General features: G+C 49.8%; 1 protein-coding gene, 1 long non-coding RNA gene and 1 pseudogene across 9 annotated transcripts; 1 reads left to right on the top strand and 2 right to left on the bottom strand.

The window, feature by feature from the left end:
* Positions 1–29658: 29658 nt before the first annotated feature.
* Positions 29659–31386, bottom strand: LOC143682213 (TATA box-binding protein-associated factor RNA polymerase I subunit D pseudogene; annotated as a pseudogene). Its single transcript, XR_013175034.1, has 2 exons — positions 30521–31386; positions 29659–30438 (listed from the first exon to the last, which is right to left on the bottom strand). The product of XR_013175034.1 is annotated as a TATA box-binding protein-associated factor RNA polymerase I subunit D pseudogene (transcript).
* A 45637-nt stretch (positions 31387–77023) lies between these two features.
* SFSWAP (splicing factor SWAP) lies at positions 77024–285994 on the top strand. Of its 7 annotated transcripts, none has more exons than XM_077159535.1 (20): positions 77024–77086; positions 176803–176893; positions 195204–195855; positions 196485–196616; positions 200903–200988; positions 213278–213503; positions 214507–214622; positions 215646–215781; positions 243893–244133; positions 245087–245218; positions 245808–245901; positions 246822–246993; positions 253833–254063; positions 255231–255421; positions 266637–266902; positions 271495–271650; positions 272954–273079; positions 284116–284280; positions 284851–284923; positions 285364–285994. In XM_077159535.1, exons 3-20 carry the CDS (start codon positions 195834–195836, stop codon positions 285427–285429), a joined length of 2631 nt encoding a protein of 876 aa, XP_077015650.1. In that variant the 5' UTR covers positions 77024–77086; positions 176803–176893; positions 195204–195833; the 3' UTR covers positions 285430–285994. The 7 variants fall into 7 exon arrangements, with proteins under 7 accessions (XP_077015650.1, XP_077015651.1, XP_077015645.1 ...); XM_077159536.1 differs by lacking the exon at positions 77024–77086 and adding an exon at positions 176359–176435; XM_077159530.1 differs by lacking the exons at positions 77024–77086; positions 176803–176893 and adding an exon at positions 192534–193155 and having other exon boundaries at positions 195733–195902; positions 271495–271637.
* On the bottom strand, positions 144134–146566 carry LOC143682212 (uncharacterized). Its single transcript, XR_013175033.1, has 3 exons — positions 146454–146566; positions 145866–146035; positions 144134–144540 (listed from the first exon to the last, which is right to left on the bottom strand). It is a non-coding gene; the product is annotated as an uncharacterized LOC143682212 (long non-coding RNA).
* Positions 285995–286202: the final 208 nt, after the last annotated feature.

Below are 286202 nucleotides of genomic sequence, written 5' to 3'. Positions count from 1 at the left end.
AGCAGGGCCCAAGCCTCGGACGCTGCGTCCTCAGCCCGCCGCAGGCAGGGCCGGCCCGGATGGAGCACTGCGGCGCCCAGCAGAAGGGCCCCGCATCCGCCTGGCGCTGCTGCCGTGGCTGTGGGGCTCGGACTGAAGCGGCCGCCCCGCCCCGGGAGGCGGTGACAGACGGCGGCCTGGAAACGAGGGGAAGAAGCCGGAGCCGCTCTCCTTACACTGGACTTGCTCCGGGTCTCCAGGCCCGCATGGAGGGAAGCGTCTCTCCCGGGCCTCGCCTCGGCCTCGTGGACCTGCCACGCTCCCACCCGCGTCTCCTGCCTGGCAGGGCCACCGCGCCTGCCCGTGAGCCGCTTCCTGCCTGGGTTCGAGTGCCCCCGCGGTAAGTGCCCCCGGGACTCCCGGGGCCTGTCCAGCGGCAGGGGCAGAAGGCGGGGCTGGGGCCCGAGAATCTGCATTTCCAGCCAGGCCCGGGGCTGCGCCGCCTGTCGCAGGGGTCCTCCCCGCCCCACCCAGCAGCTACTGTTGAGCCCCCTCCCGGCCAGAGCAGCTTCCGAGGGAGAGCCGGGAGGGCCTCAAGGTGGAGGGGCCTCCCTAACCAGGGTGTCGCGGGATCGTGTCCCGGGGCCCCTCACCACAAATGGGTGGAGGACTACCTCTTCTCGCCCGGGCGCCCCGCCCAGAGGCACGGTGGGTCCTGTCCTGCACGCAGACGGGGACCTGCAGCGTGGGTGGGAGGGGCCGGCAGAGGTGGGGACCGGGGGGCGCGGTCACGGGCTGTTCCTGCTTCTCCCAGCCTGGAGGGCCGGCAGCGTTTGCTGTGCTTTGGGTGGGCGTCCTTCTCTCCCTGCTGTGCCTAGAAATCGGGCTGCGGGGAGACCCCACTCTTACTTCCCTCACACTGAGATGCTTCGAGCCCTCGAGACAGCAGGTGTGACTGGTTGAGATCAGGGGATCAGGCTGCCTCCACCTCCCCATCTGAAATTTCCCCCGGAAAACAAAACAAAAAGGGAGATGTGTTGGCTCAGTCCTGAATGTATGGCGTGTACTCGCCTAATTTCAGGGACCGCTGGATCCAGACTCAAGTGATGTCACCAGAACTCTTTTATCCCCCTACCTAAAAAGTCTGTCTTGGGCTGGTCTGGCTTCATTAACAGGCTCCAGTCAGCAGCGAATGGCAGGGTCAGGCTTCCTCATGGTGACGAGAAGGCCCTCTTCCCCAGGGCCTTGCAGCTGTCCAGCACCCAGTCCTCTCCGAACCCATTTATGATGATGCTCCTTAAAGGAATGCTTTCAGAACGTGAGTGTTTTGGGTCCTCAGTGTGCTCAGCAGGCAGATTTGGCGCTCCTGTGCTGACCCGAGATAAACTGTGCTGAGCTCTGGAAGATCTTGCAGCTCTGAGCGGAATTTGAATTTTTAACCTCAATACCTGATTCATGAAGTAGATCCTGACAAATCACCCAGAGACTTTCCAAAGGTATCAGAGAACTGCAGATTGTATGCGTGTGAGTTGGAGCAAATCCAGCCCCGGGATTTTCCACTCCATCTGGCAAGTAGACGTGCAGCCTGCTGAAATTCAGAGCCCTTGAGCGACCCAAGGAAGACGCAGCTCCTCTGTGGTGGGAAAGCGTCCTGGGACAAGGGCCTGGTCTGGTGCCCCTGAGCCCCAAGCCCTGCGTCATTCCATGTGGGCACCCTCCTTGGTGACGGGCTGTCCTCGAGCTTCTCCTCCACCGTCAAGGCCCAACCTCCGAGCCCCCTGGGAAGCCCCGCACCCCCCCAGTCTGCCCCTGCTCTGTGTCCCCCACAGTGTGGCCCATTAGAGACCTTGTGTCCCCCCATATCTGGGGGCCTCCAGGCTTGGTAGCGTGGCTCGCCTCTCCAGGGTACTCCATCTCACAGTAATAACCCCCAGGGAGCCCCTATCCCCGCATGGCAACAGGCAGCAGAGCAGCCATGTCCCAGAGCTGTCAGGGTAGAGCACCTGTCTGTCAGTCGTGGGCATGGAACCTGGGTAAGAAATGGGCAGAACCTATCGTGAGCCAATGACCTTTGAGGGCCGTTTGCCACAAACTCTGCTTGGCGTGCATTGGCCACAAGCAGCTCTTGGAAAAGAGCAAGCATCTCGGACAGCAGGTGAAGAGAAACCTTTCCTGACCACCTTTCGCTGATGTGGCCCACAGGGCAGCTCCTGCTGGAGACCTAGTGCCCAGGCTCCAGCTGGGCCTGCGTTTGGGGCAGCGTCCACTTGCATGCTGTGGCTTACTCACCGTCTCCCCCTGCACACATCTGACTGCTTCAAGGGCGCCTTCTCTCACCGCTCCCCGTCTTTTTAAGCTGTATCCACATGTTTGTGCCTCAATACCCTTTCTTCACAGGAGGGGTATGGAATTTCAGTTTAGCTTTTTTATCCATTTAACCCTTCCCCTGGTCTCCCAGAAGCATTGCTTGTGTGGTTTCTGGAAGCTAATGGAAGTGGTCCCGAGTGGGCCCCAATGGGCTGAGCATGCTGAGGGAGGTGTCCACACGCCTTCTTGCTCGCTCAGGCTGGGGCCTTCCTAATGAACGGGCCCCACGGCCTGCGGACACCCACCTATGTGTAGAACTTCCTGAGGACAGGTGCTGCCAGGGGCATCCCTCTGGGAGAGCGCCCTGGAGGATGGGGCTGGGCTGTCAGGTGGGGTGGGGACAGGGGATCGGTGGGCTTGGGGAGGCCGTGACGACACGCTGGCATCATCTCCCAGGGACATTGTGGGGTTGGGCCCCACGCTGTGGCTGGGCGTGGGCTCTGTGCACCAAGCTGCCGAGCCTGAGTCTACCCCCAAGGGGCCCTGGACCTTCCAGTGTCCCCTGGCTGCCCGACCACTGACCTCTCCCAGAGGCTCGTTGAGTTGCACAACCTCTGAAGTCTGAAGCGTGTGGTGATGTGGCCTTGTCTGTGTTGTCAGTGAGAGCCCTGAGGTTGCCGAAGCTGGTGCTGCTACCGGGAGCAAGGTGGCTCGACCTCTCCTGCCCTGGGCTCCCAGGACGGGGCGGGATGTGGGCAGAAAATCTCGTCCTTGTGTCCATAAGGCATGGCACGCACGGGGCTCTGGGCAGAACCAGACACAGCCCTGCAGAACTAAATAGACACACGTGCATGAAAACACGTTCATGCATGTTCATGCGCACACTAACACACACATGCTCACACTCATGTGTGTGCAGCCCAATTACATGCACACTCACACACACACACCCCGTCACTCACAAATATGCATATAACTCATGAATGTGCATGCACACGCACATAAAGTCGTACATGTACACATAGTACATGTACACACGTGTATACCTTCACACGTGTGCACACACTCGGAAGCTCACAGGTGCAAACCCAAAACCATTCCCATGTGCACAGAGGACACAGATCCATAAAACCACAGGCACGGGTAGGTGGCTCCACCCCAAACGTCTCCTTTCCCCAGTCCTTGAGCTGCAGGGAGGCACCCAGCTGCCCACCGTGGCCCCAGCCCCCTGCATGGAAGGATGGGCATGCCTTGCGGCCGGCCTCAGGTGGCAGTGGTTGGTGTGGGCCACTCAGGTGCCAGCAGAGGGGCTTGGCACAGGACCGTCGGATGTCAGCTTCTGCCCGTGCTCCAGCATGGACACTGGTTTACTCCTGGGCACACCACCCCACTGAGCCACACCACGGAGAAAACCATGTTTGAGGGAAGCAGTTGTGCAGTATGTTGTATTTGAAATTATAATCCTATGAAATCACATTATTTATGTCTGGATGACAAGAAATTGAATTTGATTTACTAACTACATTTCCTTTTGCTCATCTGCTGTGGCTATTAAGGGTGGTATTTTCTGAGCAGCTCAGGGGGGGGCGGTTCCAGAAGTCCCTGGAGTCTCCAGATTCCTCCTGGAGGGCTGGTCTGTTAGGACATCGGCCTGTCCTGGTCCCGCCTGCCCCAGATCCTCCTCACCCTTTCCCTGTACCCCTCCCAGGGGGCTGCAACTTTCTGGGCCTGGGTAGACTCCTGCCTGGAGCAGCTAGTGGGAGGCAGTGATGTGGGGGCCCCCATTGCCCCAGATGCAAGCAGCTCCCCCTAGTGCTGTGTGAGAGGCAGAGGGACTGGTATCTGCTTGACGGGGCCCCCAAGAGACACCCCATTCTGCTGCCCATCTTCCTGCCTGCAAGAGACTGGCCAGGGCCTCGGCCCAGCAGGAGCCTGCGGGTCAGTTCTCAAGATGATTTCCTTCAGCAATGTCCATGTAGCGGTCCTCGGTGGTGAGTGACTCTGCCCATCTAGGGGCAACGGTGCCCCAGGCCTGGAGTCCACTAGTAGGAAGAGGCTGGGCAAGGGTCTGCCCTCCCAGTGCCTCAGTTTCCTCATCAGCAAGAACAGAATGGGAGTGGGGTGGGGGTGGGGTGGCAGTGTGGCCACACACAGGTGCGTCTCTGGCATTAGTGCACGTCAGGGCCGGCAGCACCTGTGCCCTTCAGTTCCACCTACTCTCAGCTCTTGCACGTGGTTGGGTCTGGCTAAAACTAAGGCTGATTTGACTTTTACTCATGATTTGACCTCTGCCTTGGTCTGGCCACTTGTCCCGCTGCACGCTGTGAAGCTCCTGTGGTGTGCACACCCCCCCAGGATGCCTCTGCCAGTGCCAGCCAGGTGAATGCGCCCACGCCAGCCAGCACTCTCCGTGATGCACGTAACTGGGGCAGTGCATCCCCACCTTCCCCACCCCTGAGATTGGTGCAGAGAAGGACACGAGACTGTGGCCAGACCACTCGGGACCCGAGAGGCTCGATTCTGGAATTTGAGGTCTGTGGACCAGAGTCCTGTGAGCCAAGAGGCATGTAGGGGTGGGCTGTATGTAGGTGCCCTTGGGGGGCTCAGAATAAACCCATGACAGCACCAGGCAGAGCGGGGCTTAACCCACGATGTCAGAGCCAGACTCATCCTTGAAACTTAGGTCTCACAATGCCAGGGCCAGTTATGTTTCACGCTGCCAGGGCCAAGCTTATACGCCTGGAAATTATGTTTCATTTGGGGTGAAAGTTCAGAGTTTAGCTTAGAGAGAGACCACATTTGAGCAAAAGCAGAGATTTTTCTGGAGATGACGCTTAGGCAGTAAGCATAAGTAGGTTCCGTTTACTATTACAGAATTAAGTTTCATAAGGGCAAGCCTCAAATTGAGGCCTTGGCTTATTAAATTGGGAGCCCCTCTTGCCTAAGAAAATGTCAGAAATTCTCCAGGCGAGGAAGCTTAATAGTTGTATTTTTCCTAGTTCCTCAAGGGACTTTGCAAACACTTTTTCATTTTCTGCCCCAAATACTGTGAAATGCATCATGGTATAACATGAACTTGTATAGAATATTAAGATTTTATTCCTTATTCTAGATTCTATATCGTATAAAGCTGAATTAGAGTGTTTAACTGACCAGAGACTTTAGCTGTGCTCCAGAAAATTTAAATTTTAAACAAAACAAACATTTTCTTTTTGTTTCCCACAAAAGTTAAAGCTTTAAAGTACAGACAGTATTTTCTTTACCTTGTATGTTGATTTAGCTTCAGCCAGATCAGTTTCATCACATCTTTCATTGGAGTTTGATCTTTCAGTTTTGTTGGTTTTTTTTAACAGTTGCTGTATGGACTTAGGCTGACTCTCGGATGGAGAACTAAATCTGAGGCTCAGGTGTGACACAGATATTTAAAGTTCCAGGGAACTACTAGGTTATACAAAGAGCTAAGCATTTCAGAATTTAAAAATAGCAGTTAAAGCTTGTAATCTAGTTCTATTTTTTTTTTTTTTTTTTTCCGCATAGGCAGGAACCGGGAATCAAACCCAGGTCTCCGGCATTTGTGGAGAGCCGCCTCCCGGGTCAGGCCTAGTGGACACGCTGCGGCCTGCTCTAGAGTTCCCCCCGCCCATCGAGTGAGTCAAGATGGCGCCCGCATCCTGTTTCCGCGTATGACGCACGCGCACACCAACCCTATCTTCCAATCACCTCTGTATACGTGGCACTAACCTATTGGGTTTGGGCACAGTATATAAGAGGTTACCCGGACAGGGTGGGTGGAGACGACCCACAGGGAGCCGTACCTGACGGCCGCATAGAGGTTGTTCCCCCGCGGGGTATCTTGTCCCGCGTGGAACCTGTAACAGAGAATGCAAGCTTAACTCCAGTAAAGGTCTGTGCTCACAACCGTTGCGTGCCTCGAACCCGTTTCTACCGCCCGAGTCGTTTTGTTTGTGCCCATCTCTCTCCCCCTGTCTCCCTCGCCGGCCGGGGACCTGACACCGAGCGAGACGGCTGCGGACAGGCATTAAGTTCTAATTTTTATATGCATTTATAAATGAAGCTACTTTCAGAAATAAAAACATCAAGCAGTTGTTTTATATTAAGAAACCATAGCAAAGGTTTTGTTCTGTTTCACTTTTACGCATTTACCAGTTATGCTAATTTACAGATCAAATATTATATATGTATATATTTTTCCTGCCTTTCTTTTAAAGTTTTTCCTTGTTACTGATGGAGCTCTGACCTATAGTTGACCATATAATTTTAGAAAAGTATTAGAACAAAACAGTGCTACTGACCATTTGGCTTTCTATGACCTGTAGCTTTTAAAGAATAACTAGAACTGTGACTAACAACGCCGCTCCGTTCCCGAATATCATAGTATCAGCATATAACATGGAGGATGAGAATAATGTCAGATTTTTAGGAATTTTATACAGTCTCTAAATATATGAATAATATCATTTTACCCATACAAATTTAACCAGCAACAGGATAGAAAATCTCTTTTACCCACTGTAATAGTTCCCAAACACCTCCTGTGCAATAGGTTAAACTATTTTAGCACCTTACTTTTACAAGGTGAAAGAACAAATTATGTGTAACAGATTTTTCTTAATAGTGAGAAGACTTGTCTTCTGAAATAAGGGGTGATAAGGCCAACATAAACCTTAACAAGGATACCACTGTTACGTAAAATCTTTGTTTTCTAGATGGAGTACTTGTATAATTAAGAAAAACTTTATATTAAGAGCAGACTAACAATCCACATTGCTTTAACAGGGATTAAAACAACTTTAATTTTGCATGAATAGCCAGCTTGACACAAAAACTTTCTTTTTCAAAATATATGATAAATAGACTTATTAAATTTTGTTCAGTACTAATTATGACAGAATTCACTTCCACAAATTCCTTTTTATGACTCTCTACCTTCATTCAGAGCTTATGGTCAGCAGTGACCCTAACAAACAAAATTCACCTCCTCCAACTCTGTACTGCTTTCTATATCCATTCAGGACTTCATAGTCCACAGTGACTGTAAAGGAAAATCCATTTCCTTGAACTCTCTGTCATCTTCCATATCCATTCCACAAATAGTTTTTAATTTTCCAGACTGCACATAATGAGAAATAAATTTGATAATAAATCCACAAAGCTTTTGAACCTGCATACTTCCTTCCAGTAACAGTATTCATGAGGGGGAGAAGAGACAGAGATACTACAAAATAATGGAAGAAGGAAGGAATCTATGCTTGGGTTTGGAAACAGCCAGACATCTATATACTTCATACTCAGACCACGCAAATGAGTACAGTATGCCTAAAATCTCTCAGTTCAATTCAGCACTACCCTCAAAGGTCAGAAAAGCTCCAAGTTTGAAATATAATGAGCTCTTTGATATTTAAGGAATTTATATCCAGAAAAAAAAAACTCAGTTTTTTTTCTCGACATTATTTCCAGCTGTTAAATAATACCTGGAATATGTTGGTTCACAAAATCAAGTTGTGGCTTCTAAAAAACTAGCTCAGAGCTCAGTTTATTGAAATGCTGCTTTCTCATTTAGAGGTCTTACAAGGGTCCTCTCTCCTGTGCGGTCTTCTTAGGTCACTCTTTATCTCTCTGCTTTTTAAATTCTTCCAGCACTTTTATTCCTTCGTTACTATTGCCTTACACTATACCCTTGTACAAGTGTGTTCTAACTAGAATTAAGCTCTTTGAAGTTAGGAATTAGTTTTTCCCTATTTCTGACAGCATTTACCAACAGAAATATACAGATTGACATTAACAAAGCCACTACAAATTAAAATTCTTCCACATACTGAGCTAACAAATGGCCAAGTAATCAAAAGCCAGATTATTTGAAATCAAGGTTATAAAAATCCATATATATTTCTTACTAAATTTAACTGATTTCTTAAATAGAATGTGTGTGAAGTATTAGTATATTTTAATTTTATCATACTATATATAAGTTTTTATTCTACCAGGTATATTGCTCAGTTTATGAAACTTAACTTTTTTAGTTAGGCCAGCTTATTTTATCAGTAAGCATGTATAATTTAGGGAGAACGTATCTAAGCAGAATAAAATCACATTTATTCAATTCAGAATTTACCATAAAATTCCTTTTATCAGAGGTTGAAAAAATCTCTTTGTTTTCATAATATCTTAAAATTAGAAACAATTTTAAAAGTACATGGACTATCAAGTTCTGAAAAATGTACTGCAATTGTTTAATTTGTTCCAAGCCTAAATCCAGGAAAATTTTTCCATATCTCTCGAAGATCTTTCATTTTACTTCCTGAAAGTTGGTGATTAGATTTTATTCAGTCACTCTTATCCCAAGGTTATTTATATTTTAATAGGGATCTGATTACTAAAGTTACCACTGCAAAGGTATTATTGGAAAAAAATATTAACAAGCATAGCCTGTTCTGTAGTGTTTTTTATGCTTACCATTTCTGTTTCCAGGCCCGGTAAAAAAAGAATTGTAAGCCCCAGTTTGCCGCATCTCTCTGTGCCTCGCCCTCCCCCTAACTGCGGCAGGGGTCAGGCCTTGGGGCCGGGGGGCTGCACGCACGGGTGCAGCGGGCTCGTGGCAGTCTGAGGGCCCCTAAGTCCTTCTTTAATGTTTCCCGTTGATCGATTTATTTTACTCAAAGCTGTGACCAGGCCCATTGGAAGAGGGGTTTTCCCAGAGGCTGCCCTTTGGCAGTTCTCTGCTGCCTGAAGGAAATTCCCAGGGCCGTTTCTTTCTAATGTCTAGGTTTGTTGACAGTAACTAAAAACTAAGGTTTTGAATCTTTCTGTTCAGAGAACTTTTTTCTCTTTTACTTCGGAAGTGCCAATTTATATATTTTTATATTTATATCAGGCATTTAATTATTACTAAGCAATTCAAATAAAGCTCTTTAAGAATTTTCTTACTAATTCCCTATTACCATCCAGTGGTATGAGAATATACATTAAACAGACAGACAGACACAAATAGAAAATTAGCTACAAAAGAAACAAGCATAGAAATATTTCTGAGGGACAACTAAAGGGTTGACTATATTACCCTATTTCTATTTTTTTTTGCAGAACAATTTTAATGGTAATGTCTTTAATTTTAACTGTAATGGTAGTATTTTCATTTCAAATCATTTTGAGGCCAGATTATGTTATAAAAATAAAACCGTTTTTTTATAGACGCAACTAAAATCCTTTCAATTTTCATTATAGCCCAAAGGTTCCCTTTTTAAAATAATTTCCATAATCAGTAACCAGTTAGGAACATTTGACTCATACAAATGCAGGGACATACCAATCAACACGTTTAAACAGACACTTAACACTTATTATATTTAAGTAACACCAATTAAAAACTAAGCAGGGCGCCAACTAATAAACAGGCATTCAACAGTAACACTGATTTTGGGAAACACACCGGCTAGCCCTTATACAGACCTGCTTAATTTCATTAAACACCACTTAGTTGTTGGATTAGGTCAGGGCTTCAGACCCGCACAGTACGGTACCCAGAAACAAGGCGTGGAGGTCAGAGCAGAGGGGATCATCCTGGAAGCGTGACCCAGGCCTAGGTTAGGGGACCTGAACTGCCTGTTTGCGCCCCGACCCACTTTTACCTCAATGACCCATTCACCCAGTCCGATGTTTAGACCTGGCACTGCAAACAGTTTCTCTCTTTGAAGCTTTTTAAGATGCCGAGAGTCTCTGGAGTGCCGGCAGGACAGAGAACCCCGGTTGCCGAGCCTCTAGACTAAACTCAGCGCAGCAGCCGCGAGAGGCTCACTCACCTGGCTTCCCTGCTCTGCTGGGGCCTCACAGGTTAGGGCATTTGTCCCATCTGGTCGCCAAATGGTACTGGACGAGGGCCGTGGATGCTTTTGCCCAACACGCTCAATAACCAATTCCTGAGACACTGGGGCTTCAGAGAGAGAGTTTATTACTGGGCACGTAGTAGGAGAGCAGGTGGCCTAGTGGTCCGAATCTGACTCCCCGGGCTGCAGTAATTCTGATAGATTTGTTAGACAAAAGACAGGGTTTGGTGGCCCCAGAAGGTGGAATTAGAGGTGATCTAATTATTGAGCATGTGCAGATTGATTACCAGCTTAGTCACAGTTAAGGGAAGGGCAGAAAATTATAATCAGGTATAGGTGACTTGCTGGTCGAAGTCCAAGTGACCGCACATGTCCAGCATCCCCCCACCCCCTGCTAGGTCCAGCCTTGATTGTCAAGACAACCCCGGACTTGGGTGGGTTCGTTTTGGGTGGACCGAAGACCCTTCATTGACGAACATTAGGACTGTCTTCAGTGGTTCCTAGTCTCTAACGTTGAAAACCTGGATAACCGGGTACAAATGATGGTTAGTCACGAGGGTCTTACAGTCACAGGGCAGAAGATAAGGACAGTACAATCATTATTGGAGATCAAGGCAGCTAGATTCCAACTTAGAGATTTCAGAAACTTCCCCGTCTACTCCAATGTACCAGGAAGCAAAAAGGAATATGTATATAATGATGCAGTGATCAAAATCATCCCTTAAATCCTGATTTCTCAGTTACGACACCTGGGCCTCAGGGGAGTGTGGCCATGGGGTGGACAGGACGCCTCAGAAGGCAGAGCTGGTGGGCCTGAGAAGCCCTAGGGTGGTTTCTAATCATCAAAGCAGCGCTGAGCTGAGCAGAGGGATCTGGGGCCGGGATGGGGGGTTTTGTCAGAGCTGCTGCCTGTTGCAAGGGGCTGAGAAGGCACTTTTATTGCATGTTTCAGTCATCACAGGAGGGCAGGTGCAAGGGTGACTGGCTCAGGGGAGGACATGGGTGGGCCCAGGGGCGAGGCTGCAAGGAACCCACCTGCCACCCCAGCCCCTGTGGCCTCTGCTCTGGAGCAGGAGGGGCCTGCTAAGAACCCACCCCCGTGTCCCCCTTCCCCTGTGCAGCCCCTACTCCCACCCCTTGGCTCTGGCCACAGGCTGTTAGGGGGGTGGCATGCCACCAGCTCAACAGTGCTCACACGATGGGAATGGGGTCGGGGGACAGGGACCCACGGACCCAGCTGCCCACAGACCTGAGGCTGAGGCTGCACCCGCAGGTGCACACAGGCCGGCCACGGCGAGCATGGCTGCTCACACCTGGACCGTGGGGCCCTGTGTCCCCGGCACTGAGCCCGCGGTTGGGTGGCCCACGGTGGCACTGACCTCTAGTGTCCCCTGCTTGTTTTGCTTCCTGGCCTCCAGCAGCTTCTCCTCCACTGGGGCTCCTGCCCCCAGGGGCCGACACGTGACAGTTTCTCCTGATGCGTTCAGAGAGTAAGAGCCTTTCTGTGCAGTCGACAAAGCCGTTCTCAAAACCAGACCTTTTGTATTTATTTAGGCTAATGTTCAGAGAATCTAAGCTTTCCTTGAGGGGTTGAATCCTCCATTTTCAGGGAGATTATACCAGATCCTTTTGTGAATACTTTCTCTCACTGGATGCTTCACAGATTAAATCAAAGTCATGAACAAAATATCTCCACGAGAAGGCTGTGCAAACAGCCATTTCCCTGGACTTTGCGTCAGGTGGGGTTTTTCCCTTTTCCGTGAAAGGAGGACTGCAGGGCTGGGGCACTGTGGGCGCGGCCGTCGGGCTGAGCTGCGGGGCGGGGCGAGGTCCCGGTGTGCCTCGACACCCCCGCTCCATGGCACCCCTCCTCGCCCACAGGCAGCCGAGCCGGCCTGGCCGAGGCCGGGGCAGACAGGACGTGGCCACGCCTAGCAGAGGTGAGGGAGACCCATGGGGGACCCCCTGCCAGATGTCCTGGCTGCCACAACCAAGGAGGCCTCCCACTCCCGAGGGCACTGGGAGGGCTGGAGCAAGCCTCCCACCTGCTCTAGCGCTGGAGCGGGAGCCACGGGAACCCGAGCGGGCGACGTGGACGAGGCATAGTGGGCAATGCTCCCCTCCAGCTCCGCGCCCCGCGAACCCCACCTCACTCGCAGTGACACCTGCGTTAGCGCGTTGCTTATGGTGAGGGGCTCGTGAGTGCGAGGCCGGGAGACGCAGGTGACAGGCGCATCCCCATGCGTGCAGTGAGGCCTTCCTTCCTCACCGTCCTGCCTGTCCGCAGGGTCTCCCTACAGCACGGACTCTGCAGGACTTGTGTCTGCTGCCAAAAGCAGTTTTCTGTGATTTTTCTTTTTGAGAAATGCTGGACCAAATACAGTGACTGCCTTTTGCTTTGGTGCAGGACTTCTCAGTGCCTTCATTATGTCACTAGGCTGGTTGGCAGGGAGCTGACCCTCGTTTCTGCAGAGCTGGCAGGAGGTGGGGGTAACTGGGGAGGCCCTGTCGTAATTTCTGCCTGGCACCCACCGTAGAGCCCCCTACTCCATCAGCATCACCTGTGACCCGAGCCAGTGCAACGCTCCCCCTAGCAGGGGAAACGGGACAACCACTTCTGACAGAGGGCCATGACACAACAACTTGCTTTTTGAACTTGAAAACCCTCAGACTGTCCAGCAATTAAGGGCCCCACTGAAACTTGAGGGGTGTGTCCCAGCCCAGGCCCCTCCACTTGGGTAGACAAGCTGTCCGTGCTGAGCCAAAACTACCTTCTCCAGCCTTGACAGCAGCCCCCTGCCATGCAGGAAGCCCCTGTGACAGTACCCCAGAAGGACCCTTACTTAATCCAAGAAGTTTCCCCCACCCCAAATGTTTCCCTGAGCATGGCCACTTAAAAGAACAAACACAGTTTTAAAACTTTGGTTTGTGAGTGCTCGTTTCTGCAGGACGCATGTCATGAGGGCTGCAGGTGCTACTGTCTTCCCGTCCAGAAATGCCCACAGCTGCAGATGCTGTTTTCCCCGCTCGAATCCAGATGCAGAAACCCCTGGACAGTGAAGTGCCACCCCTCAGGCTACGGGTGGGCTGGAGACCCAAACACGGAGATCCAGGAGGAGTTCCTACCATGCCCGGCTCGCACCTGAGATGGCAGCACTCGGGAATGTTAGTCCAGAAGGTTCTGTGTCCCATTAGGCTGTGGTCAGAGTAGAAAGGCCTGGGGCTCCTAGCCCTTGGGTTTTCTGAGCAATCCTTGAGCTTTCCTGGTATCTGAAGGCACAGTACCTAGAGCCCTTGCATGGAGACCATCCCCCCACATTGCCGCTTCACAGGTAGGGGAGTGGGCGGGGCTCAACCCATGTGCCAGCCGGTGCAGCAAATGTGATTCTATCAGCTGCAGGGAGTTGGGGGTCAAATTTGATGGGAGAGGGCTTGCAGGGAGGAGGAGGAGGACACCCCTGCCCTGCTAGGTACACAGCAAGGGTTGCAGAGGAAGGGCTCGGGGTAGGGGCAGCAGGCCCAGGCAGAGGCAGGGCCTGGCAGCACTTAGCTAGCCTCTCACCTGGGAATGTGCTGCGGGAGCAGGGCTGCCTGACCCCAAAGGGCCAGGGCTGCAGGTGTAGCATGTCAGGGCACCCCTCCCTCCCCACCTTTGCAGGTGCTTCCTAGGCCTCAAGCCTGGGGAGGTGGGGGGCTTCAGGAGCTGGCATTGAAGACCTGACCTGATGCACAGGATCGGGCCCTCCCCACAGCCAGGTGGGTGTTTTGTAGAGTGTTGCCAAGGGGGCTGCCCTGCCTGTCCCAGCCCCACTTTCTGTGTATGAGCTGAGTGGGCAGGGGTGGCACGGCCAGGAGCCCAAGTGGGCTCGGTGCCCCTGGTGGGCAGGAGGTGCTGTCCCCACACACCCTTGCAGCTGCCAGGAGGGGACAGTGCCAGGCCCTGCACCAGCTCACCTGGTGCCCAGAGGCTGGGGGCCAGGGAGCGTCAGCCTGGAGCCCTGGGCCAGACGGGACGAGGACAGCAGCGTGCTGCCTCCATGGGTGTCCGGACAAAACCACCACTGCCGGGGAGCACGGGTCCAGGACTCTCAGAGAGGCGTCCTTTGGCGTGTCAGGAATGGGTCAAAGCTGGTGGCGTGACTCTTAGGGCACTGCTCAGCAGGCCCCGCAGCAGAGCTTGACAGAGTCGTGCAGGTATGCATTTGTGTGTGTGCAGTGGGTGTGTAACGTGTCAGTGACACTGCCTGGTGATAAAATGCCATTACAGTCTGGTCCCACGGCGGGGAAGAAGTCACACGTATTACAAACATCTCATGCATGCCAGTTTTTAGAGGAACTTAAAAAAAAATTAAGATACAATCCTAACTGTTCTCTGTGATGGAATTGGGGTGATTTTACGTTTCTTTTTTGCCTCTTGGCATTTTCTTGTCCCCTCCCCCCATCAGTGTGCATTATTCATGAGAGGGGGCGTGCCAAGCCCCCCTTGCTTCCAGATCCCCATATAGGGAGGACACAGGTGAAGTCTCTGGAGAGTCCTGGGCAAAGACAGACCATACAGACGCACGCCTCCGGGCAGGGACGTATCATAAGGGACATAGGGCGGGGGCCACGACCACCTTGGGCTGGGCAGGTCTGCAGCGGGGAGGGGCTGCAGGAGCAGCAGGCCCCCCCATGGCTATGCCGTAAATGAATGGAACAAAATGTCATATTCTAATGATATAATCACCTACCTTAATTATGTAATTAGTGAAAGCACCATAATTAGGCAATTAGAACCTCAAATCATATTGCAAATGGGAGGCCCTGTTTGTAATTTAGACGATAATTTTATAACGGCAAACCTCACACAGTTGCAAGCGATGGAAACTGTGAAGCTACCATGTTTGCTGGGAGTGAAAAGGAAGTTTGGAGTCGATTGTGGACATCCAGTCAAACAAGCCCACAGCTAGGTGAATGGGGCGTGGTCTTGGAACACGTTTGACAAATGAGCGATCTGTCTTGTGGTATTTCAAAATCGCTACCAGCGTGTTTCAGTTTGCTTGGCTGCTCGAGCAGGTACCACGAGCTGAGCTGGCTTCCCCAGGGGGTTTACCAGCTGACGGACCGAGGCCGGGAAGATTGCCAAACCCAGGCCTCATGGGGCGCCGCCTTCGTCCTGCCGCAGGGACCCGGGCTCTTCTGGCTCAGGCGAGGCCCAGGGGCGTACCTGGCCAAGAGGCCTCCTGACCCCGGGTGCTCACACACAGGGACGAGCAGGTTGGGGGTGAGAACATGTTTCCTGACGTGTGCGCAGGTTCAAACCACCGCATCATGAGGTTATGAAATGCTCCTGTATGCTCCAAAGACGAGGGTTGGGTTCTTTCCCAAACATCTAGAAAGCATTGTGAGTGTGCAGGTGTGCCATGTAGGTTTGCATGGATGTGCGTGTGTGCCCGTGTGTGTGTGCGCGTGTGTGCGCGTCTGCATGGCTGTGTGCATGTGTAACTGTCTGCATGGCTATTGCGTGTGTGTTCATGTCTGCATGGTTGTGTGTGGTGCACACGTCTGCATGGCTGTGTGCGTGTGTAACTGTCTGCATGGCTATTGCGTGTGTGTTCATGTCTGCATGGTTGTGTGTGGTGCACACGTCTGCATGGCTGTGTGCGTGTCTGCATGTCTGTGAGGACGCCTTCTGTTATGCTGCCTCCAGTAAGTCCCTACGTGGCTCTGCACCCCTTCCAGGCTGCCCTGTGAGCCCCAACAAGGACTGGGGCAGGTCCCTAGAGAAGGAGCTTGTTTCAGAAGCAAGTTGGGGATCCTGAGAGGGCAGCCCCACAAGTTTTGGCTGCTGGAGAGTCAGGGGGAACAGACGAGCAATGCAAAAGGACAGCTCTCTCTTGTCGCTGAGGAAGGTCTGGAGAAAGGAGGGGACCAGCAGGCAGGGATGGGGTTGGATCCTGCCTGGGAACCCCAACCTGGGAACCTTCTGGAATCCTGCCTGTGAAAACTGCTGCTTGGAGATCAGGGCCAGTCCCTAAATGCTCGTTAAGCTCCGTGTTGTCCTGGGAGGGACATGTCCACTCCACGTCCTGCTGCCCCCTCCTTGGTTAGCACCCCCAAGCTCGCGATCTCAGGGGTAGATGGACACCCCACTTGCTCTTGGCCCTGCAGCACAGCCGCTCTCTCTGCCCCAGAGTGGCTGTGTCCATCTGGCCAGTGCAGTGCCATCCTAGTCCCCACAGCGGCTCTCAGGGCAGTCCTGTCACATGCGGGCTGTGCTGGGCCCTCTCAGTGCAGCATCAGGGCTGTGCTGAAGGAGCAGGTGAATTCCTCCAGCCTCAAGTGGACAGAAGAATGGATGGGTCGGGGTCTACCTAGGAAATTACCGTGGAGGGGAGGGAGTGCATGGAGGGGACCTGGGGCTGGGAGACCACCAGAGAGCTGCGATGGGGCAGGGCAGGGGGAAGGGGCTGGGGCAGGGCAGGGCAGGGGGAAGGGGCTGGGGTCAGGGCAGGGCTTGGAGAAGGGGCTGGGGTCAGGGCAGGGCAGGGGGAAGGGGCTGGGGTCAGGGCAGGGCAGGGGGAAGAGGCTGGGGTCAGGGCAGGGCAGGGGGAAGGGGCTGGTGTCAGGGCAGGGCAGGGCCTGCAGGAAGCAGTGGGTGCAGCAGCCTGACGTTGGCAGTTCTTGTGTCTCTGGGGTGACTCCTGGGAACCCATCCTCAGCTCGCTCTGGGATCCTGGCTGCGGGAGTGTCTGTGCATCACTGACTGATAAGTGAACTCTGTGTGCTTGGTACCAGCCAGGTGGGGCTTTGTGCACACAGTGTGGCTCGTGGGAGCACCGACTGTCTCCGGGGTTGAGGGATTCCGGTCCCAGGGCTGGCCGCCTTGGCAGCAGGTCCGAGTAGAAGCCCTGGACACAGGGTCTCCAGGGGGCTTCACTGCAAGAAACTGCACGTGTTGCTGCCCCTTCCTCGCCGTGGGGAGAAGTGTGTCTTGAGTGACCGACCCATTTTTGAAGACTTTGGAGGCCTGGGCCTGGGGACCGCCTACTCGGCCGTCTTTCGGCTGGAGTAAACTGCAGCCTGAGTGCACACACCTGAGTCCGGCACATCCTAGTGAGTGGCTGAATGTGTGGGTGGTCGTGGGCCTCCCCTGATGCCGAGCCAAGGAGCCCAGCCAGCAGCCGCCAGACAACTGTGCCTTTGCCACAGGCACTGAGGGGGAGCCCGAGAGAGTAGAGCCCACCGCCACCCGGCCAGTCCCAGCTCCCTGCAGACCCGCACTGCAGGGCACCTCCCGCCCCCACTCTGCGACTGGAAGTGCTGGGGCCCTCACAGCCCTGAGGGGCCCTGATGGGACATGAAGCATCTCAGGGGACCCACTCACTGGCCAGTGCCTCCCCGCACGTCTGCTGTGCACAGCTTGTCCCCTGCCCTTGACTCTCCAGAGACATCCCCCACCCCCCGCAACCCAGGAGGGCCTGGAAGCCCAAGGGGGCTGCGGCCCCCTCCCTCTCTCAGTCCCAGAGCCGCCCTCATGCGGGCCCCAGGCCCCCTCCCCGGCCCGCATGTCCACTGTGGGACACTTTGCGCAGACAGGTGTACGTGCCTCCAGCTGCCCTGCTCGGCCTGCACAGGCAGGTGGGGATGTAGCTGTGCACATGGCAGGGCAGGAAGTCACACCTGCTGGCCGTTCTCCCACCAGCTTTCTCCAGTGATGGTGTTTTGTAGTGCCCTCTCAGTCCACTGCCCCCTGCACACCAGCTGCACCAGCTGTCCATGGCGTGGGTCCCGTGCTGATGCTCGCCGGCCCTTTTTTTTTTTTTTTTTTTTTTGACATTTTTTTTTTTATTAATTAAAAAAAGAATTAACAAAACAATTAGAAATCATTCCAATCTACATGTACAATCAGTAATTCTTAATAACATCACATAGTTGCATATTCATCATTTCTTAGTACATTTGCATCGATTTAGAAAAAGAAATAAAAAGACAACAGAATAAGAATTAAAACAATAATAGAAAGAAAAAAACCCAAAAAAAACAAAAACAAAAAACCTATACCTCACATGCAGGTTCATTCAGTGTTTTAACATAATTGCATTACAATTGGGTAGTATTGTGCTGTCCATTTCTGAGTTTTTATATCCAGTCCCGTTGTACAGTCTGTATCCCTTCATCTCCAATTATCCCTTCTCTTTTTTTTTTTTTTTAATTAACGGAAAAAAAGAAATTAACCCAACATTTAGAGATCATACCATTCTACACATGCAATCATTAATTCTTAACATCATCACATAGATGCATGATCATCATTTCTTAGTACATTTGCATTGGTTTAGAAGAACTAGCAACATAACCGAAAAAGATATAGAATGTTAATATAGAGAAAAAAATAAAAGTAATAATAGTAAAATCAAAACAAAACAAAACAAAACAAAACAAAAACCTATAGCTCAGATGCAGCTTCATTCAGTGTTTTAACATGATTACTTTACAATTAGGTATTATTGTGCTGTCCATTTTTGAGTTTTTGTATCTCGTCCTGTTGCACAGTCTGTATCCCTTCAGCTTCAATTACCCATTGTCTTACCCTGTTTCCAACTCCTGCTGAACTCTGTTACCAATGACATATTTCAAGTTTATTCTCGAATGTCCGTTCACATCAGTGGGACCATACAGTATTTGTCCTTTAGTTTTTGGCTGGATTCACTCAGCATAATATTCTCTAGGTCCATCCATGTTATTACATGGTTCATAAGTTTATCTTGTCTTACAGCTGCATAATATTCCATCGTATGTATATACCACAGTTTGTTTAGCCACTCTTCTGTTGATGGAGATTTTGGCTGTTTCCATCTCTTTGCAATTGTAAATAATGCTGCTATAAACATTGGTGTGCAAATGTCCGTTTGTGTCTTTGCCCTTAAGTCCTTTGAGTAGATACCTAGCAATGGTATTGCTGGGTCGTATGGCAATTCTATATTCAGCTTTTTGAGGAACCGCCAAACTGCCTTCCACAGTGGTTGCACCCTTTGACATTCCCACCAACAGTGGATAAGTGTGCCTCCTTCTCCGCATCCTCTCCAGCACTTGTCATTTTCTGTTTTGTTGATAATGGCCATTCTGGTGGGTGTGAGATGATATCTCATTGTGGTTTTGATTTGCATTTCTCTAATGGCCAGGGACATTGAGCATCTCTTCATGTGCCTCTTGGCCATCCGTATTTCCTCTTCTGAGAGGTGTCTGTTCAAGTCTTTTTCCCATTTTGTAATTGGGTTGGCTGTCTTTTTGTTGTTGAGATGAACAATCTCTTTATAAATTCTGCATACTAGACCTTTATCTGATATATCATTTCCAAATATTGTCTCCCATTGTGAAGGCTGTCTTTCTACTTTCTTGATGAAGTTCTTTGATGCACAAAAGTGTTTAATTTTGAGGAGTTCCCATTTATTTATTTCCTTCTTCAGTGCTCTTGCTTTAGGTTTAAGGTCCATAAAACCGCCTCCAGTTGTAAGATCCATAAGATATCTCCCAACATTTTCCTCTAACTGTTTTATGGTCTTAGACCTAATGTTTAGATCTTTGATCCATTTTGAGTTAACTTTTGTATAGGGTGTGAGAGATGGGTCTTCTTTCATTCTTTTGCATATGGATATCCAGTTCTCTAGGCACCATTTATTGAAGAGACTGCTCTGTCCCAGGTGAGTTGGCTTGACTGCCTTATCAAAGATCAAATGTCCATAGATGAGAGGGTCTATATCTGAGCACTCTATTCGATTCCATTGGTCGATATATCTATCTTTATGCCAATACCATGCTGTTTTGACCACTGTGGCTTCATAATATGCCTTAAAGTCAGGCAGCGCGAGACCTCCAGCTTCGTTTTTTTCCTCAAGATGTTTTTAGCAATTCGGGGCACCCTGCCCTTCCAGATAAATTTGCTTATTGGTTTTTCTATTTCTGAAAAATAAGTTGTTGGGATTTTGATTGGTATTGCATTGAATCTGTAAATCAATTTAGGTAGGATTGACATCTTAACTATATTTAGTCTTCCAATCCATGAACACGGTATGCCCTTCCATCTATTTAGGTCTTCTGTGATTTCTTTTAGCAGTTTTTTGTAGTTTTCTTTATATAGGTTTTTTGTCTCTTTAGTTAAATTTATTCCTAGGTATTTTATTCTTTTAGTTGCAATTGTAAATGGGATTCGTTTCTTGATTTCCCCCTCAGCTTGTTCATTACTAGTGTATAGAAATGCTACAGATTTTTGAATGTTGATCTTGTAACCTGCTACTTTGCTGTACTCATTTATTAGCTCTAGTAGTTTTGTTGTGGATTTTTCCGGGTTTTCGACGTATAGTATCATATCGTCTGCAAACAGTGATAGTTTTACTTCTTCCTTTCCAATTTTGATGCCTTGTATTTCTTTTTCTTGTCTAATTGCTCTGGCTAGAACCTCCAACACAATGTTGAATAATAGTGGTGATAGTGGACATCCTTGTCTTGTTCCTGATCTTAGGGGGAAAGTTTTCAATTTTTCCCCATTGAGGATGATATTAGCTGTGGGTTTTTCATATATTCCCTCTATCATTTTAAGGAAGTTCCCTTGTATTCCTATCTTTTGAAGTGTTTTCAACAGGAAAGGATGTTGAATCTTGTCGAATGCCTTCTCTGCATCAATTGAGATGATCATGTGATTTTTCTGCTTTGATTTGTTGATATGGTGTATTACATTAATTGATTTTCTTATGTTGAACCATCCTTGCATACCTGGGATGAATCCTACTTGGTCATGATGTATAATTCTTTTAATGTGTTGTTGGATACGATTTGCTAGAATTTTATTGAGGATTTTTGCATCTGTATTCATTAGAGAGATTGGTCTGTAGTTTTCTTTTTTTGTAATATCTTTGCCTGGTTTTGGTATGAGGGTGATGTTGGCTTCATAGAATGAATTAGGTAGTTTTCCCTCCACTTCGATTTTTTTGAAGAGTTTGAGGAGAATTGGTACTAATTCTTTCTGGAACGTTTGGTAGAATTCACATGTGAAGCCATCTGGTCCTGGACTTTTCTTTTTAGGAAGCTTTTGAATGACTAATTCAATTTCTTTACTTGTGATTGGTTTGTTGAGGTCATCTATGTCTTCTTGAGTCAAAGTTGGTTGTTCATGTCTTTCCAGGAACCTGTCCATTTCCTCTAAATTGTTGTATTTATTAGCGTAAAGTTGTTCATAGTATCCTGTTATTACCTCCTTTATTTCTGTGAGGTCAGTAGTTATGTCTCCTCTTCCATTTCTGATCTTATTTATTTGCATCCTCTCTCTTCTTCTTTTTGTCAATCTTGCTAAGGGCCCATCAATCTTATTGATTTTCTCATAGAACCAACTTCTGGCCTTATTGATTTTCTCTATTGTTTTCATGTTTTCAATTTCATTTATTTGTGCTCTAATCTTTGTTATTTCTTTCCTTTTGCTTGCTTTGGGGTTAGCTTGCTGTTCTTTCTCCAGTTCTTCCAAATGGATAGTTAATTCCTGAATTTTTGCCTTTTCTTCTTTTCTGATATAGGCATTTAGAGCAATAAATTTCCCTCTTAGCACTGCCTTTGCTGCGTCCCATAAGTTTTGATATGTTGTGTTTTCATTTTCATTCGCCTCGAGGTATTTGCTAATTTCTCTTGCAATTTCTTCTTTGACCCAGTCGTTGTTTAGGAGTGTGTTGTTGAGCCTCCACGTATTTGTGAATTTTCTGGCACTCTGCCTATTATTGATTTCCAACATCATTCCTTTATGGTCCGAGAAAGTGTTGTGTAAGATTTCAATCTTTTTAAATTTGTTAAGACTTGCTTTGTGACCCAGCATATGGTCTATCTTTGAGAATGATCCATGAGCACTTGAGAAAAAGGTGTATCCTGCTGTTGTGGGATGTAATGTCCTATAAATGTCTATTAAGTCTAGTTCATTTATAGTAATATTCAGATTCTCTATTTCTTTACTGATCCTCTGTCTAGATGTTCTGTCCCTTGATGAGAGTGGTGAGTTGAAGTCTCCAACTATTATGGTATATGAGTCTATTTCCCTTTTCAGTGTTTGCAGTATATTCTTCACGTATTTTGGGGCATTCTGATTCGGTGCGTAAATATTTATGATTGTTATGTCTTCTTGTTTAATTGTTCCTTTTATTAGTATATAGTGTCCTTCTTTGTCTCTTTTAACTGTTTTACATTTGAAGTCTAATTTGTTGGCTATTAGTATAGCCACTCCTGCTCTTTTCTGGTTGTTATTTGCATGAAATATCTTTTCCCAACCTTTCACTTTCAACCTATGTTTATCTTTGGGTCTAAGATGTGTTTCCTATAGACAGCATATAGAAGGATCCTGTTTTTTAATCCATTCTGCCAATCTATGTCTTTTGATTGGGGAATTCAGTCCATTGACATTTAGTGTTATTACTGTTTGGATAATATTTTCCTCTACCATTTTGGCTTTTGTATTATATATATCATATCTGATTTTCCTTCTTTCTACACTCTTCTCCATATCTCTCTCTTCTGTCTTTTTGTATCTGACTCTAGTGCTCCCTTTAGTATTTCTTGCAGAGCTGGTCTCTTGGTCACAAATTCTTTCAGTGACTTTTTGTCTGAGAATGTTTTAATTTCTCCCTCATTTTTGAAGGATAATTTTGCTGGATATAGGAGTCTTGGTTGGCAGTTTTTCTCTTTTAGTATTTTAAATATATCATCCCACTGTCTTCTAGCTTCCATGGTTTCTGCTGAGAAATCTACACAAAGTCTTATTGGGTTTCCCTTGTATGTAATGGATTGTTTTTCTCTTGCTACTTTCAAGATCTTCTCTTTCTCTTTGACCTCTGACATTCTAACTAGTAAGTGTCTTGGAGAACGCCTATTTGGGTCTAATCTCTTTGGGGTGCGCTGCACTTCTTGGATCTGTAATTTTAGGTCTTTCATAAGAGTTGGGAAATTTTCAGTGATAATTTCTTCCATTAGTTTTTCTCCTCCTTTTCCCTTCTCTTCTCCTTCTGGGACACCCACAACACATATATTTGTGCGGTTCATATTGTCCTTGAGTTCCCTGATACCCTGTTCAAATTTTTCCATTCTTTTCCCTATAGTTTCTGTTTCTTTTTGGAATTCAGATGTTCCATCCTCCAAATCACTAATTCTATCTTCTGTCTCTTTAAATCTATCATTGTAGCTATCCATTATTTTTTCTATGTTTGCTACTTTATCCTTCACTTCCATAAGCTCTGCGATTTGTTTTTTCAGTTTTTCTATTTCTTCTTTATGTTCAGCCCATGTCCTCTTCATGTCCTCCCTCAATTTATCGATTTCATTTTTGAAGAGGTTTTCCATTTCTGTTCGTATATTCAGCATTAGTTGTCTCAGCTCTTGTGTCTCATTTGAGCTATTGGTTTGTTCCTTTGACTGAGCCATATTCTCAATCTTTTGAGCGTGGACAGTTATCTTCTGCTGCTGGCGTCTGGGCATTTATTCAGATTTCTCTTGGTGTTGGACCAAGCAAGGTTGTAATATTTTTCTGTGAAATCTCTGGGTTCTGTTTTTCTTATCCTGCCCAGTAGGTGGCGCTCGTGGCACACGTTTGTCTGCGGGTCCCACCAGTAAAAGGTGCTGTGGGACCTTAAACTTTGGAAAACTCTCGCCGTCCTGGGGGTTCGCTAGCCGAAGCGGCTTGAGCCGGCCCAGGGTCCGAACGCAGGGAGGGTTGCTGGTTGCCGCAGCCAGGGAAAGAGCCCGTCTGAATTTCCTAGTCGGCCCTGGGCAACACGCGTGGCGGGAGGGCGCCAGCGGCAGCGGCCCGCCCGAGAGAGTGCACGTTCCCCGGGAGTCACGGGGTCACCGTTCTCCGCGGCCTGGGGGTTTCCGATCCAATTCTCTCAGTTGGTCCGGGGGCTGCGCGTGGTGTGGGCGCCAGTCGCCTTGTTTTCAGGGGACCACCTCTCCAATTCTCCCAGCCGGCCCGGGAAGGGGGAAGGGAGTAACTCCGGCCGCTTGCCACCCCGCCCGGTAAGGCCCGCGCGCCTCGGCGATCTCACCCGAGCTGCTTCTCTCAGCCAGCCAGCCCTTCCAGGATGGGGTACGCTGTCTTTTTTATCTCTGTTGTGGCTTTGGGCGCTTTCTGTATCGTTTCTACTCCCCTAGTAGGTGTCCTGGAGAAGAAACTTAGGGGTCCAGGGATCCACCAAGCATCACATCATTCAGACACTGTGCCCCATGACAGGCAACCAAACTGTAGATGGAGCACACTCAAATCTGGGTTTGTCTGTCCATGCAGTCAAACATACAGACGTGTTTTTTTCTACTTCCTTCACGATTTACATCCTCTGTGACACCTGGGAAAGGACTTCTAAGGTCTAGGGAGATAAATGAGAAGCTTATTCATCTCGCCGGCCCTTTTTAATGGTGACACCCCCTGACGCAACATTGAGAGGACTTAAAAGAAGAAGGCAAAGGTCGGTGGGAAAATTATCCCCTGCCATCAGGCTGCATGGCCGCCGGACAAACAGCTCCGGGTGTTGCTCAGTAGGGGGCATCTGATGCAGGGGGTTGGGGTCCTTTGGGCACCCCATGGCAGCGGTGACTGGACTTCAGAGGGGACCATGGCTTGTGCATTGTAGGGAAATACCCCTGGGAAGATCCCGCCCTCCTTCCCCCGAAAGACACCCACCCCCTTCCTCAGGAACCGTGCTGAGAGCTCCATCTGGGGACGCTCGCACCTGGGTGTAAAGGGGGCTCCATCGCCCACCTTCGGACGCAGCAGTGTCCTCCATCCCCTCTCTGGAGATCGGCACCTAGGAAACATGCTTCATCCAAACTGCCCCAGGCTTGGGCCAGAAAGTCCTTGAAAGGACCACACTCCCTGGAAGTTCTAAGTGGTGGGGAGGCAGGTGAAGATACCGAGGGGTCCCCAGTGGCTGCGGGGCCAGGTGGAGCAGAGCAGAGCTGAGGGGCAGGAGGGACCCCTGCCTGCATCTTCAGAGCCCCTGGGTCCAGCTGCACCTGCAGGCCTCTCAATTCCACAAGCCAACAAACCCCCTTTTTGCTTAAGCTAGTTCAAAATTGGTGCTGTTGGTGACAGATAAGAGCCCTAGTGGACACCCATTTCTGTTCTCCTTTCTCCTGAGCCTGGGGAAACTGGGGGGCTGTGGAGAGCCTGGTTCTGAGACCCCCCCATCTCCTCACTGGGGTCACTTTCTGGAAAAAAGCCTCTAACTGCACTCCACTGCCCCCTGCAACCTGAGTGCAACCCCCAGGCCCTGTCCTACGAGCCCCCTGCCGCTGCCTCCCCAGCCCTACTCTTTCCTGTCCCAGCCCTTCCCCTGCCCCCTGCCCCTGCCTCAGCTCCACCGGGCCATCTACTCAGTGACCCTGTCCCATGCCCCTCCGTGTCCGGCCTCCCTAGCACGTTCAATGTCCTTGGTTTTTGGACTCAGAGCAGAGCCCCCAGGGCCCCTGGAAATGCAGTGACATTGCCTAGCGCCACAAACTCGGCCAACACTGGGTTTAAAGATTTGGAGCATTCAGGAATGATGAGCTGGGCTGCCGTTCTTGTTTCCAGGGTTTAGAACACATCACCGCCGCCATCTAATTAGGCTGATATTTCAAACAGAGGCCACACATCACGCAATAAAGTTAAAAGAAATTCTGCTAAAGGGGGAAATGAATGGCTTTTCATACCAAGTTTCAACTGCGGTGCTATCAAGACAGGAGCTGCAGAGGCTTGTGGAGGCTGGTTATCGGCCCTGCAGAGGGCTGCAGAGACGAGATCATTTAAGAGGAATGAGTTTTTCTTGGTGCAAATGCCCGCCAGGCCCCAGGCCCCCAGCCTGCGGGTTCTGAGCGCAGGGGGAGGCAGGTAGCAGGGCCCGGGTGTGCTGTGCTGCAGCACCGACCTGGCGGAGGCCAGGGGTGGGAAGTGGGGAGCTGGGGGCCAGCTCAGACCCCTTCCCCCACCCCGCACAATAGCACAACAGCCTCGGGGCTCCTCCCTCCTGCCTCCATGGGGCCCCCCACTGAAGCCCCAGCTGCAGACCCCGGAAGGGCCCGGAAGGCTGTGCCCTTGTCTCCCTGGTAGGATCCTGGGTTCCCAGACACCACGGCGCTGGTCCCGGTGCCCTTTGGTTTGAGTTTCCCTCTGACCATGGACCTGTCCACCCTCCTGGGGGAGAAGAGGGGGACCCCTGCGAGGCTGTCACAGGACTGCTAGTAACCCCCACCATCCCCAAGCCCTGGAGCTTTGGGCTAATTTTTACAACCAGCAAAACTACTAATGTCCCTTCTTCCTAAGGGATCTGAGGCGCTCATTAATCGATTCCCTTGCGACCTCCCACAGCCCCGGCGCCCGTGCCTGAGTGCATTTGCCAAGAAGAGTTGGTGCCGCCATGCTGGGCCCCGGGAGGCTCTGGAGCCCTCCACACCCCTCCTGTGCACACCTCCCCCTCAGGGTCCCCGGTACCTGGAGTCCAGCTTGGACCATGCGGGCCTGCGCCGACCACCCTCGGCCGGGACATCTTCCTCCCCCCCATGAGCCCCCCTGCGGGACCCTCCAGCGGCTGCTGTCCTCGCCCCCCCAACTGCGCGGCGACTTTCTCTGTACCCCCGCTCCCCGGGACACCTCTGCCAGCTGCGGGTGGAGAAGGAGCGCTAGGCTCCTCCCAGCTGCAGCCTTCCACAGGGCACTGGCTGTTTGCTAATAGCTTTTCAGAAACTTGAAACTAAGATCTTTTTTCCCCCTTCCTTCCTTTTTTCCTCCCTCCTTTCCCTCTTTCCTCCCTTCCCTTCCTCCCTCCATCCTTTCCCTTCCTTTCCTCCCTCCCTCCGTCTTTTTCTCTCCTCTCCTTCCTTTTCCCTCCCGCCTACAGTCTGTGCAGGCAGTTTTAGCTCTGGGCATCTCAGGGTCAGGCACCGCAGACCCTGCAGGGCCTGTGGGCTGCTGGGCCAGGTGTTCCCTGCTGACCAGCTCCACACCTGCCCCTGCTCTGCTCTGTACAAGGGGCTGGAGTCTGTGACAGAACCTCCCAGGCTCCGTGTGTGTGTGTGTGTGTGTGTGTGTGTGTGTGTGTGTGTGACCAAACGATGGGGGAAGACAAGGGCCAGTCTCTTCCCTCCCTTCCTCCCTCACTCTGCCTCTGGTAGCCTCTTTGGAAGCAGTAAAGACCCCCCAGCTCTCTCCACTCCAAGGTGGTCCTGCCTGGGTAGGCCCAGCCCTGGTTAAATGCCCCCCAGTGGCGTTGCACAGGGTGGGCTCCTGTGCTGTGCTGACACCAGCTCCTCCCCCGCCTCATGCCCCAGACCTGGGGTGAGGCTGTGTGCCACTCCCCACACTTACAGGGCCCTGGTGCCGGCTGTCTCCTGGCTCTGACATCTGCACGTTGCCCCTTCTGCTCTCAGCTCCCTCGGCAGTCCCTGTCTCTCTGGCTGTCTCCTGGCTCTGACATCCTCACGTTGCCCCTTCTGCTCTCGGCTCCCTCGGCAGTCCCTGTCTCTCTGGCTGTCTCCTGGCTCTGACATCCGCACGTTGCCCCTTCTGCTCTCGGCTCCCTCAGCAGTCCCTGTCTCTGGCTGGATCCGCTGCACCAATTGAAGGTTTTGGTGCAGTGGGAAGCCAGTGAAGGGTTCTTAGCCAGCAGTGACATTAGTTGACTCTGGCTACTGTGCAAAGAATGACTGGAGAGGGAGAGGGATGGGGGACAGAGGCAGAAGCGGTTGGGTTATTGGTGTTAACTGACCACACATGATAGTGCCTGGGGAGGGTGTGGTGGTGGAGATGGATAAAATACACATAAGAAAGGCTGAGAAACAAAAGTGAATGCCCTGTGAGGGGAATTCTGTCACTCCCACTTCACAGAAAAAGACACCGAGTTTCAGAGAGGCACCGTCTCTTGCTCAGTGTCTGCCCTGCCCTGGTAACTGCCTCCTGGCTAGCGTCCTAAATCTGCAGCTCCCCAAACCTTCTCTCAAGGCCACAGCCACAGACGATGACCTCATTGTCTTGCCTTTAAAGTGTTTTCCTCTTTAAATGAGACATGTAGGGGAAAAATTGCTGACACGGCTGGCCTGGCTTCAGCCTCCACCCATCATCTTTACTGCTTCCACAGAACTGTCTGTGCCCAGAATGCAAATTGCTTAATGTTCAGAAAAGCTCCCTGCAGGACACCTGGGCAGCAAGTGTGGGGGTGCAGAGGGAACTCCCTGGGGTCTCCTCTCCCTCTGGGCTCCTCCAGGAGGGAGAGCAGGGAAAGCTGGGCAGGGGAGATTGCTGCTCATCCCGGATGGATGGGATGGGCAGGATGCTGGGGGAAAGTGCAGGGCCTGGGCTCCTGGCCCACCCCGGAGAGGGTGGGTGGGATCCATGAGGGGGCTTAGCCCAGGTGGAGCCAGGGAGCTTGGGGAGCCCCGGGCCCACCAGAACTGGTAAAAGGCCCTGGCGTCCGCCGTGGGTGGCGTGTGCTCCCTGCAGGTGTGCGCAGAGCTGGTGCAGGGGAGGCCCGCGGAGCCTGGGGGCGGGGCGGGACCGAGGGAAGGGCGGGGCTACCAGGGGCGCCGCCCCCGAGGCATCCACCCGGTCAGGTGTCCGGTCCTGCTTTTACCTGCCTGTCTTTTCCGCCACCTTTTACATTTTGCGTCTTTTTGTAACTTCACGAGCCAAGGTCCGAACTCATCGCTCTGCATGTAACAGTCTTTGCTGGTCATCTATGAAAGCCCTGGCCCCTGTCTTACTTATTTAGTCGTTTCTTCCCCCAAACCTCCCTGCGGTTCCGCCGCTGGGGGTCTGCCAGGCGCGCTGTCTGTGGGTGCACATCCCAGGCTCAAATGGACCTCACCGGTGCGCGTGCACCCCTGTGCTGCGCCCACCAGCAGCGTCCGCGCCCCACCCTTGGCTGTGTGCACGGCTCTTCACCCGGCGCACCTCCTGGGGTGCACTTCCCGGGGTGCACCTCCCGGGGCACGTTCTCCGCCCCTCCAGAGCACCCTCAGAGAACGTCCTGGAGCCATCCCTGGCGGACCTGTGTGAGCACCAGGTCCCGGGTTGGGCGCCAGGGCAGCATCCTCTCCTTCCGGCGGCTGCCAGCCTCGCCTGTAAAGGGTTGTACAGCACTGCTTGAACTGGCGTCTCTGATCACAAGCGGCGGCAGCACTGGGCACATGGTCCTTAGCAGTCCGGAGCTTCCTTTTCTCCCCATTGCCTGCTCACATTCTTTGGCCCATTCTTTATGGGGTTTCCTGTGTTTCTCTTGTTGATTTATAAAAATATCTTATATTCTAGGCATCAATCATTTGATGGTTTTAAAGATCATAAATATCTTCTCCCATTCTGTCAGTTATCTGTTATTTTTTTGCCCATGGTCTCTTTCACTGAACAAAATACTTAATTCTAATATAATAAAATTAATAACTTTTCTGCATATGTTTTATGCACCGAAATTTAGTTTAAGAAATTATCCTCAGCTTCAAGGTGACATATTGTGTACACTTTTACGCTATTTCCTTTTTTTTACAGTGTAGAATTTTATTATATAGCATTGGACACTGTTAAGTCAATAAACTTTTATTTACGGTATTCCACATGTTGAGTTTTATTCTGCTGTTCCAAGTCACCTTAGTTCCTTTAAAGCTTGAGGCAAGATTTATCTTCAAGATAACCTATTTTAAAAGGAATCCACCACTGTTGATACAAGAAGCAAGACAAGAAGCTTCTGTTGTCACAACTCCTTTACTTTAGTTGGCCTTTTCTTCTCTACTTGTGTGTAGACATACTGATTGTCCCTAGTATTCTTGGAAACTAATTTCTTCAAATTATTCACTTAGAGGCCTTCAGAAACAGAGCTGGCAGATCTGCAATGTTCTCAATTTCAGACAACCTCTTATCATGTGTTTGCATCTTATTCACTCCTAAATAAAACTTGCCACAAAGTAGAAACTTGTGGGATATACCCACACCTAAAAATGTTTTTCCTATGAAATTTATTCCTAAATTGCACAAAATCTAGTTGAACTCATTTCTTGTCTCAGAATCTCAGAACAAAATGAGATTCCTTCTTGGTTTGTCCGCATCTGAAGCATGACATACCAGAAACTCCAAGCATCAGGTTCAAGGTAAGTATGGAGAAATAAAGAAATGTGACCCCGCCATACAGCATACAAAAAAAAAAAATCTTAGCTCACTGGTTCAATGCTGAATTGGTATATCCTAAAATGAATAGCATCAGCAGGACCTTCCTTGTATAAACATATAATTTCATTGTTTTTTTTCTGTTCTTGAATTTCCTTCGATCTTGTTCTGAGGTTCTTCTTCCTTGAAAGTTAGATAATTTATTTCTTCATCAACAGGAATATGTATCCATGCTTATCTTTATTTCGTTCTAGTGCAGTATTACCTTGTTTGACATTTATATTCCTGTCTGCATTGCAAGGTCATTCTGACTTCCGTCAGATGTTTTTGGCCTTTGAATTTGTTTTTCTCGACAAAGTTTTTTCTTCACTATTTTCCCGTTTGCATTCATCTTTGGTAATTCTGAGCTTATTATGAAATAATCCTCCTCCACCAGTTTGATATCACATTCATCACCAAGTTCAAGATGCGTTGTATCCTTATCCTCTACCACCAATTCTTCAATAGGAGAAATGTATCCATCATCATCCAAGTACTTATCTCTACGACTGTCAAGATCTTCTTTTTCTAAATCTTCACCAACATTCATTCGTTTCAAGGATTCCTTGAGGTGGTATTCATACTTTAGTTTTTCAATGTAGTTGAAAAATCCTCTTGCGATAGCTTGCTCAAAGGTTAGAATTTTCTTCCAAGGTAATGGCTTTCTTCCATTCTCTGATTGTAAAAACGAGAACCAGGGTCCTCTGTCTTTCACTTCTGTTTTGCCTGTCTGTGAACTTCTGGTGCTTCTTCTTCCTTTTGGTCTTCCCTTAGGTCTTCCTGTTGGCTTACATTTCCTCCTTTTACGTTTCCTTTTCTTGAATCTTTCAAAAATAGCTTTTAAAGTTCGCGGTATTGGTTCCCAAGAGGAATCGCTTGATGAATCTCTATTTTGAACATTTTCTTGAAAATAAAATTTCCTAACAGGGCTTCCTTGCCTCTGCTTAGGTGATGAAGGAATACACTGAGTTTTAAATAAACTGCTACCAGACGATGAGCTATCACTTTGATCTTCAGTTTCTACAGCAGCTGTTTTGTAGTCGAGAGAATCCATCACTGATACAGCAAATATCTCTCGCAACAGGAACGGAGAAAGGGGTACGCTGTTTCCTTTTATATTTATGTTTTTAATTCATCCAGGGCCCACTTATAATCAGGTAGGAATTCAGTCTTGCTTTCCTGCCCGTGATGCCCAGTTTTCCCAGCGCCCTTCTCTACACGCTTCACCGTTTGTGCACTGGCTCTGGAGGCATCTCATCGGAGTCTTGAAGCCCCGTGTAAACATGCTGCTCAGCTCTGCTGGGATTGATGAGATGCTCTATTTGTCGTTGACTGTGCTGCCTCGAGGGCAAATGAACCCAAGCTGCGTGAAGCCGCAGCAACATCTTCATCACCTGCAGCACAGAACACAAATGCTCCCTGCTTTTACTATTGCAAGTGCAGAGTTTGGGGTCCCACAGACTGGTGCCTGGGCTCTGGCCCCCAAAAGCAGATCCTCAAATGAGGGCTCGTGAACAAGTGATTTCATAAGGAAACACTCTCAGGCAGCACAGGACGGATAGATGAATGGATGACGGACAGATGAATGATGGATGGATGGATGAAGGACAAATGGATGGATGATGGAGTGGTGCATGGATGATGGGTAGATAATGGACAGATGGGTGAATGGATGATGGAATGTTGAATGGATGGACAGTTGGATGAATGGATGTTTGGATAGATGGAGGGAGGGAGGGATGATATGATGGATGGATGATGAACAGATGAACGATGGATGGATGGATGATGGACAAGTGCATTGATGGGTGATGGAGTAATGCATGGATGATGAATGATAGACGGATGGATGGATGCATGGATGGAGGAGAGAAGGAGAGATGATGTAGATGGATGGATAGTGAATGGATGGAAGATGGGTGGATAAATGGATGGATGGATGGATGGATGATGTGGATGGATGGAAAATGGGTAGATGATAGAGTGATACATGGATGATGGATAATGGACAGATGGATGGGTGGATGGATGGATGATGTGTTAACCAGGCAGGGACTCCGGCCATTGGTTCTCTGGATTCAGGTAAGTCTCCACATGTCAATTTGTCCTAGTGTGGGTTATTGAGGGGGCTGAGACTCTCCACATTACCCACCCTCCAGCTTCACCACAGGAATCAGACAGGAGCAGGCTCTGGCTCCAGCACTCATCAGGCTACATCTTCAGGCACCCTGACATTGCTCTGTTCCCTAATGTTCTGTGGGGGGAGTTCAGGCCTCAGCAGCCCTGCCCCTTCTCCCGCTGGTTGGAGAGGAGGGTCCTGGGGCTCAGTGCCTGTGCCCCTGAGGAAGCTCCACTGGGGAGCATGGGAGAGGGGAGGCAGCGTGGGTGCCGGGACAGAGCTGGGGAGCAGCACCCCCAGCCTGGGAACAGGTGGTCCTGATGGTGGAGGCAGTTGGCATCTGGGAGCGTGCTGCCCCTCAGTCCAGCCCCTGCCCATCAGTGCACCTGGCCCAGCGGGCCGCCCCTTGGGCCCCTCCTCTAACAGGGATTTCTCTGCTGTGGGAAACTCTCACGGCCCTGGGCAGCCTGAGACCCAGATATGTGGCCCACGCAGGCAGGGCCATGCCACCCTGGCCTGGCTCCTCTAAACTGTGCACTCTGTGTCACAAAGGACGCTTGCCTTGCAAAGGAGTCAACATGATCCAGCTTGTCATACCTCACAGGTACCTGCCTGGCCCCCATTGCCTTCAGTGCCCTGAGCCACGTGGCCAAGCCTGTCCCCAGCCCAAAGCTGAGCTGGTTCAGCGCTGATGCTAGGAGCTGCTGAGGTCTTGGCATGTCCCAGAGGGGCCATGGGCTGCTAGGTATGGCCCCTGCCCGCCAATCCACATGCCATGCGCCGCATCATGCTCCCTGGACTGGGAGCATCTGCTATCGCCCTCTCTGAAAACTCCCCCTCGCTGGCAAGAGGACCTTGACTGCCTTCTTGTTCAGCTCCCTGGTGGGCCCCAGCCCAGGCCAGCCCCCAGCAGATCCCACCCATGTGGCGCCTGCAGCAGTCCAGGGATGGGCGCAGGATGTATGTGCATGAAGCACCACCCTGCAAGGCTTTCGTGGTGTTGGGACACACTTGAGCTGCCCTTCCAGAACAGAGAGACAGAAAGACAGAAGGAGACCGAGAGAGCAGGAGACAGAAGACAGACAGTGACAGAGAGATGGAGAGTGCGTGTACACGTATGTGTGCATGCATATGTATGTGTGTTTCTGCCTGGGTGACTATGCCTCTGTGTGCGTGGATGTGAATGCATGTGGGCATGTGTGTCTGCGTGTGCATGTCTCTCTGTGTGCGTGTATACATGTGTGAATGCATGTATGTGTGCTTGTGGGTATGTGCGTGTGTCTGTCTCTGTGTGCGTATATGTGTGGTGTGTGCATGTGGGTATGTGAACTGGGGGCAGTTACCAGCAGGCCTGTACGTCCAGCTGCAGCTGCACTTGGCCAGCTCCCCTAAACGCACATCACATCTCCTCAAGGCTCCCCACCCCCTCTTCCAGGCGCCCGACGCCTGCCTGGCCCAGGGGCCCACGACCTGGGACCTGCTCTGGGCACACAACTGCTGGAGCCGTGTCTCCGGTCAGGCCATCCCTGAGGGTGGGCAAGGTGCTGTCTCTGCCCGCTCGGCTCTGGGGTCTGTGTCCAGGCTGGGACCCTCTGCCCTGGCTGGAGGCTGGAGGGTGGTGGGAGGGGCAAAGGCCTGCAGGTGGCCCTCCTCCTGCCTATCCCAGGGCCCACCTGGGCTCAAGCCCTGGGACCAGGCCTGGCGTCCAGGGAGGTCACCCCCTCCCCCAGGGGCCACCACCCCTCAGTGTGGCAAAGGGTGGTGGGCAAGGCTGGCGACAGGTACAGACCTGTAGGAGGCCCTCAAGCAGCCCTGGCTCCGTGCAGATGGGTTCCTAAGAGCTTTAGAGCCCTGGGCCAGGAGAAGGAAGTCCTCTCCTCCAGAGCCAGAAGGGCCCGAGACAGCACATAAAACAAGAAGAGAAGGCTGCTGTAGGTTCCGAGGGATGAAACTGAGTCATCCAAAAAGGCAAGGGTGGGTACACATGTCACTGGCCAGCCCCGCGTCACAGGGCGGCCGGACCCACAGCTGTCCTCCGTCTGGAAAGTGCCATCATGGCAGATGCTCCCAGCCGCAGCCACTTGCCACCATGTGCTATCAGGACCTCGCGTCCTTTGGATCAGCCACTCGCAGGGCACGTGTCTTGCTCTGTCCTCCAAAGTAGGCCCTGATTGCCCCTGAATCTCAGTTCCCAGAGGCTCTGAGCGTGCAGGTCATACATGCAGGTACGTGCACCTGTCTGTGCCCAGCTCTCGGCCCCAATACCTGGGGGCGACCCCAGGTCACACGTGCAGGTACATGCACCTGCCTGTGCACGGCTCTCGGCCCTAATACCTGGGGGCGACCTTGGGGTTTATGGGTCATGGGGATGCCGCATGCCCTCAGTACGATAACTGTCTGTCATGGTCATCCCTGGGCTTGAGGCATCAGCACAGCCCGGCCTGCTGGCTGGACGCAGCAGCTTTCCTCACCACTAAGAATTGCTAGGCCTGCCAACAATTGCAGTTGTTGAATTTTTAATTACAAAATTGCTGGAGAGGAGGCTGCCCTATTTAAGTGGAATTCCTGGAAACTCTCCGTACAAGGACAGGTCACAGTGGAACTCTCTGTGAAGATGAAAGTAAACCTTGAGCAGACATTCAAAGGCTGAAGGAAGTGGAGGGAAGCGGGAAGAGGAGAGAACTTAACCCTCGTGTTGGTGAAGGAAACTGAGGGCAACTCAGAAACGCATGCACACTGGGGCAGATGCCACACATGCTGTCATGATTAGGGACAGGTGTCAACTTGGTCAAGTTGTGGTACCTGTTCATCTGATTGGGCAAGCACTGGCCTGTCTGTTGCAATGAGGACATTTCAAAGGATTAGGTCATGATCACGTCAGCTACATCCACAGCTGATTCCATTTGTAATCAGCCAAAGGGGAGTGTCTTCTGCAATTAGTGATGCTAAATGCAATCATGGGAAGCCTTTTAAGGACGACTCAGAGGAGACAGGTTCCATTCCTGCTTTGGCTGGTGAGCCTCTCCTGTGGAGTTCATCCAGGCCATCCATTGGAGTCATCGGCTTCGCAGCCTGCCCTGTGGATTTTGGACTCTGCGTTCCTACGGTCACGTGAGACACTTTCATAAATTTTATATTTTCAAGTGTTCCCTGTTGATTCTGTTTCTCTAGAGAACCCTAACTAATACATCTTGGTACCAGGAGTGGTTCTTAAGGAACAGAATCTTAAAAATGGGTTTTTATGAATGGTTTTCTACTCTGACTGGGCTCAGAGACACTAAGGACTCTGATTCCTGTAATCAGAATGACACTCCGAATCCATGGACTGAGTTGGCAAAGGAGATAGTCAAAATATCATCATTCGATTCTCCTAATGCTTCGCTTGTACGAAGCCAGGCTCTGGGGAATAATGTTTTTGACACCTTTACAGAGTTTTGTAGAAATAAGAGTTATAGAGATGTTGGTTGGTTGTTGTTAGATACACTGTCTACATTAAAGGGTGAAAGGGATGGGCTTAAGGCTTCAAACAAGAAGCTTAAGTGCCGTCTGAAAGATGTAGAGGTTTCTATGAGTATCCTGAAGGAAAATTTTATTTCCTGTAGCCGTAGACTTGAGATCTCTGAAAATCAGACTCAGAATCTTATTGTTAGGGTAGCAACTTTACAACGTAAACTGAAATCTCAGTCTTGCATGGTGTCTGCCATTAAAGTGAGGGCATTGATTGGAAAGGAGTGGGACCCTGAAAAATGGGATGGTGACATATGGATTGATAATGATGTTGGGGGTGAGGTTGAAACCCTAGACCATGCTGAGCCTTCTTTAGATAACCCTGTAATAGTCTGCCCTGAGGACATAGCCGCCCCACCTCCAGCCTGCCTTGAGGAATTGGCCACCCAACCTCCTCCTGAAGGGATTAGCCCTAGAGTTACTAATCCTGTTTCACCAGATGAAACTGCAAATGAAAGCCCTGAAGCAAATGGCTTGGAAGATATTTCTAATTATTTTCATGACCCACCCCCACCACCCCTCATTTCTTCTAGACCTATAACTAGACTAAAGTCCCAACAGGCCCCTAAAGGTGAGGTACAAAGTATCACACATGAGGAGGTACATTATACTGCAAAAGAACTGTGTGAGTTTTCCAATTCATATAGACAGAAATCAGGGGAATATGTGTGGCAATGGATTTTAAGAGTGTGGGATAATGGTGGGAGGAATATAAGGCTGGATCAGGCTGAATTTATTGATATGGGCCCACTAAGCAGAGATTCTGCATTCAATGTTATAGCTAGAGCAGTTAGAAAAGGTGTTAACAGCTTGTTTGGGTGGTTGGTTGAAACATGGATCAAAAGGTGGCCAACATTACCTGAGGTTGAAATGCCAGAACTGCCCTGGTATAATGTAGATGAGGGGATCCAGAGGCTTAGAGAGATTGGGATGTTAGAGTGGATTTATCATACAAAGCCTGCTCTTACACCCCAGGAATGTCCAGAGGATGCACCTTTTACCAGAACAGTGAGAAATAAGTTTGTGAGACTAGCACCATCATCCCTCAAGAGCTCTGTGGTTGCACTTCTCTGTAGGTCAGATATTACTGTAGGAACTGCTGTCACTGAGCTGGAATCCTTAAACACAATGGGGATGACAGGATCCCAAGTTGGCAGAAGCCAGGTGGCAGCACTTAATCACCAAAGACAGGGTAGACACGGCTATTATAATAGACAACAAACTCAAAGGAGGCATCAAAATTATATGACACGCAGAGATTTGTGGCATTGGCTAGTAAATCATGGGGTGCCTAGAAACACAATAGAAGGGCAGTCTACTAAATTCTTGTTGGAGCTGTATGAACAAAAGAGTTCTAGGTCAAGGGAACAGAAGTCTAACCTGAATTACAAAAACACAGAGTCACGGCCCCTTAATCAATTTCCAGACTTGAAACAGTTTACAGACCCTGAGCCCCTTGAATGAAGGGGAGGCCAGGTCCCTATGGGGAAGAAACCTGTTATACTGCCACAAATTTATACTGTTAACATTCCTCTAAGTCTTCCCCAAGGAGACCGACGGCCTTTTACCAGGGTAACTGTGTATTGGGGAAAAGGAAATGATCAGATATTTCGGGGATTGTTAGACACTGGTTCGGAAGTGACATTAATTCCAGGGGACCCAAAATGTCACTCTGGACCACCAGTCAGAGTGGGGGCTTATGGAGGCCAGGTGATCAATGGAGTTTTAGCTCAGGTCCGTCTCACAGTGGGTCCAGTGGGCCCCCGGACCCATCCTGTAGTTATTTCCCCAGTTCCGGAATGTATAATTGGCATAGACATACTGAGCAGCTGGCAGAATCCCCACGTTGGTTCTCTAACTCGTGCAGTGAGGGCTATTATGGTGGGAAAGGCCAAGTGGAAGCCACTAGAACTGCCCCTACCAAGCAAAATAGTAAATCAAAAGCAATACTGTATTCCTGGAGGGATTGCAGAGATTACTGCCACTCTTAAGGACTTTAAAGATGCAGGGGTGGTGATTCCCACCACATCCCCGTTCAACTCTCCTATTTGGCCTGTGCAGAAAACAGATGGGTCTTGAAGAATGACAGTGGATTATCGTAAACTCAACCAGGTAGTAACTCCAATTGCAGCTGCTGTTCCAGATGTAGTATCATTGCTTGAGCAAATCAATACATCCCCTGGTACCTGGTATGCAGCTATTGATCTGGCAAATGCTTTTTTCTCAATAGCTATTAGTAAGGACCACCAGAAACAGTTTGCTTTCAGCTGGCAAGGTCAGCAATATACTTTCACTGTCCTACCTCAGGGGTACATCAACTCTCCAGCCCTGTGTCATAATCTTGTTCGCAGAGACCTTGATCGTTTCTCCCTCCCACAAGACATCACACTGGTCCATTATATTGATGATATCATGTTGATTGGACCTAGTGAGCAAGAAGTAGCAACTACTCTAGATTTCCTGGTAAGGCATTTGCATGTCAGAGGATGGGAGATAAATCCAACAAAAATACAGGGCCTTCCACCTCAGTAAAATTTCTAGGTGTCCAGTGGTGTGGGGCATGTCGAGATATCCCTTCTAAGGTGAAGGATAAATTGCTGCATCTGGCCCCTCCCACAACCAAAAAAGAGGCACAATGCCTAGTTGGTCTTTTTGGATTTTGGCGACAACATATTCCTCATTTGGGTGTGCTACTCCGGCCCATTTATCGAGTAACCAGAAAAGCTGCTAATTTTGAGTGGGGACCTGAACAAGAGGAGGCTCTGAGACAGGTCCAGGCTGCTGTGCAAGCTGCTCTGCCACTTGGGCCATATGATCCAGCAGATCCAATGGTGCTGGAAGTGTCAGTGGCAAATAGAGATGCTGTCTGGAGCCTTTGGCAGGCCCCTGTAGGAGAATCACAACGCAGACCCTTAGGATTTTGGAGCAAAGCCTTACCATCTGCTGCAGATAACTACTCTCCTTTTGAGAAACAGCTTTTGGCCTGCTACTGGGCCTTAGTAGAGACTGAACGCTTAACCATGGGCCACCAAGTTACCATGAGACCTGAGTTGCCTATCATGAGTTGGGTGTTGTCTGACCCACCAAGCCATAAAGTTGGGCGTGCACAGCAGCACTCTATTGTAAAGTGGAAATGGTATATACGAGATAGAGCCAGAGCAGGTCCTGAAGGCACAAGTAAGTTACATGAAGAAGTGGCACAAATGCCCATGGTTTCCACTCCTGCTGCCACATTACCTTCTCTTTCCCAGACCAGAGCTATGGCCTCTTGGGGAGTTCCTTACAGTGAATTGACTGAGGAAGAGAAAACTCGGGCCTGGTTTACAGATGGTTCAGCACGATATGCAGGTACCACCCGAAAGTGGACAGCTGCAGCATTACAACCCCTTTCTGGGGTGTCCTTGAGGGACAGTGGTGAGGGGAAATCCTCCCAGTGGGCAGAACTTCGAGCAGTGCACCTGGTTGTTCATTTTGCTTGGAAGGAAAACTGGCCAGAGGTGCGTTTGTATACTGACTCATGGGCTGTTGCTAATGGTTTGGCTGGATGGTCAGGGACTTGGAAAGACCATAATTGGAAAATTGGTGACAAAGAGGTCTGGGGAAGAAGTATGTGGATAGACCTTTCTGAGTGGGCTAAAAACATGAACATATTTGTGTCCCATGTGAATGCACACTAGAGGGTGACTTCAGCAGAGGAAGATTTTAATAATCAAGTGGATAAGATGACCCGTTCTATGGATACCAGTCAGCCTCTTTCCCCAGCGACTCCTGTTATTGCCCAATGGGCTCATGAACAAAGTGGTCATGGTGGCAGGGATGGAGGTTATGCATGGGCTCAGCAACATGGACTTCCACTCACCAAGGCTGACCTGGCTACAGCCACTGCTGAGTGCCCAATCTGCCAGCAGCAGAGACCCATACTCAGCCCCCAATATGGCACCATTCCCCGAGGTGACCAGCCAGCTACATGGTGGCAGGTTGATTACATTGGACCACTCCCTTCATGGAAGGGGCAGCGATTTGTTCTAACTGGAATAGACACATACTCTGGATATGGGTTTGCTTTCCCTGCACGCAATGCTTCTGCCAAAACTACTATCCGTGGGCTTACAGAATGCCTTATCCATCGTCATGGTATTCCACATAGCATTGCTTCGGATCAAGGAACACACTTCACAGCAAATGAAGTGCCGGAATGGGCACATGCTCATGGAATTCTCTGGTCTTACCATGTTCCCCATCATCCAGAAGCTGCTGGATTGATAGAACGGTGGAATGGCCTTTTGAAAACTCAATTACGGTGCCAACTAGGTGGCAAAAACTTGAAAGGCTGGGGTAATGTTCTCCAGGAAGCTGTGTATGCTCTGAATCAGCGTCCGCTGTATGGTGCTGTTTCTCCCATAGCCAGGATCCATGGGTCCAGGAACCAAGGGGTGGAAATGGGTGTGGTGCCACTCACTATTACTCCTAGTGATCCACTAGGAAAATTTTTGCTTCCTGTCCCTGCTACCCTGAGTTCTGCTGGTCTACAGGTTTTAGTTCCAAAACGGGGTGTGCTTTCTCCAGGAGAAACAACAGTGATACCACTGAACTGGAAGTTAAGATTGCCACCTGGCCACTTTGGGCTACTTATGCCTCTGGATCAAAACACCAAGAAGGGGATTACATTATTGTCTGGGGTAATTGACCCTGACTATCAGAAGGAAGTAGGACTGCAACTACATAATGGAGGTAAAGAAGAGTTTTCTTGGAATATAGGAGATCCCCTGGGGCGTCTATTAGTACTACCATGCCCTGTGATTAAAATAAATGGAAAACTGCAACAACACAATCCAGGCAGGACCACTAATGGCTCTGAGACTTCAGGAATGAAGGTTTGGGTCACCCCACCAGGCAAAGAACCACGGCCAGCTGAAGTGCTTGCTGAGGGGAAAGGGAACATGGAATGGGTAGTGGAAGAAGGTAGTGATAAATATGAACTTTGACCACGTGATCAGTTACAGAAACGAGGACTGTAATGCTGTTTTGTTTGTGTTATACTATTTAAGTTGTAAGATATCAAGTTTAAGAGTGAATGTTGCCCAAGGATTTGTACCCTATTCTGGAGAGATTAAATGTGTTTCCAGTTATATCCAGGACAGTTGAGTATTGTCAGGTAAAAGAAAAAATGTGTGCTTATTTTGTTTTCATTTGGAAATTAAGTATGGTCTAAGGTATAGGTGCCAAGTTGACAAGGGGTGGACTGTCATGGTTAGGGACAGGTGTCAACTTGGTCAAGTTGTGGTACCTGTTCATCTGATTGGGCAAGCACTGGCCTGTCTGTTGCAATGAGGACATTTCATAGGATTAGGTCATGATCACGTCAGCTACATCCACAGCTGATTCCATTTGTAATCAGCCAAAGGGGAGTGTCTTCTGCAATTAGTGATGCTAAATGCAATCATGGGAAGCCTTTTAAGGAGGACTCAGAGGAGACAGGTTCCATTCCTGCTTTGGCTGGTGAGCCTCTCCTGTGGAGTTCATCCAGGCCATCCATTGGAGTCATCGGCTTCGCAGCCTGCCCTGTGGATTTTGGACTCTGCGTTCCTACGGTCACGTGAGACACTTTCATAAATTTTATATTTTCAAGTGTTCCCTGTTGATTCAGTTTCTCTAGAGAACCCTAACTAATACACATGCACACACACATGCATGCATAATTATGACGTGCACAATTGCATACATGCATGCCTACACGTGCACAGACACGTGTGTGCATACAGTGTGTACTCACACAAGTAAAGTGAGTGCAGACACAAGCACACATGCAGGCTCATGCACACACACAGATGCACATGTGTGTGCCCACACATGCATGGACTCACACTTGTAGGCACATTCATTCCCTCATCTCACAAGCGGGTGTGTCCTAGTAAGAAGCAGCTTCTCCTGGTGAGGTGTGTGGGCAGCTGAGGGGTGGTGGTCGAAGAGAGCAAGGGCAGCTGCTGGCTGGTCCTGAGCCTGGCAGCCTCCTGGAACCCCGCTTCTAGCATGTTCCGACCTCAGCACACCCGAGTTCAGTGCGGTCCAGGCTAACTACCCCCTAGCTTGCATAAGGTTGTGTGGGAGGGAGGCACCCTGATGCAGGGGCGCTGCTGTCAGTTGGCAGAAATGTAAGAAAGGAACTCGCCCTGCAAGCCCTGGCAGCCCTCCCGAGGCCCAGGGAGGGAGGCAGTCCCAGGGCAGGGGGGTACTCCCGAGGCAAAGGATGGGGTACTCCCGAGGCGCGGCCTGCTGCTGGGCCGCAGGCTGTTGTTTTGGAGCCTGGGCTGGGCGCAGAGGGCGGCTCCGAGCGGCCCAGGGCGGAGGGCGCTTTGGTGGGACTGTTTGCAAGCAGCCAGGAGGCAGCAGGGAGGCCTCGGGGCTGGTACAGGAGGGCCGAGGGAGAGAGGAGAGGGACAGAGTGAGAGGTAAGAAAGTGCCTCTCTCCCGTCTCCTGGGGCCTCGCTGGTCCACTAGGAGCCTCTGTCTCTGCCTCTGGTGGTGGCTGTACCTGAAATTAGCCCCTCCTAGGGTGGAGGCTCCCACCCTGTGAAGGACCGAGTATCAGTCCATTGGCCCAATAATGCCCCTTCCTGGTACTTTAGGGGAAGAATCTCCCCTGGGCTCAAGCCTACCTTAGGGCCTTCTACCTTCTCAGGACCCCAGCAGCTGGGGAAAGGGGAGGAGGGGGATTCTGTCCCAGCCATGGGGATTCGTGGCAGAGCTTTGCTGAATCATTCAAGACTTCCTTAGAACTGCTATTTGCCCAACTTCACTGAACCTTCAGAACATTAAATTTGTGTATTTTGCCCACAAATTTAATATTAATAAAAAAGAATCCTAGAATTGTTGAATTTAAGAATATTTCTTAACAAATGAGTAAAGTTCATTTAAATAATGCAGTAGGAAGCATGGAATCCCAGCTAGAAATATTTCTGCCCAAGGATAACACTTTAAAGACTTACAAGTTATTTATTCCTTTAATTTCCCCTGAAATGCAGCCACAAATTCATATAATCTGATTTTAATGTATGTTCACTTATAAAGTGAAACACGCAAATGTCTGTGATCACAAGGCCAAGGGGCCAGCAGCAGGAGCTCTGCTCTGTGCCCTGGGAGCCCGCCTCATCCCCTCCCAGCAGCCACGGGGACCCCTCCCCGCAGTGGGGTGCTGCCGGCCTCTCTGCCCCCAGGGCCGCTGGGGTCTCCTCTGCCTTGGCAAGCGCTGCCCCCTGGACCTGCGGCCTCCATTCCCCCAGCTGGGATATGGGCAGCTCTCCCAAGCTTCTGGAACAGACGGAAAGAGGGTGCATGTGCTGGGCACTGCTCTTCGTAACAGAACACAGATTCCGATTAGTGCCACGTACCAAATACACTAGTGTTGGGGGAACAACGCTTACGGCAAGCACTGAAATCCACCCAAACACTGAGGCATTCCTTAACCTCAACAAACACCGGTTAATCTAGCTCGGGCTTTTGCTTTCAGGAGAATTTTGCCTCTTCCACCACTCCCCTCTAGTGCTTGGTGAGCTAGAGAGCTGCTTCCGGCTTCTGACATTGCATTAACCAAGGCTTTGGTTTCAAGACAACTCTGCTGGGCAAAACAAAAGAAAACAAAAAACAGGCATTAACAGGAATCAGGAAAGTATGCTGGAGCCTTCAAGTGAGCTGAGGGCTGTCGAGATTTCGGCTCAGGAAGTCAACCCCACCAGGACGCTCTTTTCTCTTTCCTAGAGATGAAAGTGCCTTTTAGGGGTGTTCTCTGGACTCTCCACCTGGTGGGGACCGCAGTCACTGGCTCCCAAGTTCAGTGGCCCTGGGGAAAGAAAGTCTCTGTCTTTAACCTGTAAAGGAGAAAAACCCCAGCGTGGGGCTCAACCCGGGCCAGGGATCCACCTCCTGGGAGAGGCCGGGTGGGGGTCAGCTGGCAATTGCGTCTGAACCTCGAGGCACAGACGGGTCGGAGGAGCTCTGCTCGGGAAGGGGGTCTGCTGCCAGAAGGAAAGGCTCTGAGCCAAGACCCGATGCGCCCTCGTTGCTTGGTGCCCAAGTGGCAGGCGCCGTGCTGTCTCGCTGCAAAGATGAAACGACCCCTGCATCCCGCGGCTTTAGCAGCAGAACTGGCTGTGACTCTGCGCCGGCATGCAAGCTCATGGGTGGGCCCTGTATGGACAGTGGGGAGGGGAGGGGAGGGGCGGGGGGAGCGAGAAAAGGAGGGGGAGGGACGCTCCTTGAGCATGTGATCAGAGGTGATACATACAACGTCAGCATATTACCAAAGCACATGCCCCTGAGCTTTGACCACTCCTGAATTCGAAGGTGGGGCTGCACGGCCCTCATTCAAGATGGGAAAGTTAAGAAATTACTTTATAAAACAATATGGTCTGTCATAGCCCTTCCGTAAAAGGACTTGAGCCCCTTTTTGAAAGAGATCTTCCACGATGGTCTCAAGGAGTGACCTATTTTTTATCCTTTTATAAAGGTTTAATTTACATACACCAGAGTAGCAGGCTTACAGCTCAGCCGGTTTTCACAGGGTGGACATAACTCACCTTTACCTGCAGGTAAAGCAGGGAACAGAAGCCGCCCCTGAGCAGACCCCCGGGCCCTTCCCACGCAACACCCTGCCTTGAGCAGACTCCGGATGTCAGGAGTCAGAGCTGGGAAGGAGATCGGAGAGGCTGAGGCCGCCGCAGGAGAAGGTTCTGGAAGGGGGAGCTGCCCGGCCAGGCTGTACTGATTGCAAACGCCTTCAGCTGCTCACCACAGAGCTTGGTTCCATTGTTCTGTGCTTTTCCCTCTTTGTTCACAGGGAATCAATCCACTGGAAAAAGCAATTAAAAATAAAAACAGATTAAGGGTGTTTATTGCTACCATGTGAAAATTTCAAAAAGCGCTGGGAATAAACAGTTTAAAATCCATTCACATTAGAATTAAACAGATACTTCACATTTAGTATTCATTTCCTCCACCAGATTTCTGTGTTTCCGTGGAAACTGAGGGCACTTAGGCTGGGGCAGTGCCCCGCGTGGTTTATTTCCTTTCAGCCCGGCGCTGGGCATTTGCGCCCTCATCCAGATGCTTCTGCAGGAAGGCTTGGTCCGGTCCCTGGGATGTGAGGGCTGTGCAGCGTCGTTTTCAGGCCAGTTTCCTGGGATTTAGGCAGAAGCTTTGTGCACCGGACCTTCAGGGGGGGACAGCGGGCTGTGCCAGGGGTTTCAGCCCCGGAGCGGAGAACACGCCTCCGTGGCCTCCGTGGTGGGCCGGGGCTAGGCCAGGCTCTGTCACCCACAGGAGGGGTCTCTGACCTCACGGGTGGCAGCCAGGCTGGGCAGATTACGGTCCGAGACTCCACAGGAGAATCCAAGTGATAAATTCCACCTTTAGGCACAGTTAGTAGGTGCCCACTGATGCATTTGAAAGCAAATTTACATTCTGTTGCTTCAAAAAGCAGAAAGGGGCCTCAGGAAAGGAGGAGCTGACATGGCCCTGTGAGCCAGTAGGAGCAGCCATGAGCTGCAGGTCTGCGGGGAGTGGGAAGGAGCTGGGAGTGCGAGGGGCCCAGAGGGTGGGCCCACCGAGGGGCGGCCGGGGGCCATGAGGCTAAGGGTGCGCCTGCTGCATTGGCCAGAGTGTAGGCGAGCATGACAGCTGGCTCTAAGAGGGGGCCCTTCCAGGCTGGACAGTGGCCCTGGTGTGACCCAGGAGCTGGACCCCTAGTAGCTGGTGGCGGCAGTGAACGGCCCTTCTTGGGGTTGGCGGTGGCATCCCAGGCCAGCTGCCCACTGCCTGCTCTGCAGCCTCCACCCCAGCCCGGGACATGGGAGGACAGGGGCCAGCCTTGCCCAGAGAACTTGGCCTCAGTGTCTTGGGCTCCTACCTGGACCGGGCTGCCTCGTAAGTGGGTACCCGGGGCCCCCCACTCTGCAGGACATCTGCAACTCTGAGACCTGGGGTCAGCAACACACAGGGCGGAGGAGAGCGGCCTCTCCTCCTCTTTGGACTCCCTCATTTCTTGACTTTCCTGCTATTGACCTTCGGGGTCTCCTCCAGTCTTGCGGACACGTCTTTGGGACCCCCTCACCAGCTCCTTGTCCTTTAAGCAGCGTCCGCGTGCAGAATTGGCGCGGGTCTGGGGTCTGGGCCCCCTTCTCTACTCTCTGCACCTTCCTGTGCAGCGATACGGTCCAGCTCTTGGAAAACTGGGTTATTTTGTTTTGTCTTTTCTGTAAAGGGCTAGAATAGATTGTAACCATTTTCGGCTTCAGGGGTCTTGGTAGGCTGCTGAGCTCTGCCGTGGAGAGTGAGCGCAGCCAGGGGCAGTGGGAGACGGGATGCCCATCAGACCCGCTTGAGCTGGGCGTTGCGGCCGGCAGGCTTCTGACCCGTGCCCAGGGCCCCCTGTGGAGCTAAGAGCCCCCACCTGGGCACCTGGGCTGCTTCTGTGGGTGGTGGGCCCATCACCCATCACATCACGGAGACTCTGAGCAGGGGTGCTGCACGGCGCCCAGGCCAGCCCCTCTCACCTAGCTCCCTCTTCATCCGCTGTGCTTTGCTGTTCTAAGGCGGCTGCTCCCAACTGTTTGTGAGACACTCTCCTGGGGGGGGGGGGGGGCACTTGTTAAACACCAATCCCAGGCTCGGCAAAGAAAGGGGATGCGGTGGCAAGAGTTCCCCTGGCTGGTGGAGTGGGGAGCCACCCTGAGCTCTGACCCCCCCTCCCCCAGGGCCTGCAGAGCCCAGAAGGAGGGGGCCGCTCTGGAGGAGCTGCTGGCGAGGCCGGCACAGACGCCACCCCATCTCCTGCCCTACTCTCTGTCCCCAGAGGGGGGTTGTGTGTCCTGTCGGAGACACTTTGTGCAGAGACAACACGTGTGCGTGCAAATGTGTGTGAATATGTGTGTCTCGCACACGGACAGAGTGCCGCCGAACTGGGCCTTCTCTGTCTGTCTTCATTTCCTCAGTGCTTCCCGTCTTCTTGTCACCTGGCCGCTCTGCCCACAGCTCAGCACACTCTCCTTGGTGTCTTCAAGGCGCGCTCCATGACTCCATCAGCCAGTGCCCGGCCCGAGCCCCTCGGTCTGTGTGCGCCGGTGCGCCAGCTCTAGGACGAATAGACAGCGCTAGAATTCCTGGTTTAATAACTGCATGCACTTAGCATTTCGACAGACACTGTCCAGGTGTCCTTAAAGGAAATTGATTGTTAACAACCTATCACCTGTCACCACAACACATACAGTAGTACACACACCCACACACTCATGCACATACACACACACTATGGTAACATAAAAAATAGCTTGGGAAAAACCTAACAAAAACCTACCAGAGCTCTGTACAAAGACATCATACACTGTTCCGAGAGAAATGCATGAAAACTTACATTGATGGACAGAGACACCCTGCCTGGGCGTGAAAGATTTGCAATTGCGCAGGTGAAGTTATCCTCAAATTGATTTATAGATCGAATGCGACCTGCTCACACCCACAGCGGATTCCTGCGGGCAGCACTAGCACGTTGCCTCTGAAACGTGGAGTGCACAGGACACACGGGGAGGGGCCAGCAGTGGGGAGCAGCGCGGGCGTGCACAGTACCTACCCAGGGCCCTCAGCAGGGACCGCTGCTCCCGGGCTGGGGCCGGAGTCCAGCGTCGGGGTGTCCCCGTGGCGGGTGGCCGGGCGCTCCAGTGGCCGTGGTCCTGTGTTCGTGGTGTGCACACATATGTACACGTGTGTGCATATTGCACACCCATCCTACGCCGGGTGTTCTACCTCAAATATGCCTTAGGGATCATTTCCCATTACCTAGTCGCTGTACCGATTCCCCTAGAAATTAGCGTAATATTCCCATGGGGCCGTGCAGCCCCTGTGGGGTTCCCTTGGCACCCCTTCGCCCACGTGTGCAAAGGTGGGGAGCTTCTGGAGGACAGCTGCGGCCACCCTGCACGTGCCTTCCCTCCACGGCCAGCCCCTACCTGCCGTGGGGCGGCCTCTGAAATTCAGGGGTCCCCCACCCGGACCTCACACCTGCCCAGGGTCCTTTGCTGTGTGCTGGCTTCTCCTCTGTGACATGGGTACTGTTGCAGTCAAACCCCCTGTTAACAAGAAAGGGAGGCCACCGCAGCGAGGAGACCAAGGGGTGTTGGAGGGCACTGCGCCTTCTCAGAACGCAGGGCCAGGGGCACCCAGAGCCGTGGAGGGCAGAAGACGGAGGGCGGAGGGCAGAGGTGGTGGGCGGAGGCAGGGGCAAGGGCAGAGAGCCGGGTAGCCCGTCCTACGTGTCAGCGCTCATTCCTGGTCCCTGCACTGAAATCCCCAGAGCACAGTCCGAGAGCCTGACACGCATGGGTGGTGCACACAGGGCTGCAGGGAAGGACATACATGGGCGGTACACACAGGGCGGTGTGGGTGGGGGAGACACGTGTGGGCGGCACGTGTGGGGGTGCGTGGGTGAGAAGGACATGGCGTGGGCGGTACACGTGGGGCTGCGTGGGCCGGGGACACATGTGGGTGGTGCACATGGGGCGGGGCCTTCCCTGGAACTGGGACGTCATTATACAGACCCCCAGGTGCCTGCCTCAGGGCGGGGCTGCCCTTCCAGGTTGCTTGGGCAGAGGCTGTGCAAGGCCCCACAGCCTGGGGCCCAGGTGTGTGTGCTGTGGGGGGGGGGGGGGAAAGGAGGGAGGAGGAGGGATGGGGAGGAGGGACAGAGGAGGGGGGCCGTCCTGTAGGAGGGCAGCCATAGGATGCGGCTCCTGTCTTCTATGGACAAGTGAATCGTGGGTGTCGGCGCTCTCTGCAGAAAGAAGGTCCAGCGTCCTTGACGTCTGGGGTTTCTGCAAGTCTAGCCTGCGGGGCCAGCACTGCAGAGGCCCCGTAAGTGGGCTCTGCTTCCCGCCACCCCTCGCGCTGTCTGGGCCAGGGCTGAGCTGCCCGCTGGCGGGGGAGGGAGACGTTGGGCCCCTGGACGCCCTGAGTGGCTGTGTCCCTGGGAAAGGCACTGCAGCCAGCTGGCCCTCTGGAGAGAGGGCGCCGTTTCCTCTACTCCTGGCACCAGCCCTGTCCCTTGTCCCTTGTCCCTGGCCACCTCTCCTCAGTCCCTGCTCTCAGCGATTCCCAGCCCCAACGTATGGCATTTGTACTCTGCCCCCACCAAGTGCCCCCCTGGCCACAGGGACCTGGGCCAGATGCTCCCAAAAGGGGCAGGGGAGCTACGGGCTGGCGGGGCTGCCCCAGTCCCTTTGGACGTGGGCGGGCCCCCAAGTGGGGAGCAGGTGGCCCCTGCCCCGCCCACACAGTAAGGCTTCTCACCGCAGTGTCTGCTTACAGCTCCTCGGGGGACCTGATCGGGTCCCTCCTCCCAGGCCGGCGGCTGCGGTACTGTAACAGAAGGCCACGTGCACACGCGCACACCCCACGGGCGTAGGCGACACACCCACGTGCACACTCACTACACATGCACACACTCCTGTGCCTACCCATGGCCTACGTGCACACACACATGCACAGCACAGTCACTTTGTCCCTGCCGTGGGCCCCGACCTGCACGTCTTAGTTTTCCGCTGGCAGAGTCACTTTATTTCCCTCGTTACTGCTGGGTGCTGGAGCCAGAGGTTTGGGCGTCTTCCCTCTCCAGTCCCGCCTGGGGACGCCCTCCTTGACCCCACGGGCCTCCTGCCCGAAACCCCCTGCATGCTGTCCCAGCACCCAGACCCTCTGCACAGCACGGCCACCTCGCTCAGCCCGCTCAGCCCGCTCAGCCCAGGGTGCCGGGGTCCCCGCAATCTTTCCTGTGTTGGGTGGACTCAGCTGCGGCCCCCGTGTCCACTGCTGCCCCAGGAACCCCGCACCGGGGGTGGGAGGGGCTGTGTTGTGATGGCTGAGTTAAATGCCTGCTCGGGACCCCCACCTGCTGGTTTGGGGGTGGCCCACGAATGTGCATTTCAGCAAGGCCTCGAGGCAGGCAAGACCCCCACAAGTCGGCCTTGGGCAGGGAGACGGGGTCTGAGAGCAGGGTGAGAACAGAGCCCACAGGCCCCTACCTCCCCGCGTCCCCTGGAAACTGCTGCCCATTTCCCCTCCCGCGGGCTCCTCTGTCCCACCCTCCGCCCCCCCAAAGGGCACAAACAGGGATGCAGCCACTGCTGCTGCCTTCCCCTGGAAACCCGAGCACGGAAAAAGCAAACTTCTTCAAAGAGCCTTTCCCATGGGTGGCGGGGGTGGGATTCACATCCAGACAGGGGCTGTGCTCCTCTGCCGGGAGGTGGGGGGGCAGGTAGGGCAGGGGGTGCTGGGTCCTAGGGGACGCGGCAGGAGCAGACGGGGGCATTCGCTCCCCGCCCCCCTCTGCCCCAGTGTGACATCACAGCAAGGCCTGGGCTCTGCCGGGCTTGGGGGTCGAGGGAGGGGGAGAGGGAGGGGACAGGAGGGGAGACGGCCTGGGGCACAGAGAAGAGCTGGTGAGGAAGCCACAAAGAACCTGCTTTGGGATGGGGTGGGGGTACCTGGACTTGGAAGCCACCGCAGGGGGGGATCCCGAGTCCCCTCTCCCAACCTTCAGGGACCTGCTAGCAGGAGCAGGGCCCCTGCATATGGGCTGCCATGACCCCTTCCTGGGGCTGCCTGAGCAGGGATGTGGGGGGGCCCGGGGCTCACTGGGCACACACAGGCCTCTACCTGAGGCTGCGCTGACCGCTCTGACCAGTCCTGCCCAAGCGCTTGGACCTGGACACAGGTCCAGGCCCTTGTTGTTGGGAGAGGGACCAGGAACCAGCTGTGCAGCCTCGGGGGGCTCAACCAGGGCCTCCCCAGGTCACCCTTGAGACAGCAGGTCCCCTGGGGCCTCTGCCCACTCCAGCCTGCTCAGGAGGGGGCTTGGGGGCTCGGCTCACTTCTGCTGAAGGGCCCTGAGTTGTAACACAGAGCACCCCATGACCCAAGGATACAGGGCCCCCATCGCCCCCTCCCAGAGAGGGAAACTGAGGCACGGAGAACTGAGTCACATGTCGAGACGCACAGGAGGAGGGTGAGGCTGGCAGGGGCCGCACCGTCAGATCCAGGATCCCTGCTTAAGCCCCTTTGCTGATGGCCTCAGAGCTCCCCACAGCACCATCGGGGCACCCCTCATTTCAGACAGGGAGACCCAGTCCCTGGGTGCCTGAGGGGGCAGGAAGCAGATGACAGGGTCAGGGGTAAACAGAGACCCCAAACACCAGGTGGTCCTGTGGGCGCATGTCTGGGAGTCAGGACCTGGGGGGCGCTAGGTCCAGGGAGGTCGGCACCCCCACCCAGCGCTGAGCCCCTCCTGCCACCTGGGTCCCTGGGACCCCCCTCCCGCCTGCACATGGCCTCTCGGGGTGTCTGGCAGGACGGGCTGTGGACTGGCAGAGGTGGGGTGGCCCTGTGACCCTGGGGGCTGGCCACCTCTCTGGTCCCACAGTCTCCGCTGTCACCCCCTCCCCACCCGCCTGGGGGCAGGGCCGGGTCAAGGGTGAGGGGTGAGGGGTGAGGGGTGGGCTGCAGCTGGGCCCGGGAGGGAGGTGGAGGATGAAAGGCCCTCAGAGTGCCTCACAAGGCGGCCTTGTGTGGACCCAGCCCCCCAGCTCGGGCAGGAAAGACCCCGAGGACCCCGGGCAGATTGTGAGTCCCCCGTTGTGGGGGAAGCCGTTGGCAGCTGGGCCTGCATCAAGGGTGGGAGATAACTTCTGGGGTGGGCGGGGGCGGGGCCTGTGGAGGGCGGGAGCCGCTGAGGCCCCAGCCCTACTGTGAGGCTGCCTGGGATCCCCTCCCTCTCCAACCTTCCTTGGCTCCCACTGTGTGCAGGAGAGTCCAAGCTCCTCCTTTCCAGGGTCCGCAGCCCCTAAGCACCCTCTGCCCCCAGCTACCTTCCAGCAGGCAGAGCAGGGGGACTCAGGGTGCATGGGGTGCAGAGGCAGCTGGGCCACCGCCGTGGGGGTGTCAGGCCGATGTGCAGACCCCACCCTGTCCCCGGGCTGGCATTGGCTGTGCTCCCCACAGGACCCCAGGACTCCTACGCTGGGCACTGCAGGGACCCCCCAGACCTCCCAGGCCTGTGAGAGTCATGGAGCCCAGCGAGGGGGCACCCAGTTGTGCCTCCAGCCCTTTTCCTCCCCTGAGAGGCCACAGGAGCACGCTGCCTTCAGCTGCTCCCAGGGGCACTCACGGGCGCCCCCACCCCAGGGACCTCGGGCTGAGCTGAGGTGTGATGACCCGGTGGGCGTGGGGGGTTGGGGGGTGACTCTAAACCCCTCCCCTGTGGGTTTTAATTGTACAAAAGGAGCCCCAGGTGGGCAGTGGTTCACCTGGGGGGCAGGAATGCAGCGTCAGCCTGCCGAGGAGCTGCCTGGGGGTGCAGGGAGGGGAGCCCCACTCAGCTCCTGTCGCCCCTTGGCCCGCTGACTCTGCCTGGGGGAGGCCCCCGGGAGGGGTGGTGTGGCCTGCAGCAGAGCACAGTCCAGACACATTTCCACATCGTTGGGAAGTAGCTCACAGAAGAGATAGTAGAGGGAACATTCTGGAAGCCCTCATTTAAAGTACAGCATTGGGCCCTTTGGGAAGCACAGGGATTGATTTCCACGCAGAGAGCGCTTCATGCAGATGGTTGAGCATCTGCCGCTGGAGAGCCTGTAAATGAAGGGAAGCTCTGGGCTTTAAAAGAAACGCAGTTCCCTCTCCTTCATTTTCCCCAACCTGTTCCGGGACTTTCTCAGGCACAGTCAACTGTTTGGGTCTGGAACGTACCTGAGGATACAAAGACCTTGACTAGAATCCAACTCCTGGGGGAGGAGCTGCAGAGAGGTGATGGGGCGGGGGTTCCCAGTTATTTATATATCAGTGGGGGACAGTCATTGGGGTCATTTTCAGCAGGACATGGGCAATCAAAACGGGGCATCAACCGATCAAAGTATGGCGAGAACCCATCAGAATAGAGCACACAGACCAACCAGGATGGATGTGGACCAACCAGGATGGAGCATGGACAACCAGGATGGAGCATGGACAACCAGGATGGAGCATGGACCACCCAGGATGGAGCATGGACCAACCAGGATGGGGTGTGGACCAACCAGGATGGAGCATGGACCAATCAGTATGAAGCATGGACCACCCAGGATGGAGCATGGACCAACCAGGATGGGGTGTGGACCAACCAGGATGGGGTGTGGACCAACCAGGATGGAGCATGGACCAATCAGTATGAAGCATGGACCACCCAGGATGGATGCAGACCAACCAGGATGGATGTGGACCAACCAGGACGGAGCATGGACCAATCAGTATGAAGCATGGACTACCCAGGATGGATGCAGACCAACCAGGATGGAACGTAGACCAACCCAGGATGGGGTGTGGGCCAACCAGGATGGACACAGACCAACCAGGATGAAGCATGGACCAGCCTGGAGAGATGGGGACAGCCAGGATGGATGTGGACAGCCAGGACGGAGCTTACACCAATCAGAATGGACTCGTGTCCAAAGCCCAGCCCAGATGTAGCAGCGCACCCAGCTGGGTGTCTGTCCTGGTGTCACTCTCCCCAGGCCATCTTGCTAGTCCCTCCAACCCCAGGTGGTGAGTCGGGAGACACAAGTAACTAGAGGCACCTAGACCAAACCCCACTGTGGTCTGCACAGCCAGGGGCAAATCATGAGAGAACACTGCTGGGCAGTGGGAAGGAGTCTGAGATATGCCCTGTGTGTCTATCTGTCTGTCTATGTGAGGAGACCTCAGGTAGCCCCAGACTTCAAAGCCAGAGTCTGTCCTTCTCAGATCCGAGGTTGACTCCTGGACCAGCTGATACAATCAGAACGGGATTTTGATATGTCCTCAGGAGCTGCCCATGTAACTTGGTGGGAATTAAGTTTTTATAGCCAGTTGACACTTATTATAAATGATGAGTACTTCTCACAAATCTCATCCTTGAGATTGAGGGGGGAGCGTCATTTTAATTGCAATACAGTATAGGTTTCGTGGAGACTTACTGCTCTGTTTTTCAGTTTACTGTCTGGGGGTATATTTATGGCAGTGCCTGTGTCGCGAATTTATTCCGCTCCCGGTCAGGCTCTGGGAGAAGGAGCAGAGTGGACCCTGGGCACTTTCACACCCCACCTCTGTGGTCAAAGCCAGGCTGGGTCAGCTGCTCTGTCACTAACAGGACATGTGTCCGGGGCCATCGTGGGAGGAAACCAGGGAATGCATGTGAAGTATTAAACAACGCGCAGCACCCAGCAGGTGAGGATTGCTAAAGAATGTCGGCTCCCAGCATCGCAGCTTTGTCTTGCTCCCGGGGTGACAGGGAATTGCCTAAACCTCAGCACAGTGCAGGCTCGGGTGGCGTGAGCCACTTCCGAATCCATTTCATTCGACTCACGGTGCGCCTTGGGTTCTGGTGAAGCTCCGTGCTCCCTGCCATGGGACGGACGCCCCCCAGCCCACTGGGCTGCATGTGCCAGGAGCAGGGCTGGGCCCCGGAAGGAACCACGAGGAAACGGACAGACTGACATCCTAGCAGACAGCCACCATGTGCTGTCCTCCGGTAGATAGACGAGGGGGCTCCCAGGACAAAGGTGGGGGCGTCTTCCTTTCTCGCACCTGACCCCGCGCTCAGCCAGTGCCCTCGGCTCTCCCTGGACGTCCAGAATCCGACCCCCTGTCCCCTCCACGGCCACCTTGTCACAGCTCATCCCACCCTGGAGCAGACACCCACAGATGCGGCCACAGCCTACCAGGCCACCCCAAGGCCCAGCCCACCAGCAGGCACTCGGTCAGCTCCCAGACCTGCAGGCCACCCGCAGTGGCCCTGGCCTTCCCTGCTAACCCCCTCGTCGAGGGCTGGCCACTGTGGGCTGCTTAGGCAGCTGGGACACCGGGACAGGTGCCACTCCACCTCTCCTGGGACCAACGGGCTAGCGGGCCATGTCCGTCCCAGGCTGCAGGAGCCACAGTCTCTTCCCTTACATTCTGCTGAATAAAGCAGATCACGGCCAGCTCAGGTCGGGGGCAGCAGGGTTTGCCACTTCTTTGGGTGACAGCCGTGTCTGCCACGTGACCTGGCCCAGCCCCCTCAGTTCCTGCGTCGGGGCAGGTGGGACCCCTCCCCCCGGGAAGGCAGGCGGATCCCTCTAATCACAGCCCGCAGTTGCATGCCTGGTGCCCAGAGCCCAGGTTGGCATGTCCCCCGAAGCTGACAAGGACCTGCTGGCCTGCTCCCCACCCGTGCCCCCAACCCCGCCCACCTCAGCCCCCCATTACCCCCTTGGCTCGCCCTCCTGCAGTCTCAGGTCCTTCCCAGCCTCCGGGGCAGACAGGGCAGGTGCCGGCACCCTGTGTCACCTCAGTCCCCCTGCCTCCATTGCAGGCTGTGAGCCCGTGAGAGGGCTTCAGGCAAGTTAGAACCGGGCACCCTCAGCCCCTCGCATACCACCTGCTGCAGCGCGTCCAGGAAGCGGAGCCACTGGCATTGGGCCTTGCACAGCCCAGGGAGCTGCCCTTGGTGACCCTGCCCTTCCTCCTTTGTCCTCTCCAAATGTCTCCAATGTCCTCGCCTGCGACATGGAGATGTTTTGTTTTATAAATGTCTGTCTCCCTGGCGAGGACGGGAGCTTGGCCCCTTTTATTCAAAGTCGTTTTTCCAGGGCCTACAACAGCGCCTGCTGCCAACCTGGGACTCACTGGGTGTTGGCTGCACGGGCGCAGCAGCGTGTGAATGAACCTAGAGGTGATGGAGCCCTGTGGCCTCTGTCCCCCCTCACTGTCCACTGTCTCCAGCAGAACCTGTGGCCCGTGCCCACCGGGCGCATCCTGCTCACTGCCCCAGGGATCTGGGCCCCTCATGGCCGCCCCCGGTGCCCCCACAAGGAGCTGTGTCCTGCCCGGCACTCAGGGGCGCCCCCGAGAGCAGGCTGGGGGGCTGCAGGTGGGTCTGCACCTCGGTGCGGGGCCAGAGCGCAGCGGGGGAAGCCTGGGCTGGGAGAAGGGCCCCGACGGGGCAGGATGAGATGTTCTGAGCTGAAGACGGGCTCCCCGAGCTGCCCTGCCGGCCCGAGCAGCCACGCCCGAGGCAGGAAGGCCGTGTCTGAGTGAGACCGGTTGCTCCCTCTTCCCACGTCCCCTGCGGGTGAACACTATCCTCCTGCTCTCAGCGAGGCCCAGGGCCCTGTAAACACGTCAGTGGTCCTTCCGCCTCCTGTCCTGAGGGTCGCATTTCAGGCGGTGAGAAGGACTGTGCGGGGCCGCCACCCCGTCCCCTGCGCCTGGCGGAGGCTGTGCGTCAGGCACCTGGCGCTGATCCCCCCGCCCAGAAGCTGTGATGCTGCGTTCTCCTGGGGGCGGTGACCCACCCCTCGCCCAGGGCTGCCCCAGGAACCATGCACAACTCTAGGGGGCGCCCTAGCACAGGCGGCCTAGGTCTGCAGTCTATTAGCACGGGTCCCCGGCCCAGGTCACGGAGGTCCGGGGAGGGCCCCTTCCCCGCCCTAGCGTCCAGCCCTGCCCCCCCCCATGCTGACTGCTGCAGCATGGGGCAGGCGGCCCACCCTGGCCTCTCACGGGGGAAGCGGGCACCTGCACCCCGAGGCCAAGCCATGCTGCCTACTGCCACCCTGAGGCTGCCGGGGCGGGTAGGGGGCTCGGGGCAGCTGTGAGCTCAGCTGCTGGGCAGGGGCACCCAGGCTGGGGCAGGCGGCTCCCCCTGGGCTAGGGCAGGGCAGGCGTAGGGCGGTCACTTCCGTCCTAGGAAGGGGACAGATGGGGAGAGAGTGGAGAGACAGACGATGACGGATGGACAGAGATGGGGGTGGCCGGGGCAGTCAGACAGCCGTGATTTATCATCGGAACAAAATCTCTACAAGACAGTTGCGTCAGATTGGGAGGTATAAAAATTGCCTAAACACACCATTGCTGTTAAAATTTGATGTATTTTCTCCAGGCCTTTTGTACGCATAGAATCCTTTTCAAAACGAAGGGGGCTCAGTGTTTGACGAGGTCATGTATCCACACTGTTAATAGAAACCAGAACACGGCGGAAGCTGTCCCGCCCGAGGCTCCGTCGCGGCCAGTCCGCATTGCGCAGCCTTCCCTTCGTTGCTCGGCTGCCGCGCGTTTGCTCAGCCTGGCGGGGGTGCTGCCATGGGAGTAAATCTGCACGCCCTGTCTGCACCTACTGTTGCCAGAATGCTCTCCTGCAGAAGCGGAAAGGCCTTTGCAGGCTTCCGGGGTGCGGGCCCCCCCCAGGTGGGACTCGCTCACTGTCCGCGGAGGCGCGGGGGCCCTGGCCTGGGTCAGTCAGCCTTTCCCAAGGGACGGCCTCCCCCACTCCTGATCGGCCCTGCGCGTCCTTCTGTCCGTCAGCGCTGGGCGGAACCTCCTGGCGCCCTCTGGCCACGGGGCGGCCACCTGCAGGTCCCCAGCGGTGCTGCTGCCCCCGCAGCCCCGTCCACATCCCAGCACGGCCGCTGCTTTCCAGGTGGCTCTGCGGGAACCTCCCCTCCTGTCCTGTCCTGCCCGGTGACCCCTGTTAAGGGAACTGCAGTCCCCGGCAGGATGGACAGGGCGAAAGGGGTGGCCTCAGGGCAGGGGCTTCTCGGCCCCTGGAGGTTTTGGACTCGGTGGCCCTGGCCCTGCCCACTCAGCCAGGACTAGGCCAGCTCCTGGTAGGGAGGCCCCACCCCACCCCCACCCAACCCCCAACCCACGCTGCTTGAGGAAGGGAGGAGACGCGGCAGCTGAGGGAAGAGGAACCTTTCCACGGCACCATGGCAGCTGCGTTCCATGAGGTGCTCAGAGGTGCAGGCAGGCACCCCGGGGAGGACTAGGGTGGGGGGGGTGGGCAGCAATCCCAGGGAGGAGGGTGGGGGAGGGGTATGAGCAGGCACCCCAGGGGGGAGCGTTGACGGGGGCAGGCAGGTACCCCAGGGAGGAGGGCGGTGTGGTGGGGTGTAGGCAGCGGGGAATGGGGGTTGCGGGCAGGCGTCCTGGGGGTGCTGTGGGCAGCCCTAGAGCTGGGACGTGAGCCAGCCTTGCATGCCTGCCCCCGGGACCCCCGTACAGTCGAGAGGAGGGTCTGTGGGGAGGATGGGGGGATGCCGCAGCCAAGGGTCCCATCCCCAGGCGTCTGTCGGCAGCCCGAGGACCTGATTCTGCTCTTCACCACCTCAGACGGTGAGTGACTGAGTCTCCGGGCTCCAGAGGACAGTTGCCATAGCAACCGCAGGCCCCTTTCTCCCACCAGCGTAGGTGGGGACAGCGCGTTTTGCTTAAATCACAGCCACAGCTCAGGCCCTGGAGAACCTGGGGACATTCCTGCCCAGCCACATCCAAGCCCCCCAGACCCCCAGCAGCCCTCCTACCCACCCCACCTGAGCCCCACCAGCTCCTGGTCCTCCGTACTGGTCCCCTCCGGCTGACGTGGCTCCTCAAGCAGGACTGCTCCCCCCACCAACTGCCTCCTTTACTTATAAACACAATTTGAGTTGAGAAAAGTTTAGGAGTGGATTAAAGCAAAATGGCAAATGAAGTACACCTCTGTGGTCCCATCCCGCCAATTCTGGAACATTCCTGTCCTCTAGACCTCTGTGCAGTGATGAAAACGTGTACCCACCGTCCAACACACACCACCTCCAGCCAGGCGGGACTGCTGAACACTAGAAATGCGGCCTGTGTGGTGGGGGAAATTAACTTTGAATTCAATTGAACTTAACCCAAGTTGAAGTTTAAAGAGTCCAGGTGGCTGGGGGTCTGTTGGGCACTTCCCCTTGGGAGCCCAGGGTCACTGCATCCTCTCCCCTGCCCCCCAAAGTGGCCATGTCCCCAGTCCTTTGGCCTCCTGTCACGACTCTCGGCACCTACCGTCATCACCTGCTGCTCGCCCAGCCAACGCCCTCCGAGGCTGCTGGCCGTGTGCAGCTTCGGCGTGTGACAGTCACCTGAGCTTGAGAGTGCACCTGTGGCTCATTCTTCGCCTTTGTGCTGGGGGAGAATCTCCATATTCCGTGGTGCATTTATCCGCTCTGCCCTTGACGCCTGCAGTTGGTTTCAGCCACGACGAAGCTTCCTGTCACAGGCTCCCCCGCCCTCTCACCTTAGCGTGCTCCTTGCACACTGGCCAGAGACGCTGGCAAACGCCACGCCAGGTGATGCTTCGCAGGTGCCTGGCAGCAGCCCTGCACCAGGATTCAGGAGCAAAGTGAGCATGAGCTCACAGGCTGGGGCAGGTGGGCAAGGAGAAGCCAGTTGTGAGTGCACGAAGGAGTTCTACAACCAGCCTGCACCAGCCACCAGGCACCTGCTCGGCCGCACCAGCCCGCATGCCTCTGCGAGGAAACAAGCTCAGCCTGTGGCTGTGGTTTACCCAAACAAGCACGGGGACCTGGGACAACCGGTCCATGAGCACGGCTGGAGAGCTCAGTGTGTGCAGAAGGAACGTGGAGCAATGACAGAAACCCAATCCGAATCGGCCACAGGGCAGACGGGTTTGTCATCTGGCTCTCAGGGCCCACCCAGCAGCCAGAAGGGGCGGGCATCGGCCACAGGACTCCATGGCAGAGGGCTGTGATGGGTCCTGCACCCCGGAATGGGCTTGTGGGAATGGAGCAGAGCCAGTGGGACACATGGACTGGATCTGGGGCAGGGACGGGGTCCCAGGAAAAGGGGGCGATGGAGGGAGAATGCTGGCAGCACCAGCCTCCCCATGTCGATCGTGGCTGGCCCACGCATTTGCATCCAAGTCACAACCCCACCGACTTCTGGCCAGTCACCAACCCCCAGCAGTTCTAGAAGAGGTAAGTCACTGTTGGATACATGCTTAAAACTGACTTCTGGGACTTCCGGAGAAGATGGCGGCTTAGTAAGACGCACGGGTCTTAGTTCCTCCTCCAGAACAGCTACTAGAGAAGTAGAAACGATTCAGAACAGTTCCCGGAGCCAGGACAGAGACCAAGAAGACAGCGTACCCCATTCTGGAACGGCTGACTGGCTGGGAGATCCCGTAATGGTGAGATTGCCGAGGGGCGTGGGCTTCCCCGGGCCGGGGCGGCAGGCGGCCGGAGGCCCTCCCTCCCTCCTTCCCGGGCCGGCTGGGAGAATTGGACAGGCGGTCCCCTCAAGCCGCGGCGGCTGGCGCCCCCCCCCTGCACGGCCCCCCGGACCAGCTGGGAGAATTGGATCGGAGATCCCCAAGCCGCGGAGAACGGCGACCGGGGTCCCTTCCAAACACGTGGCTTCCCGGTCCGGCTGGGAACGGTGGATAGACACTTCCCCAGCCGCGTTGGCTGGTGCCCCCCAACCACGCTTGGCGCCCCGGGCCGGCTGGGAAATTTGGACAGGCGTTCCCCCAAGCCGCGGAGGCCGGCGACCCTCCCCTCTAGTGAGAGTTTTCCAAAGTTAAAGGGACCACAGCATCTTTTACTGGTGGGACCCACAGACAGATGAGTGCCACGAGCACCACCTACTGGGCAGGATAAGAAAAACAGAGCCCAGAGATTTCACAGAAAAATCTTTCAACCTGTGGGGTCTTACACCCAGGGAAATCTGATTAAATGCCCAGACGCCAGCAGAAGATAACGGATCACGCTCAGAAAATTGAAAATATGGCCCAGTCAAAGGAACAAACCAATAGTTCAAATGAGATACAGGAGCTGAGACAAATAATGCTGAATATACGAACAGAAATGGAAAACCTCTTCAAAAACCAAATTGATAAACTGAGGGAGGACATGAAGAAGACCTGGGCTGAACAAAAAGAAGAAATAGAAAAACTGAAAAAACAAATCACAGAACTTATGGGAGTGAAGGACAAAGTAGAAAAGATGGAAAAAACAATGGATACCTACAATGGTAGATTTAAAGAGACAGAAGCTAGAATTAGTGAATTGGAGGATGGAACATCTGAATTCCAAAAAGAAACAGAAACTATCCGGAAAAGAATGGAAAAATTTGAACAGGGGATCAGGGAACTGAATGACAATATGAACCGCACAAATATACGTGTTGTGGGTATCCCAGAAGGAGAAGAGAAGGGAAAAGGAGGAGAAAAACTAATGGAAGAAATTATCACTGAAAATTTCCCAACTCTTATGAAAGACCTAAAATTACAGATCCAAGAAGTGCAGCGCACCCCAAAGAGAATAGACCCAAATAGGCGTTCTCCAAGACACTTACTAGTTAGAATGTCAGAGGTCAAAGAGAAAGAGAGGATCTTGAAAGCAGCAAGAGAAAAACAATCCATCACATACAAGGGAAACCCAATAAGACTATGTGTATATTTCTCAGCAGAAACCATGGAAGCTAGAAGACAGTGGGATGATATATTTAAATTACTAAAAGAGAAAAACTGCCAACCAAGACTCCTATATCCAGCAAAATTGTCCTTCAAAAATGAGGGAGAAATTAAAACATTCTCAGACAAAAAGTCACTGAGAGAATTTGTGACCAAGAGACCAGCTCTGCAAGAAATACTAAAGGGAGCACTAGAGTCAGATACAAAAAGACAGAAGAGAGAGGTATGGAGAAGAGTGTAGAAAGAAGGAAAATTAGATATGATATATACAATACAAAAGGCAAAATGACAGAGGAAAATATTATCTAAACAGTAATAACACTAAATGTTAATGGATTCAATTCCCCAATCAAAAGACATAGACTGGCAGAATGGATTAAAAAACAGGATCCTTCTATATGCTGTCTACAGGAAACACATCTTAGACCCAAAGATAAACATAGGTTGAAAGTGAAAGGTTGGGAAAAGATATTTCATGCAAATAACAACCAGAAAAGAGCAGGAGTAGCTGTACTAATATCCAACAAATTAGACTTCAAATGTAAAACAGTTAAAAGAGACAAAGAAGGACACTATCTACTAATAAAAGGAACAATTAAACAAGAAGACATAACAATCATAAATATTTATGCACCGAACCAGAATGCCCCAAAATACGTGAGGAATACACTGCAAACACTGAAAAGGGAAATAGACACATATACCATGATAGTTGGAGACTTCAATTCACCACTCTCATCAATGGACAGAACATCTAAACAGAGGATCAATAAAGAAATAGAGAATCTGAATATTACTGTAAATGAGCTAGACTTAACAGACATTTATAGGACATTACATCCCACAACAGCAGGATACACCTTTTTCTCAAGTGCTCATGGATCATTCTCAAAGATAGACCATATGCTGGGTCACAAAGCAAGTCTTAACAAATTTAAAAAGATTGAAATCATACACAACACTTTCTCGGATCATAAAGGAATGAAGTTGGAAATCAATAATAGGCGGAGTGCCAGAAAATTCACAAATACGTGGAGGCTCAACAACACACTCTTAAACAACGAGTGGGTCAAAGAAGAAATTGCAAGAGAAATTAATAAATACCTTGAGGCGAATGAAAACGAAAACAAAACATATCAAAACCTATGGGACGCAGCAAAGGCAGTGCTAAGAGGGAAATTTATTGCCCTAAATGCCTATATCAGAAAAGAAGAAAAGGCAAAAATGCAGGAATTAACTGTCCACTTGGAAGAACTGGAGAAAGAACAGCAAACTAACTCCAAAGCAAGCAAAAGGAAAGAAATAACAAAGATTAGAGCAGAAATAAATGAAATTGAAAACAATAGAGAAAATCAATAAGGCCAGAAGTTGGTTCTATGAGAAAATCAATAAGATTGATGGGCCCTTAGCAAGATTGACAAAAAGAAGAAGAGAGAGGATGCAAATAAATAAGATCAGAAATGGAAGAGGAGACTTAACCACTGACCTCACAGAAATAAAGGAGGTAATAACAGGATACTATGAACAACTTTACGCTAATAAATACAACAATTTAGATGAAATGGACGGGTTCCTGGAAAGACATGAACAACCAACTTTGACTCAAGAAGACATAGATGACCTCAACAAACCAATCACAAGTAAAGAAATTGAATCAGACATTCAAAAGCTTCCTAAAAAGAAAAGTCCAGGACCAGACGGCTTCACATGTGAATTCTATCAAACATTCCAGAAAGAATTAGTACCAACTCTCCTCAAACTCTTAAAAAAAATCGAAGCGGAGGGAAAGCTACTTAATTCATTCTATGAAGCCAACATCACCCTCATACCAAAACCAGGCAAAGATATTACAAAAAAAGAAAACTACAGGCCAATCTCTCTAATGAATATAGATGCAAAAATCCTCAACAAAATTCTAGTAAATCGAATCCAACAACACATTAAAAGAATTATACATCATGACCAAGTAGGATTCATCCCAGGTATGCAAGGATGGTTCAACATAAGAAAATCAATTAATGTAATACACCATATCAACAAATCAAAGCAGAAAAATCACATGATCATCTCAATTGATGCTGAGAAGGCATTTGACAAGATTCAACATCCATTCCTGTTGAAAACACTTCAAAACATAGGAATACAAGGGAACTTCCTTAAAATGATAGAGGGAATATATGAAAAACCCACAGCTAATATCATCCTCAATGGGGAAAAATTGAAAACTTTCCCCCTAAGATCAGGAACAAGACAAGGATGTCCATTATCAGCACTATTATTCAACATCGTGTTGGAGGTTCTAGCCAGAGCAATTAGACAAGAAAAAGAAATACAAGGCATCAAAATTGGAAAGGAAGAAGTAAAACTATCACTGTTTGCAGACGATATGATACTATACGTCGAAAACCCAGAAAAATCCACAACAAAACTACTAGAGCTAATAAATGAGTACAGCAAAGTAGCAGGTTACAAGATCAACATTCAAAAATCTGTATCATTTCTATACACTAGTAATGAACAAGCTGAGGGGGAAATCAAGAAATGAATCCCATTTACAATTGCAACTAAAAGAATAAAATACCTAGGAATAAATTTAACTAATGAGACAAAAACCTATACAAAGAAAACTACAAAAAACTGTTAAAAGAAATCACAGAAGACCTAAATAGATGGAAGGGCATACCGTGTTCATGGATTGGAAGACTAAATATAGTTAAGATGTCAATCCTACCTAAATTGATTTACAGATTCAATGCAATACCAATCAAAATCCCAACAACTTACTTTTCAGAAATAGAAAAACCAATAAGCAAATTTATCTGGAAGGGCAGGGTGCCCCGAATTGCTAAAAACATCTTGAGGGAAAAAAACGAAGCGGGAGGTCTCGAGATGCCGGACTTTAAGGCATATTATGAAGCCACAGTGGTCAAAACAGCATGGTATTGGCATAAAGATAGATATATCGACCAAGTGGAATCGAATAGAGTGCTCAGATATAGACCCTCTCATCTATGGACATTTGATCTTTGATAAGGCAGTCAAGCCAACTCACCTGGGACAGAACAGTCTCTTCAATAAATGGTGCCTAGAAAACTGGATATCCATATGCAAAAGAATGAAAGAAGACCCGTATCTCACACCCTATACAAAAGTTAACTCAAAATGGATCAAAGATCTAAACATTAGGTCTAAGACCATAAAACAGTTAGAGGAAAATGTAGGGAGATATCTTATGAAACTTACAATTGGAAGCAGTTTCATGGACCTTAAACCTAAAGCAAGAGCACTGAAGAAAGAAATAAATAAATGGGAGCTCCTCAAAATTAAACACTTTTGTGCATCAAAGAACTTCATCAAGAAAGTAGAAAGACAGCCTACACAATGGGAGACAATATTTGGAAATGACACATCAGATAAAGGTCTAGTATCCAGAATTTATGAAGAGATTGTCCAACTCAACAACAAAAAGACAGCCAACCCAATTACAAAATGGGAAAAAGACTTGAACAGACACCTCTCAGAAGAGGAAATACAAGTGGCCAAAAGGCACATGAAGAGATGCTCAATGTCCCTGGCCATTAGAGAAATGCAAATCAAAACCACAATGAGATATCATCTCACACCCACCAGAATGGCCATTATCAACAAAACAGAAAATGACAAGTGCTGGAGAGGATGCGGAGAAAGAGGCACACTTATCCACTGTTGGTGGGAATGTCAAATGGTGCAACCACTGTGGAAGGCAGTTTGGCGGTTCCTCAAAAAACTGAATATAGAATTGCCATACGACCCAGCAATACCATTGCTGGGTATCTACTCAAAGGACTTAAGGGCAAAGACACAAACGGACATTTGCACACCAATGTTTATAGCAGCGTTATTTACAATTGCAAAGAGATGGAAACACCCAAAATGTCCATCAACAGATGAGTGGCTAAACAAACTGTGGTATATACATACGATGGAATATTATGCAGCTTTAAGACAGAATAAACTTATGAAGCATGTAATAACATGGATGGACCTAGAGAACATTATGCTGAGTGAGTCTAGCCAAAAACTAAAGGACAAATACTGTATGGTCCCACTGATGTGAACCAACATTCAAGAATAAACTTGGAATATGTCATTGGTAACAGAGTTCAGCAGGAGTTAGAAACAGGGTAAGATAATGGGTAATTGGAGCTGAAGGGATACAGACTGTGCAACAGGACGAGATACAAAAACTCAAAAATGGACAGCACAATAATACCTAATTGTGAAGTAATCATGTTAAAACACTGAATGAAGCTGCATCTGAGGTATAGGTTTTTTTTTTTGTTTGTCTGTTTGTTTGTGTCTTTTTTTTACTATTATTTTTATTTTTATTTTTTTCTCTGTATTAACATTCTATATCTTTTTCTGTTGTTTTGCTAGTTCTTTTCCTAAATCGATGCAAATGTACTAAGAAATGATGATCATGCATCTATGTGATGATGTTAAGAATTACTGATTGCATATGTAGAATGGAATGATTTCTAAATGTTGTGTTAATTTCTTTTTTTCTTTAATTAATAAAAAAACTGAAAAAAAAATAACACAATGAACTCTAAATTAAATTATGGACTACAGCTAGTAGTACAAATTGTAACAAATGTACCACCCCAATGCAAGGTGTTAAAATAGGGTGGGAATCTGATATTTTCTGCATGATTGTTCTGTAAACCAGCAACTTCACTAATTAGAAAAAAATAAAAAGGACTAAACATACTATAGTGGCCCAGCCAACAAAATGGTTTGTAAACTTGTGGCTAAGTGGCAAGTGACTAGTCCCCTCATCAAAAAGGTATGGCTGAAAAACAAAAAAAAAACAAAAAGGTATGGCTCAGTTCTACTGAAATAAAGAAAAAAAACAACAATAGCAAAAAACTGCTCCCTCTCCTATTGCATTGTAAAAATAATAATTAATTAAAAAATAATGAGGTCCTACTTCCGGGCCAAGATGGTGGCTTAGCAATGTGCACGTGTTTTAGTTTGTCCTCCAGAACAACTACTAAATAACCAGAAACAGAACAGCTCTTGGGGCCATGTCAGTGACTGGACACACAGCGTACCCCAGTCTGGACAAGCTGGACCAGCTGCAGCAGCCGTGAGTTCCCCAAGCTGCAGCAGCCGGCGCCCGGCGCCCCTCCCCCACAGGCTGCTTCCCAGAGGGGAAAGGAAAGAGACTTTACCAGCAGCAGGGGCTGAGCCCAACTAAACACCAATTGTGGAATTAATTAACAAATTCTGACTGCTAAAAATAGGCCCCCAGCTGAGGTGAACCTGGTCAAAGCAGAGGTCGCTCATTTTTGCCCTGGCACCAAGGGGGCAGAGCTGATGGAAAAAGGGAAAAAAAAGAAGGCAACAGAGGTTTTTGTGGCTGTGTTTCTACAAAGGCTTGACTGCCTTTGGATACAGCGGCAGGGCTTCTCAGGCTGCAACTGCCCCAGGCATAGGCAGAAACAAACTCGAATTGAGGGCTTGTCTGGAACCTGTGCCTTCCCCAGGGGAGGGGTGAAGCCCAACTCAGGTGGAATCCTTCCCTCAAGGAATTCAGACCCCAGGGCTTGGTAATTTGAAGCCATTAAAACCAGCCCACAACCTCTCCTCTGTCTCCACCACTCCCCAGTCAAAGTTAAAGGTACCACATCATCTTACGCTGGTGGGACCTGCAGGCAGACAATCACCACATGCTGGGCAGGAAAAGAAAAACAGAACCCAGAGACTTCACAGGAAAGTCTTTCAACCTCTGGGTCTCATCCTCAGGGAAAGCTGATGCAGGTGACTCTTTCCTCCTGATAGGAGGCCAGTTTGGTCTGGGAAAATCTGGCTGCGGTCTATAATACTTAGGTAGACCCTCCTCAGGGTGGGGGGAAAAGCACTATACTAGCAGGGCAAGAAACAAGAAAACAAGAACTGAAAAATTCTCCTCTGTTAAACAAAACCTAAGCTAGAGGTCCAGAAAAAGCAGAAATGAAGGTCAAAGAACAGAGAGACAACAAATTCATCCAGCAAGAAAACCCTAGGTAAAAGAAGTGAAAGTAAGCTCCAGAATAAACTAATTAAAGTACTTAAATGCCTGGACGCCAGCAAAAAATAACCAATCACACTAGGAAAATTGAAGGTATGGCCCAGTCAAAGGAACAAACCAACAATTCAAATGAGATGCAGGAGCTGAAACATTTAATTCAGAATATACGAACAGACATGGAAAACCTCATCAAAAAACCAAATCAATGAATTGAGGAAGGATATAAAGAAGGCAAGGAATGAACAAAAAAAAAGAAATAAAAAATCTGAAAAAACAAATCACAGAACTTATGGGAATGAAAGGCACAGTAGAAGAGATGAAAAAAACGATGGAAACCTACAATGGTAGATTTCGAGAGACAGAACATTGGATTAGTGAACTGGAGGATGGAACATCTGAAATCCGACAAGAAAAAGAAAATATAGGGAAAAAAATGGAAAAATATGAGCAGGGACTCAGGGAATTGAAGGACAATATGAAGCGCATGAATATATGTGTGTGGGTGTCCCAGAAGGAGAAGAGAAGGGAAAAGGAGGAGAAAAACTAATGGAGGAAATTATCACTGAAAATTTCCCAATTCTTATGAAGGACTTAAAATCACAGATCCAAGAAGTGCAGCGTACCCCAAAGAGAATAGACCCAAATAGACATACTCTAAGACATTTACTAATCAGAATGTCAGAGGTCAAAGAGAAAGAGAGGATCTTGAAAGCAGCAAGAGAAAAGCAACCCTTCACATACAAGGGAAGCCCAATAAGACTATGAGCAGATCTCTCAGCAGAAACCATGGAGGCAAGAAGACAGTGGGATGATATATTTAAATTATTAAAAGAAAAAAAACTGCCAACCAAGAATTCTATTCCAGCAAAATTGTCCTTCAAAAATGAGGGAGAAATTAAAACATTATCAGACAAAAAAATCATTGAGAGAATTTGTGACCAAGAGACCAGCTCTGCAAGAAATACGAAAGGGAGCACTAGAGACAGATACAAAGACAGAAGAGAGAGGTGTGGAGAAGAGTGTAGAAAGGAAGACCATGAGTAGAGGTAAAAAGAAGGAAAATTAGAAGGACATATAAAAGCCAAAAGGCAAAATGGTAGAGGAGGGTACTGCCCGGGCAGTAATAACACTGATGTTGATGGATTAAGCTGCCCAATTGGGGGCATGGACTGGCAGAACGGATAAGGAAACGGGACCCATCTATATGCTGTCTCTACTCAAAGGACATAAGGGCAAGGACACAAACAGACATTTGCACACCAATGTTTATGGCAGCATTATTTACAATTACCAAGAGATAGAAACAGTCAAAATGTCCATCAACAGACGGGTGGCTAAACAAGCTGTGGTATATACATACGATGGAATATTATGCAGCTGTAAGACAGAATACAGTTATGAAGTATGTAACAACATGGATGGGCCTTAAGGACATTATGCTGAGTGAGATTAGCCAGAAACAAAAGGACAAATACTGTATGGTCTCACTGATATGAACTGACATTAGTGAATAAACTTGGAGAATTTCGTTGGTAACAGAGACCATCAGGAGATAGAAACAGGGTAAGATATTGGGTAATTGGAGTTGAAGGGATACAGACTGTGCAACAGGACTGAATGTAAAAACTCAGAAACGGACAACACAATAGTACCTAACTGTAATACAATTATGTTAAAACACTGAATGAAGCTGAATGTGAGAATGATAGAGGGAGGAGGGCTGGGGGCATAAAGATAGATGATAAAGATTGAGATGGTATAATCTAGGATTGCCTAGAGGTTATAATGACAGTGACTAAATGTACAAATTTAAAAATGTTTTTGCATGAGGAAGAACAAAAGAATGTCATTACTGGAGGGTGCTGAAAATAGATGGTAATTAATACTTTAAAATTTCAACTTATATATGAGACTAAAACAAAAAATGTTTATTTGGTACAAAATTTATATTTTGACTAGTGCATTTCCTAATATAGCTTATGTAGTTAGGTTGGTTCAACAACATAAGTACATGGAAACTTGTGTAGGACATGAGATTTTGTTGGTTTGTCCAGAGTGATGCCCCGATGAATCCCAGAGTGATTTGATCAGTGAGCAGAAAAGTATTTGCAAAGTCCCCTTTGGGGAATGGTGAGAACGGGGGAAAACTCAGCTTCCCCAAGTTTAATATTTGATATTCTCACAAGCAGTGTGAACAACCAAAGCTATAGGCTGAGCCCCCAATCTTGGAGTTTGTTCATATGAAACTTAACCCCACAAAGGATAGGTCAAGCCTACTTAAAATTAGGCCTAAGAGTCACCCCCAAGAGAACCTCTTTTGTTGCTCAGATGTGGCCTCTCTCTCCAGCCAACACAGCAAGCAAACTTACCACCCTCCCCCATCTATGTGGGACATGACTCCCAGGGGTGTGGACCTTCCTGGCAACATGGTACAGAATTCCGAGAATGAGCTGGGATTCAGCTTCAAGGGATTGAGAAAACCTTCTCGACCAAAAGAGGGAAGAGTGAAATGAGACAAAGTGTCAATGGCTGAGAGATTCCAAACAGAGTCGAGAGGTTATCCTGGAGGTTATTCTTACACATTAAGTAGAGATCACCTTGTTATCCAAGAGGAAATGGAGAGGCTGGAGGGAACCGCCTGAAAATGTAGAGCTGTGCTCCAGTAGCCATGTTTCTTGATGATGATTTTATAATGGTGTAGCTTTCGCAGTGTGACTGTGTGATTGTGAAAATCTTGTGTCTGATGCTTCTTTTTTCTACCTTGTCTACAGATGAGTAGAATATATGGAATAAAAATAAATAATAGGGAGAGAAAATGTTAAAAAAAATTTAATTTGAAATGCTAGTGATCAATGAAAGGGAGGAGTAAGGGGTATGGTGTGTATGGTTTTTTTTCCTGTTTTCATTTTATTTTTCTGTTGTCTTTTATTTCTCTTTCTGAATTGACGCAAATGTTCTAAGAAATGATCATGTGATGAATATGCAACTATGTGATGATATTGTGAATTACTGATTATATATGTAGAACGGAATGATCACATATTAAGAAAAAAAAGAAGCTTTAAAGTGAGTGTTTTGTTAAAATATTAAGAATGTTTGTGTTTATGTGTTGTTTTGTCAATAAAATATTTTAAAAAATAAAAAAAAACTGACTTCTTTTAATTCGAAAAGCAGACATACCATAAGAATGAAAACCCCAGCACAGTAAACAAGGGGTTTAATTGTGCACTACAAAGTAAATAATATTAATAAAACGTGACGGCATCAGCCATGTGTGGCTGTGGCAGACGTGCCCCTGGTCTGCTGGGCGCTCGCAGATGCTCTGGGCACGGTGGGCTCAGCCTCGGGGACCTTCCACTGCCCCTGGGACCCCCGTCTGCTGCGGCTGGAAGTGTGCCTCAGGGGCTGGCAGCGCTGCCACAGGTCTGCAGTCCCGCTGTGTGAGTCCCATCAGGTACCTGGTCTCAGATGCTGACGGCGGCCCCGTGGGACGGGGCCCAGGGACGCTGCTCTCCCACTGCAGATCCTGGGACCCGTTTTGGCCCCAAGCAGAAGGGTGACCCGGAGCCAAGCCCAGCGCTCCCCGGGGTGCATGGGGTCCCTGCGGCCCCCTCTCTGCCCACAACCCGGCATAGACGCAGAAGGATGGCCTGTCTCGAGGTGGGTAAACTGAGTCTGGGCAGGGCCATCGAGTCTCCGAGTCATGGGCTGAGAGCTGAGATCTGTCTGATCTGTTGGCCTGCGCGTCTCCCTCCCCTGCATGGCTCCAGGGACGGGGTATCTCTCCGGGCCCCCCCAGAACTCCCCAGAACACGGAGGCTACAGGCAGTGTTTCCTGGCCCCAGGCCCTCCCCTGGCCATGACCGTGACTTGGGCTTTTCTTCCCTCAACCCCAGGGGCAGGTGCAGCAGGTGGAGACGTGGCAGCTAAGCCGCCTCCGGGTCCACCCCCGCCCCTGCACACCCTAAACCAGGGAAGGGACACAGCATCGGCGTTCATCCCGGGGCCATGAGCTGCAGCAAACAGCTCGAGAAAAACAGGGGCCTGGGCCTGCTCAAACCCCAGGGATTTGGGCCCCAGGGTAGGACAGCAGGGAGGCTACCAGGACTGCAGCCCAGCACCCCACCCCATTACTCATGGCCAAGCTTCCCTAAACCCAAAGCCCTCAGGTGTCCTACCTGGTGACAGGAAGGAGTACCTCGGCGACAGGTAAGACTAGGCCTGGCTCTCACTTCTTTACTGTGCATGCTCAGGATGGGTGGCCTCCCAGCACCTGCCAGGCCCCCTCCCGGGGCTTCCCCGAATCCTCCCCACCCTAGAAGACATCAGGGCAGTGAGGAGACAGAGCACCCCTCAGCCTGGGCCCGGGGTGGGGATATGGTGGCTCAGCGCCAGTCACTGGCTGCTTCCTCCTGGATTCTGACTGTCACCAAGCCAAATAAAACACCTGGACTTCTAGGCTGGGTGTGCCTGTGAGCTCACCCCCTTGCCATCGCCCTCCAGGGCCTTAGGGGCCCCACACGGCAGGGAAGAGACCCCCGGCTGCAGCCCAGATGTGCCTGACCCTGGTGTCGGAGCATTTCACCACCACCCAGCAGGCCTCTGTTTCTAGAAGTTGCTGCCCTTCTGGAGTGAAATGAGCCCCCTCACTGAGGGTCCAGCAGCTGAGAGCCCCGGAGACTGTGGTCAGTGCTCTACCCCATCACATGTTCTTACTGCCCCCAACATTGGGGGAACAGGTGCCCTGGGAACCCCGAGCAGGGCCTGGGTTTCCCTGGTCTGGGAGCGGCTGGCAGGTGCGCGGGGGGAGGGGCCAGGAAACGCTCCCCCTCCCTCCCCTCCAGGAAACTGCCATTTCTACCGGAGGGTGTTTGCACAGGAGTCACACTGAAAATCCCCAAACAGGGCTTTGGAGAGCCTCACATCGATAACAAACGAGGCACAGCTGTGCAAGCAGATGTCCAGTGGGAGCCGCCCGTCCAGGTCGAGGGGAGCGGTCAGGCCCAGCTGAAGGGAGGCGAAGGGCAGCAGTGGGGACCAGGAAGGGGCGCAGCGCCGTCACTGCAGGTGCAGGCGACAGGGACGCGGCTTCAGAGCCATGAGTGGGGGGGGGGGCAGCGGCTCCTCTTTCACTTCTAGCAGGCACAAGGCAGTTCATTTCCAGACCAAAGGAGAGGCTGAGCTCCCAGGTGCCGCGTGATACGTCCTGACTGAAAGCTCCCCAGGGCCTGGCAGAGCAGATTTCCATCTGACTTTCCCTCCCTCCCGCCCAACGCACAAACCAGGGGCAGCATATCCCTCCTCAACGCTGTCCCCAGGACACCCGGTGAGAAATCTGTGATTCAAGAACCAGGCTGAGTAACGGAGGTGTCAGGGCTGAGGTGCACAGCCAACGAGGGGAGCAGAGCCCCGGGGAATATTCCAGAATCAGGAAGGGAGCAGGTGCAAAGGCAGACGACCTGGGTGGGCTCTCAGCAGGTGGGGTCGCTGCAGGGCAGCCAGCTGGGCTGGCCAGCAACTTCCATCCCTCCCTCCCCTCCCCCTCCCCTTCTGCCCCCTCCCTGGGCACTTTCCCCTACTGATGACCTCTTTGCAGATAATGCAAGAAAGAGAGTTTTGACTTAGTCCCCTTTGAAGGATTTCCAGGTCACAGTTGGAGAAATTAAGCCTTTACATACTGGACACGTGCCAGGCATCGCCCACGCTGCCGTCCTCAGAGGTGGCTTCACCCCTCGGGGACTGCGGCCGAGGGCTCTGGTGTGGGGAGAGGGCTGGCGCTGCAGGAGATGCACCCACCCCCTTCCCGGTCCTCGGACAGGACAGGTGTGAGGAGCCACTGCAGTAGCCACTGGCGAGCAGGGGTCCACTCTGGACTGTCTCAGCAGCTCTTGCCTGAATGTTCACCCTTCCAGAAAGTTCCCCAACACTTTGGTGCCTCTGCGGGAGGAATGGCCAGTTTCCCCTTCGTGTCCCAGGACACCCGAGAGGCCCCTGCCTCCCAGGCAGCACAAATGGCACTACAGGGGCTCGGGGAGAGCAGGGGGGCAGGGGGGAGAGGGGGGAGAGGGGCGAGGGGCACAGGTCCCTGCTGAAGAAGGAGAAGCGTGCCCAGGAGGGGCAGAGCTTGGGGTTCCGGGTAACTGCCCCCAGCCCCAAGAGCAGATGGAGGCGCCTGCATGCGCAGCCTGCAGAGATGAGGTCCCAGCCCGGCCCTCTCCCCTCCCGAAGCATCTGCTGAAGGACGCCCCGGGAGGGGGAGAAACAAGGCCACTTCCCCACCACGCCTGGTCCTTCCCACCCTTGGGGATACTCAGGGAACCCCCACATTCCAGGGCACACTCTGGGGAACAGGTGAACACTACTTGCTTGACCCGAGAAGGGACCAGTCCCAGCTGGGGTGCAACGGGGCTCAGGAATGGCTCCAGCGGGGCCTGTTTGTCCCAGCCTGAGGTTCCCTCCTGAAAAGCAGCCCTGGGGGGCCACAGTTCGGGGCACATCCCAGGGGGAGCAGCCATGGAAGCCATAGGGAGCCTGGGGGCTGCCAGCAGGACCAGCCACTGCAGCACTGCAGGAAAGGGGGTGCAAGGGGGCTGCCAGCAGGACCAGCTAATGTTGTACTATAGGAAAAGGGGTGCAGGGGGCTGCCTGCACTTATTCCCAAGGTGAGCGAGAGGCGCTTTCTCCCATAGCCACACCTTAGAGCTCTTGGGAAATGAGGAAATTTAACCCAAATTTGTTCCAGATGCAGTAGAAAATTTGCGCGCACTCAATGTCACGGTTAATGAAGTTGACGTAATCAATGTCTCGCAGATGGAGCCTCGCTCCTTCGCTGTGACTCTGCGCATCCCTCTTACACTAGTCCCTGCACGTGAATCCCCGGGCTCTGGCCCTTCCCTCTCGGGAATAAAGCACCAGGCGCCAGGAAGGCTGTGCCTGGGTCAACTCGTTCCACATCCAGAGGCCCCAGCGTCCAGCCTGGCCGGGAGCGGGGAAAACTGCCCAGGTCTCAGAGCAGCGGGGAGGCCGAGGGGGCCAGACCCGTCACCTTCCAGGGCTCTGCCTTCCTCTCCTCTTGGGGAAGGGGTGGCATGAGGGGGCACCGCCGGGGGTGTGTGTGTGGGGGGGGGGCTGGGTCTCCTTTCCCCAGGTGAGGATGCCCATTCAATCAATTCCAAATAGTTTGTGGGGATATTCCCTAGCTTTTCTGTAAATATGAAACTATTCTAAAAAGTTCATTTAAAACACTGAATATGCACGGGGTAGGGCATTGGGGTGGCTGGATCATGAGTGAAGAGCTGTGTACCCCGAAACTGGACTTCCAAGATGATGGTATATATTCATATCAAATGGCTGGCATGCCCCAGGCCAGGCAAGTCTCTTGCTGCATTATGGTATATTTTATGTTAGATTACTTTTTTTTCTTTTATCGCCCCAGAATATGACACGTGCATGGCTAAAAAGCATAGAGAACTAATCATGTCCTGGGGAGAAAAGATTTTCTTCTTTGCTGCTTTGGCCGCAAAGCCCCCAGAAGAGGGCTAAGTGTGTGAACAAGAATTTAGATATTTCCCCCCAAAATGGCAGCATCCTTCCATGCATTGTGACACAATTCCTCCCAATTGGTACATCGGTAGCACCCTCAGTTTTGTTCCCGTCCACACAGGACCCCATCGTACGCGGGCCCATCATTTATTTAAGCCATTCCCTATCAACAGACATTTATCTCAGTCTTTTGTCACAATAAATAGCACAGCAATGACTGTCCTGGTTCAGCCATCCCTGGGCACATCTCGGCATCATTGCTGTGGTGCTTGATGTGCTATCAGAATAACGTACAATAATCCATTCAATGGGTGCCTTATTGTTAATCATTTTGATTGTTTCCAACTTTTCCAGGATTGTAAACAGAGCAGCTAGGATGAGAACTCTTCCCACACTCCTCTGGCTACTTCCGTGGATGGATTCATGGAAGGGCATGCTGGGCTAAGGTATTTAATCTGAAAAGGTGCTTTAAGCCCATTTCATGGGGGCTGCATCAGGGCCACCCCTTGGGGTGGTGCATGTTGTGTGCTATTTGGGGGGCCCAGAGGGGCAGGGAGGGGCTGGGGGTGCCTGCCGGGTCCTCTCAAAGAAACCCTCCTGGCAGGTCTTGACCACCTGGCCGGGGACATGCCCTGCCACCCTGGCCTGGGGTCCAGCCAGGCAGGTGATGGGACGCACTCGGTCCCCAGTGCTGCTTATCTGAGGGGAAACTGAGGCAGTCAGCCTTTCCTGTTCTCAGTGGTTATGGCCCAGCCCAGTGAGCCCAACACAGTTTGGTCCTCTGTGAATTTATTTCATTCATTAATTAGTGTTTTAACTGAGTGGCTGCTGTGTGCCAGGGGAAGTTCTTGGTGCTTGAAATTAAACAATTATTTTCTTTTTTTTTTTTTTTTTTTTTTTTAAAGGAAAGACAGAGAGAAGGAAGGAAGGAAGGAAGAAAGGGAAACATCTTTAAACATTTTCTTGTTTTATTGTATTCTGTTTCTCCGTTTTTGTTACATGGGCTGGGGCCGGGAATCGAACCGAGGTCCTCCGGCATAGCAGGCAAGCACTTTGCCCGCTGAGCCACCGCGGCCCGCCCAATTATTTTCTTTTTAAACATAAAACTCGCTGCACCTCAGAGTTGACCTTCTAACGTGGGAGACTGGCAACAAGTGGACTGACACCCCAAGTCTCGTAGCATGTTAGGAGGAGGAGGGGACTGGACAACAGTGGCTTTGGACAGTGTGGCTGTGCCCAGGCCCCTGCTCTTGTGACCTCAGCTTTGTCCTGACACCAGGCAGGACACAAGCTCCTGCCCTGGGGCTCAGCACGGCTGCCACTGGGTGGCAGAGTGCTGTCCTCGCAGGCTGGACTCACCGTTAGTCCCATACCATGTGGCCGCTGCCTCTTCCCTCGGCCTGTGGTTTCAGGGTCAGACCATCCCATCAGATCAGGTTGATTGGTGTGCAGCAGGACCCACGTTGCCTGAGGGACACTCCAGTCCATTGGCCTGGGGCTTCCTGCAGGACTCAAGGGCGCCCCTTACCCCAGTGTCCTTCACCCAGCGTCCGTCCTGACCCAGCTCCAACTGCCATCTTCCAAGGGGTCCACAGATGAGGGGACACCCTCAGGTCCCCAGGACGCTGGTCAGGCCAGGCCTCAGCCCTGAGTCCCAGGAGAGCCCCCACCGCAGGCTGAGGTGGGTCCCGCAGCACAGGCGTTGGCAGCCGTGGGGTCAGCAGAAAGCTCAGCCACAACCACTGTGTCCCGCCTGGGCCCAGGGCCCACCGTGCCCCCGCCAGGCCAAGCTGCCCCCGAGAAAAGCCCACCTGGGTGGGCCGCCTGCTGGGCAGCACAGGACAGGCCGCCCTGACCCAACCCTCAGGGGGACCCATTCAGCTTGAACAGACGCCCTCTGCCTGACATTCACAATTGATGGCCCCTGCACTTCACGCGGGGACCCCAACTTCAGGCTCAGGGCGATGCAAACACCCTATAGAAGGGAGCTGGGGGGGTGGCAAAGAGGCGGGGCCCTAGGGCGGGCCCACGTGACTGCCTCGCATCCACGTGACTCCCGCTCGCTCCCTGTCGGGAAACAGCATTGCTGGCTCTGATTGGCCTGACTCGCTCACGTGACCCTCCGGGAGCCAATCCCAGTGGTCTGTGGAGGCCTCCTGGGGAGCCCTGCCCTTCTGCCGGGCTGCTTGCCTGAGGGGGCCCTGGGTGGCGTCTTGTGGTGTCATATAAGGGCGGGAGTCGTCCTTCTGGGCCCAGGGTGAGTGGGGGGGGGTCCCAGGACGGGACCCAGGGGTCGGCTCTGTGGGGGGGAGCTCCATGCCGGGTGGGGGTGGGGGCAGCTCCATGGTCCTGGGGACCTCCGCTCCCTGCCCCCTCCCAGCCTCCACCTTATCCCCCTCCTGGGGGACTGTCCTCCCCCTCCCCTCTTTCTCCCTTCCCCTCCCCCCGTGGTCTCCGCCCTTTCACCACTGCAGGGGACCAGCACAGCACCCCGCCCCGGCCTGTCCCAGAGCCCGTGAGCCCCCTGGGCCAGGCGGGTGTCAGTCAGGGCGGCCTGGGACGCGCAGCGGGTGACCTGGGGCTGGGGTCCGGCCGGGCTGTAGGTTTGTCCCTCTCCGTCCTGCCGGGCACGGCCAGTGTGGCCCAGGAGGAGAGGCAGAAGCACAGCCGAGTTGAAGGGGCGGGCAGACGGCTGAGGCCGGATCCCTGTGCCCCTAGCAGGCTGTCCCCAGGTGGGCTCCCTTAGGTGGGCTCTCCAGGCAGCCTCTCCCCAGGCAGGCTCCCCCCAGGTGGGCTCTCCAGGTGGGCTCCTCCCAGGTGGCTCTCTAGGGTGTGGCCCCGGCGGCCCCATTTCTGTGAGGCTCTCCCCGAGTCAGCGCTGCGGGAAGGCGCTGCGGACTGTGTGCCCAGGCGGGTTGGGCCCTTGGGAGGGTCCTGGGGGGCTCAGAGGCCTGATCCTCTCTCTTCTCGGAGCTCACAGCTTCGTCCTGGGAGGACGGCGGGTCGCTCCTTTCCCGCAGGGGTCGCCCTGCCTGATCCTGGGGTCGCACGAGGATCCGTGAGGACAGGAAGGTGAGTGTCTTTCTGTGTCTGCTGCCGCGCTGGCCCCACTGTCACTCCCTCGGGGCTGCGGGGAGCTCCGTGCGTGGGTTTTCCACGTGGCCCAGCCCCCCTCCCTGGAGAGCCTGGGGGCAGCGGCTGCGGTCTCCCCGCGGCTGGACCCCACCTGTGGGTGCCTTGCTGATGCTCTGCACTCAAGGCCCTGGACTTGTCCTTCTTGTTGTGCCCTTGTCAGGTTTGGTGGTCAGGCTGAGTGGCCCGTGATCCTCTCCGGGACAGTTTGTGTAGGACTCGTGGTGGTGTTCTTTTCCTTTAAGTTTGAAATAATTCACCTTGCTGTTTGGAACGGATGAGTTCTTTGGGAGAAGGTTTCTAATTATAGATCCTACTTCTATAGATGAAAGAATAGTCAGATTTCCTATTTCTGCACATATAAGGTTTGGTAGATTTTGTTTCCCTTTGACAAGAAACAGCACAGAGCATCAGACTCACTGCAGAAAGTTTACTTTTGCTCTCTGATTCAGCCCCTCAGGTCCTAGCTGCTTCAGCTGTGCCCTCACACAGATTTTTATTTTGTAGTTCAAGTAGCTTTTCTAATTGTTTATGCCTCGAGGTTTTGTGTACTGTGAGCTGATCTACCATGACCCCTAGAGCAAAACTAATTAAAGTGAGATTTTTATTGATAAGCTCAAACACCAATCACTGTCATCTCCATCCATCACTGCCCAGTGCCTGGCCATGGACCGGGTCAGCAGGGCAGGGAAGAAGATGGAAATGTGAACCCAGTTCCTTTGGGTTATGTGTATATGTGGGTGTGTTCTTTGTGTGTACAAGTGTGCCCAAGTGTGTGCATTTGTATAGTCCTGTGTGTGCGCACATAGATATATGTCACGTGTGTGTGTGTATGCATATGTAGGTGTGATGTGTGTTTGTACATGCATGTGTCTGTGCAGGCGTGCGTGTGTGTGTATGCATATGTATGGGTATGTGTGTACTCATACATATGGGTGGGCATGTATATGCAGGTGTGCCTGTGTGTGTTTGTACATGCATGTGTGTATGCATTGTGTATTCAGATGTGCCCGTGTATGTGCATGCATATGTGCATATGTGGAGATCTTGGGTCTACAGGAACAGAGGCAAATCAAAACAGGCAGAACAACAAATATGGGACTAAAGAGGTTTTGGGTTAGGTGAGGAATAAAGAGAGAAAGGCAAAGAAGAAAGAGCATTTGTGGTCACATATGTGGCGCAAGGCTGACTTTAAAATTCTGGAAATGCTGGAGGACATTAAACAGAGCTTTAGAGAGCTGGCCACCTGGGTTTCGGGGCTTGTGCTGCTGCTTGCTCACTCCTCCAGTTTCCCCCAAGATTCCCTTGCAGTGAGACTGAACTGCCCCCTTCTTTCCTCCCTTCTTCCTTTCCTCGTTGTCACCTTTCTACCTTTTTTTCTTTCATGGAAAGTAAGAAACAGGGCTGAATTCCAACTCTGGGTTTTCACTGGCAGAGGAAACAGTCTGCAGAGGTTGAGAAAATCTGAGTTGTGATGCAGGAGTTTGGTGGCGGCGAAGACCATCCGCCCTAGGACCGTGTGAAATCCTGGAGAGTGTGTTGAACTTGGCAAAACCCATAGAGGAGAAGCTTGAGAGACTATCATCCACCTCGTTTGCCATTGTATAGGATGCGCTAGTGTATTTACAATTTAACAAATGATTGTCTAGATTGTAGGTAGCCGTTTTAAGATGCAAATTTTTATTGCAAGCAGGAATGAGGCATGCATAGTTCTTTTATTTTCTTTGTCTGAAGTGGTAGACTGTTACTGCGTTTCCAGAATTTTAATCACAACCCAGCGTTTTGGGTTTTTTGTACACAGGATATTTGCCTCCTGCCCAGGCACTGTCAAATGGCTACTTCAGAGCTACTCCTCACCTTTTCTTCCTTGCTGCCCCTAGCTGGACAGACAGGAAGGTCAGGTCCGGACCTCAGCTCCCGTTGGTGTTTTGTGTTGTCAGGTAACTGATATCTGTGCCAGGGAAACGTAGTGGGTTCTTCTGAGAAAGAATATGCTTTTCTGGCATACAGGGACTGGAGTGGCTGATGATATCCTCCTATACTTCCTGCTTCCTGCTTTACACACACATGGGATGACTGGAGCTGCAGTAGCCTCCTGATAACCATGGGACAGAAGTCAAGAATTCTAGAAACACTGTCACCAGCATCCATGAGTAGCTGAACCAGTTCTGGAAGGCTTGTTATAGGAGAAGAGTAAACCATTTTTGTTTAAGCCTCCATAGCAGACTATTCTGCTGCTTGTAGCTGAAAATATCCTCACCCAATATTCCTGGCAAAAATAACTTCCTTCCTAAAAGCTTGTGCCATGCTTTATGGCTCCCACGGCCAGCATCCTATCTGCAAGGTGAGCGTATCAAATGCAATGCGTTTTGGTAATATTTTTGTGTAGGTGGAGGGGCAAAATATAATTACATTAAGGGATTGGAGATGAACAGTATAATTACACTGAAGACAGACAATGCGCAACCTACCTCCCCACCCCACTGAGCACCCCGAGTTTAGGGCTGCCCCCCCCCCCCCCAGCACTGGCTCCTCACCTGCCTGCCCAGCAATCTCCAGCTCAGAGCCTATGGAGCCTCCAGCCCTCAGGCTGACTCCCATCAGGTCTCTTCTGACCTCAGCCATTGTAACAGAATCTCTCGCCTCCACCTCCCTTTCCTAATATCACACCCCCCCCCCCCCATCAGATGTCCTTATTCAGAGACATTTCCTGCCCAGGTCTGCTACCAGGGCAGAGGTTGCTGATGCAGAATCCTTCATTCAGTGGGCCCAGACACTTAATCAGTGAGGCAGTGGGAAGCCCTGTGTGACTCAGAGGGTGCCAGGAGTGCAGGGGAGGCTAGGGGGGCACCCACAGTGGGCAGGAGCAATCTCCAGGCTGCACCCATCAGCCAGCTGTGCCATGTAATATTGACATTGCAGCAGAATTTCATTGCAACCTGAGTGTTTGTTCAAATATTCATTTTAACACCCCACTCATTCAATACATAATTTCATACCTACCATGGGCCGGGTACAGTTCCGGACACTGACCACACTAAACAAGCAGTTGAGATGCTTGCTTTCGCTGACCGTATGTTCTGTGAGGGAGTAATGATAGCGATCGTGATGGTGGTGGTGGTGGTGGTGTTGGTGATGATGGTCGTGGTGGTGATGATGATGATGGTGGTGTTGTTGGAGTGGTGATGATGGTGGTGTTGTTGGTGATGATGATGGTGGTGATGGTGGTGGTGATGATGGTGTTGGTGGTGATGATGATGGTGGTGATGGTGGTGGTGGTGATGGTGTTGTTGTTGGGGTGGTGGTGGTGGTGGTGGGGTGGTGGTGGTGTTGGTGTTGGGGTGGTGGTGGTGGTGGTGGTGTTGGTGTTGGTGGTGTTGGTGGCAGCAGCGGTGGTGGCAGTGGTGGTTGTGGTGATGGTGGTGGTGGTGGCGAAGGAGTATCAGCTGGGGCAGGAGTTTTTATAATAATATGAGTAAGTACCTACCACTTATGCACCATAAACTACTCTCAATCCTTGACATTTGTGAAATCACTCAGCAGACACCGTGAGAGCAGAGGTGAGTGCTGTCATTCTGCTCATCTGACAAATGAATACTTGAGGCACAGGGAGGCCGAATCACTTTTTCAATTCACACAGGAAGTGAGGATTCAAAGCAGAGGTTCTGTTTCCAAAATCAGCAGACTCAGAAGCATCACGTTAAACCAACAAAATAATTTCAGATTGTGACAGGAACAATGAAAAAATCGAAGTGGGTGTTGTGAGCATGCCTTGGTGAGCCTGGAGGCCGCACTAGACAGGCAGGTCGGGAGGGACTCTCCGAGGAGACAGCATGGGGTTGAGGCTGGACAGATTTATGGTACAGAGTTGGAACAAAGGCCCTGACCTGGGAGTGAGCTTGGTGTGGGAGGTCAGAGAGGTTGAAGCAGAGTAAACAGAAGGCTGCGGGGCCTCACATTGGAGAGGGAGGCGGGCCAGGCCACGTAGGGCCCCCAGGCCGTGGGATGTGACTTGGAATTTATTGTAACTGGACGGACATCACTGGATCCCTGCAGAGGTGACCTCGGTCACTGCACAGCTCACCGAGTCTGGTGTGCTGAGTGTGGCCATGGGCGTGAGTGAGTCCCTGGGGTGCAGTGGGTGACTGGTGAGCAGAATCTGGTCTCTGGCTGTTGGACAAATGCTGCATGAGTGACTGAGAGCCCTGCCTGCAGGTCTCTGGGGGTCAATAAACACTGTGAAGCACCCGTTTCCCGTGGTTACCTGGCCTTGACCTTTCCCAGCCCACTGTTCCCTGCTCCTGGATATGTGTGTGCTTGAGCAGGTGGCAGCAAGCCTGATGAGCATCGGGGCTGGGCACTTAGGTCCCGTGTGTGATTTAGCCCACCGTTCTGTAGTTGTGTGGTGCTTGGCAACTCCTCAAAGCTTGACTCCCCTCCCAGGGCACGTGGAGACTTTGTGATGAGTCTATAATCAGAGTCAGCTTTGCACCACATGAGGTAACCTGGCACTTGCAGGGGGCTGCCGGTGCAATGGAGCCACCTCCCTCCCTGGCTGTGCACCCAGCGGTGCCCGGCAGGAGGCTGAGATGAAAACTGATGTGGAGGGCTGGCTCCTTGATGCGTTGGCCTCGCTTGTGCGTCCTCTGACCTCAGAAGCCGAGGGGGCCTTTGGGATCACAGCTGGCTCGCCCGGAGACAGCAGGTTTCTGTGCACAGGTGAACTCAGGGCTGCGTCTGCTCCTTCCCTCCGATGCCCCATCCCCATCCATTGGTCTTGGAACGACACAGGGCAGCTCCACCCCTCTGTCTCACCTGTGTACCAGGTACAACCTGGAGCTTGGCGAATGCAGCCCCAGGATGCCCAGAGGCCCCTGTGGCCTCAGCCCCTCACCCATGTGGAAATGAATACTCTCAATATGACTGAGCCCAAGTCTCCAGTGAGACCTGGCCTGACACCTCGATTTCAGCAGAGAAAGCAGGTGTGTCTACCCCAGTTTCCCACCCACAGGACCCCAAAACAATAAATGGGCATTTCAAAAGCACTGAGCGTGTAATACTTGTCACCTAGCAATAGAAACCATCATGCCCACCAGTTATCATCTCTGTTCTCCCTGGCTTCTCAGACCAGTGACACCTGGCACTCCTTAGAGCATGAACACCCCAGGCCAGCCCAGGCCTCGCAGATTGGTGCTGATTTCAATAGGACCCCAGGGTCCACGTGCTCACGGGGGCTTAAGCTGTTTTCAGAAACAGTAATCGCATTAGGCTGAGCATTGGTGTCTCCCAGGAGGTCACAGGCTCTGATGCCCACTCGCCCCCTCCAGGCTTTGTTTAATTGACTTGGGCTGAGGGATAGTTTAAAGTCCCCCAAGTGAGATGAATTTATAGGAGGACCTGCCCTAGTCCGTGGGTGTTCTTTGTCACCCTATACCAGCGGCATCTGTGTCCTCCTTCCAGAGCTCAGGGGCAGGGCTTGGGGAGAGGCCCAGGTGCAGACGGAGCTGGTCCTAGGGACGTGTTATGCTCTAGAGGCCTCTAACAGACCAGCAGAGCCTTTTCCCCGTGAGCGGCAAGCAATCCAGAAAGGCAGGCTGGAAATGGCAGAGGTGCACCTCTGTCCAGGGGGAGGAGGGGTGGATTCTGAGGCCCTGATGGACAGTAGGGGAGAGCCTGCTGGTCTGCCGGCCGGTGGGATAAGGGCAGGGAAGGGTCTTTCCCTGTCTAGCCTGATCCTTCCCAACCTCAGGGGTACTTGCGGAGCCCTCTCATTCCGGGGCATATTCGGGGAACAAGTGAACTCCACTTGCTTGACCCGGGAAGGGACCATTCCCAGCTGGGATGTGATGGGGCTTTGGAGTTCAGGAAAAGCTCCAGCAGGGCATGTCTGTCCCAACCCAGGGTTCCCTCTGAGAAGCAGACCCTGGGGGCCACAGTTCAGGGCATGTCCCAAGGGAGCAGCTGTGGAAGCCACAGGGACCCTGGGGGCTGCCAGCAGGACCAGCTATTGCAGTAAAGGGAGTGCAGGGGGCTGCCAGCAGGACCAGCTACTGCAGTAAAGGGGGTGCAGGGAGGTGCCAGCAGGACCAGCTACTGCAGCACTGCAGTAAAGGGGGTGCAGGGGGTGCTAGCAGGACCAGGTAAGGCAGCAGTGCAGTAAAGGGGGTGCAGGGGGGTGCCTGCAGTACCAGCTACTGCAGCAGTGCAGTAAAGAGGGTACAGGGGGGTACTAGCAGGACCAGGTAATGCAGCAGTGCAGTAAAGGGGGTACAGGGGGGTGCCAGCAGGACCAGGTAATGCAACCCTGCAGGAAAGGAGGTGGCTGGGTGATGCAGGCTGAAGCCCCTCCACTTGGCCTCATTGCCCCCTGGAGACCAAGGGTTCTGCTTACAGAGAACAGCGCGGCATCCTGCCAGCCCCACCTGGGTGCGAGCTGCTCACCGGGCAGCAGGGCCTTTGAAGGGGAGCTGCTGTCCCCTCCCAGTGTCCTCACAGTGCGGGCGAGCCTGAGCAGGGCCAGGCTGGGACGCTACCTGCACAATGCCACTGCCCCTGGCCGCAGAGGTGTCAGGATGTTGAAAATGCTTCCAGACCACCTTTCCAGAGTGAGACAAGAAGGATGAACCTTTCCCCTTAGGAGAGGCACTGAGGATGAGGCTGGAGAGAGGGCTGGCGGTGAAACAAACGTGCACGCCGCTTTTCCACAGCGCTGACCCCCGGCGGGACCTGTGGAGAGGAGCCTGGGAAAGGAAGGCACGAGGTGCACACTCAGTTGACATTGCGAGTGGGTTACAGCAGGAAGCTGATGCAAAAAAAGGGGGAAGAAGGGTTTAGCTTGGGCTCTGTCTGCTTCACCAGAAAAGAACATCCGAGCTAGTCAGAACTTTCTCACTTCCTTTACTAAAACAACTTATTTAGACTATTTTTTACCGAGTTCAAAACACTTCTGCGCCTTAAAAGCATTTTCTGTCGAAAGAGAGGTTGATGTGGGACAGCACCTGGCACACTCCCCAGGTGTGAACTGATGGTGCTACACGTGGGTCATCCCCTTGCGGCCAGGGGGCAGACAGCCTATGGGCACATGGCAGGGATTGTTGGTGACAGGGCGTGGGTGCCCTCCAGCCTGCGGGCAGGGATCTGAAGTCCCAGGAGTGCCCTGGTCACATTCCTGTGGAGAGAATGTTTACAGTGACAGCACCACTTAGGACTGAAGTCGGAGTTGCATCGTGGAGGCTGCTGAGGACAAACAGGCGAGCACAGGAAGTGACTGTGCCCAGCTTTGCCAGCATGTAAGGAGAAGGGGGCGTCCTCCAGGAGAAGGGGCGTGTTCTCCAGGAGAGGGGATGTGTTCTCCAGAAGGGGGCATGTCCTCCAGGAGAACAGGGCCGTGTTCTCCAGGAGAAGGGGCATGTCCTCCAGGAGAAGGGGGCATGTCCTCCAGGAGAAGGGGTGTGTCCTCCAGGAGAGGAGGCGTGTCCTCCAGGAGAAGGGGGCATCCTCAGGAGAAGGGAACATGTTCTCCAGGGGAGGGGACGTGTTCTCCAGGAGAGTGGGCATGTCCTCCAGGAGAGGAGGCGTGTCCTCCATGAGAAGGGGGCATCTTCAGGAGAAGGGCTTCTCTAGCAGGCAGGTCAGAGCAGTCGGAAGAGGAAGCAGGAAGAGTAAAACTGTTCTACATAGAGCGGGATAGAAAGAAGCATGTTGTTGCTGTTTTACTAAATGGCACTAATGTCTGTGTCGTTAGTCCTATTGTATAAATAATGTTCTCCTTTTAAGACGTGTTACATTTATGTATCTTAACACACAGTAATGTAGCCTACAAAATTTAAATATCCAGTAAAGCCTTAAAAGGATTTAAAATAGCTTGCTGTATCAAGGGACAGAAAGTCACATTTTAGAAACATTGTCCAGCTTCATCAGCCGTTCCCATGTAGACGTCCCACTCCTTGCCGCTGCCCAGGGCCTCCGCCGGCTCTGGAGTTCTGAGTCACCGCCCATCCCCCAGGGCGCGGACCCCGAGCATGGTCACCCTCCCATGTCACGGCTGGAGCGTCGTGGCCACGATCCTGGAAATCCACATAGACTGTCTGGCCCTCCCTTTGTGCCCATGGGCAGCTGTTCCTTAGGTTATTAAACAGTAAAACGCACTCCACGGGAGCTGACACAAAGCTGTGCGTGTGTGTAGGCGTTTGTGGGTAACTAAACTCTCAGACCCCTCTCCATGTCCAGCCTTGGTGTGTCATCTGCTGCTTCAGCAAAACTCCCCCCAAATTCCTGTTGAATTTTGTTTGCCAACCCGCTGGGGAGGTGGCCGCGGGGACGGGCCGACCGCCGTTACAGCCGTACACCCTGGTCTGGGCTGCTGCCCGCTGAGCTGGCCGCTGCGAGGGCCGGGCCGTGGGCGCTGGGGGCGCACCGCTGAGTCCTGCTTGTGCCGCGCGCCGCCGGGGCGTAAAACCAGGGGCACCGGGACTGGCGAGCGCAACACGTGCTGGTGGCCAGGGGCTTAGCCCTGCACCCGATGCCGTGTCCTCCTCGCCCCTGTGCCCGCTCAGCCGGACGGGGCAGGGCTTCCACCTGTGCTTATGTCGCGGGGTTGGCGCAGGGCAGGTCACAGCTCCCAGCACATCTGCCAGTCTCACCTCCCTGCCGGAGTTTGACATTTTCAGAATGTCATTGTGCATTTCCAGTCACAAGCAGCACAGCTCCTCAGAACACAGCCCCCATTGCCTAGCTAGGGGCGTTTCCCGCAGAAGGACTCAGGTGGCCGTGGGCCCCAGGCCCCCATGCATGCAAGTGGCCCCGTCCGGCTGCCCACGGGGCCAGAGGCTGTGGAGGGTCCCAGAGCCGTAGGGCCTGGTCCTCCCAGGCTCCACAGCTGGAAGCTGCTGAGCTCAGGGAGCGGAGGAGGGTGTCATCTTGTAGCCGACATGTCTCTGAGGCGCAGAACGCACACTGGCTTTCTCCTGGCAGAACTTCAGAGTTCAGATACCATGTTGCTAAACCGTTTAGTAGGAAGGTCACGTATCTTAAACCAAAACCTCTTAAAATCTGACCTTCAATTTCCAAAAAACACAAATGATAAATCCAGTTAAAGCCGGGGAATTGCTGCATCGTGTGGCGGCGAGAAAACAGGCAATTTTCTTTTCAAATCCTGAGCAGTCTTGGAAAGGATAGCTCTGGCTGCAGAGGAAGTTAACAGAAACCAATTAATTAAGCTTTAGCCTTTCTTAGGAGAAGGAATAGAATCACGCTGGTACAGAAAGAACCCAAGTTAAAGTGTAAAAATTAGCCCAAATCTCCAGGGCTCAGGGATGGTGGGGGCTGCCAGCAGTCCTGTGACAGCCTCACAGGGGTCTCCCTCTTACCCCCTGGGAGGGTGGACAGGTCCGTGGTCAGAGGGAAACCCAAACCAAAGGGCACCGGGACTGGCACTGTGGCGTCTGGGAACCCAGGATCCTGCCAAGGAGACAAGGGCACAGCCTTCAAGGCTCTTCCAGGGTCTGCGGCTTGGGCTGTGGTGGGGGGGGTCCCATGGACGCGGGAGGGAAGAACCCCGAGGCTGTGGTGCAGGGAGGGGTCTGAGCCGGCCCCTAGATCCGCCCCCTTCCTGCCCCTGCCCCCTCACTAGATAAGTGCCGCAGTGCAGCCCACCTGGGCCCTTCCCGAGACCCCAGTGCCCACCTCCCTCCGTGCTCAGAACCCGCAGGCTGGGGGCCTGGGGCCTGGGAGGCGTTTGAGTCCTCTTAGGGCCAACACCAAGGAAAACGGCCTGCATTCTGGGGCTCTCTTCTGGAGCGACCCCTCATTCCCGTAAGGCATTGGAACTCCTTCTCAGAACTTTATAGAAAACGCCATTTAGGGCCCGCTTAGATCACTTCCCAGAGTAATATTTTCTGAAATGTTGCCTCTCCTTGAAATACAATCCTAGCTTGAGGCAGAACCCCTTGGCGTGGTCCCAGCAGCCGAGAGACCCCGCTTCTCGCTGCTGTCCCGGGAACTGTGCTGCCTTCAGACTGGGAAGGGAGCCGGGTGGGTGATGGTGGGTGGCAGCTGCCCAGCACTTGTCAGGGCCTCCAGGGACCTGGCCCAGGCCCAGAGGCCATGCGGTCAGACTGCCTTTGTCCCTCAGCAGAACGCGCTCAGGGAGGGGCCCCAAGGAGCACGGCATGGTGCTGCCCCCACCAGCCACCAGCCTGTCCTACACCGCCGCCCCTGCCACCCACCAGCCTGCCCTGCCCCACCAGCCCTGCCCCATGCGGTCTCTCCTGGCCACCCTGCCTTCTCCTCTGGCTCCAGTGCTTCCCTTTGACTGGGACATGGCCACCAGGCCCCTGTTGCCCACGCAAGTCCCCTGTGGGTTGCACGGAGCTCATGTGGCTGGCACTGCAGGGAACCCTGGCACGAGCCGGGCGCCAGCTCCTCACAGCAGCCTTGGCACCAGCATCCAGCCACTGGCCTCCAGGATCCTCTGAAACCAGCCTCTTACTCCCTGCCCTGATAACAGCCCCTTCCCCCTGCCCTGCCTCATGGAGACTCTCTGGTGGTCTCCCAGCCCCCCAGGGCGCTTACCTACACTCCCTCTTTCTCATGGTAATTACCCTGGTAGACTCCAACTCATCCGTCCTTATGTCAGCTCAAGGCCCCAGAAGTGAGGAACAGAGTGCTGCCTCCAGGTGGCAGATCCCACAGGCTAGGGCTCCTGGGACACAGGCAGGATCCAATCCCATCCCTGCCCACTGGTCCCCTCTTTTCTCCAGACCTTCCTCAGTGACAAGAGAGAGCTGTCCTTTTGCATTGGTCATCTGTCCCCTGACTCCCCAGCACCCCAAACTCGTGGGGCTGTCCTCTCAGGATCCCAACATGCTTCTGGAACAAGCTTTTTCTCTAGGGACCTGCCCCAGTCCTTGTTGGGCTCACAGGGCAGCCGGGAAAGGGTGCAGAGCCACGCAGGGACTTACTGGAGGCAGTATAGCACAGGGCGTCCTCACAGCCATGCAGACATGAACACACACGCAATAGCCATGCAGATGTGTGCACACGCACACAGCCATGCAGGCGTGTGCACATGCATACAATAGCCACGTAGACATGCACACACGCACAGAGCCATGCAGACATGCACACACAGCCATGCACACACGCACAGAGCCATGCAGACACACACACAGCCATGCAGACATGCACACACGCACAGAGCCATGCAGACACACACAGCCATACAGACATGCACACACGCACACAGCCAAACAAACATGCACACGGCCATGCACACATGCCTGCAACCATGCACACATGCACAAAGACATGTAAACATGCACACACACACACAGTAGCCATGCAGATATGCACACACGCCCACAGCCATGCAGACGTGCACACAACCCTGCAGACATGCACACACACACAGCCAGGCAGACACCCACACACATACAGTAGTCATGCAGACATACATACACACACATATGCACAGGCTCCTGTGTGGGCATGCACACATACACATACCCACATCTCACGCACACATGCTGGCAAGCACACACACAGGCACTCACGTGAGCATGCACTCACATACCCACATCACACACATGCACACATACACATGCTGGCTGACAGACATGTGCAGGCACCCATATGGGCACGCACGCACACATATACCCACATCATAAACCTGTGCACACACATATGCACACACAGGCTGGCATGCACATGCGTACAGACTCTCACATGGGCACGTACGTGCACACAGAACCACACAAGTACACCCACATGCACACACACCTATGCTGGCATGCACAAAAGCACAGGCACCCATATGGGCACACATGTGCACGCACACACGCCCATGCTGGTATGCACATATGGACAGGCTCCCACTTGGGCATACACACGCATATACATTCAAACCTACACCGATACCCCTGTGGGCCCCCATGCAGGCATGCACACACTCCCACATGGGCATACACACACATGGCCGCACTGGCATGCACACACATGCACTAGACCACACATGTGCACATGCCCACATGGGAGCGTGTTATGATCTTATTGAGTTAGTGACTTTGAAATACCAGAGGACACGTTCTGTGTGTAGACTGTGACCCTGACCTCATGTTCATTCAACTGTGGGCTTGCTTAGCTGGAGTCCAGGAGCTAGCCAAACTTCCTTTTCACTCCTTCTTTGCCCTGCATTGCTTTAGACATTTCTTCCACCGTGCTGCCCAGCTTGCATGAGGCTTGTGGTTATGAGATCATCGTCTAAATCATGAAACAGGGCCCCGCAGTTGTGATCCAATTTCAGGCTCTAATAGGATAATTATGGCTCTTCTACTAATCCCATAATGAAGATGGGTGATTATATCATTAAAACTTGACATTTTCCCCCACTCTGCGGAAGCTGCTCACTACTTACGGACAATAATGCTCTTCCTGGGCTGGCATTTGGGGGGCCTGCCCGGGGGAGCTACAGACCATCGCTCGCTGGAAAGATGTGATTCACCTTGAGAATGTGTCCTAACGGGGGACGCGGGCACGGTGTGGGGGGACACGTTCTCAGGTGGTGGAGGCACTTAACTTGTGCTACCCTCAGTTCCTCCGGCCAGGGGATCCGCTGCACAGGGTTGTGGGCGCCCAGGGAAGCCCCGCGGGAGCTCTGAGGGCTACAGCTAGCCTCACCGTAGCGTGCGCCGAGCTCTCCACCGTACTTGGGAAATGGGGAGCTGGACTGCTGTGGGGGGTCTTCTCGAGCAGCCCCCACCTGCCCTCTTTGCTCACCCTGCACTGGCGTCACTGAAACCCGCGGAGCATCCCCAACCAGCTGCCCAGGCCAGGTCCCCCCATTCCTCCAGGGGTCCCCAGATTTTCACCACAGCCGAGCTCTCTGCCCCATGGTTAGAAAATGTCTGGATGCTGCTCCAATCTGAAATAATCCTCTCTAGGAGGTGTCACCCTTTTCTGTATCTGTCACATCAGGGTGTCATTAAGTTAAATATCTGAGGTGCCCCGATAGAGGTGGGGGGAGGGGCAGGGGCACCCATCTCTGATCTGTCTCTCGGATGCACAGGGCCCCTTTTGGTGCCAGGTGTGCGGGGACCGCAGATGTCCGGGGACTGCAGGCTGCACATGGCCACCCTGGGCAGGGACATGGGTGGGTGGAGACCAGGGGTGCCGAGCTGGCGAGGCATCACGAACACTGCTCCCGGACAGAGGACAGCCCACCGCCACCGGCGCGCGCAGCCGAGCCACTGCTCCCAGCGGCCTCTGTCCCTCCAAGGTGTGTGCCCGGTTCGCTTCTCTCTAGGGCCCCGGGGGTGCCACTCAGCCTGGGCTCAGCCGTGTGGGGCAGCGTCTGGGCCGCTCGCTGGGCATGGCTGGGGCTGCGGGGGGCGGGGTGGCATCCTGGGAGGTTTGCTCCTGCCAGGGTGCCCAGCCCGCTCCTCCCCGCACCCCATTCCCCCCGCCCCTCCCAGGGGGTGCGAACTGTGGGCGTCCAGCACTTCTAATATTAGCTCACTTCAGGCTTGTTTAAAGCATGGTGCTCCTGGGGAGACACCGTTAATTAAAAAAGAAGTGAACTTATTTGGGAAGCGGTATGAATTGTCTGGGGAACACTCTCTTCCGTCATCTTAGCTGTGGAATCTTCCAGTGGGACGAGGAAATGAGAGGAGCTGAGGTTGGTGTGCCTGAGCCAGGTTAGCGCCCCGCTCTGTGCCTCGGGCGGCACTCTGATTGCCTTTCTGATTGAATTCTCCTCAGTCTCGGCTGTGCGGTGAGAGATAATGCATGTGCATGTCACAGAGGTGGAAAGCATGGGCCCATCCTCGCCCAGATGGGCGCAGGGAAGAAGGGCGCAGAGCCAATGCTTAAAAGCTCCCTGTGTGTTTAATTGCACAAGAAATTCATGGCGGGGAGGGGCAGGGAGCCAGAGAATGCTGAGAGGCAAAAGGGAAAAGGAAAATCATCCAAAATTCTATCATCAGAGACAAATCAGTGTTAGCAGTTAGGTTCATCTTTCCCAGTCGGAGAATAAAGAAAGCACGCGTACAGTGCATGTAGCAGGTGTGAATTTTTTAACCCAAATGGTTAAAAAATACCATGTTATAAAATATATTTTGTTACCTTGGGTCTTAGCTTCCCAGGGCTGCTGTAACAAAATACCAAAAGCTAGTGGCTTAAAACAAGAGAAATGTTTTGTCTCCTGGTTCTGCAGTTTGGAGATCTGTAGGGGCCGCCCGGCTCGGAACCTGTGGTGGCCCCGTCTCCCTCGGCTGCCGCCAGCGACCCCCTGCAGACCCTCGATGAGGCGACAGCAATGTCCTAACACTGGGCTGTGGTGATGTTTGTCCAGATCTTCAAATTTACTAAAAAAACAACTGCAAACTTAAATTTTATGAAATGTGTATTGTATACTAATTGAGTGCATAAAAATTATCCAAGTGGAAAATGTTGTGTTACACATGTTACTGCGATCTCACATGCCCGCGCACACGCACCTACTAGAGCGGTCTCTGTTATAAAGCCTGGGCCCAGAGCCACTGCTGAGACCCTGTGGAGCAGGCGGCCTTTTGGAAGAGGGGGGACACCGGCCAAGCCCACGCCGCATGCTTTGCAGCCAAGGCAGCCTAGGGGAGGAGCCAAGCCAGGTCTGACCAGGTCCCAGCAGGAGCTACGCGCCCACGGCCCAGCAGTCTTATCTGCAATAGGCCCAGACTGGAAGCAGCTTCCAGGACTCAGCATGGGGGCTTCGGGGCCAGCTCCCTGTGGGAGCAGGACTGTGGGGGCACGCAGCAGGGTGCTGGCGGCTGCAGAGGGGTGGGGGCGGGCAGGGGTGTGGTGGGAGGCGGGGGGTGGACAGAGGGTGGAGGGGTGAGCAGGGGGTGGGCAGGGGCGGGTGGTCAACTCTAGGCCACCAGGCCCCTGGCACAGGCCTCAGTGCGTGGACCGTGCCTCCGTAAAGCTGTTAAATGGAAAACAGAGTCAAGCAGAGGATTGAGGGAGTTGCCTGGACAACCCAAGGGTGAACTGCAGGCCTGTGTCCCTGGGGAGGCCGTCTTCCATGTTGGGTTTCTGGCCAGGTGACAGCCCAAGTGGGAAGTGTGGCCCTGGCCCCCCAGTTGGCTGCCCAGGGTCACCGCGAGAGGCACCGTACTCGCACAAGGGCCCAGCTCTGGGTGGTGCAGCCCCATTCTGACATCTCCAAGGTAGCCCGGGGTGCTCTGGAAGCCCTGCCAACAGGGCTCATCGTTCCCAAATGCAGCATTTGCTAAAAGCCCACCCTCGGGAGAAACGATTGTGTTGGAGAGATGTTTTGAAGCACTTTGTTTTGTGGAGAGTCTGATTTTATGGTGCGGTACTGCCCTGCTGAGCTGTCGCTCAGCCTCGACGGGGGCGGTCCCTCCAGGCCAGGGCACGCTGACAGCGGGCCGGGCGGGCTCTGGAAGTGCTCCAGGAAGGAAAGCCAGTTTTTTCTCGAGGTGTTGGCAGAGATAAATGAGGCCAGCTGCTCTGCCATGCTCCTGTGGGCAGAGGGTGAATGCTTTCCCTCTTTCCCTATTTTGTAAAAGTCTCTCAGCGGATTAATTTACAGTAGCTTGAGCAAGATTTTTCACATTTATTTCATCCTTTCCCAGCCACGAGAAATGCTCTGCAAAAGCAAGTGCCAAATCCCTGACCAACCAGCCCCCTCCTGGACTGTTGTACCTCATCGTCATAGTAAAGGCACTGACAAGTTCTGCAGCACAGAATAGTATTCCGTTGGCTTGGTCCTGTGACTCGAAGTAGTTCATCCTAGCACACCTTAAAACTGCAGCTCTTACCCATAGCCTGTTGGCGTACTGTGCACAGGGAACATTGGGAGAGAAGCTTGTCCACAGGCTTGGCATTCAGGGGCCCCACGAGGTTGCGGCCCCTGACAGTGGGCCCCTCACAGCCGACACTCCCAGGCGTTGCTCAGGCCGCACACTGTCTAAGGCACATGGTCCTTACCACAGGCCAGAGGAGGGTGTGGCATCACTGTCACCAGTCACTTCATCCTGGGCGAGTGGGACCCAGAGAGGCCACGCCACGTGTCGGGTGCAGCACCATGGAGACCAGGGCTGCAGTGTGCCGTCCCGCCCTCCCCAGGGCCTCCTGCCAACCCCCAGGCACAGTGGGTACCAGAGGTGAGCACAGGGCAAACAGCAGCCCCTGCCCCAACAAGGGGGACCGGGCTGGACAACAGTCCTCTGGCTCAAGGCTGTCTTTCCCTGTAAAGGGAAACAAGACTCACAGACTCCAGAGCCCATGAGTGTACCTGGCCCAGTCGGCTTCTGAGGGGGATGGTTTCCTCCATGCCTCTGGACAGGCCCCCACTAAAGTTCCTGGGGAACCCCACAGAAGCGGGGGCCCCAGCTGCCTGGGAAGTGTGGAACGTCAACCCAAATGGAAACTACTCACCCGGCCATGCCTACCAGGAGGGACGTGGTCAATGCAGGGCAGGCTCTGGCCTCCTCCGAGCCAATGGCGAAAACACAGCCGTGGCGGCTTCCGGAACAAAGGTCTCCCGCTAAGAAGCAGGATGAGCACCCAGACCCCACTCAGTCACTGTGGCTGCATAACAAGCAACCCCAGGCTCAGGAGCATTTAGCTGTGAGCGTTTATTGTGCATCTGCAGACATGGCTGGGGGCTCAGCTGCCCTTGGGCATGGGGAGGGGTGCTCAGCTGACTTCAGGCCTCAGTGCGGGGAGTGTCTCAGTTGATCTCAGGCATGGGTGGGGCTCAGCTGACCCGGCTGGGGGCTGGCAGCAGCGGCTGACCCTGGAGGATGGCTTGTCACTTGGCCTCAGCCTGCAGGTCTGTGGTCACCTGGGCCCCACGTGTCCCTGTCTCCTTGACCAGCCTGACTGGTGGGCCTGTCTCATGGCAGAGGCATGGGAGCCCATGCATCGTGCCTGCTCTTTGGGGGCTGGGAGCTCCCCTGCGGAATGCTCCCTAGCAGGGCGCACGGCCTGGTCCGTCGTAAGGGGAGGGCTGTCCGTTCCTCCGTGAAGGGGCCAGGAGAGGAAATGCTGTTTCTGGAAACTAAGCATGTCTGCTCTGAGACAGGGTTGTGAGGGGGCCTGGAGCGACAGGGTATCAGGTGGGCCCCCCTCACAGTGTCCAGCTGCCTGGGCCTGCCCATGCCCCCCTGGCTTAGCCATGACCCCACTGCCCAGCTGGGAGCAGACGTGACATTTCCTGAGCTGTCACTTCTGCCCTCCTCCGGTGACCAGGCTAAGCTGGTCACTTCACCCCCTCCCCTCCTGGGCCCCTGGCCCTGTGCCCAGTGCTTCTTTGACAATTAGAAACCTTTACCCTGGGGATGGGGTGCCCCCCCCATGTGCCGCCAGCCTCCCCGGCCTTTCCGCAGGACACTAGTAGATGGGCTGGGCGCTAGGTGATAAAAAAGGACACCATGAGCCGCCACCGTGACTTCCTTTCCAGTGGGCAGGGGGGAAGTTCCCACTACGCCGTCAGGACACCCACACGAGAGCAGTGTGTTCAGGGTGGGAGCTGTCAGCGGCCTGCTCTGTGTCGGGGACGCCGTTGGGCCAGAGCAGAGCCACCCCGGGGCAGCTGCAGGGAAGGGGACACCGAATCAGTCAGCGGTGGCCACACAAATGCCACCTGACAAGTCACCCCAAAATGCAGGGGCTTTGCACAACAGTTATTGGTTCTTGGGGCTGGGTGGGTGTGCGTGGGCCACCCTGGCTGATCCCCTGGGGTCCCGGCTCCTCAGGCTCATGGCGGGGACCCATCCGACTGGGACAGCGTGTGCCGTGCGCAGCACCCCGGAGCTCAGGCAGGCAGAGGTGGAGGAGAGGAAGGGACCCGCGGGGCCTCAAGAGCAGGCCACTCATCTACAGGGGGTTGCAGGGCCGGGACCCCACCGCAGTCGCTGCCTCTGCCCGCAGCCTCAGCCCCACGTGCGTCCGCCCCTGTCACGGGGCTGTGGGTCAGGCCTCAAGAGCACGGCATCGTGTGACTGCTGCCCCGGAGAAGCTCTGCGACCGTTAGACACACGTGATGACAGTTGGATGCGTTAGAGGAGTGAAGGTTTGGTTTGTTCTGGTTGCATCTGTGTCAAAGGAGAACCTTTTCTTATATAAAAGTGTGAGCACATTACAAAAACTAATTCCTCACTCTCACCTAATTAACACCAGATCACATTCAAAGTTTTCCAGTTGCCCTTGAAATGTCCTTCCTGTAGGAATATGACAACTAGGATGCAGTCGGGACTGCCTGTCCCTTTGAACAGGGGTAGCTCGGGGGGCGGGGGGCTAGGCCTTGTCTGAAACGTCCTTCAGGGGTCCTGCCGGCTGCTTGCCTCACCTGCAGCCTTTTGCACTCCGAGATCTCCCGATGCCCCGAGCACTTCCTAACACAGGAGTAGCAGCAGACCCACTGAGCCAATGTTTATAGGGTGCGACTAGTTTGACTTATGGTTTTAAATAAACAGGAAATGGAGTCCGCGTAGCCACCGCCCCGGAACCCAGCTCCCCTCGCCGGCCTCTGCCTTGGTGGCAGGAGCTCCCAGGAGTTGCTTTTGCTGAGCGGCAGGAGCGGGACCAGGAGCCTGCCTGGGGCGCAGAGCTGGGTGCCGCCTCCCTGGACGCCGTAGGGAGGAGCGCGAGCCTGTCCACGGCAATGGTCAGTTCTGGGCGTCCCTGGTCCCCACGCCTGTTAGGAAGTGACATGGAGGGGGGCCCTGTGGTCTGCGCACCTGGGGGACTGCTTGTGCACCCAGGGACTCGGGGGCCTGCCCAGCTCTCATGGGGGAGCGGTAGGAACGGCTCTGCCTTCTGGGCACCAAGTGGTGTGGCCCAAGCTCTCGGCACCTGCAGACGTGCAGGTGCTGCAGACAGATCCCTCAGAGGTCGAGGGTCCCTCAGGGTCGCAACCCAGAACACCTTGCCTGAGCTTGGCTCCCCTAGCGGCCACACTGGCACCATCCCCGCCTGCCACGGAACCCCAGGCCACCCCCCTCTGAGTGGAGGGCCACGCGGGTCCCCATCAGTGGTGCGTCCGTGGCCCCCAGTCCCTGGAAATGAAGCTCCGTGGAGTGGGCGGTGGGGCGGCCCTTCCTGTGCAGCCCGAGGACTGGCACCGCGCTCCCTGGCACTTTCCACACGCACTCGAGGACAGTCGAGTCTCTCCTGGGGGGAGGGAGGGGCACTGTTCCAGTCGGGGCGCAGAGCAATCTGTCCCCCCTTTGAGGGCATGTGGTGTTCTCTACGGGGGGCAGAGGGAGGCAGGGGAAGGTAGGTGGGGTACCTGCGCCCTGTTAGGGTGTCGGGGCACTGTGCGAGGGAGGGTGGGGGTCCGAGAACCTCACCCCTGTGACCCAGCAGAGCCAGGGCTCCAGCGTTGACACGTGGGGAGTACATGCCACTATTAAAGGTCTGCAAGTGCAGGGATGCCTGGCCCTGGGCCGCAACGTTCTGGAAGGTTCCTTCCAGGGACCACTGAGGAGGCAAAATGGGGTCATGCCCTCTCTCTGCCAGGCAGGTGATACGTGGCCCACTGGACAGAGCTATGCTGTCCTCTGGCGAAGGCAGACGGCCCGTTACTTTTGCAGTTCATGGTTATTTCTTGACTGCACAGGTGACCTGTGCACACATCCTCCTTGGGCGGTAACGGCTTGACCGACAAAGGTGGCGCCCTCCTCCCACAGACCCGTCCGCACTTCCTGAAGCCCTGTACCTGGTTTGGGGTGAAGCATTCCTGCACGTCCCCCAAAACCACACAGCACATTCTAGTTGCACACTGGGCGCTGGTCCCTGGACGTACCTATTTGGGGGTAAAGCACGCTGTCCGCTGACAGGCCCTCAGGGCCAGTGCCCCAGGCATGGCAGGCTGAGCTGTGGCGCGTGGGTGAAGGGCACAGGGGTCTCTCCATGTGGCTTCCTAAAAGTGCAGGTGAGTTCCCAACACCGCATATCGACCTTTCAATACGTGTACGTGTTGTGGGCATCTTCCCTGGTTGTGCCCCCAGCCTCATCCTGCTCTCCTATGGATGGACGGACTGCGGTTTCCTTGGCTCCTGCCCTCTTAGGAGCACAGAGGAGCCCTGGACTTGTCACTCTGTTGTAGCTCCTCAGGCACGTGTGGGCACATCTCCAGGGCTAGTCACCCAAGTGGCCAGGCCGCTGGGTCTTGCTGAATTGCCAAGTTGCCCTCCAAGTGCTGGTGAAGCCGCTGGCTCCCAGATAGAAACTGCTCAGCCCTCATCAGGACCAGAATGCAGGATGACTTGGCTCCCTCCCCACCTAACCCACCTCCTCCTTCCCTGCACCTTTCTCTACTGCAGAGATGGGAAAGGTAAAGCGTGTGATCTCTCAGCATTCACGTCTGTGTTTCTTATGCAGACATGGCCCAGGTTTACCTGGAATGTGGCTGTGACTCCAGAATGTCTTGCAGCCGTCTTGTGCACAAGAGGACAAGAGCCACACTGGGAGAACGGTGGAGGAGAGCCTTGAAGAAAGCTGCTACACCAGCCCTGGGGTGTAGATCCCAGAATGCTTTTTCAGGACTTTAGAAAACCTTAGGCACTCCTCTGTTGAATTTGATTGCTTCAGGCCGCTCGTGTTGGGCTCTGCTGCTCATATCCTTGGCCAGCCCTGAAGCTTCCAGAATAAGCTCCATGGTCCTGAGGAGGGTCTGCCGGGGCTTTGTTCCCTGGACAGCCACATGTACCCCAGACATGGAGGTGATCAGGCCCATGTCCTGCCTCCCCAGGCCAATAACCTGACCGGCCCTTCCGGCCTCGGCATGCCAGGGCCCCATCCGGCCCTGCTCACATGCTCCACCTGGCCCTCCCCTGGCCCCTCTGACATACTCCACACCTGCATCTAGGGGCTGGGCGGTCTGGCAGGAACTGTGACGCCTGCTGGCTATGCTCCATACGTGGTGATGGCCCAAGGCATGCGCAACCTGCCTGGGGACCTGTACCTCCCCCTGCTCCCGGCATTTCCTGGGCTTCCCTCCCCAGGGGCTCTTCCCAGCTCTCCTCCGGGCTCTGGCTCCAGCCGGGTTTGGAAGTCTGTCCCGTCCCGCAGCCCTCTGTCCTCTGGCACCCGTGCAGGGCACCCTCCTGGGCCTCTCAGGCCGCTCACAGGTCTGCGTTTCGAGGCCGTGTGTCTCCTGCCCAGAGACCAGCACAGGGGCCAGGCTCAGGGTTTGAAGGAGCAGAGGGGAGGTTGGTCCCCAAGCACAGGCTGCCATGTAGCCACTGCAGAGACAGGGACCTGGGCAGAGAGGGCCACACTTGTTCTTCCCCCACCACTGTCTCCCACCTGCTGCTCCGGCAGGAGTCTACCCAGGCCCGGGAGGTGCAGCCCCCTGGGAGGGGTACAGGGAAAGGGTGAGGAGGGTCTGGGAAAGGCAGGACCAGGACAGGCTGATGTCCTGACAGACCAGCCCTCCAGGACGAATCTGGAGACTCCAGGGACTTCTGGAAACCCCTCCCGAGCTGCTCCGAAAACCGACTTAATGGCCACGGCAGACGAGCAAAAGGAAATGTAGTTAGAAAATCAAATTCAAATTCAATTTCTTGTTGTCTAGACATAAATAATGCGATTTCATAGGATTATAATTTCAAGCACAACATACTGCATGATTGCTTCTCTCCAATGTGGCATGGCTCAGTGGGGTGGTGTGCCTGGGAGTAAAGGGGCACCCACGCGGGAGTGTGGGCGAAAGCTGACATCCCGACTGTCCCGCGCCAACCCCCTCTGCTGACGTCCCAGTGACCCACGCCAACCCGTGCCACCTGGGCCGCCTGTGAGGCCTGCCTGTCATGCCTGTGCAGGGCAGAGGTGCCCGCCCAGTACATAGGCTGCCCAGGGTCCTCCACTGCCAACCTGGCCACAGCTGAAGGTGGCCCCTTGCTCCGGCCAGGGTTGTGGGGAACAGAGCGGAGCAGCCATCCCTGAGGACATATCCCAGGGCTAACAGGAAAGCGTCCCACGCTCTCCACTGTCCTTGCATCTGAAATGATATGAGGACGGGGCTACTTTAGCCTTCTCGTCACCATGAGGAAGCCTGACCCTGTCATTCGCTGCTGACTGGAGCCTGTTAATGAAGCCAGACCAGCCCAAGACAGATTTTTTAGGTAGGGGCAAAAAAAGAGTTCTGGTGACATCACTTGAATCTGTATCCCCCTGTCCCTGAAATTAGGCAACTACCCTTCATACCCAGCTCCCTCTTTGTTCTCTTTTCCGGGGGAAATTTCAGATGGGGAGGTGGAGGCAGCCTGATCCCTGATCTCAGCCAGTCACACCTGCTGTCTCGAGGGCGCAAAGCATCTCAGTGTGAGGGAAGTAAGAGTGGGGTCTCCCCGCAGCCCGATTTCTAGGCACGGCAAGGAGAGAAGGACGCCCACCCAAATCACAGCAAACGCTGCCGGCCCTCCAGGCTGGGAGAAGCAGGAACAGCCCGTGACCGCACCCCCCGGTCCCCGCCTCTGCCGGCCCCTCCCACCCATGCTGCAGGTCCCAGTCTGGGTGCAGGACAGGACCTGCCGTGCCTCTGGGCGGGGCACCCAGGCGAGAAGAGGTAGTCCTCCACCCGTTTGTGGTGAGAGGCCCCGGGACACGATCCCGGGACACCCTGGTTAGGGAGGCCCTTCCACCTTGAGGCCCTCCCGGCTCTCTCCCGGAAGCTGCTCTGGCCGGGAGGGGGCTCGACAGGAGCTGCCGGGTGGGGCGGGGAGGACCCCTGCAACGGGCGCAGCAGCCCCGGGCCTGGCTGGAAATGCAGATTCTCGGGCCCCAGCCCCGCCCTCTGCCCCTACCTCTGGACAGGTCCCGGTGGCACTTACTGCAGGGGCATCTCTGGGAGGGACAGGGCTCTGGGAGCCACCGCCCCAGGGTGGACGAGGGGTCAATGCAGCTGAGAGCGTGAGGCGGGAGCGCGGATCTAGTGGCTCGGGTGACGCCCTCAAGGCTGGGCACTGCCCAGTTCTCTGCCTGTCTGCGGGCCCAGGACCATCCTGATGTGGAAGGGAGGGGGTGGCCCCTGACCCATGACCCCTGATTCCTGGCCCTGAAGCCCTCCTGAGGCTCTACCTCCTGGGCCTGGATCATGCGAGCCTCACCCTGGGAGGAGCTATGGGACAAGCCTGGTCCCCACAGCAGGCCAGGGGGCCCAGCAGTCACCAGGCAGGGGCGGTTCCGTGGGCCCCTCAGCTGTGCTGGTGGAATCCCTGTGTGTGCCTTGGGGGGGGTCCACTTCAGGTAGGGGCCCTGGGAGGGCAGCAGGTGGTCCCCCCAGTGAGAAGCTGTGGACTCTCGGGGCCCCTTCTCTTGAGAACGGGCATCAGGTGTACCCACTGCGGGCCCAGGGCTCTGGGCAGGGACCTCCGAGCAGCCGGGGGTGGGTGATCTCGTGGGCAGTGGGAAGGTGGGGCTCCCTGGGGACCTCCTCAGGTGTCCTCAGGTGGGGGTGCCAGCATGGCTGGCATCCCCTTGAGCTGAGTCCTCTGATGGTTCCTGAAGCACCACCTGCCCTGTGTCCGGGCCCAGGGGCGTCTCAGGGGTCTTCCCTAGGGAGGGGCCCTCGCTCATCCCTCGCGGCTGGAGACAAGCTGTGCCCTGTGGACAGCTGGACGGCTCAGTCCCCTGCCGCCTCGCCTTGGACCTGGCACCCATCTCGCCCCTCACTGGCCCGTCTACCCTGCTTCCTCGGGCCTGAAGTGGGCTCTGCGCAGCGTGATGCCGAAGGGTGTTTTAATGAAAACATGAACTTAAAAGAAGAGCCTGTGAGAAATTCAGAGGCCCAGGCCCCCCCACTGAGCTGTTCTGGGGGGCAGTAGGGGTTCTCCTCAGAGCCTGGTGGCCCCTGGCCTCCCCTCCTGGCCCTCTGCACATCAGGACTTCCAGGTGACCCTGGGGACAGGAGCCTGAGTGGGCCTGGCGGGTAGGGAGGGGGCAGTGGGGCACATCCGCAGAAGTTATGGTGATGCGGGATGCAGGGGGCTGGAGGTGACATCTCAGGTGAGCTCACAGATGAGCTCTCCAGCTCTCACTGGGGCCGGGCTCAGGAGGAGGGAAGGGCACGTTGTGCGGGAGGAAAAGGCTGGACACAGGCAGGCCGCCCTGCAGTGCCTTGGGGGGTGACAGGTCACTCCAGGCCAGGGCTCTGGGCAGCGTGGCCCTCTTCTCCCACGTGACCCTCGACAGGTTTCCAGAGGCAGAGAAAGCCCCAGTGGCCTAGGACCACCGGGCAGTTTAATCCCCAGTGTTTGGAATTCATTACAGAATAATTATCGCATTGATTTTGCTGTGGCATATTTACTGGTTTTCCTTTTGGATCAGAAAAGATAGACTATTACCAAAGTAACGTTCATTTTGCCTGTGCCTTGGAAATTCGAAAGTCGCTGGCACTTTGACAGGTTTTAGCTTAAATTCTATAAATGGAAATGACTGTCCACACCAAAATTCCAGTGCACGTACTGCCTTCCCACCTTCATGACCAGCCCTGTACCCCATGAGGAGCTGCCTCCAGTCCTTTGGCAGGGTGCCCAGTGCACCCCAGGCGGGGAGCACCTGCTCAGCCCTTGGCTAACAGCCTTTGGCCCTGTGCCCTGTGGAGGCCACAGTGGGGGGGGGGGGGGGAGGACAGCACACAGTGTCTCTCCATGGCACCGAGCTGGGAGCTTCCCAGAGCAAGGGAGTGAGAAAGCTGCCCTCACCTCCCCACTGCAGGGACTGAACCTGGGCTCCCGGGATGCAGGACAGCCACTCCCCGCCTGGCCTGCCTGTAAGGGTGTTGCTCTCCCCTACGCTGCAGGGCCGGGAGGGGGGCGCCCCCAGCGCAGCCTGCACATGGCTGTGCCCACAGGGCCTGCGCCCGCCCTCACCGCCTCCTTTTCCTGGAATCGATTCACTTCCATTTCTGTCTGGAACACCATCCGTCCTTTATAGCAGGGACAATTTTAGACCCTTACAAGACCTACTTTGATTAAAAATCTGAAATTACAGCAAAGGGGAAAATGAAACACAGAGTTCTGGCAAGGAGTCAACATTTCTGCAGCTAAAACATCACAGAGCTGTCTGAATAACAAGCCAGCTGTGCACAATGTCAGATGCACATTTTCCCCAGCTCTAACCACAGGATATTAGTGGGGCCGATAAAAAAAGAAAATTATTTCACAGCAGGAGTTGATGACGAGGCCACCACACTAGCATCCCCCTCCAAGTCCATTTTCATGTGGTCTTTGTGACGGTGAATGGCGCAGCCAGAATGCTAGTGCCCTGCAGGCCCGGGGGCAGTGGCATGGTTCCACTGGAACCCAGCCTGTGGGAGCAGGACCCCTGGTTCAAATCCAGGCTCCCCTACCCTTTGGCTGAGTCACATTGGGCAGTGAGTGCATCACTCTGAACCTCGGGTCCCTCATTTGTAACATGGGGCAGTCCCAGGCCATCCTGTCAGTGGTTACCGTGACAACTAACTGAATGTCTGTAACTCATGCTTGGTAAACAGTGAGAAGGCAGTAAAAGCTAGTCAGTAGGATGATGGAGGAGGAGGACACATTTTATTGAGTATATAGTATTTAGAGTAGGAAAGCCAAATCCAATTGGTCCTTATCAGTCAAAGATGAATTAGTAAACTTATCTATCCAAAAAGTCGTTACTGGGAAGATTAATGCATGTAAGGGCCTTAACCCTGTGAACAGAGGCGCCCGACGGAGGTCTGTCGTGGAGGTGGTGGTGATGATGGTGATGGTGATGGTGGTGGTGGTGGTGGTGGTGATGATGATGATGATGGTGGTGGTGATGATGGTGATGAGGGTGAGGATGGTGGTGAGGATGGTGATGTTGAGGATGATGAGAGTGATGGTGGTGATGGTGATGATGAGTGATGATGGTGATGATGATGATGATGGTGGTGATGATGATGAGAGTGATGGTGGTGATGATGATGATGATGGTGGTGATGATGGTGGTGATGATGATGATGATGGTGGTGATGATGGTGGTAAGGAGGAGGATGGCCACGGTGGTGAAGATGTGAATCTGGGACAGCGTGACACATGGGGAGATGAGTGAGGATGGGAAACCAGTTGCACCTGAAAACAGGTTTGTTGGCCTGAAAACCCCACCTGGACATGGACGAGCTCACCCAGCCGGCGGTGTTTACCGAGGCCTCACTCACTCCCACTCACAGCGCTGGGTCCTTGGAGTCCATCTGTCACTGAGGAAGACAGAGCCCCTGCTCTCATGGGGTTTATGGTCGAAAGAAGGAGACAGACAAACTTGATGGTGTCACGGGGGGACGGGTACAGGGAAGGACAGTAAATCAGGGTGGGGTAGGTGGCTTCTAGAAAAAGGATCCAGGGATGCCTCCATGAGGAGGGGACACTGGAGCAGAGACTTACACGGAGGCCTGAGGGGCCTGGAAGAGCCTGCTGGGAGCCCATGTGGGCAGGGGGTGGCAGGGTCTGGAGAGCGTCCCCTGGGCATATGTTGGGTCTGGGAGGGTTGGCGCTGTCGGCAGCCCTCCTTTGACAGCCTCCTATGCGAGGGACAGTGCTGCTTGCTTCCTCCCTGCCCAGCAAGCAGCCCTATGGCTCGGGGTGCCCCAGTGGGGGCCAGGCAAGCACAGGATCCTCGAGGCTGGGTGGGGAAGGGGACACCCATGGGCTCAGGAGCCTGGGAGCTACCTGTGGCCAGCGACCCCTTCAGCTGCTGTGCAGCAAAGGCTGGACGCTCACAGCCTGGGCTGGCCCCCAGCCTCAGCACCACTGGGCACTTGATGGACACAGAGTGTCATCCCCATACCGCCACCTGCACTTTAATAAAATCTCTGGCTCTTCACATGGAAGCTGAGAGGCGTCCAGGAGGGGAGGGGGGGAGGTAGGTGGCTGCCCCGTCCCACGCATGCCTGAGCCCCCTGGGCCGCCCCGTGGGTCCCCAGAGCTCTGCGATGACCTGGTGTCTGGGGTGGACGCCACAGGAATGCGCAAGAGCCAGGTCGAGAGCTGGGCTCCCCAGGGGTGACGTCCCATCGGCACTCAGCCCCTCTGCCCCCCAGGAGACCATGGTGCTTCGGCCCGGCTCCCAGCGGCCAGAGCCCTCCTGAGGGCTGCGGCTGACCAGCCTCTGTTCCCAGCATTCTGAGACACCCTCGAGGAGGGAGGAGGCCCCCACTGGGCTCCCCAAGTACAGGACCCCATTAGCGAGGAGGTGGGGGCAGGGGGTGCCCTGATCTCTTTCCTCCCAGCCTCAATAAACAATTGATGTTGAGCAGATGGAGGGAGAGGTTGATTCAGGGGTCAGCCTCGAGCTGGACAATCATGAGGAATGAATCACTGCCTGCACTGCTCCAGCAGGAGCCCGAGCTCCCTCCTGGGCGCTGAAATGGTGGAAGGGGAGGGCGTGCTATGGAGCCAGCAGCAGGATGAGTGTCCCGTGCCTGGGACGCTGACTGGGTGTGACCTGGGAGTTCCCATTTGCTGCTCCCTCCAAATCTCTCCTCACTGGGTAGGTGCCCACCCTCAGGCCCAGTGCCAGCCACTGGCCCCACTTGGCCAACCAGGGGGCTACCCAGGAAGGCCCAGTCGCTGCCAAGCCCGAGACTTGCCCAGCCATCAGGGAGTGGCCCCTACATGCCACCCAAGGGGTGCTGGAAGGTTGCACGTGCGAGTGCCTGGTGGCTTCCTTGTCTCCGCCTGGGGAAAGCGTGCTGAGAATAGAGCTGGTGAAACACAGGACACCAGGGAGGAGACAGACAGACCAGGGCCTCTGGTCTGTGGCACCTAGATCTAGCCTTACCTGACGCCGCTGCTCATAAATTCACATTTCTGTTTAAGCCAATTTGACTGCTTTTCTGAACAGCTCCAGTACAGAATTATCACTTTGTCTTTTCTGAGCCAGTATCAGAGCAAGGTGAGTTTCAGCTCAGCTTGTGCCAGCGGGTTTTTAATCTGGTTTTCCACAGGGAGGATTAGAAAGACTGTGTGATGTGGTGGTGAGGAGGCTGTGCGACACCAGCCTTCTTCGGGCTGGGGGCCTCTGCCCTTCACTGGCCCTTCCTCTTCCAGGTGAGTTGAACAGGCCTTGGGCAGACACACCTGGACCTGCTTCTGACGGGCAGCCTACCATGGTCAGCCCTGAGCGTTGCCCGTGTCCAGGGGGAACAGTCCTCATCCAGCCACCACCACTCCTCGCAGGGGCCAGGCAGGTGGGCACAGGAAAGCGAGTGATAGGGATGGGTGGGGACTGTGGAAAGCTGGGGAGCCCACCACTTCCACACTGGAGAGCCCCCTCGGCCCCAGGCCTGGCTCAGCAGTCCCATTTCCAAGTGCTCCAGATTTGTTCATTTAGAAGTTAAATGTCAGTCTGGCTTTGTGTGTGAAATCTCCCAACTTAAAAATGTTAGCAGTTAATTAGAAATTTAAAAAGGATTAAAGAAGAAGTGAAGATCCAGGGGTCACATGAGGCTGGGTCACTGGCTTATCTGAGCTTTGCCTTCAGGGTTCGGGCGTCCATGCAGGGGGGCTCATGGTCCTGGCCTGAGAAGGACACTGCCAGAAACCAGAGTATTGCCCCCAAAGGCAGGCTTCGAGGAGAGGGCTAAGGGGCAGAGGGGCAGGACTGAGACCCCTGCTCCACCTGCTCTGTGAGAAGCTGGGAAGCCCTCGTTTCCAGGGTGAGCTGCCCGCCCCCCGCCCCGGGCGGGAGACCCCCCTGCCCAGTCCCTCCCTGTCCACACAGAGGCTCTGGGGTGTGGGAAGCAGGGAGAGGACGACGTGTCAGAGACATCCAGGGGCCGGCATCTGGGAAGCCGTCCGGGAGTGCAGCGCGCAGGAGACTGGAATTATCTCCTGGGGAGGTTTTCTAGGAATTCCCAAGCCCCAACACAGGCAGGAGGAGGAGGGGTGGCCGGTGACAGACAGATTAAAGTGCTGTCTGTCTGTCCCAGCTCCACCAGGAGGGGCCAGGGGAAGGGCTGGGAAGGCGGGGGCCTCTGTCCCCTTTACCAGCCCCTGCTCTTGCTCCCGCAGCTGCTGATCACCCCAAAAGTGGACCGCAAGCCCCAGGGGAGGGGGAGCAGAACCAAGGACTTCCAGAGCAAACCCCTCCGAATCCCCCACCAGCAGCGAGGTTTCAGCTCAGCCCAGCCTGCCCGGACCCCCCATAACCGCACCTAGGCTCCCTCATGGGCTTGGGCAGACACAGGCAGAAGGCAGCCCTGAGGGTCTGGGTTCCCCCAAACCTACGGCCCTGCCCTGCACCCAGCCCTGGGGCCTTGTCAGCCCTTGTGACCGGGGACAGCCCTCGGCCCCAGCTGGTGGCCTGCACAGAAACAGGAACTGCAGGGACCAGCCCAGCCACCTGGCCTGTCCCATCTGGACAGGGGCAGGCCAGGCACACAGGAGGGAGGACAGTGCTGCTATGAATAACCAGCACCTGGTGCTGCAGATGTGACCAGCTGGACAGAGAGACAGCCATCAGCCATGCACTTGGCTGCCATTTCCATGGCAACCAGACAGAGAGCTGGACAGGAGATAGCAAGACAGAGACAGCTGGACAGACAGTAGGACAGAGAGACAGCCATCAGCCATGTACCTGGCTGCCATTTCCATGACAACCAGACGGAGAGACAGCAGGACAGAGAGACAGCCATCAACCATGCACTTGGCTGCCATTTCTGTAACAACCGGACAGTGAGACAGCCGGACAGAGAGATAGCGGGACAGAGACAGCCATCAACCATACATCTGGCTGCCATGTCCATGACAACCAGACAGATAGCCGTACAGAGAGACAGACAGACAGCAGGACAGAGAGACAGCCATCAGCCATGCATCTGGCTGCCATGTCCATGTTAACTGGACAGAGAGACGGCCCCATGCCGAGCCCTCCCTGCCCTGCCCATCACCCATGGTGCACAGCTCGGCGGGCAGCTGGGCCGTCCATCCTACACACTGAGGGTGGGGGTTGAGCAAGTTGCTGGCTGCCAGAGTGAGTGACTGTTCTGTCTTCACCTGTTTTCAAAGCAGAGCAAAGTGTAAATGGGCAAACCCGGGGGCTGGACAGTGGCTGACCCGCCAGGGGTGGGGCGGGCCCAGGGCCTCAAGCTGGATTTGTACCCACCCTCACTGCCCAAGACGCAGCCGTCGCCCCCTGCCCCGGGTCCTTCTCCCAAGGGCTGTTCTGAGATGGGGCGCCTGGCCCCCACCCCTGCCAGGAGCCTCCCGCCGGGACCCTGCCCCAGCCCCCCTTGTCCCCTGCAGAGGGGGGCTAAGCCGCCTCCCCATCCTCATCAGGGCATCAGGGCATCAGGGCATCAGGGTATCAGGGTGATGGAGAAACGAAGAGGTGCCATGGGTGCATGAGAGATGGGTAGGCGAGCCAGGGAAGGTGTTCCTGGGGTAGAGGAGGGGAGGACATTGTGGGAACAGTCCCGTCATGCCTATGGGATCCGTGTCCTGCTGTTTGATTACACAGGACCGCCTCCTCCCCCTTTCCTTGGGGCTGGGGACCTGAAGTGACCCCTGCAGTGAAAATCAGGTTCCGTCCCAGTGAGCCCCGCTGCAAGCTACCTTCCCTGCAGATCCGGGAGCCTCCTGGCGAAATGCTGGCCCACGACATGCAAGCAGAAAGCAGCTGCAGGGAGGACGAGTCCCCCAGGGTGCTGCGCGAGGCTGGGTGCCCCTCTGTCTTCTGCCCTCCAGGATGCAGCTGTGATGTGGGAGGTGGAGCAGCCCTCCTGTCAACAGGCGGCCTAGCCCCACCTGAGGACAGGCCCTGCCAGCATCCCCTCTGCCCTGCCGGCCCCCACCTGGAAGAAAGATAAACCGCATTGGGTTAGGTTCCTGGTTGCTTATCTCTTCTTCACAGCTGAACACAACCCCCAACAAATGCAGGAAATGTACTTTTAACCTCACATCTCCCAGTGGCCCTGTATCTCCAGGAGTTCTAAAGAGGAAGGGGATCAGAAGTAAAATCTCAGGCTGTGACAGCACATAAACAGACGTCCGAGGCAGGTTAAGGCAACTGTCTTTCCCGCATTCAGTATGCCAACCAGCTGCCATGTCCAGATATGCATGCCAAGGGGACGTGCCACCCAGCACTTAACACACACACAGCAACCTACTTGTCAAACGTTGCAGCTGACCTGGTTTATTAGCCACAAGGAGTGCTACGTCGCAGGGGCCTCCCAGCCGGGGCTGTTACTGCTAATTAAAGGGTCAGGCTGCTGGAGCCCAAGTGCACGTCGCTGCCGTTCGCATAGGATGCCACCCTGCCAGGCGATGCCAGCAGCGGCCATGCACACTGCCCAGGGGCTCGTTACTGAAGGAGCGGCCAGCAGGACACCTGGCTGGGCGCTATTCAGTTAGCCATCCATGCCCCTTTCCCCAAGGCCCTCTGAGAAGCCAAGACGTGAATTCTCAGCATCAGGCAGGGTGCCCACAGGCGGGAGAACCTTAGTAAATGCAAGTGTTTGTTGAATAGAGGGATAAACAAAAAGTAGATACTCAGTAAATGTTCGTTTTCTCATGAAGACGTTGTCATTGTGCAAATTACCCCGCTGTGATGCTAGTTCAATTGAATGTGTTCCTCTAGGTCAGCCTTCTTTTTTTATGAAAAGTTCATTTTGAGATGGCTGTGGATCCTGGGAAGCCTGAGGAGAGGATACAGAGATGCCTGGTACCACTGGCTGTGTGTCTCCGGTGTGGCACATGGCTGAACGCAGCCAAGGCCCCCCAGCCACGGCCACGGGGGCTGGTGCCCGTCCCCATGCGCCATCGGGGGTCCTTCTGCAGCCCTCCGCCCCACCCCGTCCCCACGCAGCGTGGCCAACGTCCTCCATCTCTCTAGCTTTGTCATTTCAGGATCATTGTGCAAATGGAACCAGAGAGTAAGTGGCTCTGGGGATTGGCTCTCGTCGCCCCCCGTGACCCCCCAGCCTCCCCGCATCACCCCCCGTGACCCCCCAGCCTCCCCACGTCTCAGCACTCTGCCCCTTTGTATGCTGAGTAGAGTGCCTGGCACATGTGTGCGGCTGCAGGGTGGGTCCCAATGCACTCAGGTGTGAGCACAGGTGGAGCGTGTACAGGTTTGGGTGTGTGCAGGTTTATACCGGCCAGTGCGATATAAATGGAATTTTGAAAGCACCGCCGGCCTTGCCTGGAGTGCCGCCTCGCTGCACAGGTGTCCAGGCTCCCTGGCCCTCGCCAGGCCTGCTGGCAGGGACGTCCCCTGGGACTCCAATCGGCATCTCCCTCCCCTGAGGACACTGGACCTGTGTCCACGCTTCTGTGCCACCTTCAGAGCCTCGTCAGGGCACTGTCTTGTCCCTTTGCCCATTTCCTGACTGGATGGTCCCCCTTTAACTGTCGTGTCTGGAGGGTTTTCTCCACCCTGGGCGCCGGGCCTCCTTTGGAGAAGGGACCTGTGAACATCCTGTCCACACTGCCCCTTGCTGCCCCACCCTCTCTTGGGGTCTTTCGCTGCGGCAAGGTCCAGTGCGCCCATTTCTCCTCCCATGGGTCATGGCTTGGGGACCAGGTCTGAGAACGTTTTACCTTTTCCTAGGTGCTGGAAATGTGCTGCTGTATTTTAGCAAAAGTTGGTTCGTTTTATGTTTACATCTGAGCTGGGATCCATTTTGAGTTCATGTCTTAAAAGTGTGAGGTTTGGGTGAAAGTTGAGTTTTTGCCCACGGACGTCTGGTTGCTGCAGCCCCGCACTCGTGGGGTCTCTCTGTCCTCTACGGAGTTGCATCTGGAGTTTGGTCAGCAACCGTGAGGCTCTCCTTTTGGGTTCTTTATTCCACCGGCTCAGCATCTCTCCATCCAGCACAGCTGCTGTCCCCACTGCCACCTCCGCTGCCAAGCGTTGGTGAGCCGTGCTGGCAGAGCACTTCCTCCCATCCGAGGATGCTCCTGAGTGTCCTAGCCATCCCGGGGCCTGTGCCTTTCCATACAGATTTTTAAATAGGCGTGGCTAAGTCTATAAAACTCCTGCTAGAATTCTGACAGTAATGCATAAGCCTACAGCTCTCCTTGGGGAGAACTGGCCTCTCCACAATGGGGCGTCTACCTGAATTCGGAGTCTCCACTTATCAAGGTCTTCTTTGATTTCTTTCATCAGCATTTTGCAATTTTCATTGAATAGATCCAAATGCATGCTTTTTAAATATATTTTTATTGATAAAACAACAAACATACAGACGTTTTCAACATATGAACATTCCATACATGATGTCCAATCAGTGCTCACAATATCATCACAAAGTTGTGTATTTATCACCATGATCATTTTTTGAACATTTGCATCATTCCAGAAAAAGAAAAAACTCATACATTATACCATAACCCACAGCCCTCCCTCTCATTGCCCACCAGTATTTCCATCTAACCCATGTATTTCAACCTTTGTCCCCACTATTGTATGTTTATTTTTTATTAATTAAAAAAATTAACAAACAAAACAATAAGATATCATTCCATTCTACGTATATAATCAGTAAATCTTAATATCATCACATAGTTGCATATTCATCATTTCTTAGAACATTTGCATTGATTTAGAAAAAGAAATAAAAAGACAACAGAAAAAGAAATAAAATCATAATAGAGAAAAAAAAAGTTATACATACCATACCCCTTACCCCTCGCTTTCATTTACCACTAGCATTTCAAACTAAATTTATTTTAACATTTGTTCCCCCTATAATTTATTTTTATTCCATATGTTCTACTCTTTTGTTGATATGGTAGATAAAGGAGCATCAGACATAAGGTTTTCACATTCACAGAGTCACATTGTAAAAGCTATCTCATTGTTCAATCATCATTAAGAAACATGGCTACTGGAACACAGCTCTACATTTTCAGGCAGTTCCCTCCAGCCTCTCCATTACATCTTGAATAACAAGGTGATATCTACTTAATGCATAAGAATAACCTCCAGGATAACCTCTCGAATCTGTTTGGAATCTCTCAGCCATTGACACTTAGTCTCATTTCACTCTTCCCCCTTTGGTCGAGAAGGTTCTCTCAATCCCTTGATGTTAATTCTCAGCTCATTCTAGGGTTTTTCTCAGTCCCTTGATGCTGAGTCTCAGCTCATTCCAGGATTTCTGTCCCACATTGCCAGGAAGGTCCACACCCCTGGGAGTCATGTCCCACGTAGAGAGGGGTAGGGTGGTAAGACTGCTCATTGTGTTGGCTGGAGAGAGAGGCCACATCTGAGCAACAAAAGAGGCTCTCTTGGGGGTGACTCTTAGGCCTAAATTTTAAGTAGACTTGACCTTTCCTTTGTGGGGTTAAGTTTCATGTGAACAAACCCCAAGACTAGGGGCTCAGCTTGTAGCTTTGGTTGTCCACACTGCTTGTGAGAATATCAAGAATTCAACTTGGGGAAGTTGAATTTCTCCCTGTTCTCACCATTCCCCAAAGGGGACTTTGCAAATACTTTTCCGCTCACTGATCAAATCACTCTGGGATTCATTGGGGCATCACTCTGGGCAAACCAACAAAATCTCGTGTCCTACGTGAGATTCCAAGTACTTATGACGTTCAATCAAACTATCTACATAAGTTATGTTAGGAAATGATCTAGTCAAAATCTAAATTTTGTAACAAATAAACATTTTTGCTTTAGTCTCACACAGAAGGTGAGATTTTGAAATATTAATTACCATCTATTTTCGGCACCCTGCAGTAATGACATTCCTTTGTTCTTCCTCATGCAAAAACATTTTTAAAATTTGTACATTGTACATTTCACTATTGTTATACACTCTAGGCATTCCTAGATTATACCATCTCAGTCTTTAACATGTATCTTTCTTTCTGATTTCATTTTGTATGTTTATTTTTTATGTTTTTACTGCCTCCTGGCCAGGGTCTGCAGCAGCCCACCCACCCGGCCCCTGGCTCCAGCTGTCTGTCAGGTGGTCCTCGTGGGGCTGAGCGGGTCGAGCGCCTCCCAGGGCTGGGCTCAGCGGCAGACGCGGGCGGGCACCGGCTCACCCGCCTCTGTGCCATTTGGTTTGGAAGAGGACCAGGGCCTTAGGTCTAAATGGCGACCTCCATGACGGGCCTCTTTCCAGAAATGGCCCACTCTGGATGCTAATGCCTGGTACAGCTGCGGTGTCTGATGTCCTAGGGGTTTGCCTATTTCCCGTTTGGCAGGGGCCCACTGGAGCAGGGCAGGCATTTCCACGGGGATCGAGACCCACACCTGGGGGTGGTCATGGGTGTTTGGGAAAAGGCACAGCCCCCCTCTCCTCCTCACCAGCCCTGTGTAATTAAACACCTAGCTCTGAGGTCTCCCCACCTTGTGCTGTGAAAACCCCATCTTTTATATACCTGCACGGACAGTTTTGAGCTGAACATTTCCAGGCTCTGCCTGGGCTCTCTGTCTGTGGGAGCTGAGGAAGGATGCACGGACAGGAGGTGGGGCTGGTGGAGCAGGGCTGCATGGGGGCTGCTGCCTGCACTCTGGCTGGAGGAGCTGGCCGTAAGCTCTGCATTCCTGGCATTCCAAGGCCCCTGCACAGCCACTGTCCCGGGGAAGGTGGCTCTTGAGGTGTATGGAGCAGGGAGGAGCCCCCAGGCCCGAGTTCAGCCCCCATGGGTACCTGCCCAGCTCCCGTTTCTCTTTCTGCGCAGTCTGGTGCCACTGGCCCAGCCGCCGGTCACGCCACGCTCCCTTCTGCCTGCTAAGCTGCCCCTTGCTCTGCCCCTGACCCCCTCCCACCAACGCACTCCTCGTCGATCCTCAGGACAACCTCAACCTAAGTGCTGGGGTCCCTGCAGACAGAAGTCAGTCATCGAGGAATTTAAGAACAGCACGAGTGAGGTCCCTGAAGCCACCTCTCAGCTCTGTCCCCTCTGCACGACTCTGTTCTCAGAGGACAAGGTCCTTCCGGCACTTCCAGGCCGCAGTCTTCCTCCTTCCTATCAGGTGGGAAATGCAGGTGTGTCCCTGTGGCCTAGCCCAGGTCTCCAGCCTCTCACCTGCCCTCTCGGCTCACTGCCTGTCCTTGGCCACCCTGAGGCAGGAGGTGGCATCAGAGGGGCCAGGGGACGGCAAGGTGAAGTCAGGGAGAGCAGCGGCCAAGCAGCTGGGACAGGGAGGTCCTCTCCGCGGCCCCCTAGACCTGACAGTCAGGGGCCGGTGTCCACCCGCTGGCCAGGCGCCCTGGGCAGCTCTGAGGGCACTGGCCCTGCCACCTGAGTGTGATGAAGGTGTCTTGCCAACGATTTAATCTGCATGTCTGCGATGACTGGCTTGTTAGTTATCTATTGTCGTGTAGCAGATTGTTCCCAAATGCGGTGGCTTCAAATATGGTTGTCAGGCAGATCCCGTGGGTCAGGGGGCCACGGAACCCCAGCTGGGGGGTGCCGGCTCAGTGCCTCCCCACGAGGCCTGGGGGTATGGCCTGCCCCCAAGCTCAACCCCTGCCCATGCCAGGCCCCAGAACAACATCCACTGCCAGTTCCACGCAGGGGCCTCCCCCCAGCATGGCGGCCACCCCTGAGGGAGGAGAGGGGTTGGGGACCCCAGGTGGCAGGCCTGCCTTTCCATAAGCACCGGAAGTGACTGCTCGTCACCCCTGTCTTTAGTCATCGAAGGGAGGACTGACAGGGCACAGCCATGGAGGACCAGAGGGGGGCATGGGGAGCCATGAGGCGGGGTCAGGGGCTGGCCTGTCAGCCCAGTTCTCCTGGCGTTTGGTCTTGCCATGCAGGACCCACGTCTGGCCAGAGCCTGTCGGGCCAGGGGCTGCTCCAGCTGCCCCTCTGCTGGCTGACGCCCCTTTCGGATTCATGTTTGGATTGGACCATGTCTTGGAAAAGAAACTGCACTTGGTGTGGGTGGAGAAGCTTTTCTGCAGCCAGCGGTGGGTGTGGGGGTGTCTGGGCTTTCCCTGATATGCATGGACAGGCCTGAGGTGTCCAGTGCACTGGAAAGGGCTTATGGGCTGAAGGGCACCTCGGGGGGCTCTGCTAGAAATGGGTCAGTCCTGCGTAGGTGCCACTGTTCCCGGCCAGCGGGCCACGCTAACCGCAGAAGACACGTCCGTTTCCACCCCCAGTGGTGCTGTCTCACCTGGACATCCTAAGCCTGAGGCCACTCTTTAGTGTGCAGGCGTCTGAGTGTGCAAGTGTGTGCTGGTTTGAAAGGATGTGTGGACCCTAGAAAAGCCATGTTTTAATCAAAATCCCATTTCATAAACACAGAATAAATCCCTATTTAATACTGTATGTTTGAATCTGTATTAGATCATCTCCCTGGAGATGTAACCCAATCAAGAGTGGTTGTTAAGCTGGGTTAGGGGAGGCGTGTCTCCATCCATTTGGGTGGGTCTTGATTGGTTTACTGGAATCCTATAAAAGAGAAACATTTTGAAGAATGCGAGATTTCAGAAAGAGCAGAGCAGAATGACATAGCCACGAGAAGCAGAGTCCACCAGCCTTTCATCTACTTTTGGAGATGAAGGAAAATGCTTCCCGGGGCGCTTCGTGAAGAGAAGCCGGGAGAGAAAGCTAGGAGATGAAGCTGTGTTCACCTTTCCAGATGAGAGAGAAGCCCTGACCATGTTCACCATGTGTCTTCTCACTTGAGAGAGAAATCCTGAACTTCATCGGCTTTCTTGAACCAAGGTATCTTTCCCTGGATGCCTTTGATTGGACATTTCTATAGACTTGTTTTAATTGGGACATTTTCTCGGCCTTAGAACTGTAAACTAGCCACTTATTAAATTCCCCTTTGAAAAGCCATTCCGTCCCTAGTATATTGCATTCTGGCAGCTAGCAAACTAGTGTCTGTGTGTGCAAGTGTCTGCATGTGCAAGTGTCTGAGTGTGCAAGCATCTGCTTGTGCACATCTAAAAGGGTGACGAGGCACAGGCCTTCAGGGCCCAACAGGAAACAGAAGTGAATGTAGGGGTGGGTGGGCCCACCAGGTGGGTAGGGGCTTATATTCAAACCCTAAAGGCACCAGATCCCAGGCAAACACACTTATACACATGCACGTGGACAGGCTCACACTGGTGCACAAGGCACACACGCATACACACTGGCACACAAGCCTCCACACGTGTGCACACGGACACTCTCTGAGGTTACCTGAAGGCACGTGGGGTCAGTGTAATACACAGCTCTGGCCTCGTGTCTAATGACCACAGAGAAAGCCGTGAGCCCCTGGCTGTCAGGCTGGACACAGCATACACTAATGAGGTGTGCTACACCTCTTGATTTTTAATAATTCACGATTTAGTGGAAGTGATGGTACAAGTGTGTGTGAGGCTGCCACCATTCAGACATGCTCAGAGTGTTGATTTCCCTAGAAAAGCGTGTGAGAGCCCTGGGCCTAAGGCTCCATGGGGAGCGTCTCTACCTGGAGGGAGCGGGGGTGCTACCCCGCAGGTGGGTCAGGCCCGGGCCCTGTTCCTCTCCCACTCGGCCGCCCTCCCGCGAGGGGCTCTCTCCTCCGCCGTGGACACACCTGATGGGTGCTGGCTCTAAAACCCAAGGCAGCTGGGCACCCTGCAGTCCCAGCCTCACAGTCCTCCCCGCACGTGTGCCCCAGGCCCAAGGAGCTTCTTTCCATGGCCCCGGGAGCTCGGACATCATGGCACTGATGATCCCCCAAGGCAGCAGGGTGCGAAGTCACTGTGAAGGGACAGGACTGGAGGTCCATCACATGCCTGCTTTAGAGCTGGGTGTTTCCCACCTGGGCATGCTTTCAGATCTCTGCAGTAACACACGTGGTCTCCCAGTGAAATCCATCTTGCATGCTTTCCCCGAGACGGGATGGAAATGCAGCCCAGAAGGAACGCTGAGTCGCTCATGTGCCCCCTTTCTCTTCGGGACATTCTAAGGGATTTGAAAACTTGGGTGCAGCGAGGTATCCAAAATGAAGGAAGGGGCAGTCGGCAGGGCCCGATCAGCAGCAAGCAGGGTGGCGCTCCTGGCGGGCACCAGCTTCAGGCACAGGGCAGGCGAGGCCTGCTCACTGATGGGGCTTCAGTGCAATTGCAGCGCGGACACCCGGCCTCTCCTGCTTTGATGAGAAAGAGGAAGGATCAACCATGGCAAAAGAGCTCGTTCCTGCGAGCCAGCACCCACTCCAGGGTAGGTGGTAACCCTGTTTCCTCGTGGGCTGCCTCCAGTCGAGGTGGGAGACTCCCCCTGTTCCCTGTGCCCACTTCACACGGCAGCCTCTGACAGGCGTCCCGCTGATGCCTGAATCCGCTCAGTCAGCCTCTGTCGCTTGCAGACAAAGGCCCTGTTAATAGAGACCCCTGAGTTCAAAGCCATGGGCAAGCCTCAAGGTTTCTAGGGTGCAGTGAAACTCCGATAGGTGATGACTTGTAATGTCATAAAGAACTGCGCCTGCCTCGATGGTTACAAAAAGAAAAACGTTGTGAGATTAACGTGTAAGAACTTGCTGATTACTCCAAAAATGAAGCAAGAGCGAGCCCTTTCTGATGTCATCTTCCACTCCCCATGCGGCTGCGCAGCAACGTAGGCTACCCTCACTGCCTCCTGGGGAGAATCCTGTCCAGCGGCCTCCGCCGTCGCCATCTGTGTTCCGATCTGACCACAGAGATAGCCACATGGTCTCTGTGCAAACTTAATCCAAGAACACATGTGGGAGCAGTCCCCTAGGACCCACCTGCTCATGCCTAGGTGACCGGGGAGAGCCCAGTGAAGTCCGGGGGACAGTCAGCATAGGGTTCCCTCCAGGGAAATACGGTAATGGGGCTCCTTCCAGGGAAGTACGGTAATGGGGCTCCTTCCAGGGAAGTACGGTAATGGGGCTCCTTCCAGGGAAGTATGGTAATGGGGCTCCCTCCAGGGAAGTACGGTAATGGGGCTCCCTCCAGGGAAGTACGGTAATAGGGCTCCCTCCAGGGAAGTACGGTAATGGGGCTACCTCCAGGGAAGTATGGTAATGGGGCTCCCTCCAGGGAAGTACGGTAATGGGGCTCCCTCCAGGGAAGTACGGTAATGGGGCTCCCTCCGGGGAGCCAGGGTCCCAGGCAGGCATCCACAGGCTACACTCACCGCCTCAGCAATCCTTGAAGATAAAAGGGAAATTACTGTGAAATGGCAAAGGAAGGCACTCAGCTACAACCTGGGTTTGGAATTGAATATTAAACTCCCAATAACTGAGTGAGCCATCTTGGATGGAATTTTCAATTCCATTAAGGAACATTGACTCTATTTACGCCTCTACTCCACCTCTCGCAGGTCGACTGGAGGTAAAAGACACTTGGTGACCACAAATAGGAGGCAACGGAGTCGAGGCCCAGGGGCTGCTCCCGCGTGGGACACCTGATGACGGCCCGAGCTCTGCCGCTGCCTGGCGGCTCCCGCCCTCTCCCAGCTTTCCTTACCCTGGGCTGGGCCTCTGCACGGTCCTGCTCAGCCCCTCGGTGCCCCGGGGCGCCCTCCTGCCCCGCCATGGAGGCCCTGCCTGGCTCAGGTGCGAGCCACCTCCAGTCCCTGCCAGCCCCGCACCGCCTTCACGAGGCTCGGCCGCTCCGCCAGGACAAGCCCCAAGCAAGTCAATACAGCGAGAGCCGGAGCTCACGTCCCCAACACCGTGGAGATGCCAGAGGTCAGCCCTGGGGGGGGGGGGCAGCTCTGGGGGGCACAGCCCTGGGGGCGGGTGGTGATGTAGGGAGAGACCCCTGTGCTGAGACAGCAGCGGGCTCCGGATCGAGCTGCTCCTAAAGCAGCAGCCACAGGTCCCTGCACGTGCCAAGGGCTCCCCTTGGCCAGAGGCCCTTTGGGTGGGTTTCCTCTCCCTATGACCCACAGGGAAGATCCGGCACCAAGGAGTCACTCTTGTGGAGGTGTGGGGCTGACCTGTACACAGGTGAGTGCGTGGGCCTGAGACGTGGGCTCGCCGGCCCAGCCCGGGACCCCCTGCCTCCTGCTTGTTTCCTCCCTGACGGGGCCCTGCCCCTGGGCATCGGCTGACCCTGGGCATCCCCTAGGAGCCAAGTGCCCCCATTGCCCTCCTCAGCTGACCTCCCTGCAGGTGGGCTCAAGACAGGTGCCCTTGCACCAGCTCCATACAGGGTCCCCCAGTGTGACCCTGGACAGGGTCAGGCTGCAGGAAGCACGCAGTGTCCTTCTGCAGAGCAAATGGGACAGCAGGGAGAGTAATGCCCACAGAGACCGAATGAGGACATCTCCAGCACAGAGCCCTGCGGCTGTACCCGGCCAGGCCGAGCCGTGAATGCTGCCCTTGCAGGGACCTGGCTGACGTCTTCTGCAGAGGAGAGCACACAGCATTTAAGCCAAAGCGCCACCTCCGGGAACCGGGCGTCCTGCACCCGGTAGGGTCAGCCAGGCGCTGAGAGCCCGGACCCCGTGCACGCCCCTGCTCCAGCCTGCGGGCAGACGGCCTCGGAAGGGCGTGTACCCTGGGCCTGGCTCCCTCCGATGAATGAGAAGGGGGGCACACAGCCTGTGCTCCCAGCCTGCCCCGGGACCCTGGCCCCGCTGGGGAGCCAGCCGACCTGCTCCCTCCTTCCAGTACCGGGGAGGGAAGGCGTCCTGGGGACCCTGGCAGGGGCCCAGGGACAGTCAGTGGGTACCCCCCTTGCTGTGCTCGCACTGGCCCCCAGGTTTCCGCCTGGGGTTGTCCCAGCCTTCAGCGCGTCCTGTGCACTTATACCCCTGAGGCTGCCCAAGACCACACGCACCCCAGGAGACTCCCCATGACCCCGAGTCCTCACTGAAGCAGAGACCTCCAGCAGCAGATGCTAAACTCAAGCAACATTGCCCCAAACCCGGAGGAAGTGCCCCGAGGGCTCCCCGCCACCCCCAGGCTTCAATGCTTGTCTTGCAGGCTGGACCCCGAAATGCAGGGTCCAGTGAGGACCGAGGCAAGAACTCGGGCACCTGTGCCAGGCAGGATCTGCGTGCCTCTCACACAACGCCTGCTGCTTCCACCCCGTGGGGAAACCATGGCACAAGGAGACGCAGTGCCTTGCCCTCGCAGCTGTGCGGGGCAGAGTGGGCTGTGAAGCAGGCGTCCCGGCTCCACGTGCTTCCTGTGGAGAACAGAACAAGTATTCCGTGCCATCAGAGACTTGGCTCGGCTTCCTGGGCACTTGAACCATGCGGCCCCCATGGAGCCCCAACCCGAGAGCCAGTGTCACAGCCTTGGCCTCGGGAGCCCGCGGTCCCCGGCCCTCCATGGGCAGGAGAGGCAGAGCTGACCACTGTGCCCAGCTCTCAGTGACGCGGCCTCAAGGCTTCTGGGTGCTCTCTCTGCAGACCTGGGGGCAGCAAGGATGGTGGCAGAGGCGAAATCTAAAGGCTGTGGGACAGAGAGCACGGGGCGCCCTGGTGCCAAGCTTCAAGCAAAGCTGGGCATTCCCCAAAGCAGGACAGACCCAGCTCTGTCTGGGGCTTGGGTAGTTCTAGAACCTTCCATAAACACCCCACCTGCACACATACCCCGACCCCAGGGCTCCTGCACTTAGACACGGGGTGACTGGGGGACAGATCTCAGCTCCACTCTGAACTCACCAGGATCCTGCACCATCTCCTTCTTCATGCCCTCCTGTGCTTGCTGAGGGGGGCTCAGTGCCCCTCAGGTCCACCAGCAACTCCGCCCCCTCTTCAAGAAGGGTTTCAGCACCCCAAGGCGTCTCTGGCCTCCTCCACCTACCTGGCGCCTCCTTCTCCTGCAAAGATCCTATCCCTACATTCTGTGTCCCCAAGGTAGATGGTCCCAGAGGACGCTGTGTGGAGGGGTTCCCAGAGGATGCTGTCCCCTGGAGGGGGGGTCCTTCCTGGCCACCTGGGCCCTGCTACTGGCTCAGTACTGCCCCCCATGCCACCACCTGCAAGGGGAGGGTCCCCTACCCCCCTCCAAGAGGCAGAGGCCCTCAGGGGGCCTCTCCCCACCCGTCCTTCCCACCTTTGTGAGAGGACATCTGTCTGCTGCTCAGTGCTGCAGCATACTCCCACCCACACCCCCCAAGGGAGTGAATGAACTGGAAATAGAGCACCGAGGCCAATTTTTAAAATCGTCTTTCAGGCCTGTGTGCCCTGGTGTCAATCAGCCACGCGCATTTAAGCTTGGGGAGAGCTGGGTCTCTGGCAGTCAGATCTGCTGGGTGCAGGCGGACTCCTATGTTCTCCTTAATGCACCTCTGAGCTGGCCTAAGACTGAGCAGTTTCGTGGTTATTCATATTTTACGGTGCAGAAATTCAGAATCTGAATTTCAAATGATGCAGAAAACATATCTGCTAGGGTCCTACATGGACTGTCCCATGGTGGGGGGTGGGGGGGCGGGGCAAGCTTCAGCCTTGGACGCAGTGTCCCCAGGGTGCCAAACTGTTTTCTCGTGGACTCTGTCCATACACCTGCACTTCAAGCAAGGCGTTAGTTCCTATTCTCTGTGGAGTTGAATCTTCATTTGTGTTAAAGCAGTGCTAAATGCATTCCTTTTTTGTCCCTTTGCCATCAATGCTCATACCTTTTTCCATTTGAAAATTTGTAAATAAACGATAAAAAGAAAGTTAATTAAATGTACACTCTTGAGCACTCTAACAATGAATTAGCAAATACTTTTAAATATTGGAAGAGTTGGTGTTAGGGTTTGGGAGATGGGCACTTTAATGTCATACCACCATGGTTGGGACCATTGTGGGCCATGGTATTTAAGGGTCCATGCTTCCCGCACCCTCCTTTGTCCCTGCCTAGAGACCTTCAGAAGATGGATGTGGTCAGAGTCCTGAGTCTCCACATGCAGGACACTCCACTGCCCACATGGGACTTTGCCTAAGTGTGAATATCTACTGTGCTTCCACTGGGATAGGGGGCCATCTGTGACTGCAGCAGTGATGGGGGCGGGCATTAGCTGCCTAGATTGGGAAAGAAAGTGTTTCCTATATTGAATGTGCTCCAGTGGAGACATCCTTGGATGGATACTCTGTTCAGAAGCCAGCATGGAGATGCCTTAGCTTCTCTCCACCCCTTGGCGTACAGAGCCCCTTCCCCACCAGAGAGCCTACTTGCCATCTCCAGACCCAACCTCTTGGCTTGGCAGTGAGCAGACACCTCCCAGCCTGTGGTCTGCTTGCCTGCCCAGCCTTGGCCCTGATTCTTGCTTTGCTTACCTCCCCCACTTCATTCCTGCAGCCATGCTGACCATTCCCCCTGGCTGTGCCAGCTTTCCACGGCGTGCTCCCCATTATGCACAGCTTGCAAAATTGATGGTTTTCATTTGTAAAATTACACATTGAACTGCCGCCTCAACAGTGCTAGCTGTGAGACAGAGTCTTCTAATTAGCGATAAATAAATAAGGGAGCAGGCCGAGTACACTCAGGCTTTGTGTTCCAGACCCACCCCTGGGGCAGGACACAGACCTCAGGAAGATACTGAGGAGTGACCTCAAGGCCAGCACCTCTCAGCGCCTTGGAGAAGCACACCCTCCAGGCCATGAGGACAAGGACAGGACAGGCCATTCAGGCATCCACCACACCCAGCCCTGCACCTGGGACGAGAAGATGTTGGACAAGCGGGCTTAGTGAATACGTTAGGGAGCCCACTAAGAGTGCGCAGGCCAAGCACATCAAACCACGTACTTCATCGTCAACCGCAAACATGAGCCGCCCGAGGTGGGTGTTTAGGAAACAGGTCTGGTGCACAGGTCTGGTGTTTAAGCAGGTCTGGTGCAGGGAAGGGCTCCCCCTTCCCTGCACATTGGAAAGACGGTAGGGCCCGCCCGTCTGCCAGCCCCGAAGCCCTGCCTGCCACGGTGGCTATTAAGTGCCGACTGCATACAAGGTACTGCCTGTCCGGGTGATCCCTCAGAGCTCAAGAAACCGTAAGGGGTGAGTGCTGCTATTTATTAGGTACTTACTGCATACCAGGCACCACCCGAATCCCGCCCCAGGCTCACAACATCCAGCACGTGCTGCAAACACTTCCGGTTCCCACCGCTTCCCAGGGGCCCCATGTGCTGAGCCTGGCAGCCTCGGCCGCGCCCAGAGCTCCTTCCCATTGGCCTGAGCCATGGGCCCACCCTGCTCCCTCAGCCTGTGATTGGGCCTGGTGGTCACGTGGCCAGGCTCTGACCAATGAGGTGCTAGGGGCATCTGCGCGGGCCCACGGGAAGGTGTTGCTGGCGAGGAGAAGGGGAGCAGTCCAGGAGAGTGGCTCAGGGGTGGTGCCGGGCTCCTGCGAAGGCGGAGCGGGTCACCGGCCCTGGAGCTGCCGACCTGAGGGAGGGGCTGGGGCGACGTCAGCCTCCCCCTGGCGGGCAGGGGCCCCCAGTCTGCCTTGGTCGTCTTGGCCCTGGGCCTCCTCCCAACACAAGTGGCCCCGGGGCCTCCGGAGGCCCCAGAACCGCGCGCGATGCGCTGAGAGACACCGGGCGGGAAGGCCCGCGGCTGCTCCATCCTGCTCGGCCCCTGGGCCCAGCGCCGCTGGCGACCTCCCGCCTCCTCCGGACGCCGTGGGCCCCTGAGCTGGCATGCGCAGCGCGCTGCCTTGGGTCTGCCTTCAGTGAGGAAACTGCGGATGCCCATCCTTTACGAAGTGCGCGACGTTTGCAGACGCTGTTCTACATACGTGGGAATCCAGTTAATCATCTTACCTAAGGGAGCCTGGGATTCTGACGTGTCTGGTCCGGCTCAGGAAGGGTGCAAAGAGTGCCCTCCCGGAGGCAGGTCAGCTCAACACCAGCAGCTCCTGGATCCCCACAGGACCGACGTCGCTGTCGGGAAAGCACGGCCTGCACGCGCGATCCAGCCGCAGAGCCGTGCGCACGGACCGTCTCCCCACCCCCAGTCCACCCCACCGGGCCCGGGCTGCTTTGCATGAAGGATCTGCTGGGACAGCTGCAGGAACAGGAACAACCGCAGCTTTTTCCAGTGTTACTGAAACAGTCAACCATTAGAAAACAGGGATTTATTTGAGACACTCAGTATCACAGATCACATGACATCAGGGGTCTGAACATGGCCAACCATGGTTCTCCAAATCCTGGGCGATAAAATTCAGTGGGTTGATTTTTTTCTTTCAAGAGACACAATATTTTGTCCTTATGGCACCTCTGTAAACAGGAAAAAATCTGTTTTTCCCAGTGGAGACTGGACGATGGAAATGCTGGAAGGGACTGTGTTGTTTCGGCGTGCACAGCATCTGTTTTGATGAGAGCCATATCCCTAATTGTCCTTCGAGGCATCCCCTCTCCTCCAGGTGTTTTGGGTGAGGCCCACTGCCATTTCAGGGGTGACTACAGCACAGTCTCAAGTCAGTTGGCATATCCTGCACCTGCTTGTCACAGCAGTTGGCTTATGGAAGAGGTGTGCTTCACCTTTTTAAATGAAAGTCAGTCCAGGCTGACTGGTTGCTGCTAGGGAGAGAAGCACCCTCTTTTCTGCTGAGGTTGCTGAGAGGTGAGAGTGTAAGCTGGCACTGGGGCCTCCAGTAAGCCTTGTGTCTCTACAAGGAGCTGATCAGCTGACAGTGCAGCCAAAGAAAAGAAGAGGGTCAAAATAAGTGACAGCTCCCTCGGGATGTCGTCCGAGCCCCTAGTCAAGCCTTCCCTGAAACAGTGTCTCCCACAGAGTCCCAACAGTGTGGACTGAAAGCATTCCTCTCCTGCCCTAAGTCCTTTTGGAAATGGGTTTTCTATCACTTGCAACCAGCAGAATCCTGACTGACGCACAGGTCCAGAGAGGGACTCAGCATCAGGACCCAAGTGAGCCCCAGCTGGGGACTGGAACCCGGCCCTTCCCCTGGTCCTGTCAGCACAGTAGCCACCAGGAAAGGAGTATAAGTGTCAAAATGGAAAGCATCTTGCCTGGTATGTCGGAGACCCGGGCTCGATTCCCAGTGCCTGCCCATGCAAAAAAAAAAAAAAACCTATAGAAAATGAAAAACAAAAAGAACAAAAAAAATAAAAATAAAATAATGGAAAACATTGAATTTTTTCAGATTATTGCCTATGGAAACTAATATGGCAATTAAAAAGAAAAGACTGTGCATACTCACGGGTAAAATGAACATGGAAATGTGGAGCAAACAGAACAAACAGAGCAGTGGACTTTTATTAGCTCTTCCAGGCTCTGCCAAGGGCCTGAGGCTCACAGTAGTTTGGGGACCCTAAAAAGGGGTCTGACAGTCCCCCTTCCTGATGAGGAAACTGAAGCTTGGGGCCGTGAAAACGGACTTCCAGGGCCCATCTTCAGAAGGCGAGGATTTGAACCCAGCTCTGAACCACCTCTGTTTGCTGAGGCTTCGGGTCTCTCCAAGGGCCCATCGAAGAGCCAGACATGTGAGGACACACAGTAAACATTTGCTCATCAAATACACGAAGAAACTGGGAGATTTGCCACCCAGAGCTTCCAACAGACATCTATCCTGGATGCCTCCAAGCCTCAGTGATCAGCAGGAGAGCACTGAGCTCAGTGTGTCCCTGGCAGATTGTGGATTCCCCTGCTCAGAGATCAGGTGTTCCAGGAAAGAGACCCTACTTACGAGGTTGCCCAGGACACAGCTCACACCTGCAGAGCTGACCTCTGTGTTGCTCCAGCTGCAGTGAGGATGGGGGGAAGGGGAGGCACATACGGAGGCCCCCTCGGGAGCACACCCCAGCCTGGCGCCCACCCCCCTCACTGACCCACGTCCACCGTGAAGTACGTCGTGATCTCCTCGGGAGTCAGGGCCCACTCCCAGATGATGAGCTCGTCAGAAGTCCTGTTCTCTCTTTTGTTGCTCGGATGTGGCCTCTCTCTCTCTCTGGGCCAACTTGACAGGTGAACCCACTGCCCTCCGCCCTGTGTGGAACATGCCACCCAGCGTCATGGGGTTGAGAAAGCCCCCTTGACCAAAAGGGAGAAGAGAGAGGTGAGACAAGGTAAGGTTTCGGTGGCTGGGAGACTTCGAGCAGAGGCAAGAGGTTATCCTGGAGGTTGTTCTTATGTCCCTTTTTGGTTTGTGGCATCTTGGAGTGGCTGGAGGGAGGTGTCTGAGGCTGTTGAGCTCTGTTCTCGTGGCCTTGAGTCTCGAGGACGACTGTGTAGCTGTGTAGCTTTTGAAGGGTGACCCTGTGGTTGTGGAGGCTTGTGTCTGGTGCTCCTTTTGTCCAGGGCGTGGACACACGGGTAGAGGAATAGGGATGGGGAAAGCGCATGAATGGTAGGGGGTAGCGTGTGGAAGATTGGGTGAGCTTAAGTCCCAGTGGCCAGCAAGAGGGAGGGTGAGGATGTGCAGTGTGATTTTTTTGTCTTTTTCCTTTTGTTTTCTCTTCCTGGAGTGATGCAGATGTTCTGGGATGGGCGGTGGTGATGAGTGTGTGGCTGTGTGGTGACTTCAGCCACTGTTTGTGGACCATGTATGGACTGCATGTGTGTGAAGATTTCTCAGTGAAAGCATTTTGAAAAAAAAGCCCCATTCCGTGGTGCCTGCCCCGGTCCTGCTCAGACCCGATGACGAGGTTGGCGTTGGGGTCCCCGTAGGTGTGAGACTCTTTCCCACTCGGGTCGGAGGTGCTCAGCGTCCCGTTGACGTAGACCTTCAGCCCGTCCTGGGGTTTCCATGTGAACAGGACGTGAGTCCAGTAGGGGCCTGGAACAGAGCAAAGGGTGAGGTCCCGGCACTGGGCTTCTGGGCTCCGGCACATCCCCTTTCGGGGACGACTGGTCACTCTCCCCCTTGCCGGGCCCCCACAGGGGGCCTCGGGTGGGCTTGACGCTTCCTCAGCTCTCTGGAGTCGGGAAAGAAGTTGTCTTCCACCCGTCCCTCGGCTTCCCCAGCAGGTCAAGGGGAGACCCGGGTCCTTTAACACAGGAGGCTCAGGCGTCTCTGAGCACAGGTGATACTCGAAATACTTGGCCAGCAGGGAAAGGCACCGGCTCCTTAGACTGGAATCAACACGCCTGACCCAACCCCCAGGGCCTGAGAGCCAGGGCCACCAGAGTGGGGCTTCTGGACATGGCTCCCCTGGTGACTGTCATGAGGAGGAGAGGTTGATGGATGGCGGGGGGCAGTCAGGACCCAGCCCAGCTGCCGTAATCGGGGAAGAAGACCCTGCATTGCCAGGTTGTTCTGTTCCCAAGAAAAGCAGAAAAATCCCAGTTCTTATGTGAAATGTCCTAGCTTGTAGTGTTCACAGCCGACTTAGACATGCTAAGAATAAGTAAATAAAAGCTCTGCTCAAGCTGACACCACACAGGCCCGTGCCACCCTCAGGCCCCCTGCATTGGGGTTCTTGCTCAAGGCCATGCAGCCTTCTAGAGATTCTGAGTCTGAGCGCTTACGTCCGAAAAGGCCAGAGTGTGACTAAGTCTGCAAGCAGTCTAGGTCCTTCCATTGTGAAGAGAACGTTCCTGGGCAGACGTTCCCTGTGCTCCCCGTCTCCATCAGCGCACAGCAGACGATGATCCCAAAAATGTATTCCAGGAGCCTTGCACATGAGCGTGGCCTAGCAGCTCCCAGGAGCAGAGGCGAATGGCTCCTTCCTGGGTAGAAGGTGGGGAGAGCCCTCGGCCGCGCATGAGCTGAGCTGCGCGACGTTGTGGAGGCAGGTGCACCCAGTGGGCTGAGTGCGGCTCTCGGGCAAAGGGCAAGCACTCACCTGGGGCCTACCCAGCCCATGGGCCTTTTATCATCCTTATTTTATAAATGAGAGCACTTGTCACAAGCAAGGTTAAGGCGCTCGCTCAAATGTCCCAGAATGGGCATGAGGGCAAGTCCGTTTTCCCACCCATGGCACTTTTCTCCACCTTCCGAGCCAGCTGTGTAGCGTCGTCCAGCCTTCTCCGCTTCCATCACCACATCCCTACCTCCCATGTCAACTCTCGCTCTCCCTTAAGGCCCATCTGTGTGCCAGGGTGACCTACGTCTCAGAACCTTCATCGTGTAATCGTGTAATCCCATCTGCAGAGCATCTCTGCCAGCTCAGGCAGTGATCACGGGCTCCAGGCTTCAGGATGGGCTCCCTGGGATGTCTTCAGCCCACTGCTCCCCACCGTACTCCCTTGTCGCCCTGTCTGGGCTGAAGAAGGAGCTCCCCTTGTGTATTGCCAAGACATCGCCTCCTGAAGTCCCACCTCCCCCGCCTTCATTTCTTGGTGCCAGGCATGACTGGGCCTCCCTTGGAGCCTCCTTAAGCACTCCTGAGTCCCCAAGCTCGCCTCACCCCACCCCCCGCCCGCCAGTTTCACAGCCCCCACTCCCACCTTCACCAGTGCCGTGCCCTACTGTCCAAGAACTTGTCTGTGCTGCTGCCTCGGGGAACTTGCTGCTGGCCCCTGAGCAGGCTGACTCCTGCATGTCCTTTAGCCATCGACGGGTCTCACCTCCTGCAAGGGGCCTTCTCTGGGCCTCCCAGACTGGTAACTGCCTCTCTTGTTAGTCCCACTGAGGCATGCAGCCAGAGCAGTGCAGGGACAGAAGGTCCCAAATAGTGTATCAAATGGGGAGGGAGCGAGAAAGGATGCCCTCCCAGGGTGGCTCTCCTCCCGTCCTTGCCTCCACCTTACACCCTGCCCAGACAGCCGACATGCAGCCCTTGGTCTAAACCCAGTCTAACTGGCCCCAAGAGACTTGCACAGGTATTCTTAGCAGAAAATAAATGGCTTTTTTCCCTGAATAGCTAACAGATGCAATAGCTTCTCCTACTACCCTGCCTGCAGGTTTCATGCTCAAAGACTTGGAGCAATATCCGGAATTACAGAGGAAGCTGAATATAATAAATTACATCATCTCAGACTAGTCATGTGGAGTCCCACTAAACGTACATTAAGAAAGTGGATCGTTATGAAGGATTTCTTAAACAAGGAAAATAGACATATAATATGTCCCTGTATTTTCACTGTTGTTTGCGTCAATCCCTTCACTCATTCCCCTGATACTTTCAAAGCTCCTACTGTGTGCTGGGCAGATGGCAGTGAGCAAAACAGACGTGGTCTCTGACCTTGCGGCATCCACACGGTGGTGGAGGGACAAGCCCGTCCTTGGCTGCCCCTAGCGCCGAGTCTTCCATCTGGCCTGGAGGTGGGCATTGTAGGCCCTGTCACGTGACTCCTGCTGTCACATATACCCCACAGAGAGCCGCGCCATGGGGCCTTTCAGGTATGTCTCCTGCCTCAGTGGAAGGTGTGTCCTCCGCCCTCTCAGGTCTACTCCAGAACTTCTAGCTTCGTTGAAGTTCTGTGCCAGTCAGCACACACAGTAGCATAAACAGCACACATTTGTTACCTCATATGCTCTGCAGGTCTGGAGTCCAGGCCCAGCTGAGCTGGGGTCTCTGCTTGGGGTCTCTCGTGGCGGAAATCAAGGTGCTGGCTGTCCCCCTCCTCTCCTGGAGGCCCGTCTCAGAAGGCTCTGCTTCCCAGCTCCTTGCATAATTTGTTTCCTCCCAGCTATAAAATGCACGCAAGCTTGCTTCTTGAAATCCAAGAATGGCAAGAGAGATTCTGTTTGAGTCTCTGATCCAGGGAATGTATTGATCTTTTTCAGTTTAACCACAGTCTCAAGGTTCTGTGGGTGGACTGGGCAGCTCGTGGGTCCTCTCTCGAGGTCTCTTGGCAGCTGGAGCTGTTGTTGCCTCGCTGGTCCCCTCGGCTCCTGCGTGCGGGTGGGTCCTGCTCGTGAGCCCCTCGGCTGGGGCTGTTGGTGGAAACCCCGCTGGGGACCTTCCTTGTGGCCTGAGTGTGCCCGTGTTGTAGAGGAAGGGTTCCAAGAGCAAGGGGGACCCTCTTTAGGAGGGATTCACCCGAATAGGCGAAGCCTTCCAGGATTACCTCCACTGTGACAAATCAAGGTCGGCTGCTTGCCATCCTGAACTACATCTGAAAAACCCTTTCTTTTTTTACCACCAAGCGGAACCTAATCCAGGAGGGAATCTGTCACCTCATGAGCCCCTCCTGCTCAAGCCCTGGGGTTACACAGGGCATGTGTAGGAGAGACTGGAGATCTGGGGTTCCAGCCGAGGATTCCTCCCAGCACAGGTTCCACCCCCCACAGCATTGCTGGGAACTTGTGGCATCTCAGCCTCTTTAAACATAGTCTACCACTGAGTCCAGTTTTGGGTCACCTGGCAAGTAAAGGAATTTCAGTTGCAGGAAAGAGCAAGTTCCCCCATACTGTACTTTCTGCAAGCCCACCTTCCTGCAGTGGAGGCTGGTAGGAGGATTCAAAGCCTGGGATCTTTCACACACACACACACGTGTGCACACACACGTCTGTCACTGTGCCCCAACTGAGCCATGCCCCTCCACTCTCAGAAGGAGCCGTTCCATGGGGACCCCATGCAGCCCACTGTACGTGTTATCTGAGGAAAAGAATTTCTAGGGGGATTCAGGGAAGAAACTTTTCCCAAATATCTCAGCCGTGTTTCAGAATTCCTCTCAATTCCATTTGAAATGACATTCTGATTTGGCCAAATAGGCTGCTTCCCAGGAGAAGAGGTAATTGTAACCATGAATTGTAGAGCTGGGTGATGAGGGGAGGCAGATAACGGAATCAGCAAACACAGCTGTTCGCTACAGCTGGCTCAGGCTGCGGAATAATTGCTTCTGGGGCATGAGTGCCTGGCTTTCGCCATCTCTTCAGCCTCTGTGCAGAGCCAAGATGTCATGCACCTCTATGATGATACAAATTTTGAGAAACTTGGTTCCCTGGCCTTTAATGAAAAGAAGGAAAATACCTTATGGATGGAGAAATAAGCACAGTTTTCAGAATTGACTTTGATTTTGTATCATATTAGATTTTCAGTCCCAGCCCATCCAAAATAAAAGTGAGGGAAGGTTTCCTTCAGCCTATCAAGAAATCCAGAAGGCACAAAAGGAAGCGCTACCATGGTTGAATACCAAGAACCTTTCTCCTTGAGAGACTCTGAGTTTGATCCAATTACAAAATGGGAAAAAGACTTGAACAGACACTTCTCAGAAGAGGAAATACAAATGGCCAAAAGGCACATGAAGAGATGCTCAACGTCCCTGGCCATTAGAGAAATGCACATCAAAACCACAATGAGATATCATCTCACACCCACCAGAATGGCCATTATCAACAAAACAGAAAATGACAGGTGCTGGAGAGAATGTGGAGAAAGTGGCACACTTATTCAATGTTGGTGGGAATGTCAAATGGTGCAACCACTGTGGAAGGCAGTTTGGTGTTTCCTCAAAAAGCTGAATATAGAATTGCCATATGACCCAGCAATACCATTGCTAGGTATCTACTCAGAGGACATAAGGGCAAAGACACAAACGGACATTTGCACACCAATGTTTATAGCAGCATTATTTACAATTGCAAGGAGATGGAAACAGCCAAAATGTCCATCAACAGACGAGTGGCTAAACAAACTGTGGTATATACATACGATGGAATATTATGCAGCTTTAAGACAGAATAAAGTTATGAAGTGTGTAACAACATGGATGGACCTAGAGAACATTATGCTGAGTGAGACTAGCCAGAAACAAAAGGACAAGTACTGTATGGTCTCACTGATATGAACTGACATTAGTGAATAAACTTGGAATATTTCGTTGGTATCAGAGACCACCAGGAGATAGAAATAGGGTAAGATATTGAGTAATTAGAGCTGAAGGGATACAGACTATGCAACAGGACTGGATACAAAAAACTCAGAAATGGACAGCACAGTACTACCTAACTGTAATACAATTATGTTAAAACACTGAAAAAAAAAAAAAGAGAGAGAGACTTTGAGTTGGGTCCTGTCCCTTACAGCCCCTTTTGCAGTTAGGGAGGAAGCCCTCCTCCCTGGGACCACTGAGCCCACGTCTATACTCAATATTTCTGCCCCCATTGATGGAAGAGTGAAACCTCAAAATGAGGATGCCGATTAGCACCAACAATGATATCTTTTAAAAACCTGAACTCCAGATAAACAGCTCTTCTCTCTTTCCTAGCCCCTCCCAGACAGGATGTTTTCACATTCAAAAACAAGTGCAAACAGATGATGGCAAAACCACTTTTTTTCCCTTGGCTTTTGCATGTCTGATATTCTCCATCCTTCCTAAGAACTCCCCAGGTTTCAGGGCAGAAGTTCTGCTCAGTGGTGAAGGCTTTGCTGCTGGAGAAAGTGCTTTGGGAGCTCTCCTCACATTCTTCCCCGTTTGGGCCAAGGTCGGATCCAAACGGACGCCGGCACTGCCTGCTTACGACAGCACTGTCCACACGCGTGCACTGCTGGGGGTGCCGAGCCACCCAGGAGCGCCACCGTGAAGTCAGGTTCTCCAGCTGCACGAACTCATTGGTGTTTTAGGACTTTTCGTTACCAGTCGTTTTGTCACTCACCCGTTGGTTTAATCCAGTTTAACCTGTGAGGACCATTCACGGGTGACTTGATGGAATTGTTAGGATGCATTTTGGACCTAACGTTACCGGGGCCTGGGAGTAGAGAAGGAACCGGTTTATTTGTGCTCCCTACTGGCAGTTACCTACATCCTGCCTTGTGTCTTTTTTTTCTTTTGAACTTCTGTTTCATCATTTATTTTTAGACATGTCGGTGAATCGGCTGAAATAGGATTCACTGTCCTCAGGAGTCCTTCTGATTCTAAGAATCTGATTTTATTAACATTAAACACGCTTATGGGCAATAAAATGGATGGGGCAGTGGTTTATGGCCAGTGAAAATACGCACGAGCACAGGCGACCATTAATCCGCCGTCACCGTGTCTTGGCCACACAGGGAGGAAGGGCTCGCTCTGGGCATTTGACCCGCGGCCCTGGTCACTGTTCCCCACGTGTTCAGTACAGTGACAGTCAGGTGTGACCTGGCACACACCCGCCGGTCAAATGCAGCGTCAGGGGCCGCACGGAGTTGAAGGTGACCTCCAGCCGGGTGGAAGCGTCTTCTCTTTCATGCGTCTTTCTTTTTGTCCTCATCCCCAGGGTTTTTGGCCTTGTTTTTTCCTCCCCCATCTTTCCTGTGTGTGGCTGGGGGTTCCAGCCATAGTGACTGCTGAGCCCTGTCACTCCATGGCCGTTTATAGCAGGCACCCCGAGGAGTGCAGTGAGCTCCCCGCTGGCAGGCCCCTGTGCTTGTGTCTCTGTCCTGTGGGAGGGTGGGGTAGCTGCCCTTTAGGCCCCCGTGGGCCACCAGGTTTTCTCTGCCTTCTCTCTGCATCAGTACTTTGTTTTGTTGCTGTTTGTATGGGGTTTTTTTTTTTGTATCTTTGTATGGATATATGGTTTTCTACTTTGCGAGGGTCTCTGTGGGGTGATTTGCCATGGCCTGTTCGTGTGTGCTGATGTCCAATATTTTTATTTTATTACACAAGTTAATGGGTGAAAACTGAAGAGGAGAACCTATTTATTAAACATGTTCAGCAGAGATCATTAAATAGATAAATTAAAAAATCAAAGGTCTTGAAAACCATGTGTCTGATGCTTCTTTTATCTACCTTATGGACAGATGAGTAAAACATATGGATTAAAAATAAATAAATAAATAATAGGGGGAACAAATGTTAAAATAAATTTAGTAGATTGCAATGCTAGTGATCAGTGAAAGGGAGGGCTAAGGGGTATGGTATGTATGAATTTTCTTCTGTTTTCTTTTTATTTCTTTTTCTGAATTGATGCAAGTGTTCTAAGAAATGATCATGATGATAACTATACAACTATGTGATGATATTGTGAATTACTGATTACATATGTAGATGGAATGATCATATGGTAAGAATATTTGTGTTTGTATTTGGTATGTTTACTAAGTAAAATAAATTAAAAAAATAGAAATAACAAAAAAAAATCAAAGTTCTTCATTTGTGATTCTAGAGTTGTCTTTTCCAGAATTCATACCTGAGAAGAATTAGTTCTGAGTAAAAATACCACAGGAACTCAAGGTTTTTATTTTCCCTTTAGCTGTATATTACATTGGTTTTCTTTTCATTGTTTTGTTTACTTTCCATTTCAGTACAGTGGACAAATGAGATAGAAATAAAAACAGATCCAAGACATTTATTTTTGCCATGTTTCCATTTTAATCAATCCTGGGTATAGTATAAAATCTGTTTATTTTAGAATTGGACAAATATTTTCTGTTCAGTCTTTATTGCTTTGGTCTCATTTCTGTTTGTGTTAGTTAGATTCAGTTGTCAACTTGGCCAGGTGAGCATACCTAGTCTTGTTGCTGTGGACATAAGCCAACGGTACATGAACCTCATCTGTTGCTAATTACATCTGCAGTCAGCTAGGAGGCGTGTCTGCTGCAATGAGTGACGTTTAACTTAATTGGCTGGTGCTTAAAGCGCAACGTAGCACAGCTAAGCAGCTCGGCATTTCTCATCTCAGCACTTGAAGCTCAGCCCAGGCCTTTGGAGGTGCAGAAAGAAGTCACCCTGGGGGAAGTTGTTGGAACCCAGAGGCCTGGAGAGAAGACCAGCAGAGACCATCCTGTGCCTTCCACGTAAGAAAGAACCTCAGTGGAAAGTTAGCTGCCTTTCCTCTGAAAAACTAGCAAAATAAATCCCCTTTTATTAAAAGCCAATCCATTTCTGGTGTGTTGCATTCCGGCAGCTAGCAAACTAGAACACTGTGGAAACAGATAGTTTAAGCTACGTGTATGATTTCTTTATTTTAAATCTACTTTTAAAAAAGTTTCCGACATTTACAAATACTCTAGCTATTCCATGTAAGTGGATCTCTGGATATTCCGTATAAGTGAAATAATACAGTGTTTGTCCTTCTGTGCCTTGCTTGTCTCACTCAGCAGAATGTTTCCAAGGCTCATCCATGCTGCAGCAGGTCTTGGCACTTCATTCCTTCTCACAGCCGAGTAATATTCCATGGTGTGGCTAGGCCACGCTTCGTTTATCCCTTCATCTGTTGATGGACCCTTGGGTTGTTTCCGCTTGTTGCCTGTTGAGAGGAAGGCTGCTGGGAACGCTGGTGTACAAGTTGGAGTCTGTCTCTGTCTTTGTTTCTTTGGGCATATACCTAAGAGTGGAATTGCTGGGTCACTTGGCAATTCAATATTTGACTTTTTGAGGGACATGATACTATTTTCTAGAGTGGCTGTACCATTTTACATTCCCATCTGCAATGCAGTAGATTTCTCTGCATCCTCTCCAACACTTGTTATTTTCCGTTCTTTTCATAATAGCCATCCTTGGGTGTGAAGTGGTATCTCATTGTGGTTTTGATTTGCATTTCCCTAATGGCTAAAGATGTTGAGCATCTTTTCCCATGCTTATTAGCCATCTTCTTAGGAAAAATGTACATTCAAGGAGTTTGTCCAATTTTAAATCAAGTTGAGTTTTTTGTTGTTGAGTTGTAGCAGTTATTTATATATTCTGGATATTAAGTAATTATTAAGTATATGATTTGCAACAATTTCTCCCATTCTTTGGGTTGGTGTTTCATTTTCTTGATAATATCTTTTGATGCACAGAAGTCTTAATTTTGAAGTGGTTGAATATATCAATTATTTCTTTTGTTTCCCATGGTTTTGGTGTAATTTAAAAAAATCCATTGCCAAATCCCTGTTCATGAAGATTTGCCCCTGTTCTAGTTTGCTAGCTGCCAGAATGCAATATACCAAAAACGGAATGGCTTTTAAAAAGGGAATTTAATAAGTTGCTAGTTTACAGTTCTAAGGCCAAGATAATGTCCCAATTAAAACAAGTCTATAGAAATGTCCAATCTAAGGCATCTGGGAAACAATACCTTGGTTCGAGAAGGCCGATTGAAGTTCAGGGTTTCTCTCTCAATTGAGGAGGCACATGGCAAACATGGTCAGGGTTTCCTCTCTCATCTGGAAAAGCACATGGCAAACACAGCATCATCTGCTGGCTTTCTCTCCTGGCTTCCTGTTTCATGAAGCTCCCTGGGAGGCGTGTTTTCCTTCTTCATCTCCAGAGCGCTGGCCAACGGACTCTCTGCTTCGTGGTACTGCAGCATTCTCTGCTCTCTCTGAATCTCTCTCATTCTCCAAAATGTTTCCTCTTTTATAGGACTCCAGAAATTTATCAAGACCCACCCAGTTGGGTGGAGACACACCTCTTGCTAATCCAGTTTAACAACCACTCTTGATTAAATCACATCTCCAGGGAGATGATCTAATTACAGTTTCAAATAAATAGGGATTAGAAGAATGGGATTAGGGTTAAAACATGGCCTTTCTAAGGTACATACATCCTTTCAAACCAGCACAGCCCCTGTGTTGTCTTTTTAGAGTTTCATGTTTGGGCTCCCGTATTGAAGTCATTGATGCATTTTGAGTTACTTATTGAATATGGTGTGAGGTAGGGCCCAGTTTCATTCTTCCACTGTGTGGACCCAGGTTTCTCAGCAGCATCTGTTGAAGAGACCCTCTTTCTGCATTGACATACTGGGCATCTTGTGAAAAGCCTATTGGTGGTGGGTGTGAGGATCCATCTGGATTTTGAACTCTATTCTATTGGTCTCTTTGTTATCCTTACATCCTTATGCAGTACCACACTGTTTCATTACTGTAGCTTTGTAGTAAGTTTTGAAATTGGAGCGTGTGCGTCATCCAGCTGTTTTTCCTGAAATGCAGTGGTGAATATTGTCTTTTGCCTCCAAATGCTTCTTCAGTGTTATTTTTTTCTATGGATAGAGCATGTGTTGACTAATACAAAAACACGTTAAGGCAAGTTTGTTGTAGGCGATGCAGATGTTTTGCCCCAGGAAATTGTGCTTTTAAAGTGTTTGGAAGAGGGCGGGCCGCGGTGGCTCAGCGGGCAAGAGTGCTTGCCTGCCATGCCGGAGGACCCCGGTTCGATTCCCGGCCCCAGCCCATGTAAAAAAAAACAAACAAACAAACAAACAAACAAAAAAATAATAAAATAAAAAAAAAAATGCTAAAGTGTTTGGAAGAAATGAACAGTATGTACCCAGATTCCATCTGCACATGTCTTTTTTTTTGTGAATAAAAACATACTTTTCAATGATTGGCCTCCAAGGGGCTAGCCGAGGGTCCCTCCCAGTTTTCACTCAACCCACCGACTAAACCCTCAGCCTTGGTGAACAAGGATGGAATTTGTCAGTTTGTGGTCAGAGAGATCCATCAGGAAAGTCAACACAAGCTGTCATGGTCAGGTTCACGTTTCTGAGCAGGGAGACCGCATCTGGTTCATGTGTCCAAAGCCTAATGTGTGCTCTGCAGCCTGAAAGGTAGACGCCGAAGTGAGGAATGGGGCGCTGGTGGGCGTGTGAGAGCGCGTGGAAATCACTGGCATTGTGGCGGGAGGGCGGTCGGAATCCCCACCCAGCTCAGTATGGGCAGTGGAGGTCGCCCCCAGCAAAACAGCCGGTCCTTCTGGAGCTTGTGGTCACAAGGGAGTCGGAAGATGGGGCCGTCGCAGAGACTCGGACGCAGAGTTTTTCATGTTGGCCTGAAGTCTCTGTGGCTTAAATAGAGAGTGATGTAAATGGGTCAGCTCCAGCTCAACCTTGCCTGATGAGCCGGTGGTAAAGGATCAGAGTTAATTTGGGGATGCTGTTGGCGGAGGCCCTTTCTGTCTGTAGCATGAATGTGACATTCTCATGGCCAGTTTTGGAAATTAATCACGTCTCGTGGAATGCGATGGGACAGAACAGTCCCTGGCATCAGGTTTTTAAGGATGAGCATTGCCTCTGTAGGCTGGAAAGTCTAGTCCTACTAGGTTACCGCAGATGCCAAGTGCTTGCACTGTGCCCCATGCTCCTGCCGGGCACAGTTGAGTAGATTTTCAGGCACCTGGCCAAGCTGGCCAACCAGAGCCCATTCCCTGAGAATTTGGCCTTGGAGCCTCTCTCTTAAGTGCAAAGGACCCCAGAGTGTGGGGTGCGTGCGTGGTGGTGCATGCAGACAGATGCAGAGAAGCACAGTGTGCAGAGAAGGATAAGGAAGTGGCCATGGAAAGCAGAGCACAGGCGAACTAACCCCTGTCTTTGCAAAACCCTCCTTCTTGATCTTTTGTCATTGAACTTTCCTGGGTTTCCTGCTATCTCTGGCTGCTTTTTTTTGGTCCCCTTTGCCAACTCCTGCTTGTTCTTTAAACAACATTTAAACGTAGAAGTTCCTCAGTTTCAAGTCCTGGCCCTGCTTCTCTCCTCTTGGCACTTCCTCCTTCAGCAGCACCGCCGTTCTGGATGCTGCATGCTGAGAGCCTCGTCCACCGGCTGTTGTTTCCAGTGGACCAGCTGACATCCCCAGCATCACGACCACCACCTGGGCGTTTCGTGTTTGCTGAGCTCTTCTGTGGGCCTTTTCCCTGAATCCTCACCACTGCTAGAAGCCACCTAGGCTCCATTGGCATTTTGATGCAGCCTCTCACAAACCATGAAGGAAAAGGATCTCTGGGCCTGACAAGATTAGAATTAGAAACATCTGTTCATTGAAAGACACCTTTAAGCAAATGAGAAGGTAAGCCACAGAACAGAAGAGGCTATCCACAGCACAGTGACTGACAAAGGACAAATGGGCTTGCCAGTGAAAATCACGAGGGACTGTTATCCACTTACAGAGTGGCCCAAATTAAAAAGGCACTTGGCGTTCTACCAAGTGCTGGTGAGAAGGTGTGCTGACGCTGGGACTTAACTTCTGAGCAGCCTGTGCCTCCGTGTGCCCTTATAGGAAGAACGAAGGCCTTGTTAAGGAGCACCTGCCTGAGGGTCCCCAGCAGTGCTGGGGTCGGAAACCGAGCCTCAGACTGAGGCATCAGGTGAAGGAAGACTTCTTGGCGGAGGCGATTGGTGTACCGATTGAAGAGTCTTTTATTATCTCTGTGTTTACAGGATGACAATACACAAAATAGCCAGCACCTACAGAGCATGCACCCTGGGTGGCGCTGTTCAAGTTAATACCTCCACCTGCCCGCTTTGCAAATGTGGAAACTGAGGCACAGACGCTCTGAGGAGCTGCCCACTGTCCCACACTGTGAGCAGCAGAGCCGGGCAGAGAACCCAGCATCTGGCTCCGGAGTCCACAGCCTTGACTGGGACACTAACATGCCCATATTCGCAGAAACACACCGGATTATGAATCCACAGCATGAAACCCAGCTCCAGGCACACCGTGGAGGCCTGGCCAGAACAGATAACTCTCCTCTCGAGGACTAAGGGGGCCGGGGAACTGGATTCCATGAGAGTGCTCCCTGAGGCCCCTCCCCCAGCATTTTGCCTCTGGGGCCTGGAGCAGGCTGTGTGGACCTTGGGTCTAGCTGCACGGCCCCTGGGGCTCACTGTGTAGACTCCTGACTGGCTGCGTGGGCGTCAGGGCTGGCTGTGTGTACCCCTGGGGTTGGCTGCACCGTCGTCGGGGCTGGTTGTGTAGACCTTGGGACTGACTGCATGGCCCCCCAGCTGGCTGTGTGGTCCTAGGGGCAGCACTGGAGGCATGAAGACCCTGGCCCCCTCGCAGTCCTCCCACACCTCACGTTCCCCTGGCCGAACTCAGTGATGTCCTGCCTGCTCCCGCCTTGTTGGCACTGATTTGGGGCTGTCTCCATCACATCATCCACTCTGATCAGCTTTCAGGATCAGTGACCAGCCAGCGTCGCTGTGGCAGACACTGGTGGTTTGGGTCGTTTCTTTCCTTGTATTGCCTGTTGTTATTGGGACAGCTTAATGGCTACAGAGGGGCAGGGCCAGGGGAAATAGGCTCCTCACAGTCCTCAGAGGGGCCGTCAACCTGGAGAAGGCAAGCAGGGGGTTAGTAACGCAAGCAAGGGAAGCGGGAGTGCTCTGGGAACCTCCAAGGACACTGTGTCCAGAGGAGCCGATGGGGCTCTAGGAAGACTTCAGAAAACCCTTCTGTCTGTAGGTAGAGCCTGCATCCCTTCCGCCACCGGGCTGGGGGTACTGCGGGCCGTATGGCGCACTTGGGCCCCTGCCTGACCCACTCGGGTTCTGCCAAGGGCGGAGGGAAAGGAAGAGCAGTTGTGCTGAAATTAGGCCCAGAGGAATTGCCTCGAGCCCGGGATAGGAATGAAATTTATTCAGTTGCCGTCCACATTTGTCTCATCTGGTGCATAAAATAACCTTTGTCAGCCCGCTTAAATGTTTGCTTTCTCTGACTTTGAAGTTATTGTCAGTTGGACAGGGGAGCGCCTCTGCCGAGCGCCACATTTTCTGGAAGGGGCGTAGGCCCCATGGGGTGGGGTGGGGTGGGGTGGGGCTGCCAGGGAGATGGTGGGATGGGGGTCTGCCAGCTGCTGTGCCTTTGGCTGCTGAGACTTATGCCAGCTGGCACTTGTCCCCCACATGGACCTGGCACCGGACACTCAGCAGGACCCTTGCCACAGTCTGGGAGGACTGAGGGGCCATCACGGGCTCAGCCAGGAACAGGACTCTGCCCCACTTTCTCAGGGGATGTGGGAGGCCCACAGGGGATTCCAGGTGAGGAGTGAGCCCTGTTTCTCCCTCTCCCTGTGGGTGTCCCCCCAAACCAAGGCAGATGTCCCCAGGAGCACTCTTATGGGGAGTGGGGTGTCTTCTAGCAGAGCTGGAACCCTAGTGAACCTGCTGGGACTGCCTCTGGGGTCCTGGGGGACCCCCACTTCTTCCAGAAGCTGGATTGGGGGGCTGCTGCCTGCCCAGGGGCTTAGGGGCTGGGGGTTAAACCCCTCTCTTTCCAGTTTGATTAATTCACCAACTAATTAGTTAATTGCCCACTCACCCTTACTTTCGTAAATTATTTTTGTACCTAAAAACACTCGTTTTGAGCCCAAAGTTGTGAGGTGCCTGGGCTGAGAAGGCATTGTGAGCTCAGCATCTGCTGTCTCGGGGACCTGGAAAGCCCTTCCTGGGGTCCCCACAATTCCTGCCTCTGGGGAGTGCTGGGCCCAGGAGCTCCTGCCCCAGGGCTCCCTGAAGGCTCCTCCCCACCCCGTCGCTGGGGTGGCTCAGCCCTGGGCTGCTGTCCCTGGGGAGGGTGGGGCTGAGCCTCAGGTGCTGCCATCTCCAGTGGGAATGACGTTCCCCATGTCCTTGAATGGGGAACCCCAACTGGACTGCCCGGGGAGGAGCAGTGCCCCAAATCCTGGGAGTGAATCTTGGGATCCCAGGACCCCTATGGTGGGGGCTGCAGCTTTTCTGCTCTCCACGTCCGACCCCCCCTGAAAGATGAGAACATGCTCCCCACCCCGTCTTGGCCTCGGGACCCCGCAGCTCCCAGACCTCCCAGCAGGTCTGCTGCTCCCCACCCTGCCCTGGCCCCTGCACATGCCACCTGGGCTGGGAGACTGTAGCACCTTCACCACTGTAGGTGATTTTGAGCCCCCGCCCTTGGACCCAGTGTCCAGGCCCCACCCCCAGGTCTGAGGACCCCTCGCCTCCCCTTGCCTGAGCAACCACTGGGTGCCCCGAGCCCCAGCTCCACCTGCCCTTCTCAGGGAATGCGTCACTGTGGCCTCTCCTTCACCCCCACCCTCTCCCACCTGTACCACCTGTGCCCAGGCCTCAGGAAAGGGTACCCTCAGGATGCTTGGCTTAGGGGTGCACGGGCGAGTCCAGCCTGCACTTGACAGCCAGAATCCTGCCTCAGTGTGGGCTGAGGCCCTTGCAGGGAGAGAGATGCCTCCCCCTTCACCAGTCAGGGGCACCTTGTCTTCTGTGCACACTGGCTGGTGGTGGCTCGGACCTGTGGCTCCGTGACAGGCCCTGTCACCTATGTGTGGCCCCCTCACTGTTCAGGCCATCTCCTGCTGTCCATGGCCCTCACAGGACTCCCCAGCCCAAATACCCTCGGCCCAGATGGGATAAGACAGTGAGGCCCTGCCCCTGGCCTGCCCCAGGGGGTCCTCTTGGCAGCAGGGTCCCCTTCCCCTACACTGTCCTCCCTCTGAGTCTCCAGGTTTGATGCCTACCAAACCAGAGCACTCTGCCAGAGGCTTTTCTCTCACCACTGCATGTCTGGGGTCTTGGCCGAAGTAGCTGGCTGTGCTGTTAACAGGAAAAAAGATATATGACATTTCCATACCGCTTTGCCAAAGGCACCAACCCCCTTTCTTATTAGTTTTCCGCTGGCAGATTTATTTTTATGTCTCCTCTTTATTGCTTGGGTTTAGTGGGACCAGAGCTGTTTGAAGGAGAAAACTTCCTATTTTCCACCCCAGTTCCCTGTGGTGCATCAAGGCCATGCTGCCAGCACAGGCCCTGCCAGCAGCGTGGTGGTGGGGGTTGGGGGACAGCCCAGGAAGGCGTCCCCGCTGTCAGCATGAAGTGACTTGGACTCTGCAGTCAGCTCCACGAGGGGAGGGTCCCTGAGAGCAGAGGTGGGGGTGCGGGGCAGGGGCTGTGGCAGGCAGGGCGGCCAGGGCTCCAGGGAGACCCACAGCGTCGCACTCCCCATGCCCCACGAGCCTGCTTGTCCAGAGGCCCTGGCATCTTCTGGGCTGCTCCCCTGCCTTGAGGCCCCCGCCCCGTGTCCTGCAGGACCCACCTGAGAGGGGCTTGGGCGAAAGCAAGATGGAAGAAGCATGTCTCCTCCCCACCCAAGAGCGGGGCAGCCCCCCACCAGAGCAGACAGCACAGCCTGTGCGTGACTCTGCCCTCGGCCGGCGCCAGGCGGCCCTTCCCGAGGGACTGCTGTCACCCGAGGCCGGCGGGGCCCAGGGCAGCAGGGCAGCAGGTGGCGCTTTCTGTTTATAGATTTTCAGCTGTTTAAATCTTTCACATATTAATATCATATATTTTCAAACAAAAATGGGATCATAATGCACAAAACGTTCTTTTTGCCCTTGATTTAATGTTGTGCCACGGGCATTTTTCCAGTGGACACGTGTCTACACCATCTTTTGAGGGAATTTGTGCCCACTTTCTTCCAGCGTCCAGGGCTGTTTGTGGCTGCCCTGGCCTGTGTCCCGAGTACTGTCCTTGTAGGCATGTATTCGCGGGTCAAGGGCTTGCGTGTTTTAGGCTGTGGTGCGCATCACCAGACCGCCCTGCGTGGTTGGTGGTGTCCCCCCACCCTGTGAGGAGCCCCATCGTCCCTGGCCAGTGGGCACACGGCTGCTGGGCCCCTCTCTGCACGGCCCTCGGAGCCTGGGGGGCCCCTCTCTGCACAGCCCTCGGAGCCTGGGGGGCCCCTCTCTGCACAGCCCTCGGAGCCTGGGGGGCCCCTCTCTGCACGGCCCTCGGAGCCTGGGGGGCCCCTCTCTGCACGGCCCTCGGAGCCTGGGGGGCCCCTCTCTGCATGGCCCTCGGAGCCTGGGGGGCCCCTCTCCACATGGCCCTCGGAGCCCCAGAGCAGCCACTCGCGGCTTTATTCAATGTACACGTGTCTCCTTTTGTGAATTTTTATTCATGTCACCCTTTTTATAGGAATATTTTTATTCTTATTGATTTATAAATATACTTAATGTATTAAGGATATAAACTTGTTTGTCATATTTTTTCAAATATTTCCCTGTAATTAATTCATTTGCCTTTATGATTTATATATATTTATATTCAGAAGCTCTAAAATCTAATTAAATTAATCTACTTTTAATTATTATCCACTGGTGTTATGCTTCAAAAACCCTTCCTTTACTCTCAGAATTGTATCATAATTACCCTAAATGGTCCTTAAAAATTTGTATGGATTTTAAAATTAGTTTCAGATGACAAAATTAATACACCCTGGTAAAGATGACAAACAGTTCAAAAACATATTTTTGATGTCCTCCTGGGTGCCAGGCATGGAATATGATGAAAAATGCACCCCCTTGGATTACACGGGTCAGTTCAAGTTAGTAGGAGGAGCTCACCATCGTCGCACTGATAAATGAACATCCGCCTGCGGGGAAGTCACTGCTGGGAGAGGCTGTGAAGAGAAGGTGGAGGGCCCACACCCACCTATTGCCTATAAAACAGGGTCTCACCCAGCTCCTCCCGGATGAGGTGACAATGGAAGAGACTTAGAAGGTGGAGCGCTCGCTGCGTGTGGAAGATGGCGACTGGAGTGGCGGGAAGCAGACAACAGAGAGGGTTCTGAGAAGGGAGGGCATGTGCAAAGGCCCTGAGGTGGGATGGAGAGTGGCCGGGAGGACACACGACTGATGGGAACAGAGTGAGTAATATGTTCTCTCCTCAGTGCCCCCCTCTTCTCCCACCCACCCCCTTCCCACGTCCCAGAGGTAGGCACGGTTGAAACCGGGGTGTGTATCCTTCTAAAACACTCTGCATATTTGAGCATAACATTAACAGTGGGATACAGACTTTGTGTATATTTATATTTGTTCAGACATGCACAGAGATGGTGGGTCCAGAGCACTTGCCCCAACATCGGTGCCATGGACAGCCTGCCACCCTAGAACCAATGAGTCCCCCGCTCCCCACCCCCCAAAAAATGGCATCAACAGGGTGACGGGGAGAGGTCACTGAAGGGGCAGCAGCTCAGGGCGGCAGGGCGAAGGGAACCCGCGACGGTCCAATCCCTTTCATGTAAATCTCCCAAATGCTCTTTCTCCAAATGGTCTCACCATCCATTAACGACATTAGAGAATTGATCTTCATGAAGGTTGAAACTTTCTAATCCATCATCCTTCTGCAATTATTCGCTTGAGTTCCTCTGTCCAGAAGAGCGGTTCCTCATTCACCAGGGCTGCCAGCTCACCGTGAAATACAGTCCGTACCTGACGGGGATGAATGCTTGGTTTTTCTCTTTAATTACCAATTTTCAGAGTAATGAGTTGGCATTGTAGCAACCTCTAGAGGCATAAAATGAGGTTGGTTTTTCTTCTCACTTATTTTTCTCTTCTCCTTGCTCCCACACCTGCTATTTTACTCCCGGCTCTTTACATGCCCACCGTGTTTTAACCGCTGCAGTCAGGCTTCTCTGTGCCTTTTAAAGTAATCTACCTTGGGCCAGTGAGAGGCCCAGCAAGCTGGACTGTGTCCTCTGGGCCCACCTCCACCCACCCTGCCCACTCCCGGGGCCCGCCTCCTCCCACCCTGCCCTCTCCCTGGGCCTACTTCTGCCTGCCCCTCCCTGGGTCCACCTTCACCCCCCTGCCTGCTCCCTGTTCCCACTTCTGCCTGCCCCTCCCTGGGTCCGCCTCCACCCCCCTGCCCGCTCCCTTAGGTTCCTGGCACACCCACATGCTGGCCCACACCTGAGTGGACTCTTCAACTGGTTAGAGATCTGAGCAGCCTCGGCCTTAGGTTTTGCTCCCCTGTGCCTGGAACGCTGTCATCCCCTCTTTGGTTCAGCTCTTGTCTGTTGTCCAGATGCAATGTCAGCTCCCCGGGACACCCTCCCTGCACCCCGACGTAATGGAACCTCTTCTCAGCAGGTTGCCCACATGGCGCTGATCAAAGGGTGACTGTCTGGGGTTGTGTCGAGTAGGAACAGCTAATAGTAAGGGTGGCCTGAAATTTGGGTTCTCGGGGGCCCATGCACAGCCTGACAGACGCACCAATGATGCAGGAGGCAGGGCCGGGCATAGGGGAGCAGGTCACCCACAGGACTCAGCCCCTCCGCCCTCTGGTTGTGCAGCGTGCCAGGAAAACCAGCTAAGAGCCCCAAGGTACCCAGGCGGCTCTGCGGAACTGTCAGCATTTTGTCCCTGCCCCCTGTTACCATGACAACCCCATAGCGTACTGCGCCACTTTCCTGCAGGGGGCCTGGGCTTGTTCTGTTTCCTCTCCTTTGGTGTTTCAAGATGAGCTTCTGCAGCCGTCACAGCCCCAGGGGCTCCCGGGCCCGAAGGATGAGGGGCGCCTCCCTGCAGGGGCAGTGGGAGCATGGGGCCTGCCTGTGGGGACCCCGCGCTGGAGGCGGAGGGCTGGGGGCCTCTGCCTGTCCTCACAGCAGTACACAGGACCGTTCACCCCCACTCTTTCCAGCAGCTCTTTTAGTATTTTGTACTTTTCTTCCAATTTTTAAGGGAAAAAAAAAGTACATTCACCCAGTTTAGTGAGTGTTTTAATATCGCAGCTGCCAAAAAACATACCGTACCGTGGGTCTGTGGAAACGGCAGGAGTGCACTGGCCACAGGCTTCAGGCTGTCTGCGTGGGGTGCCCACACAGTGAGCAAAGGGCGTGGGACAGACGCCCTGGCCCTCAGGCCTCTGCTGCCGAGGACTCGCCGGTGGGCCTCGAGCTGTCCCCTTGGTGGCACTGACCTTCTGAAGAGCAGAGGTGCCTGATGTACACGGGGCACCCACCTCCATGCCCAGGCCTGGGGGCTTCCCCTAGACCCCTACACGCACCACACACCTCCCCCAGCCCCTGCCCTCCCCCACCACACCTTCCTAGCCCCCCACCTCCTTTCCCAGCCCCCATTCCTACCCTAGCCCCCACCCCACCCACACCTCCCCCAACCCCCCCAATCACATCTTCCGATCCCCCCACACCTTCCCTCCCCCACATCTACCCCCAGCCCCATGCACAGCCATCTCTACCAGTTCCCCACCCCCTCTCCCCCCCAGCCCCCCACACCTCCGGTCCCTGCCCCCCAGCACTACACTTTCCCATCCCCATACCTGCCCCCAGCACCCCCACACCTTCACACCCACCCCCATACCTCCCCCCAGGCCCTCCTACCTCCCCAGCCCATGACTTTGATTAGACCAGGTGTCTCCATGACCTTCTCTGTCATTCCCTGAGCCCCATTCTGCTGGCCCTAATGCGGTAACTGTCCTTACCTGACATTTCACTTTCCCTCCTGCCAACCACCATTGTTTCTTCATTCTCTTTATTACTGTTCGTTCAGCCCAGCCGCCTGCCAGGGGAGCCCTTTTCCCACAGTCCCAGGCTTCTGTGCCCATAGCCCCTGTGGGTTCCCTGCCCTGTCCTGCCAGGCCAAGGGCCCTTCTGCCCGCCCTGCCTGCTCTGGGGGTCTCCACTCTCCAGTCCCACCTGGGGACGCCCTCCCTGACCCCGTGGGCCTCCAGCCCCTAAGCCCCCTGCACGCTGTCACAGCACCAGACCCCCTACACAGCATGGCCACCTCGCTCGGCCTGCCTAGCCCAGGGCACTGGGGTCCCCACAACCCTGCCTGTGTCGGGACTCAGCCTGGGGCCCCATGTCCACCGCTGCCCCGGGAATTCCGGTCTGCTTCTCCTGTCCAGGCTGCAGGCTAAGCCCCCTTAGGCCAGGGGCGGGAGGCCGCTGCGTTGTGATAACTGAGTTGCAAGTAACTGCCGAAAATATCCCTTTTGCAATTTGGTTTGAGATGACTTAAGACTTCAAGAAAATTAAATGCAGCACCCGCCAGTTCTTATTCTCAGAGTTGTCTGTAGAGAGAGGGTCAGTTGAAATTCAACATCAGAAACAGAGAGAGAGAGGGAGGGAGAGAGGGAAGGAGAGAGGAGGAGGCAGAGAGACAGAGAGGGAGAGGAGGGGAGGGAGAGAGGAGAAGAGAAAGATAGCAAGTCCCAGAGAGTGTTTTCTACCTCTTGACACAGCTGCCCCTGTGGGCCTGTGAGTGACACTGGATAAATTTCCCCTTTTCCTACTGATTCACCCCCCACCCCAGGACCCACGAGAAGGAGAGCGCTGACTCTCCAGCTCTCTGTGGTGAGGCATCCTTTGTCGAACCCAGGTGGCCCCCCGCCTGCAGGCTTCCCCCTGAGGGCTGGTGATGGCACCGGCTGGGAGCTGCTCCTGTCACCTGCCCATGCCCCTCTGTCCCCACTGAGGGTGGTGGAATGTGTGATTCAAACCTCTAGGACTCCCGCTGTGCCTGCCTTGAAGGGCTCAGTTTACCAGTAGCCGGCAAATATGATGTGTCATGTTTCTTTTTAATGCTGTGACTAACCCCTGGAATTGTAATCGGTTCATTTCCCCCACAGGTCCAGCCCTTACAAGACCCTTGCAGCTGCCAACCCGCCACTGCGACGAATGACTGTTTGCCAGCCCCCTGCCCCTCCCCAGCCTGTTTTCCCTGACCTCCCTGCAGAGGAGGTGACATCAGCACCCACTTGCTGCCCAGGCCAAAACCTATGAGTCACAAACAATCCTTTCTCTCTCCTCACAGCCAGTCCATCTGCACCGCTGGTGGCCCCAGCTCCAAAAGATATCTGGAAAAACTGCCAATTTCTCTCCCTCTCCACTGCCACCACCATGGCCTGAGCTGCTCGTCACCCTCCTGGGCCAGTGCTGTAGCCTGCAGGCTCCTTTCTCCCTCCATTCTCACCTCCGTCCATGGCCGATCCTGCACACAGCAGACCGAAGGTGTCTTGGCAGAGGAGAGCACATTGGGCATGGCCCACTGACACCCCACCCCCAGGGCACTGAGAGAGGGCGAAACCCCTCCACACCTGTGAGGGGGTCCGACAGGGTCTCGCAGCTCCTTCACCCTTGGCTCCAGCAGTACTGCTCCTTCCAGCTTTCCACATTCTGCCACAGGACCTTTGCACTGGCTTTACCCTGCCTGGGAAACCCTTTAGCCAGATACGCATGCTCCTTGCCGGCTCCTTGTTGGCTTAAACATCACCGCCTCCAAGAGACCCTCCCTGCCTGCCCGCACCCCAGCCACGTTCTCTCACATAGGTTGATTCCTCGATGGTCTTTACATAGTCAAAGATTATCTTTCATTGACTCTGTCACTTGTGCACTGCCTGCCCACAGAGAGGACATGAAGTCCAGGATGTCAGAGGCCCTGCGCCTCTCAGCACTGTGTCCCTGGACCTCAAGGAGAGGCTAACCCACGGTAGGTCTGGAAATACTTGCTGAACAGAATAATCCAGCCTCTGCCTTCAGAGTCCTTACATATCCAGAGGAAAGGAAGGGCCTTATAGGAAGCTACAGGACAGCAGTCAGAGAGGAGAAGCACCCCTGTGCTATAAGGTTTGCATGTGCTCAGTCCCTGCAGTTCGTAGTAGCCGGGGGGCAGCTCTGCAGGCCTCTAGGACTGGCCGGGGAGGACGGTAAGGAGGAGGCAGGGTTGCAGGGTCCTCAGCAGACATGGTGGGGGCTGGGGGCATGTGAGTGACACTTGGTCCAGGCCAGAATCCACCTTGCCAGCATCTCTGTACCTCCTCCCCTGCCCCACCAGGTGAGTTCCCAAAATGACACTGGTCAGTTCCACACCCATTCTGCAATGGGACTCAGCCCTCTGGCCAAAGGGGAGCTGGTGTTGGTACCTCCCCTGCCAGGCCACAGCTCAAGGCCAGGCACGAGCAAGGAGGCTGGCTGTGAGGGAGGCTGTACCCAGGCCCAGGGGTCCTTGATGTTCTGGGACCTGCTCCCAGGGGGACTTGAGAGACCAGCAGACGGTGTCTGGGGAAGATGGGGTGGCAGCAGTGTGGTCAGTGAGCCTGTTGATGGGCCCACCGAGGCAGGCTAGGGACCAGGGCTCCTGCTGCACAGAGCTGGGCTCTGAGCTGGCCCTGCCTGGCCCCCGCCGCATCCTTCCCCTCTGGCCACCTCCGTGCTGTGGCAGATGCCTGATGGCTTCAGCCGGCAGGACTTGCCAACGCGCTTCCTAAGTGACACTACAGCGGCGTGTGTGTGGACAGCCCTGGGTGCTGACAGTGGGCCCACCCTGCCAGCCAGGGGCTTTGGGGGCTTTGGGGGACCAGGGACAGGCATCGGGTGGCCTGTGCCTCCAGAATCCAGTCTTTCACAGAGTTTGATGATTTTTGAAACAGCAGCTTACTACCTGTGGCATTATGTACTTAATGTTTTCCTTTCAGTGGACTCACATGTGTATAAATGAATTGATCAGACTCATTATCCTAAACAAAAAAATATCAATACTAGTTGCCAGTAATAGAAGGCAGTTCCAAAAGCCTAAGAGGGAACCTGGGACCTCTCCCTGCCTCTGGGCTCCTCTGTCCAGCTCGGGGTATGGGATGAGTGAGACTGGAGGGGTCCTAGGAAAACACCCATTCCACGGTCTCCTGGGTGGTAGGCAGCCCCTCTCTGCCTCTAGACTGCAATGTCAACAACTGGGATCCCCACAGCCTGTGGCCAGGCAGGAGCCCCAGGCAGGTGTGCAGGCAGGTGTGAGACCAGCCACACAACTGTACACATTTCTGAATACAGCACAGAAGCCCCACAGCTGCCCTGCAAAGGCAGCATCACTGTAAAGAGTCCCATCATGGAAATAAATCCCTTGCTGGCTCTATGGTGACCTCATCGTGGCTATGTGTTGTCTCTGTGGTGGCCCTCTGGTGGTTCCATAATGTGTTGGCTCCTTGGTAGCCCCATGGTAGTCCCCTGGTGGCTCTGTGATGGCTCCATAGCAGCCCTGTGATGGCTCCGTGGTGGCTCTGTGATGGCCCCGTGGTGGCTCCGTGATGGCTCTGTGATGGCTCCGTGGTGGCCCCGTGGTGGCTCCGTGATGGCCCCATGGTGGCCCCATGGTGGCTCCGTGATGGCTCTGTGGTGGGTCTATGATGGCTTCATGGTGGCTCCGTGGTGTCTCTGTGATGGCCCTGTGATGGCTCCATGGTGGATCCGTGGTGGCTCCGTGATGGCTCCGTGATGGCTCTGTGGTGGGTCTATGATGGCTTCATGGTGGCTCCGTGATGGCTCTGTGATGGCCCTGTAATGGCTCCGTGGTGGATCCGTGGTGGCTCCGTGATGGCTCCGTGATGGCTCCGTGGTGGATCCGTGGTGGGTTTGTGATGGCCCCGTGGTGGCCCCGTGGTGGCTCTGTGGTGGCCCCGTGGTGGCTCCGTGGTGGATCTGTGATGGCCCCGTGGTGGCTCCGTGGTGGCTCTATGATGGCTCCGTGGTGGCTCTGTGATGCCTCTGTGGTGGCTCCGTGATGGCTCCATGGTGGCTCTGTGGTGGCTCCGTGGTGGCTCCATGGTGTGTCTGTGGTGGCTCCGTGATGGCCCCGTGGTGTCTCTGTGATGGCTCCGTGGTGGCCCTGTGGTGTGTCTGTGGTGGCTCCGTGGTGGCCCCGTGGTGTGTCTGTGGTGGCTCCGTGGTGGCCCTGTGGTGTGTCTGTGGTGGCTCCGTGGTGGCTCCGTGGTGTGTCTGTGGTGGCTCCATGGTGGATCCATGGTGGCCCCGTGGTGGCCCCGTGGTGGATCCGTGGTGGCCCCGTGGTGGCTCCGTGATGGCTCCGTGGTGGCTCCGTGGTGGCCCCGTGGTGGCTGTGTGGTGGCCCCGTGGTGGCCCCGTGGTGGATCTGTGATGGCCCCGTGGTGGCTCCGTGGTGGCTCTATTATGGCTCCATGGTGGGTCTGTGATGCCTCTGTGGTGGCTCCGTGATGGCTCCATGGTGGCTCCGTGGTGGCTCCGTGGTGGCCCCATGGTGTGTCTGTGGTGTCTCCGTGGTGGCCCCATGGTGTGTCTGTGGTGGCTCCGTGGTGGCTCCGTGGTGTCTCTGTGATGGCTCCGTGGTGGCCCTGTGGTGTGTCTGTGGTGGCTCCGTGGTGGCCCCGTGGTGTGTCTGTGGTGGCTCCGTGGTGGCCCTGTGGTGTGTCTGTGGTGGCTCCGTGGTGGCCCCGTGGTGTGTCTGTGGTGGCTCCGTGGTGGATCCGTGGTGGCCCCATGGTGGCCCCGTGGTGGATCCGTGGTGGCCCCGTGGTGGCTCCGTGATGGCTCCGTGGTGGCTCCGTGATGGCCCCATGGTGGCCCCATGGTGGATCCGTGGTGGCCCCGTGGTGGCTCCGTGGTGGCCCCGTGGTGGCCCCGTGGTGGATCCGTGGTGGCTCCGTGGTGGCCCTGTGGTGGCCCCGTGGTGGCTCCGTGGTGGCTCCGTGGCGGCCCTGTGTTGACCAGGTGGAGACTCCCAGCTCTCTCCTGGGGCACTTTCCTCTTGAGTGGAGCAGGACGCCAGTTTGGGCCACCTGCCTCCAGCTACCTGCTGTTGAGGTTAGCTGCAGGGCGGGTGTGGTCCAGGACAGGGCCTCCCTTCTCCCAGCTCCCACCAGGGGGATGGAGGCCATACCCACCTCTGTGTGTTGCGAAGAGGAAGGCGACAGCTCCCCTGCCACAGCTTGTGAAGCAGATGCCACACCAGGAGAAGCAAGCCGAGAGAAGAGCAGGCTGCCATTGCCACCTCCACCTGGAGCAGGCGTGTTGCTTGGAGAGGAGCTTGCCATTGTCCCCTGCCCCATCTCCAGAGCCCAGACTTGGAGACTTTGCCTGGAGAGAGAAGGAACCATAAAATAGACTGCTCCTAACCTCCTCCCAAAGGAACTGACATCATTTGCAACAGAGCATGAGAAGTTCAAACCTAGGAGCTCTCTTAAAAGTGGTGGACGTTTTGGTGAAAAGCAGCTAGGAGGGGAGCTGTGGGTCTAATGAAGGTACAGCCTAGACTGCAGGCTGAGTGGTTTGCAAATGACAGCTGGAAGTAAGACAGCTGGGAATTCTCCTGGAGCCAGAACAAACATCAGACACAGACCTCAGAAAGGAATCCCTGGAAGGAACCACGATTTGGAGGGCTTAGTTTATAGAGTAATTAGCTTGCAATCAGTGGAGCTCAACAGTTCGGTGTGGACAGAGAAGAGAAAAGAGCCACAAGCCACTGTCCTCCCAGAGTGACCGTGGGCACCTGCAGCCCTCTGTCTCCTTAGGAGCAGCACCCAAGGTCTGACATGGTGGATGAGAAGGACCTCACTAGAATCATCAGCCAGTCACTGAACAGATAGACAGCACATGAAAATAACAAGTCCGAGGCAAGGAGCTGTCAATCCCGGAGCTGCTGCCATATATTATCTAAAATGTCCAGTTTCCAACAAAAGATTATGAGACTTGCAAAGAAACAAGAATGTATGACTCATACAAGAGGAAAGAAAGAAGACAAAAGAAACAGCCTATGAGAATGGCCTTATGTCAGATTTAAAAGAAAAAAATTTCAAAGTGGAATCATAAATATGTCCACAGAACTAAAAGAAAGCATGATTAAAGAAGTACGGGAAGATGTGACAACAATGTTTGGGCAAATGAACATTAATAAGGAAATAGAAACTATAATAAAAAACATAATGGAAATTCTGACGTTGGAAAGACCATAACTGAAATTAGAAATTCACTAGAGAGGCTCAACAGTAAATTTAAATTGGCAGAAGGAAAAATTAGTGAACTCAGGATAGAAAGCTGAAGAACAGATAGAAAATGAGGAAAAATTTAGTTCACCAACATATGCATAATGGTAGTACCAGAAGGAGAGGAGAGGGAGAAAGGAGAAGAGAAAATATTACTGAAAACTTCCCAAGTGTATTGCAAACAAGAAACCTACACATTCAGGAAGCTGAATAAACTACAGGTAGGATAGATGCAAAGAGATCTGTAAACAGACACATCATAATAAAAAAAAATGCTGAAAGATGAGGAAATCCTGAAAGCAGAAAGAGAAAAAAATTGCCCACAAACAGGGAGCCCCAATAAGAATAGCAGCTGACTTCTTAGCAGAAACAGTGGAAGCCAGAAGGCAGTGGGATAACTTGTTCACAGAGCTCGAAGGAAAACAACAACCAAGAATCTTATATTAGCAAAGGTATCATTCAAAATGAAAGCAAAATAAGGATTTTCCCAGATAAACAAAAACAGAGAATTCATTGCTAGCAGAAATGTCTTACATGAAATACTAAAGGGAGTTCAGCAGGTTGAAAGCCAAGTGATCCCAAAGAGTAGTCTGAACCCACAAGAACAAGCCACACTTGTCAAGGTAATTATGTAATTATAAAAGAAAGCTTAAATGCGTATTTTTTCTTCTCTCTTCTCTTAACTGATCTAAGAAGCCAGTGTATAAAATAGAAGTTATATCATGTATTGTTGGGCCCGTAACACATAGAAATGTAATATCTGTGTAATATACTTACCAATGACAGCAAAAGGAGACAGGGTGGGAGCAACTGAATGAGACCCAGAACAGAGAAATCCATAGAGACAGGAAGTAACTAGTGGGTGCCTAACACTGGGGGGAGGGGGGCGGTTCTGGGGTAAGGGGGTGGTAGCTGAGGGTACAGGTTTTCCTTGACGAGTGAGGGCTGCATGTATCTGTGACTGCACTGAAAACCATTGGGGGTACTCTGTAAAAGGGTGAGTCACATGGGATGTCAGTTGTATCCCTGTGAAATTGTTAAAAGGGCTGTGCCCATTTGTCACCCACCATCCATGTTGGAGAGAGCCTGGCCCATCTTTTCCTAACCACCTTTCCCCTTTCCCCTCAAGTGAGCCAGAGAAGGTCTCAGGTGTTTGCAGTGATGATGGAGCCCCATGCCCCCTCCAGCTGAGCCCCCTCTGAGCCTCTGTCCATCCATGCATTGTTGTGGGCAGGGTGGTGTGCACATGGAGGGGTGGGGCAGTGAAGAGATGGAGACAGAGCTTTCCCATGGAGAACCCTTGGATCACTCCCTTCTATGGCTTCCCGTCCTGGGATGACACGTTCTTTCCATGAGACTCACCCATGGCCACATTAACAGCACGGACCTGCTGTTTAATTCCTCAGGCATGGCCTTCCCTTCCTTGCGCATTTATATGCAGGTATAGCATACCTGTGTCTTAAGCAGGTGCTTCTCTAACACTGCACAGCCCGATCACCCAAGGATTTTGCTAGAATGTGGGTTCTGGCTCAGGAGAATATGCATTTCTGAGAAGGCCTGGAATCCACAGGCACTGCCAGCCACTGCCCTGCTGCCAATAGCAGGTGTCAGGGCAGTCAGGTGTGTGAGCGGCAGACATACCTGCACATCTGGGGTCAAAGTATCCATTTTGAAGGTAAACCCCATCCTCTGGGCAGACATAAGATGCACCCTTGGTCATTTTTGTGGTTCCCTCCTGACCATTGGAGGGACTCAGGGTGGGGTCTTACCCGGGGCTGGTGATGGGTGGTGCCTTGTGTCATGAGGCGCCCAGCCCCAGCCTGGCTGCCTGGAATGGGTGCAGGGCAGGGCCTCTGTCAACCTGGGGCGCAGTGGTGCAGGCCTTCCTGGGGCAGGAGTCTGGCCTGCAGGGGTCCCACACCCCAGCTCTGGCACCAAACACAGTGACACTGAACCCCCCACGAGGCCAGGAACTGCTCCTTAACCCCATCTTACAGAGGATAAAGCATAGGCACAGAGAGGAAGCCCGGGTTTCCACAGGCTCCAGCCGCAGTTTCTGCTTCAGCAGGTGGGGTCCATGCAGGTGATGGAGAGCCGTTCTGGCTGGACGTCAGCCCCTGCCGTGTGGGGATGTTAGCCTGGGTGCCGTGGGTGCAAATGGCAGAACCCCAGCTCGACTGGCTCAGTCTGGAAAGGATTGCAATGAACCCCTCCCTGAGACCCGTGCGTGCAGAGCGCCCGTCGAGGCAGATGCTGGACTGAGCAGCACCGTGGGGCAGGGGCAGGACTCTGCAGCCAGATGCTCGGGGCTTGCACTGGCCTCTCCCACCTACAGGCTGTATGACTTCAGGCATGCTGCGTGCCCCTTCTGGGTTTCAGTTTCCCTTCTACTATCAGGGTTGCCCGCGGGTGCGGGGTATAGGTGAGCACACGCACTGGTGCTGTGGCGGCCGGCACCTCCACCAGCACCACTGCACCCAGCCCTGCGCTCTCCCCGCCTTCCTGCCCCCACCCTCCTCCGGTGGCTGCATTCCCAGGTGTCCCCACACCAAGGTCACAAAACAGGGCCAAATTGTGATGGGCACTTTGGGGCACCTTCTTACATAAAGTAATATTTTATATATACATATAATGTATAAATATTATATTTATACATTATATATATATATATTTTCCTCATAAGCAGGCACCAGGAATTGAACCCTGGTCTCTGGCATGGCCGGTGAGAAATCTGCCACTGAGCCACTGTCACACTGCCTCATAAAGTAATATTATATTTTAAGGCTACATTGTTATAAAGATGTCACATTTTTAAAGTATTTTCTTGGACTTAAAAGTTCATATTTTTTTTCCAATTTTAAAGGAAACTGAAACCTTTTCAAGGGCCCCAGAAAGTCTGAGGTCTGGTCTGCCACGCCTGAAGGGGACTCGGCCATGGGAACTGCTCTGAGACCCCTCACACCACTGCTGATAGCCCCTAGGGACAAACAGCGCAGTTCCCAGGAGTTTCAGAAAAAATTCCCGTGATTGATTCTGATTGGGCCCTCTTAGGGCACATGACCATGCCTGACCCAATCACTGAGCCTGGGGGGGGGATATGCTAATGAAGGAGGCCTGGACTCCATCCCTGCAGCTGGGAGCCTGGGCCTGCCCCACCCCCCAATTCTGCAGACTCACAGGTGGTGGCTGAAAGACGTCACCCACCGCTGGCCTCCCTGTCAGGGCTAGGACCCCCTTTACAGGGCCGCCTGAGCAGGGGTGGGGGGGGGGGCCCGGGCTCACTGGGCACACACAGGCCTCTACCTGAGGCTGCGCTGACCACTCTGGCCAGTCCTGCCCAAGCGCTTGGACCTGGACACAGGTCCAGGCCCTTGTTGTTGGGAGAGGGACCAGGAACCAGCTGTGCAGCCTCGGGGGGCTCAGCCAGGGCCTCCCCAGGTCACCCTTGGTACAGCAGGTCCCCTGGGGCCTCTGCCCACCCCAGCCTGCTCAGGAGGGGGCTTGGGGGCTCAGCTCACTTCTGCTGAAGGGCCCTGAGTTGTAACACAGAGCACCCCATGACCCAAGGATACAGGGCCCCCATCGCCCCCTCCCAGAGAGGGAAACTGAGGCACGGAGAACTGAGTCACATGTCGAGACGCACAGGAGGAGGGTGAGGCTGGCAGGGGCCGCACCGTCAGATCCAGGATCCCTGCTTAAGCCCCTTTGCTGATGGCCTCAGAGCTCCCCACAGCACCATCGGGGCACCCCTCATTTCAGACAGGGAGACCCAGTCCCTGGGTGCCTGAGGGGGCGGGAAGCAGATGACAGGGTCAGGGGTAAACAGAGACCCCAAACACGAGGTGGTCCTGTGGGCGCATGTCTGGGAGTCAGGACCTGGGGGGTGCTAGGTCCAGGGAGGTCGGCACCCCCACCCCGCGCTGAGCCCCTCCTGCCACCTGGGTCCCTGGGACCCCCCTCCCGCCTGCACATGGCCTCTCGGGGTGTCTGGCAGGACGGGCTGTGGACTGGCAGAGGTGGGGTGGGCCTGTGACCCTGGGGGCTGGCCACCTCTCTGGTCCTACAGTCTCCGCTGTCACCCCCTCCCCACCCACTTGGGGGCAGGGCCGGGTCAAGGGTGAGGGGTGAGGGGCGAGGGGTGAGGGGTGGGCTGCAGCTGGGCCCGGGAGGGAGGTGGAGGATGAAAGGCCCTCAGAGTGCCTCACAAGGCGGCCTTGTGTGGACCCAGCCCCCCAGCTCGGGCAGGAAAGACCCCGAGGACCCCGGGCAGATTGTGAGTCCCCTGTTGTGGGGGAAGGCGTTGGCAGCTGGGCCTGCATCAAGGGCGGGAGATAACTTCTGGGGTGGGCGGGGGCGGGGCCTGTGGAGGGCGGGAGCTGCTGAGGCCCCAGCCCCACTGTGAGGCTGCCTGGGATCCCCTCCCTCTCCAACTGTGTCTGTTGTAATACCCAATGCTTGAAGGCATTTTATTGATAACTAAATTATATTTCCCTACAACAAACAACAAATATATACATGTGTAGATATAGTCGAAATTTAAATAAAATGCTTCTTAGGTGTAAAATATTCTGTATTAAGATATCATTGCATTATAAATAGCAGAAAATTCATAAAAATGACAGACTAAATATTTATACATACATATATAAAGGTAATACGTGTATTATTTATTACATAGTATACGTTTATATGTAATATTTGACGTGGTTCTTACTGACGTACTTAGTATAGTAAAAGTTTTTAACTACTCAGTTGTGAAGAGGGTAAGCTCCTCCGTGAGGCAGTGGCGTTGGGGCACATGGCTCTGAGTGGGCACCCAGGCCTCTCCCGTGTAAAGTCCCTGTCCCCTCGGGCCCCACCTGTGGGTTCCACACCCGTGGGAGGCTCAGGTCCCCCAGAACTTCAGCTGTGAAGTCAGATGAGCAGAACCACAGCCTGGGGTTCCGCCCCCGCCCCAGCATCTCCCCCCACAACCCCCCCGCCTCCCCCTCTAATTCTGGACGCTGGATCCCCACCCACCCACCCCCATCCCAGGTGGGGAACCTCACACTAACTCAGAGCCCTTATCACAACCGAAATGTGGGCGGGTGGATGGATGGATGGGTGGGTGGGTGGGTGAATGGAATGGGTGAATGGATGGACAGACGGGCAGATAGATGGATGGATGGGTGGGTGGAAGGATGGACATATGGATAGATGGGTGGGTGGATGGATGGACGGGTGAGTGAATGGAATGGGTGAATGGATGGACAGATGGATGGACAGATGGACAGATAGATGGATAGGTGGATAAGTAGGTGGATGGATGGACAGATGGGTGGGTGGATAGATGGATGGTTGGGTGGATGGGTGGGTGGGTGGGTGGGTAGGTGAATGAGTGAGGAGCAGTTGCTGAGCATGTCAGGAGATCATGGACCCGCCGTGGAGACCTAGAAATCTGGTCTTTGGGGTCAACCCTGCCTTGGAGCTGGGGCCAATGGGCCTGGTGGAATTAGCTCTGGTGCTCCCATCCTTTGGCCCCTTTTACTCCCCCTCCCCTGGACAGGGCCTCCCAGCACAGAGAGCCCACCCTGCTGGGCCTCCAACTGCTGCACTGTCCTGAGAGCAGAGAGGCAACAGGCCACTGCTTTCTTACTGACGTGTAGTCCTGGGTTTCCCTTGGATTTAGAAAATCCAGGGCTAAGAAACCATGACCAGGGAAGGTTTGGGCAAAGGGTGGGCATTGTCCCTGTAGATGCTGAGTGCAAATCAGGGTTTCCAAAGTTCCTCAGAGATGGGTGACCCAGACTGCCCGAGGGAAGGGCTCCTTGGTGCCTGGGCTGCAGCTTCTCCCACACAGCCGGCGGCAGGGGCCTGGGCAGTACTTAGTGTTGCAAGGAGCCAACGAGGTTCCAAGGCATTTCTTCCTGAGCAGAAGACACACAAGCTGTGGTGCTGGAGGCAGGGAAGCATCCCTCAGTCTTCCCCTTCCTCTGCAGATACAGCCGGGGTTGGTGGCTTCTCACCTGTCCTGCCAGAGATGCTCTCTGCACTTGCCAGGAAGCGCATGGCTGTGTCGTCAGTTTGCATACAAAGTAGGGGGTCCTGTGCCCTCCTCTGCAGTCTGCTTTTTTGCTTAACACCACATACTGCAAAGTTTCCCATCTGGAAATTGGGATCGGCCTCATTCTCTTCCTGCCGAATGGCCCGTTCCATCCCCCATGTGTCCCCTTTGCGTGCCTCTGTCCTCTCTCTGTGCGAGGCAGGCATCTCTGCGGCTTGGTCTAGGGAAACTGCATTTTAAACTGTATTTCTCTGCTTGGTACTCTGCTTGGACAAACACTGAGCGTCCTGCACCCACCATCCCAGCTGGGTGGCTGCAGGCAGGGGGAGGTCCAGGGTCCCTGTCCTCCTTGCACACTCCCCTCCCGGGGACCTTTGCAAAAGGCTATTAACCAGCTCAGAGTGGGGCGCCCTCCTCAAACCTTCAGGCCTTCTGGAAGTTTCCACCCAAGACTTGGAGATCTGGAGGTGGAGTATAGCAGGGGTGAAAGTGTCTCACGGGGGTCTCCCTTTGGACCCTGATTTCCGTTCTGTAAAAGCAGTGTGATGACCCGGTGGGCGTGGGGGGGGGGGCTGGGGAGTGACTCTAAACCCCTCCCCTGTACAAAATTGTACAAAAGGAGCCCCAGGTGGGCAGTGGTTCACCTGGGGGGCAGGAATGCAGCGTCAGCCTGCAGAGGAGCTGCCTGGGGGTGCAGGGAGGGGAGCCCCACTCAGCTCCTGTCGCCCCGTGGCCTGCTGACCTTGCCTGGGCGGGGGAGCCCCCGGGAGGGGTGGTGTGGCCTGCAGCAGAGCACAGTCCAGACACATTTCCACATCGTTGGGAAGCAGCTCACAGAAGAGATAGTAGAGGGAACATTCTGGAAGCCCTCATTTAAAGTACAGCATTGGGCCCTTTGGGAAACACAGGGATTGATTTCCACACAGAGAGTGCTTCATGCAGATGGTTGAGCATCTGCCGCTGGAGAGCCTGTAAATGAAGGGAAGCTCTGGGCTTTAAAAGAAACGCAGTTCCCTCCCCTTCATTTTCCCCAACCTGTTCCGGGACTTTCTCAGGCACAGTCAACTGTTTGGGTCTGGAAGGTACCTGAGGATACAAAGACCTTGACTAGAATCCAACTCCTGGGGGAGGAGCTGTAGAGAGGTGATGGGGCGGGGGTTCCCAGTTATTTATATATCAGTGGGGGACAGTCATTGGGGTCATTTTCAGCAGGACATGGGCAATCAAAACGGGGCATCAACCAATCAAAGTATGGCGAGAACCCATCAGAATAGAGCACACAGACCAACCAGGATGGATGTGGACCAACCAGGATGGATGTGGACCAACCAGGATGGACACAGACCAACCAGGATGGACACAGACCAACCAGGATGGATGTGGACCAACTAGGATGGAGCATGGACAACCAGGATGGAGCATGGACAACCAGGATGGGGTGTGGACCAACCCAGGATGGGGTGTGGGCCACCCAGGATGGACACAGACCAACCAGGATGGATGTGGGCCAACCAGGATGGAGCATGGACAACCAGGATGGAGCATGGACCACCCAGGATGGAGCATGGACCAACCAGGATGGGGTGTGGACCAACCCAGGATGGGGTGTGGGCCACCCAGGATGGACACAGACCAACCAGGATGGATGTGGACCAACCAGGATGGAGCATGGACAACCAGGATGGAGCATGGACCAACCAGGATGGGGTGTGGACCAACCCAGGATGGGGTGTGGGCCACCTAGGATGGACACAGACCAACCAGGATGGATGTGGACCAACCAGGATGGAGCATGGACAACCAGGATGGAGCATGGACAACCAGGATGGGGTGTGGACCAACCCAGGATGGGGTGTGGGCCACCCAGGATGGGGTGTGGACCAACTAGGATGGAGCATGGACAACCAGGATGGAGCATGGACAACCAGGATGGATGTGGACCAACCAGGATGGAGCATGGACAACCAGGATGGAGCATGGACAACCAGGATGGGGTGTGGACCAACCCAGGATGGGGTGTGGGCCACCCAGGATGGACACAGACCAACCAGGATGGATGTGGACCAACCAGGATGGAGCATGGACAACCAGGATGGAGCATGGACAACCAGGATGGGGTGTGGACCAACCCAGGATGGGGTGTGGGCCACCCAGGATGGACACAGACCAACCAGGATGGAGCATGGACAACCAGGATGGAGCATGGACCACCCAGGATGGAGCATGGACCAACCAGGATGGGGTGTGGACCAACCAGGATGGGGTGTGGACCAACCAGGATGGGGTGTGGACCAACCAGGATGGACACAGACCAACCACGATGGATGTGGACCAACCAGGATGGAGCATGGACAACCAGGATGGAGCATGGACCAACCAGGATGGGGTGTGGACCAACCAGGATGGGGTGTGGACCAACCAGGATGGAGCATGGACCAATCAGTATGAAGCATGAACCACCCAGGATGGACGCAGACCAACCAGGATGGATGTGGACCAACCAGGACGGAGCATGGATAACCAGGATGGAGCATGGACAACCAGGATGGAACACGGGCCAACCAGGATGGATGTGGGCAGGCAGGATGGAATGTGGACAACCAGGATGCATATGGACTCACAGGGCAGAGCCAGGATGAAGGCAGGGTGGCTGGCTGCTGCAGCGCACACATCCCCACCATGGAAAGCTCACAGCTCAGGGGGCCCTGCTTAACCGTGCTTCTGTGTGGGACGGAACGCAGAGCCCAGGGGAGCAGCAGAGGATTCCTCTAAGGGGAGGGAAGGGGCAGGAGGAGGCCCTCCACTGGGACCCAGCCACCCCTGGGCGGGACCTGTTGTCCTCTCTGGCTACACTCGACCTTCCTCGTCTGTGTGAGGATGTGGGGGCAGGGACTGCTCCCCGGGGTCAAATGAGGACACTGAGGCCCAGGTGCACAGGGGTCTTCTTGGGAGTGGGTGGGAGCCAGGGGGAGGAGATGCCGGGTGGGGAGAGGGGCTGGGGCTGGACTGCCCTGTCCTGCTCTGAGCCCTGGCTGCAGTCGTGCAAATGTGAATTCATCAATATCAATGAAAGTCCACGTCTGCTTCTTGGGCAGCAGGGCCACCCTCGGGCGCTCAGCAGTACACACGGCAGTGGCGCAGGCGGGTGGTTGCAAGTAGGTGGGAGTCCCTGGGGGGTTAGAGCAGGGCAGTGACAGGCTGGAGACGCACCACTGAGGCCACCATGGAGGCTCCCTGCAGCGGCTTGGGGTTCCCACCGACAGGCTGGCCTAGGAAGGATGCCAGTCACCTCTGAGCCCCAGGTTATCCATCTGCAAAATGGGCAGAATATTGCAGACCCTCACCCGCAGGTGGAGTGTTTCCAGGGACAAGAGAGGAGGCAGTGCCGGAGGATGGGGAGGCCCAGTCAGGGACGAGAGAGGTGGTGACGCCAGAGGACAGGGAGGCCCGGCCAGGGGTGAGAGAGGAGGCAATGCTAGAGGACGGGGAGGCCCGGCCAGGGGTGAGAGAGGAGGCAATGCTAGAGGACGGGGAGGCCCGGCCAGGGGTGAGAGAGGAGGCAATGCTAGAGGACGGGGAGGCCCGGCCAGGGGCGAGAGAGGAGGCAATGCTAGAGGACGGGGAGGCCCGGCCAGGGGCGAGAGAGGAGGCAATGCTAGAGGACGGGGAGGCCCGGCCAGGGGCGAGAGAGGAGGCAATGCTAGAGGACGGGGAGGCCCGGCCAGGGGCGAGAGAGGAGGCAATGCTAGAGGATGGGGAGGCCCGGCCAGGGCCAGGTTGTTATCTTTGTTGGGTTAACTCAAATTTAATTTCTTATTTTAATCATGTCCCTGAGGAAGAAATACTAATTCAGGGGTGATAGCTGCAGCAGGCCTGCATGGCGGACACAGCTCTAAGTAGCTGTGACTGAAAGAGAGCACAAGGGCCTGACAATAGGGGCTTTCATTTGGCACATTTCCAGGCAGGAAGCCTCAGAATCGTATTGCTTTCTGTCTGTCACATATAAATGCATAAACTCGGTATACACCGATTGCGGTAGTTAGATTCATTTGTCAGCTTGGCCAAGTGAAGGCACCTAGTTCTGTTGCTGTGGACATGAGCCAATGGTACGTCAACCATCTGTTGCTCATTACATCTGCAGTCAGCTAGGAGGCATGCTTGGTGCAGTGAATGATGTTTGACTTAATTGGCTGGTGCTTAAATGAGAGAGCACAAGATAGCACAGCCCAAGCAGCTCAGCATACCTCATCTTAACACTCGCAGCTCAGCCCAGGCCTTTGGAGATGCAGAAAGAAATTACCCCAGGGAAAGCTGTGGGAACCCAGAGACCTGAAGAGAAGTCCAGCAGAGATCACCCTGTGCCTTCCCACGTAAGAAAGAACCTCAGTTGAAAGTTAGCTGCCTTTCCTCTGAAGAACTAACTAACTAAATCCCCTTTTATTAAAAGCCAGTCCGTCGGGGGCAACCACCTTTTAATTCGTCTGTGTGAGCAAAGGAAGTCCAGGACGTGGACGTGTGGTCAGTAACATGTAATAGAGCTGCAACTAGGAAGAGTAAGTGGTGACAGCCATCGATTTAAGAATACATTTTGGTAAAGAACCGCACCTTCTCTGCCCCTCACATGGCAAAGCAGCCGTGGAGGTCCTGTAAGAATTCTATGAGTGCTATAATCCTGAATGTAATGTCTCTTTAAAGTTCATACAAGAATGAAAAAAACAAATAGATAAATAAAATGAACTTATTAAACCAAAGACATAACTAAACTAATAAAGTAAAACGTTAAATGAAAAAAAAAAGCCAGTCCGTCTCTGGTGTGTTGCATTCCTGCAGCTAGCAAACTAGAACAGCGATCAACACCCCTGTCGTTTCTGTAGGGAATTGAGAAGCTGACTGTAAAACTCATCTTGAAGGACAAATGTAAGAAGCACCAAAGCAAGAGAAAGAAGCATGAGTGGGGCTGGCCCACATTCCTGGTTATTGAGATGTAATAAAAAGATAGTACACAGCAGCGTGAAATTCTCAGAACCTATAAACTAAAAGATCTTCAGAGTATAGTGGAAAGTTCAGGAATAGATCCATTTGCATATGCATATATAAAAACTTAACACATGATGGAGAAGGCCTTTCAAATCAGGCCAACCAGGCCTCGGGGATAACAGTCCATCCATGGGAAAATAATATAATAAATCAGTAGGCAAAATGTAACCTCGAGAGCAGTAAAACCTTCTTAAACAAGGCACGTAAGAATGCATGTATGACTATTTCAGCATTTAAAACTCCTATACATCTGAAGACACCAATAAAACATAAGCCACAAACCAGGAAAATATTTAAGCAATACATAAGAGGCAAAAGGTTCATATCCCCTTTACACCCTAATAAGAAGATAAACCAGTCAACAGAAAAAGAGGCAAAGAATATAAACAGGACAATCAGAAGAAGAAACACAAATGGAGAATAAACATATAAAAATGTTCAGCTCACTAGGAACGAGGGGAAATAAGGTAAAATGAGATACAGCTCCCCTGCCTGAGGCAAAAATGCATGGTCTCCCCTTGTGTCTGGCTCCCTTCGTTTAGCATAAAGTTTCTGAATTTCGTCCGTTATACCATGTTGCGGTACTTTGTTCTTTTAGACTGTTGAATAGTTTTCTACTGCGTGGAAAGACCAGCGGTCTGTCGACAGCAGCCCAGATTGGCCCACCACCTGCTTTTGTAAATGAAATTTTATTGGAACACAGGCACAGTCATTTACTTCCTCATTATCCGTGGTTTCCTTGGCACTACCCCTGCGAGCAGCAGTGGCAGAGACAGGATGGCTGCCAAGGAAGTAGATATTTACTCTGTGGCCCTTGAACAGAAAGTGTTCGCTGGCCCCTTGGAGAGATGCAATTTTCTTTATCCTTTGAGCAGGTCCTGGGGCTTTGGATTGTGTCCACTGGGGTGTTTTTTTCGACTAATGCCATATAAATATGCACGTCAGGTGGACACACACTTCGTTTCCTAGTGTGGAATTGCTGGGTTCTGTGGTGAGATCGTGTTCAACTTTGAGGAAGCTACCAGAGTTGTTGGTTTTTTTGAACTGCCCTCCCTCTTTATATTCCACTGGCAGCTGAAAGTGCCGTCTCTCCATGTCGCCATGGCCTTGCCCACGCTTGGCATTGTCTTTTTTTATTTTAGCCACTTTCGTGGGTGTGTGGTGGTATCCCATTCTGGTTTTGATTTATCTTTCCCTAATGACTAGTGGAGATGGACATTTTTAGCAGTTCTTCTGCTATTTATTCAAACATTGGGCCCATGTTTAATTAGATTGTCTTATTGAGTTAAAGGCATTCCAGAAACTAGTCCTTTATCAAATACATAATATGCAAAAATTTTCTCTCCATCTTTGGCTTTGCTTTTCTTTTTCTTATTGGTGTTCTTTAAAGACCAAATGCTTTAAATTTGATGAAATCTAAGTTACCTTTTTTCTCTTTTATGGTTCCTGCTTTCGTTCTATCTTTTTTCTAACCAAAGGTAACGAATATGTTCTCCCATGTTCTCTCATAAAAGTTTTGTAGTTTTAACTCTTTTATCTATGACCCTTTTGGAGTTAAGCTTTGTATAGGTATGAGTGTATAGGTATAAGTCCTGTACGGGTATATGTCTATGAATATGTATGAGACACTTTTGTATAAGTCTTTAGGTCCTGTTTTTTAATGTGGATATCCTATTGTCTCAGCACCATTTCTGAAAAAGACTATCTTTCCTCAAATAAATTCTCTTGGCAATTTTGTTGAAAATGAGCTGACCGTAAATGTAAGCAGTTCTGTCCCGTTGCCCTCCCCATTGCACTGCGTGTTCGTATTTGCACCTATCACACAGTATCTTTTCTGATTTTGTCTTTGCACTAGGCCTTACAATTGGACAGGTGTTTTTCAAAACTGTTGTAACTATTTTAGGTCCTGTGCATATGCATGTAAATTTGGGGATCCGTTTTCCAAATTCTATTTAAAAAAATAACATTGGAATTTGACAGGGATTACTTTGAATTTACTAATTTGGCAACAATTACCTTGTTGACAATACTGAATCTTCCAATCCATGGACATGAAATATCTTTCCATACACTTAATTTTTTTGTTTCCTTCAGCAGTGTTTAGTATACAAGACTTGTGCTGCTTTTGTTAAATTTCCCCTAAGTATCCTATTCTTTTTTATGCTATTGGGAATCGATTTTTAAATTTAATTTTAACATTGTCCTTTAACAGTATATAAAATTACAATTGATTTTATAGCAATCTTGTAATTTGTTTTGGTTGTTGGTGTTGTCGCCTTATTGTACAATCTAAGACTTCCACAACTGTACAGTGTTCAATTGAAGTTGCAAAAATAGATGTTCTTACCTTTTTCCCAACCACAGGGCAAGGCATTCAGTCTTTCACCATTACGTGTGATGTCAGGCGCGCACTTTCATGGGGTCCCTCTATCTGGTTAAACAAGTTTCTTTGCTTACTTTTCTGAACCTGTTTGTTCTTTAATCAGGAAGGGAGTTTGAACTTTGTCAGATGGTTTTTCTGCAAATGCTAAGATGATCAAGTTGTTTTTATCCTTTGTTCTATTGCTGCGCTGTGTTACGTGAATTGATTTTTATGGTAAACCAACTTTTCCCTCAGGTCTTGGAACATAAGCCTTTTGATCCCACTCAGTCATGGTGCAAGATCCCTTTTGTTTGATGCTGCATTTGGTTTGCTAGTGTTTTGCCGATGATTTAGCATCTCTGTTCGTATGTTTTTTACTTATAATGTCTTGGTCTGATTTTTAAATCAGGGCGCTGTTAGCCTTAGAGTTGAGTTTGACAGTTTCCCTCTTCCTTTATTTTCTGAAAGAGTTTGGGAAAAATTGGAATTATTTATTCTTTAAATATTTAATAGAATTCACTAGTGAAGCCATCTGGTCTTCTTTTGGCTGGGGGAAGCTTTTTACTTATTAATCGAATATCTTTAGTTATAGATCAGATTTTCTGTTTCTTCTTGGCTTGGTTTCAGTAATTTTTATCTTTCTGGGGATTTTTCCATTTCAATTAATTTTGGGCATTTTTCCAAATATCCCCTCACATTTTTTAATTTCAGAGGCATTGCAGAGGAACTAAGTGCCCTTATGTTTGCCTTTAAGATTGGCATTTCCTAACATAAAGATGAATAGTGAAAATTCATGCTGATAATTTAAAGTTTTTAATTTCCTCTGTCAGATTGACTTTAAATAGCAAATAAAAACCTCCATGACAAGTTGAGAGGAACAGCTGGAGAAAAAAGACTTCCTAGTTCAGAGCCTTTGGCAGCACTTCTCTGCCTTTTAACAAGAACCCCTGGGTGCACTTGGCACCGGGCACACTGTGCAGCTGCATGCCGGGTCCCCAGGCGGAGCGCCCGGGCTAGCTGCGTGGCCCCAGCTGGCCTCCATCCAGTCCCCCAGGGGGCTTTGCAGGAGAGCAGCCCCCCGACTTGCATTGGACGAGACCCGGTCTCCCTGGACCCCTTTTCTGGAGCCAGCCGGGCTGGCTGTGGGCAGGGCTCCCCCAGGTCACTAGAGCAGAGTTCTCCCGTTTGGGGCTGGGCGTGACCTTCAGGGGGTCAGGAGCCTGGGGGTGGGGCCACTGAGGGGCTCTTGGGGCATTGGGTGAGGGCATCTCCTGCTGAGGCCCTGGAGGGCCAGAGGCCTGCAGCATCTGCTCAGGCGATTTCTGCAGAAGGTCGTGGGGCTGCCACTGTCCTGCCACAGGCACGCTGCGCCCCGAGGGCCCCTGGAGCCAAGGGCATGTCACAGGCCTTTGAGTCCGCTGTGCACACAGGTGAGCTGGGCTGGTGGAGCCTCCCCGCCAGGGGTGCCTCCCTCCTGCCCCCTAACCCCCGGCCCAGGGCTGGGACCCCCCCGCGTCCTGAGCAGGTGGCGCCCTCCCCCATCTCCTGCCTGTCCCACACTAGTTTCAAAATGAATTCATGAGTTAAAACATCTTGACAAACCGGGGAGCCATGTAGATGAGCCCAACGAGTTTTAAAAGTGTCTTGAAAAATGTATGCTTCTGGGTCACAGAATGAATGTGCTGCTCAGGCTCATAAATTTTTTAAAGGAATTTTTCCTCAAAAATTTGCCAGCTTCGGAAAAGGTCTCCACTTTCACAGCTGCAAAACCAAATCCCACTCCCATCCCATCAGGAGAACGTCCACTGCTGTCCCCGGGAGGCCTGTGACCTGCTCAGCCTGACGGGAGCCCGGCCCTGGGACCGACTCGCAGACAAGTGTCTGGCACCCTCATTTGCCCACGGGAGGAGGCGTGCTGGAGGCCAGCTTGGGGGCTGGGGGCTGCATGCAGGAGCCCCTCCCTCCGTGCTGGGCCGGGGAAGGTGCGCCTTGGAGGAGCCTGGCATCTCCTGCCTGCCCTTTACGTTCCCTGGGCCTCGGCTTTGTTGGGGGCGGGCGGCAGGCGGGTACTGGAGCCAGCCGAGGCCCTAAAGTTCTGTGATGAGCCTCCGACCCGGGGTGCACGGCCCGGGCGCCGTGTTCGCTCACTTGGGTCCCTGCCCTCTGCCCAGACCCTGCGGCATACCCCGGCTCTCCCCAGCCTCAGGTGCGTACGCCCGCTGCCCTGAGTCTGCCTGCTGCCCTGCACTCACAGCCCCTTTGCAACAAGCTGAGGGCAGAACGGGCATCCCTCCTGGGGTGAGGAATGTCACGGACATGGCAAGACCCCTGGCTTTTTCCTGCTGGCCATGATGACCCTGGAGCCTGGGTGGAGGCCCCAAAGCCGCAGGGCAATGCCACTGGGCTCCAGGCCCCGTGGGGACAGCGCCCGCTCCCCAGACCCTGGGGGATGCCTGGGGCAGCAACCCTCTCCTGTGCGAAGCTGCTGAGATGTCACGGTGCTTTTGTCACCGCGCCATAGCACAGCACACGCTGATGAACACATGCTCCTTCCCCAGCAGCCCCTGGAGACCGGAATCCCCCAAGGCGGGGCGGGCCCTGGCCTCGGGCCTAGTCTAGGGAACGCCTGGAGTGGCCGCCTCACGGAGACTTTTCTGTAGCTTTACAGCCAAAGCGACCTCAGGCAGGACAGGGACCTACCTTTCATCTCCCGGGGGCCCCACACACATCCACTCGTAGCCCCTCTGTCTCCGCCCTGGGGCCTCGGGGGCCTCCCAGGACCCTCCGTCCTCTATCCATTCAGATTCCAGGTCGGACGTGTCCGAGCCCCCAGTGCAAACTGGTTGCACCCCAAGTTCAATCTGTGGGTCAGATGCCCAGCGCCTGGGGCGCCCCGGAGAGCGAGCTGGGGGGTTGCAGGTGGGTCTGCACCTCGGCTCAGGGCCAGGGCGCGGCAGGCAAAGCCCGGGCTGGGAGAAGGGCCCGACAGGGCAGGATGAGATGTTCTGAGCTGAAGACGGGCTCCCCGAGCTGCCCTGCCAGCCAGAGCAGTCACGCCCGAGGCGGGAAGGCCGTGTCCCAGTGAGAGCGGGTCGCTCCTTCTTCCCACCTCCCCTGCAGGGGAACCCCGTCCTCCTGCTCTCCGCAAGGCCTGGGGCCCTGCAGATGCCTCGGTGGCCCTTCCGCCCCCTGTTCTAAAGGTCGTGGAGTTGAGCTGACCCAGAGCCCTGCAGGCAGGGCCATCGTGCTCCTGCTGACGTTGTTAGAGGCAGGAAGCTCCTGAGGTGGAGGGGGGGCTGCGCTGGGTCGAGTCCTGGGTGGGGTGGGGTGGGGTTGCCCCGCCGTGTCGTGCATCCTGGGTGGAGTGTGGATGCTGCCCTGTGTCGTGGTCCTGGGTGGGGTAGGATGGGAGTGCCTCGCCATGTTATGGGTTCTGGGTGGGGTGGGGTGGGGGTGCTGCCCCGTGTCGCGGGCCCTGAGTGGGGTGGGGTAGGGGTGCCCTGCCATGTCGCGGTTCCTGGGTGGGTTGGGGTGGAGGTGCCGTGCTCTGTCTCAGGTCCTGGGTGGGGTGGGTTATCAGGGCATCAGCCCTACCCTGAGTTAAGGCATCCTTCTCTGCTCAGTGTCCCCTCGGGGCTCCGACACAGGGAAGGTAGGATTCAGGGTCAGGGGCTCCCACCTGCTTCACACCGCATCCTGCCTGGGGTTCCCTCGGGGATGGTTCACGTTGGGAACTTGAACCCCTCCTGGAAGGTGAAAGAAGAGGAAGGCATCCTGAGGGCCCAGACGTCGTGCGCCCTCCCCTGGACTCCTCTTTCGCTATGAGGGGAGACCCCTGCCCATGTCTGCCCTGCCCAGCAAAAGGTTTCTGAAGCTTTAAATCAGCCCTCTCCCCAGGGAAGGCCCTCCACTGCACCCTCCGCAGGCTGGAGTGTGCGTCTGTCTCCTTCCAGGTGGAACCCTTCTCTCTCGTTCCCCTCACCCCCATGCCCATCCCACTCACCCATGTCCCCCCGCAGCTGTCCCACGGGGATTCCAAATGCTTTTCTCCTTCACAGACGCCGCACGTTGGTGAACAAACCCTCCGATCAAACGGAGATGGCCACTGGGTCCCTGGGGGTCGGGAAGAGCTTCTGCTGCTTCCCCACAGCACTTCGGGATTCTGAGTGCCTGAAGAGGAGGGGGTGTGGTCACAGGTGGGAAAAGTGTAAGGAGAAATTCCATGATGACCAAGGTTGGAAGACAGGCTGTGCATGCAGCATGAGTGTGTGGACACACGTGTGTGTCAGTGTGCGTGTGTGCTCATCACTTTTGTGAATGCAACTATATGAGCCATAAGATTATGTGTGTGTGTCAGTGGGAATCATAGCTGTGCACTGGGTGTGTGCATGTGTGTACACCTATGCATGTGAGAAAGAACATGCAAGGACATGTATATGTGCATGAGTGTGAGTGGATGCAGTGTGTGTGTGAGTAGGCAGGCGTGTATGTGTGCACATATGGGTTTGTATGCACATGTGAGAATGCATATGTGTGAGCATGTGTATGAGTGCATGAATGTCTCCATGTCCGTGTGTGCTCACATGAGCATGTGTATGAATGTGCATACATGTGAGTGGGTGCGTGACAGCATGTGTATGTGAGTGTGTGAAGATGTGTATGAGTACACGTGACTGTGTATACATGTGGGTAGGTGAGCATGATCATGTGTACATGTGAGTGTGTGCGTGTGCATAAGCATGTCTGCATACATTTAAACAGCAGAGGGGAAGCCTGTAGAGCACAGGCCAGGCCAGCCCAACAGACCAGGTCAGAGGTTACAGACTCACAGGCCCACAGGCGAGCAGACGTTCTGTGCGGTAGGTAGAAACGCTGGCAACAAAGCCACCTCTCCACCCCTGAACACCGTAAACCAGGGAAGGGACACAGCATCGGCGTTCATCCCGGGGCCATGAGCTGCAGCAAACAGCTCGAGAAAAACAGGGGCCTGGGCCTGCTCAAACCCCAGGGATTTGGGCCCCAGGGTAGGACAGCAGGGAGGCTACCAGGACTGCAGCCCAGCACCCCACCCTATAACTCATGGCCAAGCTTCCCTAAACCCAAAGCCCTCACCTGTCACCCAGGTAGGGCCAAGCTGGGCACGTACCTCTTTACCCCACCCCCATTCTCCATGTGCTCAGGATGGGTGTAACCCCACCCCCCAGTTGGAACCACACCACTAGGTGTAACCCCACCCACCATGGGCAGTGCATCAGGACCCCTGTCAGTGGTCACCAAGCCACCACAGGGTCAAGTACTCTATGATGTCCCTTTATTTTTCACAAAGGAAAGTCGTGACAAACTTGACACTGCTGTTCATGACAAAACTCATATGCAGCTCATCACAAAATCCCAGTGGCGCAGTGGCCGGCTCCGGCACCAGAGTCAGCACAGTGGGGGGTGGTCCCGCAGCGGTCCCCCCCACTTCCTAATGCCCCATCGTGCTGGGGGAGCCTGGCTGTGGGGCATTCTCTCCGTGGGAGCACCCACCGCCTGCCTTCCCCGCCGGCTCGGAGCAGGGGTCATGGCCACTGCGCCAGGGCGGCCGGGTGGGGTGGGCGGTGGCGGAGGCTCAGCAGGAGCGGGTACCTGCCACTGGGGAGCTTCCCCAGCATGCTGCGCCGCTCCTCGGGGTTGGACGCACCACCCCTTAGGGGCTCCCGGGTGGGCAAGCAGGGGTCCCGGGTGACATGCCACGACACTGCCCAGGAACAGCTGTCAGGTCTGCTGGTGTGACCTGATGCCACCTGCCGGCCACCTCCCAGGGACAGCTCAGATTCGGGGTGGGGTCCCCCTCCCAGGGCAGGGGAGCCATCCTGGACCTGCAGCATGTTTTCTGCCTTATGGACGGAAGCCACACTCCCTGCCACTTCATTTCAAACAGCCTGAAACGCGCCAGACTGGGGAATACTTAGACACTGCTGAGGACAGGCCACAGGAAAAGCTATTCAATTGCAACAAGAGCCTCAGTCCTTAGGACTGGAAAGCAGGTGGGGGGGCAGGCCATCGTCGGGAATTTCTGCCCCACACACTGAGCCGAAGTAGTTTCCTGCTGACCCCACAGATCAGGCCGCCAGGAAGGCATGTGGTCTTCCCTGTGGACAGAAGCGTCGGTGGCGAGGGTGCTACCAGACCCCTCTCCTGCCCCCGGAGCCCTGTGGTAAGGACAGAGGTAACGTGGGCAGGTGCTTGCTGGAGGATGCCCATGGGGCAGGGACGGGAACATGGTGGGTAGAGGTGGGGAAGGGTTTGCACCCCAAGCTCAGCCAGGGGAAAGGGAGAGGGAAGAAGAGGGAACTTCTTGGAGAGAAGGGCTGCACTCGGCTTAATCCCAGCGAGCAGGTTTGCCCTAGAAAACCCACCATTTCCTCTGAAGAGTAGGCAGGCTCCATGCTGCAAGCACCCCTTCCGTGGGTGCTGCGACAGATGCCTTGTGGGGGCGCAGCTGGGGTGGTCCACAGCGGCCCTGCTGCAGTCTTCTCACGTGCACCGGAGAGAAGTCCACGTTGGAGGGATTGGGGAGACCGCCATGTCGTGTCAGAACTTAAGTCCTTCTCATCATAGAGCCAGGACAGGCCCGCAGTACCCGCCGCGCGGCGCTCCCCCTCCCCAGGGGTCTGGCCAGAGCAAGGCGCTCAGGCGGGGTGGGCGCTTCGCACTCAGGACTGGGGAGGTGGCACCCACAGATGCCTGGGCGCTCCGTGAAGAGAGGACCCAGCGCTGGCCACCCTGTGAGACCAGGGCATCCTTCAGTCTGGGATGTGACAATGATCACAGCGGGTCCCAGGGCTCGATCCGGGGCCTGAGGTGGTATGGCTTCCCTCAGGCACACGTCCCTTCCCCGTGGAGCTGAGGACACTCAGTGCACTGCAGCTGTCGCGGGGCTGCTGTCAAGGAACATTATTGCCTCCAGAAGCCAGCAGGCCTGCAGCATGTTAAGCCAGCACAGCAGTGGGGAGGGGAGAGAGGAGGGAGAGGGGCGAGGGGCACAGATCTCTGCTGAAGAAGGAGAAGCGTGCCCAGGAGGGGCAGAGCTTGGGGTTCCGGGTAACTGCCCCCAGCCCCAAGAGCAGATGGAGGCGCCTGCATGCGCAGCCTGCAGAGATGAGGCCCCAGCCCAGCCCTCCCCCCTCCCGAAGCATCTGCTGAAGGAGGCCCCAGGAGGGGGAGAAACAAGGCCACTTCCCCGCCACGCCTGGTCCTTCCCACCCTTGGGGATACTCAGGGAACCCCCACATTCCAGGGCACACTCTGGGGAACAGGTGAACACTACTTGCTCGACCCGAGAAGGGACCAGTCCAAGCTGGGGTGTGACGGGGCTCAGCCCTGTCTGTCCCAGCCCGAGGTTCCCTCCTGAAAAGCAGCCCCCGGGGGCCACAGTTCGGGGCACATCCCAGGGGGAGCAGCCATGGAATCCACAGGGAGCCTGGGGGCTGCCAGCAGGACCAGCTACTGCAGCACTGCAGGAAAGGGGGTGCAGGGCGGCTGCCAGCAGGACCAGCCACTGCAGCACTGCAGGAAAGGGGGTGCAGGGTGGCTGCCAGCAGGACCAGCCATTGCAGCACTGCAGGAAAGGGGGTACAGGGGGGCTGCCAGCAGGACCAGCTACTGCAGCACTGCAGGAAAGGGGGTGCAGGGGGGCTGCCAGCAGGACCAGCCACTGCAGCACTGCAGGAAAAGGGGTGCAGGGAGTCTGCCTGCAGGATCAGCTACTGCAGTAAAGAGGGTGCAGGGGAGCTACCAGCAGGACCAGCTAATGTTGTACTATAGGAAAGGGGGTGCAGGGGGGCTGCCAGCAGGACCAGCTACAGCAGCACTGCAGTAAAGGGGGTGCAGGGGGGCTGCCAGCAGGACCAGCCATTGCAGCACTGCAGGAAAGGGGATGCAGGGGGACTGCCAGCAGGACCAGTTACTGCTTCTACTCCAGAGAAAGGCGTGTTAGGGGGGCCGCCAGCATGAGAAAATTGAACCCAATTTGTTCCAGATGCAGTAGAAAATTTGTGCGCACTCAATGTCACAGTTAATGAAGTTGAGTAATCAGTGTCTTGCAGATGGAGCCTCGCTCCTTCACTGTGACTCTGCGCGTCCCTCTTACTCTAGTCCCTGCATGTGAATCCTCGGGCTCTGGCTCTTCCCTCTCGGGAATAAAGCACCAGGCGCCAGGAAGGCTGTGCCTGGGTCAGCTCGTTCCACATCCAGAGGCCCCAGCGTCCAGCCTGGCTGGGAGCGGGGAAAACTGCCCAGGTCTCAGAGCAGCGGAGAGGCCGAGGGGGCCAGACCCGTCACCTTCCAGGGCTCTGCCTTCCTCTCCTCTTGGGGAGGAGTGGCATGAGGGGGCACCGCCGGGTGTGTGTGTGTGGGGGGGGGGGGGGGGCTGGGTCTCCTTTCCCCAGGCGAGGACGCCCATTCAATCAATTCCAAATAGTTTGTGGGGTTGTGGGGATATTCCCTAGCTTTTCTGTAAATATGAAACTATTCTAAAAAGTTCATTTAAAACATTAAATATGCATGAGGTGGGGCATTGGGGTGGATGGATCACGGGTGAAGAGCTGTGTACCCCGAAACTGGACTTCCAAGATGATGACGTATATTCATATCAAATGGCTGGCATCCCCCAGGCCAGGCAAGTCTCTTGCTGCATTATGGTATATTTTATGTTAGATTACTTTTTTTTTCTTTTGTCACCCCAGATTATGACATGTGCATGGCTAAAAAGCATAGAGAACTAATCATGTCCTGGGGAGAAAAGATTTTCTTCTTTGCTGCTTTGGCCACAAAGCCCCCAGATTACCTCACAGAGGCTTTTAAGGGTCTCTGCAGAGGGGTATGTGTGTGAACAAGAATTTAGATATTTCCCCCCAAAATGGCAGCATCCTTCCATGCATTGTGACACAATTCCTCCAAATTGGTACATCGGTAGCACCCTCAGTTTTGTTCCCGTCCACACAGGACCCCATCGTACGCGGGCCCATCATTTGTTTAGGCCGTTCCCCATCAACAGACATTTATCTCAGTCTTTTGTCACAATAAATAGCACAGCAATGACTGTCCTGGTTCAGCCATCCCTGGGTACATCTCGGCATCATTGCTGTGGTGCTTGACGTGCTATCAGAATAACGTACAATAATCCATTCAATGGGTGCCTTATTGTTAATCATTTCGATTGTCTCCAACTTTTCCAGGATTGTAAACAGAGCAGCTAGGATGAGAACTCTTCCCACACTCCTCTGGCTACTGGGTGTTGGGCATTTAATCTGAAAGACTGCTTTAAAATAGTGGACTTGAAATAAGTGGATCGATGCTCGAGTCCTTTGCCCGTCAGTAGAAAGTGGGGGCTGGCCGGCAGCGACTTTAGACAGTGCACCCGCGCCCAGGCCCCTCCACCTGCGACCTCGGCTTCCTCCTGACCCGTGGCAGGGACTGAGATCCAGTCAGCGCTGCTGCGGCGTTTCCTGCACGCCAAGGACTCAGGACGCCCCGCAGCCCCTCGAGGGCTGGTGTCCCCTTAGCCCCACCCCCTGCGGCCTCCCTCTGCGTGACCCCACCCCGTGCCCACGTGCCGCCCCTCTCTCCCCACGACTACGTGGGCCTAGCCCACACTCGCCCCACGTGGCTGCTGCTCGCTCTCCATTGGGCAGAAGGGAAAAGAGCACTGCTGGCTCTGATTGGCCTGGCTGCGCTCACGCGACCCTCTGGGAGCCAATCCCTGACTCCACAGAGGGGCTGTCCTAGACGAGTCCCGCCCCCTCCCCAGTAGGGACCCCTTACCACCCCGTGGCCTCCGCCCTGTCACCATTGCGGGGGACCAGCGCAGCCCCTCTCCGGCCTGTCCCAGAGCCCAGGAGCCTCCCAGGCCGGGCGGGTATCAGTCAGGGCGGCCGAGTGGCCTGGCTGCGCAGTCAGCACGTGGCGGCCTGGGATGCGCAGCTGGTGACCTGGGGCTGGGGTCCGGCAGGGCCTAGGTTTGTCCCTCTCCGTCTTGCCGGGCACGGCCAGGGTGGCCCAGGAGGAGAGGCAGAAGCACAGCCGAGTCAAAGGGGCGGGCAGACGGCTGAGGCCGGATTCCTGTGCCCCTAGCAGGCTGTCCCCAGGTGGGCTTCCCCCGGTGGGCTCCCCAGATGGGCTCTCCTCCGACAGGCTCCCCAAGTGAGCTCCCCAGGGGGGGCTCTCCAGGTGGGCTATCCCAGACAGGCTCCCCCCAGACAGGGTCCCCAGGCGGGTTCTCCAGGTGGGCTTCCCCCAGGCAGGCTCCCCAGGCAGGCTCCTCAGGTGGGCTCTCTAGGTGGAGTCCCCCCAGGTGGCTCTCGGGTGTGGCCCCGGTAGCCCCATTTCTGCGAGGTTCTCCCCGAGTCAGCGCTGCCAGAAGGCACTGTGGACCCTGTGTCCAGGCGGGTTGGGCCCTTGGGAGGGTCCTGGGGGGCTCAGAGGCCTGATCCTCTCTCTTCTCGGAGCTCACAGCTTCGTCCTGGGAGGACGGCGGGTCGCTCCTTTCCCGCAGGGGTCGCCCTGCCTGATCTGGGGTCGCACGAGGATCCGTGAGGACAGGAAGGTGAGTGTCTTTCTGTGTCTGCTGCCGCGCTGGCCCCGCTGTCACTCCCTTGGGGCTGCGGGGAGCTCCGTGCGTGGGTTTTCCACGTGGCCCAGCCCCCCTCCCTGGAGAGCCTGGGGGCAGCAGCTGCCGTCTCCCCGCGGCTGGGCCCCACCTGTGGGTGCCTTGCTGATGCTCTGCATTCAAGGCCCTGGACTTGTCCTTCTTGTCGTGCCCTTGTCAGGTTTGGTGGTCAGGCTGAGTGGCCCGTGATCCTCTCCGGGACAGTTTGTGTAGGACTCGTGGTGGTGTTCTTTTCCTTTAAGTTTGAAATAATTCACCTGGCTGTTTGGAACAGATGAGTTCTTTGGGGGAAGATTTCTAACTATAGATTAGTTTGATAGATTATAGATCAGATTTCCTATTTCATTTTGTCTTGGTTCTTTTGACACGAGGCTCTTCTGGCAGAAGGGGAGGCCTCGTAGCCAGGCAGCAGCTGGAGGAGCTGAGCACTCTCACTGATTCCACAGACCATCAGTGCACACCCCAGCACCCCCGCCCCCCACATGCACACTTAAATGATGCATGGGTAAAATAAGTCCCAACAACTGACAAGACCCAGTGCTTTCTGCATGTGCTGGGACAGAGCCAGGATGAACTTGACGTGTACTGGGGGACTTTACCCCTTGGTCCCACCACCGCTGGACTTGCCTGCACCCCTGACCCTGGTCTCCTGATGGAGAAAGGGAAATATCAGTTATGATGCTGGCCATGCCACTTAGCCACAGCTCATCTGGACGCAGCTCCCATGAGTGGAGCTATCCAAGACAAAACAGCCGAATTTGGCTGGGACTGCTAAGCCTGCCCACCTCTACTGGAGCTGGACATGTGCTCACCCTTAAGCCATTCACGCCACTGCAGCCAGCCTGGGGACGTGTGCACACCAAAGGCTGCATGAGTGAGTTCAGAGCAGCACTATTTGCAATAGTCTCAAACTGAAACTATTCAAATGCCCATCAACAGAAGGACAGATACGTATATTGTGATTTAATCACGAGGGAATGTTATCCAACCATTGAAACGACTAAATTACAAATATGCCACAGTATGGATGAATCTCAGACATCATGAGGGACAGACTCCAGACATAAAGAATGTGTGCCATCTGATTCCAGTGATAAAGTATCAGAGCAGGTGAAACATCCATGACCAATGACAGGATAACAGTTATCCTGAGAAGTAAGCAAATCAGGATAGCAGAATATGGGAAAAGGCCATCATTTTTAAATAGGCAAGACAGTTGAATAGACACCTCACCAAAGAATGTACCTAAGTGGCTAATAAGCACATGAAAAGATTCTTAATCATAGTCATTAAAGAAATGCAAATCAAAACCTCAGTGAGGTACACTCCCGCTAGCATGGTTAAAATCAACACTGACATACCAGGTCTTGGAGGAAATTCAGAATGTTGCAGCCACTTTGGAAAACAGTGTGGCAGTTCCTCAAATACTTAAATGTGGAGTTACCATATATACAAGTTTCCTGGTGTAATTTGTTAAGGTCCTTATCACCGAACACAAATTTAGAGGCTTAGAACAAAACAAGTTTATTCTGTTAAAGTTCTTGAGATCAGAAATCCCAACTGTGTCGTAGGAGCTAAAGTCAAGATTTCTTCTGGAAACTCAGGGGGAATCTGAACCTTACCTTTTCCAAATTCTGGAGGCTGCTCCTTTTCATGGACAGGGATGCGCCACCCCAGGCTCCGCTGCTGTCACACTGCCCTCTCCATCCTGACCTGTCCCTCCCACCCCCCTCTTGTAAAGCCCTTACAATAACGTCAGGTCTGCCTGGATAATCCAGGGGTGTCTCCTCATCTCAAGGTCCTGAACATAATGTGATCCACAATGAATGGAGGTGGCCTAAGGGTACAAGGACTGAGGAATGGAAGGGGGAACTGTGGTGTACACAGGTACGATGGACTCCGGAGAAGCCACAGGAAGGAATGGAGTTGTGAGGCATGCAACTTCATGAATGAACCTTAAGAGCTGCATGTTTATTCCTAAATATTTTATTCTTTTGGTTGGAATTGTAAATGGAATTTGTTTCTTGATTTCCCCCTCAGACTGTTCATTACTAGTGTATAGAAACACTATAGATTTTTCAGTGTTGATCTTTTACCCTGCCACTTTGCTGTATTGGTTTATTAGCTCTAGTAGTTTTGCTGTGGATTTTTTGGGGTTTTCGACATACAGTATCATATCATCTGCAAACAGTGAGAGTTTTATTTCTTCCTTTTGAATTTTGATGCCTTATATTTCTTTTTCTTATCTAATTGCTCTGGCTAGAACTTCCAACACAATGTTGAATAACAGTGGTGATAGTGGACATCCTTGTCTTGTTCCTGATCTTAGGGGGAAAGTTTTCAGTTTTTCCCCATTGAGGATGATATTAACTGTGGGTTTTTTCGTATGTTCCCTTTATAATTTTAAGGAAGTTCCCTTCTATTCCTATCCTTTGAAGTGTTTTCAACAGGAAAGGATGTTGAATTTTGTCAAATGCCTTTTCTGCATCAATAGAGATGATCATGTGGTTTTTCTGCTTTGATTTGTTGATATGGTGTATTACATTAATTGATTTTCTTATGTTGAACCATCCTTGCATACCTGGGATGAATCCTGCTTAGTCATGATGTACAGTTCTTTTAATGTGTTGTTGGATTCGATTTGCTAGAATTTTGTTGAGGATTTTTGCTTCTATATTCATTAGAAAGGTTGGTCTGCAGTTTTCTTTTTTTGTAATATCTTTGTCTGGCTTTGGTATGAGGGTGATATTGGCTTTGTAGGATGAATTAGGTAGCTTTCCCTCCTCTCCAATTTTTTTGAAGAGTTTGAGCCAAATTGATACTAATTCTTTCTGGAATGTTTGGTAGAATTCACATGTGAAGCCATCTGGTCCTGGACTTTTCTTTTTGGGGAGCTTCATTTTTTAAAAGTTTATTTATTAATTTAAAAATATTAAGAACAAAAACATTTGGGGGAGCTTCTTAATGACTGATTCAATTTCTTTACTTGTGATTGGTTTGTTGAGGTCATCTATTTCTTCTCGAGTCAAAGTTGGTTGTTCATGCCTTTCTAGGAAGTTGTCCATTTCATCTACATTGTTGTATTTATTAGCATAAAGCTGTTCATAATATCCTGTCATTACTTCCTTTATTTCTATGGGGTCAGTAGTTATGTCTCCTTTTCCATTTCTGATCTTATTTATTTGCATTCTCTCTCTTCTTCTTTTTGTCAGTCTTGCTAAGGGTCCATCAATCTTATTGATTTTCTCATAGGATCAGTTTCTGGTTTTATTGATTTTCTCAATTGTTTTCATGTTGTCAATTTCATTTATTTCTGCTCTAATCTTTGTTATTTCTTTCCTTTTGCTTGCTTTGGGGTTAGTTTGCCATTCTTTCTCTAGTTCTTCCAAGTGGAAAGTTAATTCCTCAATTTTTGCCCTTTCTTCTTTTTTTGATATAGGCATTTAGGGCAATAAATTTCCCTCTTAGCACTGCTTTTGCTGCGTCCCATAAGTTTTGATATGTTGTGTTTTCATTTGCCTCAATTATTTACTGATTTCTCTTGTAATTTCTCCCTTGACCCAGTGGTTGTTTAAGAGTGTGCTGTTGAGCCTCCACATATTTGTGAATTTTCTGGCACTCTGCCTGTTATTGATTTCCAACTTCATTCCTTTATGATCTGAGAAGGTGTTTTGTAGGATTTCAATCTTTTTAAATTTATTGAGATTGCTTTGTGATCCAGCATATGGTCTATCCTCGAGAATGATCCATGAGCACTCGAGAAAAAGGTGTATCCTGCTGTTGTGGAGTGTAATGTTCTATAAATGTCTGTTAAGTCTAGCTTGTTTATTGTATTATTCAAATTCTCTGTTTCTTTATTGATCTCTGTCTAGATGTTCTGTCCATTGATGAGAGTGGGGAATTGAAGTTTCCAACTATTATGGTAGAGTGTCTATTTCTCTTTTCAGTGTTTTGAGTGTTTGCCACATGTATTTTGGGGCATTCTGCTTCGGTGCATAAATATTTATGATTGTTATGTCTTCGTGCTGAATTGTTCCTTTTATAATACATAGTATCCTTCTTGGTCTCTTTTAACTGTTTTACATTTGAATTCTACTTTGTTGGATATTAGTATAGCTACTCCTGCCCTTTTCTGATTGTTATTTGCATGAAATATCTTTTCCCAACCTTTCACTTTCAACCTATGTTTATCCTTGGGTCTAAGATGTGTTTCCTATAGACAACATATAGATGGGTCCTGTTTTTTAATCCGTTTTACCAGTCTTTGTATTTTGATTGGGGAGTTTAATCCATTAACATTTAATGTTGTTACTGTATGGGTAGTAGTTTTTTCTACCATTTTGCCTTTTGGATTTTATATGTCTTATATAATTTTCCTTCTTTTTACCTTTACTCATAGTCTTCCCTTCTACACTCTTCTCCACACCTCTCTCTTCTGTCTTTTCATATCTGTCTCTAGTGCTCCCTTTAGTATTTCTTGCAGAGCTGGTCTCTTGGTCACAAATTCTCTCAGTGATTTTTTGCCTGAAAATGTTTTAATTTCTCCCTCATTTTAGAAGGACAATTTTGCTTGATATAGAATTCTTGGTTGGCAGTTTTTCTCTTTTAGTAATTTAAATCTATCATCCCACTGTCTTCTCACCTCCATGGTTTCTGCTGAGAAATCTACGCATAGTCTTATTGGGTTTCCCTTATATGTGATGGATTGCTTTTCTCTTGCTGCTTTCAAGATTCTCTCTTTCTCTTTGACCTCTGACATTCTGATTGGTAAGTGTCTTGGTGTACGTCTATTTGGATCTATTCTCTTTGGGGTACGCTGCACTTCTTGGATCTGTAATTTTAAGTCTTTCATAAGGTTGGGAAATTTTCAGTGATAATTTCCTCCATTAGTTTTTCTCCTCCTTTTCCCTTCTCTTCTCCTTCTGGGACACCCACAACACGTATATTTCTGTGCTTCATATTGTCTTTCAATTCCCTGAGTCCCTGCTCATATTTTTCCATTTTTTTCCCTATAGTTTGTTTCTTTTTGGATTTCAGATGTTCCATCCTCCAGTTCACTAATCCTATCTTCTGATCTCAAAATCTACCACTGTAGGTTTCCATTGTTTTTTTCATCTCTTCTACTGTGATTTTCATGCCCATAAGTTCTATGATTTGTCTTTTCAGACTTTCATTTCTTCTTTTTGTTCCTTCCTTGCTTTCTTTTTGTCCTCCCTCAATTCATTGATTTAGTTTTTGATGAGGTTCTCCATGTCTGTTCGTGTATTCTGAATTAATTGTTTCAGCTCCTGTATCTCATTTAAATTGTTGGTTTGTTCCTTTGATTGGGCCATATCTTCAAGTTTCCTGATGTGACTTGTTATTTTTGCTGGTGTCTAAACATTTAATTATCTTAACTAGTTTATTCTGGAGATTGCTTTCACTTATTTTAGCCAGGGTTTTCTTGCTGGATGAATTTGTTGTCTATCTGTTCTTTGACATTCAGTTCAGCTTATTAGGGACCCGTTGATTAGGTTTTTTGTTTAACAGAGGAGAATTTTTCAGTTCTTGTTTTCTTGTTTCTTGCCCTGCTTGTATGGTGCCTTCCCCCCCCACCCTTAGGAGGGTGTGCTTAGATATTATAGACCCCAGTCGGATTTTCCCAGGCCAAACTGGCCTCCTATCAGGAGGATAGAGTCACCTGCTTCAGTTCTCCCTGAGGGTGAGACCCAGCAGTTTGAAAGATTTTTCTTTGAAATTTCTGCACTCTGTTTTTCTTATCCTGCCCAGTATGTGGCGCTTGTCTGCCTGCAGGTCCCACCAGCATAAGATGATGCAGTACCTTTAACTTGGGCACACTCTCCCTGCTGGGGATGTGGTGGAGACAGAGGAGAGGTTGTAGGCTGGCTTTAATGGCTTCAAATTACCAAGCCCTGGTGTCTGAATTCCTTGAGGGAGGGAGTCCACCTGAGTTGGGTTTCACCCCTCTCCTGGGGAAGGCACAAGCTCCAGATAAGCCCCCAAAAGAGCTCACTTCTGCCTATGCCAGGGGCAGTTGCAACCTGAGGAGTCCTGCCACTGTATCCAAAGGCAGTCAAGCCTGTGTAGAAACACAGCCACAGAAACCTCTGCTTCCTTTTTTTTTTTTTTAGTTTCTCCATCAGCCCTGCCCCCTTGGCGGCAGGGCAAAAATGAGTGACCTCCACTTGGACCAGGTTCACCTGAGCTGGGGGCCTATTTTTAGTAGTCAGAATTTGTGAGAATTCCACAATTTGGTGTTTGGTTGGACTCAACCCTGCTTCTGTTAAAGTCTCTTTCCTTTCCCTCTTGCAAGCAGCCTGTGGGGGAGGGGCGCCAGCCGCCACGGCTTGGGGAACTCATGGTTCCAGGGGGGCTCGCAGCCAGTCCAGCTGGTCCAGACTGAGGTACAGTGTGTGTCCAGTCACTGATGTGGCCCCAGGAGGTGTTCTGTATTGTTTCTGGTTATTTAGTAGTTGTTCTGGAGGATAAACTAAAACGTACACATTGCTAAGCCTCCATCTTGGCCCAGAACTGCCAATTCTGTAAACTTTTATTTCAAATATTTTGGGGTCTGTTATCAGGTGCATGTATAATTTTTGTATCTTCTTGTTGGATTAAGTCTTTTATCAATATATAATATCCTTGCTGTTGTAACCATTTCTTAAGTAGTCTGTTTTGTCTGACAATAATATAGTTATTAAGATCTCTTGATTACTGTTTGCATGGAATATCTTTTTCTACCCTTTTACTTGCAACCTCTTTGTATCTTTTTACATGAAGTGAGTCTTACAGAAAGCATATAGAACTGATGATATTTTGAATTACTGATTATATATGTAGAACGGAATGATCACATTAATGTTTTATTTTGTTAATTTTTTTAATAAATAAATTTAAAAACAAAACAAAACAAAACTTAATGTTTAAAAAGTATTGATGTACATCTCACTTATGACAATGGTAAGAAGTCCTTTTGTAGTTCCAAGATTATGAGGATATGTATAATGTAAGACACTTTAAATTATTGCTGAGCGTGTTGCTTGGTGACCCACCTAAGCCTGGGTATGCTTTGCTGAAAAAAAAAAAAAAAGAAAGCGTATAGATGGATTATGCCTTTTCATTCAGTCTGCCAATCTATGTATTTTAATAGGGGAGTTTAATCCAGTAAGGTAATAACTAAGAGGGAAGAATTTACTTCTGCCATTTAAGTATTTGTTTCTCTATTTTACGTTTCTTTGTTCCTCAGTTACCCCATTACAGCCCTTTTTTGGAATTTAGTTGCTTTTGTGAACTGTACCATTTTAATTCCCCTTTCCTTTTCTTAATATTTTATAGTTTTCTTACTAATAAACCTTTGTGATTACAATGGACATCCTAAATTAGTAATCTAGTTTGACATACCAACCGTGTGTCAGTAGCATACAAACTCCCAACTCCTACATATCTCTGTTCCTCCCTTACATTGTTATTGGCTTACATCGTATGCCCACGACGTAGTTTTAAAATTACTGTTTTATACATTTGCCTTTAAGCCATATTAGGGGAGCCATATTGAACCAAAAGTTCAATAAACATGATTTTATATTTATCGCTACCGACGTTATTTCTTCTGTGGTTTCAAGTCACTATGTTTCGTCCTTTTATTTTGCCCTGAAACTCCCTTTAGCATTTCTTATAGGGCAGGTCTTCTGCCAATGAAATTTTTCAACTTTTGTTTATTTGTAAATGTCTTAATTTCACTTTCATTTTTTTAAAGATTGTTTTGCTAGATATAGAATTCTTGGTTGACAGTTTGTTTTTTAATTTGTATTTTTTTCCTTTAAGGACTTTATGCCATCCCACTGTCTTTTGACATCCATGGTTTCTGTGGAAAAATTTGCTGTTAATCTTACTGGGGATCCCTTGTATGAGACAAGTCACTTCTCTCTTGCTGCTTTCAAAATCCTCATTTTGCACTTTGTTAATTCAACTATTATGTGTTGTGCTGCTTTGAAAGTATTATTACCTCAGAAAAGCCATGTTTTAATCCTGATCCAGTCTTCTGAGGGCAGCGTTTCTTTTAATCCTGATTCAAAAGATGGACATTTTTAATTAGATTATCTCCATGGAGATGTGACACACCCAATTGTGGGTATTAACTTTTGATTAGATGGAGATGTGACTCCATCCATTCCAGGTGGGTCTTGATTAGTTTACTGGAGTCTTTTAAAAGAGGAGATTTTTTTTAACTTTTTTTATTAATTAAAAAAAATTAACAGACAAAACATTGATATCATTCCATTCTACATATAAATCAGTAATTCTTAATATCATCACATAGTTGCATATTCATCATTTCTTAGAACATTTGCATTGATTTAGAAAAAGAAATAAAACGACAACAGAAAAAGAAATAAAACGATAACAGAGAGAAAAAAAAGATTATACATACCATACCCCTTACCCCTCGCTTTCATTTACCACTAGCATTTCAAACTAAATTTATTTTAACATTTGTTCCCCCACAATTATTTATTTTTATTCCATATGTTCTACTCTTCTGTTGATATAGTAGCTAAAAGGATCATCAGACACAAGGTTTACACATTCACAGAGTCTCATTGTGAAAGCTATATCATTGTTTAATCATCATCAAGAAACATGGCTACTGGAACACAGCTCTACATTATCAGGCAGTTCCCTCCAGCCTCTCCACTACATCTTGAACAACAAGGTGATATCTACTTAATGCATAAGAATAACCTCCAGGATAACTTCTCAACTCTGTTTGGAATCTCTCAGCCATTGACACTTAGTCTCATTTCACTCTTCCCCCTTTGGTCGAGAAGGTTCTCTCAATCCCTTGATGTTAATTCTCAGCTCATTCTAGGGTTTTTCTCAGTCCCCTGATGCTGAGTCTCAGCTCCTTCCAGGATCTCTGTCCCATGTTGCCAGGCAGGTCCACACCCCTGGGAGTCATGTCCCACGCAGAGAGGGGGAGGTGGTGAGAATGCTCGTCATGTTGGCTGGAGAGAGAGGCCACATCTGAGCAACAAAAGAGGCTCTCTTGGGGGTGACTCTTAGGCCTAAATTTTAAGTAGACTTGACCTATCCTATGTGGGGTTAAGTTTCCTATGAACAAACCCCAAGACTGGGGGCTCAGCCTATAGCTTTGGTTGTCCACACTGCTTGTGAGAATATCAAGAATTCAACTTGGGGAAGTTGAATTTCTCCCTGTTCTCACCATTCCCCGAAGGGGGCTTGCAAATACTTTTCCAGTCACTGATCAAATCACTCTGGGATTCATCGGGCATCACTCTGGACAAACCAACAAAATCTCATGTGCTACCTGAGATTCCAAGTACTTATGACATTCAATCAAACTATCTACATGAGTTATATTAGGAAATGCTCTAGTCAAAATCTAAATTTTGTAATAAATAAACATTTTTTGCTTTAGTCTTACACATAAGGTGACATTTTAAAGTATTAATTATCATCTATTTTCAGCACCCTGCAATAATGATATTCCTTTGTTCTTCCTCATGCAAAAACATTGTTAAAATTTGTACATTGTACATTTCACTATTATTATACACTCTAGGCATTCCTAGATTAAACCATCTCGATCTTTACCATCTATCTTTCTTTCTGATTTCATTTATGTCCCCAGCCCTCCTCCCTCTATCATTCTCACATGCAGCTTCATTCAGTGTTTTAACATATTTACATTAGTTAGGTAGTATTGTGCTGTCCATTTCTGAGTTTTTATATTCAGTCCTGTTGCACAATCTGTATCCCTTCAGCTCCAATTACCCAATATTTCACCCTATTTCTATCTCCTGATGGTCTCTGTTACCAAGGAAATATTCCAAGTTTATTCACTAATGTCAGTTCATATCAGTGAGACCATACAGTATTTGTCCTTTTGTTTCTGGCTAATCACACTCAGCATAATGTCCTTAAGGTCCATTCATGTTGTTACATACTTCATAACTTTATTCTGTCTTACAGCTGCATAATATTCCATCTTATGTAAATGTCACAGTTTGTTTAGTCATCTGTCTATTGATGGACATTTTGGCTGTTTCCATCTCTTGGTAATTGTTAATAATGCTACTATAAACATTGGTGTGTAAATGTCCATTTGTGTCCCTGGCCTCGTGTCCTTTGAGTAGAGACAGCATATAGATGGGTCCTGTTTTTTAATCCATTCCGCCAGACTATGTCTTTTGATTGGTGAGTTTAATCCATTAACATTCAGTGTTATTACTGCATGGGTCGTACTTTCTTCTACTATTTTGCCTTCTGGATTTTATATGTCTTATATAATTTTCCTTCTCTTTACCTTTACTCATAGTCTTCCTTTCTACACTCTTCTCCACACCTCTCTCTTCTGTCTTCGTATCTGTCTCTAGTGTTCCCTTAAATATTTCTTGCAGAGCTGGTCTCTTGGTCACAAATTCTCTCAGTGATTTTTTGCCTGAAAATGTTTTAATTTCTCCCTCATTTTTGAAGGACAATTTTGCTGGATATAGAATTCTTGGTTGGCAGTTTTTCTCTTTTAATAATTTAAATATATTATCCCACTGTCTTCTCACCTCCATGGTTTCTGCTGAGAGATCTGTGCATAGTCTTATTGGGCTTCCCTTGTATGTGATGGATTGCTTTTCTCTTGCTGCTTTCAAGATCCTCTCTTTCTCTTTGATCTCTGACATTCTGATTATTAAATGTCTTGGAGTATGTCTATTTGGATCTATTCTCTTTGGGGTATGCTGCACTTCTTGGATCTGTAATTTTAAGTCTTTCATAAGAGTTGGGAAATTTTCAGTGATAATTTCCTCCATTAGTTTTTCTCCTCCTTTTCCCTTCTCTTCTCCTTCTGGGACACCCACAACACGTATATTTGTGAGCTTCATATTGTCTTTCAATTCCCTGAGTCCCTGCTCATATTTTTCCATTTTTTCCCCTATAGTTTCTGTTTCTTGTCGAATTTCAGATGTTCCGTCCTCCAGTTTTGAAATCCTATGTTCTGTCTCTTGAAATTTACCATTGTAGGTTTCCATTTTTTTTTTCATCTCTTCCACTGTGTCTTTCATTCCCATAAGTTCTGTGATTTGTTTTTTCAGACTTTCAGTTTCTTCTTTTTGTTCTTTCCTTGCCTTCTTTATATCCTCCCCTCAATTCATTGATTTGGTTTTTGATGAGGTTTTCCATGTCTGTTCGTACATTCTGAATTAATTGTTTCAGCTCCTGTATGTCATTTGAATTGTTGGTTTGTTCCTTTGACTGGGCCATAGCTTCAATTTTCCTAGTGTGATTTGTTATTTTTTGCTGGCATCTAGGCATTTAATTACCTTAATTAGCTTATTCTGTAGATTCCTTTCACTTCTTTTATCTAGGGTTTTCTTGTTGGATGAATTTTTTGTTGTCTATCTGTTCTTTGACATTCCGTTCAGCTTTATCTGGACCTTTAGCTTAAGTTTTGTTTAACAGAGGAGAATTTTTCAGTTCTTGTTTTCTTGTTTCTTGCCCTGCTTGTGTGCTACTTTCCCCACCACCACACTTAGGAGGGTCTACTCAGATATTATAGACCCCAGCCAGATTTTCCCAGACCAAACTGGCCTCCTATCAGGAGGAAAGAGTCACCTGCGTCGCTTTTCCCTGAGGGTGAGACTCAGCAGGTTGAAAGACTTTCCTGTGAGTCTCTGGACTCTGTTTTTCTTATCCTGCCCTGTGTGTGGCACTTGTCTGACTGCAGGTCCCACCAGCATAAGATGATGTGGTACCTTTAACTTTGGCAGACTCTCCCTGCTGGGGGGTCGTGGAGACAGAGAAGAGGTTGTAGGCTGGTTTTAATGGCTTCAAATTACCAAGCCCTGGTGTCTGAATTCCTTGATGAAGGGATTCCACCTGAGTTGGGCTTCACCCCTCCCCTGGGGAAGGCACAGGCTCCAGACAAGCCCCCAAAAGTGCTCACTTCTGCCTATGCCTGGGGCAGTTGTAGCCTGAAAAGTCCTGCCGCTGTATCCAGAGGTAGTCAAGCCTTTGTAGATACACAGCCACAAAAACCTCTGTTTCCTTCTTTTTTTTCCCCCCCTTTTTCTGTCAGTCCTGCCACCTTGGCGCCAGGGCAAAAATGAGCAACCTCTACTTTGATCAGGTTCACCTAAGCTGGGGGCCTAGTTTTAGAAGTCAGAATTTATTTAGTTCCACAATTGGTGTTTGATTGTGCCCAGTCCCTGCTGCTGGTAAAGTCCTTTCCTTTCCCCTCTGGGAAGCGGCCTTGGGGGAAGGGCGCTGGCTGCCGCAGATTTGGGAACTCACTGTTCGGGGGGATGCTCGCAAGCCGGTCCAGCTGGTCCAGACTGGGGTACGCTGTGTGTCTGGTCACTGACGTGGCCCCAGGAGCTGTTCTGTACTGTTTCTGGTTATTTAGTAGTTGTTCTGGAGGACGAACTAAAATGCGCATGTTGTTAAGCCGCCATCTTGACCCGGAAGTCTCCCAAGAGGAGATATTTTTGAGAGTCAGAAGTGACAGGGCGGGCCACGGTGGCTCAACAGGCAAGAATGCTTGCCTGCCATACCGAAGGACCCGGGTTCGATTCCCGGTGCCTGCCCATGGAAAAAACAAAAAGTGACAGAAGCCCAGAATCAACAGAGAGAGCAAATGTAGATGCTTGGAGAACAGTGGCTTCAGAGGATGTTTGCAAATGCTTGGAGTCCGGCAGATGCCACCATAAGATGTTAAGCAAGCCAGATCTGGAGAGAGCCAAGGGAAGACGAGATGAAAGCCAACCTCAGAAAAACAAAACAAGGAATCCCCACATTGATAGAGATAGAAAACAAAGGAGCCCAGGAGCAAGGCACCAGCAGATGCCGGCCACATGACTTCCCAGCTGACAGAGGCTTTCCTGACCCTCTGGCCTTCCTTGAGTGAAGGTACCTCTTGTTGGTGCCTTAATACGGGCACTTTCACTTCCTGAGAAATGTAAATTTGTAATTTATTAAATCCCCCATTTTAAAAGCCATTCCAGTTCTGGTATTTTACATTCTGGCAGCTTGCAAACACATGTCTTTGTATAACTCTCTTCGAGCCTAACCTGCTTGGAATTTGCTGAGCTTCCAGGATGTGTATATTCATGCCTTTCATCAGATTTGGGGAGTTTTCAGCCATTATTTCTCCAAATGGTTTTTCAGCCACTTTCTCTCTTCTCCTTCTGGGACTCCATTGATATATATGTTGGTGTGCTTGATGGTGTCCCAGAGATCTCTCAAGCTTTGTCCATTTTTTGTCACATTTTTCTTTCTGCTTCTGACACTGGAAATTTCAACTTCGTCTTGTCTTCAGGTTTGCTGATCCTTCTTTTGCCTGTTCAAATCTGTTGAATCTGAGTTTTTCACTTTAATTACTGTACATTGCAGCTCCCAATATTTCAGTTTGGTTATTTGTTTAATAATTTCTCTCTATTTTGTTCAGACATTCCTTTAGATCTTTATATAAGAATTCCTTTCGCTCATTGAGCATATTTAAGACAGTTGATTTCAAGTATTTTCTCAGGGATGGTTCTGACAAGTTCTTTTTTTTTCCTGCAAATGGAACATGCTTTCCTATTTCTTTTGTGTTTTTAAATTTTTCTGTTGGGAACTGGACATTCTGAGTATTATGTTATTAGAACTCTAGGAATCTAGTTCTCTCACTCCTCTGGTACCGCTAACGCTTTTGTTGTTGTTCAAGGCTGAAAACACTTAGTTTTTTTTCTAAACTGCCTCTTTAAGATTCCACTGAAACTTCTACCTGAAGGTTGGGGCAGGGTTGCCCTAGGAGCTGGGCCCCAGGCAGTGTGATGTAGTCGTTTAATAGCAGTGATCAGCAGTCCTACTACGTGCCTGGACTTTGGAGGCCTGGGTTCTTTTAGTCCACTATGGTACCGCAGGCTGCATTACAGTCCTCGGCTGCAGGTTCCATTGCTTTGTGGCCACTGCACGAAGGATGGAATTCATTGGTATTTACTGCAGTTTACCAGCCTCAAGCTCCAACTCTTTCCTAGATGCAGCACAGTGTCCATCACTCCAGAGTTTCAAAATAGTTGCTTCAGACCATTTCTACCAGTTCAATAGTTGTTTTGGTGGAGGGATTGACTCCTGGTGCTTCCTACTGTGCCATCTTCCCCAAGCCTCTCCTGAACCTGTTTCCAGTGGAAGGTTAACATGTGATGTCCTGAGGTGGTAGTAAGTGCTCCGAGACACGTCAGCAGGGGCACGTGAATGATGAGTGAGGGGAACCCTGCTGACACAATGGTGACTGGGTGAAGAGCCTGTCCATTGGGAAGCCACAGCAAGCGTGCCCCAGGCAGAGGACAGAAGAACAGCAGAGGTGGTCAAGTGGGAAGTGCTAGTTGGAAGGTTGAGTAAGTGGTGCTCAATCCCATACAGCCTAATAAGGTCCACATATGTTCTCCTTTCACCCTTGCTAGCAGGAAAACTTTGTCATTATTGGATGGAGAAGGAATCTATGGTCCAGAAAAGAGAATGGCACAGCTTACTGACATACAAGTTTTCAGCCACAGGTAGAAACCAGGGCTTCTGAGCCCTAAGTCAGTGCTTTTGCATTCCAGCTCCATTATTCTCTGACCTTACAGGTTGAACCTCAGGAGATCTTAAGAGTCTAATGAATGGATGAGCTAATGGGGTATTCCTATGCAATGTAATGTTCTAAAGCCACAAAAAGGAATGAAGTTCTGATACATGCTACAACATGGATGAACCTAGAAGACACATTAAATGAAAGAAGCTAGAACCCAAGTGATAAGTATATGATTCCTTTTAATCATATGATCCCTTTTCTATGAAATGTCCAGAATAGGCAAATCCATAAAGCAAATCCAGGAGGCTGCCTGGAGTGGGGAATGAGGATAAAGGAATGATAAATAAAGTGTATATGGCTTTTTTTTTTTCGTGGTTTCTTTTTGAGGTGATAAAAATGTCCTAAAATTGACTGTGGTGACGGCTGCAGTATCTGTAAATATACTAAAAGCCACTGTACTGTACACGTTAAACGGGTGGGTTGTATAATAGGTGAATTACATTTCAATAAAGTTTAAAAAGGTCCTAATGGAACCACAGATGGGGAAACAGAGACCCAAGACGAAACACATTAAGCAAGGTCATACTGAGTCCAAAACCATACTCGGAGACTGGCTCTCTCCACGGCCCGCCGTTCTCCCACTCCAGTCCCGTCAGCCGCAATCCCGTTTCGAGAGGTGTTTGGCGGCCCGCGAGGCCCCCGGCGCCTGCTGCGGATACCGTCTGAGGTGGGCGGTCCACGGGTCGGTAAGAAAACGGGCGTCAGGAAAGCGAAGCGACTCGCCCAGGCCGGCGCCTGCTCCGGCGTCCCCACCCCAGCACCAAAGCCCCCAGCCCAGACGGCGTCGGAGACTGGCGAGGACGGCGCGGTGGCTCCAGACGGCCCGCGCGACCTTCCAGCGACGGCGCACCGCGCTGCACGTACGGGCTGTCTCTCCCGAGGACGCGAGGCACCGCCACGGCGCGCTCCGCTCAGACCCGGAATTTCTTCCGCCGGGATTCAACCCACGTCTCATCCCGACCTCAAGGGAAGCCGGCCTGGAATTCGACTTCGCACTTTCGTATCCGTTCCTGACAGCCACCTGAGAAAACTAAAATTGTAAATATAATCTCCTCTGCACACAGCAACTGCTATACCATGGAGGATAATCTGAATGGGAAAACGAAGGCCAAAATGTTTTTCTGGCGGTTCACACGCCTCTGAGCGGTAACGAATCTGCCGAACCCTCTTGCCGGAAGTATAGGCTTCCTCTTACCGGAAATGGAGTTTCCTCCATTTTGTTGCCCGCTATGGCGGCGATACTGAGGTTGGTCCTGGGATGCAGCGCATTTGACTGAGGGGGTAGGCCAGGCCAAGGCATCGAGGACATCGACACGGCGCAGAAGAGGATCAGCCTGGAAGCCGGGGACGCTGTCATGTACGGCGCGGGCGGAGGCCGCGCCAAATCCGAGAGGAAAAGCAGCGCGAAGGAGGAGGCCGGGCCTAGTGGTGCCGGTGGTGGGGGGAATCGAGTGGAGCTTCTGGTTTTCGGCTATGCCTGCAAGCTGTTCCGGGATGACGAGCGGGCCCTGGCTCAGGAACAGGGACAACATCTCATCCCCTGGATGGGTGACCACAAGATCCTCATCGACAGGTCGGTTCCTCCCCCTACCCGTCGAACCTCCCCTTCCCTCACCCGCTCGATTTCGTCCGATGTTGACTTGATGGCCAGGACTTACAAGGGGCTTTCTGGAGCCAGCGGGGATCCGGAGAGGATCCCCACTCCTCTCATCCTGATGTTTGGGGGAGGGTGGGGCTCGGTGAAACCTGCGCTAAGGCATTGGCTGGAGTTGCGGGCCGCGTCTGTCGCCGGAGGGATCGTCTCTGCTCCCGCAGCCCCTCTCAACCCCTCACCCCTGTCGCTGGTTTCCAGTTGGCGTTCCCGCGCGGTGGAAGCTGCGGTGCCCGCTCCTGACCGGCGCTCTGGGGCCTGCCGCCCGGCGCCCTGTGCGGTCGTGCGCTGCTTTTCTACACGCCGCACTCCCACAGATCCGTGTGGTGGGAGGGCATTCCGGGAGGCGTGCTTTTATTCTTCCGACACGCCGCACACTGAGGCCAAGTGACCTTGTGAGTTAGCCTCGAGCGTGTAATAGCCCCAGCGTCTTCCTCAGTGAAGCGCTCGCCCTTTGCCGGCATGACACTTGGCACCCACCCATCCCCACCCCCGCTCCCCGCGATTATCCGGCAAGTTTAGCAAATTCTGATAGTGGGTGAAGTTGCCGTTAGATTGGAAGCCATTGACTTCGTGCTGACACTAGTGTTGCTGGTAGAGGTAGTGTTCGTAGGACTGGTTTCACTGTGTCTTAAAACTGAAGGGTGAACGGGTATGCCTTCGTTGCTTTTCAAATCACATCTGCTTTACGTTATCAGTCTTGAGAATCGTTTAGCGATTATGGTCAGAGGGGATCAGAATTGGGGATTTTAAAGATGTTTGATTTGAAAAGGATAATATGACATGATGTAGGTTGTTCGCTCCTCGTTTTCACAACCCCTCTTTTTTTCAATCCCTTTTTCCTTCTTCTCCCCGGGGCGTTTTTTTTAGCCGGTTTGGCAACACTACTTCTGGGGCCCGGACTGAAAACTTAACTGTGACCAACCATTAAACTGTGGAATAGTCTCTCCAAGTGAAGGAAGCCATCGTTTGAGACAATTAAAACTGGATTCTACAAAGCGCTGGAGCATGACTATAGGGATGACTCCTGAGCTGGCCAGAATGGACCACACTAATGACCAAATAGGCCTTTTCCATCCCCAACGTTTCCATTTGGAGTTAGGTCTAGGAAACAAGGATTTGTGAAGGGAGGGTTGCCACATCAGATCAGCTCTGGCGCTGATGGTTTCCCACTCTGTGCAAACGTGCTGTGCCTTTAAACCATGATTTATGTCGACTAATGTTGCCTGAGTTGTCAGGCAGCATGCTTTTCCAAAATGTTACTTGTGATATTTATCAAAATTTAGTAAGCAAAGAAGACTGATCTCTGTACAGTTTTCCATATCATTCTGTACTTGATTTGAATTAGGTCTTCTAAAACTGGTGGGGAACAAGCTCTACACATGTACATGTGTAATATTTTAAAATAATGAACTGCATTTGTAAGTTAAGGAGGTTTACTTCAAAGTAAAATTGATTTTGAAATTAACTAACATGTAATAATAACTTGGCTGCTCTGGAATTTAGGGCCATTTATCGTATGTCTTTTTTTAACATTAATATTTCTGGTCCCCATTACAAGCATCAACATTAAATAATTAGGCAGACTTTTGTCCTACATTTGTTTTTGCGACTTTGAATCTGAGTGTTGTAAGTAAAATTCACGAACTCACTCATCTTATTTATTATCTGACGGTTGTGCATTGACGGTTAACAACTTAATTGACTCTTTTATGTTAAGAGGATAGCAGAACATGCTGTTTTTATTCTGAATTTGATTAAACTACATATTGGTCCATGCAAGAGAAGCACGGATCTGTCTTGATGTATGTTATTTCCTGGGGGTAAAAAAGTTTAGAAGAAAGTATTTATACTTCATCATCTAATAGTTTTGCTCTGTTTCCAGTGAGCCTCCTTAAACTGCATGTATATGTGACTGTTCCTATATATGTGTGTCTCTCTATCACATAACCCAGAACTTCTTTCCTCAGCCAAGTGGCTAGGGGGCGAGCCTAGCCAAGATTTTACCTCCAATGGACGCAAGTTTCTTTGGTGAAGATCTCTCCTGAGAGTTCCAGACTAGCAGAAAGAAGCGAGGAAATTTCGACCGTTTGGTTCTTACGGATAGGTATTTATGTATTCGGGTTTGTGTGAATGTAATATTTGACTTTTCAGAAAAGAACATTTTTTTTGCAAATGGCATTGAATGGTTGGCCATACCATAACCGGTAAGAATTACCAGTGAAATGGATGCCATTTATGCTATTCAAGGATTGTTTGCCTTTAATTATAAGTTTTATTATATTGTAGAAAGGAATTTAGACTTTGTTAAGATAACTTGAGTTTAAAAGTAGGCAAGCTATGACTAGCCAAATTAAATATAATTCAGAGAAAAGTTTTTATGTTTGTTTTAATATTTTTATTTCTTTATTTTAATCGGTAAGTATACATATAAAATGTAACACATACACAAACCTACACTTTGATTTCCTTCCGTTGACCACTTTGTTCATATTACAGATACGATGGACGTGGTCACCTGCATGACCTTTCTGAGTATGACGCTGAATACTCCACCTGGAACAGAGACTACCAGCTGTCTGAAGAGGAGGCTCGAATAGATGCCCTGTGTGATGAAGAGAGGTATTTAGCCTTGCATACGGACTTGCTTGAGGAGGAGGCAAGGCAAGGTACTGCTCAAGAAAAACTTACTTAAGCAACAAACTTTTTAAAAAATTTTAAGTATTTACAAATTTACTCCCATTCATTTTTTTATACTCACTCTTTCTGATATTATCTTGACAGTACCCAGTGGATTGGAAAAGCAGGAGTCTTTGCGTATCTGGGAGGACCTCAGGATAGTTTATATATAGAGCCACAGAGACTTTTCCCAGCTTTTGAGGGCAGACTGGGATTTGAAAAAACAAAAACCAAACTCTTTAACTGTTCTTCTTTAACAGTATCGTATACATTAAAATTGATGTTCTTGTCTTTTCCTTAACAATCTTTAATATAGTTCTTAATCCACAAATTTTCTCAGCAGGAAGAAATTTTCCACAAAAGACGTGTATTCTGCTGTCTGTGGGTAAACATGTACTAGCAAAAGTACATATTGATAGATGTAAAGTGTGAATTTTTAGAAACATTTCTACCTCAAAGAGAGGTTGAAAAAGTGTATTATATGCTTTACTGGGAGCTACAACTTAGAAATGTATAAAATTTTTCTCAATTAACTGCTATTTTTGTTAATAAAATTCTCATTTTTATTCAAGAGGAAGAATACAAACGACTGAGTGAAGCACTAGCAGAGGATGGGAGCTATAATGCAGTGGGATTTACTTATGGCAGTGATTATTATGACCCGTCAGAGCCCACAGAGGAAGAGGAACCTTCTAAACAGAGAGGTGAGAGGGGAAAGCCAGGTTTCCAGAACGTTTCTGGACACTCCATTATTGTACCATCAGTAGTAAACATAGTGAACATTAGTGAGAGTTCTTCTTATGGTAAAACAAGGCTAAAAATTAGAAAGTGAGTTGTCACTACAGATGGAAAGTGAGTTCAGACTTTCTCTTGTTATCTGCATTGGGTCAGGTTACCTTTTATTTCTCTTTGATCTGGGAACAGAAAACTCATTCCAGATTCTCTGTTTCCAGATTGGAGATAGCACGTTGATATCCTCAGGGATTCATACTTGGGGCGTTGGAAGGAGAGACGTTAACTGGGATAGAGTACCTGCTTCTATGGACACCTGCTTCTCTGTATCCCCCCAGGTCCCCCCCCACCACCAGAATCATGACAAGTGTCCAGCTAAAGGAGCACCTGTGGAGTTACAGTACTCACTAAACAGAAAACAGTACAGCACACTCCAGGCTAGTCCTGTAGCACCTAGGGTGTCTTTTTATGACATGTTTAAAGTAAAGTTTTTACAAAACTAGAGATTTAAAGTATATGCTTTTCTACATTAACTCTGGAAATTATATACTTTCAAAGGATGTGTCTACAAAACCTGGGCTCCCGTTGTGCAGGGTCAGAATCCTTAGTCACTCACCAGCCCTAAGAGCACTGCCTGAGGGTTGGTCAGAATGCAACCTGGCATGTAACGGTGGATCACAGGGATATGTGGAGTGTTCTCTTTAAAGACGAGGAAAACTGTATGATGAGTATGAAACTTTAGAAATCTATTCAGAAGGTTTGGAATAATAAAATGGAATCACCGGATACAGGGATTTAATTTGAGAACTAATTGAATCTATTATCTGAGACTTAACTGGTTTATCCTCTTACAAGTATGAAGTAATGCTGAGAGAATGATTTTTGCCCTGCACGCATACAAATAACCTCATCTTCTCTGATACCCATTCATCAAGGGATTTAATCTTAATAATAGAATGGTGGGCCAGACGTAATGGATAGAGACTTTCCATTTTGCCCTTCGTTTAATCCTACTCATTACTTTGTGGGCAAAAGAACCACTGTTGTGCATACAACATCCCATATTCTCTATTTTATGAACCTGTAGGTTCTTCTCAAGTTTAGTTTTAACTATATGTGACACCCACTTTTTGCATCGACTTTTGAGCCTTATTTCTATTGACTTTCTCTCTGAGAAGGTTTTATGCCCTGGAAATGTTCTTGGAATTCTAAGGTCAACATCAATCCTTTATCTAAAATAAGTCATCCTTTTAGAGTTCTACATAGTTTCAGTTTTCTGTCTCATCTCTTAATTGCATACATTATTTCTACTTTAAGTATGCAGTGCTTTTGATCAGAAGAGAGAAATACATTACTATCAACATTTCACACATGAAGAAATGAAGTTTATAAAGGTCAAATGTCTCTTTCAAGATCTAAGCAACAATTTATAGAAAAATCCATAATAATTTCTTAACATTTTAAATTATAGTTCAGCAAACTACAACCCATGGGCCAATTCCAGCCTGTTTTTGTAAATACACTGTTACTGGCACACAGCCACACTCCTTTGTTTATGTATTGATTATTTTACACTACCACACTACCAGCAGAGTGGATTGCTTGTGACAGACACCATCTGGCCCACAAAGCCAAAAATATTTACTGCCTAGTATTTTGCAGTGAAAGTTTGCCATCTCTTGTTCTAGATGTTGGAGCATTGTCACAGTATAAATCATGGACTAAATGATACTAAACTTTGTTGCAATTATTGAATCAAAAAAACTGTAGTATGATTTAGTTTTTCTTCCAAGTTTTAGTATGTTTCTTCTTCAACATAAAATTCTCTATTATTTTCTTTCTTTACCTTCTTATCAGAATTCTGTCATATAATTTCTGGTTGAAAAAAATTGATGAAGATTGGGCCCATGTAAAACTTATAGCTTGACTTACATTAGTGCAAGTTTATGTTAACTTGCACCAATGTAAATAAAATGCCATGTGTATATACATATATACACACACACACACACACACACAATCACATATCCTATAAAATTCAATTTGGTGCCCAGTCTCTTATTTTCTTTCTCTACCTTATTCTCAGAGTTTTGCCATATAATTTCTGGTTTAAAAAAGAAGTTTAGTTTGAACTAATGTAAATAATATATATACCCACACATAGACCCATATCCTGTAAAATTCAGTTTGGTACCTAACACCACTAAAAATCAGATCTTTCTTTTGATGTCATATTAAGATAAAAAATATTTTGTTTTCTTAAGCCATCATGTCTAAATATTTCAAAAGCATTATTTCTATGTAACTTGATTCCTCCTCTCTTCTTTTTTGTAGCATACTGTTTTTTAGCGTAGTTTCTGTCCTTAAAAGATTTTCATGATAATTCATCATTATTGTGCATCCATTTTTCTAAATAAGAAAAGGTTGTTACTTGAAATTATGTGACTCAAAGTTTGTTTTGCAATGGTTGGATTTTATTTTGTGTTAGCAAGTCATTTTTCTGTAAATATAGGTGTGTTTAAGAATACATCAAATCCACTTGACCCATCTATCCCAAACAGCTTTCAGTTAGAGTGCCTTTATTATTTATTTATTGGCACGGGGAAGCACTGGGAATCGAACCTGGGTCTCCGGCATGGCAGGTGAGAACTCTGCCACTGAGCCACTGTTGCACCACCCTGCCTTTATCTTTGTAAGCAATTGAACATTAAAAACAAGTTGTTTGACTAAACAAAGTCTTAACAACTTTGTCATTTTAGGGAGATATAGTAAAAGATGTATTTTTACACACATATTTCTGCCCTCATTCTCAAAACTGTTTTAGAAATTATGTTGTGACTTGGCATTTTGCCATTAGAAAATCTGCAACCCATTTCTGGTGCACCTGTAGTGCGATTGCTAGCAGGCTGCATAATAGGTCGCTAATGACAGGGGGTTGCAGGTGTAGTAAATCTCTGCTTCGTCACCTTGGGTTCTTAGGAAACACCAGTGGATACAGGGACAGAAACCTGAGAAGGTACTAACTGACGCTTAGGGAATTTATGAAACACCTGTGTCTCATCAGGCTAGAATACCCATTTTTTGTTTGTTTGTTTTTTTGTATGATGTATGGTAGAGTCACATTTCATTATTGTTCCATGTGAATATCCCATTATTGCAGCACCATTTATTGAATTTTTGTTTGTTTGTTTGTTTTGGGGGGAAGTGCATGCACCAGGAACCGAACCCGTGTCTCCTGCATAGCAGGCGCGAATTCTACCACTGAACTACCCTTGCAACCCCCAGAATACCTGTGTTTTACATACAGTGAAACCTGCTTAAAATTCTCCCTTGGTTTCACAAAAAAAAAAATCCCCTAAATTTTATAGGAAACCTTTGCATGTCACTGATCTCTTCAGTTTTCACTATATATCATGGAAACATTTATTTTTAACGAAGCTGTAATGTTTATTTAATGTCATCTTTTTTTCCAAAACTTAAGTAGATGCTGAAATCCTTAAAAGTGTTAACCATTAAAAATTTTCTACTCTATCTTTATGCACTGCGTGATATTCTTAAATTGGTAATCCTCTGAGTTTTTGAGATGTATTGCGCTACCTACAGTTTAGAAATTACAATTTGTCTAATACATAGTAGACAAGTACTTGTTAAACGAGCCATAAATTAATAAATAGAAATGGAAAAACACCTGATTATTTGTGAGAGAGAGGAGTTTAGATAATTTCTCCCAGACAACTTACAATTTAATTTAATGGTGAAAATCAGTTTTCTGGTAATTAAGGACCTTGAGTTAGACTTGATACCATCATCAGGGACCCACAGAATTAGTTTGGAGGGAGGCCTTGGCAATGTCAAATACACATAAAGTCTGAAAGGAAAGAGAAATGAACATTTACTGAGTAGCCACTGGTGACAGGTATCATGGTAGAAGCAACACATAGGCCTGGGGGTAAATGCCATTACTGCAGTTCTACAGAGTAGGAAACTGAGGCAGAGCCCCTACCCAGGGTCCCAGAGCTAGTATGGCAAGAGGGATTCATGCTACAACTGCCCTCCCATTTATGAGCTATACCATTCCACTTCTTTCGTGTTTGGTGAAATGATTTTATTTATGTGCAGATGAAATTGAAAATATGTATAGAAGTGTTGATAACTGGAAAAGTAAATGCCAGGCATTTCTCTTCCTTCATTTGCTACTGTTTATAGGTGCCTTCTTGCCTGTCATTATTTTAAAGCTTCATATTTTCTTTTTATATAGAAAAAAATGAGACTGAACATGCAGAGGAAAATGAAGAGCCTTTCATTGCCCCTTTAGGATTGAACGTGCCCCCTGACGTGGAACTGGTATGTGTAGTTCTACTTCATAAATACTGTTAGTTATTACCATTGTTACTGTGTATTAGTAAGTACTAATTTTTGAGAACTCAGTAAGAATCATAATTGCTTTGCAAGTATGTAATACTTTAAAATTATTTATGGATTTGTTAATGGAGAACTCAGATGCCACTTATTTTCCTTTTAAAGAAAGTGGAAGAACTATAGCAAAGAAACAGACTTGGCTATAGAAAGAGACTTTGCTAAAGAAACATAAGCGCTGTGCAGGAACTCAGAACCCTGGCCTGAACTACTGCACCTGCTGCCCCTGTACTTTGAGCGGTTTTAGGGTTGCGTGTGCGTACTTGGAGGAAATAATCATGCTGAGCATGAAATTTGTTCTTTGGCATTTTTCTAACAGCATCTCCGACTCCACAGAAGCAATTGTAGGTTCGTCTTGTTTATGTCCTGCATAATGAATCATTGTGTGTTCATCAGACAGCAGGAAAATGACTTGTTGAAAGAATCCCTCTTACGTTCTCTCCTCTATCACCTCTGTTCACGCTCATGAATTTGACAGTCCTTGCTCTCTGCTTTTGTAGGAAGAGAGATGAAATAGCTCAGCTCTGCCTCCTATATCCGTTCCCTTCCCCTTCACGCGTTCAGTTATGTATCCTCTCCCTCTCATTCTCTTTACCTCTCACAGAGGTAAAAATGTCTTTCGTTTTGTACTGTTTGCTTGCACCTATTTTGCTTTTATGTATTTTTATTTTGTATGCAATTTTGTTGAGATGCATTATTTACGTATCATCTAATCATCCAAACTGTACAGTTGGTGGTTCACAGTGTCATCACATAGCTGTACATTCGTCATCACTGTCAGTATTTGAACATTTTCATTACTCCCCAAAACAGGTTCAGTAGTACCAGGTGGTTCCCTCTAGCTTCTCCAGTACACCAAAAATTTTAAAGGATTATCTGTATATAATGCATAAGAATAACCTCCAGAATGACCTCTCGACTATTTGAAATGTCTCAGCCAGTGAAACTTTATTTTCTTTCATTTCTCATCCTCTTTTTGGTCAAGAAGGCTTTCTCACTCCCACTATGCCAGGACCAGGCTCATCCCTAGGAGTTCTGTTCCACGTTTCCAGGGAGATTTACACCCCGGAGAGTCATGTCCCACGTAGGGGCCAGGGCTGTGGGTTTACCTATCAAGTTGGCTTAGAAAGAGGACACGTGTGAGCAACAAATGAGGGTCTTTGGGGGTGACTCTTAGGCATAAACATAGGTAGGCTTGGCTTCTGTGCAAAAATATGTTTCATAAAGGCAAGCCCCAAAGTTGAGGGCCTGGCCCATCAGATTGGCAATCCCCAGTTCTTGCAAGAATATCTGAGTTTCCCCAGGTGGGATAGTTTAATATTTCCACATTTTTTCCCAGCCCCTCCAGGACTCTTTGCAGTACTTTTTAATTTTCTGCTGAGAATGCTCTAGCATGTACCTAGGTATCACACTGACCTGTGCAAACCAACAAGGTCTCATGCCCTGTTCAAGATTCTGTGTGACTATGGGCCTTCACCTATTTCTAGTTTAAGCTGCAAATACTGTTTGAAAATATGATATCCCAAGACTTGTGTTTAAATATTTTAATGTTTTGCTGTTTATTATGTTTCTGCTTGTTCTGGAGTATGCTACTAATTCTTCATGAGAAACTCATTGAAATTAAGTCTTAAAAATCATAGTTGCTTCCTCATGTATATTTAATGCTAAAAGCTTTAAGGTTGATTATAAGGAATTTTATTTTATTTATTTTTGGTATGAAAGATTATTGGTATATGCAACTATAAATACAGAAGTATATTCATAGAATTTTGTTGCCTTGTTTCGTTCCTATTAAAATATTTAATGGCTGTGTATTCTCGGCACAATTAAGAATCACTAAGCTGTTTAATAATCTGCCAGACTATAAAAATGACTGTGACCCATTGGATAGCAAAATGAGCTTAGTGTATAGTAATTTTGTTTTCTTTATTAGAATCTCTTCCTATCTTATTATAAAACGATCTCAAGTAGAAAATTCTGTTTTGATTCTGCTGAAGCTGCTGAGTGCTGAGTCGCTAGTTTGCATCTTTTTTCCTTTATGATAGAGTCAGTATTTTAATATTCTTCAGTATTATTGTGTTTTTTTTTTTTTTTACAATAGTTCACTGCATATATTACACATTGTGAGATGCATGTCAGTGGAGAAAATGTAGAAGACAAGCATTTGCTTCACAGGTTCTGTTGGGTTTTTTTCCCTCTAAATATTATATAAATTGCTGGATTATATCTAAGTGTGTTATCATTGCCATGGGGCAGAGGCTTTGTTTGATTTGCTGGGCAGGAAAGTTTGGGACAGTTGTTAAAAAAATCAGGAATGTTAAGATAGCCTCCATTTTAAATGGAGCCTCTTAAATTAAGAACTGAATTGTGACAGGATCATTGAGGCTTTTGTGTGAAGAGTGAGATGCTGCTGGAGATCCTGGCGCTCTGGAAATGTAGTTTTGCCTTCTGCAGAAGGTGCTGCAGCTGGTAAGGCTGTCTGCTTCCCGAGTCTCTGGGCGTTGGTGCTGCAGCTGGTAAGGCTGTCTGCTTCCCGAGTCTCTGGGCATTGGTGCTGCCGCTGGTAAGGCTGTCTGCTTCCCAAGTCTCTGGGCGTTGGTGCTGCTACTGGTAAGGCTGTCTGCTTCCCGAGTCTCTGGGCATTGGTGCTGCCGCTGGTAAAGCTGTCTGCTTCCCGAGTCTCTGGGCGTTTGGGCTGGACCCCTCCAGAAGCGCTCTTTGCATCTCTTGCTTGAACCCCCTAGGGTGACCTCAGTTTTATTTTTTACCTTGCTATAGTGAATCCATGTGGTATATTCTTGTGTTTGATGTAAAGTAAGGGCCTTTCCCCAGACGTGTAGCCCAGTGTCTTTGTCCCGTCCTCCCTTTTGTGAGAATCTGTCCTTTCCCAGCAATCTGACTCCCACCTTTGCTCTGCGCTCCTCCCACCTCTGTCTCAGGCTGCTGCGTGGCTCTGGGCCTGGCCTGTCTGCTCATGCACCTCATTGTGTGCACTGAGTCAGCATCTCCTGTACCTGGTGCTCCAGCACAGCGCTTGGAGCCAGGAGCCTCCCAGTGAATCTTTGTGGGCTCCCCTACCTCGCTTCCTCCTCACAGGCCCTTGCACTCCGTAGGTGGCAGCAGGCTGCAGAAACAGCACTGCCCAGGTCCTTCTTGCTGGGCGCGCAAGTCCTGTAGAGCCGGCAGTCCCTCCGGGTCCTTGGAGGAGCACCTGCGGCCCCGGGGTCAGGCACCAGCCCCTGAAGCCAGCTGCTCAGCAGAGCTCTGTGGAGTGGGTTTCCTGGGTGGGTCCTCTTATGGACGAGGAGAAGGGGGGCGAAGGTGTGGTCTGTGGTTGCTGCCATATGCAGCATTTCCAGTCCTTGGTAAGCAACAGCATGTAGTCGGCATTCATCGCGCACTCACCATGTGCCAGGCGCTGGGCCTGTGTCCATAGGGTGTTCCAGTAACCGTGACCTGGATGGTGACGGCTGCAGTAACCTGATGGATGTACAGTGATGGTGAATAGTCATGAAAATCTTTAAAGGTTCGGAACCACGCTAAAAAACAGTATGCTACAGAGAAGAGGAGAGGAGGAGTTAAGTTACATAGAAATAATGCTTTAGAAATATTTAGACATGATGCCTTAAGAAAACAAAATATTTATTTTTTATTTTAAAATAATATCACATCAAAAGTAAGATCTGATTTTTAGTGGCATTGGGTACCAAACTGAATTTTACGGGATGTATGTCTATGTATATATACACACACGTGGCATTTCATTTAAGTTAGAGCAACTTAAACATAATTGTTGCTCCGCTCGGCCTACATTGAGGTCTGAGGTTCTGAGTAGCTTGCCCGAGGTTCAGTGTGTGGGGGTCAGAGTCTAGGGTTCCACCCAACTGCCCCCACTCGAGTGCTCCGCCGCTAACAGTGAAGCTTGACAGGGTGTTGTACACATTAGAGCTTTATTTTCAACCTGCTGCAGCTGATGTAGTGCCCTGGAAGGGGGGAGGGGTGGGACCCGTGCTGCCTTTCTCTGGGGTTGTCACCCTCTCCCCGGTGAAAGGACTCTGGTAAATGTCTTCTCTGGTCCCTGTGCTGTGCAGGGTTTTTGCCGGGCTATTTGTCTTTTGTTTTTAGCATTTTTTAATTGTGAAATATGTGTACAAAAAAGCAATAAATTTCAAAGTACATTGAAACAAGTAGTTATAGAACAGATTTCAGAGTTTGGTATGGGCTACAGTTGCACAATTTTAGGTTTTTCCTTCTAGCTGCTTCACAATACTAGATACTAAAAGAAATATCAATATAATGATTCAGCAATCATACTCATTTGTTAAATCTTTTCTTCTCTGTTATAATTCCTCTTCCTTTGATTCTTCTCCCAATCTTTAGGGATAATTGAGCTCTGCTCATTCTAACTTTTTTATGTTGGAAACGGCTGTCGATAATATGGGATGGGGTGGAACTAGTTGCTATTCTTGGAAAAGCTGGCCCCTCTGGGCTTCAGGACTTACCTGGCATAAGAACCATCTGGAAGTTGTTTCTGGAAAGTAATCATAGTGTATAAAACTTTTGTAGAACCTTGGGTAGAGCCCGAGGTGTTATTTAAGGTTGGCAGGAATGGTTTTGGTTGGGATTTCGCAAACCATGGTAAATACCAGTATCTGACTGAAGCTTGTGTAAGAGTAGCCTCCAGAATAGCCTTTTGACTCTATTTGAACTCTCTCAGCCACTTATACCTTCTTTTGTTATAATTCTTTTCTCCCTTTTTGTCAGGCACCGTGATCCCACGGCCAAGCTCATCCCTGGGAGTCCTCTCCCTTGTTGCCAGGGAGACTTTCACCCTTGGGTGTCATGTCCCATGTAGTGAGGGGGTAATGATTTCACTTGCATAGTTGGGCTTAGAGAGGCAGAGGCCACATCTGAGCAACAAAAGAGGTTTTCAGGAAGTAGCTAGCTGTTAAGCATAACTATAGGTAGTTTTACCTTCATTACTACATAAATAAAACTTTATAAGAGCAAGCCGCAAGATCAAGGGCTTGGCCCATCGAGTTGGGAGTCCCTAATGTTTGAGACAGTATCAGAGTTTTCCCCAGAGGTAAAGCTTAATAATTCCATATTTTTTCTCCCGTCCCTCAAGGGATTTTGCCAGTACTTTTTAATCAACTGTTCAACACACTCTGGAATGTATCCAGGTACAGCATTATGCTATACAAAATTATAAGCCCTCGTTCCCATTTTGGCCTCCATGTGTTTGGGTTGTATAAATTATCTCTCCAGACAGGTTGAGTTAGAATATGTGCTGCAAAAAAATTAGGATTTGGACAAATAAACCTCTCTCCTTTTGGTCTTATTGGGTAGATGAAGTTCTAAAATACAGACAATGCCCTCCTTACCCCTGTGTTCTGATTTACTTCAGTCCCGACCTGATCGATTTCATTCTTATCTCTGATTGAAGCCTGATGTCTTTTCAGTTTCTTTTAACATTTGTATGTGACAATGCTGACTTTCATAGTTGCAAAACTCTTCCTGCTCTCATTCTTGAATGTCACACAGGTACCCAAATTTCCTGGGAAATAACTATTTGTCTTTTAACTCTGCTTATGGGTCTTTTTCTATGCACAATTGAAATCTACTGAGGGATTTGGAGCTGTCACTATTTCCCTTTATGGCTTCTGAATTTTGCTTAGGAATACCATTCTTTCCTACTCCAAGATTTTAAAAGTATTTCACCCTATAACCTGCTGGTGTTTCTGTAGTTTCTTATATTTGAATTGTAGTGAAAAAGTGTTATGTTGATTTGAGGCTATAGGTGAAGGGTGTGTTTCACTTTTTTGCTCCCTTAAGCATAGTCAGTCATCCGATGACCGTTTCTTGAATATCTGTTGTTTCTCCACTGACCTGTGGTGATACCTTTTCCTACACTCAATTCCTGCTTTATGCAAAGTCTGTCTGGGCCCTCTTTGGATTGGTTGGTCCTAGCCCCTCCTCTTCTAACTCTTCTGGCTCAGCAGTGTTCACATTGAAAGGGCACTGGTTTGTAGGGCCCCACCCTCAAGTTCACTATGAAGAAGTCTGGTGCAGCAGGAAAGAAGCATTTCTGTCCAGTTCCCTGACTGGGGTGCTGCTGCTGCTGCAGGGAGCCCACCCTGAGAAACCCAGCTCTAGCTTAAAGCACTCTCTTCTAGATCAAAGAAAACATTTGCTTGATTGAGGAATTTACTATTTTGGATCAATTTGTTAAAATTTGTATTGAGATTTTGTTGGACATTGCCTTGATTTTATACATTAATTTGAGTAAATTTTGGAAATATATACTCTTTACAATCATCTTATTTCTTTTACTGTTGGTGCTTGGGAGAGCAGGTAGTGCAGGTGTATACAAGGGCAGGTAGTGCGGGTGTGTACGAGGGCAGGTAGTGCAGGTGTATTTGAGGGCAGGTAGTGCAGGTGTATACGAGGGCAGGTAGTGCGGGTGTGTATGAGAGCAGGTAGTGCGGTGTGTACGAGGGCAGGTAGTGCGGGTGTGTATGAGGGTAGGTAATTTTTATAGCCATCTCTATCTGACCCCGGGTTTTCAGTTGAGTCACTTGGATTTTTTGGACAGTCTCATTGTCAGAAAACAAGCATAGAGCGAGTGCTGTTGTAGGTGGCAGGCAGTGTTCAGGACACTGTGATGCACTGGGCTCCATTCCGTGGTGGAGCCCGCCCTCCAGCAGAGGCCGAGGAGCAGGAGGCCTGGATGCCGTCCTGCCATGGTGGCCGGGACTGTGCACAGCAGAGGTTCTGTTCCGCTGATGGCTTTGCAGCGTCCCCACAGCCTTGTGCTCTGGGACAGTTTCCTCGCCTATCAGTTGAAAACTATAGTAGCCATAAAAGGGTTAGTGTGAAAATTAAACAACTTGATGTATGTAACGTGTCTATGCATAAAACTACTAGTATTTGCTAGTGTCATCCAGGATTCAGCGTATGTTACTTAGGAATTTTGTTTCAGCAAAAGTGTTCTGTAGCTTTCTTTTGCCATGTTATCTTTGTGTGGTTTGGTATGGTGGTCATGCTATCCTCATAGAGTAAATTTGGAAATCCAGTCCTTCTGCATGTCTTATATAGCTTAGATAACATGTGTTTTACATTTATATTAAACATATGTGTATCTTTTTTCTTGGCAGTGTTTTCAGATAAGTCTTTAAATTTATTCTGATAATCTGTAATGAAATTATACTATCTCAGGAATGATCAACAGTAAGTTTTTCTTTCTATTGCATCAGAGAGAGAGAAAAGGGCACGCAAATCAAATTGGAGAGAAGAAGCCCCCTGTGTAAATGCCCTGTGTGGGGAGGGCCTGGAGGGTCAGCAGTCCCAGCCTTGCCGCCTGGGCATGTGGCTCTCCAGGGAGGACGGGAGCCTGGCTAGCACCACTCCACAAAGCTTTTGTTTTTGTTTTTAAACTTCCTATTTAAAAACCTTTAATGCTTTCATTCTTACTCAAAATTAGTCAAACGACTAAGCCAGTGGCAGCAGGAGTCAGAACGCTGCGTCCTGGCAGTTGCAGTGCTGGGTATTTTGGCTGTGAATCATTTTTTTAAAAAAACGAGAGTACCTTTCCCCTTTAGATGATTAAAATAAAGAAATTTTAATCAGAAAAAGTGAAAGCAAAACTATAACACTAAATCTAAAGTGATTTGCAAAGGAATGTTACTTAACACTTGGCTTGAAGTAGTCTGTTTAAAATTGGGGCAGTTTCTTTCCAGACCCGGCTAAGCAGGAGGCGCCACCCTACCATCGTGGGAGTGGGCGTATGCCACAGCTCAGGGTGGCGGCTCGTTGCCAGGAGCCCAGGGGTGGACCTGGGGCTGCTGGTGTCTCCGTACAGGGCTCTGGCAGACAGCCAGCTCTGCCTTCAGCCCCGCTATCCTGAGGCGCTTGTTTGCAGGTCGTGCCCACCAGCCGCCCGTGCCCCTTTCCTGGATGATCTGGAAGATGAAGTTCGCTGGCTGTGAAAACAAAGCAGCTGTGGTTGTGGGGTGTGGGGACCCTAACTGACGCCGTGCACATCCAGGAGGTGTCCATTGTGGGGGGGGGGTGTGCGCTGCGTGAGCACCGTGCCCGGAGTGGCATCCTCAGGGCCTGAGGCAAGAGCCTCACCTTCCACCAGTTCCCCCAGACTCCCCAAGGGCGCAGCATGTCCTACTCTCTGCCCCCGAGGGCCGGGAGGGTACAGGCAAGGCCCGGGAACGCACACAGCCACCTCTGAGCCCTCCAGCCACTATGGGGTCCGCAGTTCCAGCACGCCTGAGGCCAACGGCGCTATGGGAACGGGCCCCAGATCCTGATGAATTATAATGATTTTGGATGCTGGGAAAAAAAAGTTGAGGGAGATTTTGATTTCATATTAAGACAACAAGGCACTTTGTTGTTTAATTTTACAGTTTTTAATTTTTAAACAGAAAAGCCCCCATTTCAAAATAAAGACAGAATTCCATAGATGTTTACAGTGAATACATTTTACCTAAGCCATATATAGACATGTTCAGTTGTAGTATCTTAACTAAATCTCTGACATTTTTTTTAATACCAAAAATAACATAGAGTTAACGCCAAGCCCTGAGAATGATCTAGTTCTCATTGAGTTTGTCTTATGTCTTCACGTGAGAGGCTTGTGTCCTAGCCCGGGTAGGAAGGCAGAGGCTTGTAGATAAGAAGCCAGCCATTTTAGGAGTTAAGTGAACAACCTGCAAAGCCCAGAAAAAGAAAAACCCTAAGAATGCACAGTTGTGACATTGATGCTACTACAATTGAAGCTGCAGTTCATGCTATTCTTCTGAAATAAGATCTCAAAGCAGGATAGTTAAAAGAAAAAGGTTCTAAACAAAAAATGGCATTTACACAATTTCTCCACCAATCTATGTGTCAACCATTCGGTTAACTTTTCCACTTGAAAAAGTACGATAGAAAACTGTACAACCCATTCCATATCTGAGTTAATATTAACAATTGCAGAGCCTTCAGGTCAGGATACAGCATCACCAGTGCTTCCCAGAGCCGCTTATACGGAGTGAAGTTCTTTCCACCAAATGAGTGGTTGCCCACAGCCACCGGCTGTGTACATACGAACTCAAATGTTTAGATTTGGGGAGAAGCAAATGCTGCTCCATCGTCCCCTCTGCATTTTCTGTTCCTCAGTTCATGCTTAGAAACCTGTTAAAAATCAAAACAAAGGAATGTTAACATTTCAAGTAAAAAGTAAAATTAAAGAACTCTAACCCAAAATAAGGAAATTCGGTTGAATTTGGCCAATAATTCCTTTATAATAATGATGACTCATTAAATTCATGTTTCTTTCAGCAGTGTCAGGAATTAATCATAGTCTGCAACCCCCACCACAAGGAGCTTTAGTGTTCCTTTCCTGCTCTCTCCGGTTTGATTGAAGGTTGTGGAAATCGCCCCCTGTTTTTCACATGTGGCTTTTCCATTTTAGGAGTCCTTTCTGAGTAGTTGCATTCGTTTTCAGCCTTATTTCCTGCTGTTGTTTAGTTGAAGCCGTAACTTTCTATGTTTTCATTTCTTACCACTATTTGTTTTTCCTTTTTATTTTGCTTCTTACTTGAAAAATAGTTTTCCCAGGTATAAAATTCTAGGTCCGAAATTCTTTCCCTGTAGGACCTTGCAGCTGTTGCTGCACAGTCTTTCCCAGCGTTGGGGCTGGACTAAGAGACCTTTTGCCTTTCTGATGTTCATTTCTTCTGTTATGTGACTTCTCTTTCTGGAACCATTTTGAATTTCTCTTAATTTTTGCTATTCAAAAATGCCGTGTAGTTGTGTATAAGAATATGTGTACTTTATTATCCCTTGGCTCTTTTTTTTTTTTTTAAGTGGGCGGGGTTATTTCTGTGCTCCCGGGCTGAGCTCACCGAACCCAAGATCCCCTTGGCTCTTTTGATGAAGGTTCAAGTGCTTTTCAAAGAATTTGCCTTCTGTTTTCTATTATGTAGAATCTTCCATAAATTGAATATCACATCTGATGGTCACTTTTTTTTTTTTAACTCATAATTGCCATTTATTGGTCTTTTTGTTCTCCATTTTGGAGACTCACTCACTTGTATGATTTGGTGTTCTAGATCACCAGTTTATTTTCCATCCATGTCCATCCTGCTTTTTCAGTCCTTATATTTGCTTTTATTTTAACATCCAGTAAATTTCTCGTTCTCTCAGATGACTGTCACTGCAGCTCTCTCTCTCCTCAGTAAATGGCCACAGATGTCTTAGATCTTTGGGGAAGCCAGTTAGATGTGGCTTGTTCTGACTGCCTGTCCCCAGGGGTCACCTGCTCTGGGTTCACTATGGGCATTCTCCTGAAAGGCGGGTCTCCCCCCAGGCATTTGCAGCTTTCCAGTTGCCTGTTTACATTGGACTCCTTCTTCCTAGTGGAGGCAGGTTTCCTGGGGCCTGTGGCAGTCATACCTTACTGTAGTACTGAGGCCAGAAAGTGAGGGGTGACTGACCGAGGGCATGGCTGCCCTCTGGGATCTGGAAGCCGGGAGTCCAGCGGCTAGACATTCTCTCTCTAACCCTGATGGGTGAGCACAGGTTTCAGTCTACCCTGGGACATTTGTGGTCACTGCCAGGACTTTACCAAGCTGCCTCTCCTGGGTCATCTCTAGCCCAACCACACTTCCCTCCCTAGCCCTGTGATCACGCCATCGCTTCTTTACTGTAGTTCTCTCTCGCTGTGTTCTGGGCAGGCATAGGGGCCTAGCTTGGGCACCCCTGGGACTCCTCCGTTATGTGCCCCACCTTCCATCCTGCACTGCTCCTTTTTGTCAGGATATATTTTTCCCCTTTATTAGTCAATCCTTATAACTTGAACATATTTATACATTTACTGTATCTTTATAAATCAATTTATGTTAGAAATGACCATGATATTCTTTAAGGGATTGGGATTTATCTTAGATTTATGTAATAAAGGGAACCCAAAATGACCTTTTCCAAACAAAATATATTTCTCTTATTTCTACTTACTCCATTAGGAGTCCGTGAAATATGTTAAGATGTATTATTTTTCTGTAATCATTATTGCTTTGTAAAATTATTTATAGATTGCTTTTGACCACTATAGGCATTACGTTATATCATAAGTGGTTCTCCGTTGAAGACTTTTTAGATCAACAAGTTGACTTGGGCAGTAGAAAGAACCTGTGCTGTGGAGGCATTGTTTTCCTTTGAGGACCATTGCTCTGAAGTGGTCATTAATAACTGATGTGTGTCTGGAGTGTTCTGTTTCAGTATGTAGTTTAGGTACCCAGTGAGAGTCTGCATTGGGAGCTCTGCTCTTTGTTACTGTATTGTAAAAGCAGTGGGCCTTTCACCTGGTTCTTGTTTTGGGATCAGTAATAACATTCATTATAGGCATTTATCCTTTTTATGTGTGAAGGCGGGGAGAGAGAAGGAATTAAATTTGAGAATTAAACCGTTTTATATTTTATGAAGGATGAGGCCCTGAAAGTATAATAGCACCATGAATTCTTAACCAACCCTTTTCATAAAAATAAAAATAATTTTAGGGGCGGGCCACGGCGGCTCAGCAGGCAAGAATGCTCACCTGCCATGCCAGAGGATCCGGGTTCGATTCCCGGTGCCTGCCCATGTAAAAAATAAATAAATAAATAATTTCAGGTTTTATTTGCACACAATTTGCTAGTGTTAGTCTCCTCATTGGTGACTCAGTCCTTGCTCTCCTGAGTGCCCCAAGGGATAGGGCTGGGCAGAAAACAAAAAGGTAGTAGTTCTTAGATACCTGGAGAAACCTACTAAAACATGTGCTTTTTCCCTAGAAAAAAATGCATGCCTGTAACCCACTGAAGCCCATCATAGAATTCAGGTTACCAGCCTCTGTTGTATATAAAATATGTTGATTTGGCAAAAAAAAGAAAAAAGATTGCTTCCCACCAGTTCTGTACAAGGTAGTATGGGCAGCCTCAGTAGGGACTTTTCTTTCTCACAAAATCCTGGTGAAATCAGAAATCATGTGGCCAGCGCACTGCCATGAGGCACAGGCAGCCAGTGGCTTACTGTTCCTCTCAGCCCTTGAGAATCTGGAAAAATAGAAATGTCTCTTATTTCTTGTAAATGATAGCAAATACATGATGATTTCTATGGTTTGATTAAATCATGGGGTCAGTAAAAGAGGAAGAATTGATAACGTGAATATATGTGTGTTTTCTCATAGCCACCAACAGCAAAAATGCATGCAATCATTGAGCGGACAGCCAATTTCGTGTGCAAACAGGGAGCCCAGTTTGAGATAATGCTGAAGGCCAAGCAGGCCCGAAACTCTCAGTTTGACTTTCTGCGTTTTGATCACTACCTCAACCCCTACTATAAACTCATCCAGAAAGCTATGAAGGAAGGAAGGTATACAGTACTGGCAGAAAACAAAAACGAGGAGAAGAAAAGTATGTCAAACTGTTTCTGTCCTGTGTAGACTCTAGCCTGTGTTGGGCTGTTGTGGAGGGTTAGGGTGGGGTGGGTGTAGCTCTGGAAAAAGTATAAAAATGCCTGGTTGAAAATCTGTGCTTTAGAATCTTCAGGTTTCTGGAATCCTGCCAATAAAACATGTCAATCACCCAGGTGGTGCGCCTATAGGACAGCACAAAGCTCTTTTTAACAGTTCTTAAAGACCTGTTCAGTTCTTAGTTAACACTTTTACAGACAGGTGAAATGTGATTAAACCTCGGTGCTTTCAGAACATAGTCATCCAGGCTGCACGTTTTTCCTCTTGTTTGGCTGCTCAGTGTTCCAGCAGGAGAACTGTGGCCCCCATTCTTCCCAGTGTCCCTGCCAGGGCACGGGTACCCCTGCTCGGCGCCGGGGGAGTAGGTCACACTGTCCCTGAGAAGGAGAGTGGCCACTTTACCTGGGTTATCTGTTATAAACTGTTGTTTTTGTAGTAGTGTCTGTGTTTAGAATTCTTGATACAAAAGCCGTTTAGCTTTATTTTAAATCACATTCAGAGACAATTGTCTGTATATATAGACTTCTGTTGAGTTTGCTTTTGTCAGCTGAAATGCATTCAGAGACCGAGTTGTATAAATCTTACTGCAGACCTTATTTTCCCCGAGTTTGTTGCTGTGTAAAATTTTTTTTGCTTCTGTAAACAGTAAGATATTTCGACTCTCTTATGAAAAATTAAAGCCCCTCTGTTTTTAGACCAGCGTACAACGCCTCCAGCCTAGTTAATGCTGGAGGGGAGTTGCTGGGTGTCAGGTCTCATGCTGGGTTTCCCTCACCAGCTTGGGTGGCCACATCCCACAGGAGAACTCCCACAGGGGTTTCCGGACAGGTAACCGAGAAATGGCTGTGAAAACCTCTGTCTTTGCTTCTGAGTGTTTATGTAACTTATTCTGTGCCTTTCTTCTCACCATACACCAAAATCTTGACATGTAATTTTGATTTCAGAATCAGGGGCCAGCTCTGACAACGAGGAGGAGGAAGAGGAGGAGGAGGATGGTAACTACTTGCATCCATCCCTCTTTGCGTCAAAAAAGTGCAGTCGCCTCGAAGAGCTTATGAAGGTTGTCATCTTAATACTGAAATCTCTTTTTCATGTCAGAGTAGAGCTGACACTAACTTAATTTTGGAAAATAGTCAGCTTGCCATTTCTTCTATGTTATAGCAGTGTCTGTTTTGTCATCAGTAGGTTTACTGTGAATTATTGTTTTGTTTTTAACTTGATGGCAAAAAATTTGCTTCCTTTATTTCTTATATATCCCATATTATAAATTACATGAGCAAATTATTTCATTTTTTTATAATTTAACTATTTTGAGATATTTTGAATAAGTAGGTTGCTGGTTAAGACTTAGAAATTGTTTTGTCATGCAGATTCATAAAAGTAGGATTGGGTTTTATAGATATTCAGAATATCTGCTTCTTGAAGTGCTCTATTACCTTCTTAAGTAGTTTTAAGATAAACATTTTTACTTCTGATCAAACCCCCCCATCCTTACCATAAAGGACTCATTCAGCATTTTTCCCATGGTTAATTTGCACCAGAGTCTGTCATTTGTGATATAAAAAACAGGAGTCTGTCAGTCTTAAGCATTTCACTCCCAGCATTCATGCAGTTTTGCTGATCCCTCAAAGGAATGCTCCTTAATTGATCTAACCTCAGAAACTGTTGGTGACTAAAAATCAGAAATTCCTTTAAGGAAGTACAAAGTTTCAGGTTTTGAGTGGATTTAGAGGCAGACACAAGTGAAATTCTAGTCTTGATGTCCTGCTCCCTCTCCTTAGTGGTGTTGGATTTAAGTCTTTGATGCATTGAGTCGCTTTGGAACTCAAAACCACTAAATTATTAAACCACAATTAGTCAAGGATGTGTGTGTGCGCGTGCGCGTGTGTGCGTGCATGTGTGTGTTTGAGGATCTACCAAAGCATATGGTAAGACATTAGTACTGTGAAAGCACTTGGAGATAAAACCAGAGGAAGAAATGTGCATACTCTATTTTAAAGTTGCAGAGCCTTTTGCAGCAGAAGAGCTTTAAGTGGTTCAAAGTAGAGAAAATGACTTAAATGTGTGCTGTGTCTGTCTCCAGCCTTTGAAGGTGGTGGACCCCGATCACCCTCTGGCAGCGCTTGTCCGTAAGGCCCAGGCTGACAGCTCCACGCCCACCCCACAGGCTGCAGAGGGCACAGCTGCTCCGACGTCCCAGGTGGAATACACTGCAGACTGTGAGTCATGGCCCACGTGGGTGGCTGTGTTGGTTCTGAGTGCATTCGGCTGCGTGTGACTGAGGTGGCCATGGTGGTTTAACCAAACGAGCATTTTCTTTTCTCATGTGAAAAGAAATGTGGAGATAGGCAGTACAGATCCAGTCCACAATGCCAGGAGGAGCTCAGTGCCTTCTGTCTTTCTGTTTGGCCACCCTTAGCATGTAACTTTCGTCCTTTTGCCTATCACCTAATGTTCACAAGATGACTGCCTATCTCCAGCACCAGCGCTGCATCAGGGAGGACAGGGAGGGGCAGAGGCAGAGAGCAGGCACAAGCTAACTCTGCCGCTCTCAGAGATCTTTCCCAGAAGGCACACCCAGTGGCCTTCTTCGGATCTCACTGACCAGAATGCTGCCACATGGTCTCCCCGCCGGACGTGACTTTTCAGTTGGGTGCGTGTGCTGCCGTTACCAGAGTTTGGATTGGAAGGGAGAGGAAGAGAATGAGTATCGGGTAGACTTAGAGTGTTGTCTCCTGTGTGGCTTTCTTTAAAAAGATGTATGGCACGATTGTGATGATAAAAAAATAGTCAAGCCTTCTCTATATTTTGAAGCAGCTAGAATGAAAAAATCTGAGAGGATTGTACGGTAGCCCCTGACAAACTCTGGGGTCTGTCCTGTAACTACTTGTTAAAGAGTGCTTTGAAAATTATTGCTTTTTTATGTCTTTACTTAGTATATATGTTAATCTATACAATAAAAAAGTTAAAAAAAAAGCTATACAGCATAAAACACATACAGGTTGTGTCTTCACTTATCCTTGTGGATTGCTTTTCTTTGATCCTTTTAATTGCTTAAATATTTTAATTGAAGATAAATCTTGAAGTTCTATTCAGGAAATTATTTGAAAGTGTTTTGCCTTGGTCTCATTATCAGCTCTTTTTAATAATTTTATTCAGTGGTTAAATATTTAATGAAGATCATATTTAGCAAAAACCACTAAAATTCATCTATCGGCCTACTTCACATGGAAATCTAATATAATGAATCCATTAATGACTCTTTCATTTAGAAATTGAAAATTCAGCCTGAGATTAATTCTGCTTTAAGGTGTAAGCAGCTCTTTTCTTGAGATCAAGCTTTGGTTAAAATGATAATTGTGTTCTTTGGCACTTCTCTTTTAGAAGGGCCCAGTAAGGCTAATGTATAGTTTTGATGTGCTAACTTATTACTTTAGACTTTAAAAATCTGTCACTTGAGTGAACATTCTATGTGTGTACTCAAAAAAACCTCTTAAACATAAGAATTTTGATGCTTCTTTAAATGATCAGATCACATTTCTCTGAATCTTCAAATCAAAGAGCAGACCTTGTGTTAACGCAGTTGCATTTTGCACAGCAGTCTCTGCTCTCAGGCCATGATGCCAATGTCCTAAACAGGCAGAGTCCTTCACAGAGCTCAGCACGTGGGGCCTGGACACATACACACGTGTACACATGACACACCTTTACAAAACCCCACCTTGCCCTGCACAGTGTGGTGCTCACACCTGAGAGTTAGGCACGAGCTGTGACCAGACAGACCAGGTGTCTTGCACCCGGCTCGTATGTACTCCGGGACACAAGTTCACTGAGTGCCAAGTTGCTTCTGTCCTTCCTGTCTTCCCTTTGCAGAGCCTGTAGTTGCATATGCGTAAGTCAGATGCCATTTCAGGTGATTCCACTGGATTTCTAATACCATTAGGAATAGAAACCTTGCCTGGAGCCGGGTCTGTGCCCCTTGCCTGGGGTGGTTGCTGTGCTTTTCAGTAGTTGCATGCTACTGTAGTAGTTATGTAGAGCAGTCCCACACAGTGAGGGCAGAGGGGTGGATGGGTTCAGAACCAGTCGGGAGGAGGGAGTCACAGGGAGCGGGTCAACTGTGGCTGTCTCCAGGGAGCTCCCCTTGCTGCAATGCTACCTAGGTCTCTGCCTCTCCCCCCACCAGAGGCCGAAGGAGGGTCCAGGTAGCTTCAGCTTTGGAAGAGCCCATGCTGACTTTCTTCCCACACCACAGGGGTCAGCGCCACGGGGCTCTCGCAGCTCGGGAAGCTACGTGCAGCGCTCTCCTTGAAGCAGTGCAGCCCCTATAGGCTGTTAGCCCTGGAAGCACGTATCCCTACAGCACTCTTTGATGGGGCACCCTAGTGACTTCCTCCTCTCCTCAACAAAGTAGTTTTGAAATCTTTTATGTTCCTTTTTCTTTTTTTAAACAGTGAGAAACTGATGGACACTTGTAAGAATGATGCATGTGGGCATCTGGAGTGTTTGAGAGGATGAGCGTGTGAATGTGAGGCTCCCAGCTGAGGGCTAGCCATCGCGTCTCAGCATTCTAACTGAGCTGAGATCAGCGCTGCCAGGTGTGTGTATGTGACTATGTGTGTATCACAGCCATGACGGAGTGCAACGTCCAGGGTTCCGGATTTCCCAGAGAAGCAGGAAGTGCGTTACTTATGGGAAATAATAGTTTGGTTTACAATTGTTGGAACTGAATTCATATTTTTGAAGATTATTTTACAGGCCACCAAACACCTTGGCTGACCAGGCACTGTGTTTATACCCCTGTCCTAGTCTGCTAGCTATTGGAATGCAATATACCAGAAACAGAATGGCTTTTAAAAAGGGGAATTTAATGAGTTGCTAGTATACAGTTCTAAAGCCGAGAAAATGTCCAAATTAAAACAAGTCTATAGAATGTCCAATCAAAGGTATCCGTCCAGGGAAAGATACCTTGGTTCAAGAAGGCCGATGAAATCAGGGTCTCTCTCTTAAGTGAGAAGGCACATGGTGAGCACAGTCACAGTTTCTCTCTCATCTGGAAGGGCACATGGAGAACACGGTGTCATCTGCTAGCTTCTCCTGGCTTCCTGTTTCAAGAAGCTCCCTGGGAGGGATTTTCCCTCTCATCTCCAAAGGTCTTCTCATGGCTATGTCATTCTGCTCTGCTCTCTCTGAATCTCTTTCATTCTCCGCAATGTTACCTCTTTTATAGGACTCCAGAAACTTATCAAGACCCACCCAAATGGGTGGAGACATGTCATCACCTAATCCAGTTTAACAACCACTCATGACTAAATCACATCTCCAGGGAGATGATCTGATTACAGTTTCAAACATATAGTATTGAATAGGGATTATTCTACCTTTATGAAATGGGATTTTGATTAAAACGTGGCTTTTCTAGGGGACATGCATCCTTTCAAACCTGCACAGTTCCCCTCCCCTTACACTGCACCCCACCTCTGCTTGTGGAAGAGCAGTCATAGGGTTGGACGCATTTCAGAGTGTGCGGTGGGGGAGTGAAGCGGGGGCCATTCCTGCCTACAGGCTGCTTCACAGTAAACTGCTCATTCCCTGAAGTGAGAACAGTTTCATTCAAGGGACAAGGGCAGCTTGGGAGTGAAGAAGTTCCTGTAAGAGCACAGCCGCTCCTGCTGGACACCTGTCAGAGGCCTCCTATCTCCACCTACCCACCAGTGGCCTCCACTCCTTCAGTGCTCCCCTCCCTCCCTGCTGCACTCCAGCTGCTCCGCTGCTCCCTGGCCGTGGAGCTCCTGCCCCTTGCACCCTGGCCTCCCCTCGCTCTCTGAGCCTTGTCTGGGTGATTTGCTTGGGGTACTCAGTGCCTCCAGGTGCATCTTATGCCCTCCCCGTGGCTGTGACCTCTGTGAGAGCAGGGGTCAGTGCTGCGCTGTTAACCAGCTGGTGCCTGGCACGTGCTGTGTGCTCAGCATGTATCTGGAGCTATGGATGATTGGGGGGGAGACTTCTGTTTTTCTGAATTATGGAGAGACTTGAGTTTTAAATGCTATCAGGAAAGAAGCAGGAGAAAAGGGAAGTAGGTAGAGTAAGAGGAAATAGTTTCTTCCTTGGGGTGGGGGTGGGGCCAGCAGGAACCTGGGTTTTGGGCCTCTTGTGCCTTAGAGGCCTGAGTGGGTGCACTTGGAGCAACCTGGAACAAGGCCTGCCCCAGGACCTCGAGGTGCCACTTGGCCTTTCCGGGCCCCAGGCCTCACTGTGAAGGTGTCTAGGCAACTTCCTGCTGGGCACTCTGAGGGCAGCCCAACGACAAGTGAAGCCCTCAGCACTAGTCCCACCTGGTCCCTCCATGGCTGCCAGCCCCGGGTCACCACCACAACTGTCCGTCCAAGGGGGTCAGAGGACAACAGGGTAGCCTGCCTGGGTTAGATAGGCCCATCAGTTTCAGGAAACATCCATAGGTGAAAACTTTGGGTGCAAATTGAAACAAAGTGCAAAAGAAAGCAGGTTCAGGAAGTCCGTCGTCCCGCTGTAGGAGGAGGTAGATGGAACATGACAGCAGTTTGTACCTATGTGATGTGAAAATGTGAGTGTCCCTTGAGCGTGGCGGGATCCCTGGTGGAACACAGCTCCACAAGCACAAGTGCCACCCATGTACTGCTTTTCCCAGAGTAACCATCTGTCCTAAGGCCTTCTCTGTCTCGTCTGTGGACTCCTTCAAGGGTGCCTGGCGAAACTCACACCTCACGTCCTGCCATCTTTTCTGGAATTTTTGGAATATCTTGTTCTCCCTATCTTTGTAGTCCTGTGAGAGCTTTTGTCTGCTTTAAAGGTCCTTGCTGACTTTCTCTTCTGTTTTATGCTTTGCAGTAGAATAGCCCAGGACCTTCGAATCCTGGTTTAGGGGGTCCTTGGCTCTTGATGGGGGCACACGAGGCCTTGACCACCTGGACCTCGCACCCTGGGACTGCTATGCACCTCAGCTGTCAGTGTGGTTGTGGCCAGTTGTGACCAGTTGTGACAAGGGCATTTGGTTACCAGGGAAGCTCACATGGAGGAAAAAGCAAAGAGCAGTTTTGTTTTTAGTTCCTTTGTGCTAGTGTTCAAGATAAAAATATGTTTTGAAGTTCACCTATATAATGTTGGGTAGTTTACAAAGTTATTAACACAGTGAGATCTTAAGTATGTTGAAAAAGAGATAAACTGAAGAGAACTGTGAAAAAAATATCACTAATAGGTTCAGAGTTGCCTCTGAGAGATAGCATTATGATTGACATTTTTCTGTTTAGTTTTATTTTCCAGTTTTTTTTAATGAAGGTGCATGGCTATTCTATTCAAGAAACAAAGTAAAACAGTTAAAACAATTCTAATTTTGGATAAAGACAAGATTAGTTGAGGATTAGTAGAGGAATACAGAGCATGTTGCTGCATCGGGGGGGAAAGGGTAGTTCAGTGGTAGAATTCTCGCCTCCCCTGTGGGAGACCGGGTTTGATTTCAGCCCATGCACTTCACCAAAAACAAACAAAAACCAACCAAACAAAAATTCAACAAATGGTGCTGCAATAACGGGATACTCACCTGGAGAAATAATGAGATGTGACCCCTCCATACAGCATACAAAAAAAAGTCTCTTGCTGCATCGGGTAAAGAAAAGGTTATAATCCATTGGCTGTGCTGGGTAAGTCTTTGTGAATTTAGTATATGAAGTAGATGGATTCTTTTAAAATTACCTCTTCAGCCAAGCCACAGGAAAATTTTTGGAACTGCCTTTTCATTTCAGATGCACCCTAAGGCAGCCCCGTAGGAGACGTTGAGTATAAATGTGTTCTGCCAGCTGCGTGCTGCCCGAGGACCTTCTTGGGCACTCAGCTTATTTTTCCTCTTTCGGGTTTACTGAATGTGTTTACAGATATGTTGTTCCCTGTAGGTCTTTGTACAAAATCTATTATTCCTTTATTTTTAGTGCGTTATTTTCAGTACTCTGGGTGCACATGGCCTTCCTGTGTCTTCAACTACTAGCTGTGTGCAGAAAAATGAACAGCATTGTTCCCATCCATTTAAGTATTTCTCGAAGAGGGTTAATAACATTTTAAACTGTGGATTTTCACTTGGGAATATTAAGCTATCAAAAAGAAAGCTTTCTTGAAAATTACTAAAATTATTGATAACTTCATAAATCGAGGTGAAATTTTTAAAGAAATCTACAACCACATGTAAAATGGATAATCAGATAGAAAAATATATGCGTATCACTAGCCCATCATCATCTGCTGTTGCTTTCATAAATCTTTCTCCCTGACAACTTTGAAAGTTAGCTGTGGGTTCTTAACCCCACAGGAAATTGTGGGTGGGCTCTCACGGTTCATATGCGTCCTGAGATTGTGGACATGAGGATTTGGGGCTGGTGATGGTGGACCTTCTGGGGAGAGGTGTCATGTCCACAGTCTTGTACACGAGCACACGGACTGGTATTTTCCTTTTATCCAGGCTCGCAGAAGAGCTTGTGATCCAAAGTGTGAGCCTCTGAGCCACACACGCGCCCATGCTGTGCAGGAGGGTTCTGGATGGTATGTGGAAGGACTTTTTTTTGTTGGTGGTTGTTTATTTTAGTGTGTTTAGGAAAAAATGCAACTAGTGAATCAAACCTGTGACTTGAATATTCCTTAATTTTTTTTGCGCTACTTAGGAAAAATATTGAGCAAATAATCGTCCATGTGGTATCATTTGTGAAGACCTTGACCTCAGTGCCCCTTCACTGGTGGCGCCTGGAAGGACATGGAGTCTGGGAAGATGGGCCGACATGGCCCCGGGGCCAAGGGATAGGTGCCGCTGACAGCTGGGACCTGAGCAGTAAAACTGAGAGGACACCACAGCACTTGATGCTCTGAGGGACAGGGAAACTACACACCAGGGAGAAAAGGCGGTTAAAGCACCAAAGGAGGGCATGCCCTTGGTTAGAGCAGTCTTCAGCACTGAAATGACAGACAGCTGCCAAGAAGCTTTAGGAGTGTGCCACACAGACCCTTAAATGGAAGATGTGACTCTACAAGGAAGAGGCTAGGCTAGTAGTTTTGAGAAGCCTAAGAAGACCTTCCTAGGAATTGAAATGTGACTCACCTCATCCTGTGGTCCTCACCTCTTTAAGAACTTAACTCTGTCCGTTTGTTACGTGTGCAGAAGGTGAAGCAGTGTTTCTCATTCATTCTGCTCGTTATTTCCTGTCCATGGAGTGAAGGGTGGACTTAACAACCTCCGAGGTCCCCTTTACAGTTGGTGGTCTTAAGATCTTAAGGATAGATATGTGTGTGGGTGTTAATTTCTCATTTGTGGAACAGGAACTTCATGATATCATAGTAGAGTTTAATGAGAAATAGTGCTGGATGAAAGAGACACCTGTGACCACCTCCAGGGAAGGGATCTCATCGCACAGAGAGGAGCACAGAGCATAACAGTACCCCCCACCAGGAACAGCTGGGCAGGGCCTCGCCTCCTCCGTTGTCTTCAGGTGTTGGGCTCACCAGCAAAAGCACATCTCCCTCAGCACTGGGTGGAACTATGTTCACTCACGTGGAGGTGAGACAGAGCAACATGGGCTTCTCTCCTGGGCATTGGTCCCCATGGCCAGTGGGGAGATGACCTCCCTGCAGCTCTTGTGAACCAGAGCTAGGGACCCAGCTCCCTCCCCACTGGGAGCAGCTGCAGCAGCAGGCCAGGTTCCTGTTAACACTAAGCAGTCCCTGGGAATGTTCAGGGTCAAAGGGGAACACATGGTGACAGGTCACGATGTACCGGGTAATGTGTTTTGTGTCAGGATGCCCTGAGAAGAGACGTGACCCACTTACCCGTCGCACCCTTCTACAGACAGTAATCCATGTGTTGATGAAACTTTAAATGTCTGTGTAGCAGCTTCTCCTTCTTGTTTAGCATTTTATGTCAAAGTGTAAAGCCCAGAATAGGCAGACAGGTTTGTCTTTGATGCTGAGGCTGGGAAACAGGAAAACTCTTGATTCTCTAGAGGTTATTTTGCTGTGTTAGGAGGTCCCAGTCAGGGTGCTGTGGCCTGAGCTGGGGAAAAGCAGGCATGTGATGTCAGTCTGGGAAGGAGTAGTGGGTGGGGTGGACCCAGAGCCCAGAAGGAAGTGGGCAGTTCATAGCAGCCTTAGCCAGAGTTGCCTCTCACGACAGACCCAGGAATGGTTGCAGGAAATGCCAGGGAACAGTTCCAGAGACCTGCAGAGATTTGTTAGGCTTGGCTTCCCACTCTGAGCAGCGGATGCAACACACCCCCAGGAAGCTGCCCTGACAGGCTGGCTCTCTAGGGCCATAAATCCCTGCCATGAGTGACTTCCAGATAGATGAGAATGCCTAGTCTCCAGATGAGAGGCAAGACCCCCTGGGGACACACAGGAGTCCTGGGAGCAGGGCAGGCACCTGGGGGGGGGGGTCTGTGCACAGACTTGCCATGGTCATTGGGGAGTATGCTACTGCTACCTTGGGAAAATGTTTCTTTCTTACGTGGCGTGGCCTGCCAGAACCTGGCAGTTCTGCTGTCACTTCTGCCTCAGGTGGGGACAGACGATGCCAGTTAGGAGCACCTTGCACTCAGAAGTCATGGGTTTCCTGACCTAGAGGATGGAGGGGAGGCTGATCTGGGTATGGCTCAGTGTCCATGCCCCAAGCCTAGAACAGCAGAGCTGAAGTGCTGGGTTCTCGTTAAGAGAAGAAGGAATGGGTTCCAAGAGGACTGTACCTAGCTGGGGAGTGAGTATTACAAGAGTGACTCGAGAGGACCCCACTACACGTTTTTACCACACTTCTCTTTCACAGCATAATGCACCCTTAGGCTAAATAGCTGCGTGGTTGATTCTCCCCTGCCTGTGGAGAGTGGGGGCCTAAAGATGAAGGGTTGTGTCTGCCTGGCTGAGCAGTGTGCCTCCTCCATCATCCCACAGTGACACAGGAGGTGTCTGGGAATGTTTATTGAGAGAACAACTTGAGAAAAAATGAATAGAAAACAGTTGCACAGGTGCCTGGGATTCCATTGACACCTCTTCATATATGCGCGTGCACCCACGCATGATCCTGTGGAGCAGGCCTGTGAACTGAAGCAGGGTGCTGATGCAGCACTCAGCACCTCCAGAGATCCCCGACCCCTGGCAGAGTGGGCCTGGGCAAGTGAAGGGCAGGGCAGATGCATTGGAAGGAGGGGTACGCTTGTTAGAAAGGCACAATCTCACCATCCAGGGAGGACCATTGGGAGCCTCGGCACCTAGATTACTTCTGGCCTGTGTGCATGTGTGGGTGGGTGCAGGTACCCCCTTTCCTTACAGATGGCCCATCTCCATGGCTCTGCCACCTCATAGCTGTGTGACATGGGGCAAATTGCTTTGCTTTGCTAAGCTTCAGTTTTCCCAGGTATAAAGTCAGGATTTTAATATAAAGAAAAGGAGCACTGTGTTATATTCTGAGAGAAAGGTTGAATGTCAGTTATTTCCAAAATACTTTATTTAAAGAGTTCACATCGGTGATATCCACTGAAAACCTAAAGAGTGTTTGTGGGGTTTGCGCATTTGTTTTTTGTTTGTGTTAACATTTTTTAATATACAAAAAAAGCAATCAATTTGCAAGTACATTTTAACAAGTAGTTATAGAGCAGGTTTTAAAGTTTGGTATGGGTTACGTTCCATGATTTTTCATTTTTTCTTCTGGCTGCTCTTAGACACTGGAGCCCCACGGAGGTATCAGTGTAATGACTCAGCAGTCATGCTCACGTGTTAGATTCTGTCTTCTCCGTACAGTCCTCCTTCTCTTTAAATTACGTATGTATATAAAAGCAATAAATTTCAAAGCACATCGCAACAATTAGTTGTAGAACAGATTTCAGAGTTTGGTGTCGGTTACAATTCCACAATTTTAGGTTTTTCTTTCTAGCTACTCTAAGGTACTGACAGCTAAAAGAAGTATCAGTATAATGATTCAGCAGTCATATTCATTTGTTAAATCCTACCTTCTCTGTATAACTCCACCATCACCTTTGATCTTTCTCCTTCTCTTTAAGGGATATTTGGGCTATACCCATTCTAACTTTTTCAAGTGGCTATTGATAATATGGGATAGGGGGATTGAACTGGTTGATGCTCTGAAAGGGGCTGGCCCCTCTGCATTTCAGGACTTAGCTGGTCCAGGGGCCCATCTGGAGGTTATAGGTTTTGGAAAGTTACCCTAGTGCATGGAACCTTTGTAGAATCTTACATATTGCCCTAGGTATTCTTTAGTGTTGGCAGGAATGGTCTTGGTTGGGGCTTGACAAGTTATGATAGGTAGCAGTGTCTAATTGAAACGTGCATAAGAGTGACCTCCAGTGTGGCCTCTTGACTATTTGAACTCTCAGTCATGGTACCTTATTTGTTACACTTCTTTTCCCCCTTTTGGTCAGGATGGAATTGTTGGTCCCACGGTGCCAGGCTTTCCTGGGGGTCATCTCCTACGCCTCCATGGAGACTTTCATCCCTGTATGCCATGTCCCACATAGGGGGAAGGGCAGTGGTTTCACTTGCAAAGTTGGTCTGAGAGTGAGAAAGGCTACATCTGAGCAAGAAAAGAGGTCCTCCAGAGGTAACTCTTAGGCACACCTATAGGTAGGCTAAGCTTCTCTGCTATCTCCATAAATTTCACAAGAACGAGCCTCAAAATTAAGGGCTTGGCCTATAGATTTGGGTTTCCCCAATGTTTGGCACCGTATCTGGGGTTGTCCTCATGGTAAATTTTTTTTTAATTTTTTTAATTTATTTTAAATTAAAAAAATATGACAACAAAGAAACACATTCTTAATATATAATCATTCCATTCTACATATATAATCAGTAATTCACAATATCATCACATAGTTGCATATTCATCATCATGATCATTTCTTAGAGCATTTGCATCAAATTCAGAAAAAGAAATAAAAGATAACATAAAAAGAAATAAAATGAAAACAGGAAAAAAATTATACATACCATACCCCTTACCCCTCACTTTCATTGATCACTAGCATTTCAAACTAAATTTATTTTAACATTTGTTCCCCCTATTGTTTATTTTTATTCTGTATGTTCTACTTGTCTGTCAACAAGGTACATAATAGGAGCATCAGACACAAAGTTTTCACAATCACACTGTCACATTGTGAAAGCTGTATCATTATACGATCATCATCAAGAAACATGGCTACTGGAACACAGCTCTACATTTTCAAGCAATTCCCTCCAGCCGCTCCATTACATCTTGAATAACAAGGTGATATCTGCTTAATGCATAAGAATAACCTCCAGAATAACCTCTTGACTCTGTTTGGAATCTCTCAGCCATTGACGCTTTGTCTCCTTTCACTCTTTCCCCTTTTGGTCAAGAAGGTTTTCTCAATCCCTTGATGCTGAGTCTCAGCTCATTCTAGGGTTTTTCTCAATCCCTTCATGCTGAGTCTCCGCTCATTCTAGGATTTCTGTCCCATGTTGCCAGGGAGGTCCACACTCCTAGGAGTCATGTCCCACATAGACAGGGAGAAGGTGGTGAGTTTGCTTGTTGTGTTGGCTGGAGAGAGAAGTCACATCTGAGCAACAAAAGAAACTCCCTTGGGGTTACTCTTAGGCCTAATTTTAAGTAGGCTTGACCTATCCTTTGTGGGGTTAACTTTCATATGAACAAACCCCAAGACTGGGGGCTCAGCCTATAGCTTTGGTTGTCCACATTGCTTGTGAGAATATCAAGAATTCAACTGGGGGGGGTTGAATTTTCCCCGGTTCTCACCATTCCCCAAAGGGGACTTTGCAAATACTTTTCCCTTCACTGATCAAATCACTCCGGGATTCATCAGGGCATCACTCTGGACAAACCAACAAAATCTCATGTCCTAGTCAAGATTCCATGTACTTATGTAGTTCAACCAACTATCTACATAAGTTATATTAGGGCATGCACTAGTCAAAATATAAAATTTGTAACAAATAAACATTTTTTGCTTTAGTCTCACGTATAAGTTGACATTTTAAAATATTAATTACCATCAATTTTCAGTACCCTGCAGTAATGATATTCCTTTGTTCTTCCTCATGCAAAAACATTTTTTAAATTTGGACGTTTAGTCACTATCATTATACACTCTAGGCATTCCTAGATTATACCATCTCAATCTTTATCGTCTGGTTTTCCTTGTGATTTCATTTATGCCTCCAGTCCTCCTCCCTCTATCATTCTCACATTCAGCTGCATTCAATGTTTTAAAATAATTGTATTACAGTTAGGTAGTATTGTGCTGTCCATTTCTGAGTTTTCATATTCAGTCCTGTTGTACAATCTGTATCCCTTCAGCTCCAATTACCCAATATCTTACCCTATTTCTATCTCCTATGGTCTCTGTCACCAACAAAATATTCCAAGTTTGTTCACTAATGTCAGTTCATATCAGTGAGACCATACAGTATTTGTCCTTTTGTTTTTGGCAGATCTCACTCAGTATAATGTCCTTAAGATCCATCCATGTTGTTACATACTTCAAAACTTTATTCTGTCTTACAGCTGCATAATATTCCATCGTATGTATATGCCACAGTTTGTTTAGCCACCTATCTGTTGATGGACATTTTGGCTGTTTCCATCTCTTGGTGAATGTAAATAATGCTGCTATAAACATTGGTGTTTGCAAATGTCCATTTGTGTCCTTGCCCTCATGTCCTTTGAGTAGAGACATATAGATGGGGCTTGTTTTTTAATCCATTCTGCCAGTCTATGTCTTTTGATTGGGGAGTTTAATCCATTAACATTTAGTGTTATTACTGCATGGGTAGTACTTTCTTCTACTATTTTGCCTTCTGGATTTTATATGTCATATCTAATTTTACTTCTTTTTACCTTTATTCATAGTCTTCCTTTCTATACTCTTCTCCACACCTCTCTCTTCTGTCTTCGTATCTGTCTCTAATGCTCCCTTTAGTATTTCGTGCAGAGCTGGTCTCTTGGTCATAAATTCTCTCAGTGATTTTTGGTCTGAAAATGTTTTAATTTCTCCCTCATTTTTGAAGGACAGTTTTGCTGGATATAGAATTCTTGGTTGGCAGTTTTTCTCTTTTAATAATTTAAATGTATCATCCCCGTCTTCTCGCCTTCATGGTTTCTGCTGAGAGATCTGTACATAGTCTTATTGGGCTTCCCTTGTATGTGATGGACTGCTTTTCTCTTGCTACTTTCAAGATTCTCTCTTTCTCTTTGACCTCTGACATATTGATTAGTAAATGTCTTGGAGTACTTCTATTTGGATCTGTTCTCTTTGTGGTATGCTGTACCTCTTGGATCTGTAATTTTAAGTCTTTCATAAGAGTTGGGAAATTTTCAGTGATAATTTCCTCCATTAGTTTTTCTCCTCCTTTTCCCTTCTCTTCTCCTTCTGGGATACCTACAACACGTACATTCGTACGCTTCATATTGTCCTTCAATTCCCTGAGTCCCTGCTCATATTTTTCCATTTTTTTCCCTATAGTTTGTTCCTTGTCAGATTTCAGATGTTCCATCCTCCAGTTCAGTAATCCTATCTTCTGCCTCTCGAAATCTACCATTGTAGGTTTCCATTATTTTTTTCATCTCCCCTACCGTGCCTTTCATTCCCATAAGTTCTGTGATTTGTTTTTTTTGACTTTCGATTTCTTCTTTTTGTTCCTTCCTTGCCTTCTTTTTATCCTCCCTCAATTCATTGATTTGGTTTTTGATGAGGTTTTCCATATCTGTTCATATATTCTGGATGAATTGTTTCAGCTCCTGTATGTCATTTGAATTGTTGGTTTGTTCATTTGACTGGGCCATATCTTCAATTTTCCTAGTGTGATTTATTTTTTGCTGGCACCTAGGCATTTTATTACCTTAATTAGTTTATTCTGGAGATTGCTTTCACTTCTTTCACCTAGGGTTTTCTTGCTGGATGAATTTGTTGTCTGTCTGTTCTTTGACTTTCAGTTCAGCTTTATCTGAACCTCTAGCTTAGGTTTTGTTTAACAGAGGATAATTTTTCGGTTCTTGTTTTCTTGTTTCTTGCCCTGCTTGTAGGGTGCCTTTTCCTCCCCCACACTTGGGGGGGTCTACTTAGGTATTATAGACCCCAGCCAGATTTTCCCAGGCCAAACTGGCCTCCTGTCAGGAGGAAAAACCTGAGTCGGTTTTCCCTGAGGGTGAGACCCAACAGGTTGAAAGACTTTGTTGTGAAGTCTCTGGACTCTGTTTTTCGTATCCTGCCCAGCATGTGGTGATTGTCTGCCTGCAGGTCCCACCAGCATAAGATGATGCAGTACCTTTAACCTTGGCAGACTCTCCCTGCTGGGGCGTGGTGGAGACAGAGGAGAGGTTGTAGGCTGGTTTTAATGGCTTCAAATTACCAAGCCCTGGTGTCTGAATTCCTTGATAGAGGGATTTCACCTGGGTGGGGCTTTACCCCTCTCCTGGGGAAGGCACAGCCTCCAGACAAGCTCTCAAACAACCTTGTTTCTGCCTATGCCTGGGGCAGTTGCAGCCTGAGAAGTCCTGCCGCTGAATCCAGAGGTAGTCAAGCCTGTGTAGAAACACAGCCACAAAAATCTCTGCTTCCTTTTTTTTTTTTTTTTTTCTTTTTCCATCAGCCCTGCCCCCTCGGCTCTGGGGCAAAAATCAGCGACCTCAGCTTTGACCAGGTTCACCTGAGCTGGGGCCTATTTTTAGTAGTCAGAACTTGTTAATTAATTCCACAATTTGGTGTTTGGTTGGGCTCAGCCCCTGCTGCTGGTAAAGTCCCTTTCCTTTCCCCTCTAGGAAGCAGCCTGTCAGGGAGGGGCACCGGCCACTGTGGCTTGGGGAACTCACGGTTCTGGGGAGGGCTCACAGCCGGTCCAGCTGGTCCAGACTGGGGTACACTGTGTGTCCGGTCACTGACGTGGCCCAGGAGCTGTTCTGTACTGTTTCTGGTTATTTAATAGTTTTTCTGGAGGACAAACTAAAATGCGCACATTGTTAAGCCACCATCTTGGCCCGGAAGTCCCCCCTCATGGTAAATTTTAATAGTTCCATAATTTTTCTCCCATTCTTCAGGGGACTTTGCCAGTACTTTTTGATTATCTCCTTAATATACTCTGGGACATGTCCAGGTATTACATTAAGTTATCCAAGATTAAGGGCCCTCATTCTTACTCTGGGCTCCCTGTGTGCACATTTGTTTTTATCTTAACAAAGCAATGTTGAGGTTATCTTAAAAAAAAAAAAATGAAGAATATGAAAAATCTGGGAAAGTAGTATAATAAAGGGAGCTGTGCCCTACCAGGTAATAAAATGTATTCATGTGATAGGATTGCCTTTAGGGTCAAAGCAGTTGGTGATTTAGACAAAAAAATATGGTTTAAATACCATATTTTACCATTTTACACAAATGCCTACATGTTTGCCAATCTTTTGATGTGGGGTGAAGGTCCTGCCTTTGGTTGAGGATTCAGTACTTTGTCGCCCTCAAACCATCCAGCCCTGCCTACAGCACCTTAGTTCCACTTGTGATTTCCGCCAAGGGAAGAGAACACAAAGCACTGTGCTAGCAGATGGCATCTCAATTCTATTGTATTGTTTCAAGGCTTTCACAATTACTTCTCCCTCTTCTAGTTCCATGACAGCAAGAGCAAAAAGGACATGCCTCCCAGAGAACAGCCTCTGTCCCTGATATCTGTGGCATGTGTGGCGTCCAGTGCGCTGGTGAGACAGGTCTCCAGCCAGTTTGTTGACTCCTTCGGAGTGTTTCTTCCATTTGTTAAGTACCAAGATTACTAAATTCTTCAGAGGGAAAGAATGAACGAAGACTCAAAGCAAGGTACCTAGGAAAGGAAATGCAGCCAAGTGATGAACCAGGGTCTTGTTAGAAGAGCAGAGGTGGGGAAAGCTGCTTGGGGGGCCCACCACACGAGAACTCATATTCTACCACACAGCAGAGCCACTTCCAGAGGCTCCTCGAAGACGCCTGGAAAATAAAGTGCTTCCACAAGGTGAAGAGCCACTGGCCCTCAGCCAAGGAACAGCATTATTCAACTAGTGGAAAAAACAAAACTGTTGAGAAATCAGGAGAAAATAGAAAGTCTTTACATACCAAGAGCTTTTACAGTCACATAGTAAGAAACATTTCATAGCCCAGTAGAAAATGGACTGCAGTGTGAATAATTGCTTGAGGTGAGCCGGCCATCTGTTTTAGAAGGCTTACCCTCACTGCCCACTGAAATGGCACTGTGTCTGCTGGCTCTAGAATCTCACCTTCGTAGAAGATGCAAGTCTGTGGTTTCATTTTAGCTTGACAGCCACAGATAAACTCAAAGCAGAGAACCTTCCTACTCACAGTAGAACAGGAAGGCGTACACTTTGGAGTTATATGTCTTACAATAAAATCAAGGTTTCCACACTGTTGAAAATACCATTAGATGTGTATAGGTTTTGATAGCTTAATAATTATAGAGATTAAATATAAGGAATGCAAATTAAACCTACAATGGCAGGCCATTTCTCAGTCTCACATAAGCAAAGAAGAAAAACTTGACAGGCACTTGCGTTATTGGTGGAAGCGTAAATTTATACTGCTGGTGTTGGGGGCCGCCTGGCCATCGTCATCAGACTGTGGAATGCAGTACTCGAACCCAGGATGTCAGCTCTAATGTGTGGTTGTATGTGTCAAGATGGAGCTGTTCATATGAGTGCAATGTTAGTAGTAGCAAAGGACTGACGTGCCCTCTCTGTGGTCCGGTGGAGGACTATTGGATGAATATTAGTGCACATTTACAGTGGCTGAGGAATGGCAGGTAGAGCAGCAGGTTCTTGGGGGCACAGTCCAGCACGTGGGGCCGTGCTGAGTAGGGGGTTCATGGGGCACCTCTCTAGGCCCGGCTGGAGCAGTGACAGGGATGCAGCTATCTCAGGGCTCGAGGAGGCACTCACTTTTGCCTGCTTGTTTGTACACCTTGAGGTTTTTATAATGTGGATATATATTACGTTTTTCTTTTGTTTGTTTGTTTGTTTTATTTTTTCTGATGCTTATTTTGAAATAAGACTCTGTCTTGAGATGGTTCCTCCCAGCTCCGGGGTGTTAATGGCCATCCCGAGTGTGCTCTGTCCGGAAGGAAGGGGCCCGTTGCTCCTCCTTCAGCTGGGCTGGGGGCCCCACGAGCACCGTGTGCCTGTGGGTGCTTAGGCTTTACTAATCACCTTAGAACGTTTGCAGTCGTTCCTGGGTATTTACTTTCTTCTGAAGAGGTTTTCCTAAGTTTTGGCAGCCTGGAAAGAACAGCATCTATTTTTATGTTAAAATGGTGTTTTTCTAGAAGCTCTTTATAGACATGGGAAACTGACATGTTTCTTTCATTTATTAGCCTGACAACTGTGTTTTATGCCTTTATTTTTTGTTATACTTAACTGTCTTCTGATGTTCAACTATAAGTCCTTACAGAAAGAATAGTAAATGGAATTAATTATGCAGGAAGCAATAGTGGTGACACACTGCCCACTGTCATAACATACTATTTCTTAAAAAGTAAGATGCCAGCTCTTTTTTTAAAATATACTTCATTCTATAAATAGCTTAAGTGAAATTAAACCATACCATGTGGCTAAACCAAGTGTTTTCTTGCTTCTTTCCCAGTTTTTGAAATGTGAGGTTGCTACTGCTGTGTATGGTACTTTCTTTGTTTTCCTGCACATCACGCCTTTGAAGTGTTTTACTTACTTTCCAAGGCCCTCCAAAAATGGCTTTATTGTTTTACAGAAACTGTGGTTTTTTCTTTTAAGTCAAGAGAAGCAGAGGATGGAAATAAAAAGTATTACCCAGAATACCAGCACCCGGAAATCACCATTATATACGTTAGGTGAAACGTCGTCGACACAGTGGGCAGGACTGGATAGTTGTGTTAAACAAAGAGGGAGAAGGAAAAGGTACCATCCTGGGAACACAAAGGTAGTTATTAAGCATAAATAAAGATTTAAATGATATATGTGTAATTGAAATTCTTATGGTAAAGCAGAATTAAAATTTTTTATCTAAAATTTTAGATAAAAGTTTCTTCTATCTTTCAGGAATTCAGTTCTGAAAGAATTCTGTAAGGTTAAGAAAAAAGATTACGAAAATATTAAATGATTGGGATTGTGTTTTTTTAACTATGTTTTTATTTTGTACATTATTAGCTATGAAATTGGAGGAAATTAGCTTTCATCAAATACCTTCTTTTCACCCCATTTTTCCAACTCCTCATTTTTGTTAGTGATATTATTTTAAAAAAAATTTTTTTAGCGATATTATTTTTATGTAATGAGTTTATAAATAATAATTATGTTTGGTTCTGTAACTAATTCCCTGGTTGCCTAGTCACAGTTCTATAGTTAAATGGATTAATTTTTTTTACCAGTTTCTCTGTTTCAGTTCTTTATTTGATTGATCTCATAGTTGTTTGAATTTCATGCACAAGTAAATTTTTGCAAGAAGAACTCTGTCTTGCAGAGGTGAAAAATGCCTGCCTCCTACCCCTTGTATGAAAAGGACAGCTTGTCTGGGTGTAAAATTCTCAGGTAATCTTTCTCTCTCTCAGAGCCTTGGAAACATTTGCTCTACTAGAATATGGCATGATCCTTTCTACTGCAGAGAAACCTGGGCCAGCTTATTTTGCCATTTGAGTAGTTATTTGAGTTTGTTTCTTGGTTGGTTTTCATTAATTGCTCCTGGGTGCTATTCTCTGAGAAGTTCAAAAATGTCTGTCAATAATGCCTCTTAATATAAATATCAGCTTTACCAGGAATAATATATTGGGACACACTTGCCTAGAATTCAGGGAGCATCGCTCTGTGGTTTTCTGGAATTGCCTGTTTGTTGCTTTGAAAAAGCGTGAGGCCCACTGGTTCTTTCACACCCCCACTCCCTTAGGGAGCTTGCTTTTTCTGACTCAGTACCTAAAGAATTCTTTCTTTGCCCTTAAAATAATTGATACGCACGTCCCATTTACCTGGAATATATCATAGGCCCTTTCAGTCAATGGTTCAGTTCTTCGTTTCAGAGAAATTGTTTTCTGTTATAACTGAATACCTATCTGTTCCATTTGTTGGCTTCTCTACTTAACCAGTTTTCTTATTTTGCATCATCTTTTTTCTCCTGTGTCTCTTATTTCCTCTTGATTGTTTTAATCTCTCGTTTTTTCTCTGCATTCATTGTGATTTTATCAGTCTTTTCTTCTGTGTCAGTGATGGGATTTTTTTTAGCCACGTCTGTTCTATTCCTTTCAGTTTAAAATGTATTGGTTTTATAATAGTATTGTTTTGGTCCTCAATTTGTTTCTAAACTCTGTACCAAAAGTAAGTATTGGAATAAATAGAAAATGATGGGTGTGTGGCTGTATCCCTGAAGGCCAACAAGTGTCAGTATGTCCACAGTACAACTCCCCCCTCCCACAAGCTACCTCTCCCACGTGCTCCCCATGTCCACGAGTGGTCCCACATTTTCCTGGCCTGCCAGGCCCCAGTGTCATATGTGGCCTGCCCGGTGAGTTTTCCCTCTTCTCACACCCATGTGTCATCTGTCTGCTTCTCTTTTCCACTTGCAAAGTCTCTCCCAAGCCTGGCACTTCTTGCCACCCACCTTCACTGCTTCCCCCAGTCCAAGCACTGTGCTCTCTGGCCTCGACCTCCAGATCTGCTGTGGCCCCTCTCTTTTCCTGGCACCACCCTCCTGCAGTTCACTGTTCATGCAGCAGCTTCAGAGATATTTTTGACAAGCAAATTCTGTCTCATCACCTCTCCACTCAACCCTGGTTTCCTGTCCTGGTTAAATCCCAGAGGGCTTCCTGTAGCCATCTCTGCCCTCCATGGTAGATTGGAGCCCATTTCCCACTCTCTGCCTTAGTCCCACTGCTCTGTGCTGGCTCCTTGCTTGACCCCAAGTGCTCTTGCCCAGCGTTGGCCCTACCCTGCCCTTCCCCCTACAATGCGCCTCTTCCCCAACTCATTCTTTCATCCAGGACCCCCTTTCCTTGTCTTCCTAGCCATTATCAATGTCTGGACTCGCCTTAATGCCCGTTGGCTAACGTCCCATTTCTCTTGCTTGGCCTGGCCTCCAGGAGGGCAGCTTCTATCCATCTGGCTTGCCGCTGTAGTGGCAGGACACACGTTTCTCTCTGACTCAGGGAGGTATTTAGCATCTATTGGCTAGATGGGCAGAAAGACTAAAAGGTCATATATTGGGAAAGAAACTTGAATAATCTTTTTCCTCTTAACTTTTTGCCTGGAGCTCAAAATATGATAAACAGAGTTAGATACTCATTATCTCTTTCATTGTAATTAGGATACTTTTTAAAGAATGTTAGAGTAATACATGTGTGTAGTTTTAAAGTTAGGCAGTAAACAAATGCTTTTTATGAAAAATTTGTCTCATGTCCTACCCTCCCTACTTTCAGTCTTGTTTCCAGAGACAATTACTTTTACCTATTTTGTCTTTGAAATTTTTTAAAATATTTTTATTATAAGCAATGAACCAATACAATATTCTTGACATGCAGTCATTCTTGACATACAAACGTTCTTGACATAGTTACAATCAGTGGCTCACAATATCATCTCATAGTTGTACATTCATCACCATGATCATGTTTTTGAACATTTTCTTCTCTCCAGAAAGAAGAAAAACCTCATATATGCCATACCCCTTACCACTCCCTTTCATTGACCACTAGTATTTTAATCTACTCAATTAATTTTAACCTTTGTTCCCCCTTTTATTTATTTTTTATCCGTATATTTTACTTATCTGTCCGTACCATAGACAAAAGGAGTATCAGACACAAGGTTTTCACAATCACACAGTCACATTGTGAAAGTTATATCATTATACAATCATCTTCAAGAAACATGGCTATTTGTTATATAATGATATAGCTTTCGCACAGTGTCTGTGACTGTGAAAACCTTGTTCTGGTGCTCCTTTTATCTAGGTATGGACAGATGAGTAAAACATATGGATAAAAAATAAATAAATAATGGGGGACAAATGTTAAAATAAATTGGGTAGAGGGAAATACTAGTGGTCAGTGGGAGAGAGGGGTATGGGATATGATATGTATGAGTTTTTTCTTGTTTCTTTTTATTTCTTTTTCTGGAGTAATACAGATGTTCTGAGAAATGATCGTGATGATAAATACACAACTATGTGATGATATGAGCCATTGATTGCACACCAATTATGAAATGTTCATACATTAAGAATGTTCGTGTTGTGTGTTGATTGGTTTTATTAATAAAAATTAAAAAAAAAAAAAAAGAAACATGGCTACTGGAACACAGCTCTACAGTTTCAGATACTTCCCTCCCGCCACTCTAATACACCATAAACTAAAAAGGGGATATTTATATAATGCATAAGAATAACCTCCAGGATAACCTCTCAACTCTGTTGGAAATCTCTCAGCCACTGACATTTTATTTTGTCTCATTTTTCTCTTCCTCCCCTTTCATTAGAGAAAGTTTTCTCAGTCCCTTGATGCTGAGTCCCAGCTCATTCTAGGATTTCTGTCCCATGTTGCCAGGTGAGGTTTAAACCCCTGGAAGTTATGTCCCATGTAGAGAGGGGGAGAACAGTGAGTTTGCTTGTCATGTGGGCTGAGAGAGAGAGGCCACATCTGAGCAACAAAAGAGGTTCTCTGGGGGTGACGCTTAGGCCTAATTTTAAGTAGGCTTAGCCTATCCTTTGTGGGGATAAATTTCAAAGGAACAAACCTCAAGACTAAGAACTCGGCCTGTTGATTTGGTTGTCCCCACTGTCTTTGAATTTTTGATGATTTTCTCCATACCTCTAAATAGTGTTTGTACCATTGTTTCTATGTTTATCAACTCTTGGTTTACTCTTTTGTCTTCTTGCTGCGACAGATGATAATTTAACTACTCACACCTCCAGTAAGCATCCCACATACCCCCACACTTACTTATGATCCATGATTAGTTTTTCTTTTGGTTACTTTGTAACTTTAACCAATATATTTAATCCTCTATTTGTAATCAAAACTCAAAGAAAAAAATACAAAAGTAGCTTACTCATCAAAGTGCTGTACTAATTTCTCTGGAAAGTTCTGGACCTGTCTTTTATGACCAGTATTGGAGGAGCCCCTAGCTATCAGGGGTCACAGGCAGTCAGCCAGGTATGACAGTATCTTTATGTGCTGCTTGGCATTTTCAGAGCTGCTAAAGAATGTGGATTCTTTCTAATGGTGCCATCTCCCCAACTGAGTTTTGCGTCTTGCAGCGTCATGTTTACAGCCGCTGGAACCCTATGGCAGCACAAGCTCCCCTGTGTATCAGACGTTGCATTCAGAGTCTGGATGCATATCTTGAGCTCCCTGTGCCCTGTTCTACTCTGGAGGGGCAGTTACCCTGACTTGTAGCCCAGTGTTTTCCTGAGTTCTCTTCTTTGCTCTCTTGTGTTTGCTGTTTTTTTTCACAATGTTTTGCTTTGTTTGTTTGTTCCTATATTTTGCTGGAGCACATCTCCAGTAGCTTGCCAAGAAAAGGTACACCAAAAGACAGATTTTTTAATCCTTGCGTATCTAGAAATGCCTTCATTCTGCTTCATACTTGACAGGTAGTTTGGATGGGCCTAGAATTGCGAGGTCAATGTTATTTTCCCTCAGAATTTGGGAAGTTTTGTGTCATCATCTCCAGAGCAGAGCCTTGGTGTTGTTGAGAAATCTTATGCCGTTCTAGTTCTCACCCTTGTGTATGGAACATGTTTATCCATGCAGGGTGTGTGTGTCATGCCTGTGCTGCGCTGCAGAAAGCAGTCAGCCGAGTCTCTTCCATTGTAGAACTTAGATTCTTTAGGAGCAGGACTGTTAATAAATAAGTCTATGATTAGTTCAGTGGAGAAAAGTGGTCAGGATGAGGGGGACTGGGTCCCAGGCAGTCAGCAAGGCCTTATGTGGAGAGAGTTGGGGAGACCCCTAAGACAGGGTCTCACGCGATCCTCTGATGGATGGGTGGGGTGAGCCACCCAGTTATCTGAAGGAGGGGCACGGTCAGAGAGGGACCTGCAGGCATGGCGCAGAGGCCTCACGTGAAGAAGCAGGGGTGTGGGCACGTGAAGAGGGGACCCACAGTGGCACACAAGGTGGGAGAAGCAGGTGGGCTATGTTCATAGTGCTGGGAGATAAGGAATTTGGTCTGACTGACCGAGTGGGAAGCCCCTGGGAGTTGCACAGAGGAATATTGTGACTTCTGGGGGCAAGAGTAGACACTGGGTGATGAGTTGGGAGGCACCTGCAGCCATCAGGGCAGGAAGCATTGGAGGTCTAAGCCAGGAGTCAGGAGAGGTGGTCGATTTGGTCAACAGGATGCACTGGTGTGTGGTTGTTGGATGGGAGAGAAAACTTATGGGGTCCAGGATAACTGCAGGCTTTTAACCTGAGGGATGGAAGAGGAGTGGGTATGGAGAAAAGTCAAGACTTCTGTCCCGGACACATCAAGTGGGAAGGAGATGTTGAGGAGGCTGAGGTGTGGATTCTGGATTTCAGACAAACCACTTAAAGCCACTGAGCTTAGCAAAGCCCCCAGATGCACATAGAGAAAGATGATATAGAGGTCCATGCAGGTGGAGAGACGCCTTGAGCAGGCTGAGAGGCGTGGTCGCTGCCCGGGGCGTAGCGCCATAAGGTGGGTGCTGGAGAGGCTGGGAGGGGCCCAAGAGAGGGCTGGAGTGCCACACCCAGAGGCCCGAAGATTGGGGTGCCTCACTCATTGCCGCTTCTCACAGGTGTTCAGTTAATAGCACTTCAGTGGCCATAGAGCAGTGCTGCTTTTTTTTTAACCTTTTATTAATTAGTAAAGTAGGTCTCTGCTTTCCAGAATCTATGTGTTTTTCTCCATATAGCTCCATAAAGTTCTTTTCACTCTGGATGCAAACACCTTTCCTGAGTGGGTTCCTATGCAAAAGAAATTGCCCCCCATTCATCCTGATGAGTGGAGTGCTGTTCTGAGAGTTCTGTTTAGGTGAGACTGGGCACTCAAAAGTAGCAGTAAGTTGGCCCTGAGCTTTGCACCAGCCAGTGAGGAGTGAGGCTTTGGGAAGAGGTGAGCTTGCTCTGACCTTGCTTCAAGCAGCCCTGCGCGTGCTGAGCACACGCGGTGTTGACACAGGTGCCCGTGGCCGGGCCTCATTTGCCGTGACTTCTCTTCCTCTACAACTGTATTTTAGAAATGCAGATGCCTGTTGAAATTCTCTCTGCGATTTATTTGGAGCAGGCTTTCATGGGCTCAAGATGTTTATTTATTGAGTCACATCACATCAGTATTTACCTTACTTTAAAACCCGATCCCCTCCTGGAAAATTCAATGTAAAATCCTAAGAACAGCAGCCACCCTAATAACGTGTCTGATGTAGTAGAAGCCTAATGTGAAAGCTGAGCTGCAGGAGCCCTTTGGAATGCGCCACGCGCCCATCTCCTCTGTGTCTCACGACCTCATCACGATTGTCCAGGATTTGTATACCACAGCGGGTGGTCAGCTGAAAGGATTTTCAGTCCAGTTCAGGGATTTCCCACCCTAATTCTGAAACGCTACCACTAGGTCCCCACGGCTCCGTCAGGAGCACTTTTCTCAAAGCACCATTGCATCAGCATGCCCGCATGCTTCAAGTAACAGAAGGTCACCATGCCATATTCTGGCATGAAGAACTTGATTTTAAAAAGAGCACTGGACTTGACATCAGCGGACGTGGGTTCTCCCCTTAAATGTGTATGAAGTTCCTGCTGTATAGCATGAGCCGAAGTCCTGTCATAGTTGTTGGTTGAGATGGTGAACCCTCAGGGCAGTAGCTGTGTGTCAGAGAAGTGCCGTGGTGGTCTGTGCCAGCTCCTGCCACGTACAGAACGGCACTGCCAGCTCCTGCCCACAGCAGGCCAGGCAGGCAGAAGGCATGCGTGTGGATAGGGACAGAAGTGCACATCGCTCCAGGCAGGCCGCCAGACCTGGGGTCAGGAGCCCCAGGGGAGTAGACATGCACCAGTAGCCTAGCCTGCTCAGGAGGGGTGGCTGGGGCCACGGTCAGAGCTCAGGCAGGACTCTTACCTTCCTGGGCCTCCTTTTCTTGGGGGGAAAGAACAGATCTGCCTCCTCCTAAAACTTCTTCCCTGACATTCTATGAAGTGAAAATCTGGAAGGGCAGTCCTAGAGCCGTGTAGAGAGGTTCATAAACCGCTGCAGTGTTGTTTTCTGGGCTGCCCATTGATAATCCAAGGGCATACCCAGTGGGCCAGAAATGCCCATCGGGGTGAGCGACTTAGGATCTGCCTCTCTGCGGTTAGCTGTGTCTGGTACCCTCCTGCCCACATTGCTGCTTTCTGCTTCCTCTTCATGTTGTCCGTGTGTGAGTGAAGTGTTATTTATTGGCAGGCGCCCTGAAGGTGCCCAGGTAAGAGATGATGGAAGTTAAACAGTGACGGCGGACCATGTCCCCATGCAGCCTGCACGTGTCCTCTGTCCTTTCTGTGAGGCTCGCCTGAAGCTGGGTTGTGGCTGTGCCCCAGAGAGCCATGAGCCTGTGTATTTCCACATCCTGGGCAAGATGTGGGCTGAGCCTTCACATCTATCCCAGGAGACAGTCTCTGTTTGGGGGGGAGGGGTATTTTTACACCTGGAGCCAGTTTTCCCTTTTCTTGAGCTCAGCTGTGCCTTTTAAATGTTTCATTATATTTTACCAACACTTAGATGTTTGTGATGGGTAAGTTCTTGAGTTAAATTAGTCAGCCATTTTGCCAGCGCTGCTATTTTTTACCATTCTGTTTTAATTTAACAGCATGGATGGTTCAAGAAGTCATAGAGACTGATCGTTAGTCTGAATGTTAGTACTTTCAAATGAGTGATACTCAGTTTTGAGGACTGTTTATCTGCTTCTGTCACATAAAGAATACATTAGATTGGAACTGTGTTATACATACTGTTGGTTGAAACCTAATTATATAACTCATTTTTATTTGAGTGAATTCCTGTGTCTTTCTGTCGTGGCTACCATTGAAAGTGTGTACCGGCCCATTCCTAGGCCTCTCTGCCTAGGTGTGGTGCTTTTGTCCTTCCTGTGGACCCAGTAGTGGCAGCAGGGGCTTCAGTTTGGTGTGCTGAGTGAGTGCTGTCCCGCGCTGAGGGCGTTGGCTTTGGGAGCAGGGCATGTACCAGGAGCAGGGCCCTTTCCCTCTCTCTTCTGCGGTGGCTGCCCAGGGGGCAGAAGAACGGTCCGTAATGTTGTGACTCTCAGAAGTGGGATTGGTTGGAAATAGCCATACTCACTTCCTTCAAGGGGAAGTGTGTGCCTTACGAAGGACAAGCATGTACGTGAACACCTGAGTGTGACAGGAAGCGCCTGTGTGTGGACCTCCTGCCATCTGTCCCTGGGCTAACTCTGTGTGCAGTCTGGGCCCCAGGGTGTGGGTGCGCTGCCTCCAGCCCCTCCTCCCGCCCATCAGCCCGCGGTCCCCTCCCCAGGCTTCCCTTGGGCCATTAATCGAACTGGTGCTGTGCTGAGGATGAGTGCGAGGGTGGATGAGTCTGCTGACTTTGAGTGTCACATGTTGCTTGTACTGCTCGGCAGCCGAGCATCCAGCCCGGACGGAGGACTTGGGCGTGGGTGGCTGTGTGAGTCATGAGCCGAGGTGCTCAGGCTGGCAGGGGTGGGGAGCTCTGCCCCGGCTGCCCATCCTGCCCACAGCTTGCATGGGCTGCATAGTCTCTCCCACCCAGGACCCCAGCTGCACTCAGTGATGACATGCTGCTGCGCTCGGGGGTGTTTTCCTCTGCATTGCACGCATTGCTAGATCCATGGGCAATGATAGCTTTTATGTTTTATAAACGTTACTGTTTTGAAGTGAATTCATGGAAAATCAAAATAAATTCCTTAATTAGAAAAATGTTTACCGTCCTCTAGTGAAAAAGAAATTAAATCTCTATAGTCAGAACCAGTAGCAGCTTGACTACAACAGGATTAAAATCTTAATTAGATTATTGGATTTTCTGTGATTTGTGCTGGTATTAAACATTTTCTTAAAAAGATAAATAAATTTACAGGATTTTTTTTTTTTTTAACATGCACAGGTGCTGGAAATCAAACCCAGGTCTCTGGCACAGCAGGCAAGAAGTCTGCCTGCTAAGCCGTGTGGCCCACCCTGGGAATTTTTAAATAGTTTAAAACAGTGGACTAAAAAAAAAACAGACAGTGGACTGCTGTCCTACAGATATTTGCATATGTGCAGAAAATGTATAGGAAGATTTCATGCATTGCATCACTGTTTATAGTAGCAGAAGCCTAGAGACATTCTAAATGTCCCTAACTGTATGTCCTCTGTGACATGCAGAGAGAAAGTGGGGAGCACCCTAGTGTACGTCTGCACTGGGGGAGCAGGGCTGTGTGCTGACTCCGCGTCACGTGGCTCCTGAAACCAGCACGGCAAAGTGCCCTGAGACCAGACAGGGCCAAACTCAGGGGCACGGGAGGGCGCTGACTTGCAACCTGCTTTTGTTAGCTTAGATTATCTTGGTGGGTCACGCAAGAAAAGGGTAGGTAGTTGACTCTAGAGAGGGGAATTGTTTTAATCTGTACATTCTGAAGTTAGGGAGAAAATTAATTTATCTAGAAAATTAGTTTGTTTGGTTGCTTTGAATGCTCTCATGTCCGTTCGTTTTCCCTTGTTGCTAGGTTTGTGTTTTCACTTTGCCTCACTGTTTTATTTTTTTAAAGTGTGTATTATGTAGTATTTTCGTTTCCAGGCTGCTCAAGCAAATATCATACAGTAGGTTGGCTTAACAACAGGAATTGACTGGCACACAGTTTTGCGGCCAGGAGAGGTCCCGCTGGAGGCGAGGCTTCCCCCTCCCCCCGAGGGCTGACTGCCTACTGGCAGTCCCAGGTCCTCAGCTTTTCCGTCATAGGGCCCGCACACGGGGCCCGCACACGGGGCGGCATCTTCCTCCCCTCCTGGGTTCTGCTGGCCTCCAGCTGCTGGCTGTGCCCTCGGGCTCCTGTCTCCCTGTGGCCTTCCCTAGGTGGCCTTCAGGCACAGGAGTGCGTCTCATCCCGGTCCAGTTGGGCTGCACCTGTACTTATGTCCTTTTACCACAGCTCAAAGCCACAGGAACAGATTCAGTTTTGGGGGGGTACATAGCCCCACGCTAGCACATGTGGGTGGAAAAATATAGAAAACAAGGTGATTGAAAGCAGACGGAAGTGGCGTTGCGTTGATTGGCATGGGTCTGGTACAAGCTGACCTGCCACCCAGCCCTCTTCCTCTGCAATGTCTTGACAGCTACGGTGGCCGCCATGTACTACAGCTGCTACATGCTGCCCGATGGCACCTACTGCCTGGCCCCGCCCCCTCCAGGAATGGATGTTGCCACCTACTACAGCACCCTTCCTGCCGGCGTGACTGTAGCCAGCTCCACCGGAGTGACAGCCACTGCCCCCCCTCCCCCAGGAACCACCCCCCCACCGCCCCCAACCACGGCAGAAACCAGTAGTGGGGTGACATCTACCACCACCACCACAAGGTATGTGCATGTTACTCTTCTTGGGTGACACAACAGAAGTCACCAAAGTATGTCTGTGCCTTTAATTAGGAGGGGGGAGTTGTAATCTGTTTTACATACAGAGTCTACAAGTATTTATTATCGCAATCCCCAAGTTAACAAAATTAATAGGAAGACATAAATTATCATAATATATGCATTTTTTAGCAATGAAATCTAACCATCTAAAAATTAGTTGCCATTTAACATCCCACACCTCCTCTGTGCAGTGCCAGGCAAAGCCAGCAAGAACTGAACTGCAGTGATTTGCAGGAAACCCAGCTGCTGAACACTCTGTGGAGTGCTTTCTGAGTGTCTCACAAGGTGCCCAGCCCTCTAGGGGCACTTGTGTCTTGGAGGCTCAGTCCCGTGTGTGAGTTGAGCCGAGTGCTGGGTGGGTGCCCTGCAGGAGGCTTGTGAGAGTCACACGCTGGAAAGAGACTCTTGCGAAATGTGACGAAGCTGTTACACATTTCTGCAGAAATGACCCCCTTTTCTGATCATGATAAGAGAGTCAAACATGAAACGAAGGGTGTGGAATCATGCTGTCTTTTTTGCATGTTTGTGGAAAAGATAAACAAAAATTTCAGTGCTTGATTTATTCATTGTTTCTGAGAATTCACTCATAATGGAGAAATGTTAATCAGGAGAAAAAAGAACCTGTTTTTATAACTTTAAATCTCATTTTTTCAACAAAACCCCCGTTTTTGCCATTCAGGATGATATGGGGCCTGTTTAAGTGAATGGCATTAATTGGCTCAATGTAGTGCCTGTTGACCTCAGAATGCGGGGCTCCCTAGTTGTTGTTTGTGATTCACACCTTCATTGAAAGGATGCCCTGCCTCCCTGCTGGGCTTGATGGGCAAGCTCACAGCTGCTCTGGGGTCTGGGGGTGCAGCCCAGGGCAGGGCGGTGACCCGGCCTCTTCCCTGCAGTGCACGCGCCCCCGTGGCCGCCATCATTCCCCCACCCCCGGATGTCCAGCCCGTGATTGACAAGCTGGCCGAGTATGTAGCCAGGAATGGCATCAAGTTTGAGACGAGTGTGCGTGCCAAGAACGACCAAAGGTGAGAGTGAGAATTGTGTTGGGTTCGCTGTGGGACTTTTACTCTCAATACATTTCTTTTGGGAAGTGGGAGTTAATTCTTTTCTTGGTTCTACTATTTTTAGATAAATAAATCTTTTAAGTATATGGTTAAATTAGATAGAATTGGGTTGTATTTTTTAATTGTGTTATCTGTCTTTTGTTTGTATACTTAGTTTGGTCTTTTAGGTAATAATGTTGAGGCTACCTAAAATAGAAGGATGGATGGAAGTCATGCTTTTTAAGAATCTGGCCTAGAAATTTAGGTAGAAACCTTTTTTTTTTTTTCAATCAGGTAGTGTTCCATGCCTCAAGTACTAAAATATAAAGCATGGGCTTGCATTTTCAGTGTGTTCTGGGTAACCTTGGACAATTCTTTAACCTCTGTGTTCCTCAGTCTCCTTGTCTACAGAACGGGCAAGATGTAGCAGTAGCTGCTTCATAGAGTTACTGCAATGAAAAGTCGATAGCTGTGAAGCTTTTAAGACTGTCTGGCTCACAGGAAGCGCGCTCGGCACCATGAGGTATTGTCCCGGTGGGGTGCTTGATGTGTCTTCCTTCTCTGTTCGCAGATTTGAGTTTCTGCAGCCCTGGCACCAGTATAATGCCTATTATGAGTTTAAGAAGCAGTTCTTCCTCCAAAAGGAAGGTGGTGAGAGCACACAGGTACATACCTGGGCAGGGTGGGTAGGTCCCTGAATCCCTATGAGCTTTGTTTTAGGTATAATGTATCTCTGGCATAGGCTGTTCTTTTACCTTGTCCAACCTCTCAGAAGCAAGTGTTATTTAGGTCTGTGGAGAATTTTCCCTCGTGTTCCTAGGACATCAATGCCCATTTGTCCTACATGCTCTATAAAAAAGAAATTATGTTTCTTCAAGCATTAGAAGTTTTGGTTGGCTATTTATAACTATTTTTGATGAAAGCTATGTATGATACTTCAGTATGTAAAATTTGAGCCCATGCTCCCCCAGCTGCCATGCCCAGAGCTGCAGTGGAAGCCCTCATCCTCAAGGGCCAGCCTGTGGGCTGCTCCCCTTGCCCACCCTCTTTCACATGCCACCCCATGTGTTTGTCGTGAGTCCATTTGTAGCATCTCTTCATGTCCTTGTTGTCCTTCCTTCTGCATTTATCTCCTCTCCTCACCTTTGTGGACAGGCCTGACAGCTTAAAGACCTGTTTTATAGATGAAGTAGGCATTGCTTATCAGTAAAATTTCTACAGACTTTTATCTCTGAATGCCCAAACTGAAGAAAACTGACACATCGGAAGACAACAGGGATAATTTGATATTCTGAAAGTATCCTCCGTCACCAGTCCCCAAAGAAAAGACATTGAACCTTGGTTCACAAGACTGTTAGAGCTTGAGAATTAAAGTGTCTTCCAAAGGAGAAAAGGCCTTTTATCCACTCCTTTTCATTCAGTTGTCTATCAGAAAATGGCAAATCTGATTTTGAAGGTATGCTCCTTAGTGCTTTTTAGGCAGTAAGATAGAAATGTGATTGTCTAATGAAGTATATGAATCTTTTTTTTACAAATTTAGTGTGATTTATTAGTGACAGTTTCTTCCAATGTTTTATCTCTGTAGGCGGCATCAGTACCCGAAGAGGCTTCTGCAGACTCCGCTCCCGAGAAGCCTAATGACATTGTGGAAGGCAGTGTACCTGAAGACATGGCTGATGCAGGAGGGAAAGGGGCATCGGGGGGCAAGAAGGAGGCGCCATCCAGTAAAACCCTCACCGATGGGAAACTTGTGAAAGGTGTGCTCGTCCTCTTACTGCAAGTGAAATCCCTAATCTTAGATATTTTACTTTAAATTAGCATGAAGGAATTCTGGATGACTTAAGAATATGTCCTTTTTCCATAGAATAGGTGGAGTTGGCAGTTTCTAAGTTTTGTGATGAAACTGTCTTACTTTCTTATACTTCCCTAATTTGGAATGTAAGGTCATTTAAATAGAAGTACTCTTAGGCATGCATTTAATATTGTTACTCTAATGAATAATGTCCTGAAAATGTTTAGATATTTCAACTAATGGTTCATGCATCATCAGACTTCTAAAATTCTGTATGCGAACCAATGCACCAACAAAACAGTTTTCTTTCTTTGTTAAAGCAGGTCCCTTAAGGAACTCGACCAGGTGAGATTCCACTTGCTCAGTTTTAGTTACTTTGTTATGGTCAGTTCCTACAAAGAGTTTTTTGTGTAGCATGACAGACATAAATGTAAATTGACAATATAATAAAAGGCAGTATGAAGGAAAAGGCTGGAGAAGGTACATTAGCAAAGAACTATATGGTAAATCTTCAGTCATTAGCCCCACCTGGGAAGAACGGGCATGGCTGTATGGAGGAAAGTGTCTCAGCTGTGCTGAAGAGGGTGCCCAGGGTTCCAGAGGCCGGGGGCATGGTCATGGGAGCAGCTCGCATGGGGGTGAAGCCATGTCTTTTTGATGTGGGTTTGATTGACATTTCCCTAATGGCTAGTGATGTGGAGCATCTTTTTCATGGGCTTTTGCCATTTGTGTATCCTTTTCAGAGAAATATCTGTTCATGTTTTTTGCCCGTTTTTTAAATTGAGTTGTTTGCCTCTTTCTTTACATGTTCTGAATATTAAACCCATATCGGATGTGTGGCTTTCAAATATTTTCTCCCATAGTGTAGGTTGTTGTTTAAAGTCTTTTTTTTTTTCTGCAAATGGAGATGCAGTTTTCCCAGCACCATTTGTTGAAGAAACTATTCTTTCCCAGTTGAGAGATCTTTGCCCCTTGTCAGAAATCAGTTGGCATTAATGTGAGAGTTGAACTCTGAGCTCTCAGTTTAAGTCCATTGGTCTGTATATCTTTCCTTGTACCAGCTCCATGCTGTTTTCATTACTGCTGCTTTGTAGTGAGTTTTAAGGCCAGCATCTGTGAGTTCTCCAACTTCATTCTTCTTTTTCAAGATGTCTTTGGCTTTTTGGAGCTCCTTACCGCTCCATATAAATTTGATGATTGGCTTTCTTTTCCATTTCTGCAAAGAAGTTTGTTGGAATTTTTATTGTGATTACATTGAATCTATAACTTGTTTTGGGCAGTAGTGACATCTTAACAATACTTAGTCTTCCAGTCCATGAGCATAGAATGCCCTTCTATTTATTAAACCTTCTTTGATTTCTTGTAGGAGTGACTTATAGTTTTCTGTGTACAAGTCCTTTTACATCCTTGGTTAGATTTATTTGTAGATATTTGATTATTTTGATTGCTATTGTAAATGGAATTTTTTTCTTGATTTCTTCTTCTGATTGTTCATTGCTAGTGTATAGAGACACCACTGATTTTTGCATGTTGACCTTGTTCTGTGCCACTTTGCTGAATTCAGTTTTTAGCTCTAAGAGCTTAATTGTGGGTTTTTCAGGATTTTCTGATCATATCATCTGCAAATAAAGAAAGTTTTACTTCTCTGTTTCCGATTTGGATACCTTTTATTCCTTTTTCTTGCCTAGTTGCTCCGGCTAGAACTTCCAAAATAATGTTGCGTAACAGTGGTGACGGGGGCATCCTTGTCTTGTTCCAGATCTTAGAGGGAAGGCTCGCAGTCCTTCACCATTGAGGATGACATTAGCTGTGGGTTTTCGTATTATGCTCTTTATCATGTTGAATAAATTTCTTTCTATTCCTAGTTTTCTTAGTGGTTTTATCAAAAAGGGGTGCTGGATTTCCTCGAATGCCTTTCCTGCATCAATCAAGATGATTGTGTGGAGATTGTCCTTCATTCTGTAATTGTGTTGTATTACATGAATTGATTTTCTTGTGTTGAACCACACTTGCATACCTGGGATAAATCCCACCTGATCATGGTGTATAATTCGTTCAGTACGGATTTGGTTTCCTAGTGTTTTGTTGAGAATGTTTGTATGTCTGTTCATAAGCCATACTGGGCTGTAATGTTCTTTCTGTGTGTGGTATCTTTGACTTGGGTGTGAGGGTGATGTTGGCCGTAGACTGAATTAGGGAGCATTCCCTCCTTTTCTCTCCTGCTCAATTTTGAAGAGTTCGAGCAGGATTGGTATTAATTCTTAGAATGTTTGGTAAAATTCCCTCTGTGAAGCGCCTGATCCTAGGTTTTTCTTTCTTGGGAGGTTTTTATGATTGATTACATTTCTTTACTAGTTATGGTTTGTTGAGATCTTGTATTTTTTCTTAAGTAGGTAGCTTGTATGTTTCCAGGAATTTGTCCCTTTCATCTGGGTTATCAGATTTGTAGGCATACTGTTGTTCATAGTGCCCTCCTATAGTCCTTTTAATTCAGTGGGCTGGTAGTAATGCCCCCCATTTCATTTCTCATTTTAGTCATTTGTTCCTCTGTTTTTATCTTCATCAACCTAGCTAAAGGTTTCTTAGATTTTATGTATTTTTTTTTTTTCGAAAAAACAATTTTTGGCTTTGTTGATTTTCTCTGTTGTTTTTTTAATTCTCTGTTTCTTTTACCTCTGCTTTTCCCTGCTTCTGCTCACTTTGGATTTAATTTGCTCTTTTTCTAGTTTTTCCAGTTTTGGGGTTGGGTTTCTGATGTGAAATCTTTGTTCTTGTTTATGCTAAGCATTTAGAGCTATAGGTTTCCCCTCAGAACTTCCTTTGCTACGTCCCATAAGTTTTGGTATGTTGTTGTTTTCATTTTCATTCACCACAAGATACTTCCTAATTTTCCTTGTGATTTCTTCTTTGACAGATTGGTTGTTTTAGTACATTGTTTAATTTCCATGTATTTGTAAGTTTTTTGTTTTCCTTCTGTTACTGGTTTCTGGTGTCGTTGCATCATAGTCAGAGAAGCTATACTGTATGATTTCATTGTTTTGGAGTTTATTGAGACTTGTTTTAGGACCTAAGATATAGTCTGTCCTAGAGATGACCCAGGTGCACTGGAGAAGAGCGTGTGCTCTGTTGTGGGGAAGGCATTTTGTGTATGTCTGTGAGGTCTCATTGGTTCAGAGTGTCATCCAAGTCTTGCATTTCCTTATTGATCTTCTGTTACTCAAGGTAGTGTAGTAAAACCTCTTAGTGTTAATGTAGAGCTGTCAGTTTCTCCCTTCAAATCTGTCAATATTTGCTTCATGTATTTTGGGGCTCTGCTGTTAGGACCATATTTATTTGTAAATGTACTAGGGTTTCTGTATCTCCACAAGCTCACCAACACTTGTAATTTTCAGTCTGTTTTAAATGATAGCCATTCTAATGGATAATTTTCATTTGCTTTTTTCTGATGACTAATAACGTGGAGCATCTTTGCATGTATTTATTGACCATTTGAGTATCTTCCTTTGAGAAATGTCTGTTCAAATCCTTGACCTATTTTCGTATTTTTAGATTGTGTGGTTTGTCTTTTTTGTGGTTGTTAAGCTATAGGAGTTCTTTGTATATTCTGGATAGTAAACTCTTACCATGTATATGGTTTTCAAATATTTTCTCCCATTCTGCAGAATGTCTTTTCACTTTCTTGATGACCTTTGATGCCCAGAAGTTTCTTATTTAGGAGAAGTCCAGTTTATTTATTTTTGCTTTTGTTCTTCATGCTTTTGGTATAAAATCTAAAAGTCCATCGCCTACTACCAGGTCCTGAAGATTTTCCCCCTCTTATCTTTTAAGATTTTTATGTTACTAACTCTTAAATTTAGGCCTTTGGTCCATTTTGAGTTAGTCCCATACCCAGCCCTTAGAAACCGCTGACCTCCATTGTGTCTCTGTACATTTTCCTTTTCTGAACGTTTCATCTAACTTGAATCATTCAGTATGTAATCTTCTGTGCCTGGTTTGTGTCACTTCGCATAATCTTTTTGAATTTCATCCATGTCGCAGCACATGTCAGAGGTTCATTCCTTTTTACTGCTGAACACTGTTCCGTTGTGTGGAAGTGGGTTTTTATGTCTCTTTCTGGAACCAGCAAGCTGCACTAGGAGCTGGGCCCCACTGCTGCCTGTCACCAGAGGAGTGGCCGAGCAGCAGTAGCCACTGCTCAGAGCAAGCAGTTTACTGTTCTTTACTGTAACGTACCAGCCTCTTCCTCCCACTCTTCCCTGGGTGCTGTGCAGTGTTCTCCTCAACTCTGCATTCAGACGGTTCCTGCCTGTTTAGTAGTTGTTCTGGTGGATGGACCGACTTCTGGAGCTTCTGACCTTGCCATCTTCCTTCCCTCAACCGTCCAGTGAGAACAGGTTGGGGCTCTACTTTCCACATGTGCTCATTAGACTTCATTCTATGGGAAGCAGATACCTTCTTACTCTTAGTTTTATCCAATTTGGTGATTTTATGTTAAGATTAAAGTAGGGAAACAATTTGGAGGTTTTGGTGGAAATGCTGACTTGAAATTAGAGCATAACTGGAGAATTAGAAGAGAGGGTGCTTATTCATGTGGTGGGGAACTTGGGGGCTGGCATGAATCTGCAGCACCAGTCAGCAGGAAGGCAGAGTGGTTATAAGAAACGACAGGCAATTTAATTGAACCTTAATGGAACCTTAAATAGGGACATGAGATTTTGTTGGTTTGTCCAGGTTAATGTGATATCCCGATAAATCCCAGGATGATTTGAACAGTGAATAAGGAAGTATTTGCAAAGTCCCCTTCAGGGAATGAGGAGAAGGGGAAAATTCAGCTTCCCCATTTGGAGAACCCCTGATAGTCTCACAAGCAGTGGGGACAACCAAATCAATAGGCTGAGTGCTCAATCTTGGGGTTCACCCATCTGAAACTATCCCTGCAAAGGATAGGCTAAGCCTACCTAAAATTAGGTGTCAGAGTCTCCCCCAGAGAACCTCTTTTGTTGCTCAGATGTGGCCTCTCTCTCTAAGCCAACATGGCAGGCAAACTCACTGTCTTTCCCCCTGTGTGTGGAACATGACTCCCAGGGGTGTAAACCTCCCTAGCAACGTGGGACAGAAATCCTAGAATGAGCTGGGACTCAGCATCTATACAGTATCTGATAAAAACCCATCCATCTCTCATTTGTGAGAAAGCATAAGCCTGGCTCTCTCTATAAGAATATAGGAAACAGAAAAACCACTGTACCTGTGAAAATTCAGAAGGTCAGAAGGAGACAAATCTGAGCTTTCTGAGCACGTGGGCACCTATGAAAGAGGCTTACTTGTAACAGAGGAAAAAAATTAACCACTAGTTTGTATTCTCACAATTTATATCTGTAAAACTAGTGCAGCTAATAATCTGACATCTGGAAAATATGCTTAGAAATAGATGGCCAAAATTTAAAATATAATGAAAGAACATACTGGATGAGAAGACAAGTTCAAATTTTTTCTCAAATTTAAATGAAGGGTGAGGCCATGGTGGCTCAGCAGGCAGAGTTCTCACCTGCCATCCTGGAGACTTGGGTTCATTTCCCAGTGCCTGCCCATGCAAAAAAGAAAAAAATTCAGCGGAAAAGGATAGAATAGAGAAAGACCTAGAAAAATATGTTATCCTCCAAAGGGGGAAAATCTCAATTGAGGATCAGACTTGTCAAGACATCATATACAAGTTAACTTTGAATAATCAATACAGGCTCATTTTGCGCCTTTTAAATTTAATTTATAAAGTATTACTCTCCCACTATTTAATAGCTTATCTTGGGATATGCTTTGTAGCTAGAGGTGTCTATTGATGTAGTTATTATATTTCAAAGACCCAGTAAATGCTTTGCATATACTTTAAATCTTTTATAAGTTTGAGACTGAGGAAGGAGGTGAGGTTTTCATAAATGTCACCCAGTCTTAGAACCTTCTTTTATTTGCTTGAATCTGTTTTCTTCTCACAGTCAGCTGGTTTGCAGAGTACTTAAAATTTCTCTGTCTTGTAGTTTACTTGAGTAACTTCGTAAGTAGTAACTCATGGTTTTTGAAAAATAAAGTGTCTTAGTACAATCAGTTAGCAGTTGTGAAGAGCCATTTGCTCTCCTCTCTGAAAGAAAGGGAGTCAGTGAGTCCCTATTGCAGTAGATGGGCAATAAAGATTTTCCCTTTTAGGCCTTTGTATTTCTCTTAAATAAAATTTTCCAAATATCGTAGGGGAGAAAAATTAAACCAAAGATTTTAAAATTCTTGTAGGTGTAGAGAATAGTCTAACACAGAATCGGTGCCCAGTAAAATGTCTGCTGCTAGAGGAGTGGGCTCCGTAATGTTTGCCTGGCAAGAAAGGGCCATGTTATTTAGTTGGGATTTTGTTCAGCTTCATTCCTGTGGTAAGCATCTTGTGCCGGCTTACCTTGTACAAATTTGGCTGGATGCAGGGGACCCCCCTACCCTTCCTCTCATGGAGGTGACCACGTGGGGCCCAGGTAGAGGTCCCACTGTCTTGTCCCCTGTGTGTGACACTTGTCACATGAGCCTCCCCAGGCTGAACCTGACCCAGGCTGATCACAGAACCCTGGCATCTGGCACCCATGGTGCCCTGGGCACTGCAGGTCTGACTTGCTGACAGAGGAACCCCTCCTGCATAAGCTGTGGCCCCCTCTGGGTTGGTTACCCTTCCTGCTTACTGCTCCCTGCCCAAGGAGCCTGTCAGCCTGTGGACATTTCTGCCCTGGTATTCCAGGGACCTGACCATGTGTTATAATTTTTACCTTTTCTTAATAGCTTCATTTGCTCCAATAAGTTTTGCAATCAAGGCCAAAGAAAATGACCTGCTACCCCTGGAAAAAAATCGTGTTAAGCTAGACGATGACAGTGATGATGATGAAGAAAGCAAAGAAGGCCAAGAAAGTTCTAGTAGCGTGACAAACGTCAGTCCAGCTGTTGCCCCACCCTGTGTAGTTGTTGAGGAGAAGAAACCTCAGCTTACCCAAGAGGAGCTAGAAGCAAAACAAGGTTTGTAGATACATTTTAAACTTCTTGAAGGAAAGAAATTACATGAATACAAGATTAATCTACTAAGCCAGAAGTATTAAAACTGCCAAATACAATCTCAAGTGTTTGGAATTCATTTGGAGTTGGGTATTTTTTTTTTTTTTTTGAGCATTTGAAAAGTTCTGTCAGAGTAGAGCGTCAGAAGCTTCTTTATAAAGCGTCACATGCAGTGCCCTTAGCACTTTGTAGAGAAAGCACATTGGCTGTGTTGTGCCTCCTGTGCCCCAGTAGAGTGCTAGAGTGCTTTCATAGAGAAGGTACTTTGCACTCTGATTGCAGCCTTGGGGTGCACAGCTCGCCTGTGCTCCCAGCTCGTGTTCATGTACCACGCGAGGTGCCCCCTGGCCAGGCTGTCTCAGAGCAGAGCGTCAGGCCCTTAAAGAGGACGCGGGCCGCGACTGGCTCCTGGGCTGAGGCCGCCACCGCCACACACGCTCGGCCTCGTGGTGCCAGTGGCATGGGGGTGGGGCCACTTGGAGTCCTTCCCCAGCTTGAAAATAAAATCTGTTCTGTATTTGATTAGTTCATTAATGATTAACTTTGTGGTTTATATCTGACTGATTCTCTTAAATTGCTGTTTCTGTACGCACAAAAACAGATCAAGCAACATGTTTGAGAGGTAATGTTTTAACCACAGTTTGCTGACAAGAACGTGCGTTGCACTATGATTGCTCTCCGTAAGCCAGTTTGGACTTATGCATGTGTATCTTAAGTCTACACTCACTGTGTAAGTCAGACCACTTGTCCGATCATTTGGAATCCAACACTCTGTGTGTGTGTGTTGTATGCCTTGCCTCATATGAACATGTGCGATCCTGTCACAGAAACTGTTCCGAGGGTTTCCATCATCCCAGCTTCCGCTAGAATGGAAGTGTTCAGCCTTCTGACTGATTCTGAAAATAAATATGAAAACATTAAAAATTATAAATCTAAAAAGAAAATTATAAATCTGTATTCTCAAAAAAGGATTTGCCCAGTTTGTTTACCTATTCTAAATTTTTATCATATTAGTTTTTTTTTTAATAACTGCATTGTATTTTTTGGCCCTTTTACTGCCTTTACAAATTAAGATAGCAAATTAAAATACTGCTTGCTCCAAATTTTTATTGTCATTGTTTATTCCCTAAGCAAAGCAAAAGCTGGAGGACCGACTTGCAGCTGCTGCCAGAGAAAAGCTTGCCCAAGCATCTAAGGAATCAAAGGAGAAACAACTCCAAGCAGAACGTAAAAGGAAGGCTGCTTTATTTTTACAAACCTTAAAAAATCCTCTGGCAGAAGCAGAAGTTGGAAAAAATGAAGAGGCTCCTTTCAATGTAGAGGTAAGTTCAGAAATTGCACCTCAGCCTTTTTGGAGCAGCAGAGCTGATGAAAGCATATATATGCTGTCACCCCTGGCTGCAAAGATTTACCCACCCAGCCTCCCTCCTCCATGGGCCTAGTGCTGTTCCTTTAAGGGGCTGATGGACACCCCTCCCATAAATGCACGTGGGCACGGGCACGCCTGATGCCAGCTGGACCCACAGGCCCGGAACCCAGCTTGGGCATCTCCATTTACGGCTCACCCCAGGGCTGGTAGGAGAGCTTTCTCAGTGTCTCAGGTCAGAGCACGCCTGGCGGCAGGGGCTGGGTCGGTACCGGCATCTTCATGAAGGAAGATAAAGTAAGATTCTGGCCGTCCTCTCTTGCAACGGGTCCCAAGCACCACCCCTGAGGTAGGCAGCCTGGCACCAAACCCTCCCTGCCCCTTTCTGAACTGCTTGGCCGTGGACTTGACTCACTGGGCCCAGTCCATCCGCAGATGGAGGCGAGGGCAGAGCTGCAGGGGGCTGGGCCAGGCCAGGGGCTGGGGCAAGCCTGGGGCTGGCAAGCCACACCCCAGCCTCCAAGGAAACACTTCGTAAAGGCGCACTGCTGCAGAGACTTCAGGTTCCAGTTACATGCTCCCATAGCACACCCACCTGGCTTTGTTTGTGGTTAAACCATATTTCAAGGAGATCCTGGGATGCTTTTGTGAGTTCAGGAACACTGTAGACATGACTTTTTTTTTTAATTATGGTACAATTCACAAAACATAAAATGAGCCATTTTGAAGTGGCCAGTTCAGTGGCATTTAGCACATTCATAGCATTGTGCAGCCACCACCTCTACCTGGTCCAAAGCTATAACCTTTTTAAAGTAAGAAAAATAGTAAGGTCTGACTCGTCCATTCAGGTGTGAGGGAGGATTGATTGTCTTCGTGTCAATCACTTGTGACAGACTGAACCTCTTATACCTAGTCTTCCAATTTTAAATGCATTAAAGGCCCATTTTACATTTTAATTAAAATATCAGAAGGGATTGTAGACCCAAGTTAGACAACAGGTAAAAAATTGTGGCCTTTTTTTTTTTTAAGGAGCAGTTAAAAAACAGTCATTTAGAAGAAATCTTTCTCAATCTCAAATCTCTCTTTAAAAAAAAAATAGTTGTAACTCTAGAATTTACTTTTAAAAAAGTATCAAACCATCAGAAAAATTGAAATAGACCAAGGAGCACCCGAGCATCAGACTTTAAGCCTGCATGTGTGTACCCTGGGCACTCTCCTTTCTGAATTGTTTGAAAACCAGTGGCAGACCCCACGACACTGACACTGCCTGTAGGTGCTCCAGGGTCTCTCTCCTAAGCAAGGCCACTGCCCCCCAGGACCAGCCTTGTCCTCGAGGCCTCACAATGGCACTGGGGCCTGGAAGATGCAGCCATAGTCACTTTTCTCCAGGTGTCCCCAAAATGTCTTTCATACCTGTTTGTCCCTTCAGTATAGAAACTCTCTTTGTTTTGTTGAGTTGATTACTTTGATATTTCAGAGACTCCAGGGTTGTTTTTCCTAACTAATTTTTGTTGAATTTAGTAGCTTGGTTTGTTTGGTTTTCCATGGAAAATAACATTCTGGTTTTTTAGTGTTCTGCTGAAAGCAGAATTAACGTTCTTGTCTCAGGAATCAGTCTGAAATCCTGTCAATCTGGCAGGACTCAAAAAGTACGACTTGAACAGGTGTGGGGAGAGTGTTGACTTAAAGTTTTTGTGAGGGCCTGTCAGACTGGAATAAGGTGGCGTGAAGTGTGGGCTGGCCGTGCCCTGGTCCTCAGGCCTCCCAGACCTCCTGCCTGTATACCACCCCAGCGCTGTCGGTGGTCTCTTCTGCTGGGCGTCCCGCCGGCCTTCTGTCCTCTCTGGTCTGCTCACTCCAGCAACCACGGCCCACGTGCAGAGAGGCACGGGGGACAGTGCGTGGTCCCTGCTCAGCTCCGCAGAGGTTCCTGCAATAGGAAGAGCAGGCCAGATACAGCCGCAAACAGTGATTGGGAAGATGGCCGTAACAACAGAAGGACGCTTTTGATGTAGTAGGAGAAGCAGAATGTCAGATAGGGTTGTGTGCTCACAGCTGAAAAGTCGTGCGGGGGGGAGGGAAGTGCCAAAAGGCAAGGGGAGGAATGGGAGCAGTGCTTCTCGTTTCCCTCGCTATGTCACTTGTGCAGTAACGGTTTGATTAAAAGGCATCTGCAAGAATGCTTTAACCAATTATTTGGTATACTTGCATCTGTTTCCTAGTAAAATTCTGTTTTAATGAAAACTCAGCCACGGTAGAGTCGTTTGTCTTGAATCCAGTCTTTCCCAGTCTGCTCTACTGCTGCATCACAGACCTGTTTCCTTGTGAGCGCAAAATGGGGCACAATCCGATGCCTCTTCTCTGTCTGGCTGTACATGTGAGTCCTCCCACCTGTCCTGTTTTCAAGGTTTGTTCTGATTCTGTGATATATGGAAATGAGTTTGTTTCTTTCTTAAATCATTTGGATGGTTTTCCTGGTGCAGACTGTAGCTACTAAACCCTTTCAACAAAAAAGTAATGTTAGGAGCAGATGATACTAAATGTCTTTAATTGTTTTGAACCAAAAATACATGCAATTAAATGGAAATTTGCTATTAAAGACATTAAACAACTTTTAATATGCACTTTGCTATAGATATTGGTTTGAACAGCAGATGTTTTTAGGCCAGAAGGACCTGATATATTATATATTTTATAATATATATTACATTTACCACTTGGGCCCCTGGTGGCCCAGGTGAGGAGGGTCCAGGAAGCACCCCCACAGACACACGGGGTGCAGGCACACTTGGCAGAGGCCCTGGGCAGCCACAGCAGAAGTCCTGCTCCCTTATGTCTTGAAATTACTTCAGATATAGTTAGTACTTCTTAGTAGTGTTAAAGAAAGGCAGTTTTGTGGTTTTTACTTTTATCAAAGGAATGCATGCATGTGATTTTAAAAAATTCAAATGAAGGAGAAGGGTATAAAATGAAGAGTAAAAATGTTTTCCAGCTTCTTTTCCCCAAGGTTTAAGCGATGCCTTAAACACTTCTTGTTTATATATGTGCTGTACTTTACCGAGTATGTCCATGGCTTAAGTTCCTGACCATGGGATTGCTGAGTCCAAGTCTCTATGCTTTTTGTTTAATTTGAAGTATTGCTAAATTGGCCTCCAGAAAGATTGTAGCAGTTTGTGCTGCCAGCATTGGTTATCATCAGCTTTTAATATCTGTCAGTCTGATAGGTGGAAAATGGCATCTCTGTTTTAATGGCATCAAGTAACTCTGTGTGGGTTTTGGTCGTTTGTGCTTTTCCTCACAAACTGCCTGCACACCGTTGGCCCACTTTTCTCTCAGTTGTCCCTGTCTTTGTCACCACCAGCTTGACCCACCTTTTTTTCAACAGCACTGCAAACATTTTTTCCACTGTGTGTTTTCAGCTGCCCCATGTAGGGTTTATTTGGTGTAAGGAGCAAGGTGAAGAGATATTTTCTCCCCTCATATAGCTAGACAGTTGTTCTAATACCACTCAAAAATCACATCCTTTCCCCACTCACTTAAAAAGCCTCCTTTATCATATAGTAAATTGTTGTGTTTGGTCTGTTCCTGCACTTTGGTTGGTTCCAGTCATCTGTTCCTCAGGAAAGGTGATTTTTACATATTCAAGTAAAATTTCAAATGATGTTTAAAAGTGTGCTTGTTGGTATGGAAAAATGTTAACAGTGCATTAAGTTTTTAAACAGTACATAAAAACATATACATAAACAGAACATATAAACCATTATATATGCTATCCCATTTTTGTTGTTGTGTGTATGTATTCTTAATTCAGAATAAAGAGAAATCAGAAGTCTTGAATTGAACCGCTTTTAAGGTACCATGTTTCATTTACATGGTAGCAACAGATTGTGATTTTTTTCAGTCCCGGTAATCTTCGACGTAATGAACCTTCCAAGTTTACCTGTCCAGGAAGAGTTTGAAAAAGAAACAGAAGTAAAAAACAACAGTGCTTCTTGAACATCTGTTACGTTCAAGGTACAAGGCACTTACGGAGATGAATTAGAAACCTCTTTCTTATCCTGTGACCATGAGCGTTATATTGTGGAGTTAAGTTGCAGGTGAGAATTTCCCAGAGCACTACACGAAGGCCAAGCAAAGTACATTCGCAGTAGGGGAGCAGTCGGAAGAAAGGACAGGCTGCCCTGCTGCTCCTCAGAAAAAGGGACACCAGATGGGCTAGGGGTAGGGACAAAGGAGAAGGAGGGCATTCCTGGGCCTCAGGTGGGGCCTGTCCCGGAAGCAGTGGTTAGTGAGGTTCTGCCAATGAGAAGGTCAGATCCGAGTGCAGGCCCCTCGGGAGGGCAGTGTGGAGGCTCCCCAGGAGGCTAGGGATGGGATTGCCTTATTTATGATCCTGCAACCCCACAGTTAGGTACGTACTTGTAGGCACTGAGAGTAGGAACTCAAATGGACATTGGTGCACCAGTGTTCATGGCAGCAGTGTCTGTGATTGCAATGGATAGAGGTGGCCTAAGGGTATGTTGACAGAAGAGTGGAAGGGGGAGCTATGGTGTATACATACAGTGGACTACTGAGTGGCTGCAAAAGGAAACGAAGTTGTGAGCCATGCAGCTAGGTGAATGAACCTGGAGGACAGAATGTTGAGAGAAGCCAAAAACAAAAAGACAAATATCAAGCCTCATTAATATGGTGACTGTGATGTACACCTCTGAGAACTGAATTCGAGAGCACCGGTTATCAACTGAAGGCCTGTTGTAAAAGTTCCTAGACATACCAGTCACATCCAGAGTTGTAACTGTTCTTTGTAAACTCGGGAATGCTGAGTTACTTGTGTGCAGTCTGGTTGTTCCCTGGAACGTAGGGTTTCTGTGTGACACCTGAGACAGAGCTAGAGATCTATGGCTATGATAGTCAGCAGTACCTCATAGGGCAGCTATTAAAGACGCTGAAAAAGTGGTCAGACTTCAATTAGAGATATGAATGAAGCCGATCTGGGTAGGAGGACCAAGGTAAATCAGACTAAAGGGGAAAGGATGATTTTGGCTGTATTTTTAAACCTATGTGTAAAATCAAAAGAAGAGATGTTTATATGGTACAAAGTTTATATATTTGGTAACACACTATCTAATTTAACATGTGTGATCAGCTTATTTGAACACCATAACTACATGGAACCTTGAGTAGGGAGTGAGATCTTGTTTATTGTAAAGGTTTATGTTGCCCTGATAGATCTCAGAGTATTCTAGGCAGAAAATTAAAAATATTTGCAAAGTCCCCTTGAGGGACTGGGGGGAAATATGGAAGTATTAAACTTCCCTACCAGAGGAAGATCTGATAGTCTCGCAAGTATTGGGGACTGCCAATTTGATAGGCAGGCCCTTGATCTTGGGGCTTTCCTTCATAAGACTTACTCCTTCCTGCAGGGGAGAAACTAAGTCTACTTTATGATTATGCCTGAGAGTCACCCCAGAGAACCTCTTTGTTGTTCAGATGTGGCCTCTCTCTAAGCCAGCTCCACAGATGCATTCACTGCTCTCTCCCCTTATGTGGGACATGGTTGCTCAGGATGAGCCTGGCCCTGGCATTGTGGAAGTGAGGAAGACTTCTTAACTGACAGGGGGAAGAGAAATGAGACAAAATACAGTCAAGAGACTGAGAGATTTCAGGTAGTTGAGAGGTCCATTCTGGAGGTTATTCTTATGCGACATATAGATACACTTTTTCAGTTTTTGGTCTATTGGAGAAGCTAGAGGGAAATGCCTGGAACTCTTGTAATCCAACAGCCTTGATTCTTGAAGATAATTGTCTAACTGTTTAGCTCTTATGGTGTGGCCCTGTGATTGTGAAAACTTTGTGACTGACATTCCCTTTATCCAGTATATGGACAGATGAGTAAGACAAAAAAATAAATAAATAATAAAGGGGAAGGGGACCATGGGATGTTTTGGGTGCTTTTTTTATATTTTTATTTTTATTTTTATTTTTTGGAGTAATGAAAATGTTCAGAAATCGATTTTGACGATGAATGCACAGCTACTGTGAACCACTAATTGTACATATTGTATGATTATATGGTATGTGAATATATTTTTTTAAAAAAATCAGAATGCTAATTGTTGGCAGATGGTGGAGAACCTGGCATGCTGGAGTCAGAGTGGGAAACTGCCAAGGTAAAGGCCTCGTTTCTGTGGGAAGAGGATGGCATGTGTGTCATTGTTCAAAAGTCCCTATTTGGTGTCTCACAAACACACCCAAACCAACCTCCCTTCCTACCCCCCCCATAATGATTTGTGCTTTGACCACTGTTACTGCAATATTAAATTGCTTCTCGAAGAGGCAGCTCTGGTTCCTTGGAACAATTACTCGGTGCTTGCCAGCACACATCACAAGTACCGGGCCCTCCCAGAACATCTGCGACAGATTCTCCTTGATGTGTGTGCTTGGAGAGCGAGGCCAGGGTGACACAGGCACCAGACTCTCAGAGGCATGGGGCAGGGCGGCCCTCACTCGGGGGGCCATGCAGCTGGCCTTCCCACTTAGGACACATGTCGTCAAATTAGCAGGACAGTTGAGAATCTTTTTAAGTGAGCCAGACATAGCTGAAAGTGATTACACTGAAAAGTTATTGCTTTTTGAGATATGTGCTGTGTCTGCTATGGTGGACATTAGCCACATGTGGCTCTTTAAGTTAGTTGAAATTAAGTAAAAATTAAGATTTAGGTGCTCAGTATAGGTGTCTATACCATATGGCATAGACAGAGAACATTCCCATCATTACAGAAGCTTCCAGATTATTTAGCCAGGTAGGCATTCATTTATCCAATTTTTTAAGTTTTCCTAATGGTTTTAAAGTCTTGATTGCTTTATCAGTCAGAGCTTTGGTGCACATTAGGAACCCACACCACCAATCACCAAACTTGCTTAACCAAAAATAAGAACTAACTGGGTTTCCGTTCTGAAGAGTTGTGAGCCCTGGAAGCAGCTCGCTTCAGGACTCACCAGTTGTTCTAAGGAGTTTTCTCATGACCCATTTCCACCCAGACTTCTGCCCCTCCACCCTGGCCCCCACTGCCTCACTGACATCATCATCCCACCTGGTCCACGGCAGAAAGAGGCCTCGCCTCCTGCTCAGGCAGAAGTCCTCGCACTGACCCACTCGGGCCCTGATGAGCCTGGCTCAGGCCATGGAGGGTGGGCAGTGCTGATTTGGCTCCTGGGCTCCTGAAGGAGGAGGGAGCCTCATCCGAAGCTCATGGACTGAGTGCAGCAAGGGCCGTGGGCCACAGCCATCGCGTCTGCACAGGTAGTGCAGGTAGTCGGGGCTGGGCTGCAGAAGGAGCGGCAGTCCACTACAGCTGATTAAACATGCCGCGTGTGGTTTCCTGAACCAGTTTCACGTCTCGGGGCCTTGTCAGTGTCCTTCAGAAACCTTTCCTCAGTGGTACACAAGTTCATCTCCAGCCTGAGTTCTCTGGCTGTGTACCAGTAATAAGCTCTAACCCTCTTAGTATCAAAAGTCAGACCTTGGTTGGTAAGAACTCTTAGTTTCAGATATGGTGAGATGTAAGGGGAAAAGGCCCATCTTGGAATGGAGGCATTGTGACAACATCGACAAAGCACTTGGAGCCTGGCTGCTCCATGACCCCTCCTCAGGGTGCTTGTTTGCTCTGTAGTGTCTGTGGTCTTATGTTTTCTTGTTCCCAGGTCTGATTAGTAGGTTCGTAAATAGCCTTTTAACACACTTAAAGCTGAAAAAAAAATAGTTGAAAGGATCAACACAGTGAATAATCTTTAAGTCAGCCTGCAAAGATGAGCATAGTTCAGAGTTATGAACCTGAGGCGTATTTTCCCTTTAATGCTGAAGGATAATAATTTTATTAGAATAGAAATACATCCCAGGATTTAATTGCAAGTTATATTTTGAAAATATTGATTTAGATTATCTCCTTGCTTTAAAATGGAGTACTAAGCTTTATTACAGTGGGAAAAGCATCAGTTAGTATAAAGGCAAAAGAAACGATAATGTTCAGAGATATAAATTATTAGGCTTGGGCAAGCAGTGGTGCTCAGTGGCAGAGTTCTTGCCTGCCATGCCAGAGATCCAGGTTCAATTCCTGGAGCCTTCCATGCCAACACAAACAACCAACCAAAATTGTTAGGCTTGACAGTAAAAATACAGGTGGAAACCCAAGAACATGATACACATCCTTACCTGTGTCCATGCTCACACCTCATGTAGCTCTCTCGTCCATTTGGTTTTTGTCGTTTTGCAGATTTTGATCATGGATCGTGTTTTTCCACGTCTTGCACCTTTTAATGCCACCCAGTGCACACCTGATGTGGCGAGGCAGTGATGGGGAGGAGAGCCAGCATGAAGCATGTGTCAGGGGCAAAGGGCTGCCCCGCTTGTCTTGTTGTTCTCATTACAGACCCAAAGCTGCTTTAAACGTGGAGGATATGTGCCATTCACAGAATGGGCTTTCACTTCCTGTCTTCCCTGGGAAATATACCAGGCCTTGTTCTCAGAAAGGATTGGAGGTGGCTAGTAAGGGCTCCAAAAACAAATTTTAGCATTTTCTCACCATCTCTTCCTTCCTTTCTCTTGGGCTTAGAGGTCTCAGAAGTGCCATCACTTAAATTCTGAATAGTGTCTCTCATCCTTAGCTTAGTCCCATTCTTCCTGTGATCTCTATTCCTAATTTAGAGTCCGTAGTGCCTGAGTTTTTAAAAGTTCTTGAAGATGCTGTTTCTGGCCTTGCTGCAGCAGAGCTCCCTATTGAGCAGCAGGTTTGCACTGGGCTAGGCTCTGTGGCTGGCGTTGGCCTGGCTGTCCCCAGATGCTTCCCCCACCACCAGGGGAAGGTGAGGGCATGCGTGGCGCACTGCTTCGTGTCCTGTGGTCTGCGTTCTGGTGACCCCTCTGCCTCTGTGGACGAGGGGAGGGTGCTAGCCCGAGCACTCCCCAGGGCCCCTTTCTGCGCCCTCTGAGCGCGCTCACCCGCTTTGTTTATGACGGCCTCTGACCTAGAGCGCCACCTAGGTGTGCACACTTACGGACTGATCAGATTCTTATCAAATGTTTCATCGTTAGAACTTTCCTGACAATAAAATATTTTTAAAATTTAACCCTATTGATGTTGTGATACTAACAGAATTTGAAGCAACAGAAGAGCTTTTTTACCAAGAAAGAAACCCCATCCCGCAGTGAAATGGGTTCCATTGGGATGAGTTTCTCGCCCCTGGAATTATTAGGCAGAGCCTTGAAAACGGGCTTGGTAGTGTTCATGTAGAAGAAAGGAGGCGTGTGCACGGGGCGTGCAGGTGGGGGGCTAGGAAACGTCTGCACCAGTCTGCCAGAGGCTGGTTGTTGAGTTGTGTTTAGGGGAATGAGCAAACCCAGCCCTCCTGCCTCTCACACATCCTCCTTCTGAGACTCTCCCTCCTAATGAATGATAGTAGAGGGGATGTGCTGTGGGTGTAAACTGCAGGGGGGCTGGGAGGAAAGGTTGGCATATGCACTGCTAGGTCATAAATCACCTCATCCGTGCATGGTGACCCACCACAGCCTGACGGAAATAATTCTTCTCAAAGCCAAAATAAGAAGCGTGACTTTGGAGTGATCACCTGAAGTGCTGCTCTCCCTCCTCCAGTTGGCCTTGAGGGTGAAAGGAGGAGGGAGAAGCAGTGAACCGTGCAGCTCTGTAGCAGCCTTGCCTGCTCTGTGCATCTGAGAGGCAATAGCCCTGCTAAGGCCCGGTGCCAGCCAGCTGCTCAGTAACCCTGCTGCTCAGTTGTCTGAGACCCCCAAGGAGAGAGTGCCAGCCTCAGTCCTTCTCAAGGTGTGTGGTGTTCAGTAGGGGTGTAAGTCTACTCGTGTACAGTAGACTGAGAAATGACCTTTCTCAGCAAAGGGGTAGGGCTGAAGGTGGGTGACAACAGCCTTGAATGTAAATTAGTTATTTAAAAATGGGGTGGTGGCTGTTTCCCTCTCTGGGCACTCTTCTATATAAAGAGATGGTATTTTTTAGTTATAGAGGAACTTCGTTTACTTTAAACCTTCATTAAAAGTTATTTTCAGAGTGGTACAGAGATTCATAAAAAGCCTAATGTTGACGGTTTGGGAATCTCTTTTCAAGGGAAGGTTGAAGTTATTTATTAAAAGAGCACATGTGCCTGGACCAGGTAAGTCCTGAAACCTAGAGGGCCCAGCCTCTCCAGAACATCAGCTAGTTCTACCTCCCTACCCCGTATTAGTGACGGACCCTTCCAACATGAAAATGTTAGAATGGCCATAGCCCAAATACCCCTAAAGAGTGGGATAGGAAGATCAAATGTAATGGTGGAGTCATACAGAGAAGGGAGGGTTTAACAAACCTACCTTCATCACTGCTGAATCATGAAATTAGTATTTCTTTTAGTCTCTAGTATCTTAGAGCAGCTAGAAGTAAAAATCTAAAATTGTGGAATTTTAACCCATGTCAAACTCTGAAATCTGTTCTACAGCTAATTGTTGAGCTGTGCTTTGAAATGCATTGCTCTTTTGTGTGTATGTTATTTTTGGAAAAAAAAAAGTTGTGATTAAAAAAAATTTATTCCTTCTTGCCTCCTATATTCTGGAGCAGCTAGAATGAAAATTGTGAGAGGATCATATGGTGCCCACGAAAAACCCTGGGATCTGTCCTGTTGAAGAGTGCTTTGAAAACTATTGCTTTTTTCTTTCTTTGCTTTGTATATATGCTATATTACACAATTTAAAAAGTTAAAAAAAAGTGTGTGTGTATATATATATCTGAGCAACAACAACAGAAAAGAGCACGTTAGATCTGTTCCGACCTTGTATCCTAAGTACTGCACTCTCTGCATTAAACCCAGACCTCCACAGCCCTGCAGGCTGCTGAGGGGTGTTGGATAGGGAGGGATTCCACAGAAAGAGATTCTGTACTTACTCTTCTAATCTCTGAGGGTCCTGTGGTGAAGGGCCTTGACCATCAGGATTTTCATCTGAGGTGCCTGGAGACCCTTTCACACAGCCCTAGAAAGAGATACGGGCCTTTTAGAGAGGCGAGTGGTACATTGTTGGTGTGAGGAACCAAAGCTGAAGTTTTATAAATCTGCACCCAAAAAATGCATGCTTTCTGTACTAACACAGGCACCCTCACTCTCGTTCACAGGAAGCCAGTAGTGTGCCCTGTCCTCTGTTGACTGGAGCTAAACCTCTGCCAGCTTTAGACGTTAAACCAGCCGAAAGGCCTTCAAGTAAAAGCAAAGATCCACCCAGAGAAGAAGAAAAAGAAAAGAAAAAGAAGAAGCACAAAAAAAGGTCTCGAACAAGATCCCGGTCGCCCAAGTACCACTCGTCCTCCAAGTCCAGGTCTAGGTCCCATCCCAAAGCCAAGCACTCTCTGCCCAGTGCCTACCGGACAGTGCGGCGGTCTAGGTGGGTGTGCAGCGTCGCCTCCTCCAGCGCCTCGTCGCCGCGGGTCTGGTGGGAGACGGCCGGGCAGAGGCCCAAACTAAGTACCTCTCCCGTTCAGCAGACACGTGTGTGTGTGTCGTTATACATGTCACCTGCAGATCCAAATAAGAGCTTTCAGAAACATGTTTTTGTTTTATACTTAACTTTCTAAAACTCGTCAACTGCTGCTAGGTTAAAATCTATATATATTTATTTCAGTGTTAACAAGTCTTAGAAGCAGGCCGACACATTAGCTGAATGTTTGGGAAGTTTACAGGCTGGTGTGTTGGGGTCTGTGTTTTGTTTGTATGATTGAACTTTTTGCTGATTTCTTTTGCGTTTGTGCATCTCAAAACAAAAGAAATCTTCTCCACCTGGTTTGTGTTCATTTTCTTCTGCGCGGAGCTGCAGACGCACGTGTGTCAGGAATTGGGCACGTGGGTGCGCAGCTTTCCTTGTTGAAGGGACTTGATTTTCTGGGCCTCCCCCAGGGGTATTTGTAGCCAAAGCCCTCCTCTCCAGGAGCAAGCTCTCGAGGAGGCAGTTAACACTTCTGGGAACAGAAGAAATGGCTGTGGAAACCTTGAGGGGTCACGGGGATGGGGGGTGCCTTGCGGGAGACTCAGAAAAGCAAATCTCTATCTTCAGAACTTGTCATTCTGCCTTTTGACATTTTATGAAATGCTGGTGGAACTTTCCTCAGTTTCTCCTTAACGCTGCACTTGTACTCTGATCTAGTTTTGTCTGTGGTTGTTCTTCCCTTTCCGTAGGAAAAACACAGACTTCCTGTGCTTTCTCCGTTTCTAAAAAATATAATTATGCACATTTGCCCCTTTGCATGTATCCTAAAAACAGAACACTTTCGTTATTTTCACCCAGACTAAACCTTACAAGTTCAACAGATATTTGCACTTACTGGTCTGCAGTAAAATTGAATTTGCTTCAGTGATAAGTAAATTTGATCTTTGGCTGGCTGCATTTTTGCTGGTCTTTTAACAGTTCCATACTTCCCACCCTCCACTCCTCCACCCTTAGACATGCGAAAAAAACAAAACAAAACTTTTTTTTGTTTTAATTAAATTACGCAGTTTGCTGGCATTTTTTTCATTTTCGAAAAATCCCAGCAATTATATGTACCTATCCGGACTTTAAAATGCCCTTATTTGAAAAGGTTTCTTAAGACATTGTGTAGCTTTTGTGTAGCTGAAAATGAGTACAATAGACCTAACCAAACTGTCTGAGGCACACCGTGTCCAGTAAAATTCTCCCGATGGGCTTTTCTGCAGGGCTCAGATGAAAGGAAGCATCATTTATAAGTTCCTCAGCCCAGGGAAGTGGTAACTATAGAGGCTTTTCACCATTTCTTCCTGTGAGGACGCAGTTTAGTTTAATAAAGAGAGATAGATTCAGACAGCCAGTATGTCCATACATCCTATTTATTCAGTTTTCATGTAATAGTCATGAACTTTCCCTCAGGTTTTATTCAGAATTGAAACTGGTCATCTAATATTTGAAAAATTAAGTGCCTAGGTTCTATGTGTTTTTATTGACTGTGTAATAGAGTAAATTATTTTAAATAATATTTTTACTTCTTAAATTTTTTTTGTTTTAGAATAGATTTAGATTTACTTGTTTATTTTATATCAAAATACATACTATCCAATAAAATTTATATTTACTCATTGCTGATAAGTGCAGAAAGCAAAATCTTACTTCTTAGTTTTTTATAACTTTCAGCTAAAAGAAAATATATAAATTAATAATTGTCTGTATATGATTTCTATTATGATGGTAGGTTACCAGTTTTACCTTATCTGACAATTAAAGTATTCTTCTGTGTGAACAGAGTTGAATATTTTTGTAAATCTTAAAACTTTTTTTTTATATCAGTGGCCCAGGTAGTATCCATGTGTTTACAAAAATGTTGATTTTGGTTAAATTAACCAAGATTACTAAATAAGTTAAAACTTTGGTGTTTGATTTTATAGTTGTTTAGAGTATCAAGGCAAAGTGCAACTTGATTATAAAATAAAAATATTTCAAAGTATTTAGTCACCATGGAGTATTGCCTTGAAAGTCAGTATATGATGGCTGTACTCGTTAATACAGAATCATCTGTTTGAGCTCAGTAACCTGAGGTAGTTTTAAAGAGTCCGCAGTAGGAGACATAACTGCAAGGCCGGGTACCCTGCAGCATCTGAGTTCTGAGGACAGTAAAAAGCTTACTGTTGTTTCCCTGCCTTAACTTTTTCTTGTAGAATACTGCCTTGGCTTTTGTTTATGAGATTGCAGTTGTTCCATTTCGTAGCAGTCCACTTTTTTCTAAGCTGGTTGAAGATCTAGTTTTTCAATTCAAGTTTTTCCAGGACTGGATTTTAAATGCAGCTGCTCTAAAGTGGGATGGATTTGTCTTCTCAGAAACATAAGTTGTTGAAGTATAAAAGATAATTGAATTTTAACCAAAATATTTAAGTTGCTAATGATATTGTGATAATTTTTTTCTTTAGCTATCTGTCTTTTCAGATAGAATAACCCTTCACAGACCTAATGTCTGCCTAGGACATGTCAGACCTGTTCCTGGGCCTGAGACAACTTAATTGTTTTAGAATGACCACTGCCAGTGTACAGTAAAGTGCCTTATTTTTTAATAATTCTAATTGTGATTGGATACTACAAATGAAATACATATATATATATTTATATACAATACATTAAATTAATAAAAATTCTATATAAAGCAGAAGATTAAGATTTTAGAAAGTCCTATTATAGCATGATGAGCTTTCATTTTTATATATAACATATATAAGGTCAAGCCCCATTTATTCAGTATGTCTGAGTTATAATTAATTATAGATCCCATAGACTAATTACTCATAGAAGAATCTTTACTTTTGGAAAATACATTGCTTCTCAAAAAGCACAGTGATTATGACAAGGTAGCATTAGTGTCTTTTAAATCAGCATTAACTTCAAAGTATAAGATTTGTTCTCTCTTGTGTTTTCTATTTTCATTTGTATTTGTGTATCACATTAGGTTCTCTACCGTCATAGAATGAATTGTTTTAAGAAATTCTTATTCAGTTTAATTACCACCTAAAATTAAAACTCATTCTTAATAGCTTAGATACTTCTAGCCTGAATTTTTGTGAACCACGTTCCAGCTGAGTTAACTTGTGACACTTTGGTAAGATTACCGTCGGTGGCAGGCTTGATTGCTGGGTCTGGGTTAAGAGGTGCCCACCTCTGTCGCCATGACAGCCTCCCCTGGGGCAGGGGCTCCATGCAGGCCCTGAGCCACCTGGTGTTAAGCAGAGGTCGCACCCTGAGACCTCTGTGAAGATGTGTTCCTTCGGAAGAATTAGCTCCCCAAGAACTTTGACTTTGGGGTAGGAGAGTGGAAGCAGTGGTTAATACGACCTTTTATTAATAGATTTGACATCTGTAGAGAATTTAAGCAGGCAAAATCCGGATCATATTTTAGTTTGAAATTTGTGGTTTGCTACTGTCCTTCTTTTCCTGTAACAAACAGCAGAGCAAACCAATAAAAGTAATTAATTTATCTCCCAGTCTTGCTCCTTAAAGGAGGGGATGAAGCATTAAGTGTCCTACTTGGCAACGATTAAAATGCTAATGTGGGGGGTGGAGTGCTAATGTGAGGACAGTTGTTTTATCTTTGTGAAATAAATAAGCAAAACCCAGATAAAATAGCAGGGTGTGCTTCTGTATTTAACAGTATAAGAGAGAGAGAGAAGCTGCAAAAGTCAGCACCTTGTTTAGGAAACCAAGAGTTTATAGATAAAATCTGGAGCGTCTTGGTTCTTAAAGCTGGCAGTCACCCAGACGCTTGCTGCCGCCGCTTCCTTGAAGGCCTGTGGATGGTGCCGTGGATGGAGGAGGTGGATTAGAGGACATGTTAAATGTTGGGGGAAAGAAGTAATTTACAACTGTGATCACTGTCATTTAGATAAAACTTCTGGAATTTTATCATTAAAGTCTTATTCCTTCATTTGAAAACAAACCGTTAAGATTATTCAGGAGAAAAAAATATATCTGAGTGGCATTATGCTCAAAAAATTTTATTTGAAACTATTTCATCTTCTTTAAAAAGCCCACTGTCACATTGCAGAGATAATTTTCTTATAAACTGGATTCCAGCGTCTTAGACACCTTGTGGTGGCAGTATTAAAAGCCTAATTAACAGAATAAAAGGCCTTTAAGTTTCTTTAGTTAAAATAAACCTTTAAGACTTATCTGGTGTAGTTTACTGACCCAATTCTGAGATGGGCTTTTTTCTCAGATAACTTGAAATCCGATATTAACAGCCACTTCACTTTAAAGAAATAGAATACTAATAGCCACTCTAAAATGGCATTGTATTTTGGAGTTAAGAGTTTGCGGGCATTAGAAACTAGGTTATTTTTCCTAATAATTGAGTTTTGGGTAGAGTTCGACATTTAAGCTTTCAGTAAGGTATGACAGCTTTGATTTAAGTGCAGAGCTTTGTCAGGATTTAGTTAACCCCGAGCAGCCCGTTTTATTCTGAATGTGAAGTGTGTGCCTCCATATCACAGACCCACAGCCTCCACAGGGACCCTGAGCACGGAGCCTTGTCAGAGCAGCTCGGCACTGGCAGCAGCAGCACAGCAAGAGAATTATCAGGCAGCCTCGACCACGAAAAGATTTGACTCCTGGAGCTCTTTTGAGGGAAAACCTGGTAAAATGTCAAGGTGTCTAACTGACCTCACCTTTGTAATCTGTTTTCTTTCTTAGGAAAGGTCTGGGGGTGGGGTGGGGTGAAAACCCAAACCATTTTGTAAGTTTAAAAGCAGTTAAACTAGAGGATACCCTAAAACTGGTTCTGGTCTGTCCTGGAGCAGGTTCATTCATGGCTATCGCATTTTTTCAAGAATGACTCAAGGCTTTCTCTCCGACACAAGAGGGTGGAATGCGATTGATCATAAACTGATCTTTGGAACAGCATGTGTTGGGTTTTTTTGTTGTTTTTTTTTATTGTAATTAAATGATTCAATGTAGAATTTTTTTAATGGCAAAATCAGACTACTCTTGTATTGTTTTTGAGTGGGTTGTCATGGAGACAAAAGGGAAAAAATGTGTTTTTCCAGATTTCTGCGTATTTCAGGTCTTCCTGAAACAGGAATATTTCTAAATGAACAGAAACTAAGATAAAACCCCTAACCCCTCCCTTTTAAGGGGACTACAGTAAGGACCCAAATGGGTGAGGGCCTCAGGCTGGAGTTCTGGATACTCATTACTCATGGGTCTCTGTTGCCTCATATGGATTTTGTCATTGCATGGATAGATTGTTTCGGGGAGCACATGAAAAGTAAAAATTAAATATTAATGGATGGTTTTGTGTCCGTAAAACCTCATAAACTATAACTACTTAGCCCAGATTATCATGAGAATGCCATATTCAGAATTGGATTGAAAATTTTAGGCTTCATGCCAATATCTCTACAGCCAATTCTTGATTACCCATACTAGTAAGCCACAAGATGAGAGTATAAACAAAATAAGTTTCCTGGTATTCCTCTGACTTCATTACTTTTTCATTTCTTCCCCAACTAAAGCTATTGCCTGTATGCAGAACAAGTAGAAACAACTCCCTTGAATTTCATTGCCTTTCCTTATCTAGTTTTGAGAGCTAAAAATTTTAGGGGCTAAAAAGGGCAAAAGCAAAAAGAGAGACAGCAGACCTATAATCAGACCTCACATAATTGAGAATTGGTTGGTGTTGGCCATTTGAACTAGCAACATATAGCCTCTCTCCTCCAGCAGAGATAACAGCTTAGCCTTGGCTGGTAGGAGTTTGGGAATGGGAGAGAAGACACGTGCTTCTAGGGCTGCATTCAGCACTGTGTCAGCAGAGCCGCGAGGCCTGGTCTGCACGACCTTGAGTCTGCTGCGTCCTGCAGATTCACATGGCGGCTGATCTTTGCCTCAGCAGCAGGAAGAGTGACCTGCAGGGCCCACAACTGACACTGAAACACCCGTTCTTCTTCCCTCCAGGTCGCGGTCCCGGTCCCCTCGGAGAAGAGTGCACTCCCCTGAGAGGCGGAGGGAGGAGAGAACCGTCCCCACTGCCTACCGCCGGAGCAACAGCCCTGGGGCCAGCCGGAAGCGGACCCGTTCTCGGTATGTGGGTGTGCTGGTCTGCCGGGTGTCCCATGTGGAAAGGAGTGTGGAGACTTAAGATACAAGGCATGGCTGTAGGTGGTTATAGGGAAGAGAGTTGAGTTGGCAAGCACAGCTCCTTCGTTAGTGTTTTTACTACTTTTAAAGCTTAAACAGTGGAGGGAACTGGCCACATGGGCCCTGCAGTGCTGGACCAGGTGGACTTTGCTGGGGAGAGGGTTTCTCCTGCCATCTGGCTAGCAGGTGTCTGCTGCCCAGGGTCAGTCCTCAGGGCGATTGTTTTGCCTGCTCTCGTGCAGCAGCCTGGCTCGAGATCATATTTTCCCATCAGCACCCATCCTGAAATCTTGCTGCCACTGCTGGGTCCATATCCACAGCTACTTGATCCTTTGTGACTGTTGTTGTGCCTGTTGTACCTAAAGAGAAAGGGCATATCGGGATAAGTGAAAAGGGAAACTCAACATTTCAAGTCTCAAAGCACTCCCTGATCTCAAATAAGTAGAGTTGCTGTTCTTGCCTGTGTGGCCCGTGTCTCCCAGCCACTACCTTAGCTACTGGGAGGGTACCCGGTCCTTCAGGGGCCTGCAGAGTAAGGGACAGTGCCAGTTCTCTGGGCCTCGTGACTGCTAATAGGTGCCTGTCTTAGCTGTGAGAGGCGAGTATGTGCGGTGAGCTTCTGTTCGCCTTCAAGCAGAACGCCCAGCACTTACGCAAGTCTTAACCTCTCGTATCCCAGGGCCACGCCCTCCACCATACGTGTGGTTGCCCCACACAGCACTCCCCGTGAGAGGGCCACCAAGTGCCCTAGGTGGGCTCAGCTGTCACAGGAATGGCTTGGGACTCTCACTGGCGTCAGCTCTAACCTCAGAAACCAATTCCAGGCACATTCTGCCACACTGGGTCCTGCTGTGACTACCACCACCCCCTGGCCAGGGAACCCAGTGGTGGGCAGCTGCTTCTGTTCATGCCACCAACAGCACTGCCCTGTTCCCGCCCGCCTTTGCTGGCAGTGCCCCCAGCCCAGCAGATCCTGGCTCTCAGCCTCTGCTCAGAGGAGCTCCCCGAGAGGATGCAGTGCTGCTCATTCTCTCAGCGCACATGCGGACTTCCCGGAGAGCAGTGGTCGTGTCCTTATTTTTGTGTCCCCACACACACACGGGCACTAACAGTAGATGAGCTTTGTCATCAGGTGACTGAGATGCTCAAAGATGCCAGTGCACATCTGTTGTCTCAGAGTCCCTAACCCTATGCTCCTGTGAATGGAAGGTTCTGTACACCCAGGGTTGCCGACCCCTCGGAGGACAGGCCCTGAGTGACAGGTGTGAAGGGCATACTTGGGCTGCTCGGGACTGGTGCACACAGCAGTGCACAGTCCCCCCGCTCTGTGAGGGACTCCCCGCTGACCAGCAGCTGCAGAAGCGGCTCCCTCCTCCTGGGAAATGCACCTCAAGGAACACTTCCTAGAAGATAATTCTGAAGGAAAAACTTTGCTATAGTCTGGCTAGTGAAGTGATCATTCCCACTAGTTAGTAACGTGTGCCTCTCTTCTTGAAACAGCAAAATCAGCAAAGGAACTGTAAAGCTGATAGATTTCAGCTAAGGTTTCATGCGCTGTGCTCTCTGTTTCTAAATAGCATTTCGTGCCTTAGTAATCCCACACTAGGCATATGTGACTCTTCCATTATCATGTGATAAAAATAGAAATCCATTTTAGATTCTACTCATTAATCAAGTAATCATTTAACTTTTGAAATTCATCACCACTTTTGATATATGTAAAGGGCAAATTAAATTATCCCTTAAATTATCCTAAAATTATCCTCTGAAGCAAAAGTTCTCTCCTAACAGAAAAGATTTTTCTCTGCCCTCAAATTAACCTCTGCATTAAGCAAGACATGGCTGAAAATCTTAACTGACAGGGAAGTTAAAATAAAAAAACCAGTACAGTGAACACCTATACTACCTGTAATCCTTTATCTCAGTTCAACAAGTGTGAGCATTTGGCCACGTGTGCTTTCTCTCTCTCTCTCTAAATACATAGCTTGTTATACTTTACCTTTTCAGAAGCATTTGAGAGTGAATTGCAGATATCCACAAAAATCTATATTCACTTTTATTTGAAAGTATGTCCTTTTCTTTTTTTTAACTTTTTTTATTAATTAAAAAAAATTAACAAACAAAACATTAAGATATTCCATTCTACATATAAATCAGTAATTCTTAATATCATCACATAGTTGCATATTCATCATTTCTTAGAACATATGCATCGATTTAGAAAAAGAAATAAAAAGACAACAGAAAAAGAAATAAAACGATAATAGAGAAAAAAAAGATTACACATACCATACCCCTTACCCCTCGCTTTCATTTACCACCAGCATTTCAAACTAAATTTATTTTAACATTTGTTCCCCTCGATTATTTATTTTTATTCCATATGTTCTACTCTTCTGTTGATATAGTAGCTAAAAGGAGCATCAGACGCAAGGTTTTCACCTTCACAGAGTCTCATTGTGAAAGCTGTATCATTATTCAATCATCATCAAGAAACATGGCTACTGGAACACAGCTCTACATTTTCAGGCAGTTCCCTCCAGCCTCTCCACTACATCTTGAACAACAAGGTGATATCTACTTAATGCATAAGAATAACCTCCAGGATAACCTCTCAACTCTGTTTGGAATCTCTCAGCCACTGACAGTCTCATGTCACTCTTCCCCCTTTGGTCGAGAAGGTTCTCTCAATCCCTTGATGTTAATTCTCAGCTCATTCTAGGGTTTTTCTCAGTCCCTTGATGCTGAGTCTCAGCTCATTCCAGGATCTTTGTCCCACGTTGCCAGGAAGGTCCACACCCCTGGGAGTCATGTCCGACGCAGAGAGGGGGAGGGTGGTGAGACTGCTCGTCATGTTGGCTAGAGGGAGAGGCCACATCTGAGCAACAAAAGAGGCTCTCTTGGGGGTGACTCTTAGGCCTAATTTTAAGTAGGCTTGACCTATCCTTTGTGGGGTTAAGTTTCCTATGAACAAACCCCAAGACTGGGGGCTCAGCCTATAGCTTTGGTCGTCCACACTGAGTATGTCCTTTCTTTTTTGTTCTTTGTTTTTGTTTTTTCCTGGATACAAGATCTAATCGAAGATGACACATTTAGTTATCATGTCTCTAGTTTCCATTCATCTCAGACAGCGCTTCTTTCCTTACTTTAACACTTTTCAAAGCGTCCAGGCATGTTGTATTATGGAGTGCCTCCACCCCGATTTGTCTCCTACCGTCCTCATGGTTCAGTTCGTGTGGAGTATTTTTGGCAATACTGCTAAACAAGTGGAGACATACAGACATCCCTCAGGAGCCCCACTGTGGGTGACGGCTGAGGTGGTACCCACTGCCTAGTGGCCCCTTTCCTTTTTGTCTGATGAACACTCTGTGGGGTGGCACATTGAGACCTGTGGGCACCGGTGCCCTGGCAGCTTCCTGCTCAGCTGCTTCAGCCTCCGGGGATGCACCTTGCCTGAGTCAGCTGTTTGCCCCAAGAGATTTGTTAATTCTGTAATTCGTCCTCTCTATGAAGAGTTTTCCTTCTCTGCTCTTTGTTTTACTATCACTCTTGAACTTTTGGTAGCTTTGTTTTTCATTTGTTGTGCAGTAATTCATTGCCGTCATTATTCTGTGTGGTGGTGTTATCTCAGAATTGGCTAGTGGGAGCCCTTTCAAGCCAGTTCTTGTGTTCTTTTGACAACTCTCATCATTCTTTGAGTACTTTTTGCTTTCTGGCACAGCAGGATATCCCAGGCTTACCTTGTACTTTGCCTGCTCCATCCCTGGGGTCACCATTTCTCCAAGGGATGCTGGCCATCTTTTTAATGAGTATTTGGAAATCCAGATCGAGGTATATTGAGTTTTGTTTTAAGTAAAATTTATTTAAATATAATGAAAAGTACAGTGTGGGAAGATATAAAACTACAGCATTCACAAAAAGTATTTTGAATATACACAAAAAAGTTTTTTCCTCAAGAATGTCTGACCACCTTCCTGGCTACATGGAATAGAAATCCTGGAATGAGCTGAGACTCAGCATCAAGAGATTGAGAAAACCTCTAGAATGAGCTGAGACTCAGCATCCAGGGATTGAGAAAACCTTCTTGACCACAAGGGGGAAGAGTGAAATGAGACAAAGTATCAATGGCTGAGAGACTCCAAACAGAGTCGAAAGGTTATCCTGGAGGTTATTCCTACGAATTAAGTAGATATCACCTTGTTGTTCAAGATGTAGTGGAGAGGCTGGAGGGAACTGCCTGAAAATGTAGAGCTGTGTTCCAGTAGCCATGTTTCTTGATGATGATTGTACAATGAAATAGCTTTCGCAGTGTGACTGTGTGATTGTGAAAACCTTGTGTCTGATGCTCCTTTTAACTACCTTATCAACAGACGAGTAGAACATATGGAATAAAAATAAATAATAGGGGGAACAAATGTTAAAATAAATTTAGTTTGAAATGCTAGTGATCAATGAAGGCGAGGGGTAAGGGGTATGATAGGTATAATTTTTTTTTTCTTTCCTGTGTTCGTTTTATTTCTTTTTCTATTGTCTTTGTTTCTTTTTCTGAATTAATGCAAATGTTCTAAGAAATGATGAATATGCAACTAGGTGATGATATTGTGAATTACTGATTATGTATGTTGTTTTATTTTGTTTCTTATTTTTTTAATTAATAAAATTTTTTAAAAAATTTTAAATGATGGAAAAAAATACACAACTCAGTGCTAGTAAGAAAACTGATGTGGTTGCATTAATATGAGACAATATAAACTTAAAGAAGTGTTACTAGACATAAAGAGGGATGTTTCATTATGACAGAAGTATTCATCATGAGGATGTAACAGTTCTAAAAATGTGTGCACTGGATAAAAGAGCTTTGAAATACTGGAAGTGAAAACTTACACAACTAAAGGGACAGGTACACTAGTGGACCACAAAACAGTAAGGATAATACAAAAATTTTGAATACCACCATTAACCAGTTTAACCTTACCTACTTGACACTACCACCAACAAATGAAGACCATAAAATTCTGTTCAGATGCATGTGGGACATTCACCAAGATATTAGGTTGTGCCATTAAATCAGTAGGCTTCAAGAATCCATAACAAAAAATATACTATGAAAAATCCCCAAATATTTGGACGTTTGACGACACATTTTAAATTACTCATAGCACTTAGCCTACCTATTGGTATGCCTAAGAGTCACCTCTGGAGGGCTTCTTTTATTGCTCAGATGTAGCCTCTCTCTCTAAGCCCAACTCTGCAAGTGAAACCCTTGCCCTCCCCCCTACATGGGACATGACATCCAGGGATGAAGGTCTTCCTGGCGGCACTGGAGATGACCCCCAGTGATGAGCCTGGCCCTGGCACCATGAGATTGACAGTGCCGTCCTAACCAAAAAGGGGAAAAGAAGTGTAACAAATAAGGTATCAGTGGCTGAGAGAGTTCAAATAGAGTTGAGAGACTACACTGGAGCTTATGCAAGCTTCAGTTAGACATCGCTGTCTAGCACAACTTGCCAACCCCAACCAGAGCCATTCCTGCCAATCCTAAAGAGTATCTAGGGCACTATGTAAGATTCTGCGAAGTTTCCATGCACTAGGGTAACTCCAAAACCTAAAACCACCAGATGGGTCCCTGGACCAGATGAGTCCTGAAATGCAGAGGGCCCAGCCTTTCCAGACATCAGCTAGTTCCATCCCTTTATCCCATATTATCGACAGCCCCTTCCAACATGAAAAGGTTAGACTGGGCAAAACCCAAATGCCCCTGAAGAGTGGGAGAAAGATCAAAGTTGATGATGGAGTTATACAGAGAATGTCGGGTTTAACAAATGAGTATGAGTGCTGAATCTTTACACTGATATTTTTTTTAGCCTCCAGTACTTTAGAGCAGCTAGAAATTAAAACCTAAAATTGTGGAGTTGTAACCCATACCAAACTCTGAAATCTATACTACAATTAATTGTTGTGTTATACTTTGAAATTTATTGCTTTTGTGTATATATGTCATTTAAATAGAAGAAGTATAACAGATATTATGTAACAAATGAGTATGACTGCTGAATCATTATACTGATACTTCTGTTGGTCACCAGTGTCTTGGAACAGCTAGAGGAAAAAATGAAAAATCGTGGAACAGGAACCCAAACCAAACTTTAAAATCTGTTCTGTAACTACTTGTTAAAATGCACTTGGAAATTTATTGCTTTTTGTATTTATATTTCACAATTTAAAAAAGATTGAATAAAAAATAAATTACTCATAGCTGAAAAAACAAAAAAAATCACAGCGGAAAACAGAAAATATATATAATAAATATATATGGATGATAATGATAAGGTAACACCAAAAGTTGTAGTATATATCAAAGTAAGTTCTTAGAAGGAAATTGATAGCTTTAAGTATTGATATTAGAAAAAAAGAAAGGCCTAAAAACGATATCCTTAAGATTGAAGCTAGAAAAAGAACATATTAAACCCAGAGTAAGTAGAAGCTCAAAACAGTAAAGGTGTAAGACCAGAAACCAACAAAATAGAAAACAGACCAGCAGAGGAAATAAAGGCAAAAGAACGTTCTTCAAACATGATTTTAAGATTTGGTAAATCTTTAGTTAACATGATCAAAAATGAAAGACCCTACAGATTTTAAAAGGATAAGAAATAAATCTTATACTAGGCAGTTTGACAACTTAGATGAAATAGACGTATTGTTTGAAAGAAGCAAGTTACCAAATAGTCACCAGAAGAAATAGAAAATCTGAATCGCTCCATATCTGTTAAAGAAATTGAAACCATTCAGACCCAGATGGCTTCACCAGAAAATTTTTAACATTCAGGGAAGAAAAGAATACCAATTTTATAGACACTGTTTAAAGGAAACAGAGGTTATGCTTCACAGCTCATTTATGAGCCCATGCTAACTCTGACACAAAAAGCAGACAAGGGCTGGGTGTACACGCCTGCGTCTGTGTCGCTTTAGTTTCCTCGGCCGCCCCAACACATGCCATGCACAGGGCCTCATCCAGTGGGAATTGAGCGGCTCACGGTTTTAGGGCTGGTAGAATGTCCGAAGGAAGGCATCATGGATGGCCAGCAGTCTCTGGTCCTTTGCTTGTCACACGGCAGCCTCTCCTGGCCTTTCCTTTCTTGTCTGGATTCCCTGGAGTGTCACCTTCTTGCTTCCTGTGGCTTCTCTCTCCGTGTAAATATCATTTCACTCATAAGTGACCCCTCTATTCTAAGTGAGTGGACCACACTTGAACTGAAATAGCCTCTTCAAAAGGTCCTACTTCCTGCGGGTTCACATGCACAGGGCAGAGTAAGATGTTTTTCTGGGGCACATACAGCTCCAGACCACCACGTGTGTATTTACAAACTAATACTCTCAAGAATATAGATGCAAAAAGCCTTAACAAAATATAAACAGATTGAACCCAGCAGTCTATCAAAAGGCTAATACCCCACCACCAAGTGGAGTTTATCCCAGAAATGCAAAGTTGGTTCAACTTTCCAAAGTCAGTCAGTGTGGAATTGTGCAGCCACTGGTGGGAAACAGTTTGGCAGTTTCAGGCTACTTCTCAGCCCAGCAGTTCTGCTCCTAGGTATTGACTCAGTATAAAGTAAACATTTGACCTCTCAAATGTCTGTCAGCAAAAGAACAAATGAACAAATCATGGGTTATACAAACAACAGAATACTGCTCATCAATAAAAGGAAACCCATTAGTGATACTTACAGCATTATAAGTGAACCAGGGAGCATTTTCCTGAGCAAAAGAAGCTAGACAAAATCAGTACCTGCAGTGTGATTTCATTTCTGCGCTGGGTTGATGTGTGCGGTAGGAGATCAGAACCATGTTTACCTCTGGAGAGTGGGGAAGAGGGCACAGACCCACTGACAGCACTGCTGTGCCTGAGCCATGGGGGCTCTGTGATGTGATTGGGGCCTGAGTTTGGGGTATATGCACTTGTCAAAATTCACCAGAGCACTTCAGATCTTTGTGTTTCACTTTCTGTGAAGTCTTCCTCGGCTTTTAAGTAATGGCTGAATAAGTCAGGCCTTCAGGATAGTCTTGGAAAGTCTTCTCACATGGGATTAGGCATAGTAAAATTGTACATTGTTTTACATTAGGTATTGGTAACCTATCTTTAATTCATGTGTGTAGGTAGCCACATAAACTTAGCCAGGTTTTGTGTAGATCATGGTGGACTGATGTGACATGCTACTAAATATTTTTTATTTGCTGGCTCCTTTAATGTATAGTATATGATTATAGTCTTCAACATTGCACAAAACTTCACAGTTTAGAAAATGGCCCTCCTGTACCCAGTTTCTGTGGCTGTGTATCTCCTACTGAGGAGAAGAGTGACAGTGCCATTTGTTAGCCACTTTTCATACTTGCCAGCACGTCGGGCAGGCCCCCTCAACAGGGGCAGACAGCCTGTGTGCAGCCTGCCTTGCCAGTGCCCTCACTTCTGGCAGCTGAACTTAACACTGGCAAGCCTCTGCTCATCTGTAATGCACTACAGCTGGAAAGCTCTGCCACGCTGATGCATCCGTCTCTTTATTGTTGCCAGTGGAATAATTCACCTTGTACAGAACAGTGCCAGGGCTGGACTGAGCAGCCAGGCCCCAGACCCAGTGATGCTGTGCCATCCGCTCATGGGCTCACTTGCACAGGCAGTGAGCACGCGGTGGTCAGGAGGGGACCCTGGGTTTGCATCTGAAGGAGGCAGCCCTGAGAAACTCAGGGGAAAGGGCACCAGTTGGCACAGGGGCTCAGATGGGGAAGAAGCCCCACGAGGCTGGAGGCCAGCATTGCCGCCTTATTCCATCGTGAAAGGGGGAGGAAGTAGCCTCTGAGTTTGCTGTCATCAATGCAGTTATGGCCACACTGGAGAGACTGGGGGCACTGCCATGTTCTGGGAGACAGAGGGGGCAGGTTTGGGCTTAGGCTGTGGCACTGAAGACGGTCACATTTGGGGGAGGTTGGGCTGAGAGGATTTGCTGCTATTGAAATAAAGTACAAAACCAGGCCCAACAAATCCACAGACCCACTCTCACCCCCAGTGTATTGTGAAGCTTCCTCTCTTCCTGGTGCCTGTCACAGGCTCGAGCCAGGGCCGGGGCAGTCTGGGGAGCCATGGGGCTGCTTCCTTCGAGCTTAGACAGGAACTGCTGCCCTGAGTCACTGGCAGTCGGTGGGGCAATGGGGTATCAGCCCTCATCCCCTCCCCAGTGGGGGCAGGCCAGCTCTCCCAGCAGCAGTGGGGTGCTATTTGGGCTCCCCTTGCCTTCCAGGGAGCACGTGGCCCTGCCTGCGGCCCTTGGCCCCCATCACTGTGCTTAGGTGGCAGCCCCCGCGGTGGAGGAGAGTGGGCCCTGCGCTCTCAGCCATTTTTTTCCATGCCTAAGGCCACCCCACACTCTGCTGGGCTGGGCTTCTCAGGAAAGCAGGCCAAGCCCACGCACTTCCTTCTTCATCTCCTGTGGAGCTGTTTGGCTCCAGCCCACGCTGCAGCTGACATTTCGGCCGATGGAGTGCTTTGCTTCCGGTGGTTGGAGAGATGTTTTCAGCGTGCTGTGGAGGCAAGTGGTGCTGTCTCTGGGGCTGGTTGGAATCCAGTTTCTCAGTGCAGCTCCCAAACGACCCTCACTGGGTTTCCCACACTTCTGTGGAGGTGGTGCCTCCAGCGGGCAGCTCTCCTCCTGTGCCGTGTCCTGTGGTCTGTGAGCAGTCTCAGCTGTCCCCTTCAGACCGCCCCCCCATCACCCTCCACACTCGCACACGACTTTGTACCGTTCTGCCTGCGACTTCTCTGGTACTGACTCTGCCTTTTGGTAAATCCTGAGCAGCTATACACACCTCGAAGTGAAAGAACAGATGCAGATTTTACATTTTCCTTTCAAAACAGCAGCTCAGCTGTTTTTTTCAGATAAAGTTTGGCTTTTGATGACTCATTTCTGGGTTATTCAAGGTCCATTAACCTTCCAGAAGTAAAACTGGGAGCTGCTCTAAGTACTTACCAGGTACTCTTAAATCCAATAGTAAAGGAGTTTTTTCCACTGACCAAAAGTTTGGAGACATTCATTTTAGCGTGTGTTGGTCTCCTGCTCCAGACTCAGCCCTGGCAGGTCTGGAAGCACGGAGAGGCTTCTCTGGCCCACACCCTCGACAGGCACGCAGGCCCGTGCTGAGGCCCACAGCCTGGGCTCTGTGCACAGTGCTTGCAGGAGAGCGGGGAAGAGGTGCCAGGGCCCAGGGTGGAAATGGAGTGATCAGTGCAGGAAGCCAAAGAAGCAAGTTGTCCAGACGAGAGGGAAGGATGGTCTAGAATGATCCACAGGCGTGGGTTGGAAAGGAAAAAGCAGAACTGAGAGCCGTTTTGGAGGTCGATTCAGCAGACTCTGGTGGCTTGTCCCGGGCAGGGAGTGGAGGACAGGGACGATGAGAAGTGTCGTGTGGGGCGGCCTGATGGCCCCGGGCACCATGGGGAACCAGGCCTGTCCCCCCTTCCCAGACTTCGGTGTATGTAGTACTTGATTCCAATAATGTTCCATTCTCTTTTGAGAAATTCTCGTTAAATCCCCATAAATGAAAGGGCAGTATAAAGCTGCATTTGGTTGGTCATCCAGTGCATCTTCAATGCAGGTGAAGTACTGTTTTAAGCACCGTAAGCATTTTATTTGAAGTGCTTAAATGAAGTGTAGACAGGGACAAAAGCATCTTTCCATGGAGAAAACTTCATTTTACCTCCAAATGACTTTTAAACCTATCAGTTGTTTTGCTAAAATCCAGCAATTGCTGGTTAAATAAAATAGATATAGCTTTAAAAAGAAAGTAGTGCATTTACTGAGGTGAAATCATTGATTTGTCAGCTGAAAAACATTTATCTAAAAAATACTTGAAACCCCAAACTTACTCATTAATGCTCTGTGTTCTGTCTCTGAATCTAACTCAGGTTTCTCCTAAAAATGCTTTCCTTTCAGAAGTCCCCATGAGAAGAAAAAGAAAAGACGGTCAAGGTCCCGGACCAAGTCCAAAGCCCGCTCCCAGTCAGCGTCCCCCAGCAAGCCGTCCACACACCGGCACTCGGGCCACTCGGCCAGCATCTCTCCCGTGGAGAGTCGGGGCTCCAGCCAGGAGCGCTCCAGGTAACAGCCCCCTTCTCGGCCCCCCTATTCCCGAGGAGTGCCTCGCTCCTGCGTCTGTGCAGGGGAAAGGGGTGTGCCAGGAAACGGGTGCTCCAGTGAGCCCCCGGGTGAAAACTGGAAATGGTCAAGCCAGAATTGCTGGGACGTGGGCCCTTGATTGCTCAGAACCCAAAATCTGCCTCTTCTGCTCCCTGCATGTGCCTACCTCCCACCAACTTTCCTTGGGCCGAGGAGGCCAGGAGCTGGCTGGGGCAGGTCTCGGCTCCTCCTGTCCGAGTGCCTGGGCGGCACATGCTGTGAGGTGGCTGCCGCCCTGACGCGTGGCTGGACGTCCAGTCCTTGTGTTCACAGAAGTGCTGACCTCAGACGCCAAGCGGAGGGTGGCCCCCTAGTCATCCGCTGGGAAATAGTCTGTAGTGGGATTGCAGCCGGGCCCAAAGCCCACCTCAGCGGGCCAGGCCAGGCATCCCCTTCGGTCACATCCACCAGCCCCAGGCCACGGGATTTTAAAGTACCTCAGACAGCTTTAAGAATATCTTAACCTTTAAAACCTCTCTTTATTTCCATTAGGGGAGTTTCTCAGGAAAAAGACGGTCAGATCTCTTCAGCTATTGTTTCTTCCGTGCAAAGCAAAATAACGCAGGTAAAATCGGATGCTCTCGCTTTCCTTTTCCAGAGGGGCCCTCATTCGCAAGGTGGGCTTCCTCTTCCACTAACTTCCATGTCCTCTTGGTACTGACGGGGTATGTGGGGTGTGGCTGAAAGGAGGTTCCGGGGACAGGACCGTCTGGCCCCCACACTGCTGTGGCAGGCGGCCTGGTCCCACAGAGTAGGTGTACCTGGCCCCGGGCTCTTCCTCCAGCCCTGCCTTGGTGAGGCCCACCAGTGGGGGTTTGGCCCAGCAGTGGGGGTTTCAGAAGGACTTGTAGAAGTGGCTGTGGCCTCAGGGAACCGCCACACCTCACGTTCTCCCTCGTGTTCCTTTGTTTGGTATAAGAGAGGAACTGCCTTGCCCCATGGGTTGTCTGGCCCGCACGTGTTGGTGGGAAGCTCATCAGGGTCCCTCTGTCTCACTGCGCACAGGACCTGATGGCCAAAGTCAGAGCCATGCTCGCCGCCTCCAAAAACCTGCACAGCAGCACCTCCTGAGGTGCCCAGGGGACCACCTCCCGCCCCCCCACCACAGCGGTCACGGGGGCTGTATGTGAGACCCCAGAAATGGGAAGCTCTGAAAAGCCTGTTCCTGCCCACGCCCGTCGCACAGCACTGTCCAGATTTTCCACCCTGGGACTCCCTTGGACACTTGGTGGGTTTTGTAAATTAATTTTTGATGACATTTCGGTTTAAGATTTTTGACCAGCAGTCTCTTACCTGTATATTTGTAAATAGTATCATGTTTCTGTGAAAGTGTATTATCAAATAAAATGGGAGGAAAACACCTTTTCTAGCTAGCAATCCCGGGGTGGTCTCTTCCTTGTCTGGCTTGTGACTTTCTTGCTCCCGTGGACACCTGGCTGCGTGGGGCCGTGGTGGGCAGCAGCCACCCCGCCGTCCTCTGGACTTGCCTCCTGCTATCCCCGCCTCCTGTTATCCCAGCCACTGGTTCTCGGGCTCTACTGAGGCAGAGCTTGGGGGATGAGCTCCCCGCTGCCCCTTACAGCCCCTGGGAGAGCGGTGGGGAGAGCGCCACGCATCCTTGAGCTGCTCCCATTGTATTGAGGTATTTAAGGTGGTTTTCTTTCTTTTGTATTCAGAAATCTCAACTAATACATGCCTGAAAGCCACTCCCAGGTGCCACACTAACTAAAATGCCACTGGAGCTCTGCCCAGCTCCGCCCTGATGACTTGCCTGATGCTAGAATTGCCCTCAAGATGCGTTCTGATCCCTACAGGCTGTTGAAAGTGTGTTGTGCTGCTTGGAT

This window comes from Tamandua tetradactyla, chromosome 5 (assembly GCF_023851605.1).
Source record: "Tamandua tetradactyla isolate mTamTet1 chromosome 5, mTamTet1.pri, whole genome shotgun sequence".
NCBI classification, from domain to species: Eukaryota; Metazoa; Chordata; class Mammalia; order Pilosa; family Myrmecophagidae; genus Tamandua; species Tamandua tetradactyla.
The sequence above is the reverse complement of the archived record's forward strand: the minus strand, read 5'-3'. Positions and strand labels throughout refer to the sequence as shown.

What these genes read in the sequence shown, in the direction of transcription:
- SFSWAP (XM_077159529.1), top strand. Translation starts at nt 192,938, where the DNA reads ATGTACGGCGCGGGCGGAGGCCGCGCCAAATCCGAGAGGAAAAGCAGC. An exon ending in GGAACCTTCTAAACAGAGAG is followed by an intron (nt 196,617 to 200,902) that starts GTGAGAGGGGAA and finishes CTTTTTATATAG; the next exon opens with AAAAAAATGAGACTGAACAT. An exon ending in TGCCCCCTGACGTGGAACTG is followed by an intron (nt 200,989 to 213,277) that starts GTATGTGTAGTT and finishes GTTTTCTCATAG; the next exon opens with CCACCAACAGCAAAAATGCA.